Below are 287,449 nucleotides of genomic sequence, written 5' to 3'. Positions count from 1 at the left end.
AAAGTTTACAAAACGTGTTTTTACTCTTCTTTTATTGATAAATTAGGCTATTCTTCTTAAACAAGCATTGTGGGTAGCTAAAATTGCAATAGAATGATATGTTAAACAGCGTCACAACATTAATCACTTGTAGGCTGTGGCAGCAAAGAGCTGGAAAGCTTTCCCTCCGAGAATTTCCTACAAGTAAGATTTCTGTGCAATTTTGTTCTGCACATTTTGTTCAATTCGTAGGCTATCTAAATTTACACCTTAAAACACAGATTCTCGAACATTTCGGATAAAAAAAGCTGTCGGGTAATATGCAGAGTAAAATTTTGAATAGGCCTACGAGTAAAAAGTAATTACATGGTTATATTTACTAATAACATACTCGCAGTTTCCTGAGCAATTTTCATATAAATATCCCATTAAGTAATTTTACAAAGCGACATTGGCCTGAAGTCCGTTGCAGTAACCGCATTCTGCTAAAATAGGTCTATAAATGCGAAAATGGCACATGAAGTTTGACGTTAGACAAGAATAGTTTTTTTTACGCTGTACATATTTTTATTATTATATAAAACTCAATATTGAGTTATTTTTTGGAGTCAGAGAATCAGTGCGTTTATTGGAGCGCTCATTTCATTCTAAATAAAAATGCAATCTTAAGACCTTTCTAATCATGGAGAATCTGTAGATAGCCGAAAAAATGTAAGCCCATAAAATGTGTTGAATTTGATTTTTCCCCCCAAAACTAAAGAGTGTTATTAAAAACAAGTTTCAGCCGTGACTTGTAAAGAGTGAAGGTTCACAAATAAAAAAAAAATAGGCTACGGACAAATATTTCACGATGTTAAATTATAAAGTTTTAGTTTTCTGTATGAATGTTTACAAAATGCACAATAGGCTATTTTAAAATTGTTTAATTGTATGAAGCTAATTATTTATTTTTAAAATGCTTGCAAATGTTAGAATAGCCTTCTATATGACGAGAACGATGATTATCATTATTATGCTTATTATTAACAATCATGTCAGACACATTCTTACATATTATCATTATCTTCTGCAGTTTTTCTTCTTTCAAGTAATGGAGCATATGACTTAAAACAAAGTTGGCCAGGTGAGCAGTTTCGGTAACGCGGACTAAGCAAAGGCAGTGCTGGGGTGGAGGGAGGGGGGAGTGACTGAGTGATGTGGAGAGGAGAGATATCCCCAAATGCCATTTAATGTCGGAAATATTTCCTACAAATATTGACAGAGAGATAGACGCAGGAGTGAGACGCAGAGGAACGGCTCAGGCGGGCAAGTGATTGAATTAATGGATGTTCTGGATATTGTCCAAATTCGTGGACTGACATCCTGCGGTTAATTACTTTGATTGAAATCAAATAATGTGAAAACACGTAAAGAATGCATTGAACTCGGAAGATGCAATAGGGCCCTACATGTTCAAGGACTAAGGCAAGGGTACAGCCTCAAAATGACAATTAGGGATATTTACATCAATGACAAACAAAATCACTCCTGTGGAAAATCCCCGTGATTCTCAATCAAGTCTTTAAATAGTCTTCACTTTCTTTTTTCCCCTCCAATTATTTTTTCGGACTAATAATAATAACAACAGTAATAATAATAATAATTATTATTATAAATATATTAGGCTATCTATTACGTGTATAGTTCACTAAACATTGCACACAAAAATTACTTATCAAAATTTAAATATTACTCTGCCACAAGATGCATAGCCTACTTTCAAAGTAAATATTTTAATCAAACTTTAAATTTAACAAATTAAACAAATTTCCAAAATAATCTACGAACCATTTCTAAATAAAAAGTATGTAGCCTATTATTATTACCAACGAAAGCTTATTTTAATAAATTGTAGCTTATTTAATAAATGATTATATATATAAAAACGATGTTTACAATCACTAACAAAAACTTACATTTTTGTTTTCGTTTCTATTTAAACCCAAAGTTGTTGTTTTTTTTAAATTCCAATTCTTTGAACCATATTTTTACAGTGCATCTTGCATACAAGTCATTTTCAAAGCATTTCTATGATTTTCTTCAACACTTTCAAGATTTAGTACAGTGCTGGAACTCTTGGTCACAAACGAACTTACGAGATGAGCCGAGTCAGGGCTGTAAAGTAAACGAAAAAGAGCAAAAACAAAACCCGAGCACCCGAGTTTTCAAAACTCGCAAGGTTTTCGGCAGATTTAAAAAAAAAATGGATAGATCAGTAGGAGGTGCATCTGAAATGGTTAAAGCTAAATATCTGTTTATTGATTTATAAACACTTATCAAAAAAATAGTGTAAGTAATAATTGATGAGATATACTGTGCTAACATATGCATCAAAGTATCGGCCGTGGTAGACACTTTTTTTCTTTCTTTTTTTTCTTTTAACGAACTAACCGAATTAGGTAGCAATACAGGCTCGGCCTATTCGAACTCTTAAAGATGTTAACGGGTACACATTGAACAGAATGTTTTAAAGTTTTCCTGTATGCAAAAGCTGTTTTATTATGACATGACCTGAATTTGTGCGCAGGTGCACAAAAAAAAAGTTTTCAAGTCCCAAATTTCTGACAACGTTTGGCCTAAACCTAAATTCTCCACACAAATTACGAGGATATTCAACATTAAACGTAACATGCCTAATAGGCCTATTATAAATACAATTTAAGCATAGCCAACTCATTCTGTCTCACTCCTCAATTAATATTTCAATAATTAATATTCTAGTAGGATTCCATTTCCCAAACTCCAAAATGTCCCAGACCATAAGAAATCAAAACCGGCAACTAAACGGAAAATGTATCGAAATAAATATGAGTAGAAAGTGAATTTTGTCCTCCTCTCGCTCGCATTTGACCAGTGGCCAACATGACAAGAATGAATGAATGGAGCAGCACACTTTATGCACTTGTGAGAGTAAATTGAGCTTGGTCATTTGGCAGATCGAAGGGATACACACACACCCGGCGCTTAGTCCACATTAAACGTCTCTAGTTGCCGTGAGAGTGACTGTTTAATTGACTGATTGATAGTGTGGCGTGTAGGTGAGGGCTCAACGAACAGCGTTAACAAATAGAGACACTTAACAGCTAATCCGACGTGGCAAGAACAGCACGAGCGAGACTGTTTGCGAGTGTGCACGCGGATGTCAGCGCTTTTCAAAATTACACAAAACTCAAAGGGTTTGTCATACTTTCCTTATAATATAGCCTATAGGCCTATTGTATTTCCTTATAATGTAATTTAATATGATTGTACGAAAACACATCTTTGGGCTAATAAATGAACAAGAAACGTACTTTGAAATATTTACAATAGGCTATAATAATACAAATAATTAAACAAAACTTTAAAAAAGCATCCATAAAATATGTGTAGCCTATTTTTTTAAAACGGCAAAAAAGTTCAAAAATAAATTCCACTTTGTGAAATCATCTTGTCATCATAAATGTTTTTATAAAACAGTGCACATGACATACCTCAGCCTTTCCTGACCGTGTTCTCCAACCGTCTAAAGTAGAAAATATCTAACCCGTGTGCGTTTTCACTCTCCTGGTGTGTGATCCGGGGGCGCGCGGAGCCGAGATCCGTGGAAGCACCTCTACACTAATAACCACGACCGAGGGAACTGAATGAGAGGGAGGGAGGGCGCTGAGGAGGTGTGCATCTCTCGGTAAGTAGTTAATTAGTAAATCCCCATTCGCTGTGCCTCGGGTCGGTTTGTTTTCCCCGGTCGACAAGCCGAGAGGAAAGAGAATTTGAAGTAGGATTCGACCCGTTTCCGCTCCTCTGTCTTGTATATGAAGTGCGTGTGTATGTGTGTGTGTGTGTGTGTGTGTGTGTGTGTGTTGTCCTCCCTCCCCACCCTCCCTTCTTCTCCTCTCTCTCTCTTTCTCTCTCTCTCTATCTCTGTCTCTCTCGCTCTCTCATTCTTTTCGTCAGAAAATCCACTTTACTCTCGTCCTAACATTCTCGCATACACAATTGCCCCCCTTTCGCGATTCTCCAGATAGTCCATTTTTATTCTGGACTTAATGTCCAATGTCCAGGCTACAACTTTCATCTCAACATTCAGCCGCATGCACTAAAATACTTAATCACACTCCCATCACCACCATTAAAAGAGAGTGATTTACTTTTAGTTCGTAAAATGTAGCCTATTAAATACAACAACAACAAAAATGATTATTTCATCAACTCCTCAAGTCAAGCTCAGGCGCTATGAGCCTATACTTCTATTCTTAACACCTTTGCCTGGTGGTGCATGAAATGAAAGAGCGTGCTAAAAATTTTGAAGCCATTTCAGGACTTGATCTTAATCTAGGATTATTTATTTAACTGTCAAAGGGATAAAAACCTCAACACTGGAAACCTTAAGTGCAAACTAACGTTGATCTCACTGGCATGCATCCCGATTCTGGATCTCGAACAGAAGTAAACATCACTTTAAGTCTTCACGGTCTTTTCCAAGCCATTGACTGCATCTAACAAACTTAAATGACTTAATTGATCGACTACGTAATAATCCATTAGGTAAACCTATGGAACCCACTGGGGTGTGGAAGGAGGCACATGATGAGACTAGGAGCGGATGCATACAGAGAATGAAATGAAAGAGATGGATTGAGTAGCGAAAGTAGGCCTATACAAAGGTACTGCCAATTATGAAGTCTCAAACAATATTAAACTGACTTGTATGTCCACAATACCATCATGCACCTCTATATCGCCCCCTAGTGAACACAATGACTACAGAGGGTTTCAAGTCCATTCGAATCAGAGTTACAGAAATAAAATAAAAACATTAATAAATAAAATAATGTGTGTGTGTGTGTGTGTGTGTGTGTGTGTGTGTGTGTGTGTGTGTGTGTGTGTGTGTGTGTGTTTATATGCTTTATGAGGACACAAATTTGTATAATGACATGGGTATTACACTGGCATTACAACATAAACAGTTTTCTATGATGGGTAGGTTTAGGGGATAGAATATAGGCCTACATTTTGTACAGTATCAAAATAATTATGTCTATGGAAAGTCCCCATAAAACATGGAAACCCAACACGACCTGCTCACAAACACACACACACACACACACACACACACACACACACACACACACACACACACACACACATACTAGCATGTCAAGATCGGGTTTGATTTACTAACACACAAACTGGTTACTTGGACTGAACTGTAAGTTGCATCTGCCAAATGTCATTGACAGGATGCACATACGACCCCAGACACATGTAATAGACCTTAATGTTGGGTGTATTACAGGCCTCTCTATGGCATTATGAATGCAAGGTGCGTAGTTTGCTCTAATGTCAGTGACTGTGGTGACAACTGATGGTGCATCTATTAGGTGGGAGGGGGAAGACTGACCTATCCCATTATCAGTGATTGAGGATATTCGTATAGGTAGAGCAGAGATTTTTAAAGCTCACTTTGCACTGTATGGATTTACTGTCCACTTCCTTACTGTATAGTTTATTACTTTACAATGTGGATCCGATTCACACCCACGTTATGTTGGCAAAGGACGAATTGTGCTGCTGTTGTACAATCAAGCTTAACTTTTGCTGTTGTATAATCATGCACAATCCCCCATCCCCCCCATCCAAAAAAAAAATACTGTTATAGATACTAATAGATACTGTTTATTTGCAATGGGCAGAGGAACAGAGAGGCCTCTGTACTTAGACACAAATGGATAGAACAAGGAACAACAAATAGAAAGAGAGGCAGAAATAAAAGGAAAGAAAAGAAGAAGAACAGACAGGCTGTAAGAGAACTGAAGAGAGGGATGGGAAAACGAAGAGAAAAGGAGAGGGAAAGAGAGCAAGAAAGAGCTCCAGTCCCCAGTCTTAATCTGAGCAGGTCTGATCAATAGCCCATTTCCCATTGTTGCCAGAGCTCTTCGATCGCTACACCACCGAATTAACACACCCACTTTAATCTGAGGGGGAGACGGGCCCCATGGGTTGGGGGTGGGGTTGTTGTTAGGTGCTGAGGTTCAGACTGGTCTGTTCGAGGGGTTGGAGGGCTATGGGGGGCAGGGGTAGCAGCTGTGGAGGCATCCTCAAATGAAATCAAATCTAATTGTTATCACTGTTGGGCCTGGTGTTATTACTACTACTGTTTGCAATTATCTTAACTGCATCGCCTTTTCTTGGCCGCCTCTCTCTCCAGCAACAGAGCATGAGGTAAACTGGACATTTATAAGCGCTATGAAAATATTAGGCTGGAGGTGATTATAATAATTGTTACCAATGGATGCTCTATTGCTGGTAAAATAGCAATAGCCTAAACAGCTTAAAGTAAGATTAGTGCAACCAGATTGCGTGTATAAAGCGTCAGAAGTCAATACATCACATTTGCTTGCATCACTGGCCCAGTCTAACAAGGAATTTTAGACCGTACAATGTCATCGACTTGTACAGTAAAAGTTGTTTTGTTGATCAGGCCTCATTTCCCTAGGGAGTAGCTGAGTAAAGTGCATACAAAAGTTCATGTCTATTGCAAACACATTTACAGGTGAGCACAAAGTGCAAAAAACAACATCTCTCACTTTCTCAATCATATGATTTTTTTCATGTGATTGAGAAAAGATAGCCTACTATAGTTTAATGTGTACTGACGTCCTATTAAACACTTTATGGGCAGACACAGACAGAATAAAGTTTTATTTATTTAATTTAATTTACATATTGTTTTATATTTAGAAAATGTGGCCCCTAAACTCTACATTTTAAGTATAAAATAATTAAAAATGAATAACTTAGGTGAGAGTCATTCACCTTCTTGAGAACAGAGAGGCCTTTATTATCTCATTCAAAACACTTTCCTTTCCTTCACAGCTTTAACACTTTGTACTGGTATAAAAATCTGCACCAGAATCATGCTAGGAATAAAATCAATCTTGTATTATGTCAAAACAACACTCTTTCAAGCATTACATTATTTGAAATTTGTTTGTATTTATGGTCCCGGGGCATGGCAACTACATCCCCTATAAACTTACTTAAAATTCTTTCTTTGAGGCCGCATAACTCAACACAGCTTATTTGTCCGGTCCAGCAGCCCACCAGAGCCTGTTCTCGTCACGCTTCCATGTGCACTATTTCATATCAAAGTAATTTTCTCGTTTGCTAAGTGATTTAATTGAGGGTAATTAGGCATGCTTCTCGAGTGGATAGGGCTGTGTGTGGCTAACTTGGGTTAAATTAGCTTCAGTTCAGCTGTGAAATATGGGGTTAAGTGGGAGTAAAAAAAAAGTGAGGTATGGTGGACTGCAGTGAAAGTGTTGTGCTATTCCTTTCAACTTTAACATTGAAAATAAAGTTTCGTTATGTAGCTGTTTTGCTTCACTCCTACACCTTGGTGTAATATTTTAATAAATATTTGTAAACTGAAAACGTAGGTCTTAAACCTAACAACTGTATGGTAAGAGTCAGTCACTATTAGCAAAATATGTAATCTGTCATCAGATCAATTAAAGTGTCAAATCAGACTCACAGATTTAAGCACCGCACACAGATATCACTTACAGCCCCCAGCTAAATAAAACCAGTATCCTGATTTTCGTTAACTCTTACTTAAACCTCTGGAAGCCTATAAATGTCTCAGAGCTATAAAGGGAATGAGGAATGATGTGGCCATTGACTGTAGAGCAGTGTGCTGTCATCACTGCAATGAATGGGGTAGAAGGGCATATTCAAGTAAAGCGTTATGAGTGTTTTATCCTCACTGGAGCAGTAATGAGTCTGTTATACCCCCCATAAATTTTGGCTTATAAGCTTAGCAGGCATGCTTGTGTGCCTGAGCTGAACTCAGAGAGAACTTACATTCCCCATCATGTCTAACCAGAAAAACACAACATAGTAAGCTCATACATTACGAAAAGACTTAATGACATCCTCACTTAATATTAATATTCTGCTTCTGAAGATATGCCTATCTTCAGCCGTATTACCATTCAGAAAGAAGAAACACATAGTCCCATATACTTTGTTGACTTTTCACTTTGTTGAAGGCCTGACTACCAGACCTAGTAATAAGTGAGTGAGAACAAGTGTTTAAAAACAGCATTCTGGCTGCTATAAAAGTACATGGTTCAAGTGTATTGTTTAGCTAAAGCTGATTTACAATATCTACTTAAAACACAAAATATACACAAGATAGGCCTATACATGATAAATAAAAGAAATAGAACATCAAATGAAGCCACATACTAAATGTCTTCACCACTTCTTGTTTGTAGATTAGAATAATGCAAAGCAACGGTGTTTTGATACGTCTAGGATGTAGTTATATACTGTTAAACCTTAAGACGAATCCAACACAAACTTAAAACTTCAAAACAAAGCATGCCACCAACCAATAAGCGCAAGGAATCGTCACCATTAAAGCAATCGCTTGGCTTGTGCAGGTGTACCGCGCATCACCTTTCAATTCCCCTTCCTTTCTCGCCCTTTCCCATAGCGCCGTTACGCACCCCGCAGCTATAAAACACCACACGGGGTAATGTGACACGTTTTTCTAATCATCGTCATGAAAAGTAAAATGCTGTCTGTCTGCAACAGTGGCAAATTCACAGACACCCAAGGTGGCAGCATCATTTCATGCTCTCTGTCACTCACCACGGACAAGCTATTTTCCCTGTAAATGTTTTGAAACAGGATCTGCACTCAGACAGTCTACAGTCAAAAAGTAGAGAGCTTTACTCACCTGCCGCTGCGCATTCACATCGACTTAACACTTGGTTTTCCGGGACCCCGTGGATAGCATTAAGTTGGTTTTAGCTCTCCGAATTATTGTTCAATTGAGGCAAAATGTTGTGATAATGCGGATCAAGCAATAGCACGACGAGTGAGCAGCACGAGACAAAACACAAATGTAAACAAAACTGAGAAGGAAAAGAAAGAAAAGTGCTTCCTTTAGGATCACGAATTTGGTAATAAAATGACGCCCACCCCATAGGTTTCTGTAGTCCCTCGTAAACCCGCCTGCAAAGTGTGCAGGAGGTGTTGAAAAGAGTGAGCTCAATCTGAACTGCACATGACGAGTCGCGCGCTAGTGTACGAGTCGCAAGTGGAGCGCGCCGGTGAACAGAGGAGGAGAGAGGGGAACATGTCAGAGGACCAAGAAGATAGGTCAAGGGGGGATGGAGGAGGTAAAGTAAAGAGTATGGTGTATGTCCCCTAAAGCTAAGCTAATCACGGTTTGGGAGCGTTCGTTAGTCTGCACCTGGTCTCGCGCTAAAGGGTCAGAAAATTGACTGGCGACTGAGAGCAAAAACGAAGACCGCCGCAGAAAATAGCCTATATGTAGACAGTGGGCAGATAGGAAATCGATCGGGTTATAATTTTGTCCAAAGTCGGGGAAAATAAAGTTCATCGAGGAATGAAATTTGAAAACATACGGCGAATCCCGTACGTCGCCCTAAATAAGTTTCGATCTCTCGGAATAGAGTGTAGATAATATTTGGTTGGACGTTTGATGGAAAATGACGTTTTTTTCATTTTGGACAGGTGGGGGTGAAGGGGAACTGGGCTGAGGGGTGAGCTCAAGTCAAAGAACGTGTTGCTTACGTAGAATAGGCTGCTGCAGTACGCTATAAGGAAGAAAACTAAACTTGCTAGGCGAAAGAGGTCTTTTTTCCGCTTTTACCCCCTGTGCCCATTCTTTTGTACCACAAATGTCTAACCACCTACATCTCCAACTCTCTACAAGGGGGCGAGGGAGAGAGAGTGAAAAAGAGAAAACAAGAATACCAAATAAATGAGAAATTTTCGTACAGGCACCGCTTCCGTACGTTCCATGCTAGCAATAACAATTAAATATCGACCGCTTTCCTCGGCCGGAGAGAACCTGAGATACTCAGAGACTGCCAAGTACCAAGACCCCGCTCACCCCCTCCCTCTATTTCTCCATCTACCGCACACATCTACACTCTCTTCTTTCTCCATCTCTTTCTTGAAATCCATCCTTTCTATTTGCCTTAACTCATTCACTCATTAATTTTGCTTAATATTTATAGTTTAAGTTGAACAAATGTTTGAAGACAATGTCATCTATTATAATGTCACCCCCAAAATCTCTAACAGTGTTAATGACACAAAATCTAAACGTTTAGTGGGCCTGCTTTTGATAAAGGAGTTCATTCCACATTTAACATCTGCTCCAGTCCAGAGTTTGGCCACAGATCACAAGCTTAATTGAATAATGGAGGACTGTAATAGGATAGAGTGGACATACATGATCAATTGAAAGGTTTCCCCTCTCTGTCTGGTGGTATAAGCATAGAAACCTATGACCTAAGATCCGTGACAAAATTAGAGTGATGAGAGGTGCAAGCCAACATTAAATAACTGTTTAATATGAATCAAACATAGGCCTATCTTAAAGAGGCACTCATAATCTTTTGCACCTGCCAATATACGACAGGTAACTTAAGTTAGGCTACTGATACATAGCAGCGTAAATGTAGCATCATGAAATACAAAAACTTTTTATGTTTTAAGATGTCGGCCCCCATGAGGTGACCCGCTTTTTATATGAAAATACAGTAAATCTCTTTAATTTGAGAATATAGGCTACATAATTTGTTTAGCCAATTTTATAAATGTTGTTAAAACTTTTTTAAGATATAGAAAATGACTGAGTGCACCTTTAAACTCGTTTTCAATGTGATGAAGTGATGTTTTAGTTAGGAAAACTTAAAAAAATACAATATAAAGTAGCCTACTTTATAGGCTAACTGGAAAAAAAAACTTAAAGGCAAATGCATTGCAGTGATTGGATCTGAAATGGCCCATCTGTGGTAATCTGAGTGAGCAAACACATAAGAGTGACTGGTGCCCTTAAAACAACTTTTCAGGCTGAACAACTATCAAAAGTTTCTCAATCAACGTCATTGCCTTTCACTCTCTCCCTATATATTTTTTTCCGCTTCAGAACTTCTTCCCCGAACTCAAACCATTCGATTTCTATTTATTTCCCCCCACCGTTTGCTCAGCCTTCTCATCCGATCTTACCATTTTCACACCTCCGAACCTCAACTCCAGCTATTAAACCCATTCTTCGCGATCGGTGCCCGAGTGGCCGGCACTCTCTTTCCTGTCGTTTTCTCAGTTTTGTATTTAATTAGGTAATGCATTAATTATTTACGCCCCAATACCTGCACTATTAACATAGCTACCCTTTCCCCCTAAACACCCCCCAGATCACCCTGTCAGCTGTGGGGCTGTTTCCGTAAACGCTGAAGAAAAAAACCCCGTTACGCGGCTGTAGTTTTTTTCTCCCTTTTACCCCATACCTCTTTTTCACTCTATTTCTCGTTCTTCCCCTCTTTGCCCCCTACCTATTTCCCCACAGCCATCTCTTCTCCGTCTATCTTTCTTTTTGCCCCCCTTCGCCCCATACTCTCTTCTTTTCTCAGTGCCTTGCAGTCGCCTCCGTCGGCTAGTCTCTCTCCCCGGCGTTGGAATTATGAAAAATGCGCCCATCGACAGAGCGCCTCAGCTTCGATTAGCCGAGATGGGACATGACAGGCCGCGATCAATACTTATACCGTCCTATAACGTGTCAACTAATGAATCAATCTCGGCTAAATTTTCCATTTTTCAAAAGCCGACGCGAGAGACTGGAATATCCTCTTTTGTAAAGATATTATTATCGATTTCGTCGGCAATTTGACATCGGGGGTAGTTAATTCCACTCTAGAATAAAATTGAAAACACTTGAGATTGAAGTGAGAGAGGTAGAGAGAGGGAGGGAGGCAAGGGCAGAACAGAGCGGGAGGGGGAGAGACGGTTGTTGACTTGATAAAAGAGGATGGGAAGGGATGGAAGAAGGGAAAAGGGGAAGAAGAGAAACCAGGGGTGGCAAAGGAGAGAAAACAATATCTATCTATCTGTCTGTCTATCTATCTATCTATCTATCTATCTATCTATCTATCTATCTATCTATCTATCTATCTATCTATCTATCTATCCTATAGCTATCTAGTCATAGCTATCTGTTTGTCCATTGACCCATCTATCTATCTTCTCTATCTATCTTCTCTATCTATCTATCTATCTATCTATCTATCTATCTATCTATCTATCTATCTATCTATCTATCTATCTATCTATCTATTGAATAGAATTACACCTGTAGAAACGTAACAGGAAGTTACCTGAGTATTGCAGAATTTGATTGTTTCATAAAGCTTTGGTTAGTCTTACATTAGATGTTTTCATGAGATGGTATGTATACAAATTCTAGATCTAAAGCCTATAATAAAATAGATATTTTGCACTTTACGTGACGGTGTGCAAGTGAATTGGTTTGGTGAGTCAGTTCCAAATGTAAGGTGAGAGCATTCGTGTACTGTATGCTGGGGTTTGTGTATAAAGAAACATACAAAAAAGACAAGAAAAGGAAGAACTAGAAAGAGGATTGAGGGATTAAAAAACATAAAGGAATAGAGGAGGACAGAGAGAAGGAGAAAGAGAGAGGGGCAGTCAGCACGCGTGTCAGAGTGAAATATAGATGGAGGAGGCCAGTGTGTGTGGGGGTCAGAAAGGTGCAGTGTAACTGTCGACAATCACAGCCTTATTTACCTGTCAAAAACACTATCATCCCACACGGCCCCAGCCAAGCAATTTCTGCTGTCGTTCCCTCCCTCTTCTTTCTCTCTTTCTCTGCCTCCAATTACAAGCTAGAGGGCTATTTCTCTTCAGGACAAAAACACTGCCCGCCAGCCCTCCCTCTCTCTTCCGATCACCCTCTTTTTCTCTCCCTCTCTTGCCCCTACTCCCTTAGCCAACAGTTGCAGAGTGGAAATGAACAAGCTGTAAACACACACCACTTAGCACCGTGTGTGCGAGTGTGTATCTGCCAGTGTGTTTGTGTGTGTGCAAAGAGTTTTGTGTAGACAAGTACTGACTAAAATGACAAACCTGACTGCTGAGTGATTGACAGCTGTGATGACCCGAACATCTGATCAGTGACTGTTTCCTTGTTGTTTAAGCAGAACATAAAAGCTTATTTTTAAGCATTGTACCACAGTATATTGGCATGATAAACACACTGGTGAGGTAATGTAGAGTCATATCTGCTGTACATTATTTAAATTCAATGAAACATTATGTGATTCAGACAGCATCCCCTCAAATATGTACAGTCACTGACAGCAACGAGAAGCAAAAAAAAAAACCTAGACTAAAAGTTAAACCACTTAAATTGAGCTGTTGCTTAAGGCTAAAGCTGCTATTGTGCCATCTGAGGGGAAACTGAATGTTGTAACAGCATTAAAAACGACTGAGAGCTTTTCATGTCATCACTGACAGAAAGAAAATGGCACACAGTGATTGTGTAGTGATTGTATAAGGCATGTGCTCTTTTCCTTAAAACCATAACAGATAGACTAATGCTGAAGAACGGATTCACACCTATTTAATTAATCTATCTATTAGAGTCAGAATTAAACAGAAGTTGTACCTTATTAAAAAGATTTTCACAATACATAAATTATGTAAACTTGATCATGAGCTTTGATATTTAGGCCTATTGACTGAAGAGTATAAAGTCAAAAAAATGGATGAATCGTTCAGAATGAAACCAGCAATTGTGCATTAAGTGCAGGAATGAATGAATTAAATGCCAACTTTAAGACACCAGCAGTAAGATAAAAGTTTCCCAGGCCTTCTAAATTAGCATCCCACATCAAGAGTCTATAGAGTTTTTGTTGTAAAGTGTCATTCAGTCACAATGACACACACATAGTCTACATACACAACCACTAGCACACATAATGTCAATCTCATAGCAACAGACAGATAAACAGATCACAGATTCACATCCAAAAGATGACTGTCATTTCAGGTTGCTGTATCCAACAACTAGATTCTTAAACAACACAGTGCATGTATCTCCATCTTTACTCATTTAGTCCAACAGTTAAATCTCTTACTCAATAAACCAGAACCACTGCCACAATTACTGGAGTACAATATAAACATTTCACTTCTAACGAGATTCGTTAGAATGAATACATGACTTAACACAATGATTACTTCAACATGTTTAATCAGATGCATGTGTAAACCGTTTTACATTTTCTTCTCCACTACACTCCTCTGTACTATAATTAGCATTGGCACTCTACAGTATCATGTTTTGTGTGTAATGTATTTGCAAGTTTTTTTTTTTTTTTTTTTTGCAGTTTGCATTTGACTTGCTTCCCCCTCATTGTATTGAATTTATATTACTAAATTATCTGCTCTTTACCTCTTAGCAGTCCACTATTGTAAATAAAAATCTCTTCTTAATTGCTTCTTTAATTGATTTTTTGCTTAAAGAGGAAAACTATCAAGCTGATAAATGTTGTAAATTCAATACACAATCAAATAAGCTTTAAATGTAGTGTAAAAGAACGGACAAATAATGTATTTTGATAGATGACAAATAAGCACTGAATGTTACAGTCAAACCGACAAGGGGCATAATGTGCTTTAAAAGCTTTCTCTGATTATTCATGCGTTAAAGTAAATAAATTAGCTGATTTTCAACTGAGGGGATTTTTAAGGGTTGAAAACAGTTTGAAAGGTCAAATATGTGCCCTGTTATCAACAAGTGACAACTGGTGAAAGATAGTGTCAAAAATAAAGAACTGATACAAATGGAAAGGCTGGATAAAAGCAAAAACTCATCGCAAAAGCTGGAGAATCAAAATTTACTGACCAGTGAAGTGGCAAAACTAAGACACCTCTGGAGAGGGAAGCACCAGGGAGATTGCTTTGACAAATTTTGCGAGTCACTGTGATGTGGAAAGCATATCACGGCTACCAATCCCCAAGATCTGCCACCAGATTCTGTAACTGGGCTGTCACTTTCTTTAACAGTGTGAATCCACTATGAGATTTATGAGAACAGATGTGTACCTGACAAAAAGCATTATGTGTAATAACAAATTATGATATCAACAGTGAGGGGGAATATAACTTCCCATAAATAAACAGTATCGGACAAATAAGATATACAAGCTGTGCTTGAACGTTTATATAGCCTTTGCAGATTATGTAAAATATTTAGCATTTTTAAAAATAAAAATTAATTTAAAAAAATCTTAAAAATAAGTTCAGGAAAAAAAATGATCACGGTTTCCACAAAAATATTAAGCAGTATGGAACATACAAGAATATGGGATGGTCAGAGCAACTACTAATTTAGTAAAATACATATATATTATATATACACATGTATACATATAGACCATATATACTTTAATTTTTTCTACGGCAGTGATAAAACTGGATACTTATCATACAGAGCTTTACATAATTTCATTTTACATTTATTTATTCGTCAAAAGTACAATTAATTTTTTTAGGCGTAGAACTGAAAAAAACTGAAAAATTAGCTTTAAGTTAAAAATGTATAGAGAGAGAGAGACTGAAAAGACAGAGAGAAAAGAATTTAAGAAGGGAAGATGGGGAGGGGGCAGAAGAGTGATGGTGGATTGAGTGTGTGTTAATGCGCTGTGCTGTGGATTAGTACGGGCCGCCCGGGCAGCTGAGCAGAACCAGCCAGCCCTCACAAACCAATCACGCCTTCATTAGGCCAGGCGGGGGGGATCGATGCTCAGCCCACATCAATTAAACAGGCCCCAAACCATGCACACTCTTTAACACACACACTCACAACTAACCTGCACCTGTACATTCTATTCTGTTCTACTTTAGATGTGCACAAACTTTATCACATATTTCATGACACTTTACTTTTGAAATCACACTGGAAAGCCCTTAATAATTAATAATTTTATATTTATTTTGATGTTCTCTTTCTCTTTATGCTTTCTCTTTTTGGCACAATACCATATACTCTTGAAACATAAATGCCACACATTTAAATACCTCTGATTGACACAAACACCCCACAATACAAAGTACACAGTTATTTTTTAGTCTCTCTCACAGACTCTGTAACATACTAGTTTGCACATGCACACACAGAACTCTGAACACCCATCGTTCATTGTGTTCTATTTCCAGGCACTTGTTTGTTTATTACATATTTTGGCTAATTGTATAATGCTTTCCGCTACAGATAAGAATGTATAGTAGTACCTTCCGCTCTTTTTAACATGTTTTATGTTTAAATCCACACTGCTGACTTCAGAAAATGCAATAATTTAATCTGGGACTAAATATGATTTTGTTTGAACATTCGTTTGAACATATTTTACAAGTATATGTGTGTGACATGAGGGTGCATGACATTTCTACTTTAAACTATCCATTTAACAGTTCTGCAGTAGTGATGGACACATCCTTCTGGACCCTCACAAATGTGTTCCTGTATGTTAGATCCAGGAGTCCAGGAGTCCAGGAGTTTAATTCGCACCAACAGCTTTAACAAGTCTGCTTTTATGACACCAAATCAAACCAAGAGGATTAATATTTTTAGGTGAAAAAACAGTCACTTAGAATCACTTATTGTGATAAGCATACCAAGAAGATACTGCAAAAACAACTTTTTGATTAGTGAGCTAATACTATACTGAATTTAAATACTATACTGTAATACTATAATAACTTCAAATTGTACTTTTTTTAAAAGATATTTTTAATAAATATTTTTTAATAAACAAGTTAATTCCGGTCTTTTAATTTGATTGGTAAAGTTCATGAACAGAGTATGCAAGGGGTGTTTGTCCAGGATCACTCAAGAGTTTTCTCTCAAGTGAGGAAGTGGAAAACCCGGAGTGGAACTAGAGAACACTGATTACTAAAGAAGCGGGTGAGTGGAAATCTTTGGGACTTCGCTCCACTCATACATGCAGTTACAGGTTACACTTTGGCTTCATTTGGAACTATTTTTTTGTTTGGAAAGAAATGCACAAACTAACTGACCATTTCAAAAAAAATGCAGATATTAAAAGTTACTAAATGTAACTTATTTTATATATCTGTTGTACAAAAACAATATCACACTCACAATAATGCTGCAGTTGAGGCCTGTTGAATATTAGCACAGCTGTGGCCTCATGCCTACATCCAAATAACAGCAGTGCTGATGTTCAGTCTTGAAAATAAAATAAAAATTGTAATAATCCTGTAAGTGTTCAGGACTAAATGAGTTGGCCCAAGTTAGCAAAGAGACTTGGACTGAGGCATACACATGATCCTACGTATAGAATGCCCTCTAGTGTACGCCGCCCACGGTCTGTTAAAGGGCGCCGTAAGATATGGAACATGAGCACGAGACAAGAACTAACCTGCTGAAAATGTAGCCTATACGCTCGTGTCCAGCCTGGACTCTTACCCACACAAACGCGCGCGCAACATCGATAACACCCAATTACATCCACGCTCGCACACAGAAAGTCTTGAACACACAATTACACGCGCTACGGACAACCTTTTATTAACACTCAATTACACACACGCATAAATCACCAACGAAGCGCGCACCGCAACGTGACCGCAGGAGCGCGCACGGGTCGTTAGCCTTCATGCGCTCAAAACCTAGAGAAAGACAGTGTGTGAGAGAGAAAGAGGAAGAGAGAGAGATAGACTCAAAATAAACGTGTCTGTGTTAGACGATTACCGGGCCGCGCTTCCTGCCCCGCCATATCACCTGCGTTCAGCTGCATTGACACGTCAGTCTACGACGACTAACGCTTTGTGACAGCGCTTAGATTATAATATCTGGCCCGTATTACTGGGCATTAGCGCTATTACGGCACCCCGCCCTCGCTTAGCCCGCTCAGGTGGACCATTTTGGAAATGGAGAAAAAGAAATGAGGAAACCGATAAAAATGCATGGCGAAGAGCGAGACAGGGGGAAAACAAGGGGTACTCGTTAAGTTATCCCACAACTGAGAAGTATACTAAAATATCTGAAACATGCCAACAGTTTGGACCTAAATTAAACCATTTCTGCTCTCGGGACCAGTGATTGGCAAACTGTTTGTTTCAGAGAGGCCTGCAAAGCAGTAACGCATCCTGATCCTATTAGATAGATGATTAAGCTTTAGTGGAAAGAGATCAGCAAGTTCTATTAGGAGTAAAACCGTTTATCTAAATGAATTCATGTATTTTTTTTTTTTAAAGGATGTGCATAATTACACAGACTTGGGTGCAATCTTCTTAATATGTTCGTTTGGCTCAGAAATGATGAAGAGTATGAATCAACCCCAGAGAAGATGATTTACGGTTTGTACAGCAACACGCTTGACTTGGTATTGCTTTTCAAACCCCCTAATTTATTACACAAAGAAATACACTTATATCTAGGTCTTGTTGTTTTAATTATGGAAATTAATAAGTATGAATAAATTAATATTGCCTTGTCTAGGCCCAGCAACTTCAATACTGGGGCATTTCTGGACGAGGATACATTTGCGCAGTGCAATTAATGCTTAATAAGTAAGTGATTAATTATGATTAGCACGCAGATTTGTGGTAATGGTCTCTCTGCAAGCTCACAATAAGGCTCGACATGTTTATTCACTCATGAGCCCATATATTCATCTCAGTCTGTGGGTGTGATCATCTGAACCCCAATCAACATATCCAAACGTGAGTGAGTGGGTTCACTTACATCTCCATTTGTGCTGGAGGCCTATTTGTTCTGCTCACTGTGGATGGTTGTTCTCTTTGTCTATTCATCAGCAGTCCATTAGTGGGGCAACGTTTGAACGGCTTGGTGCACACAGACGTCATATGATTAAAGAAGCATTCATTTTTCCCCCTAGATGTCTTTATTTGCACTGTGGGAAGGGGTGTGAGTGTTAGACTACGGTCTCCAGCTCTTTTTCACCCCAGCAGGGTAATATAGTGTATATCGGAGGCGTCCATCAATCGAGGAACTGTGATATCCACAATCGAAAGCTTGTGCCATGGGGCACTAGGGTTCCACGGGTGCCAGTTGTCTCCAAGGCAACCTTGACAGACTCTTGACTGGTGAAATGATGACATCATGACCATCTCCTTTGGCGAAACGTAAAGGCTACGTTTGAGGCCAAACTTCAGATGAGGTAGATGTACCGAAACTCAAAGCTGCTCTTTTTGGTCTGATCTAGAGTGGCCATTTGACCAGAACACTGGCAACACTTGAAGATGACTATAGTTACTTTTGAGACAATTCATACAAAGAGGCTAGGCATTTTTTTCCCCTTTCTCTCCCTCTCTCTTACTCACTCACAATGTTCATTGCCCAGAAAAATAATTTCTTGGTCATTTCAACCCTTTTGTGAGCGGCAATCAATTTCTCTTCTTTTCATGATGGTTTGAGAGTGTGCGCACAGAAGTTTGACCTTCTCTAAAAGATCTATCAATTCATCCATCCTGCAATCTGTCTATTTATGTTGTGATCGCTCTGCTTTTTCGTGTTCGTTGATGTGAGAGCATCCATAGGCTCATCTGGTCGTCAATCCGTCATCTTGTGTGGCATTCTGCAATTATCCAGCAACAATATAAGAAAAAAAAAAGATCAGTGATGGCGGAAAAGGAAAAAAGAGGCCGTTGTTTGGCCAAATGCATTGCCTACAGAAGAATGGATTAATACACTGTGTATAAAAGTCACATATAGACTCCTTACAAGGATTAAGTCAAAACATATCCTACCTGAATTCCAGATTCTCTTGTACTTGAGTTTATCAGTCCAACCTGAAAAACATTAAAACAGTTTTTACACACAGACACACACAAAATAGTTTTAAAACATTTATATATATTATATATATAGTCATTTATTCATTTGATTTGTTCAGACAGCTGATTCATACAGGAATGAAGTAAATGGCTCTCTTTATGGGCCATTGAATCACCAGTTCACTTAAAATGCTGATGTCTTGGATAAATCTACCTGCAAAGGATGGTCATACCAAACATTTTGTGTAGGATTTAGTCAAAATTTCGGTGTAGTCTAATCCACAATCCAAAATGCTTGACACAGAATTAAATATACTGAGACTTTATTGAACACAGAGTATACACAGGAGAAAACTCTAAACACACACTACGCCTTCACATTGATGACACCTAACAAGGGACAGAAAAAATTTAGTATTGGTGTACACAGGGATATTTAACAGAACAAGAACCAGGTGCACAACTCAATCACAAACCATGAAAACAAACTAGAAATGAGAACTCAGGCAATATGAACAGGGAACACGGGAAAACCAAACTAAATAGAACATGACTGTGACAGTAGGCCCCCTCTTGTCCAACAGAGGAGGGAGGGAGGGAGAGGGTTCCCGAGGTGGGTGAAGAGTGGGTAATACACAGGAAACTCAAGGGGCCAGCAGAGGGGATCAACATTGAAGAGAGTATGAAGAGAGAAGCCAGGGAGGAGACGAAGAGGAAGGAGCCAGAGCAGTGCCAAGACAAAACCGATGGAGGAAGAACCCAGGGTGGAGCCAGGAACCCGACCGACTGAAATGGAGGCAGGAAAGCTGGAGACCCAGGCGAAGTCAAGGAGACGAAGACCCAGGGTGACACCAATGGATTGGAGGGACAAGGCAGAACTACAGGCTTGTGAGACCAAGGTGGAGACGAGGGCTCAGCAGACCAGAGCGGAGCCGGTGGGATTGAGGACAAAGGTGGATCTGGAGGGAAGGAGGAGTCCAGCAGAGTCGAAGGGGTGGGGAGACAAGGTGTAGCCGGAGGCCCGGAAGTCTGTAGAACAACCAGGGTGATGACTGGCCAAGGTGGAGCCAGAGGGACAGGGGAGTCCGGAGGAGCCTGAGGGATGATGGAGCACAGTGGAGTGAAAGGAGCATGGAGACAATGGGTCGACAGGCCGAGGTGGAGGCCAGGGCTTGGAGGCCTGAGGTAAAGCTAGAGGATTCTCACACCAAGGCAGAGCTGGAGACCAAAAAGTCCGAGGCGAATCAGAGTAATTGGGTGAGGGGCTTAACTGGATGAAGTCAACAGAGGAGGAGGGAGTGGGAGGCTGGGCGGGACCAGCAGCTCAGCGATGAAGGAGACTTGGGGCTGGAAGGAACCAATAGCCCACGAAGAAGACAGGAGCCTGGTAGACATCAAACTCTACTAAAATACCCTCAGGCATGGACGTTGGTGCCGGCTCACGCATCTGGTCAGACTCCATGATTGGTTCGGGTTCCCGGACGGAAATGGATTCCGGTTTTAGCTCGGGCTCTGGCTTTGTGATGGGTGCGGGCTCTGAGTCTGCAGTGGGATCTGGTTCATAATCCATGATGGACATGATAGTAGGCTGGCTAGGCTATAGGTCTGAGGTGGGCTCGGGGCTAGTCTTGTCCTTCTCCACTGAGGAAATGATGAGGGGGATCCACACTGCTCAAGCACCCACTCAACAAATTCAGCACAACTCCCTCAAGGGCCATTCACGGGCCGGTGAGCCTTGGACTGCTCGTTGAGGCTGGTGTGGTAAAAAACGCAGAGCGAGCATATAATATGCATAGAATTGATTTAGAAATTGGGGTGAAAAGAAAGAGAATGAGTAGCAACAAACATGGAACAATAATGTGGCAATAATGCAACTCCTCCTCTTAAGTTTGTTTAAATGAGTCTTGACATCTGAAGAGGTCCATCAGAAAGTAATCATCTAATTTCACAGATTTAAATGTTATGACAAAACTAGGAAAGGGAGACTTCCAGGTTACAGGAACAACAAAGTTATAAAGGTCAGATCTATTAATTTTTTTTCTCTGTCTCACTTTCATCTTCTTTCTTTCTTCAACAACACACTACACCAACAACAACACCACACTCTTCCTATCAATCCCTCCCTTTCCACTTTTCCTTCATCTTCACTACCAACCTTCTCATCTTTCACCATCCCTTCATTCTCATTGCTTGTTTCTGTCCAGCCACTTTCCCCTTCACTTATTCCCTGTCCCTCCCTGCAACACACACACACACACACACACACTGTCCCTTCCAATCTCCCTCTTCCTCTTGCTCTCCCTCTCCCTCACTCACAGGACGATATTATATATTCCAGTCTGTTCTTTGCATGATTTGGGGAGTAGATGAAGCCATATCCCGCTCTCCTCCTTGGTCTCTCCCTCCCTCCCGCTTCTCGCCTTGTTGTTTAATGTTTCAATTTGGAGGAAGCAAACATTCAATCAGACAGATTAACTGTTTAATGCATGTCATCAGTCAAACTGTCTACAAGAGGGGGACCCTTTGCCTCTCCCCCCATCCAAACGCACATACACACACACACACATATACACCCCAACACCCGCAGACTGATGCTCTGACCTTCTCACTCCCAGGATTTCTGTGGCCCATGCAGACACTGTCTACTCTAATATAAATACACACACTCAGCAAGACATGCACGGCTCTTCCTCAGTTATTCTTGCATATATAAATTCAGATTAATATAGAAGAGAACTAGAGAGAAAAAAGCATGACTGAGAAGGGGGAGTCTGGTTTATGAAGGTGACATTATGTGGTAGCAAATAATTAGAAATTCATCAAATCAGTCACATTCAGGTTTACTGAGATGCAGTCTGCAATTTATGCATATCAATTGCGCATAATTTTTTATGTCATATGTATAGACCACAACAACAACAACAGCTGTTTGTGAATACAAACATATTTTAACAGTCTGTCTCTCCTGCTCTCACTTACAGACTCGCACAGACACACACACAGAGAGCACAGGCCAGTGGATAGGGAAATCAAAGTGACAGGGTGGGCGAAAGAGGAGGGAGTGAGAGATTAAAGGAAATGAAAAGAGTAAAAAGGAAAGAGGGAGAGAAGGAATGAGAGGTAGAGCGTGGAGAAGGTGGAGTGGACTGTAAAACAGCCGCAGATAGAGCTGTGCGCCGTAGAAGTGACGTATATAGGCACACATTGCAAAGGTCACTGCAAATATGTCTGTGAAATCACATATTACTATAAAACCTTGATGGGTTATCACCACCTTTTTGTATAACTCACATTTAATATCCATTGATTAAAAAAATGTCTAATAATATAATAAAATAATCACATAAATCCCTCTCTCATTCTTCATTCTCATCCAGCATGTCTTTTCCCCCCACTCTCATGTGTCTGCTTGATGACCGCAGCTCTCAGGGTGTCTAAACCAGGTAAGTATTGACAGCTAGCTCAAGTGACTCGCAGTCCAACAGTCAATATGCACAGAGACGGGGTCCAAAGGTCAATGACAAAAGGAGAACGAGAAGAGGCAGAGAGACAGAGAGAAAAGACAGCATTTTGTGTGATTACTGTTATTTCATACTAAACAGTTGAAAATGAATGAATTGCCTAAAATGCGAATGCTAGATTGAGGTGAGACTACGATACTGAAGAGGAAAATGGCTGTCGAGGGTCAGAGGCCAGTGGTCTTTCCTGAGTTTCTCATCACATGTTTTTACAACATGGTTTGGGGGATTCTAAAACATAGTGTTATTTAGAAATATGCACCAAATTAGATTTAAATTAGATATAAGATATAAATGCACAGAATTCGTTTTTACTGGGCAAATTATATATGTATATATGAAGTTTCAAGTGTATTCAAACATACAGTACAACAATTTTTAGAGACAAGTTACCTAGATAGTGTGCTTAGAGGAGACACACACACTTTGTATTGACACTGAGGGAGTGTCAGTGTGTATTGAATGAAAGGAGTAAATGAACACCCACCCCACCTTCTTTCTCACTCTGTCCATCTCTCCCACTCCCTCTCTATCGGCTATCAGTCTCTTTTCCTCTAATCATTTCCTTCCTTCTGGCCTTCTTTTCTTTCTAATGCAATTACCTTTCATTCATCTCTTCCTTCTCCCTCTCTCTCTCTCATTCTTAGTCACTTCATCCCCCTCCTTATAATCTGGCTCTCTGTTTGTATTACTTCACCCTATGGGGTATTGGTTTCCTTTACTTACTCTGAAGTGATTCTCTCTGATTCACTTCTTGTTTTGTGACAGGCACCGCTGAATTTCCGCTGTGTGTGAACGTCTTTGTCTCCCTCCAGATCCCTCTTCACACTTTACTCAACTTTTTCTCCACCTGCACCACAAGGCCCTGAAAACACAAATAAGTGAGATGCTCATTAATCTAGATAGATAGATAGATAGATAGATAGATAGATAGATAGATAGATAGATAGATAGATAGATAGATAGATAGATAGATAGATAGATAGATAGATAGATAGATAGATAGATAGATAGATAGATAGATAGATAGATAGATAGAACTGGTTTAGTTGCTCATAAAAGTTAAAGGAGAACTCCGGCGCAAAATGAACCTTTGGTCTAATTACACATTGTTACCTAGTCAACCGTTATCTGAGATTTGTTTTCATGATTATCGAATGTAAATAGTTTTATCTCTACAAACAGTTTAGCCTATAAAGCTAGTATAACGCTAGTATATTGGGCATAGTGTAATGACAAATAAAAATCGCTTGTTAATACCATTAACAAGGCTCAAAATAGCCCCACACTAACACGGTAGCATAATGAGGGTCCCTACCTTCAAACCGAAGCATTGAGAACTTTGTCAGTGTCCAGACAGTTTAATAAGAAGATATTTTAAACATACAGTCAACTTCGCATATACAGGCAGAAGCCATCTTTGAAATACAGTCTTTACCAGTCGATCTACGAACGCCGATCCAAGTGCGCTGGTGAGATGTGAACGAGCTATAAGTTGTGATAAGGTGAGCGCGAACAGCAGGCTTGGATCGGCGTTCGTAGATCGACTGGTAAAGACTGTATTTCAAAGATGGCTCCTGCCTGTATATGCGAAGTTGACTGTATGTTTAAAATATCTTCTTATTAAACTGTCTGGACACTGACAAAGTTCTCAATGCTTCGGTTTGAAGGTAGGGACCCTCATTATGCTACCGTGTTAGTGTGGGGCTATTTTGAGCCTTGTTAGTGGTATTAACAAGCGATTTTTATTTGTCATTACACTATGCCCAATATACTAGCGTTATACTAGCTTTATAGGCTAAACTGTTTGTAGAGATAAAACTATTTACATTCGATAATCATGAAAACAAATCTCAGATAACGGTTGACTAGGTAACAATGTGTAATTAGACCAAAGGTTCATTTTGCGCCGGAGTTCTCCTTTAAGAGACATCTTGAGGTGGTGTGTCTACATGTGTCTACATATCTATCTATCTAAATTATTTCTTTGTGTCAAACTTACACTGAATGATTAAAATGCATTCACTTTTCTTTAGACAAATACATAAAATCTTGTTTGATTTTGTCATGTAGTCATTTAGCATTAATGCATGGAAAGATTTAGCATAAATGATTTTCACTAGCTATCAGGAAAGGTGTGTCAAATGTCCAGTCCAGATAATTACGGAGTAAATAGTGCAAAGGCCTGTTAGGTGAATAAGGTGGATTTTGTTTCAAAGAGTGATAAAAAAAGAAAAAGTGTTGTGTTAAGACTCGGAATTGCAAAAGGAAGAATCACGGCAGTTTGCCAGGAAAGAAAAAAAGGAACAGGAAAATAACATGTCTTTCCTTACCTTCTGTTCCCTCTCAAGAAAAGTGGGAGCGAGAATGAAAATAAATAAAGTGGTTCACATCCACGGTAACGACCTTACTGGCTGACAAACACCTTTCCCTCTAAAAATTTGTGAATTCAGCTTCCTGCCCCGTGCGCATAGCTCTGCCAGAAACAGATGGCTGCCGGAATTGTCCTCAAGCAAGTTTCTAAAAGTGTTTGCCAAGAACGTCGCTGATGAGCAGCGAGGGCATTTAGTAGCACGCTATGCATTTTCTGTTGGAAACAAAACGCAAAAAAACAAAGTTGCATGCGTATCATTTGATAAATATTTAAAAATTTGCAAATGCGAGTGAATGTAAGCTCATGCTCTGCAAAGAGCATACAGGCTGTTCTGGTGACTACGTAAAAATGAGCATATTCAACTAAAAGCCAGACTAACTAAACCAACAAAAAATAAAAATAAATATGAGATGTTTTAGTTTAGGCGAAATGGGTGCGCTGTCCATGGTGCTTAAATGTCTGGGTTAAGCCAGGGCCACTGAAAACCATTTGCAGTCTCTGAAGTTCTTTGATCTGATTTACGTATAAATACTCAAATAACTGACCAATTTAATTTGACACATTTTTAAATAAATGTCTAATGTTAAAGGTCAATATTTTATGTGGGAGATGATGCACGGGGCAGTGTATGGCCCGGACACATCTCTCGAGTGAACAACAGAAGTATTTGAGGCCTCATTTAGCACTCAGCTTTAGGAGCATCCATTTCAATTAGACTGTTGTAATCTCCAGCACTTCGCGGTTCTGTGCTCTCTGCTTGTTCTACCATGATGCCAACACTCAATACTTTGATCTGGACTCGGCAACCCTGACGATCCGGCCCTTTGGTAAAAAGCTCATCTGAGTGACCCTGCATGACCTTGACCACCTACACTGCGGCCTTGGGTTTGGATGGCCATGCCCCGGACACAGAGCTTTCCCGCGAGAGATCTCTTGATCTTTTCATCAAACGCTGTCCAACAGCACGCGCTAACTAACGGACCTCCCACTCCTAACAGCAAGCGCGAGAACATCAATAGGATACAAAGATCATTTACTAACAATGCCAATCAGCATTCATTGAACAAGAACTTCATATTCAACATAGATATTAGGGAAGCATTCACATGAAATGGAGATGAAGGAAGACCCATGTCGATGTGTGGACGGACAGATAAATGGATGAGTGGATTTGTCTGCATGGGTGAATAGATAATTGGATAATATAAAGTTTGCATTCTAAAAGAAAGGGAGTGCTGAGAACCGGCTACGCTTGCTGTCACTCAGTCATTAATAACTGCAGGCAAATTAAGCTGCTCTTAATTGAGATACTGGGCTTGCATAATTATTTTTGCATACATTGAATAAAATGATGGTATATGAGTAACGATGATGTATAGTTAGCACAAGGGAACTGAAACGCTCCTGATTTAGTGAGTACAGGTAGCCTATAGGGTGCGAATAGTTAAAAGTGGCTTAGTGTAGGCCTACTCTTTTATGTGTAGCTAGACGCTTCAGCTGGGGTTTCAAATAGGCCTACTTCAAAGTTAGATTAAAAGTTACCCCAAAGCGCCTCTTTTCACCTGGCGGTAAAAAGACCCAAGAGAAGTCGCTTTTGTCTGAAGAGGTAAACATTGCAACCGTAGGCCTGCGGAACCTAAGCACTTTTTGGATCATCGCATTATTTTTCTTGCATCATATAATTTTAAACTGTCATTATTTATCAACTGATTGCTTGGCTACATACCACAAAACATTTGATAAAAACTGTTGGTAGATCCGATTGTAGTCTAGGCCTACTCCTCATTTTTGATCCCCCTGAAATCATTGTATAATTCTCACAATGGCGATACACAAAAACAAGAACGAAACAACACAGAGAGACTTACCCCCTCCTCCCGTACACCTCCACCGCTACCTCTCTTCACTCTCTCCACTGGAGAAACGGCAAGGAACCGCGACGCGAAGGGCCGCACATAGCTGATCAATATTCGATTTAGTTGCTAATTTAGGGCCTTTCTATAGCTGTCATCCCGTGATGTATGAGTCCTAACCCGAGGTCGCCGTGGAAAAGAAGAAGGAGGAAAAAAGAAAAAAAATATCAAACACCAGTCAACTTTTCACTTAACAATAGACCGACTTGAATATTATTTATGGCCGAAAGCGCCACTTTATGGGTGAATTGCTCCTATCGCTGGGTGAATGATGAAGCGGGCCTGTAAGTACAGAACATACAAGCACACACACACACACACACACACAGGGGTGAAAACGTATAAGCACAACTACCGCACGCAGGATTGAATGAGAGCATTTACAGGGGTCGAGGAAATATTAATTTCCAAAGACTTAACCGAGTGGCCTTTGCATAGCTGTTAGTGCGTGTGATTTTTCTATTGCAGTCAGCAGCTTCCATCTCGAGAGAGAGAGAGAGTCATGTTCACTTTTAGTCGGCGCAGGTCAGGGACAAAATATGTAAGTGATTTCAAGCACTCAATGAGAAACTTTCCGTTAATAGGTTACAAAAATGGATGGCAGAGTAAGAAAATTAGATCTGACAAAAACACACAAGGCATAAAATACAGCGACATTCACACAAACTCTCTCCCCCCTCCTCTCTCTCTCTCTCTCTCTCTCTCTCTCTCTCTCTCTCTCTCTCTCTCTCTCTCACAAATATCTGCTTTATTTCGCCTCTTAATGTCTTCCCGATCGATCACGGTTCTCAGGATGTTATCAATAATTTGAAAGCTTGATTAACTTCAACGTTTCCATAACAATTCTTCGCGTTCATACTCTCCAGCATTTTTAATTAACACTTGCTTAATTAGCTCGAGATGGTATTGGACTATGATGGGTATTTGTATGGGGGAGGGCGGAAATTAACATAAAACCTCTCCTGATAAATTGATATATTATCAGGAAAGCAATGTTGTAGGAATTTCTAAGCGGAACGAATCATAAACAGACATCAATCAAAAGCAAGTAGCTCAAGACAACGTATAATTCTTAAAGAAAATTATTTAATTATTTCTGCACAAGGCTTTAATTTCACATGGAGAAATAGAACTAAGGCAGAAAAGAGTTTGTTGACTTACCAGTGTGGAGGAATAAACTCTCAGCAAATAAAACACACATAAAACATTATTGTATGAAGAAACTAATGTATTACCATAGTATTTGATGTATGTTTTTGCAAGTTTTTTTTTTTCTGATACAATGTGGCCTACAGTACACCCATGCAGCCAATGTGTGGGGAAACTCTATGACTACATGGCCACACTGTCATTGAACCTGAATTGTGATTAAGGTGATCGTCTCATGCTTCTTAATTACAATGTACATCACATTTACAAATCTCCACAAGTGCTCTAATGACTATAGAAGTCCATTCTGAGTGATTAGGATGCCTAGGCAAATCAATGCCAGCTCTGAGTTTTGAAGTTCTGTGCCTGGGTGGAATTTGTGGCTTGTTTTATCAATTAACTCTTATGTAAAGACTGGCAAAGGCTAATCCTTATGGGGTTAAGGGGCTTTATATGACCAATCCCATAGGTTATACTGGAAAATAATGAACTGCATATTAAATGAAGCATCAAGATCTTAATCTCAATCACTACAACTGTTTGTTTTTTGTTTTTGTTTTGTTTTTGGGGGGGGGGGGGGGTTGCATTGTCATATATGAACATTTTCAAACATGAATGTAATTTAAAAATCAGCTTCAGAATCCATCATTTAAAGTTAAATTATGTATGCAAACACAGTTGGATGATTAGAAGCACTTACTCTGTGTGTATTAATGTGATATCATGTCTCAATATGACAAACAGAACCGATCTCCTGCTTTGCATATGACAGGCCTATAGGGGCCCAGCTGAGGCCTCCTGCATGGCTCATTTGTATAATGGCTTGAATGGAGTTAATCTTTCAGTTATTTTAAGCAGTACAAAAATATTCTTTCCCACTGGTCATATAATGGAATCAAAGCAGCATGTCCAACATTAGTAACATAATTTTATGCAAACATATGCAAAAGTTGCAACATTGTAACATTTTTAACAGTAAAAGATTTTAAATGCTTTGGAAAAAACTGTTAATTGGTTAATGGTATAGGCCTAGAACTTCTCTTACAGTGAAAAACGAATAGATCTATCAGGACATTGCATGTCATTTTACAGTAAACTGTTGTTAAATACAGTTTTTGGAAGTAAAATGAACACGTCATCTTATCCATCTTATTTTACAACGCGGAAGTAAGCAATTTTCTGTATGGCAAGCCGTTTTAACATTTAATCCTTAAAACCTAGTATCTATTTTCATGCTACTAGTACTTATTTTTTAGATACTAGTATCTATTCCATTAATTATTAGTACTTATTCTTTAGGTACTAGTGCCTATTCTTTAGATACTAGTACCTTTTTAAAAGATACTAGTAGTTATTCATTAGATACTAGTTCTTTCTTTTTTTTAGACTGGTACTCATTCATTATACTAGTACCTATTAAATAGACACTAGTACTTATTAGTTAGTTTCTAGACGAGGCTATTAAATTGGTACTAGTACTTATTCATTAGATACCTATTAAAGGTGCAATGTGTAAAAATGTTGAGTATCTAATAACAGAAATGCAATATGACATCCATAACTATGTTTTCAGTGGTGTATAAAGAACTTACTTAATAAACCGTAATGTTTTTATTACCTTAGAATGAGACATTTATATCTACATAACCGCGGGCACCCCCTTCTATGAAGGTCGACATATTGTGACGTCATGTTTCTACTGTAGCCGAACGCGAACAAACAGCGCTACAGAGCGCGTTTCGTCACTACATTGAAAGAGAAGCCGCAGAAACCTAGAAGCTAACCATAAACACAGTGAGTAGTGACTTTTCCCTTGTCAGTGGTGTAAAATATGTAATTGGATTGTTTCATGTAACTTAGTTATTCTCCCTCGCTGTGTTATGGCTTTGTTATGTGGGGATAAATGTGCTGGTTCCGTTCGTGAGACAGCTGATTAGTACTCTTGTCATTGACCGTAAAACAGTAACGTTACAGGAATCACAAACCCGTCGATCGCGGTCGACAAGTCGATCTTGGAAGCATTTTAAGTCGATTGCGAAGAGTTTTCAAAATCAGAGAAAAAAAGCCTATTGTGTGTAGTAAATGGTGTCTAGGGGATGCGGAGGCGCGCGCGCTGTTACAATCATGTCACCTTTGCGCTCATGCGGATGCGTCTTTGGAAACTTTATCCATGATGTGGTTTATAATGGACTGTGGTACAGAAACAGTGACAATGTTACACACTCTACTCTGGCTATTCTCTGCTGTCTCAGACGACGATATGTTTGTCCCGTTTTAGCCACCGTAGCTTCTTCGAAAGGGAGGGGTGAGCAGTGGGCTGAGCCCTTAGTGCAAACTCGCAACCAAACCGCTAGATGTCGCTAAAATCACACACTGCACCTTTAAATGGATACTAGTTCTTATTCATTAGATACTAGTACTTATTTCGATAGTGTCTATTAACTTCTTTTGTTACTAGTAACACATTTAATTTTTTTGCCATTGACTTCTATGGGGATCTGTCATTTAGATATCAACTATTCAGTTCTGACTAGTATATATTACAATTGTGACTAGTACGTATTTATTAGATACTAGTAGTTATTCATTAGGTACTACTTATTTTTTAGATACTAGTACCTACTAGATACTAGTACTTGTTCAATAGATACTAGAACTTATTCATTAGCTACTTGTACTTATTAATTAGCTACTAGTACTTATTCAATAGATACTAGTACATATTTATTAGATACTAGTATTTATTCCAAATGTTACTAGTAAGAGTTTTTATTTTTCTAGTAAGATTTTCAATTGAACTCTACAGTGGTCGTAAGATTACTGGTAAGATAAGAAATGTTACTAGTTACAATTAAAAAAGATACTAGTGTCTAATAAATAAGTACTAGTAGGCCTATAACGAATAACTACTAGTATTTGTCGCGAACTGCTCCGAGACACGAAGGTTGAGGATCCAAATGCAGTATTTATTGAACAGGGTAATCCAAAATCGTATTAAAACACAGGCAAAGGGTCAAGCACAGGCAGACAGTCCGTACAAACAAACACAGCAAAGCAGGGAACACGGGCAAAAGTGTAATCCACAGAACAGGCAAGAAATCCAAAAATCAAGAGTCATGAAACCAGGGAAAATGCTTGGAATTGCAGTGTAACAGTAAACAAGACTTTGCAGATAATGAATGAGAAAACCAGGCTTATATGGGGTGAGATAAACAAGATAATGAGACACAGGTGAATGTGATAATGGATGAAGAGTCCGGGCAGTGAGTTATGGGAGATGTAGTTTGTGAGGGAATGACAATAGTCTGATGTGGAGTGCCCTCTGGTGGTTATAAAGGGTACTAGTATCGAATGAAAAGTAATTTTATACAATAAATAAGTACTAGCATCTAATGAATACTTATTAGTAATATTTAAAAATATACTAGTCAATATTGGAATAATTACTAGTCATAAATTATTATGTAAATTATTACTACTAGTATCTATTAATTTGCATATATCTTTAACCTCATAAGGGACTAGTAAGAAAATATTAAGAGATATCTTCTTTTAACAGATCATTACATAAACATGAGTATACTCTCAACCATCCAATCAGAGTTCATATAGAAGATGGATTTTTCATAAGTAACTGGCTTTGTTGGTTTATCTAGCTAATTGTTTACCATGAACACAAGGAAAGATATATGTTTAATATGACATATATTGTTTTGAATGTACAGTAAGCTATAATAAAGACTTAACTGCCAATGATAAAATTCAAACAACAGTTAAGTATGTCCATACCCACCAGCCAAACAACCACAATACCCAGAGATTGGGATTTTTGGTGAGCATTCATAATTCCTTACAATCAAAAATTTGGAATATTATTCTGCCTCTGAGAATGAGAGTCATGTCAAAATAAGAGTATATGTGCACTATATTACATATCATTCATTATATATTTAATATACATTCATTATATATTTTATTTACTCTAATACCATTTAAAAGGTAGGCTATTATTATATATTGTTATTATAAAAACGGCCTTCTGCAATTCTGTCTGTTTCCTGTGTCATCTCTCTTTGATATGTTGTTGGTTCACTAATATTCAACATATTATTTGCATACTGATTATTTAAATAGTACTAGTATCTATTAAAGGTGCTCTAAGCGATGTTCGGTGACGTCACTTCTTGTTGACGTTCGAAGTACTGTCAAACAAAACGGAGGCTAGCTAGACCCTCCCTCCTCCTCATCCCGTCCCGTCCCCCTGTAGTTTTACTGATACTTCATTCATGGTGTAATGTCACCAAGTTAGATAAATGCTTTCATATAATGCAGAAAAAGAGAAACATTACCAGCAAAACACGATAAAACGTTTCGCCACGACGCCACCTGAGGTTATAACTTTAGCTTCCATACAAGGACGCAATAATAGCAAGATAATGTTAGCTTCGCGTTTCCCAGTGAGCATAAACAACGGCTCCATCGTAAACAAATTTAGTCAAAGTTGTCAATAGGCTATGAATGAACATTCAAATTCATAACAAACAGTTGGTGAAAACAATCATTCACACAAACTGTCGCCCTACTGTGGGTTTGCTTGATTATTTACAATAGAGATCGATAGCTAGCTGCTAGAAACCTAAATATGTTGTATTCACCAAAGTTAGCGCTGACTGCATTGTTCTAGCTAATTATATCCTTGTGTATGTTAGGCGAACATGAAAGTCCATTTAGAGCTACCTGAATGACGGATTGGAAGCCCTTCTGCCGGCGGAGTTCTCGCCACCTTTCAAAGGCTTTTCCAATGTAAATTCGGGACTTCGCCTGTTCCTTCTCCTTTTCCCTCTTCTTTGCATTTTTGCAATCTGTTCATCGGAACGTCGTCTCTTTGGTCGTGTCGGCCATATCAAACTTAAAGAGTTATAATTCTAACTTCCCTCTTCATGCTTCTCTCTCCTCCACACCCCCCTTCATGTGTACGCGTACTAACCCCACCCCCAAATCCTTCCAGTCGGTTATTGTCTGGAACACTGTTTGTTATGTTTCGTGGAGTGGGTTGCTCCAGTTTGTTTTTGTTGCCGTTTGTGGAGCCTGGGCTGTCTACAGAGACCGCGTTTTTTACAGTGTGTTCAGGGGACAGGCAGCTACCGGATAGTGAGGAGATGTTTGCTGTATGTGACAAAAAATGTTTTGGCCTAAAAAACGCGTGACATCGCTTAGAGCACCTTTAAGGTAAGGATATCTTTGATCTAAAATGTTAATAGTAACTAAAAAATAAGCACTAGTTCTATCTAAGTTAGGTATAATTAAATACTAGACACTATTGGAATAAGTACTGGTATCTAATGAATAAGAACTAGTATCTAATGAATAAGTATCTTTAAAGGGGTCATATAATGGCACATGCACTTTTACAAGTTGATTGTACTGAAATGTGTGTTGGCAGTGCCTGTACACAACCATCATATAATGATAAAAATCCATCCAGTGTTTTTGTTTTAATCTCCTTATATGTTTTCCCCTGCCTCAAATCAAGCCGTTCGACCGTGTGACGTCACACGGTCGGACGCCCCCCCCCCACGATTGTTGATTGACAGCATCGTTTCAACACAGACCCGCCCTCGCTCGTGAGCGAGCTGTCAATCATAGTCTGCGCGGACCGGCGCGGTCATTGTTGATATGCTGGAGCACTGTCTATGAGCAGAATGGCGTCTAAGCGATTGTGGTGTTCTGTTCTTGGGTGTAATAACGAACACGGCAGTCATTTTAATGTTCCTAAATCCGAACCGCTGAAGACGCAGTGGCTGAGTTTGTTTTCGAAGGAAATATTTCCCACGGGCAACGTCAATGCTTTCATGTTTGCGCGAATCATTTCTCAGTGGACTGCTTTATAAAGGAGGGTCAGTATAAAGCTGGTTTTGCTAAGAAGCTGCACCTGAATAAAGGATCGGTACCAGCTATTCGTGTTCCTGCTGAACCTCCAGAAGAACTGAAGTGAGTGTAACGTTTTATTAATCTTTATATTAATCTTTATATTAATCTTTGCAAATCGCTTGCACGCTTCACGATGAATGCGGCTAAGGTTTACACTCAGGGTAAGTTACATTACGGCATGTTTTCTATGTACGACGTTCTCAATATAATTCATAATCCCACGTTTATAATGAACAACGCGTTATGGTTATTGTGTTACAAACGGTGTACGCACAGAACAGAGAGGCGGGGTGAGCAAAGCTCATTATCATTTAAAGTCATATGCACTGAAACGGCGTGCTGAAAACAGAGCTGTTTTTGACCAGGTAAAATAAGTGTTTTCTTACAATACTAATGAGAATTTTTAATTAAAGTATATTACAAACTTTTAATTTAGACCCTAAAGAATCATATTAGCTTGTACAAAAATGGCATTATATGACCCCTTTAAAAAGGTACTAGTACCTAAAGAATAAGCACTAGTATCGAACGAATAGTCACTAGTAAATAAGCACTAGTAGCTAATGTATAAGTACTACTTAATGGAATAGATACTAGTATCTAAAAAAAAAAAGTACTATAGGTTTTAAGGATTCAATGTTAATACGGCTTGCCATATTTTCTGTGAATTTGCAAGACTTCCGATTCATTAGCCGTTATGTTAAGATAACAAGAATAACAAAATTCAGGAAACACTAAACTATTTGTGCTACAATCCAGTGTGTTTATAGTTTATAATTATGACAGTACATCAATAAGTTTATATATATATATATATATATAATACCAGTTTGCAATATTAAGCAGTACAAGAAGTTATTTTCTATACAGCTAAAAATAACTGAAAGCGGATGACACCAGAAGACACAATTTACAGTGACAAAATGTAAATCGACATTCCCAGAATTCCATGGGTGACATTTATTTGATGGTATTTAATTTAAATAATTGTGTTTCTTATTCATTTTTGTTATAAGTTACATTAGGTTTTCATGTTACATCTTATGTTGTTTACCTCAATGTTGTTTGTGGAAAAGTTACTAATGATGAACCTTGTTTCATCATTTGGCTTTCTCTTTATCGACTGTGTTATTATGGTGGTTGTCAGTTTATGTTAAAGGATCAAAACAGATTTTAGTTGCAGCCTGGTTATGCTACTTCAACAGAAAAAGGCTGTTGGATTAATCATATTTTACTATTTCCAAACATGTATGACGTTCTTTCTTCAGTGGAACACTTTTACAGTGATGAACGCTTAGTGTTCCTTTAAAAACACTAAAAAGTTTTAAGTTTTAAAAGTGGTCCCTCAATATGACCCCAGACCACTGAAACATTTATATACTCATAAAAAGAGAAATATGGAGGATGAAAAGAGCGAAGAGAAGAAAACCAATTGGGATATAGAGACAAAAGGTTTGTAACAATTTACAGTGATGATTATCAGGGTTGACTGACCTCTGAGTCCCGTCTTCTTGACTGACAGCCAGTCAAAGAGCAACAACAAAAAGAGCATAAAGATGGATACAACAGCGAGAGATATGGGAAAAAGAAGCAAGACAATGGAAAGCACAGAAAACTAAACTTAAAAACTGCACAAGTTGACAAAATCAGACAAAAGGGGATATATGCTGAAGGGAAATATTTAAACACTCATAACAGCTTCTAAATCAGTGGCAAACATGAGAGAGACAAGAAACCAAAGGGCTAACAGGTCCCACCAGACAAATCTGAACGCCCTCCGTGCTGCTCCCTCCCTGATTTCCTCCTAACCTCTCCTTCCCCTCATCTCCCAGTTCTCCACAAACATCGTCCCCCTAAACTAGCTGGGCTCTGGGGACTTCTGAGGGATGACGGGAGCCACGGAAAGCAGGTGAGAGAGTGAGTGCTTGCATGAGAGAGAGAAGAGGGGATAAGGAGATTGAAGCGTTTCTAATTTGAATAAACCCTTCGGCAGACTAAAACTGGCAGCCGGCTTCCCCTCTGTGCACAGGAAAAGAAGGCAAAGCAAAGAAATGGAAAAGGAGGTAGGGCAGGAGGAAAGGAGAGATAGATGGGGGATATAGAGATGTCTCCACATGCATTTGGCTCTGGAGAATGAGAGTTTGGGCTGGAAGGGGGTGGAATGAGAAAGAGATGTTGGAGAACAACAGAACTATATAAGGGAAAGAGATTGGACCACAACGAAGGAAATAAAACATTGAGATCCAAGCCTTTACCTGTTGGTCAAAAGTCTGTGTGCTACTTCACCTCTCCTCTTTCTACCTCTCTCTTTCTCTCTCACACAAGTGCTCTCTTGAAAATAAAGGTTCCAGTTAGATACAAAAAGTGTTTTATACAGTCCAAATGCCTGAAAAAAAAAACGTTTCTCTCCAGTTCTTTATGTGCCAGTAGCCTACTTTAAATAACCCCAAAACCAACAGGCGGATTTGTAACCTATAAATGTATAAGAACAGAACCAACTCAACCCAATAGCCTACAGAAAGGTTCTTTGATGAACCCAACTTCAGAGAACTATTGAAGAACATTTTATGATATAGCCGGCCTACTCCATTGAAAGCATAGGCCTTGTTCATAAATTTTAATTACATTTTAGGAGACTTGTGTCTGTATTTTTTATGATATTCTGCCTAATTGAAGAGATCGTCGCAAAAAGGACAAAAATATAAGTCGCGCAAAATGTTGCAGAAACGTAGGATTTTGAGCCACGTCAATGTAAAAGGATGAGGAATAGCCTACACCGCGCATACTCGCGCAGATGATGACACGATACGTTTACCGAGGCGAGAAACGCATTTTTGTTTAACTACACTAGTAGGTCTAACAAAAAAGGAGGAGATAAGGAGGGAGAATGTCTCTCTAACACCTACACACAGCGTAAAACAGAGCGACAGGAGAGAGAGAGAGAGAGAGAGAGAGAGAGAGAGAGAGAGAGAGAGAGAGAGAGAGAGAGAGAGAGAGAGAGAGAGAGAGAGAGAGAGAGAGGGAGCGAGGGAGAGAGAAACACACAAGAACTGGCTACGGCTTCAGCGGCGCTGAAGTGAAGCGGCGACGCTGGGAGAACCATAAATCTTCATATAGAGGCTGTTTTGATTAATGCAGCCGAGTCGAGCTAGGGGGCTGGACCTATCCCATTACGCCCTAATGGAAGATGGAGCGCCGCTGTCTCCACCACTAGGCCCCTGTCATTTGTTCCACTTTGCAGTCCATTTGGCCGAGAGACTACAAGCCACTCCATCAAAAATATTTTCAGAGTTAATTTCCGCCCGCTTAATTCGCCTTGATTCGGATTGCGTATCGAATGGCAGGATCGATTTTCGCCTGGCGTCTAAATTAAATAAAAGAGGGGGGTATACTTTAAGACCGCGTTTTCTTTCTTTTCTCTTTTCCATTCTTTCTCTCCCCCTTTTCCAGCAATCCTTCACTTTAGTCCATCTCATTCTTTTTCCCTTGTTGCATCTCATTTCCCTCTCTCCTTTGGCTGTTATAGATATTATAGGGGGTGGGGCATGACGGTGTATTACACATAATCCGAGATCGAGGGAAAGACAATTGGAATGGGGTGATAGATATAGGCTATGGATCTTTCCAGAAACTGTAAACTGGTATATCAAGCAGGACAAAATGAATGACAGCGCGACTCGCGATGTCAAAATTAAAGTTACCTATTAGTAATTTCATTGAACAATAATTATTCATTAGTGGATAACAGATCAAAGAGAGAGAGAAACGCGTATTGTAGGCTACGTGTTTTGAAGACATGGGAAAAATAATAAAGAAAAAAGTCGCCAAAAGAAATGGAGAGAAGGGAAAAAAGCGCAGTGACAAATTGGTCGAGTGTGTCGCGAATTCCCTTTTAGATTTAAAGCCGCATGTAGCCCATCGTCATATCTTTCCAGAGTAATTTATTTTCCCATTTCTCTCTCTTCCTCAGCCCCTCTCTGTGAATTTATCTGTTGGCCCCCGCGCGTGCTCCAGTCACGTGCGAGTGAAGAGGGGGGGAAAGTCAATAAAAGTCTCCAGCGACAACTGTTTCCCCCCTTGGGCTCTTGCACTTCTGTACTCTTTCTTTTCCTTATTTGTTTCTATTTGTTTATCGTCAGAAAACCTCTCTACAATTTCTTTAGACTCTTACAGACCAATTGGTAAAAAATTACATTGAATAAAAAATATATAGGATTAATAATATTAGCCTACAAATGTCAGACACACTATTTTCATTCAAATAAAAATGTATGGGGCATTTGGGCAAGTTTTTGTCAAAAGCCAAAGTACATTCAACATAATTATGCTGAAACAATTGATCAGTTGATCCTATAACTAGAAACACCAAATCCTTTCACAGCTGGATCGTTTAAACACACAAAGTAGCCAAAATGTTGAATTATCTGGTACATCTTCCCTGACAAACGTTGACCGTATCTAAGGGCTTGTCAGTGAAACATGAGGTGTTTCAAACCCCATGAAACTACAACAAGGTTTGACTTTGCAGCCACCCCATGGAGACAAAGACGATGGTTAAGACAAACCCAGATGTGACCATATCGACTCGTTTCAGGCCACCAATATACTCTCTCTATCTAAGTCCACACATCAGTTATTGTCTGATTCTTGAGAAAAATGCCCCAACCCAGAATAATGAATAAATACACAACGTACACAGTCAACAGGCCTCTGGTAAGATACACACTGTGTCAATATTAATCTCACTGACAGAAGATCGAAATATAGCAACTGTCACACATCATCTTTCCTCTCTCCTGTCTCTCCATGGAGTGGGGGTTCAGACAGAGAAAGTGTGTGAGAGAAATAGTGAGAAAGAGACAAATCATGAAAAAGAGAGAAAAGCCAAAATGTGGTCAACACAGAAAGTAGGAGACGGAAAGAGATGTAGGTATTTAAACGGGAGGGAAATTAAAACAGCGAAAAGAACAGCACTAGGAAATTTAACATGCTAGAGAGTATAAGAGCTGAGTGAGGTGTTGGAGGGGAAAAAAAGGGGGGAAAGAAGGAATGACAAGAGGAAAAGTGGAGAACACGCAGCGAGGAAAGAGATATAGAGGGCCCACCAGGGATCGTTTTACGAGCATCCAATTGCTTTCATTGGGGCACTACTCTCTCTGTCAATTTCCTTATCGTGGCCTTGATTTAATTTATAGACCTGCTTGAAGCCTTTCAGCTCATAACAATGTGTAGCAAGCAGTGGCATAAGTCAACAGAAACTCTGCAGTCGAACTACGAACAGCCTACAGTCCTATCATTCCTATTTCTTATCTCATCTAAGTCAAGAGTCTTCAACCTTTTTCAGCCTATTGTACTCCTTGGTGGATAGAGATAGAGCAGAGACCCCCGTTGCATATTGCATAAACTACTGGCCTATAACAACATGAATATAGTACCATAATAATGTATTTGAAATAATTGTATGATGTTTATTTTGTGAAGCCATTAGAATCATTCAAATTGATGGACAGACTCCAACATTTATTTTCCACATTTTCTACCAAATTGTAGTTTCTTAACTTTCTTGATCTAAATTATTAGCAGTCTGTTAGTAAAAAAACTATCATTTCTGTATTTGTTGCAGAATTGCATACACGCTCAGTGTTTTCAATAAGCCTTGAGTGTGAAGGGGGGAAAGCTAAACACAAATATGAATACAATCTGTCCTTTAGTCTTTGGAAACGCAGAGGTCAGATACTGACCATAACGAAGACTAGAGGGCAATGTACATGGTTCTTATTGGCAGACAATTGGCTTTGAGTTAGCAGCTATTAGTGCTAATTATGTGATATTAGTCTACTCAGGCCTAATTCATTACAGGAACCTTTAATTACAAGTATTCCAACCCTTTTAAAAGGTGCTATTGAAAAGGATATTATAACTACATGATATAGGCTGTGATTACTATGTGATATGCACAGAAATTAGTTTAGAAGATTGCAGAATAATCTCAAATATTGTTAAGGCTCTGATCCAATAATACATTAAATTTAAATACGGAAGTTTATTTACAATTTAATTACATACAATTTAATTAAATTTAAATACAAAAATGGATGGATGGATGGACCGTTACATACATATCTTTTTGTGAAAACGTCAGTACCCAGTTCATACAGCCACACGCGCAGGAATGATCATAAACTAACTGTGTACTTTTATCTTTAGTGGTTTAATTAAGATAGCGAGTGGTAGTGTCTGACTGAACACAGGCGATAATGACTCTGAAGTCAGCACCTTAAGCTCAGTCACCTTTGGTCTCTGTGGTCAGTACCTGTGTTCAGCACTGAGGATTAAAGCCTTATCAACTGGAGCAGAGTTGTCAAGATCCACGCTCACAGCCAGATTACAGGTTGTGATCCGTTAATAAGTTCATTCACTGCAGATCAAAATGAGATTTATTCATTACACCGACCCCAAGCACACCTTTCTGTCCCACTTACATTTACTTTGCCCTATTCTCTTATGATCTGCTCAGACCTATACAGAATTATCGCAAACACTTTTTGATTTTAAGCACTTCATCTGGTCACACTGTCAGGTCTCTGCTCTCTCTTCTTCACTCACAGTATTTCAAAAGGCCTGCATCTTTTCATTCTTTTGATCCCACCATTTGACTCCTCTAAACATCACGTCTGCTTGTCTTCTTTCTCCTCCCGCACTCGCTCGAGTTGTTGTGTTATTCTTGTCTTCCCCTCCTTACTCTCATGTCTCTCATCCCGCACTCTCTTCCTGCTCGTTCAGGCCATGTTGTCCCAGCCGGTTATCCCTTTTCCCGCTCTCTCTCTTTTCCTCCCGCGCTCTTTCCCTTGTGATAAATGAGGCTGTCTGTTGGGTGCAGTTCATATTTACTGAGTAGGGGAGCGCACACTGTCAGTCTCCCTCACCCTCCACATCTCTATCCCTGTGCTAAACAGACACCCAGAGCCAAAGGTTAAGATAAGAGGGTGGACTGGGGAGAAGAAGTAAGGAGGAGAAGAAAGGAGCAGTTGTGGATTGTAGATTTGGGGATATAAGGAGAGCTAGTGCTAGAAGCCACACAGCAGATTAAAAGATGTGCGCAGTGACTCTAATCGAAAATGAGATGCTCCTCATTCTGAGTTTGACAGCACTGACCTAACTCGTTTTCTGTGCTAACCAGCCTCCCCTAAGCAAAACTCACAGCATCATTTCTCCGTCTTTTGTGCGCCTGAGTTTTCAGGCACATTTTGTGCACTTAATACGTGCCAAGAAAGTACCATGACCAAAAGAAGAAGAAAAAAACCCTAAAATACACAGTTTCATCTACGCCTACATAAACCATCCCTCACGCACGGCTTGTGTTGTTCGCAGGGAGTGGAAAGTGGTGATTTGACCTCTGTTGTAACCCTTTCATGAATGAGAGAAGTGGATTTGGGCTTGGCTGAGCCCAATGGGACACAGACGCAGCCGCCCTAAAGCCCCCTGAAGACCCCGAAAGCCGGCGGCTCTTCCCACACACTGACCTCTGAGGCCAACAAGCACCAAAACCACTGCAGCGAGACGACACTGTGACACCGGCTCACCAAAGCCAACAATGTGTTCCTTCAGCAAATTGACAAGAGTATTGAGAGAAAATATGGAGAAAATTGGATTGTTGGAATTACATATAAAAAAATTGGTGATAGGAAAAAAATGTGCAAGAGGGCTCTTATTTAATTCAACATTGAAGTAATTCAATTTCAGAGTATTCTAGAGATGGTCAGTCAGAAAAAAGCCTGTAAATAAGGGTATTAGAGTTTCAGCACTGACCGTTGATGGAGCATTTTACAAAAGAACATAGGTCATACATAAAAGAGGTTAAAGATCAAACTATGATCTCAGGAAATAAGTCAACACATTTGTTAGCATAGAATGTAGCGAACTAAAGGCTGGACTATACTAAATGACTTTTGCACAGATTTTCACCCTGATTTGTCTAGTTGCCGAAAGTCTGCAGATTTTGGGCAGTCGGAAAATCGCTTAGTGTATAATGGGCACAGACCTTATAGCTTCGGACTATGATTCCATCCATTCAGAGGGTCTCAAGCATGTTTGATACTGTATATTGAGCTGAGTATATATTGAGTATATTTAGAACACACTTTTTCATCAGGAGCATGTTTCTGCGTGAGTTGTTTTGCATTTGGAACTACTCGAAAGTCTGGTAGTGTGTAACCTCAGTCGTTTAGTGTATGATGTTCAGTTTTTACGTAACTATATACAATATTGGCAAGTGTATGATGCCTATGTTTTAAAATCTCTTCAGATTTAGATTCAAGTCGTGTAGTTTTCATTTCCAACCTTAAAGTTGGCATGAAACGGAAGTTTGAAATAGTATTTTCTTTCATATTGTGATATATATCTGGAAAATGTAGGGTGGGACATGATTTCGTCTATCAGGAATTAACTGGATCATTGTGGTTTGCTATTGCTGTGATCTCACTTGAGTGACAGGTTGCCCCGCCCTTGCGCCAGTAAACAAGTCATCAGAGAAGAGATGTCTTTGCAAGAGAGAGGGGGGAAGAGTTATTTTGATTAAAGATTACGAGATTATACATTTTTATAAAATAAGGATGTGCACGGATAAATCATTTATACAAAAAATATGGCAATATTCTATAAAAAAACAAGAATTGTCTATTTTGATTTCATGGTGACTTTAAGAGCCCGGTCACGTAAACAGCGGTTTTGCGTTTAAAAACACGAGACGCAGCGCAAAAAAAAAAGAAAAAGAAAAGTCGGCTCCTTTAAACCATAGCCCTCGTTTGGGAGATCTCGAAATGTGGGTATCTGCAGGTTGGAGTAATGGGCGTGACAAAAGTTAAGGGGCGTGCCGAAATCCGAACGCCCCTACCTTTTGGCACACCCATTACTCCAACCTGAAGCTACCACTGTCTCGAAAAATTCACGAGTCGGGACAGCCAAAGAGGTCCGTCTAGAGCATGTTTACATGCAAAAAAAATATGTAAAAGCAGCACAGCGGAACACAAATTCTGTGTAGAAAAAGTTTGATTTTATAATCACAATTTGACACGAAGACAAGGGAGTAGCGCAAACAGAATGACATGTTACGCATTAGAAGCCGTTGTGCTTTTTCACTTGTTTGTGTGAAATAACCCAGGAGGCTGTCTCACTGTGTGATGAGTGAGAAACACAGGAGACAGATGGCACCAAAGCACATCCTAATTCCCAAAAGCACACATTGACAGATATCTGTTTCCCCCTGGTGCTCCAAAGGAGGAACTGCTACCAAATTGAAATGTGTGTTGCAATTTATAAAAATTTAGTTTCTATAGAGGGACTTACATAGCCAGTACCATTCAAAAGCAGTATTTGCAGAGTGTATTCAAAAACTCAAAAATGTTACCCATGTTACAGTCTCCAATGGTCATTACTCTCCGTACCCTGTAAGACAAGAAAATCATGTGAGGGGGAAAAAACCTGTCACATAATCTGTCTCAATTTTCCAAATCTATTCATTTTGTGCGTGGCTCACCTCCCTATCACCCAATCTTTAGAAGCCGCGCTTGTTCTGACAATTATTATTATACTACAGCAACAGAGAGAATTAAAACACGCTCCCTTCCATACATCTCCCTGACCCTCCTCTCAGACAAGAGGCTTGCTAAATGAAAAATGGACATGCTTTAAGAAGTATTGATTCCAGCTTTAAACAAAGGTAGACTCAATATTATTTAGCCCTAAATACATCTTTGTTATCTGTGTTGGTGCACCAGTCACGCTGCTGTCCTCGTAATCGCAGACATAAAAATAATAGGGCTATTCCCCCAACATTGACTGAAGCAGACCTGTTCGGGCCCTTTGACCAAGTGATCCATCTATTGGCTTTAAGCGTTTGCACAGACTGCGACAATGCTTTGGTAGTCTCTGCACAAGCTGAGAAGGAAAGGCAAAAAGACAATGTTTTAGACAAAATGGCCATGATTAGTATATTGTATTTTACTCTTTATTTAAGATAAGACAAATACAGTTTCAGATGCACAGTTCAAGCCAATACAATGATGAAACCACTGAGTACATTTTAGTGAGCACAAGTCATATATTTCTAAATTAACAGAAAAATTATGAACTTATATCATAGAGCTTCATACTGATTTTTATATTACCGTACATCAGTATGACCAAGTTATCAGTGCTTCAAGCCATAAACTTATCTTAACTAGCCACGATAATAATTATTAAATTATCTTACATTTGAAATACTTTGGCATTGAACAGTAACAATAAAATTGAAGGATTTTAGGATCAACTACAACAATAAACTGTAAAATAACCAACCCATTACAGTATTTACTTGATGAAAATTCAACACACAAAGGTAGATATACAGTGCCCTCCATAAAGCATTAGGATAGTAAAGACAAAATTGCTTTTTTGCTTTACAAAAGGCATCTGAACATATTAAAAGATGAATACGAGGCAAAAGTGCATGTCACTTTTTTACTAACACAACTGCTTTTACACTTAGTTGGCAACATGTTAAAACAGAAATAAAACATTCTGTACCTTTGCCTTGTTCATCTTTTAATCATATTTTCAGATGACTCGAGTGCTGAGCAAAAAGAGAAATTTTGACCTCAATTTATAGATGATGCAGCCTTTAAATACTTCCATCATAAAGCTCATAGATTATTATTATTATTATGCCACAGCATTTTTTTAATATATATTCTTGTTCATTGTTATGAACCAACAGTGTCTTCAAATGGTTAAATATGAACTTTAAATAATTTTACAATTTAATCTACAGTGCTGCCAACACCTTTAAATAGATACATTGAAGCCAAAGCACTGTTTTTCTGGTTCTTTTTTTTTTTCCAGATTTAATATCCAAACTAACAAAAAATAAATGTAAGGCATTCATTCTATTCATTTAATGTCTCCAATGGAGTTGAGCATGCAAAATAACTATATGCTAAACCTTTAAAGGGATAGTTCACCCAAAAATGAAAATTCTGTCATCATTTACTCGCCCTCAAGTTGTTCCAAACCTGTATGAATTTCTTTCTTCAGCTGAACACAAAAGTAGATATTTTCTAGATTATATGTAACCAAACAGTTGGTGGACCCCACTGATGGAGCCCATGAACTGTTTGGTTACATATAATCTTCAAAATATCTACTTTTGTGTTCAGCAGAAGAAAGAAATTCATATCATACAGGTTTGGAACAACTTGAGGGCGAGTAAATGATGACAGAATTTTCATTTTTGGGTGAACTATCCCTTTAAGGGCAGTCCAGAAAGGAAGACTATGCACCTGGATTCAGCTACTTTCAAGAAGTAAACTCATTTCCAATTCATCAATAAACACCCAATCCATTTCCCCAAATGAAACAGAAGTGATGCAGACTCCTTATCCTCATATATGCTTTTCCATGTGTTGAGAAAGATGGTGTGAGCGAGTGAAAGTGCGGAGACACCGCGGGCAGCTGTAAGGCCTCTCGCCCGTGTGCGTTTGCTTGTGTAACTTCAGGTGCTGGGGCAGAAGAAAACTTTTCCCGCACTCCGTACACTTGTAGGGTCTGTGGCCCGTGTGACTGCGCCTGTGCTTGCCGAGGTCGCCTGAGTTGTTGAAGCGACGGTCGCAGTCAGTACAGGCGTAGGGTTTTTCCCCCGTGTGTCGCCTCATGTGTTTGGTCAAATCGCCGGACTGGGCGTAGCTGGAGCCGCACTGCTCGCAGCGGTATGGTTTCTCGCCAGTGTGCGTGCGCATGTGGTTCTTCAGGTGTTGGATACGGACGAACCGCTTGCTGCAGACGTTACAGTAGTACGGCCGCTCGCCCGTGTGAATGCGCAGGTGTTTCTTGAGCACGTCCTCCCGTGTAAATGTCTTTGTGCACTCTCTGCACTGCAGCATTCGCTCGGAGTTGTGCGCTCTTTGGTGGACCTTCACGTACCTTAGAGCAGAGAATGTTTTGCCGCAGTCGGGGCACGGAAATGCTTTATCTTTGGAGTGAACGTCTTGATGGATACGAAGCGTCGATCGGTGGCTGAAACTCATTCCGCATTGGGGGCACTGGTATGGCCTTTCCCCCGTGTGGGTTCGCAGATGGCATCTAAGGTGGCCCATCCTGGCGAACTCTTTATCGCATTCGGGGCACTTGAACGGCCGGATCCCTGTATGGATGACTTTGTGCTTCCGCAGACTCCCCATATCAATGAACCTACGGCCGCAGTCTTCGCAGACGCACGGCTTCTCGCCCGTGTGAGTACGTTTGTGTATCGTCAGACATTGAAGCGTAGAGCAGTTCTTTCCACAATCTCGGCACAAGAAGCCACGGTCCGTGCAAACAGGTTCGTCGACACCCACTGTGGGTTTCTTCTCATCCTCTTCGTGGCAGTGATGTGGTCCGAGACCCCAGACTCCGGCAAAGCTTTTACCGCATGCGGCACAGCTAATATGTCCATCTTTACACACCGTGGCTAAGCCATGGCATCTGCGGCAGTGGTTTTGCAGGTTACCGATGTAATCGAAGCTGCGATCACACTGCGGGCAGGTGTAACGTTTTCGGGTGGGTTTGGGCGTGGGTAGGTGGACCTTGCGCATGTGGGTCTCCAGCTGCCTCTGAGAGAAGAACCGATAGTGACATGACGAGCAGCTGAGCATCCCAGAGGATATTTTAGAGCAGTTGTAGACTTTGTGTTTTTTTACCCAAGCCAGATATTCACCTTGATGGCACCATTTGAGGTGTTTGTCCAGGTATGTAAACTCAGTGAAAGTCACAGTGCAATGGGGGCAAGGAAAAACCACAGAGGAAGAAGCTGTAAAGGGAAAAAGAGACAGAAAAAATAACTCGAATGTCAAATGTCAAGTCTTCTTAGGTTTAGGTTTAGGTTATGATCTCAAATCAATTAACAGGCAGTGTTATTAATGTTAATGAAAACAACAACAAAAACATAGACTGAAATCAACGCATATATAACTGGAAGACCTGTGTGGCGAGCAGGACGAGGTCGAGGGCCGTGGGAGAACGGCGCGAGGCCGGTGGCGTGATTGTTAATGAGCAACAACATTTTATGTTGTGTTTTGTTTGGCCAGCAGTCGTCCGCGAGGGGCTGCTGGCTTATACTTTCATTTTGTATTTGTTTTATTTTATGTTATTAAAAATTGTTGAACGTTCGCCGGTTCCCACCTCCTTCTTCCCACCTCCTTCTTCCCATAACATCTGAACCTCGTTACACTGGTGCCGAAACCCGGGAAGAAGGAGGAACACGCTGTCGGAGAGCCCTCGCTGCTGAGGGGGATCGCGGTGCTGAGGAGGTCGGGCAGCACGAGGGAGCCATGGCCGCCGATTGTTGCCCGAGGCGATGGTGCTGGAGCGATTTAACAGCAGGTGGGACGGAGACCTCGCTGCCATGCTCCTGGGTCGAGGAGGGGCGCCTGCCGTCGGAGAGGGAGCGGAGGAGTTGCTCCCGTTCACCGTGGGCTGGAGCCTGTTGCCGTCGGCCATGATGGGGGTGGAGCAGGGAACGGAGGACTCGCTGCCGACTGCCCTCGCCTGGAGGAGCCATCGCCCTCCGCCAGGAGGCGGAGGAGTGTCGAGCCATCCCCCAACGGATGTCTAGTACCATCGCATGGCACCGCGAGTGAGGACCAAGCGGCAGTGTGTCCGGGAACCGGACCAAGATTTTTTTTTTCTCTCTCCCCTCTCTCGTATCTGTCGCTCCTCATGCTTCCGTCTCCTTTTCTCTCGGCTCGTCTATCCATACCCCCAGGTGCCATGGCCACCGTGACCGGTCCCCCCCGCCTGCGAGGGCCGATGGGGGTATGTGGCGAGCAGGACGAGGTCGAGGGCCGCGGGACAATGGCGCGAGGCCGGTGGCGTGATTGTTAATGAGCCACACCTGCGCAACGCAACGGTCTCGTATCTCTCACGGAGGAGCGGAGGCATAAAGGAGGAGCGACGACAGTGAAGATCGAGAGAGGAACAGGCCTGATTTTATGTTATGTTTTGTTTCTGTTTTGTGTAGCCAGCAGTCGTCCGCGAGGGGCTGCTGGCTTATACTTTCATTTTGTATTTGTTTTATTTATTATTAAAATCTTGAAATCTTCGCCGGTTCCCGCCTCCTTCTTCCCATAACATCTGAACCTCGTTACAACCTGAAACTAAATCCAATACTTTTTCTTAACTCAAAAACTATCTAAAATAGCACTACATTTTTTGTCTATATTTTTTAAATAAATGTCACATTTATTTATTTGTATTCATCATTATCCAATTATTGTGTAACTTCATTATAAAAAGTTTTTACAGTCGGTATCCATTTTTGATACAGGACAAATTGTATTACCCACCTTCATTAAACCATATGCCACTAACAGGAAGTGTTCACAGTCAGAAACTAAATGAAAATGTAGATTGAAATAAAAACTTGCATAATTGAAGGAACCGAAAATAAATGAATATACATCCATTAACTTTTATTTAAAAAAAAAAAAATCTAAATAAAATGTACATTACAGTAATAATCGATTTTTATTTAATTTCATTATATCAAATTAAATATTTACATTATAGGTATCCGGTTTTTTTTAGCTCTAAAAAAACACTGAAGAACATTAAACTATACTATCACCCAAACTAAACTAAAATGAAAGGACAAAAAAAACCAACCAGAAATTAAAACAAAACTAACAAAAAAAAACAGTATTTCTTTAGAATTTTCACATTTTGCTTTTATGTAAACTGTGCAAATTATAAGACCAAGGCTTATTAAATAAATCAATTACCTGTGTTTTTCTCCAGGCCAGAAGCACCCACAGAGATTTCATCTGGTGTCTCAAGCTTCACTTCCTTCCAACTCTCATTTTCCTCCTTCACAATCAAGGCAGACTCTCTCTGCAGCACTTCATAAATGCCAGGCTCAGTTTTGACCTGAAAACTGGGTGGGTTTAAGGGGACATAGTCTGGTTCTGTCTTTGGAACGACTGCTCTGAAAGCAGGAGGATGAGGCTGTTGCTTCTGTTGTTCAGATGACACTGTTAGGACTCCCAAAGCCTCCAGCTCTTCCTGTTCTGGTCTCATCTGTGTGACCTCAGGACAGGCGTCCATAACACAGTCCTGAGTGTCATTAGATGTTTTGGTTTTATCCGTGTCGATACTGATGCCATCACTATTTGATGGCAATGGCTCTTTATCAACATTTTGCAGCTGTTTGGCTATTTTCTTTTGTCTGGATAACTTTCTTTTCTTTAACATGTTAGCTTTCATCTTCTTGTGCACAACCTAAAGAAATATTTGGGAAGGACAATAATATAGTCTATAGTTTTAGTTACAAGAAATACCTGGAATAGCATAAATACTACGATATTATTACTATTATATGTACAATTTCTTCTTTTTAATTATCACCCAATCTATTAGGTTGATGTTTCTGTTCTCTAATCTCAAATTCCAGTAGGAAGTAACACATATGGATTTGAACAAAATTTAGCTGGAAAATCTATGTTTTGGAACACGGTAGCTGGTTAAAGGTGGTCAAACAGTCTATACAAACTGGTCTGTCTGGTTTCCCATTATGGCCAAGCAGGTGTTTAACTGGTCTCTCAGTCAGACCAGCTGAAAGGTGTGCATGACTCCTCTAAAACCAGCCAAGAAGACTGCCTGACCAGGCTGGGACACCTACTAAAACCAGGAAACCACCTCAAGCTAGTTTATGTTTTCTAAGCAGGCATATTTAATCATGGAGGTTCATATAGCTAATGTGACAGTAACAGTATTAGCTGGTTGCAGACATGCAGATGTTAACATGAGGGTCGTATTGACTTAAGTAAAGCACAAAATCATCTTACCGCAAATACTAAACCTTTAGTTAATCGGTTGCAATTAGTCGGCAATGAAAATCCGATTGTGTTGGTTGTCTAAAGGATTTTTGACACTGACAGTCTTTAGTGTACAGCATCCTACACCTTAAACAGGCGTCTTGTACATCCATCCACCCCTAAAATGACACTAACAACACGTCTAATTATACTAGGAGATTGGGAGTTTAGCTCTCGAGGACATAACGCAGTTTGCGATTGCGTCCAGGTCTGAAATACGTTAACACGATACTGGTTTAGTTATAGATAATATCAATGTAAAGCCAGCAACGATGATGCATTTCAAAATAAGGTAAACGCGATGGCGGTTTTCAAAATAAAAGTTCGTGAACGCTTGTTTTGTATTTATTCTCTCTTTAAATAAAAAAAGACATTTAAAAGACTTGTTCCCAAATAAAATAAATTTTAAACTTAATAAAATAAAAAATGATAATAAAAAAATGCTTTCAGGTCAATTTCACACCGTTTTCTATGCATCTAATCATAATAGAACCTAATCAATATATTACAGGAAAGATCACTTGTGTAAGAGACCCAATTTTAATCATACCTAAAATTTTATCAAATGTGCAGTTACTGTTTTTTCTTCCACACAGCAGTGTGTCATTTTTTTTTTAGAGCACATCTCATTTTTATAAGAAGAAAGTTTTAAATCAGGAACAAAACCAACACAACAAACCCTGTTAACCATTAATGGATTATATTTTATTATGGACAAACTGCTGTTAAGCATCAAAGGCATGTGCATCAACCACAGTAAAAACTGTAAAAGCATTTGGAAATGACTGAACAGAACACAAAACTTTCTTTACCATATTCAAACCTGGTTTAATGACCAAATAACAAAATAAACAACTGTCAGCTGAAGATTGCTTTATCCCTTGTGCTGCAGCATCTGATATAAACATATGGCTTCTCCTGTTATGTTTCTATTATTTACATTAAATAACCATTATGTCAAATGAACACTTTTCATAGTATCTTATAATTCACCAGGACGCTTCAATTCTCAAAAAAAAAAAAAGACAAAAAAAAAGACAAGGGAAAAAAAAAAGAGAAAATGTAACTTTCTACATCAACCTACATAAATACCAGTCAGAACACAGTGGAAAGTAACAGTCCATCCTCAAAACAAAAAACAACAAATAAGCAAAACAATGGTGACTCCATATATAATAAATGGCAATACAAACGCCAATAACCATCATACATGTAAAGAGCTAACTGTAGTGTTTTCTTCTCTTTATTTTATTTCCTTGTAGTGTCTCACCAGGAGCATACTATATTTTAGGTTTAAAATTTCCATTGCACTTTTTGTTCAACAGATCTCATACATCGGGCTAAACATGACCCATCAGAATGCTGCAGCAACCCATATTGGGCAATAAATTGAATTGATTATCCCATTGTCCTACAAAGATTAAAGTAATATGAAATATTCAACAGTTGTTGAAACCGAAGTAGTGTAAGGAGGGAACAGAAAAAAAATAGAAAATAGTATCCTTCATTTCCTACACAATGTGATTTTTTTTGTACTTTTCTGCATGGGCCCTTGGTTAATCAGCTATGAATGAACTCACAATTGCAGCACTACAGATTAATGGCCTAAACTCAAATAGAAATTCCGTTCAAAATTTAATACAAAACGTCTTGTCAAGGCAAAGTGAGTAAAGGCATTTCATCAATGCAAACAAAAAGGACATGTAAGCTGTTGATTGACAGTATGAAATGCATCTTCAGTCTGAATGAATATGTATAAAAAAGCCAATGGCTCACCATGAAACTATTGACCTATTGACTAGATTCAAATCTGCTATATTACAGGAAGCATCAATTACAGCCATGACAAAATACCAGTAACAAAAGCATTACAACTAAATTTTTTTACAACATCTGTCCACGTTTTTTGCAGACAATCAGTTTTGCACATTCAAGCGGACATGTTGCACCGTCTCTTGGTTTGGATGGCAGTTCAGATTGTCACACGAAAATATAAAGCACATTGGTTCAGCTGCAAAGACAACTTTTTCACCGGTTGATATGTCATGCCGTTGTCATCGTCTTGTAGAGCTAATTTCAGTAGTGTATATATAGGACGCAGTAAAGCATGGAGATAAAAGTAGGGCATTGCATAAAGGTTGCTGCCTTAAGTCAATATAGGAGCTTGTTAGGAGTGATAAACAAGTAAACAACACTTAATTAATTACAGTATATGTACAAATCACATTTCCTATGATTTAGCTTTTTTCTCTCCTGTAATAAATACATCCCTTTTGTAGCCCCAACAAAGCAAACCAAAACGAAAGGGATAGTTTACCTTGAAAATGAAAATGGTAATTTACTCACCTTCATGTTATTCAAAACTTGTATGTTTTCTTCAGTGGAACACAACAGAAGATATTTTGGAATGTCTTAGTGTTCTTTGTCCATACAATGAAAGTCAATGGGAACCAATTTAATTTTCTTTTGCTGTCTTTCTGTTTTTTGACTTTCATTGCATGGACAAAAAAAGTCATTCCTGTAACAACATAAGGGTGAGCAAATGCTGACAGAATTTTCATTTTTGGGGTGAACGGTCCCTTTGAAATCTCTGCAACTTCCTTTGTCCTTCCTTGCTTATGAAAACTCCCTCGATTTTTTTTTTTTTTCCTTTTCAATATCTTTCTCCCACTCGTTTCCAATCTCATTACGTTCTCCTCACATGGCCATGGTGGTTAGATGCTGGTGGCCCAGCAAGCCTTTTCGGCCGCCCCCAGCACCAGGGTGCGTTCCTGCTCCACCATGTCCACAGTACTCCTGCAAATTCTGTCGCAAAGTGACGAGCGCCGAACCCAAGCAGGCCCGGTTGGGTGCAAGGATGCCTCCTGGCAGCTGTATGAGCACAGTGGCCACCCCTGCCATCCCGTCGTCTGTGGGCTCCAGAGTGATTGGTCCGACTTTGAAGGACGAGTACGAAAAACCCATGAGTTGAGAAAGGAAGGGGTCGGAACGGCAGAAATGCTGGTAGCTGCCATGCGTGGACGGATGATGGTGGTGGTGATGCGAGGTCGGGTTGGCCGTAGAGCTGGGCGCATAGTGGTGAGCATTCAGGTAGTGCAGGGGAAGGTGCTGTCCGTTGGTGCCTCCACTCAAAGCGAGATGGTGGTGGTGGTGGAGGTGAATGGTAGTGCCTGTGTTGGGGTCGTGTTTGTAGGACAAAGCCCCAGGTCGCCCCCTCTGGCCCATCACCATGCCACCAAGCTTGCCTGTCCGGACCTGGGCCAGGGATAGGGCGCTGCCCCCTCCGGCAGAGGGCAAGTAAACCAGCTGCGGCTCCTCGGGCTCCAGAAAGACGGTGAGTTTGGCGAACGGGCGAGAGGCCATCTTGGTCATCTCTTGAATGTGGCGTCGCTGCTCTCGGCGGAAGTCTAAGAACTGCTTGACTTTCCAGAGTAGCACGCAGACGGACAGGAAGAGGAAGAAGCAGGAGAAGAAGACAGAGAAAAAGACGAAGAGGTCAATGTGGGCCTGGTCCTGTCGTAGAAAGAGGAGGCCTTGAGACTCTCCGTTATGGGTCTCCGTGCCCACGCCACGTAGGGCGATATAGAAACGGCTGGACTTGAGCGAGTGCACTTCGTGTGGGAAGGTGATGACCACGCGGTCCCGTACACTGCGTACAATTAATACCGTCTGTGGCTTCCACACGGTGATGTAGGTTATGAGACCTTCGGTTCGTTCTTCCCGCACCTCACGATCTGTACCTTGAGACTTTGTAGACTGCAGAGTGCCGAGCAATGGCGACGAGGAGTTCGCAAACACCTTCATGGGCGACGGTGGGGCGAGAGGAACCTCCTTTTCTCCCCGTGAAGCGGTCGCAGAGGTGGCCTCGTCCTCAATCTTGATGGTATGCACGCCGGTCTGGCGGTCTACCTCCACAATGAAGGTGTCATGCGAGTTGGATACGTAGACCTCGACCTCTCCAAATGTAACGTCAATGGTGACACGGATATCCACGTTTGTGAACTTGGGCTGGGCAGAAAAGAACACTGTGCGGCCCATGAGCAGATTGCGGATGTTGGGCTCATGGAAGCAGTTGACCTGTGATGTGGGATCGAAGCAGCACTCACTGTCCACGTTGAACTGCCGGTAGCACTGCCGCCCATTTACTGGATTGCCATTGAATGAATCTTTGCACTTGGCGCACTATAAGCACAAATAGGATTAATGCATGCAAGGTCTTATTTGTGAAATACAGAATAAAATGTCATTGGTTGTAATGAATTGACCACTACCTGTTGTCTGTAACACTCTTTGCGGTCATTCTGTGGGCTGCTCAGACAGGATGAAGTTTCTGTGTTGTTCTGGCAAGGACAGCCAGTACCATCATGCTCATTACAGGTGTCTGCATGGGCGTTACACTGACATCTACAAACAAGCAATAGAAAAGAATGGAAGTCTAACTGGATCAGAAACTTTCTATTTTTTACAAAGTGACTTTTAAAAACCTTAAGATTGAGTCATTCTCTTATCTCTAACATGGTAGACAACTGGCAATTTTTTTTTTTAATTATCTGTAAACATGCGCTAACTTTTGGCAGTCAAATTAAATAATAGCACCTTTCACACAGGGTTTTTACTGGTAAATTGTTCTGATAATTTACTGGAATTGCTGTGTGAAAGGGGCTAATGAGTCAAGGGATATGCTTATGTAAGGCTGGAAAAACTGGAAGAGAGGGCTATTCTCATAGAAAACAAAGGAAATTAACATTTGAACTCTCTCTTGTGAAGTTCTCACCACCATTCGAGACGCAAGTCTCACCTAAGCAATCCTAATCTACATCTTTTCCCCTTGACCCCCCATTCCCCCGTTCCCTCTAGTTTCTATCATGCTGAGATCACCTGAAATTCACCCAAAAATCTATATAGTTTAATGTGAATAACTATCATACAGTATTACACGTGTTTGGTATCATTTGAAATGTATCAGTGCGACTGGTACAAATGTCTCATTCCCAAAGAGGTAAACCAAAAGGTAATAAGTTATTACGAGTTTTAGGGATAACCTGTACACAAAGGAGGGTGTGTCTTAGAGGCAAATGGCACACTGCCCCCAAGAGGTGTAATCTCTGAATGCAAATTGCTATTGTTAGCAAATGTTTCTGTTTATATAATGAAATGCAGCAAGAGGCTCGGGGCGATTTGTAACTCAGATTAGCCCATAATGTTGAAGGACCTCAGGGCTTCAGCATTACGTATTTTTTTAAATGTCGGGTTTAACCTACATCTTTTACTCATTTGATGTTATTGTATTGATTATCTTTGAACTGATTATGAAATTGGCATGATACATTGTAAACATTTGTTTTTATTCTAACGGACTCTGACATTATTTTCAGTAAAGAGTTAAAAAGAATAGTCAAACATTCGCTTACATTTAATGATGCACAGATATCATTAAAACCTTTTCATTTATGGAGTCAGATTAAATAACGAGTAAGTACATGAAAACTTTCTCACAAGAATACAAGCATGACAAATATCTAATGAAATATTAGAGAACAATTACAGACAATGCTAATTTTCTGATCCACTCACTTCTCACACTTCCCTTGCAGCAGGAAGTAGCCACTGAGGCAGCTCTCACACTTATCCCCGACACTGTTGTTCTGACAGCTCACACACACAGCATTGTCCTCAGTAGGGCCCTCTGTTGCCCATTGTTCAATCTAAGAAGCAAAAGTATACAAAGAAGGACTCAGGCCCTGCAACAAAACTTCATCAACTGAATACAGAGAGAACAGATCTCCTAAACACTGCTTACGCTGTCACGGTCCAGTGGATAGTCTTTTGGATTTTCCACTGCCCTCCGATGCTCGTCTTTGGACAGACATACATCACTGTTCCCTTTGCAGAACTCACGACAGGGGCGACACATCCCACCTCCCACTGCTGAGCCCACAAACAAGGACTTACACTTTTCACAGTGATGACCCTAATAAGAAAAAAAATAATTGTATTCAGCAATGGCAAATTAAATTGATAAAAAGTAACAGTAACGACATTTAAATTGTTACAGATAATTTCTATTAATCAAAGAACCCTTAAAAAAATGTATCACGGTTTCCGCAAAAATATTAAGCAGCACAACTACTTTTAACTGTAAATCAGCATATTAGAATGATTTCTGAAGGATCATGTGACACTGGAGTAATGACTGCTAAAAACTTAGTTTTGCCATCACAGGAATAAATTATGCATTTTAAAATATATTCAAATAGAAAATATTTTAAATTGTAATAATATTTCATAATATTACTGCTTTACTGTATTTTTGATCAAATAAATGCAGCATTGATGACTATAAGCATTCTTTCAACATAAAAAAAAAAAAAAAAACTTACCAACCCGAAACTTTTGTATGATTATGTAAAACGAAAGGCAATAATTCTTATAAGGATCTATTCATGGCAAAAAAAACAACAACAACAACAAAAACCCACTTGAACCTTCTTATTACCTTTGTGTTATTCTTGCACTCTAGACAGGTGTCCAGCTGAGAGATACTTTTACAGTTACTGTGTTTGTTACAGCGGCACTGAGAGGAGCAGTTCTCCCCGACAAACCCAAAGTGACACTGACAGACTCCTGGAGACACACAGGTCCCATTAACACAGCCTTGAGCGCACACTGGCTCACACTGACCCGACACACTGAGAAAAAGAGAGAGAGGAAAACATACATTAACTACTCAACTGCTGGAAGGTCAATGATACTGTTTGAGAATGAAAGCTGTTAAATATACCTGCTTAGTACATAGCCCTGTCTGCATGTGCAGTGGTAGCCTTCAGGCTGATCATGGCAGTCTTGAGTGATATTACAGTGGTGATGTCCATTGGCACACTCGTCCTCCTCTGGGCAGTGCAGGAAGGACCAGCTACTGTTCCACTGTGGGCACAGAGGCTCACTCACACCTGCAGAGTAGGAAGACAATTAAGTTTTAATCCCATAGAAAAATAGATAAACGAGTGAAATAGGTGGGGTGTAACAGTTCAGAAGTTGTCTAGAGAGGTATGTTGGGTCTAAATATAGTGCGTTTCTGGAAGTAAAAGTCACAGCTTCAAAGACAAAGACATGTACCATTCAGCCCTCCCTGAAGACAGCGTCCTGCCCCGTTACCACCACGGGCAGCACACCAGCCACACTGTGGCCTGGAAATGCATTGGGAGCACTGAGTAAGCTGGAAGCACTGGGGAGAGCAGGAATCTTCATCCGTGAGCAAACGGCCACACTGACCCGCCTCACAGCGCAATGGAACAAAGGAGGGACTCATGCACTGGAGAAAAAAGATGACAGGTGACGGGTCGAAGTCCTTGTAGAAAATCATCAAGTTAGAAATAACTTCGCGAGAACATTACCTGCTGCAGTGCCATGCTCCATACACAGCGCTGCCAGCCTCCATCAGAGCCACGGGAGCTTAAACAATGGTTGCAGGTTTTGATTTCATGGCAGGGTTCAGGACAAGGCATTGGTGGAGAGGACTCCACTTGCATGGGAGACACATTAAGCAAGGCGTAGCTGAAACACGTCCAGTCGTACGTTGGATTTACGCTCAGGATACGTCTGGTCTCACCTGGACAGTTAAACCAAAAGTAAAAAATATTAAAGGGTTAGTTCACCCAAAAATGAAAATTCTGTCAGTAATGACTCACCCTCATGTTGTTCCAACCCCGTAAGACTTTGTCATCTGCGGAACACAAATTAAGATGTAGCCCAGGAATGAGCCAGCTCTCAGATTTCATCAAAAATATCTATCCGAAGATGAACGAAAATCTTACGGGGTTGGAACAACATGAGGGGCTGGAACAACATTAACTACAAGCGGTTTTGCTGATATTTGTATAAAGAGACGTTTAAATCTGGAGTTGCCAAGAGAAACTTTGCATTGGCTCGTTTGTTGGGGGAATGCAAAACTTTTATTTTAGTAATATATATTGGGTTATATAACATTATAATAAAGTTATATAATAATTGTTCCTTCCATCTCATATTTTTTCCATCAGCATGTCCCCTTAGGGGCTCCGTAGAATCACTGTTGCTCATTGTGTGGTCACTCTCACCTGTGCGTTTGAACTGGCGTGTCCACATGCATTTCCCAGAAGCTGTGCATTTGGGGCAGTCAGACGCCTCACAGCTGGTCTCAGTGCAGTTACTGGACAGGAAGATCTCTCTCTGGTTTATCCTGCAGTCGTGCTCTGATGTGCAACTTACTAAGCTGCTTATACATGCTCCCTCTGGACAGTTTGTGCACCACTTACACTGCAGAGCAGGCTAAAAGATGGAGAGAATTTCATGCCATTTTTCCAATTCGAAGATTGGCTTTAATGTTTTGAACTTTTCTTCTTGGTCTTTGAAATGGTGACCATATGTACACTACAATTCAAAAGTGTTAGGTCAGTAAGTAATATATGTTTCTTTAGGCTTTATAAACAAACATCCTATTATGCACAAATACAGTGCCTTGCAAAAGACAGGAATAAATGAGATGGTGAGCATAAAAGACAAAAATCCCAAACTTTTGTATGGCAGTGTACACTATATGATTTGTTTTTACTGAAATGAAAAGGCCTTGCCAAACCTGTTAATAAGGTACTATTTGACTATGTAGTGCATTTACTAAATAGCTCAGTCTTGAAACACTTTGGCTTGTGATGTGCTGATCTTACCTGCATCGGGCTGGAAAATGTTTTAGGGTGGCGGGCCAGACACTCACTGCAAGTCTTAAGTCTGCGACACTGATCAGGAGAACGAGGAGTAGGAAAACAGGTAGACTGACCAATGGTACAACCCAATCTGTTAAAAAGAGAAAGAGAGACATCGTCATTTAGAAAAAAGTTCTGGTGCCCATAGTGGCCTACTGTAAATTAAGATACTACTAGTTCCTTTAATACCTTTCTGCAGTGTCCGATGAAGCACAGGTGCCTCGGCACCACACACAGCTGCCAGTACTGCTGTTACAGGCCTCAGGAGTAGGCAAAAGGATGCAAGGGTCAGTGGGCAGGGAAAGAGTCAAAAGCCGCCCCAGAGTCACTCCGTTAAAACCTCCAGACAGGAACAGGCGACCACCCCACCCAGTCATCGCCAAGGAAACTGAACGGTTTACAGGTTCTCCCACCGAGGACACTAGAGAAATGGGACAAGAAAAGGCCTTAAAAAACTAAGTGAAACCTTCCCACACCATTTGAACAAGTGCTAACGAGTGTATAATTAATATACTGGATCCAGATACTTGTAACTGTTACCTGGCTGTATCCATGTGTTACAGTTGATCTGATAGAGAGAAACTGTGTTACTGTAATCCTCTTCCCCTGTCCTGCCTCCTACAATTACCATGGTGTCCTTTACTAAGGCCGCAGCATGGAAGAAACGAGAGAGAGGCTGGAGAGAAAAAAAAAAAAAGATTAGTGACATCTAACATTTCTAATTGTAATCTACCACCTGCTAATCAAAGGGTAATCTACCAACTGCTTTTACATACATCATTCTGACCTCAATTTGGCTTTATTTTACAGTTACCTTGTTTCCCTGAGAGGGGACCAGTAAGGACCAAGTAAGATTGGGGTAATAAAGACTGTAGAGTTCTCCAGAAGGTTCTACAGCTTCAACGTGAAAACGGTAACCACCAAACACGTACACAGCATCAGTCTGTTCATGATACACAGCTGAGTGGCCATAAAGACCTGAAAAGTTGAAGGACGGGAAAATAATTGAATCAGGAGTATAAAGCGGTTTCACTTCATTTTAATATTGGTGTAATAATGGCAAATACTTTTTGCCCACTATGGGCGAATAAACTTAAGCTTTTAGGATATAAATATGATACCATTTAATAGTATTCTAATATTCATAACAACAATTATTAATATTACTATTATTATTATTATATTCAGGTGAAAGGAAATCTCTTAAGTGAACCCATTCGAGACATTTGTAAAGATTATAAAATCTTACTAGTTACGCCTATATTCAACAGTTTGGTGTCGGTAAGTTTTTTTTATTGTGTCTCACAAAAGGCTGCATTTATTTGATCAAAAATACAGCAAAAACAGTAATATAGTGAAAAATTACTACAATTCAAAATAACTTTTATTTTTAGATATTTTAAAATGTCATTTATTCCTGTAATGGCAAAGCTGAATTTTCAGCATCATTACTCCAGTGTTACAGTGTTACATGATCCAATCAGTATAATATGCTGATCTGGTGCTTAAGAAAACATTTCTCATTATTATTAATGTTGAAAACAATCATGCTGCTTAATATTTTGTAGACATCGTGGTACATTTTTTTTCAGGATTATTTGATAAAAAGAAATCTGGAAAAAAGCCCTTATTTAAGATAGAAATCCTGACACATTATAAATGTCTTTACTGTTACTTTTGATCAATTAAATGTCTTAATATCTTTCAAATAAAATCTCACTGACCCCAAATTGTTGAACATAGTTGTTTATAAGCCTAATGTATATGCATATTGCTTCATGCAGTGCTTCATGGGATTGTATTCCCTCAAAGCCGTTAAGTACAGTCTTGTTCCTTTGATTTTTTTCTGTCAGATTTCAGATTTTTGTTTTTGCTTCAAATCAAAGTGTGTTATGTTGTGGTTCAGCTCTTAGCTGGTTGGTTTGGTTTGTAATGCAGCTTCTAACTCTTTAAAAAAAACTTTGTTAAAAATCCCAATGGGGAAAATACCAAGGCTGCTGAAAAAGTGGGCAACTATTGAACTCTACAGATTTCTAAAATGTGTCTCTAAATGTGTATCGGTATTAAGCTTACACTCTCAGTGAACTAAACAGGCAATTAAATTGTAAAGTGTATTATTATTTATGACAGTCAAAATTTCTCAATTATGCCAGTCCTAGGTACAGAAAAAGTATAGTGCTCTATCTCTACCTGTAGGGGGTGTGCCAGTGTGTGGAGCTATAGTCCAGTTCCCAGACTGAGGACTGAACTCCAGCAAATGATGGTTAAAGCCATTCTCTGGCGAGTAACCACCAATCAGCAGCACAGATGAGCCTCTTCGCACGGTTAGAGTGTGTCCAGCCACAGGGGGCAGCACTGAGCTCTAAACACAGAAGTCAGTTAGTTTGCACTTTTAACACAACTGAAGAGAAGCCTAGGAGCACTGTAAGCATATTCAATATGCAATACCTTAAACTGCTTCCACACCAGACTGCTGAGGTTCAGACACCATGTGTCATTGGCAACACCCTTCTTTGTGACCCCACCAACCACCAACATCAAACTGTGAGTGACTGTCTGGGAGCCAGAAAATGGGTCATGATTATACACCAGGGCAGAGGCGTGATGGTAGCGGGGCAGCGGCTCTGAACTTTCCTCCACTGAACTGGTCAACATCTGAGTCCAGCGACGATCAGCCACAGAGTACCTGGACCAATATATAGAAAAATGTATTATCACATAAATATCAATTATAAAAATTATCATCAATTATTAAGTAAAATGCACAATATTATACCTGTAAACATTTCCTAGAACACCCTCGGAGAGTGAGAGGCCTCCATACATCCAAAGAGTGCCCTGTGACCCAGACACCAAGGAGTGGCCCATCCTCTGGAGGAACCTGTGTGCCTTATTCTGTGGGAGGAAAACAAACCGACCAACATTCAGAGAGATTGTAAGAACAGAATCTCTTTTCTATAGTCTTGAAGGAATCTAACCGCAGAGAGCTGAGTATCAAGCAACGTTTCCCAAACCAGACTGTCTGGGTCTGAGATAGAAGAACAGTCTGATCCAGTCCAGCCTTCTGTACACACACACAGGCCAAGGGTCTGTAAAAGTATATGCAAACATGTAAGTTGAGAACTGTGGGACATGTCTTAAATCCACTTTAGTACACATGTTCTTGAGCAACACAATTGGCCACAGTAGGAGTGTTACACACCATGTTGCAGGTGCCTCGGCTTTCCTCTGCCCCACAATTCCCTGGGCAGACAGGACGGTCACATTGTGGACCCCCGAAACCATGGGGACATTCACAGAGGCCGTTTACGCACTGAGCTCCTGCCTGGCACTCAGGCGAGACAGCTGTACCCTCTCCAGAACTTCCATTTCCACATCGCTTCACCCAGAACGAGGCATTAAAACCCTGAGCACGTCCTGAGGTAACATTTGCCTCAAAATACACAGATACCACCCCTAGATGAGAAGAAATTAAGTTAGTTATCATGACAATATATAAAACTACATGACTGTTCAAAAGTTTGGGGTCAGTAAGATTTTTTTATTTTTTTTTAAGAAATTGATAATTTTATTCAGCAAGGATGCAACAGTAAAAACATTTATAAATGTTAAAAAAAAATTGGCTTAAAAAAAGCTGTTCTTTTGAACTTTCTATCCATCAAATATTCCTAAAAATAATGTATCACAAATGTACACAAAAATAAAAAGCACAACTGTTTTCAACATTGATAATAATAAGAATTGTTTCTTGAGCACCACATTAGCATTAGAATGATTTCTGAAGCATAATGTGACTGAAGACATGAGTAATGGCTGCTAAAAAATTCAGCTTTGCCACCACAGGAAAAAAAAAAAGTAACACCCCCAAACTTTCATTAGTGTATTTCACTATGACATAATTTCTACACAATTCTAACACAATTATTCGGTCCTTATTTTTGTCATTCACCTGATGTAGCCTCAACAGTAATTGGCTCCATTCTTGTTGTGCCGCAGAATGCTCCAATTAGGTTGCGGTCGGAGTGCACAACACCGTTGCTGAGGAATCGTGGCAACCCATCAAATACATAAACATAGGAGTTCTGTCGGATAAATAAATGCAAACATTTCCGGCCACAGTATTTACTGGTAACTATATTTGACAGTAATGAATGCAGACTATTGATGTGGAATAATCTACTCACTGTGCACTGGGTGTGTGAATCTGGGTGCCAGGTCAGGGCCACAGGTGGGCATGATTGCCCTGGCATGCATGGAGCCAAATCCTGGGACACAGAGAGGACCCACAGGCAATGAGAGAGCCCACCATGGCCACCGACTGCTCCATGCCACCCCAGAGAGGAGGAGAGGGACAGGGGTACAGAAGAGGAGGAGGAAAGCAGAACAGAGCGACCCTGACACTGCCTGAAACAGGTACCGTTGTTTCTGTGAGGAAAATGTGAATTTCAATGTTACATATTGTAGAAAACGGCACAGCTGCGGCCCATATTCACCAACATATTCACCCACCAACATATTCATCCAAAACATAGACTTCTAAATAAACAGAATCAATAAATTGTAAATGTGTTCAGAATTCTGAAACAAATATTTTTGCTGTTAGAAAATTATACAACTGTAAAATGAGCAGGATATATTAAAATGTAATGTATGGCTTCGGCAGGCGTCTATTATGATACTAAAGCGTTGCAGGGGTCTCCTGAGTCCTTCCCAGCTCTTCAGCGCCCCACAATTTTCCAATGTAAATTAGAGGTCTGCTACCCGACCTGAGCCCAACGGGTCCCGAAAAACTCAAGGGTTTAGGATCGGGTCCGGGTTAATGTTTAATTAATAGCCTCGGATTAGGGATGGGTTCGGGTTTGTAACTAAGAAATACTATATAGGCTATAGCCTACATATATATAGTTTGCGTGCTGTGTGCTTGCTGTGTTGTGATCGTAAATATGAGCACGCGAGAGAGAAAATATGTGCGCAGTTTCAGCGCCACTGTCCTCCTCTGATTGCTGTGTTGTGACCGAAATATTGCGCGCGGATCATTTTTATTTTATCATATATCATTTTACAAAACTGTTTTGCACATTTCAGTCACAACACCGCAATCAGAGGATGACGGCGGTGAAACCATCAACTGCCGAGGCTGTTCTCTTCCTTCATAACTCGTACTGAGAAGGATATATTTATGTAAATAGTTGTGCAACTGCGCGAACTGTTTTGAAGTTTAATGTTTGAGTTTCAGAGGAGTTTGTGACTGTTACACCTGTTCAACCACATCAAAGTTTCGTAATTATTAAGTCCATGCTTTTTCTCTTTTTTTTTTCTTGTGTGCTGACTGCTGAGTCAGACTGCTGGGCCGTTGGTGAAACGGTGTTTGTACATGTAGTTGTTTAATTATCGTTGCAAGCAATCATAAAATACAGCATATAAAAAAAAAAAAAAAAAAAAAGGCATTTACTGTGAGAAACGGACCTCGGGTTCGGGCTTATAATTTAACCGTAATGGTTGGGTCGGGTTAAATGATTTCGGGTACGGGCCGTGTTTGGGCTTCAGTTTAAAGCCCGTCCAGACCTCTAATGTAAATCTGTGGTGAAAAATGGAACTGCAGCACGCTCTAACTGATAGCCATTAGGGTACATTTGAGACTGACCCACTTATTTTTACTTTACCTTAAATCAGACCAAGACGATATCAATCCGCTTTAGCTATGTGTATATTAATCTGCATCAGGTCAGTATCTAGTTGTCATGTTTGTTCTTCTTAGAGCATCAAATTAATAAAAGTATAAGCTAAATTCTTTAGTTTGAGAGTAGACATAGCTTTATTTTCCTCACTGGAATTTCTCCACAACTTGTAATATTTTAAAACAGCATTTGGAGTGAATAAATACTCCATTAAAGCCATTCTAAGACAGCATTCTATGCGTGTACACTTGAAGCCTGTCAATCAACATTAGAGCACCACCCTCAGGCTGAATAACGCAACCTCTGCCCAAAGTGTTCAGCGTGTGTTCTGCGATTACAATATAATTTGACGATTACAATGTTTACATTGCAAATACTTCATACATACCTGAATATTAGCTTCTTAACTTAACGCACATACATAGAGCACATTAAATATGGCTCAACCGTACTTGTTTAGTGTGCGAGAACAAACCTTACTGGTTCTCCCATGTTCTCAAGGAAGCACATTTGAGCTTCCGTTTGTATATATATATAATCCTAAATTAAATCTGTTCATCGTAGAAAGTTATTGTTTCTTAAGGAGACTTGGATTAAACTTCTTGATTCATATGCATTACTTTTACACTCGTTTTAGGTACTTTTTAAAGTGTCAAAGTTTTGGTGGAAAATACTTTCAATGAAGGGAACTGAGAAATCTCACAAGTTTCATTAAAACTTGTGCCTTTGGTAGGACATAAAGGCGAGTAATTGATGACAAGATTTTCATTTTTGGTTGGACTATGACATTTACTTTGAGGTCAAACAAAAATCTGCAGACCCCCTTGCTGAAAACCCATGGTTTACGTCACATTTTCATCTACCCTCACATTTTTCACTTAATCAGAGCTCGTCCTAAGTATGATACTCACCTGGGGTCTCCATAATATCCAGGCAGGCAAGACTCACAGTGTGGGCCTTGGGTGTGGTGTGTACAGTAGCACTGGCCAGTCTGGTTATGGCAGAACCCTTGTAGAGCGTCACCGTGGCCGTTACACTGACAGGCAATGCAGCCTTCACCCCCTGCCAAAGCAGAACCAAAACTACCAGGCTTGCAGTGCTCGCAGTGTGGCCCTGTTGTCCAATCTGAGGAGGAAAAGAAAAATATAGCAGGTAAGGGCTTAGAACTTGCTAAAAGATGGAGAAATGGATGTTTTAAACTCAGAAGGGTTCTTTACCTTGGCATTGGTCACAGATCCCTGGAGCCGTAATACACGTGCTGTGGAAGTTACATCCACAATCCACATCACACTCCACTCCACTCAGCACCAGAGTGGCCGGGTCCGAGGTCCAACCCAAAGAGCACTCGCACTCAAACCGTGGACTCCCACTGCACCGGCCCTGACGGCACTCGTTATAACATCTGAGAGAGAGTATGAACATTATTACAAATTACAAGGCAGAACTATGAGCTGTAATAATTAATGGCTCCAAAAAAAACAACAGTGTAACACCCCTGCAAACAGTGTAACAAAGTCTCACGTCTGGTTGCAGTGGTGCACTCCATCTCCTGTGAAGCCCCTCTCACAGTGACACTCATAGGAGGTTGGGGTGTTGACGCAGGTAGCGGAGGGATGGCAGGTATGCAAGCCCAAGCGACACTCCTCCACATCTGGACAGGATGGATAGGACCAAACAGCATCTCCATCTCCTTCCATACCTTCTAGCAGCTCTAGCTCCAATTCCATCTCCATCTCAAGCTCCATCAGCCGAGGGGGCGATAAAGTTTGAGGCTCAGGGCTGATGGAAGAGGGAAGGGGGGAAAAATCAAAATATTATCATAAGACATTTGCTCATCCACTAAGGTATAAAGTGTTTTAATCTCACCTGCTGGCTTTCACCTCAGCTACAGCCATACTGCAGTTAACAGCAGAGGGATCATCCATCCCACCCCAGTCACCTCTCAAACACCTGAGGAAAAACCAGAAGGGCAGGAAGTAATGTAAAAAGGATAACAGAGAGATGAAGAGAAGTTTTCTATGAAGTTAATTCACTGATATATGCTTCTATCCTACCTGCCGATGGTGGGGTTGTTGTAGTCTCCACACCAGCCGCACTGAAAGGTCTGCAAACACTCTGAACAGGTGGCGAGAGCAGAGCACTGCTTACACTGAGGGACAGAGTGAACACTGGAGAGAGAAGATCAGAGAGGAAGATTTTCAGCAAAAGCAACGACACACTGTGTAGTTCAGTACAGCAAGCACAAGTGAAGAGGGAGAAATTAGGAGAGAACTATAACTACTACTGTACTGTAATTTATATTATTTTTCTCATTATTATTATTATCATCATTAATATTAACAACAAAAATATATTTATTATTGAATATATTTTATTTTACAGTATAATGATAATAAATCATATTCAATCATAATTCAAATTAATGAATAATAATATTTTAAGAGATTTTTATATTTCAAAATTTGATATTAAATATTATCATTATTACATTAATAGTTATTGATATAAATCATATTGTTTATATGTATTACTATTATTATTATTATTATATTCACATTGACTGGGTTCCATAAAAACAACATTGTGAATATAATACAGTGACACTAAAAGTTCATAAATTTTTTTTTTGATTTTGCAAATCCGACTTTATTGTGATTGATGATTTAAAGTCCCAGCAGAATCTGCAAAATCCTACCTGTCATACCAGTCCCTGCACTCTCCATAGGGGAACTTTGTGAGGTACGCAGCAAAGTAGAAACAGGTCTGAGCAGATTCACACCATGCACACTGACTGGAGTTAGACAAACATTCTCCACACGTCAACCTCCTGTAAAAGAGAGAGAGAGAGAGAGAGAGAGAGAGAGAGAGAGAGAGAGAGAGAGAGAGAGAGAGAGAGAGAGAGAGAGAGAGAGAGAGAGAGAGAGAGAGAGAGGATGGCATATGAAAAGAGAACCTAGGTCGATATCTTTTTGAGGTCCTTCAGTCTCATCAGATATTAAATACACCAAAGAAATAATTCATAGACAAGTTTATCACTTCAAACTCACTGGTTGCAAACTTTAGGACACCCTCCTGGTTCCCGGATAGACCCCTCTAATCTCCCACGGCGACTGCACAGATAATCTCCCTTCTTGCTGGAGTTGATCTGCCACTCACAGTAGGGGTCCTACAAACATTCAGACATGAGAGAGACTCTGCTGCAGTCTTACAGAAAACTAAAGTTGGTAAACAGACTGCATGCTGCTCTGGATCAAAACACTCGTGGCAGTCTCACAGATACAGTACCTGAGTGCAGGAGGCACAGTCTCTATACTCCTCACACAGTGTGCAATGCTGAGGGTTGAGCAGTAGGTGGCGCTCCTCTCCCTGGGGGTCAATGCAAGGCTGCTGATTGATGTCAGAGCGCAGAAAACACCGGTTCATGGTGGGACACCAGCCACAAGACTGATCAGACAGGCAGGCCGAGCATGAGCGGTACTCTGAACACGAATTGGAACGGAAGGGTTCGAGGAACAGGAAAGAGATCTCCTGGAAAATGTTGGAAATTAAGGAAAGGATGTAAAAGAGCAATGAACCGCATTATATGATAATACCTAAATATTAAAGCGTATTTTAAAAGTTTACTAATATATATATATATAAAATACAAATAATTAAGACATGTCATAATCATTTTGATCAAAAACAACATTCATTATATAATTTTCAATAATATTTATCAAATTAAAGGGTTATAAACTTATTGGGATTGAAATCCTATATGCAACATGTATAAGAAACAATATTTTTATATAAACACAATTATATATAAATATAAAAATTTTTAATAAACATGAATAAGACATTAAATTAAAGATTACTAAGAAAGATTACTACAGTTCTGCGGTTTTCAAACTGTGAAAAGTGTTTCTGAAAACACTTCATTAATCAAGAATAATGAAATGTAACTGGTATTGCAATAGTTGCAGCGCTAAAAATTTAAATGTTAAAAAGTTAAATCTAGCATATTTTACGAGTCTGATATAATATGAGACTTATTTTAAGCTGCTCTGTTAGGTAATATACACTTACACTGCCACCAGGTAAAGCTGTGCGGTTCCAGGTAAGAGCCATCTCACTAGTCTGTCCCGACGCAGAGTTATTTAGGTAGCCCTCCGCCTGGATCAGGTACCAGTTTCCTCGTGAAAGATTCTGGAACAGACGGGAACCATCCGGCCGGGATAGCATACGGATCTCCTTCTCCTCCTGAGCGGACCACCGTCCCAGCACATCCGTCTGCACGAAAGAGAGGTTTAATAGCCTTAAGAGACTGTAACCCATGACACGACTTTGTCTAAAAGAGGAAACCTGATTTTGTGATATTCCATACCAGTTGAAGAGAGTTGGGTCCGGCAGCCATTTGAGCAGTGAAGTGGAGCTTTTGAATTCGAGCCCACATGGCAACAGTTTCCTGAGGTGGTGCTGCAGGAGGAGGGGCGCCCCATAAAGGATGAATAAATCCCCGAAACTGCAGAGTTACATCCATCTCTGTAGAGGGGTTGAGGATGATGGAGGTACTGCGCAGGATAGATACCTACAAAGAAGCACACATGACATGAGTGTGAGAGAGAAGAGCAGAGGTGGAGGGTGCTCAGAGGAAGAGTAACATCAATTTAAGAAAAAAACTTGGAAGTAGAAAATAGAGATCAAATAATAAAAGTGATAGCACAAGAAGAGTGCATAAACAGAAAAAACAGAGGTGAGAACCATTTATGGGTGGACTGAAAAGAGAAAGTGTCTAGAGCTAGGGTCATGAGAGCTCAGGATTGAACCTGTCATACCTTGTCAGGCTGTGATTGATTGCGTGGATGCTGGAAGGTAAGCAGGTGCAGTCCCGGGACATAGTTCTCGGTGCGACAGAAGGGGAGGGAGGTGAGGAAACGCGTGCGCTCCCCCCACCAGCCGTACGCCCCAGAGATCTGGTCCACGCGGCATGCACTGCGCTCTGCCAGGGGTCAAAGTGTACAAAATATACACATGATATGCCAAAGGATTACATACACACACAGGTCACTTGACATTAATGTATATTGTGTAAATGAGCTTAAAAACCAGTGAAAGGCACAGTATGTTAACACAGCACGACTAAAACTGATCTACAAACACATGGCACTCAATAACACATTATTTCACAGACTGTAAAAAGTGTCCAGAAATAAAGATTTACTGAGCAGTGTGTGGTCGCATATCTAAAATGTTTTAAGTCATGTTATGGTCTGCTCTCTCCTCTCTCTTTACCTGAAACAGGCAAGCAGGACTCATTTTGCACACACCAGCCAAATTCCCCTGAGACTTGTGGCAGAGAGTTTGGCACCCCACTGAACACCAGACATGACTGGCAGTCCGACAAGAAACGAGCCAGGCCCAGACATCCGGTGCTGCCACACTGTGTAAAACGCACACATAAATCAGATGAAGCAGTGAGACACACAACTGAAAATGATTGTTGGCATTAGAAAGGCATAAGTGATCAAAAGCTCATGAGATGAGCTGAATGCAAATGAAAAAAAATAGAGAAGTATTACCGGGTTGGTGGGCTGGTATTCCCGACAACGACCCTCACACCAACTGCACTCTGGATTCTTTAGGCACAAGCTTTCATCTGGAGCTTCGGCACATACCGTGTCCTGTTATACAAAAATACAAACACACAAGTACTCAAATTCACACCTTTATTCAAAAAGGACACATTAAATTGATCAAAAGTGACAGTCAAGACATTTATAATGTTACAAAAGATTTTAGCTACAAATAAATGTAATCCTATTCTTTTGAACTTTCTATTGACAGTTTCCACAAAAATATTAAAGCAGCACAAATGTTTTCAACATTGAGTAATAGTAATAAATGTTACTTGAGTACCAAATCAGCATATTCAAAAAAAAATCTGAAGGATCATGTGACACTGAAGATTGGAGTAATGGCTGTTGAAAATTCAGCTTTGCCATCACAGGAATAAATTACATTTTAAAATAACAAAACATTTCAATTGTCACTTTTCAATTGTAATAATAGTTCAAAATATTACTGTTTTACTGTATTTTTTATCCAAATAAATAAATCTAAGAGATTCTTTTAAAAACATTTTAAAAATCTTACCGACCTCAAACTTTTGAATGGTAATGTGTGTACACAAACACTTACAGAAAACCAAACCTTAGAAAAAGTGTAATCTAAAGTCTTTACCCTGTCTCCTGGGTCACTGCTTACAAACAGTGGTACTTTATATGCCAAGAGGTCACCACGAGCAACCCCACTGTAACCGCCAGCAACTAGCAGCACGCGTCCCTCCATGACAGCAGCAATATGGGAATATCGGCCTCTCACTGACGCACCTCCTATAGGAGCAAAGAGGAAACAGTGTTAGCATGTCACAGAAAAAATAATATGCACAAATCATTTAAAGTTCTCAAAAAAACTTTTTTTTAAAGAAGAGCATTTCGACAAAGTTGTTTTTTGTGACAATCAACTGCTAATTGAGCTTAAATAGTTCACCCAAAAATGAAAATTCTGTTATCATTTCTCACCCTCAAGTTGTTCCAAACCTGTACGATTTTCTTTCTTCTGCTGAACACAGAAGAAGAAATTTGAAGAATGTGGGTAACCAAACAGTTAACAGCAGCCATTGACTTCCCTAGTATACCACATTCTTAAAAATATCTTCTTTTGTGTTCAGCAGAAGAAGAAAAAACCAATAAAACAACTGGAATAACTTGAGGGTGAGTAAATGATCACAGAATTTTCATTTTTGGGTGAACTATCCCTTTAACTTGGAACATTCCTTTTAATAGATGTACATTCTTTTATAAATGCTTATTGAAAATAACTAAAGTAAGGAAATAATAAAATACTGTAGTACAATCACATAGTTACAAGCATCCCAATATCCTAGAGGGCTGAACTGAAGCATCATTATGGAATAATACCACCTTTCAGAAAAATGTCTCGTAAACAAAACATAACAATTGCCAAAATCATGACAGGCACTAGGAAGGGTACCAAACCCATGTGAGCTTTCTCTGGTTAAGTTACAATAAAAAAATAAAATAAACAGAAAACACTGTTTTATCTGAAGGCGGTTTTATTTCTTATGAATCCATTTGTTTAAAAGCTGAAGGCCAGTAAATCTGCATCAGACACAAGGGCATTTACACAACAAATGACCTCTCAAGAGTAGGTCATAACAAGCCCCCAGTCAGACTGAAGCATCTTGCACACGAGTCCTTACAGGCTCTCCTGTTATTTTTTGCAAAGAGTCCTCAGGGAGGCATGGATCATCAATCACATGCATCATCATACTTTATCTCCTCTCTAAACAACATATCAAACAGACTCTCTCCCTGACCATTAAAAATACACTTACGCTGACTGAGGCTTTCGCCAACAGACACCCACTGATGGCAACCAAGATGATAAAAAAAGATCTCCTCATCGTAGCACTTCTCTTCCATGTAGTGAATATGCACATTCCCTCCTGAGATAAAAACAGAAACAGATCTCCCTTAATTAATTTGATTCCCACTCATTGAAACCACAGAAACAATAAGGGTGGGTGTAGCTCTACTACTCATCTCTACTTACCGTACACTACCATGTAGTTGCCGATGACGGTGGCGGTGTGGAATGCTCTCTCCCTCGGGCCACTGGCAGGAAAACGTGAGCGGAAGGAAGTCCAAAATCGTTTCTCAACATGGAAAGCATCAGTTGAGTTCACACGCACACTGAACCTAGTTGAGACAGGAGTAGACTGTAACTAAGTATTTGTAAACAAAAACAACGAAACAATGCACATTGTCAGATTCCATGTACTAGTTTACAATTTGTCATTTCCTCATGCAATATTCCCCCATTTTGTTTTCTGAACAGCGATATATAAAATAAAATTTAATAGAGAGCTCCTGTTTTTACAGACTTTTATGAGCTACACACATTTTCAGCCAAACTTTTGTGTATGCTTTAGGGCCTTTCAATGTGATTTGAACAGCATTGTCAGTCAAGTCAAATTTAAGCGCTTCCAGCGCTTTTCACAATACACATTGCTTTAAAGCAGTTTACAGAAAATCGTGATATTAATGTTTATGATGCCTTAATATCTTCATACCTAATAGTCGCATTTAGCAGAGTTGGGAGAAAATATTTACAATGTGATGATATAAGCAATCAAGCAGTTGAGATTTTCTATATAGTATATATCACCCCACGTGAGATAAATTAAATTTGTATATATTATATGTGCAACTTTATATATAGATCAGTGAGATAACAGCTTACGATATAAACAATCACACAGCCAAGATCTGATATAATTATATTTTTTTATAAATATTATATACACACACATATATACATCTCAGTGGCGTAGGTTTGATTTTGAAATTGGTGGGGACGGGGACATCAATATATAGATATATTTTAAGTTTTGATCGAAATTATTGCTAGGGATATATCGGTGTCACTGGATATTGGTAGGGACACGTCCCTAATAAATTCTACGCCCCTGTGTGTATATATATATATATATATATATATATATATACACATATATATATACAAAAACATATACATATACATATACATATACATATACATATACATATACAGTAGTCAACATTTGAAGTGGATCGAAACCTTTCATCAAAGTTATACATGAATTTTGAACAATACCCGTTCTTGTCTTAGGACAACTTTGATTTACTTTTTTGATCCACTTCAAATGTTGACTACTGTATATATATATATATATATATATATATATATATATATATCTGTGTGTGTGTGTGTGTGTGTGTGTGTGTGCTATATAATCAGCTTATACTACAAACACAAAAGTGTGCGATACAGTGCTAAGCTGGTGTTATTATACCTAGCAGTGGTAGGTCTGTGCCCCCCGTACACCAGCAGAGTTTTGGAATGGGCATGATAAACCATGCTGTGTCCTGCGGTAGCAGGTGGTTTTCCGCCCGTAGGCTGAACTGCCTCCCACACTCCATCCCACAACCGGAACCGGTACAGTGATGAGGAGAACATGTCCTCCTCTGTCCTCCCTGAAAACACAGGTCGATCAATTATTCTTAAGGATAGGTACAATTAACAAAAAATATAAATTGATATATAAAAAAGAAGAAGCGAGGAAAAACAGACAGACATTTGTGGGGACAAATGGCAGGAAAGGAAAAAAGAGATGAAGCATGTATGTTTTGCATGTGTTTACAACAAAATCACATTAATGCTCATGTTGGTCTTTTTTAGAATCCTCCATTTAAGAATAGGAATATGGTTTACTCACCCCCAAAAATATAGAGATAGTTGTCTACTATAGCTGCAGCGTGATTCGCCAGCCTGGGTGCCCCTGAAGAGTTTGATTGGCCTAGCTGCTGCCATTCATCTTGCTGTGCACGGTACACCCATACATCACTAGCCAATGAGTGGTTGGAAAGCTCACCACCATAGATGACCATGTTGCCTTGCCATTCTACTGCTATGTGGGAATGTCGAGGAGCCTGATACAGAGATGATATTTATGGGATCATTAAAATGAAAATATATTATTAGAAATACATAAGATAAGAAAATTCTTAAGAGAAGAAGTTTCTTACTGGACTATATGAATGTGACATCTGTTCCCAATTATTGGTCAAAAAGTTGTAAACAAGAAGGTCCCCCAGTGCTCTATTCAGATCAAACCCTGAAATAAAGAATGAATTGAAATAAATCACAACTGTACTTTAAAGCAAGGGTTTTCAAATTGAGAGTAAAATAAAATTTACTTAAACAAATTTTTAAATAAAAAAAGTTCATGTTTAAGTTAATGTCCACAAATAAGATATTAAATAAATAATGATTTTTTTCACATTCACCGAATTTTATAATAATTTATAAAATTGCTGTTCCATTTTGCTTTTCTACAATTGTGATCAATTTATTCTACTGGAAGATAGTCTGTATCAGTGATGCCGGTAACGTGTTACTCTAATCTGAACACTTTTTTCAGTAACGAGTAATCTAACGCGTTACTATTTCCAAACCAGAAATCTGATTAAAGTTACTTATCCAAGTTACTGTGCGTTACTATTTTTGTCATTTTCTTTAGTAGAAATGATGGCTGATAGGCGATATGAAACTGAAATGTGTGTGAGAAGGCAGAATCAAGACACACCCCTTCCAACTCCCAGAGTTAGCTATCCTTCCCGTCCAGATCCAATGCTACCACATCTTTAAATTACTATTCGTATTATTTGAAGTTAACATTATATAATACGTAGACCTACACCACAAAACTAGTTGAGGATAAATTCTTTAAAATTGGCCAATTCCATCGTTATGGACGTGACATTTGAGATAAAAAACTTGAAATGTAAATTCTCAGAAAATGCATTTAATACTAATATATTGAAGCGTCTGTTTATCCATACTCCCTTAATAAAGGAGTCCAGACATTAGAAAAATATCAGTCTACACATGCGTTTTATATTTAATATGAGGGAAATACACATCTGTAACCGACGTGACACAAAAAACTTTAACTTTTAGTTGGCAAAAGTACAAAAAGTAATACTACCGACCGGATGAAGAAGGGTTGGCTCTCCACAGAACATAAAATATTCATTTTTGTCTAATTTTTCGTGTACGCATTTATGAGGGAAAAACAATGTTACGTGACAGTTCCCCGTTACGGACGTGACCGCTCTGAAAGCGGCAGTGAAAGACTGCTTTAACCTGTTAAGCTTCAAGCCCACTTTTGAAAAATCCCCAGAAATGACATACACAAACTGAAACAGATACAGTTCATGAATCCTTTGCACTAAAAGCACAAGTATGATCTCATTTGAAAGCTGACACCTGGTTGTTTATTGTAAATGTAGAATTAATTATTGTCATAATGAAAAAAAACAATTTTAAATAGCTTCAAAGTTTTGTAAAGTTATTAGAAATTTATTTTTATGAAACATCTTCATGAAAATAAAATTGAAGTTGGCCCTGGAGCAATCTAGAAATGCACTGCAGCTAAAGCCACATGTCTGACCATTTTATATTTAAAATCTGAAAATGATAAGTATAAAGCTCTGTATTTAGTTAAATGTTTTTCAAGATCATGTCAAATTACTTTATTTTGATTAGACTCTATTAGCAAACTGATGTTTAGTCATCTTCTGAGTCATCTATTCAGTCTATTGTCTCTATTGTTTTGTGGTGCCCCATTCAGTCTCAGTCTCCCCTGCACACATTTACACCTCTCCAGACTGGTTATTATGGCTCTAAATATGCATTTCTTTTGTCTGCATTATAGCTACTAACGACTGGCTATTCACAAGCTATTCATAGGGTTTCAAACCCTAATTTCTTTTATCAAAGTTCTCACTAAATATTTGAAACTGGTATCAAATGCACTGAAACATTTCAGTAAGCATTCCTATTTAGAAAAAAATCATAAAACAATAACTGCTCGTGGCAGGTGCGCCTGGGCTCGCTAGCATGTTAGCTTAGCACACCATCAATACACGACCATTTATGAGATTAAAACTATGTTTGCGCTCCAAACTCACTATATAACGCAAGTCTAGTGTTTTAAATAATCTTCTGTGATCTAACTTGGCTTCAGATAAAAAAAAATCAGACAGAAAATGTATTATTTAGTGTTCTGAACGATGATGAAATCTATATCGATTAGCATTACATTATAAATATAATCTATTATTATGAAATACCTGGCATGGCTTGAAGAACACAGGTAACTCAAATATCATTGCAATCATGTCTATTGTCTTCAAAACATCTTTATCTGCATGTTACAGCGATCTCTGTACTTTCTGTATCACTCAGTGACGTCCTGGAATGTCACATGACTATGGGTCTTCTTCATGATCCATATATGGACTTTTATTGGACATAATAGCGCCCCCATGCTATTGGTATGAATGGAAAACACAGCACATCTCAGTAAGAAGCGATCATTATGATTACATCGACGCATTTGGGTATAAATTCAATAAATATTATTCCTGTCTATAGAAATATGATGTGAATCTATGAGAATATATCAATATTTCTCCACATCTGCACATTGTTGAGCTAAAAGCCCTCAGGGACGTTGTTTTGTGAATCGCTGTCATGACGACAGCACGGAGTGTTTTTTATGAATGGACCGGCTGACGCTCATAATTCATATTAAAGGTATCGACTCATTTTTTTCATTTCATAACTCCTGACACAAATTAAGACATAACTGTCACTATAAGTTTCTCAGAATACAATAGTGGTCAAATACTGAATCTTGAGTCTTATATCTTTTTAATGATGTATAGTTTGTCAAGGTATAACATTAAATCTGATAGTATATTTGAACTAAATAAAAAAAAAAACGCTTCAGTGCGCCGACGCTCTGGAGAAGGTTAAGAGGTTAAAACTTTCACAGAGACATCAAACAGAAAGCACAAAGCCTTTCATTAAGGTGAATTTCGTTTTGTATAAATTGTATCTTAATTTTAATAAATGTTTCATCAACCAATTGCCTGGATTTAATAAATAAAAAGTAAATATAGCAGACAATAAATCACGACACGGAGGCACCGGCACGTGAACAACAGAAACACAGCGTATAAGGTAGGCCTATACTTGCCTCACACACCTGATAAATATATCTATAGAAAGCTCGAAATGTGTACTTTTAAACAGAACAATTCAAAAAGAAAGAAAACAGACTGTTCTCTGCTTATGTAATCCGTATGAAATGTGCATTTCTCTCTGGCGCGTTCACTAGTGATCGCGAGTCAGGTCAAGAAAGACTGTCTTTTGTTTTATGTTTTAGAAAAACAAGTATTTATGTTAAGTTAATTCAAGAAAGACTGTCTTTATTTAAATTTTTATAAAAACATGTATTTTTTCGGGAAATAGTTTTTAAGTTCAACTTAAAATGTCAGGAGATACATTGTTGACGTTACTGTTAAAAAGGGATGTTTTCGGCAGCTGCTGAATGTAACTAATAAAAGTAACTTGTAAAGTAACTAAGTTACTTTTAAAATCAAGTAATCTGTAAAGTAACTAAGCTACTTTTTAAATCAAGTAATATGTAAAGTAACTAAGTTACTTTTTCAAAGTAACTGTGGCAACACTGGTCTATATATAGTTTGTATATAACATTTTAATGTCTGTAGAAAAAAATTAACAAAGTAAATATTGCTTTAGTAGACTGATAATATAAAATACAGTTAAATAATAATTTAATATATCAAGCTTAATATGTTTCTCATACGTATAAAGTTGTTATACTTGAAGATACATGGTTGCCTTTATTTTGTAGGAGGAGGGTCCTTTGCAAGAAACCTTGGCAAAAGTTTGAAAAACCCCAGAACCAAATGATTCAAAAAAATTTTTTTAATGTGTGAAACCCACATCCCAGATGAGAAGTGAATAATGATCAGTTAGCGATGGGAAAGGCTGAATAACTTTCTCCATCAGTCTTACCTCCGAAGATGTACATGGCTCCAGCAGAAGCCAGGTAAACTCCAGCAGAGGCGGTGCGAGGGGCTGCTTGAATGTCACCTGAGCTCACCTCCCACCACTGTCCTGCCCCACTGTTGTCACGGAGACCCAGCTGACAGTTCTGTCCCACAAAGCCAGGGTTGCAGATACAATGCTCACCCCTCTGTGATCAAGAGAGGGATTCAATAACTCTTTAGTCAAATAATTCAGTTGATATTTCAGTGTTTGATGCTTTAATAACATGAGACCTGAAGGATATCTTCTGCAGACTCATGTTATTAAGGATGAGTTACCTGGAGAACAATACTTAAAATACTTTTCAACTTAATTTATGTATGATTAAGAGGTTAATCTTTTGCTTACCTTATCACAGCGACCATGGTCATGTTGTGTGCAGACCTGGGAGCAGAGAGGGGAACTGCAGTCCACTCCTCCCCACCCCTGGTGGCACTGACAGCGGGCAGTAGCTACGTCACAGCGCCCATGACCACCGCAGTCCCCAGGGCAAACCGAAAACGTGTAGGTGGCATTGAAGCCCAGCAGGTTGTAGTTGGCATCACTGAAGAGGTGGAGCAGCATCTTGTAAAGAACACAACAAAAAGATGAACAAATTATAATGACTATACACAAAGAGAGGCAGAAAGTGAACAAGAAACCAGTCTAGCAGTCAAGCACTGGCATAGTTTCTTATGACTCATGGTCTTATAAAACGGACACACGCTGACATAAACAGAAATACCTAAGATGGCACTTCTCAAAGCAGAATAAAAAGCATTAAGCAAAAAAAAAAAAGGGAGTGCATTTTGATTCCTTGAAAAGGAAAGCACACACTCAGACTAGAGTTGAACAGAGGATGTAAACTGATACTTTTGGGCTTACCTTACCAGACTTGGCTTCAATTGGTTGTGGTAGGGTGGTGCCACTTAAACTTGCCAGTAGGGGGCTCTGGTAGGAATCTCCATCGTAGACAAACAGATAGTCATAGGTGCACTCCGTCTCCATAAACGTGAAGTTAAGCACAATGCGATGGTTTCTGCTGGGAGCTGAAGAAGTAGTTCAAGAAGAGTTCCAATTACAAACAGAACAAACATACAACTATAACAATTGAGAGAGTGAAGGGTCACGGTCACTTAGCTACTGATATAGGTAGTTATACCAATGTAATAATTATTAGGTAAGCCAGCCTTAGTAACATGATGAGACTCCAGAAGATTTCCTTCAGCTCTCATTAAACCAGCAAATACTGAAATACCAACTTAATCATGTGACGAAATAATTCAAGTTGCAATAAAACATAAGTAGTGACAGATCTTTTCTTCCATTATTGTGACATACATCCAAGTGAAACAGATAATCAAAAAAGAAAAACAATGTAGAAAACTTGGTTTTATCTATCGGTTGCTGATTGGATGGAGGCAGATCTGAATGTAAGCTTGCAGAAAGGCACAGACTTTAGACTTTAGACTGACTAATTATTTGAAGAAGTCTGTCATACGTCACCACAGAGAGGTCTGTAGTTTGAAGAGAACAGAATATCAGGATTGACCAAATTATGAAAAATAACAAAAGAAACATAGATGCATGGACAAATCGTTCACAATAAGATGTATTTAGAAAAAATATTGAATGAATTCTCATTTCATTCAAGTTGCAAAAAATAAGCTGAAAACGATCATCCCTTTCATTTCTACTATATGCTAATAAAGTTTCTTTCATTCATCAGCCCTTTGTTTTTGTAGTTTTTGACACCAACCCTTAATGAGCCACTCGCAGTTCCCATTCACAGAGTAGTTTCCCGGCCCATCTGTGACATATCCTGGGACACCCCGGAGAACCTGTCTTTGGCCCTTACAGTCTCCTGCCCAGATAACAGGGATCAGAACCATCAAGACAGGCAGCAGGAGAGTCTGGGTGTGGGAAGTCATCCTCTCCTCCAGCCACAAAGGGCAAAGTGAGAAAAAGATGGAGAAACTGCTGGAGGGTGGGAAGTTGGACTTGCTCACAGTATGGAGACCTATAGAGAAAAAACATCAAATTAAATTATATACATGAATTATACACAAATAACACTAGAGTCAAATTAACTCTATAATATGGCATCCCCAAATAGCCTACTGTATATTAGACCTCTACATTTTCAACTCAATCAACACTTTGCAGAAAAACCTCAGCTGAAAATCTTCTACATGCCTTCTGCCCTCTGACTGATATTTCATACTTTTTTAGCAAGTAAAAGGCATTTTATTGAAATTCTAGAAATGTCCACCTTCAAGTTCTAGTACATGTCAATGCCAACTTTATTTATATAGCACCATTAAAAACAACAATTGTTGACCAAGGTGCTGTACACTATATCAAATACCATCGACATTTAACACCATATACAACATAAATTACTACACAGAACAGACCAGACACTGCACAAATCAAGTAAAACAGCTACGTGTACACTTTTTTCTGTGAAATCTTTTGATTTTTTTTAAGTAAACATAAGAATATGTTTGTTTATATGTAGCTACATCTCTCAATAATTTTATTGCTTTGCATTAACCATGTTGTGGCCCTACAATTAATTAATTGATTGATTGATTGATTGAAATATTCTAACAATAGCATATTAGCCAAAAAAAGCCTGATGTATCAAACATAATACAAAACATAAAAGTAAACTTGTTTTTAAAGATTTTGTCAAAAGTTTCCATTAAAAAAATATTAGGGCTTTACAGGGTTAATCTTATATTAGATACAATCCTTAATCCTTATTTGGATTATATATTATTAAATATTGTTGTTTTATGTTTTTGTCTTGTCACAGTAGAAACTGTAAATTCGTTGTCCTGGATAATCAAAGCATTCTTATCTAATCTTATCTTGTCAAAAAGACAACATCTGATGCAAAAGGGATGCTTGCAAAATCCCTAAGCTGTCTTGGAAAAACTATGCAATAGACCAGAATCACCTATATTTGCTGCAAAGTAGCACAAACCTGATGAGGGAAAAAAGCACTTTCAACAGGAAACTATGTGCCATACACACTGAGAATTACCCAACATAAAATATAAGATGGAGTGCATTTGGAATTTGAATAATTTTCCAATTTGTGCTTTTTAACTAGTATGTCTGGTCTAGTGGTTTAGCTGACACAGGCATCATTGTAACAGCTATGCTGAGCTAACGGTTTACTTAGCTGTTCTGTCATCACATTTAACTGACCCTGTGAAACAAACATGTATATAGCAATGTACATCTGTCCATTGTCAGTTAGCAGTAAGCATTTACTGACTCGTATCAATCAAAGAGACTGTTAAAACCGACAATTGAGCCAGCGCTTTAGCTGAACAAGCTAACCGACTAACGTTAGCCATGCCCACGTCTATCCCGCTAGCTCTCGGGAAAAAGCAAACCGTCCTCCGCTCATTTACTCACCAATTCCCGAATCTTGGTCTCCATGTTTCTAAAGCATTGAGGTATTCGTAACTTACATCCTGTGTCAGGTAGATAAATAAATAGACGCGCTGAGCGACGCGACGCCCCAGCAATTTCGCTGCGGCTATTGTTATTATTGGTGGTGGTGTTGCTGCTGAGCCCAGCGGCGGTTTAAAGCGCGAGACCACCGCGGATGATGATGTGTGAGAGCTGCTAGAATCAAAGGCGTTGAGCTCTGCTCACAGGATGGCTTTATTTACCAAACATCTCCAGATGTTATTAAGAAGAATGTGCGCTTCCTATTTGGTTTAACTTCTGGCTAAATCCAAGAAATAACTGTTCCAACATCAACCGTGTGCCTAAGTTTTTCCTGATGTCCAGGACGCGTCTTGAATCGTGCAGCTGTGTGCTTAGTGTTTGTTAACTGGGGATGTGTGTGTGTGTGTGTGTGCGCGCTTCCAGATGGTTGTCAACAACACAAAGCCTAATAACCGTGAGCATGCTGAACGGGCTCTCTGCTGGTCTTTTGATACTATTGCAATCAGATTGCAATGCAATCTTACATATCAGGTTTTTTTTAACTTTTAATGCTTAGGACAAATATGATGATCCCCTGGCGAGACATTGATGTGTCAAAACAATATTAAGCTTGATATAGACAACGTATGGAGTTTTTTAACAGACTAAAATAAACAAATTAATGTATAGTGAATTGTTTTTTCACGCCGTAGGCTGTCAGTTTCATGTTACATAAATAAATACATTTCAATTTATGTATTTGTACTCACCTTTTATTATGTTTAATATATTTACTGACTGCAACATTTCATTATGTAAAAATTAAAATAAACGAAAAAATCAATGAATTAATTTTTTTATTCATGCTTTAGGCCTATATTTAATTATATATTTGTATTAATATGTATTTATGTTTTGTTCATCAGTATGTTGTTCAAGTACTTTTCGTCATAATCAATTATGTATATTGACAAAACATTACACCATTTGTATCACTATTATATTAATTAATTAATATAACAAACGACAAAAAAAATGTAAGATAACTGGGCTAGAAACATTTTTAATTTAATTGTGGAGAGATGGCAAGCCAAATCTGTATGAAAATGTAGACAAACTTGTTTGACTGTTTGCACTTTTATTATATGTTCCTGCTTTTCTCTCCCCGCACCCACTCGCTCTCTCACGAACGCGGAAGTTGCAGTGACAGAAATAAGACGAAAACAGGTAGAACGTCTCGTCCTTCAAAAAATGGCTTTCTTCTTTTCTTTTTAAACAACACATTTTAAGCACTACAGGTTTGCCGTTTTAAACAGCTCCGCGATTTTTAAGCATCTTTTAGACTCATATAAGAAAATATTGCCGTTTAGCGAAAGTGAAAGTACAGCTCGAGTCTAACATGGCAGACTGCAGTGACGAGGACATCACAGACAGACCATCTCTTCTCGAATCAGACTTAACGTGTCCTGTGTGTAAAGACATTTTTAGGGAACCCGTGTTGCTCTCGTGTAGCCACAGTTTCTGTCGGCAATGTCTGGAGAGCAGTTGGAAGAACCAGACGAAAAAGCAATGCCCGTTGTGCCGAAAATGCTGCGACGGAGAGACACCGATCCCCAACCGCGCACTGGACAACACTTGCGTATCCTATAAAAAGGAGAGGAACTGGAGAACAGGAGGTCCTATCGATGAGATCATCTGTGGTTTGCACCAGCGCCCCTTCCAGCTCTTCTGCATTAAAGACGAGGAACCTGTGTGCGTGGACTGCGTGACGCTTCACCCAGGACACGAGCTGGTGCCGATAGAACAGGGAGTGCCTTTCTGCAAGGTGAGCTCGTTACATTTTCCCTCACCATGATAAGTAGTGAACCAAAAGCAACTCACTTCATGTTACAGCTAAAATTAATACTGACTTTTTTTTGTGGAAATGCATAAATGCACATTTCTAACGTGCATTTTTTTTATAGGATGAGCTTAACATGAAAATAAAAATACTGGAAAGTAAGCAGGACTCCTTCAAAAGAATGAAAAAAAGATATAGAGACACAATCTCCTTTATTGAGGTAAGCAGTTTCTGAAAACGTATTAAAGGCCAAAAACTTCAACAAAGTCTTGATCATTTAAACCATGTGCTCATTTCACTTCTCTGTTTTGTTACAGGGCCAGACTAAAGAGGCAGAAACGCAAATCAAGCAGGAGTTTGAGAGACTCCGTCAGGTCTTAACTGATGAGGAGACATCTAGAATTAATGCTTTGTATAGAGAAGAAAATGAGAAGAGGCTGATGATGAATGAAAGTATTGAAAGCATCACTCGTGATATTTCAGCTCTTGCAGAATTGATTCAATCAGTAAAGAGGGAAATGGGAGCCGAGGAATTGACTTTCCTTCAGGTAATAACTTTTTGTGTACCAAATAATAATTCAAACTTAAGCCCAATTTATACTTCTGCGTCGAACTCATGCCGTAGCTACGTCGTAGGCTGTGTGTAGCGCGCGTACCCTTCGGCGTACCCTGACGTGCACCTCTCCAAAAATGTAACAGCGCGTCAAATCTACGCGGACGCAAGCGCTGTGATTGGTCCGCTAGAACCTCTCCCTCGGGTTTCACATGTTCCCTCTGCATGTGTAATTGCGCGTCAACCCGTACAATCACGCAGAAGTATAAATGAAAACCAACGCGTAGTCTATAGCGTAGAGTCTGTGGCGTAGGTCCGACACAGAAGTATACATCAGCCTTTACTCTCAGTTTACCAATTGTAAACAGGACACACATATTCATCCATACATTTTGATTAGACTTACTTAAACATGCTTAGCAGATGTACATTCCAGTTATTGTATGAATTGCACTTTTCAATAAATTAATAGATTCAAGTTCAAGTTTATTTATAAAGCAACAAATGTTGTACCTAAGGGTGCTGTACATCAAGAAAAGAAAAATACAATAAATACAAAATGTGATCATAAAAAAATAACAGATTAATAAAACTGGGATATCCAAACCTGCCCCATACTGTCCGGCAGAGTTTAGATCCAACTTGCCTCAACACATCTGCCTGGAAGTAAGACCTTGATTAGCTGGATCAGGCCTGTTTAATTGGGGTTGAAGCGAAACTCTGCAGGACAATGGCCTCAATCTCGAAAAAAAAAATCAGTCAATGGGGAAAAATGAACTTCAACCTGTAAATGTTGTGGAAGCGGAAGGAGGAGGAGGAGATCACCAATGTACTGTAGGGCTAAGCCATGCAAGGCCTTAAAACATATAGCAAAATCTTTCATTAAACCCTGTAACTAACAAGATATGGAAATTGAGCATTAGTTCATTGACCCCTTACATTTATACAGGGTTTTCTCACACTGTGTAACATAACTAATAACTACATGAATCCTTCATTCAGCTCTTTTAAGTGAACTTTTCGCATTTTCTTTCTCAGAACTTCCAGAAGCTAAAAAGACGGTATGTGCCTCTCGATTTTTTTTCATATATTTCTTAGTTCTGTTATGCTATGAATTACAAGTGATATGTCATATTTGCTCACACTGATGCCTTTTGCCCTTTTTTCCATCTAATATGCTTTAAAGTTGACATGAAATGAAACTTCCCCCTATCTAGTTTCTAAATGCATGTTATAGATCTTAACCCTTTAAGTGTCACCCCCCTTTTTTTGAATATACATGAAAATGCACATTTCGAACTTAAATGGTTGTAATTCAAGAATGCTTTGGAATATAGACGTAAGATTGGTCTTGTTTTAAAGAAGACATTTGGCAGATTCTTGTAGAAGTGAAATAAATTAAGAAAGTGAAATAGAAAAAAAGTTATAGAAGTTTGAGTTTATGAAAATGTACAATGTAAAAAATTTAATTATTCATATTTTATATAAAATATATATTTTCAAAACCTGGGCGACTCTAAAACTGCAAAAAAAATCAAAGCCAAAAATCTGAACAAGTTGTGTTTCAAATTTTAGGTTGATATCTCAAAAAATGAGCTTTCAGTAAGATTTTGTTTGGGCGCAGTACCAAACTTTTTCACTAGATGACAACCAGACTCCATTACTGCCCATATAAGGGCGCCTCCATTTCCATATGTGTTTTGAATGATATGAACCATTATTTCCACAATTTTCATACAATTTATGAAGTAGACATCCTATTCAGAAGTAATATGAGAAGTTTGGCAGATTTTGATATGATTTCAACCTCTAAGAAACATAAAAAGAACACGCATGTGCGTTTTAGCTTCCTGCCACATCATATAATTTTTTTCTTTATATAAAAAAAAAAAATTCAGACCTTTTTTTTTAAATAATTGAATGGATGCTATCTTTTGAACTCTTGGAATGAAAACAAACTGAGGTTTCTACCCTTCTTTCATGATTTTTCATGTTCATCACTATTTCAAAATAAAGGTCTAAGAGTATGAAAATATTATTGTTGCAAATTGATAAATTACGGCTCCTCTGTAATTTATTTTGAAAATCAATCACCAAATATGGAAACTAGAGATTGTAAGCTTTCAAATGATATATAGTTTGTCAAGATTAGTTTAGGTTTAGTATAGGATATTACTGTTTTAAAAATGTAAAGGATTTGGGCCCACCGGTGGGCCCGTGACACTTAAGGGGTTAAAGGGTTAGTTCACCCAAAAATGAAAATCAAGTCATTATTTACTTCGGCATTAGTGTTCTAATGCCATATGTCCTTCTTTGCTTTTCGGATCACAAAATGTCCTGCTCATGCTCATCCATATAATGGCAGTGAATAGTGATTAGCTTCAAACCTGGTCACAGAACGATCCCTGGTGACTCGTGCCATATATTCTAAGTATTCTGACTGAGGGCATTCAAAGATTTGGTGAAAAGCAAACAAAAATTATATTTATTATTTAATTAAATCCTTACCTTGTCTATTGGTTTGCTGTGTATGACTGCATGTTCATGAGACTGTGTAGCACACAAGCGCAACACTTTGAGAAATCAATATTAATAAAAATACAACAACAAAAACACTAGTAAATAATGACTTAAATTTCATTTTGGGTGTACTGTACCTTTAAGGTGTGGTCACATTAGCAAAATTCCTACTGTCTTTGAGTGTTGTGATGTATAAGCACAGCTCACAAAGAAGTCATTTTAAAGCCAAGCAGCCTCCTGATGGTTAATTCGCATGACCAGCTGAACCTGTAGCGAAATTTTCGTGGGGAATTATTTCACCCTCACTAAATTCACTCGTATTTCTATTAAAATGACTGGATTTTGACAAACAATTGTGAACAATTCATCCGTGCATGTGTTTCTTTCTTCAAAATGTAATAAAAATGTCGTAACTGGATCTTCCAGTGAAAACGACAGACGTATGACGTATGCAGAAGTGCAATGCACATCTCAAAATCCAATCAACAAATCATATAACCAAGTCTCTGCCCAAAATTTTTTTATTTTTCAACAATCTGTTTCAGTCCATTTCATTGTGACTTTAATTCTGCTGTGTGTAAGAGGGTTAACGTCACTTGATGTCTGTCACAGAACCCAGTGGACTGGTGATGAACCAAAGAAGGTTGAAGGAGCTCTCATTAACATGGCCAAGCATGTAGGTGCTTTGGGTTACAAAATCTGGGAAAATATGCAATCTCATATCACATGTTGTGAGTGCACATTTCATCTTCTATACAATATGTGTAATACTAACTCAGAGAACTTTGTGGGTCACCTTAACATGTTTGTGTCTGCAGTGCCTGTAATCCTGGATCCCAACACAGTCTCGCCTTGGCTCTCTATATCTCCTGATTTTTCCAGTGTGCAAGAGAGTCAGGAGAGGCAGTCTTTCCCAGACAACCCTGAGAGGTTCGATCCCTGTGTTTTTGTTCTTGGTTCGGAAGGTTTCTCCTCAGGGCGCCACCGTTGGGAGGTCCGAGTGGCTGACCACCCCAAATGGATCTTGGGAGTATGCAAGGAGTCAGTAGTTCGGAAGAGGAAGTTCACAGTGACTACAAAAGCAGGAGTGTGGACCATCGGCCTGAGTAAAGGGGTCTACAATGCTCTGACCACTCCACGCACTGTGCTGAATCTAGAGAGAAGGCCCGAAACCATCAGAGTAAAGGTCAATATGGAGAAGGGAGAAGTGTCATTCTGGGATACAGGCAACAACAAGCACCTGTGCACGTATAATGATAAGTTCACTGAAAAGCTGTTTCCCATCTTTGGCCCAGGGCTCCAGAGCACACCCATCTCTATCTTGCCTGCTAAAGTGAGCATAAACAAACAATAAGTAAACATGCTAACATCTAAGCCTGGTAAGGCTGAAGAGTCTAAAACCTCATCTAAAGTTGATATACAGTTTACCAAATTAAACAGAATTAGTTTAATATTTTGTATCCAGTACAAGTTAAGCCAAGCAACAGCATTGTGGCATTATGGTTTAATGATTATCACAGAAATGCATTGCACCATGATTCTCCATTTTTCTTTCAAATCTGAATTGCAGTAAGAATCTTACAACAAATGTATAAACTTTAAAATACTGTTTCAATAGTATAGCCACAAGACATAAACAATATGTGCTAACATGATTTCAGTGTGGGAAAAATTACTAACATTTTCTGTTATATCCAATTTACAACTCAAATAATACACACATTTTAAAAGTATAATTAATGTAAGCACATTTATAAAATTGTAAGTTTCACATTTCTGCTTTTAAATCCTCCAAAAACTGGACCCGGTCCCTTCCATTTTAAGTGCAGCACCATAACCTTGATCCTTGATTATTGCTTCTTTTTTTTTCCCCAAAACTTTTTTTTGTGGTAATCAACATTATGCCACAAATGCTGTTGAGCGTAACTTTTACTAATCTTGGAAAACTCCTTTAAATGGAAATTTAATAGAGAATATGCTGTTATATTATGCAAACATTAAGCTTGCATCATAATTTTTCATGTAATATTTGTGGGATTTACCATATGTCACCAAAAATATGAATGGCATCTTTATTGCTGCAGAAATACTATTGATCATTAAGTAGAGAACGTGTTTTTAATCAACTTTAAATCTTACAATTAACCCTTCTACTGTTGAATGACAATAGTCAACATTTAATCAGTTACATTGTTATTTGAACTTATAAGAAATGGTGTTGCATTGATGGTCATGTGACTCAAGTTTTTTAAAAAAATGTATTACTCTTTCCGTTTTTATTTGCCACTCAATTGTGTCAGGTATGTTTATTTACAGATATGCATAACGTTTGATACCAGAAAGTTAAAGAAAATGGATTAAACAACAATAAATGATCTCACTTATCAGACTGAATGTGTTTTTTATGTCTCAAACGTTATTTCAATTTTGCATCCTCCCGTCAAGAAAAAGGAACACCCACATTGGTTAATAATAGAAAAATCTCAGATTACACTAGACTCGCTTAGATTAGTTAAAACTGATGTCCAAATTATTGTGACATTAGGAACTAATTAAGAACTAGCTTGACCATAATCAGTTTAGCTTTTCAGCTTCAAATTAGTCCAATCTACATTTTATGGAAGTGGCTTTAAAAGACAAGTCTTAAAGGAAAAAAAATGTATTAACTTGTAAGACTAGCAGTTTATGCAACTGTCCACTGCTCTTAAATGTCTAGACTGTACATGAGTAGAAGTTTGACAGTTACAGTGTTATCTAAGTCTCATGCTTTCCTCTGCACTGAGACAGATAACAGACAGAGGACTGCTCTAGGATTCAATTGCCCAAGACACACACATGTATATAATAATATCACACTGCGATTCCGCTTAAACGGAAATATAGTGTTAAATAGAAAGGCTTGCTTAGAAAGGCTCCACCATTTCCTTGACCCTACACTGGATGGGAGAATGAAAGGATGGATGGAAAGGCTTGCTAGTTTATTATTTAGCCTACACCCAAGTGTCCATCAGATCAGTAAATGTAGTTGGAATAGTATGTAGCTCTTCACTTTGGAGTTTGCAACTATAAAAATAAAGCAGTTGTCGGCTATGTTATGGGGGGATACTCATTATTTAAAAAATAGTGTTTGAAATGTTTTCAGTTTTGTTTAAGATATGCTAGGTCTGGTTTCATGTGCACGGTTGATTATCTCAGTACTAACGTCATGGAAATAGTGTTGATCCTCCACCCTCATCATAGACTGCTGGGAGCTGCTACATGAGAAGACCAATGAAGAGCTCACATGCACAGGTAGGCTGATCATTCATGTTATTTTCCTACAGACTCATTTAATTTATATAGGCAATAAGACATTTTAGGACTTAATGTAAGTTAGTTAAAAGAAAAATCGGCTATAGCTAAAAAAAAAAATGCTATTGTTGTTAATAGTGGATATTTTCACTCTCACAAGACGTTCATATAAAATATTGATGTAATATGCCTGCAGATACTTTTTTCATGACCCACAACGTTATATTTAAACCATGTGGTTGAAAAGTTTAAACCCTGTATACCATTTTACATATAAACAGTATGGACAGCTTAGTATCTCTCTTTTTTTAAGTCATTTTTGTGCATATTTTGTAATATGAATATGTTACATGAGGGAAGAGTTGCATGAAGATCTTTGGCTACCCCACCCATTCTTATCAGCTTATCTTAGTCAGAAAAGACCGCGTAACATCATATTAAATAAATAATCCATTTATACTTTAGTAATTCCTTCTTGTCTCCTCTTTCTCCAGTCATGATGAACAAATAAATATATGTTTATGACTGACCCCCTCACTTATCACAGGCATGTTGATGTATTTATGTGTTTCTGTGTGAGTGGGTGGGGGGTGGGCATATCTTTCTAAAACACTCATATCAATATCACACAACAGGACAGTGCAGGAGGGCAGGGCCTCTTATGATGCCTCATACAGACGTGTGCTGCTTTAGAACCACGGGAACATGAATGTGAACTGAGGTCCAGTTCGAAAGAAAATTGTAAAGCCTTGCTACTTTTGCAGCTCATTGCCTGACGAGACTGCCTGAACTCCACCACCAGAGGAATAAACAGAAGAGAAGAGAGTACTTTGAGAGACATGTTGCAGTGTCGAGTGAATTTCCTGGATGACACCCACTTTGTGTGGGAACTGGAGGTATCTGAACAAAGACTCTCTGTCCTTCCTTTCACATTGCAAAAAATCACATTCTTAATCAGGATCTTTCAAACAAGAAGTTTTTTCTTGAGAATATATTGAATTATAGTAATATTTAATTAAGTTTATATTTTTTTTACTGTAATTTTTTTAAAGACATTAAAAAGATATACAGGTAGATGTTATGATTAAAACTCAATTTCTTCTTGCACAGAGAAATGCAGTGGGACAAGATCTCTTCAGTAAAGTTTGTGAACACCTTGACCTGCTGGAGAGGGATTATTATGGTCTGGTTATGTGGGATTCTCCTAGTACCAGGGTATTTATTTCATTTTATATCACACTGGCATATAGAGATTCTGTTATATTCAATCATTTGACAAATAAAAACTCATTTGTTTTAAGCATTATTCTGTGTTTATTGATTCAGGTATGGCTGGACTGTGCTAAAGAGATCCGAAAACAGATAAAAAGTATGAGATTTTCACATATACATTATTAGTGGATGGTGCAGATTCACACATGCTTGTGTTTTCAGCTCTACATTTGTTCCCTGTTTGTTTGGTTTCAGGTCCAGTAACTGAATTCTTTTTCAGCATCAAGTTTTACCCACCCGATCCCTCAATTCTGTCTGAGGACATCACTAGGTACAACAAGAGACAAATGCACACATATAAAACATACACATTGAACTGCTTATAGTTGTGTTGATACATATGTGCATGTTTTTCTTTCGTTGACTGAACACTTACTACTCCATGTAATTCTTTCAGATATCTCTTGTGTCTTCAGCTGAAGAAAGATATTCTGATTGGCCGACTGCCCTGTCCATCAGACATCTTGTCTCTGTTGGGTTCATACACAGTTCAGTCAACACTAGGAGATTACGACCCAAATCTCCACAAGAACAACTATGTCAGTGAAATCGTTCTTGCACCCAATCAGAGTGAAGAGCTGGAGGAGAGAGTGATGGAGCTGCATTCCACATACAGGTATCCTGTACCAACAATCATACACACATATATGTACACTAACTCATACACAAAAACACATTTGTATAATTTCTTTGTGTACTACACAGATTCATGAGTCCTGCCCAGGCAGATATGCTTTTCCTTGAGAACGCCATGGGGCTTCCCATGTATGGAGTTGACCTGCATCCTGCCAAAGTAATTTTAATTTGTCAACTCAACTCAGTTTGAAAGTATTTGGAATGTATTAAAATCAGCAAACATGTACAATTTTCTGTCTTCTGCAGAACACAAAATAAGATATTTTGAAGAATGTCCATAAAATGAAACTCAATGGGGTCAAGTGTTGTTTTGGACCCTATTGACTTTCATTGTATGAACAAAAACATTCTTCAAAGTCTTCTTTTGTGTTCCACAGAAGACAGAAAGTCAAACGGCTTGAAACAACATTGAGTGATATAGCAGAATTTTCATTTTTGGATGAACTAGCCCTTAACAGGGCATGAACGGTGCACATCTTTAGTATAATGTTTGATTTGTTGATAGGATGTCAGCGGTGCAGATGTGATGCTCGGCGTGTGCTCTGAGGGACTGATGGTTTATGAGGATGGGATAAAAACAAATGTTTTCTTTTGGCCCAGAGTTCTTAAAATCTCCCACAAACGCAGCACCTTCCTTCTCAAGATGCGTCCTTCTGAGGTATTCATGCACACTAGCTTTATTCTTTGCTTATGGATTGCTCTTGGTCTTTTGGAGTAGTGACACACGCTAATGTGGTTAACTTTTCCATTTGACCTGATTTAGCCAGATGAGTCTGAGGGTGACGTCAGCTTTAGATTGGCCACCTACCGAGCCTGCAAACAACTATGGAAATGCTCTGTAGAACATCATAGCTTCTTCAGGTAAGCCAGCCCATGTATGTATGTTTATTACCTAACCAAGGCTTACAGTCAGTATGTATATAACAAGGTTCAGCCATTTTTTTGTGTCCATGTGAGCACAAGAAACACAAGGGGGCGCTCCAGTCAAATGTATACATTATTTGAAAAGATTATTATTCGAAGTAAAACTTTTTCGAACCTCTTTGGGATATTTCAAGAAAAACGTCCATACCTCTGAATGTGTTTTTCAGAAACAGACTTCAAGACACAAAAGCAAAACGGCTCTTGACCTTGGGTTCCAGGTTCCGCCACCATGGACTCACTCAGTCTGAGTGTCTGGAGGCCAGTGGCAACATCACGCGAGCTCCTCCACGATTCACACGTTATATCAACAAGAGAAAAGGCAACCATTTATTTATTTATTTTGTTAGTTTTAGTTTGTTTGATTTGATATGTAGTTAATTTAGTAGATTTGTTTCCTTTTCTTTTGTTTTTTTTAGGCTAATTTAGTTTTTTTATTTATGGATACAAATTATTCACTTTAAATGTTTGTTTGTTTTCAGCAAATGAAGAAATTCTTGATATTCTAACGCAACCAGTTCGAGCAGAGTTTGACGATTGGTTCCTGGTCTACGGTCCAGACAAATGGCACATTTCTACATCAGGTAAAGTCCTATGGCAAATTGAAATAATGTAATCTGACTGAAATAACTGCATTGTATCTGCATTTATGATCAAAGAATAGTAAATAAATAGGCAGTCTTGCTTTTGCCATTTGACCACAAAATATATATATAGTTGTGTGTGTCAAACACATATTACTTAGTCTATTTTAATTAATAATTCTTGTTTAAACAAATACATTTCACTATATGATTTTTGGTTCCTTTTTTAATCTTTGTTCGTTATACAATTACAAATATTTTCTGATGAACTGTAAACATCCTGTACAGATGATGGGATGCTGGAAAGCCAAAAGCTGCAGGAGTGGAAGCATCATGCAGATGATTGGTGTGTCCTCCTTGACAGCAGCCCATGTAAGTCTTTTCTAGTGCTCTCAAATACACCACTCTGTACATCTTCTATAGAAAAGCCTGCAATGCCTAACTGAGCATTAACCCATGCCTAACTAAGCATGCACAGACTCTAGAATATATAGTGATATAATTTGGGGGAAATAAATATATAATATAAATGTATAAAATAAATAATTATTAAATGATGAATTATTATAACTCCTAAAACATTAAAGGGTTAATTCACCCAAAGATACTCACCCTCATGTTGTTCCAAACCTATAAGACATTTGTTTATCTTTGGAACACAAATGAAGATCATAAAGTGAAGATCTTTACCATAAAGTGGTAAATTATGTTTGTTTTTTGTTTTTTTGGTGCAAACAAAGCACTCACTTCCTAAAATTGAGGTTAAACCACTGGAGTCACACAAATTATTTTAATGATCTCTTTACAACCTTTCTGGGGCTTGAAAGTGGTAGTTGCGTTGATGTCAATGGAGGGACAGAAACCCCTAAGATTTCATTAAAAAGATCTTAATTTGTGTTCCAAAGATGAACGAATGTCTTACAGGTTTGGAACGACATGAGGGTGTGTAATTAATGACTGAAATTTAATTTGAGTGAATTAACCCTTTAACAATAAAAAAATATTTTAAAATATTGTTAATTGTGATTTTGGTCTAGGCCTAACTATTTTTTTAAGCTCCTATTTTTGGAGCTTGCACCTAACTTATGCTTTCTCACTTCCATCCACATGCCAAAAAGTCAAGCTCTGGTAATCAACCAAATTTGTTGACATAAGGATAAAAGGGCAGCCTGTGCTGACATTTTCCATAACATTCAAGAAGAAACGCACAAGTCCCTCTGGACTGCTCTGCGTAAATACATATTATAGTTTGCATTAAATCTTGACATTCCCTGAAGGAAAGAGCTGTGATTGATTGTAATTTTGGTTAATTTTGTTCCAGTTTCACTATCAGGCGTCCAGCAGCCTCTTCAGACGGAAGAACTGAGAGAGGACGTGGAAGTTGTGGAGGGGTCAGACGAGAGGCTCACAAATGAGCTTGTGATAAAACAATCATATAAAGTTCAGGTGGTCCAGGAGGGGTCTGATGTTATCGAGAAAGAACACCAGGAAGTAATGAAACCTCTAAAGGAGACACTAAGAGAGGAAGTACTAGAAGTCAATGGAGAAAGAATACAGAGGGTAGTAATCACTAAACAATGGACACAGGAGGTCAACTCTTTGGTGGAATCACAAATAGATGTAGAGAAAAAGATAGAGAGGATGGAGCTGGTAGAAAGACATGTTATGGTCACTGAAGAGAGGAAATTTGGTTCTGGGGACATTTTTGAGAGACTGGAAATCATGGAGCAGAGACTGGAGGAGGTGGAGGCTATCAAACGAAAGCTAGTTGAGGTGGAAGAACTGAGGGTTGGATTACAGGAAGTGGAAAGTTTGGAACAAAGGTTGCAGCAAGTTGAAAAGGAGGAGCTTCAACGCGTGGAGACAGATGATTGGTACATTTTACTAGATTGCAGGCCATTGATGCTTACGCCTACTCCCATAGGTATGTCATGTGATTTTGTCATGTCTCATGTCATATGTTATGAAATTTTGTTCATTGCTTTTTCATTAAATATATTTCTAAGTTAAATTGAAAAGCTAATTGAAGTACCTAAGGTGTAAACATCATATTTTTTTAGGAAGAGTTCAGGAGGAGTTGCAACAGATAGTATATATCCCCAAACTAATGAAGAAAGATGATGATTGGTACATTCTATTGGATGTGCTCCCACAAACCATGGAGATATCGCATCTTTCAGGTATCTATAAAATACTTTTCTGTTTTAATTACACGGCTCTCTGAAATACTCTATTCTGATTGGTCCTTTGCACCATCTAGCAGTCATATGTCATATTTACCATCGTCCAACTAAAACAACTATTTTTATGTTTCTCGTATCACACTGCAGACTTGTGCATAAAAACAAATCTGGTGGCATCTTGCACATTTATCCGCATACTCGCATACTACTCTTAAAGTCAGCATGACATGGAAGTTGCAAGTTGAACGGCTTCTCAAACAAGAAAAAATGTAAGGCGGGACTTGATTTTGTTCATCGGGAATTGATTGGATCGTTGTGGATTGCTATTTGTCGATCTCATGTGAGTGACAGGTTGTACCGCCCTTGTGCCAGTAAACACATCATAAGAGAAAAGATGTCGCTGCAAGTGGGAGAGGAAGGTATTTGATTAAAAATTAAATGGGCACATGAATAAATAAAAAAAGGGTACACAAATTGTCACAGCGTGGTGCAGGCAGAAGAAGACGAAAAGGCAAGAGCTCCAATGCAATTACTTTTACTTACAAAGAAACTTCAGGCAGGTACAGACAGGCAAAATAACACACGCTAAACACAACTAACTACAGACAAAGGACTGACTGAACTGAAGGAACTAAATACAAACACGGATGAACTAAAACAGGTGACACAGATGATGATAAACAAGACACAGGTGACAACGATGATGACAGGCAGGTGCGAAAACATGAGGGATGCTGGGAAGTGTAGTGAAGAGGCGGAGACAAGACAGACTGTGACACAAATACTGTAAATAATGTATAATAAATACTGCAATATTCCCTAAAAAACAAGAATTGTCCATTATGATTTCATGCTGACTTTAAGGCCCGTTCACACCAAGAACAATAACTATAGCAATAAAGTTTTAATAATCGTTCTAATTATATGAGAATAGTGAAGTCCACACCACAGCACTAACAATAATGACACAGAGGAACAATATCATTGGAATCTTTTTCAGAACAACTTTTTACAGCTGATGAACGATAAAATATTTGACAACCAATCAGAATTAAAGACAGAGCTCGTAGTGGAAGAAAATAATGGATTTTTTAATAATAAAAAACAAAACAAAAAATTCTTTATTAAAAATAAACAAGTAATTATAAAATAAATAATTTAAGTTGAAATGAATATTTCATGTTGACATATTTATTTGGTAAGTGACTGTCTACATTATCCCTTACATATATTATATATAAGTTGTACCTGTTTACCTGTGAGTAGCAGCAGCTAAATGTTCATCCTGAACTCCTTTTATTATAACACTGGAAACATGCATAAATAGGATTTGAAATGCTTCTCAACAAATGTCAACAAAACACTCAAATGGATTTCCGCTACCAGATGTGAGCAGCTCCGTTCCTGAAGAATATCAGGCTGAAGAAGAGAAGAGAGAGGTAGAAAGGAAAATACAGCAAGAGCTGGTGCCATCGGAGAAGCCACAAACACTGACTACAGAGGAGGCGATTCCGAGCAGAGTGGAAACAGAGGAGGTACAGAAAGAACAAAAGGAGCCGGTGACAGTGGATTATGGGAGACCACAGCCAGTTGTTCTTGAACAGAGAGCAGCAGAGCCTCAAACAGATGAAGACGACGACTGGTTTGTCGTTTTGGATGGTTCTCCTAAAAGATCAGGTACATGCTCTCACACAATCACTATCATGCACTCATATAAAACAAACAAGAAATCAATATGTGTGATGGATTGTGTTTGTTTCAGTGGCCTCTGTTGAGCTGTATGAAGAGACCAGAGAGGACGTGATCCGGAGCGGAGTGAAAACAGAGCAGGTAAAACAACAGGAGCAGGTGGCAGAGGATTATGGGAGACCACAGACACTTATTCTGGAGCAGAGAGCAGCACAACCTCAAAGAGACGTGGAGGACGACTGGTTCATCATTTTTGATGTTTCTCCTAAAGAATCAGGTACACACTACCATGTTGCTTAGTGTGAATTTCCTCAGTGTCATCATCCTAGAACATCATATAACAATATTCCTATCAACAATGACAAGTGTAGTTTATGGTTAGGATAGGTGTTGATTCAGGAGCACATCTATACCACATCAGGTTTGGGCCAAATTCATTATTTTTGATTTGACACATTTCATTAGTTGAAACTTGAATTCAACTGGCCATACATCACAGGAAGTTGATTTTAATTGATAGAAAGAGGGCTCTTACTGAACTGAAAGAAATTCATAACATTCTTTTTAAAACAAATTATTAATAATTGCTCAATTAATACTTTCTAATTACATCTCATTATTCCCTGATTTGAATACTTATTTCTCAATAAGTTAAATATATGTTATTTAAAACAATTAACAGATTGTATTTTTGATACAGCATTACTACAGTAAATGTCCACCATATTGTTTCAGACAACCATATATACACACACATGAGCACACATATCTAAACATACATCATGGGTTGTGTTTGTTTCAGTGCCGTCGTCTCCACAGCTGCGAGGCACATCTGTTGAGCTTTATGAGGAGACCAGAGAGGAGGAGATTCAGAGCAGAGTGAGGACTGAGGAGAAAGTGATTGAGGTGATGACCGTGAGCACTAAAGAACAAATAACAGTACCAGAGAAGAAGAGGACGAGCATCGTACAAACCCCACAGTTTCCAGTGGTGCCCAGGGAAGTTGATGACGACTGGTTTCAGCTTTTTGACAAAGTGCCTTATGAGCAGAAGAGTTTTCCATCAGGTGAAGTACTTCTTTCTGCAAGCATAATCACAATCAAATTCACATTTCACAATTCTGATATTTGTGTGATAAAGATTCAGTTGTAAGACAGTTCAGCCAAAAATTCTGTCATCAGTTATTCACCCTCCTGTCACTGTGATTTTTTTTCTTCCATGTAACAAATAAGAATATCCAAGCTGCACATTTCTGTAAAACAAACATGAAAAGTAACTGTGGCATTTATTATTCCAATTTTTTTGGATAATGTTAACTAAAACTAAGATTATTAAAAATCATTAGAAATGTATTAGAAATGTTGCACTGGCAACTAAATGAAATTGGTTCAATTTGAAGTATTAAAATGAAAAATAAAACCGAAATAAAAATAAATTAAAGCTATATAGAAATATATTCAAAATTTTTTTTACAAAAGCACATAACAAAATGACTATAACTTTAAAATTAAAACTGAAAATCTAAAAACACAAGCTAATTCAAACTATTATTAAATATATTGTAACCTTTTACAGTCTATGATTGTAACACTGTAGGTTGAATCAAAGGACGAAGCAGGATCCACATGCAGCAGCTTTAATTAAACAGACATAGACTATGGAACAGGACTCAGGAACAGCACAAACAACATTACAAAGTCAAGAACCCACAAACACTGATACAAGACACAGGGTTTAAATACAGAGATTAACAAGCTAAACAAGATAACACACCTGGGGAGCCTAATAAACAAGAACAACTACAAGGGACTACAAAACATGGTACAGGACAGGAAATGACAAAAGTCCACACAAGACAAGGGGAACATAAGACAGGAATCATAACAGATACAATAATACTTAAATAACACTGATCCAAAAATAAAAGGTACAATTAAATTATACTAGAAAATACTAAATAAAAAATATTATTTAAATTATTAATCAGTATTTTTAATGACATTCATTTTTCTCAAACCAATTTTTGGTCATTGTAAGCATAAATCTAACAACCTTTCGTGATATTTGGGCTTCAAACAAGAAAAGAAAAACATTTTGCCAGTAGGTTAAGAAAAATAATCTTATACCATGATGGGGGTGAGTAGATAATGATAGAATTTGCATTTTAAGTGTTTTATATTGTGAGAAAGCGAATGGATTTTTGCGATTACTGACACACTTCAATTTCGTTGTTGTGGTAATTTTCATTGATAACAGGTCATTTCTAATTTTTAGTGTCTGTCACTCCAGAAACTCGTGTTGTGTCTGTGGCTCCTTTGGAGGCTGAAGAAAAGATCGCTGTTGGGAGGAGAAAAGAAGAGGTGCAGATAAAACAACAGGAGCAGGTGACAGTGAATTATAGAAGGCCAGAGCCACTTGCAGAGCCTGAAAGAGACATAGAGGACGACTGGTTCATCATTTTTGATGTTTCTCCTATAGAATCAGGTACACACACTCACACACACAACCACAACCACAAATGCACACATGAAAAACACACCGAAACATTCATCATTCATTGTTTGTTCCAGAGCCGTCGTCTCCACAGCTGCGAGGCACAACTGTTGAGCTTTATGAGGAGACCAGAGAGAAGGAGATTCAGAGCAGAGTGAGGACTGAGGAGAAAGTGATTGAGGTGATGACCGTGAGCACTAAAGAACAAATAACAGTACCAGAGAAGAAGAGGACGAGCATCGTACAAACCCCACAGTTTCCAGTGGTGCCCAGGGAAGTTGATGACGACTGGTTTCAGCTTTTTGACAAAGGGCCTTATGAGCAGAAGAGTTTTCCATCAGGTACAGCACCACACATGCCTTTAAACACTATCATAGATGTATAACAATAATAGCAAAAAAATAAATAAAAAGATGATAAACTCAATAATAGGTAATGGAAAACCACATACCAATACATTTTAACATGAAACATTGTTTACAATAACATTTAACAAATATTATTAAATGCTTTTAAAAAACATGATACATACTATATTAATGTTAATATATACAACTTTACTGTAAACTGTATAATTAAAATAATGGGTAACACTTTACAACAAGGTTCCATATGTTAATATTAACTGCATCAGATAACGTGAACTTACAATAAAAAAATGCATCTAAAGCCTTTATTAATCTTAGTTAATGTTCATTTTTAACATAAACTAACAATGGACAGTTGTATTTTTTAATAACTAGCATTAACAAAGATTAATGAAAACTGTAACAAATGTATTGCTCATTGTTATTTAATGTTAGTTAATGCATTAACCAGTGTTAACTTATAGGACCTTATTGTAAAGGGTTACTAAATAAGGTTTTTACCCAAGACTAGTATCAAGTATCTTTATTACATGCTTTTCATAAAGATGAGTTTTATGTGTTTTTTTATGAATCTGTGGTACAAATAATTTAACAAGCTTCTCATGAAGCAAAACAGCTACAAAAGTGCACACAAACCCCATTGTTTACTGTGCTTTTTTTAGATGTCAGAAGCACAGATTTTGAGGTCTGTGAAATCACCAAAGACCAGAGAGTTCAGAGGGTGGTGGAGGAGCAGATGAGAGAGAAAAGACTGATCACTGAAGAAAAGAGAGTGGTCATTGATGAGCCCAGAAAGAGAGCTGACGTTGTTCCGCAGATGATTCCCACCGGGGTTCAAGAAGTTCATGATGATTGGTTTGAACTGCTGGACACAACACCTTCTGAGAAGAGGAGCGTCCCTTCAGGTGGGAACACTAACTGCATGTCTTATTCTCTGTTCTATCCTGGTATTGCTTCAGGTGAGAGGCATATTGTAATCAGAATATGTTTGATCAGTTGTTTCAGTGGCCACTGTAGAGCGTAGGATTAAAGAACAGGAGGACAGAGAGAGACAGCAGGAGATGAGAGTGAGAGAGGAGGAGAAGAGGAGACTAAGAGAACAAGAGAAGCGGAAACAGGAACTGGAAGCCAGAAGAGCTCAACCATCTATTACTCTGGCAACAGAAGTACAGCCTCAGATTGAAGCAGAAGACGACTGGTTCATTCTTTTTGATGTTTCACCAGAAGAAACAGGTACATACACACTTTATATATATATATATATATATATATATATATACACACACACTACTGTTCAAATTTTGGTGTTGGTAAGATTTTTACTGTTTTTGAAAGTCGCAATTATTTGATCAAAGATACAGTAAAACAGTAATATTTTGAAATATTATTATAATGTAAAAATACAGGTTTTATTTAAATATATTTTAAAATGTTATTTATTTCTGTGATGGCAAAGCTGAATTTTCAGCATTATTACTCCAGTCTTCAGTGTCACATGATCCTTCAGAAATCAGTCTAATATACTGATTTGGTTCTGAAGATGCATTATTATTATTCATGTTGAAAACAGTGGTGTTGCGTAATATTTTATAGAAATAGTTATACATTTTTTAGGATTCTTTGATGAATAGAAAGGTCAACAGAACATATTCTATTTCAAATAGAAATCTTTTGCAACAATATAAAAATCACTTTTGACCAATTTAATGTGTCCTCGCTTATGTCCTACTGAATACCACATTTTTGATGTAAAATCTTTTTAAAAAAATATGTCCCATTTACATACAAAATAACAACAAATACTGTATTTGGGACAGATTTCACTATTGCACAGTTGGCAGTCTTGTCAAAAAATTCTTATTCTCTACTTTCTTTAAAGTTGTCGCAGATGACCTTAAAGTGGACAGGAGGGCTGAGGAAGAGAAGAGGAGAAGGGAAGAAGAGAGGAAGAAACAGATAAGAGTTGAGGAAAGACCAAAAAGGCCATCTGTACCAGAGAAAAGACCAGTACAGCTGCAGACAGAATTGGAGGACGATTGGTTTACCCTTATGGGTGCTTTCCCTAAAGATTATGGTATGTATCACAAACAGAATCAAAAACACTTGATTATAAGAAATTAATATTTTCTAATGTCTGTCAAACCTGTTACCATGTATTCCTGAACATCTCTCTTTCTCTAGTTCCCACTCTTCCACACACCCCTGTTATTTCCCCAGTGGCTCCGCCCAAACCCCGCCCACAGATCCCAGCTGACCAACCACTGACTTCCACTCCGACCGCACAACCTGTGTCCATTACAAAAACCCGTCAGGAGAAGACAAAAGACGTCCTGAACATCACACTGGAGTCTGAGGTTACAAACACACTCATACTGTAAACTTCACATACACACAAAAGAACATGTGAAAGTTTCAATCCTCTAAAAATCATTTTTCTCTCTCTTAACACTAACAGGCTGAGACTGAGTCCGTGCTCATGAGGAGGGTGAGACACTCATCTATTTCTATCATCTTTGTCATGTTCCTACTTATCCAGAGCATATTAATCCATAATCGTGTTTTTTTTTTTTTCTTAGTCACAGATATGGAAAAAGAAAATTGAGGGAGAGAGCATTTATGTTCGTCACAGCATTCTGATGCTGGAGGTTTGTGAAGTGTATAAAATTGATATTGGCTTGTCTACTTTAATGCTAATCCTATACTAAATGAATCATAATATATGCTCTCTTTAGGACTTGGATGTGTCCCAGGAGATTATTTTAAAGCACCACGCCAGCATTACTGAACTTAAGCGTGTCTTTATGGAGGTCAAGGAAGATTTCAAACCCACTGAATGGGACAGACGTCTCTCGTCATACTCACCTTCTGGCAAAGCTCAGCTCCCCCATTTCAACGGCGAGATACTCGTCAGAATGGGCTTAGTGAGTTACATACATACATGTATACACACACAACAGCATATAGTTATAATGTGCTCAACAAGGAATTGTTAAAAATAGCTGTGGCTCTCAACCAGAGGACCGGGGCCCACCAGGGGGCCCCAATAAGTATAATTTATTTAAATTTAAGTCTTAATTAAAATTCTAAAAATTCTATACATGTAAAACATTATGTGGTGTTTTTTATTATCATTATTAGTTACAACAGAAGTACCATTGGTACATATCAGCTTAGACAGGAGGGCCTGTATATTGTCTTGAACAAAGGGGGCTTGGAGTCAAAAAGGTTGCAAACCACTGATCTACAGTATCTAGATGTGAGAGAAACACAGGGATTTAGGGACGGATCCAACCTCAAACAGCTTTATTGTTCCACCTTTCATATTAAAACACACTCCTGTCTTTTAAAGACTTTCCAAAAGGAACGTTTTTAAATGCTTTTTAGAAAAGACTGTGAACCAATTGTGACTGTAAAATCTTCTTTTGCAGATTGAAGATGATGAAAAAACAGTCTTGCTTCGCCAACAAGAAACAATATATGTTTGAATTCAAACTGCCTGATCATTTCATTTCTACGCACTTGCATATAATCACGGCTGAAACATTCAAGGATGTGAACATGTGGAAAAAACAAACGCTTTGCATGTTTTATAGAATATAACCCTCTTTTGCAGTTTTCATCAATTTGATCAGTGTAATTTAACATTGTTGAAAGTTGTTTACTTGTACACTGGTAATCCACAATACTATATAATTTGACATAATTTAATTTTTATAGACCTTCAAGCTGAAAATCAATACAAATCTCAAGCTTCAATTTAGTTTATTTTAACTGCTTACACCTATTCAATTATAATCAAAAGGAATAAAAGCTGTCATATGCACTGCCAAATTTGAGATGTGTTTATTCTATGTTCAGTATGTGGCACACTGTCGATTTCTAAACATGTTCATCAATTTTTTATATATTTTTTTATATATGACAAATATGAAAAATAAACATAATTCAAGTCTCTGAAAAGAATTCAACAAAGTTAATTTATCTTGTTTTAAGGATGTTTAGATATTTTACTGTAAAACAAGACTACATTACTAATAAAGAAAAAAAATTCTAGCACATTTTAGTCTACACTGAGCTCTAATGAAATTTGTGATTATTTGGTGGCTAACATGTGAATACCTCTAAAAATATTATTTCTGCTCCCTTTGATGTTTGTGATTTATAAGTTCCTTGCAAAAAATGTATCTAATCAGAATGCACTTTTTTTGCCTCCAAAATACTGCAGTTACATCATCCACAGAGCAGGGGCTCATTAAATCATCATAACCAACCAAATCCCTCATTGTATACTTACTGACTATTGAGATATTGAAAAGACTGTTAATCCATGTTTCTAAGCTCTGATGCTGTACCAGACAGCTGTACTGGTTTTGCAGCAGTCGTACAGTTCGGGATTAACCCACACTAATCAAAACAGAGCATTACTCACTGCTGTATGACTGCATGTGACTGACACCCACTGTGTGCTGTGACTTCTAGAAGCTTGTCTTTCAGGCTGTCTCTTAACAATACAGAACAATTAAAGGTGCAGTAAGCAATTTCTGAGAAACATTGGTGATATTTGAAATCACCAAAACAAACACGGCCCTAACTAAAAGGATAATTTTGATAGCTCCGCCCCCAGATACACGAATATGCTATGCAACACAGGCACCTCCCCCTAATGAGTGTATACAAGAGTGTATTTAAGTATAACAGTAGTATACTTTGAGTACACAACTAGTTTACAACTACGTTTTTCATTTGTACTTCAACTATACAAGTGAACTTATAGGTATACTGAGTTTACTATTTACATACTTGTAGCACATGTTTTAGTTTATGAAAGTACCCTTTGAAGTATACTCTCAGTAAACTACTAATTTAGTAGTTAGTCCTATACTTCTTCCTAGGTCAACATTTCATTCGGTAACGTTTGGCAGTTTGGATTTATATGCTGTTTAATGTCTGATGATCGCGTTGGATTACATGCACATAAGCAATGCATAGTCTGGCTTGATTCTGCTGCTTCTTCGGAATCGGCCGTTTTAAACTTTCTTTACTCTTTCAAACGATGCGTAATAGCTTGCGTAATTGTTTGTGGTGCTCCGTGACCGACGTCTGTCTGTACTCTGCATAGCTTGAAACGCGCTGATGACGTATGATGTCTGCGCGAACAGGGTGCGTAACAGGGTATGTAAAAACAAACGTTGACAGGTATGACATTGTATTGTTTCATTCAGACCGAATATGATGATTGGATTTTCATTTTATGGTCCTACGCCTTCCACAGAAGATATACATTTATGAAAATACATTTAGAACGTTTAACATGATTGCTATCAGGATATGAGGAGAATTTCAACCAGTATAACAAAAAGTGTTTCTGCAGAGAATCACCTATTGCACCTTTAAGTAGATTTGAAGTAAATTCTTATGTACACTACCAGTAGACTACACAAAAATTCATACACTCAGAACTAGGAACACATCCATTTTCTTTATAAATCAATAACTTTTTAATCAAACACACTATAAGCCAAGTATAGGGCTACTAAGAATACTTAATTATACTTTTAAGTATCTCAATCAAAAGATTGAGTACAAGTATATGCCAAATATACTTAGACTTTCCGGCCAGTGTAGGTATACTTAAGTGTAATTTAAAGTATATTTCTGAGTTGTAAATAAAAATTAGTCTGAAAGTATACTTGCTTATTTTTAGTTTAAAAGAAGTATACTAATAGTACACTTGAATAAACTTGTTTTTTTTAAGGGCAGGACTAGGAGAATCTGTCTGTGTGTGCACACATATCTATTTATGTGTCTCGCAGGCCTTTCATATGCTCTGACATTTATGTGAACTATAAAGACCAGAACAACAAACACAATGTCACATAGTGCAGTCTCTATTCTTTTGAGCTTGAGTGGGTGGGACTGGGAACACATAAAAAATAGGATCATATATAATTGATTAGGCCTACTTAAAATTCATGTGAACAAAAATCTACAAACAAATCCTTATGTCACTCTCACAAGTCAGATTACAATCTATCAATCAAATAAAAAAATTAAATAAATGCACATGGTATATAGCAACAGCAATGCATAAGCGTTTTATAAAACAGTTCATTCAAAACTTTAAAAATAAATCTCTATTTGAGATTAGCAATTTAACTGATCCCCAGTACAAGGTAAAACAAGAAGCGTTTTGTGACAAGAAGCCTATGTCTGGGTAAAATAGTTTCTGAATAATTGTGATCTTTTTTAATGATTCTTAAAATCTTGAGTGATCTTTTACTCTTTAGAGCCATAGTAAAAATATATATATATATTTTACCTGAGTTGCGAATGTAAATTCTGTATACTGATGTAATAGAAAGACTGTGTAGGCTACTGCGACATGATGGCATGAAACGACTGCCTCTATAAACAGACAGAGGTGACGATATATGAACAAATGACTCTTGAGAGCCGGTTTTAGTAAATCAAAAACCTGCAGCGTGTTCAAAAAACATTACCAGGTTGAATACGTTTGAAAAACTGCCCAGTAATAATTACAGAATTAGCACAGAAAGAAATGTAAGAAAAATGCATAGGCCTATTACAACAGAAATATACCAAAAAGAATTAGAATTGAATAAAAAATAGAAGAATTTGTGAATCGGAATCAAATTTGGAAATCTATCTATTCTCAGCCCTAACATCTTATTAGTTTGACTTGAATAGATATTTACATGTGGACCTTTAGTGAGGACAACAGATGTAAAAGACTACCGATCCTTTAGCTCTTCTTTGCTCAGTGTAATAAGAGATGAATCTGCAGGATTAACTTGTTTTAGCTCCACATTTGTTATATTTTCCTCTCCTATATTTTTCCGGTATGTCCGTTCAGGGAGAGGTGGAGGCTCTGGGTCTGAGGGGCCAATCAGGCAGTCATTGAGTTTAATGACTGGCAAGGCCAATGTTTCCATGTTTCTGTGATCTCTGAGGGGTGATCCAGTCTCCAAGTTAACCTGACTGGAGCTACATGAGCCAGAGGATGGGGAAGAGCACTTTAGAGTGGGAATTCCCACCCCTTCTTCTAAGCAATGAATGTTGATTTCAGACAAGTCCAATGTACGCATGTTGGTGTTCATTTCTATTTGTGACAATCCTTTTGAATTATTATTCCTATGAGTTTGTACTAGTGGCAGGATCTCCTGGTCGTCTTTATCTCGGTCTTGTTCGTAACGTTTTTCTCGGTCACGATTTTCATAGAGAACTGTATTGGCACAAATAAATATGAAAAGCCCCACCCCCATGATGACAGGACCAATCAGCTTCAGTTTCTCTGAAGAGGTGCGTCCAGTTGAAACATGATGTGGTGTTTGTTGTCGGCGGGGTTGACTGTTCCAATACCCCACCACAGCGACGCCGATTCCTACTATCAGCAAAACACCAGCAAACAACAAACAAGCCCCTGGTGTAGATCGCAGGCGCAGTCCACCAATCGCAGGCCCTGGATCCGTCCTTGGCGGTGGAGTCTTTGACTCTGGGACTGTTACAGCGACTTTTTCTGTGGGATTTACCTCAGACATTCTCCTGGGAATAAAGGCAAAATAGGCTAATGGACTCCAAATACTCAAGCAAACCTCTGCAAATCATATATTAAAAAAATATATCATTTATATGACAACTCAGTCTTTGCATATTGAATGCATGCATTATTATAGTAATCCTAGCAGTTTCTCAGAAGCATTTATTTGTGGGGAAGACAACTAATCCTTGACAATCCTTTTATAATCCTTTTTTAAGTTCTTTGTACATCCAGTTACTCACAGATTTACTGCAAATGCTGTTTGACATTTCATCTCTGCTCAGTAAGGCAATAGTTTCATCTTTACTTGTTTTAGCTCTTTTCTTTTTTATATTTTAACTGTTCTATAGGCGCAACTGAAATCAACGAGTAATAGGCAACAATACCATTTTATAAAATGTTCCCAACTTCCCACCTTGAAAGCTGTCCGCTCAGGAACTACTGATAATCTAGTTTAAGCATTTTCTATGCTGCTGTACCATTCTGTGTATAGCCTATAAATAGACACATGGGTAACACATATTGTCAACAGGCAAAAAAATGTAGATGTACTACTGTAAGTGTATAAGTGTTAAAACCATGGGTAGCACATTTTAGCTATCAGGATGTGGAACCGATGTAAACCATTTCTTAAGAAGAAGGTTGTTTTACCACCAGCGCATCTAGTCATACAAGATATAGGCCTACAACAAATCCAACTTCAGTTTAACAATAGAAATTTTGACAATAGCATTTATAAAAAAAATTAAGATACACTATTTTACACTTTTCTTTTCCACTAAGCTCATTGATATAAGGTTCATTTGTCAACCAGAGGCCTAACGCATCATATAGGTTCCCTCAGACAGTACAATAAGGTCAGTAGTTAACATTACTAAGAGACTTTCACAGTCTGTTTCAAATCATAAATTAAAAACATACTGCAAATGTGAGTGTGTGTGTGTGTGTTTTGTGACAATTCTGTTACCTTGGCAGGTCTTATTATAGAGTGGTGCAGGTATGATCACTTTGTAGGCCAAAACACGCAAGCAGGTTAGCATTTTAGCACTTCCAGTCAATGGGTTTTTTGAATGGGGTTTTGGTTAAATGGCTGAAATAAGGTCTGTGGGGAACAAAAGCTCAAGACACTTTTACGTTTTATTCTACGACATAAAATACATCAATATTACCCCACTCGAGATTTTGTTAAGCTGTTACGTGTCTTGGAAAAGGTGGTTGCTAACAAGTGGCTAAATGGAACTACATAGGCTGTCTGGGACATTAAACGCCATCACGCCGTATACGTATCGTTATGGTCATAATTGTGTTATTGCAAACTATTCTAACTCTAACGTTCTGGGGAAATGTTTTAAGATAAAAACTGAAAGAGTTGTCGGAAGCTTAGTGATGGTGACGTTGAATTCGTGGGACCGTGGAGTAGTTCGTTTATATACCTTTAGCTTTTTACTTCTGGCGACTGCATTTAGGCTTCAAAATGAATAAAAGTTGTGTTAATCTGTGATAATTATCTTGATGGACAAAACATGCAAGTTTCATAAAATTTTGTTGATCGCAGTGCTTGTTTTTAAGCCTATGGGAAAATCCTATTGGGTTTTAAGCAGTTCATTTAGCATAGTGAAGACTCTCCTCAACTGACATCCATTCAAAAAAAGGCCTCTGGTCTCCTTCTCTGCGTACCGCAACATTTGCGATAGTCTTTACTTACCTATGACGAACATGGATCTAAATTAACAAGAAAAAGAATTTAGGGCAGGACTTGATTTTAACCATTTAAATTGGAATAAAGTGCAAAAGACCTGCCCTCACGCGGCGTCACGCCAGTAACTTCATCAGAAAAGAGAAGAGATGTCTTTGCAAGAGGGAGGGAAAGTCATTTTAATTAAAGATTACGAGGGCACGTGAATAAAAAAATATATATGTGCATGGATAAATCATTTACAATAAATAATGAAATTTTGAATAAAAAAAAGAAAAGTCAATTTTGATATCATGGTGACTTTAAAGTGGCCTTAGTTTTGTGAAACAAAATAAAGGTGGAGTTTGTCTTCCATTGGTCAAACATACAGATAGTCCCGCCCTAAACACATGCCATTGGTTGGGCCAATGTTGCTAGAATTGGGCTTTTTAGATTCTCAGACAGAATAATCTTACAATAGTTCCCAACATTTATACTTTTGCAGGGAAATCAACATGAAAATGGCTTATTTATAGTTGTCCTGTAAAACACTTCAGCTTTAAGGTAACAAACTTTATGGGTGTGTCTTCAAAATGATATATCATCCAAGCACATTACGCAACGCAGTACGTGTAGCATGTCTGTTTCAGTACACACTGTTTCATGCTCATCGTGAACGTTCAGCTATATCTCGGGACATCAGCACCTGAAGTTACTTAGTACCACTTAAACTCACCTCAGTTGCTTCTCCACTGGAAACACATGATTGGCTACGGTCCGTTTTAATTGCTTCAATGACGTGAGAGCGCGCACCTTGCAACGAGTCTAATAACCATGTCGAAGAAGACGCGCAAATCCATCAGTCTCTCCAGCCTTTAGCAAACGCGCGTATCATGAGCGTGAGGGGAGGCGCATTTACTTTAAACCGGCCAGTGACGTGGGAGCGAGCGAGCGAGAGAGATACTGTGGTTAGAGGGTCATGGGAACATGTGTGCAAGCCCTTTGGGTCCCACGGTGGGCAGAATAACCTATTCTTAGAGTCTCTAGGGAGTCTTTAGGCCCAATTCAAGGTTTTTTCTCACTAACTCAGACTGTTATTTTGTATTATATTTAGTTATTTAAATATGTATTCAGATAACTGTGGGCCATCATGGAAGTTCAGTATGCGAGATTCTGTAGGTTATGAAGTGGCCAGTTTATGGAGTTGCTTTGGCGTTTTCATTATGCAATCAAACATACTGTCTGAGAGCAAATGTAATAATATTGTAATTGTATATAAAGATATTATATAATTAAAAAAACAACCTTTTTTATTACAAAAATAATTTATGCTATGCTAAATAAGCAAGCAAAAGTTTTAGACCTGCAAACAAAAACAGCAGAACAGAGCAGAAAATATGGGTGCGTAATGAGGTGTGGGGACTGCATAAAGAAAAAGGAAGTTTATTCATAGTGCAGTTTTTTATCAGTTGCTTTCTTTTTGTAATTTAAAACAGTTTTAAGAAGACTTTTTATTTGCAATCTTTTTTTTTTTTTTTATTACAATCTTAAATTATTTTTGCTCTCAAACCCAATATGCATAATTGCATAAAAAAGACACAAAAGTAACTCCATGCCAGTTGAGCCTCTGTTTATAAGCATGAACTTAAATTTCAGTTTTATGCAACCGTTAAGATCGTTATGAATGAAAACAAAAAATAAACAAGAGTTCTGTTTGAAATCCTTATTTATTCTCCTTCGCTCTATTCATGCATCCATTCGGGACTGAAACTCAGAAACACAATCTGTCACACATAAACAGTCTGCTTAGAGAGACATTTAATCTACACACGCACACACACACCAAAGAAAACAATCAAAATCTAATACAAACTCATCCTTGACGCAAACCACTGTGATTAGGATTTCCTTAAATCTTGATTTTCCATCACCATCCAAATGCCTACTTGTAATCAAGTCAATAATCTGCAGACTAATATCTATTTTATTTAGTATTTTAGCTTTTGTACAACCATTTTCCGAGTCTTCAGCTTCTCCAGTTTCGACCCTAACTGGATCTATTATCTTGACCTAATGCTATAAGAAGAACCTGCATATGCATGTGTGTATAATGACAACTTTGAGAAGCACTGCAAAAGCCAAACCAATGCATGAAAGTGGAGTGATTCCAACATGGCTGAGTAAAATCAGTTGCAGCAGAGCTGAGAATTACAGCTGTGTAATACAGCAGGTCACGGGTGTACAAAAAGCTTTTGCTCGGTGAATGACAGAACAAAATGTCTTAGTACTCAGGAATGCTTGTACAAGGCAAAATGTCAGGGTCTCAGAAGATGAAAATACACACTCACCACACACACCCGCTCAATTCTAATTCTATTTTCAGTGTCTAGTGAGTCAATCAAACTGTCCAATTCACTTCAACAAATGTACAATATCTTCAATTTACAAATGCATTTTACAATTTCATCTGAAGTAAATACAAACTTGAGACATTCAATTCCAGATTTGCCCAGAGCAAGAATTCCCTGACATTAGATGCAAGCACACATGTATACATTTCTATACATGTATACATGCACACACACACACACACACACACACACACACACACACACACACACACACACACACACACACACACACACACACACACACACACACACACACACACACACACACACACACACACACACACACACACACACACACACACACACACACACACACACACACACACACACACACACACACAAAGAATCCTGCTGCCCTCTAGTGGTCTCAAACAGGATAATTTGGATTATCTGGGATGTGTTCAATTACAAACAAAGGTCTTTTTGCATTTAAAAAAAAAAACATTTCAAGTAAAAGCTCCAGAATCATGCCTTTCAATCGACGCACCAAACGCAACTAGCCGTCATTTTAGCAACTGTAAAAGCATAAATATCAACAATGAAACAGTCCAGTTTAAGCTTTCAACATTTTAAGGTGCCTCAGTATAGTGTACTCACCCCTCCCAGAGTCTAATATGAATCAAATGATCTATTTCAAAAGAGAATATCAGACCTAATTTAGAGCGAGTGCAGGGTTGGAAGGGGAGACGTGATTTTTCTGATCACATACAGTTCGTTGGATCGGCTGATTTTCAATGTCCGTCAATCATAAATGAGACCAATGATTGAGCATTTGTCAGTCCGCTGGACACATCGGTGGAGACAAGAGCAACTTTCAAACATGTTGTTTGAAGGAGCAGCAGTTGCTATGAGGTGTCTACTCTTCATCTGCGCTCCTCAGCATGAGGATAGAGTTATAAATTTTGAGAGCGGGGCCGAGCTTGATGCTTAGAATCTTTACAATGTCTGACTGAGTAAGGAGCAGGAAGGCCTCACCATCAATTTGCTGTAGGAAAAAGAATGGGAAAAAAAACATATTCACTTAGTCTGAGAACAAAAATACTCAGAGATTACATTAGTCCTAAATGTGATAAATTAGTGCAAATGACTGAATACCCGAATGCGAAGTATTGTAATTTGTTTAACCAACATTATCAATTAAACCAGGCCCTGAATTGCGTTTTGGAAAATAGGGGGGAATTCCCCCTTGGATGACTCTTATGGGGGGGATTTTTTTATTACAATTATCTCAACTACATGTTTGCTCACTTCTGTGTATTTGTGGTTTTACAATGAGGTAATTTTGTTGTGCAATATAGCTTACACACAGCACAAGAATCTTGATTTCAAACTTTGAATTGAATTTACTAACCATCAGTAAAATAAGAACAAATACATTAAAAGCAGTAGCACAAATAAATACAACAGAATAAATATAAAAATGAATGTTTTTTTTCCAGACGCAATGTGTTGCTGTAAAGCCATATATAAGAGCGAAAGCGAGAGAGAGACGACGTAGAACCACTGAATCACTCACGCTGTTTTCAAATTAGTGATTTGATCTGATATTCTGTGTGTATTAATTTACTCCTCTAATCTACATGCTATAGTAAAAACATTTTTGTGGGAATTAATTTCCAGCATAATAAGCGCGAAACCTGTGGGAATTAGTAAAACTACTGTATATGCAATATCTGCAATCCCGCAGCGAAATTCAGGCACTGATTAAGCATATATTCTATTATACAGATATTTGTGGAAAAAAAGTTCCATGACTTTTCCAAAACTTTCTGGGTTTCCAGGCCACGAAATTGCTATTTTAAAATACTTTTCCAGGTTTTTCATGACCATACAAACCCTGCTGGAGTAATGGCTGCAGAAAATTCAGCCTTGCCATCACAGGAATAAATTATATTTGAATATATATTAAAAATACAGTTATTTTAAATTGTAATAATATTTTTACAATATTACTGTATTTTTGAACAAATAAATGCAGCCTTGTTAAGTATAAGAGACTTCTTTTACAAACATTGGAAAAAATCCAACCCCAAACTTTTGAATGGTAGTGTATACTATATAGGGAAGGTACATTACACTAATATTCACAAGTAAAGTTGATGTTTTAGTTATTTACCTCCTTCCTGAAGGTGGCAGCATGCTCTCTGCAGCCAGGCAGGCCTCGTACAAAACTTGAAACCTGAAAGAACAACATCGTCAAATAAGATGCAATAAAAATAAATACGTTTAGAGGACCTCTTTTAAAGCATAAATGAACTTTTCTAGAGTTATCAAATGCCACCTCTTCAGTGTTCCACTTTGCCACTCTCTTGGCGGTGAGGCCCAAAGCTTCAGGCAGCAGTTTGCCATGCTTTTCCCAACACAGCTGAAACCTCGGTGGCTCCCATCCACAAAACACAGACTCATGCAGGAACTGCTGAAGAGAATCTACAACACAAATAGAATTTATTCATGACATGCCTTGCAAACGTTCTCATATGTCAGTCATTGGCAAATAACAGTGTCCAAGATAAAGAAAAGGTTACTAGTTCAAAATACAGGCGCCAAGTTCTTAGAAATGTGCTTTTTGTATTCAGGTAACTTCTTATATGGTTGACATTTTTGGAAAAGTTTAAATGTAGTGTTATTTTATATATAATGAACTAAGCTTGTCTTGTTATAAAAAGGTCAAATTACCTTATTGCCCTTGACAGTCATGACAGCATGCATTTCTGATATCATTTTCTGGTCATGTTAGTTGTCATGGCTTTGATTTGGTGGACAAAAGTGAGTAAAGCAGTTTTGTTAAGATATTTTTTTGTGTTCTCAGAAATAAAAATGATTGACTGTCAAACTACTACTAATTAAATATGTATTGATTTTTAAAAACAATAATAAAGCTTTTTTTCCTTCATTGTGTTTTATGTTTTTACTTTATTTCTCTCAAAAATATCAAACTTATTTTAATTCAAAAAATTAAAAATATGTACTTCATAGATGAAGTGTATTCAAGTCATTATATCTATGAATTTTTTTATTATTATTACACATCCAGGCAAAAAACCAAGCATCGCTTCATTGACCCATGTACAAAATTCTCCAAGGTTATGGATTATCCACAAAAAAAGCAAATTAAGCCAAAATATCTGAAGAATCTATACCTTTCCCATCACCTTCCTGCTTCACTTGGGGTGGCTTGACACATTTAGGAGCACTGCCAGACCTGAAGAATGAGAAATCGATAAAAAGTGAGCGTGTGTGTGTGTGTGAGAAAAAGAAAAGTTAAACTGTACATCACTGCTGACACTCACACAATGTGCTCACGCACTGCCCGAGCTTGTGGACAGGTGTCTGTGGTGGTGTCAGGGGGGTCTGGGGTGCTGGCGCTGGGTGTGGGTGTGGGAGGCTGCGTCTGAGTGAGCGTTTCAGCACGGCGGTGGCGCGGGGGTCCACTGAGCGTGACTGGCCTCTCCCCACTCAGTCTGTCTGGAACCAACCCGTCTTTATTCAAATTCAGATCTGAGTATGGACAACTCACCGCCCTAACAATGGGAGAGAGACTCGTTTGCATTTGAATGCGCATTATGAGTTGTGTTTGTAACAACACATGTATAACTTACGTGTAATGTGTCCCATACCGAGGTCCTCGAATGTGTCCGACTCCGTTGCATCCTTGGGTTGGGCAGCCTTGTCCTGGAGGGACTGGAGAATCTCTGGGACCTGATAATATTACCATTACGAGTTAGATTATGAGTCCGGTGTGGCCATGTGCTGAAATACTTTATATTTGTGTGTAGGTCAGTATGTTACCGTTGGGGTGTTGTAGAGGATGACCTGTTTTCTGACACCAGCCTACTGGGTGCAGTTCTGGGCTATCGGCATCTAGCCAATAATCATACTCGTCACTCCAGCCATCAAAATGGATCTATGTATATATATAAACACAAAGATTTAGTGAAGATATACTATCTGTACAAGCATATTAAATGCTGTATGTCCATGTTGGCTTCTAATTAGAGTAAGCTAATTAGACAAAACAGATATATTTGTGTGTAAACCTTGATTCTGTGGTCTTCTGTATCAGAGATGGTGGAGACACGGATGAGTACGGCATTACGTTTGTCCACTGCCTCTAGCTTCATTCCAACTTGGAAGCCATGTGGTGGTCTCTGGATGGCCAAGGATCAAAGGTCATTCAGAAAACTATTAAAAACATATTATATAAACAAATAATACATACTTAAATCAAACAAATGTATAAAACAGGACATATCCTTTTAGGGAGTGTTTCTCACCACTTTCACCTTTAGCTTGTTTGCTATTTCTCTACATTTATTTGTTCATATTTATTATGAAGAGAGCTATACTAATAACTTTGAATTGTGTAGAAGATTAAATTAAATTGTTAAAACACAAAATATGTATAAAACAGAACATATGTCTTTTATGAATCATATGTTATCATTGAATCTTTTTTTATCAAACTGCCTACTACTTTAAACCAGATCAAACGTGTTTTATTCTTTGTAAATTTTATTTCTATTTTGTTCAGGCTGACTCTGCACTTTAGCACCACACCAACTACTAGGACCTTTCAAATGATATTTGACCAATTATAAAATGTCATTTGAAAGGTCCTAGTTAAAACTTAAATTATTTACCTACACCTCTTATGGTTCATTGCAATGATTTAAACCGTACCTGTTTAAAGGCTCTAGCTGGTGCAGCTTGGGTTCCAGTTTCTTCTAGGTACTTTTCCCAAGAAAAACTCTTTGGGTGCTTATACTCTAAGAAAGACATAAATAGACTTCCAATAACTTTAATACAACTTTTCATGCACATTAGAGCTTGTTAAAAAAGAAAAGAAAACGAAAACTAATTCTGGGGCTTTCAAACTGGGGTCCAGGGGGTGCTATGGGGTCCGTGGTAAATTTGAGAGGGGGAAAAAAATACAAAATGTTTAGCTTGTTCCTGTTTTCTTTGTTTTTTTTTATGAAAAGTGCTATACTAATAAATTTAATTGATTAGAAGATGTTAGATAGATACATCGTAAATTGTAAATATTTTCCAGATCCTTTATATTGACTTTAGTACAACGACACATAAAAGCTACATATAAAAGTTAACAAAGAAAAATATTTAAGGGAGTCTGACCTGCAGGTGTGGTGAGTGTTAACTCCACCTCCTCACAGTACCCGACTGGATGAATGTACGGACTGCTGGCATCACACCTGAGAACAAACAGAATGCACTTACAACCACATGCACATGGGGACACTCATATGGCCAGTATTCTGCTCACGATCTTACCAATAATCATACGTATCGTCCCAGTTGTCAAAGTGAATGAGGAGCCGGTTGTCGACAGCAGCAGCAATGGTTGCTACGCAGATGAGTGACGGGTTCTTCCTGTCCACGGCCTCCAGCTTCATCCCAGCACGGAATCCTGACGGTGTGACTGACTAAATAGGGCAGATAACACATGGTTAAAAAAGAAAGCATGATCTCCTGGAATAAAATATCTCTTATTCTCTTGAAGTGTGTGCATATGAAATGACATACTGTATTAAGACTCTTGAAGAGATGTTTGGGGGCCAGTTGACCCCTACAGTTCTTTACATATGTGTTCCAGTTAAACTCTCCATCTCTGCAACCTGTTAAATCATAGTAAAGAACAGCATACGCAATACATTTTACTAGCAGCATATGCAGCAACTAAGAGTGTCCACAAAAAAAAACTTTTTTAAACAACATGAAAACTATGCTAACGTAACCATGCTTTATTCAATTATATCTTATATTATATTTAATTATATTTATTATTTATAAATAATATTTGTATAAATTACAATACTTGTAATTACAATACTATTACATCTATGTTGAATATCAGAATAACAGCTAGACCAGTTTGTCATCACACAGTTCAGAGAGAATATTGAGTTTAAGTAGTTTTAACACATAAAGAAACATCTATAAAACAGATCTACCATGTTACAGAAAACAAAAGTAGCGTTTTGCATGGTTGATCCTTGCCAACAGTTTTTTTTTTTTTTTTACAGTACATCTTTATTAGTACATTAAGCACCTTTTGGAAGCAATAGCTTGAGGCCGGTTTTCTCACACCAGCCTGGCGGCTTCACATCCCATGAGTCAGCATTTACCCAGAAGTCATAGCACTCAGGGTAACCATCAAAGTGAAGCCGAATCCTGTAACCTTGCACCTGGAAGAGAGAAAATACATCTTACTATAAGCGCAACCTAAAAACTACATTTAGTTTTGTGCTCCTAATAATGACACATCAAGTAACATCACAGAAACATTTGACCCTGGTTACCTCTGCAACAGTCAAAACACAGAAGAGAGCAGGGTGACAGGGGTCCAGTCCCTCTAACTTCATGCCAACTTTAAATCCATTCCTACTCTGCGGAACAGACTGGTGCTGTATGGCAAACACACAAAAACAAAATTATTGAATTTCATAGATGTCATGCTTTAAAAAAATCTCTCTGTTTTCTTTCAAGTAACACTTTTTTCTAATGACAAACCTGAATTGACATCAAACTTACCATCCTAATCAGGATCCCAACCATACCATGTTATTTATATAACCGTGATATATACTGTCTTTCTCACCTCCTTAAAAAGTTTCAAAGGAGCGGCAATGGCTCTCTCCTCCTCCAGATAAGCTGACCAACTCCAGGTTTTCTTCTTAACAGGAGGTGCTGTCACTATGGAAACAGCATCACAAAGAGGCACTTTATATGGCTTAGAAAAGCATGGAAAGGATGACAGTCTGAAACTGACTGAAAATATACATGACACAATCTGTACAACCTGCTAAAAGACTCAATTTGGCATGCACCAATTTAAAAATATTTTGACAACACTGATACAAAATAAATTAAGACTAAAAACTCAAATCTGTCAGTCATATTAAATGTAACCAGTGAATTTAAGCATCACAACATTATAATGTATAGTATGAATACAAATATTAATAAGACTATATTAAATTTGAGATTTGCCTAAGATTACATTTAACAGTGTTATTACATAATTCGTTTTATTTATTTTTTAAATAACTTGAGTTAATTATGTGATTGTAAGACAGCAAAGGTCATTTAAATAACATTTTTTAACCTTAATTAAAAAATTTGGGAAATGACCATGCACAATTAAATATCAGATGATATATATCCAATATCCAAAAATAAAAAATCCCTAACATCAGATGATAACTGATATGGCACCAATATATTGTGAATCCCTAGACATAAGGCATGAGATACTGTCAGGCCAGTTTATATTTCCGTGTGTGTGTGTGTGTGTGTGTGTGTGTGTGTGTGTGTGTGTTAGCTAAATGAAAATTACCAACCTAGTCTAGCAACTTTAGCCGCTCGTCTTCCCTTCGAGGATTTAACCTTCTCCTGAAAAAACAGAAAAAAATAAAAAACTGATCAATGCAGTAGTTCATCCCTGTTGATATTGAATGTGTGCTCTTTTGGTGTGCTCTTTTGGTGTGAGATGTGTGTGTGTGTGTGTGTGTGTGTGTGTGTGTGTGTGTGTGTGTGTGTGTGTGTGTGTGTGTGTGTGTGTGTGTGTGTGTGTGTGTGTGTGTGTGTGTGTGTGTGTGTATTACCTCTTCCTCCTCTATGTTGTCCTCCTCTTCATCTCCAGATTCCATAAACATCTTCTTCTTCTTTCTCACACGTTTACCTAAACGCTCTCCTTCGAATGCCTCAGCTGGGGTTGAACTGCACACATAAAAGCGCTATATAAATAAAGGTGACTTGACTTGACTTGACAAAATAACTTATAAATTCACCATAAACAGTGCAACTGGCAGATCTGTGTAAGTGCCAAAAACATGTACCTGCCACTGGTAGGCTGCACACAAGGAGCACTGCAAAATTTGCCCTGTAGGAAAGACTCCTGTGAACCAGAGTGACCACAGGACCTGCAGTTTGCAGTGGCCTCAGTGATGGGAACAATCACATTGGGCACTGTACTCATGCTGGGGCTTTCCACAGAGCTGGGGCTCCTAGTGTTGATGCCCCCGGCCTGCCTGTGGGGGTCAGTGGAAACTGAAAAAAGAAATCGAGTCCTCAAAAATAAATAAAAGAGCAAATCATTCCTCTATTTGTAGAAATATGTGTTACATGTACTCACCCACAGTATTTGTCTGCTGGTCTGTATTCAACTGGGGCTTTACAGTCTGATTTGAAGTTTTGTTTTGCTCAGGGGAATTACTGTTGTTGGTGCTTGTAGTTTGAGGCTGTAGGCCTGTAAGCTCCGCCTCTTTAACTTTGGGCTCCGCCTCTGTAACAATCTCCAGGGTGCCAAATTCTGTCATCCGAAACTAAAAAATGACCAGATTTTGAGATTTTTTATCAGCACATTCAGAATAGTCCAATATGTCCCTTGCATCACATTTTATGCATCAGATACACTTAATATTTGTACCCGAATGTCACTTCCAGGCAATGTAGCTATGCCGTCCTTCCAGTCAAGAGCGCTCATCATGTCAAAATCGGCTCCAGTGGCAGCAGGACCACCACTCGTAGATGTCTCTGCCATCTTTTCCTACCAAATGGAAGACAAAAGAGAAAAACATATTGTTACAACATGGACAGATGACAGAAGTAAGCATCTTAAAGCACAAAAAGTATTCTCGTCGTATAAGGTTGAGCCACTATAGTCACTTGGACTATTTTAACGATGTCTTTACTAACTTTTCTGGACCGGCAGATGCAATTGAAGGAGTGAGCCAGCTCTCAGATTTCATCAAAAATATCTTAATTTGTATTCTGAAGATTAACGAAAGTCTTACGGGGTTGGAACAACATGAGGGTGAGTAATTACTGACAGAATCTTCATTTTTGGGTGAACTAACTCTTTAAAGTTAAAGGGTTTACCCAAAAATGAACCCCTGGAGCCATATGGATTACTTTTATGATGGATGGATGTGCTTTTTGGGCTTCAAAAAACAAGGTACCATTCACTCCCATTATAAAGTTTGGAAGAACAATGATATTATTTAATATAACTCAGATTGTGTTTGGCTGAAAGAAGAAAGTCATAAACACCTAGGATGGCTTGAGGGTGAGTAAATTATGGGAAAATGTTCATTTTTGGGTGAACTAACTCTTTAACCAAACTGTCCAAAACACCTCTAAAGGGCAAACAATCCTTTAATGTAGTGGTTCTCAACTTTTTTGACTCCAATGCCCCCCATTGTCCTCGACGATATCTGAAGGCCCCCTAGCCCTAGTTTTGTTTTTTAAAACTTATTTTAATCTATCTACACTCTTAGTTTCTTTAAACAAAACAAAAAATAAGTTAATAATTAAAGTTAAAATAATAACATTTCGGGATTCAAGAAGTTTTAAGATCTGAATGTTCTTTAGGGTTTAACCAATTAACTTTTTCAGTCATTCGTGATTTACTGGATATGGATTATAGATATAACTAGACAAAGTTCGTCGAGACAAACTTTAAGTTGGCTTGTGAAAGTTTGGACCGCAAAGTTTGAAGAAGTTTAAAGTAGTTTGAAGTTTAAATTAGTTTAAAGTTTAAATTAGTTTGAAGTAGTTTATAGTTTAACTTAGTTTAAAGTTTAAAGTAGTTTAAAGTAGTTTATAGTTTAAAGTAGTTTAAAGTTTAACTTAGTTTAAAGTTTAAAGTACTTTAAAGTTTAAATTAGTTTAAAGTTTAAATTAGTTTGAATTTTAAAGTAGTTTGAAGTTTAAATTAGTTTGAAAGTTAAAGTAGTTTAAAGTTTAAATAAGTTTGAATTTTAAAGTAGTTTAAAGGTTAAAGTATAGTTTCAAGTAATTAAATGTTGCTAGGGTGTTTCTAGTGGGTTGCTAAGGTGTTGTAGGTGGTTGCTAAGGTATTTTGAGTGGTTGCTAGGGTGTTCTGGGTGGTTGCTAGGTGGTTGCTAAGGTATTTTGGGTGGTTGCTAGGGTGTTAAGGATGGTTGCTAGGGGGTTGCTAAGGTATTTTGGTTGATTGCTAGGGTGTTATGGGTGGTTGCTAAGGGGTTGCTAAGGTATTTTGGGTGGTTGCTAGGGTGTTCTGGGTGGTTGCTAGGGTGTTCTAAGGTATTTTGGGGGATTGCTATGGTGTTGCTAGGGTGTTCTTATGTATTTTGGGTGGTTGCTAGGGTGTTCTGGGTGGTTGCTAGGGTGTTCTAAGGTATTTTGTGTGGTTGCTAGGTGGTTGCTAGGGTGTTCTAAGGTGTTTTGGGTGGTTGCTATGGTGTTCTGGGTGGTTGCTAGGGTGTTTTAAGGTATTTTGGGTGGTTGCTAGGGTGTTAAGGATGGTTGCTAGGGGGTTGCTACGGTATTTTGGTTGGTTGCTAGGGTGTTCTGGGTGGTTGCTAAGGGGTTGCTAAAATATTTTGGGTGGTTGCTAGGGTGTTGCTAGGGTGTTCTAAGGTATTTTGGGTGGTTGCTAGGATGTTCTAGGTGGTTGCTAGGGTGTTCTAGGGTATTTTAGGTGGTTGCTAGGGTGTTCTAAGGTATTTTAGGGAGTTGCTAGGGTGTTCTTTTGTATTTTGGGTGGTTGCTAGGGTGTTCTAAGGTATTTTGTGTGGTTGCTAGGGTGTTCTAAGGTGTTTTGGGTGGTTGCTAGGGTGTTCTGGGTGGTTGCTATGGTGTTGCTAGGGTATTTTAAGGTATTTTGTGTGGTTGCTAGGGTGTTCTAAGGTATTTTGGGTGGTTGCTAGGGTGTTCTGGGTGGTTGCTAGGGTGTTCTACGGTATTTTGGGTGGTTGCTAGGGTGTTGCTAGGGTGTTCTAAGGTATTTTGGGGAGTTGCAAGGGTGTTGCTAGGGTGTTCTAATGTATTTTGGGTGGTTGCTAGGGTGTTCTGGGTGGTTGCTATGGTGTTCTAAGGTATTTTGGGTGGTTGCTAGGGTGTTCTAAGGCATTTTGGGTGGTTGCTAGGGTGTTGCTAGGGTGTTCTAAGGTATTTTGGGTGGTTGCTATGGTGTTCTAAGGTATTTCGGTTGGTTTCTAGGGTGTTCTGGGTGGTTGTTATGCAGTTGCTAGGGTGTTCTGGGTGTTTGCTATGGTGAACTATTTATGAGTTTAAAAGTTCATAAGTGTATGAATTCATGAGAGTTCATAAGTGTATGAATTCTTGAGAGTTCATAAGTGTATGAATTAATGAATTTATAAGTTCATGAGTTTATAAGTGTATGAATTTATGAGTTTAGAGTTTATAAGTTTAAATGAGTAAGAGTTCAGAGTTTATTAATTTATGAGTTCATAAGTGTATGAATTCATGAGTTTATAAGTGTGTGAGGTTATAGTTTATAAGTTTAAATGAGTAAGAGTTCAGAGTTTATTAATTTATGAGTTCATAAGTGTATGAATTCATGAGTTTATAAGTTTATAAGTTTAGAGTTTAAATTAGTTTGAAGTTTAAATTAGTTTGAAGTTTAAAGTGTAATTTAGTTTGAAGTTTCATTTAGTTTAAAGTAGATAGATAGATAGGTGGATAAGTGTCATAGATATATGAGTTTATTAGTTTAATTGAGTCTCATTGGCTCATATAGTGTATAGAATGGCAGTTTGATTCAGTCTAGGGTTTCAAGGGATTTACATTTAAATTTTTGACAGTTGGGGAGTTTGAAAATCTGAAGATTCCGCAATGTTAAGTCAATGGGAGTTTTTTCCGAGTTTGATCGTAGTTTTTAGGAAAACCGTAAGTCCGATCAGTTAGAAAAGATATAGCACACTAAGTCAGAACAGTTTGAGTGTCCGTGCCGAGTTTGGAGTATGTGGAGTTAAAGCTCTAGGAGGAGTTAGAGTCAGAAATTTCAGAGTAAGAAAAAGAAGAATAATAATAACTAGAAAAAGTTCGTCGAGACAAACTTTAAGTTGGCTTGTGAAAGTTTGGACCGCAAAGTTTGAAGAAGTTTAAAGTAGTTTGAAGTTTAAATTAGTTTAAAGTTTAAATTAGTTTGAAGTTTAAATTAGTTTAAAGTAGTTTATAGTTTAACTTAGTTTAAAGTTTAAAGTAGTTTAAATTAATTTAAAGTTTAAATTAGTTTGAATTTTAAAGTAGTTTGAAGTTTAAATTAGTTTGAAAGTTAAAGTAGTTTAAAGTTTAAATAAGTTTGAATTTTAAAGTAGTTTGAAGTTTAAATTAGTTTAAAGTAGTTTAAAGTAGTTTAAAATTTTAAATAGTTTAAAGTTCAAAGTAGTTTAAAGGTTAAAGTATAGTTTCAAGTAATTAAATGTTGCTAGGGTGTTTCTAGTGGGTTGCTAAGGTGTTGTGGGTGGTTGCTAGGTGGTTTCTAAGGTATTTTGAGTGGTTGCTAGGGTGTTCTGGGTGGTTGCTAGGGTGTTCTAGGGTATTTTAGGTGGTTGCTATGGTGTTGCTAGGGTGTTTTAAGGCATTTTGGGTGGTTGCTAGGGTGTTGTTAGGGTGTTCTAAGGTATTTTGGGTGGTTGCTATTGTGTTGCTAGGGTATTCTAAGGTATTTTGGGTGGTTGCTAGGGTGTTGCTAGGGTGTTCTAAGGTATTTTTGGTGGTTGCTTGGGTGTTCTGGGTGGTTGCTAGGGTGTTCTAAGGTATTTTGGGTGGTTGCTAGGGTGTTCTGGGTGGTTGCTATGGTGTTGCTATGGTGTTCTAAGGTATTTTTGGTGGTTGCTAGGGTGTTGCTAGGATGTTCTGAGGTATTTTGGGTGGTTGCTAGGGTGTTGCTAGGGTGTTCTAAGGTATTTTTGGTGGTTGCTAGGGTGTTGCTAGGGTGTTCTAAGGTATTTTGGGTGGTTGCTATGGTGTTGCTAGGGTGTTCTAAGTTATTTTGGGTGGTTGCTAGGGTGTTCTAAGGTATTTTGGGTGGTTGCTAGGGTGTTGCTAGGGTGTTATAAGGCATTTTGGGTGGTTGCTAGGGTGTTCTAAGGTATTTTGGGTGGTTGCTAGGGTGTTGCTAGGGTGTTCTAAGGTATTTTTGGTGGTTGCTAGGGTGTTGCTAGGGTGTTCTAAGGTATTTTGGGTGGTTGCTATGGTGTTGCTAGGGTGTTTTAAGGTATTTTGGGTGGTTGCTAGGGTGTTCTAAGTTATTTTGGGTGGTTGCTAGGGTGTTCTAAGGTATTTTGGGTGGTTGCTAGGGTGTTGCTAGGGTGTTATAAGGCATTTTGGGTGGTTGCTAGGGTGTTCTAAGGTATTTTGGGTGGTTGCTAGGGTGTTCTGTATGGTTGCTAGGGTGTTCTAAGGTATATTATGTGGTTGCTAGGGTGTTCTAAGGTATTGTGGGTGGTTGCTATGGTGTTGCTAGGGTGTTCTAAGGTATTTCAGTTGGTTTCTAGGGTGTTCTGGGGGGTTGCTATGCAGTTGCTAGAGTGTTCTGGGTGTTTGCTATGGTGAACTATTTATGAGTTTAAAAGTTCATAAGTGTATGAATTCATGAGAGTTCATACGTGTATGAATTAATGCATTTATAAGTTCATGAGTTTATAAGTGTATGAATTTATGAGTTTAGAGTTTATAAGTTTAAATGAGTAAGAGTTCAGAGTTTATTAATTTATGAGTTTGAGTTCATAAGTGTATGAATTCATGAGTTTATAAGTGTATGAGTTTATAAGTGTACGAGTTTATGAGTTTAAAGTTTAAATTAGTTTGAAGTTTAAATTAGTTTGAAGTTTAAAGTGTAATTTAGTTTGAAGTTTCATTTAGTTTCAAGTAGATAGATATATAGATGAGTGTCATAGATATATGAGTTTATTAGTTTGAATGAGTCTCATTGGCTCATATAGTGTATAGAATGGCAGTTTGATTCAGTCTAGGGTTTCAAGGGATTTACATTTGAATTTTTGACAGTTGGGGAGTTTGAAAATCTGAAGATTCCGCAATGTAAAGTCAATGGGAGTTTTTTCCGACTTTGATCGTCATTTTTAGGAAAACCGTAAGTCCGATCAGTTAGAAAAGATATAGCATACCGAGTCAGAACAGTTTGAGTGTCCGTGCCGAGTTTGGAGTATGTGGAGTTAAAGCTCTAGGAGGAGTAGCAGTTGTAAATTTTGAGTAAGAAGAATAATAATAATAACTAGAATGTACATTTCCAGAAGAAAATGTGAAGTGGTGCTTGCAGTGGCAAAACTCGCCGCTCGGTTGCTAGGGTGTTCTTGGAGTTTGCTATGATGATGCAAGGCAGTTGCTAGGGTGTTCTGGGTGGTTGCTATGGTGTTGCTATGCGGTTGCTAGGGTATTCTGGGTGGTTGCTAAGGTGTTTTGGGTGGTTGCTAGGCGGTTTCTAGGGTGTTCTGGGTGGTTGCTAGGGTGTTGCTAGTTTGTTGCTAGGTGGTTGCTAGGGTGTTTTGGGTGGTTGCTAGGGTGTTGCTAGGCGGTTGCTAGGGTGTTCTGGGTGGTTGCTAGGGTGTTGCTAGGCGGTTGCTAGGGTGTTCTGGGTGGTTGCTAGGGTGTTGCTAGGTGGTTGCTAGGGTGTTCTGAGTGGTTGCTAGGGTGTTGCTAGGTGGTTGCTAGGGTGTTCTGGGTGGTTGCTAGGGTGTTGCTAGGTGGTTGCTAGGGTATTCTGGGTGGTTGCTAGGGTGTTGCTAGGTGGTTGCTAGGGTGTTCTGAGTGGTTGCTAGGGTGTTGCTAGGTGGTTGCTAGGGTGTTCTGAGTGGTTGCTAGGGTGTTGCTAGGCCGTTGCTATGGTGTTCGAGGGTGGTTGCTAGGGCGTTGCTAGGCAGTTGCTAGGGTATCCTGGGTGGTTGCTAGGCGGTTGCTAGGGTGTTCTGGGTGGTTGCTAGGCAGTTGCTAGGGTGTTTTGGGTGGTTGCTAGGCGGTTGCTAGGGCGTTGCTAGGCGGTTGCTAGGGTAATCTGGGTTGTTGCTAGGGCGTTGCTAGGCGGTTGCTAGGGTATCCTGGGTGGTTGCTAGGCGGTTGCTAGGGTGTTCTGGGTGGTTGCTAGGGCGTTGCTAGGCAGTTGCTAGGGTGTTCTGGGTGGTTGCTAGGGTGTTGCTAGAGTAATTTGGGTGGTTGCTATGGTGTTACTAGGTGGTTGGTAGTTGTCAAAGATGGTTACTGTTGAGTTTGTAGCATTTTATTGGCATGATTTAGCACTTAGCTAATCAATATTAGCATGTAGCTATTCACTGCTAGCATGTGTAGCATGTAGCAAGTCCTGTTTGCTAGCATGAGTCAAAAGACCCAACCCCCATCTCTATACGATGTTCTGATGCAGAGATGTAGGTCTTGCAAAATGGTTGCTAGGGTACTCTGTTTGGTTGCTAGGGAGTGGCTTGGCAGCTGCCAATCATGAAGCTCCAAAGTCAATGTGAATGTATAAACCAACCCCCATCTCTATACGATGTTCTGATGCAGAGATATTGGTTTTGCAAAATGGTTGCTAGGGTACTCTGTTTGGTTGCTAGGGAGTGGCTTGGCAGCTGCCAATCATGAAACTCCAAAGGCTGCTTGTCACTATGAAAGATATAAACCAACTCCCATGCCTCTGTGACATTCAGAATGGACGATATTCCTCTTTGGATTTTGGTTGCTAAGGTGCTCGACAATGGTTGCTAGGGCGTGGCTAGCAAGTGTTGAGGTGATTCATGATTGGCTGTTTGCTGGCCCGAGTCAAACGAGACCACCCTCATGTTTCTATGACAATTCAGTCCAGAGATATCCCTTCGATCTCTTTCAATGGAAGTCTATGGGAGTTGTTGCTAAGGTGCTCTAAATGGTTGCTAGGGCGTGGCTTGATAGCTTCACAATGATCCTGAGAGACTGATTGGTTGTCTGAGTAAAATGAGCCCGCCCCCTTGTCTCTATGACACTGTGATCCAGAGTTATGTTCAATATAAAAGCGGTTTCTATGGTGTAGGACGGCCCATTTCATGGGCCGTCCTACACCATAGTAAGTCAATGGGGAAACTTTGGGCAGCTCCTGCACCCCAGGGGTGCAACTTTTACCCCATTGTGTGGTTTGTTCTTACAGAGTCTGTCAGCCTCTTCAAATGTGGCAAATTTCACGTTTCTGCGACATCCTCGTTCCGAGCTACGACTCGTCAAAGTTTTTCGCAATGTTAAGTCTATGGGATTTTTTTGGGCCGTTTTTCGCCCCTGGGGCGACCATCGTACCCCCGATCTCTTAGAAAAGTCATAGCACACCATTCCCAAACAGGCCGCACGTTTTGACACCTCATTCATGGGTCTGTGACAAAAACTGCGGGAGGAGTAGCGCGTCAAAAAGTGGCCGGAAGAATAATAAGAAGAAGAATAATAAGTATGTGAGATAACAATAGTGTTGCTTCGCCATAGGCAAGCACCACTAACTAGAATGTACATTTCCAGAAGAAAATGTGAAGTGGTGCTTGCAGTGGCAAAACTCGCCGCTCGGTTGCTAGGTTGTTGGACATGATTGCATACGAGCAAAGAACCATGTCTGTACGATATTCTGGTGCTGAGATATGGCTTATTCATGTGTTTGTATGGTTACTAGGGTACTCTATATGGTTGCTATGGTGTGCTTATACAGTTTATGAGATGATATTTAAAGACTAGTTGACAGTCTGAGTCAAAAAAGGCAAACTCCATGTTTCTACTATATTCTGGAGCTAAAATATGGCTTGTAAATGTAGTTTTATGGTTGCTAGGGTGCCCTAAGTGGTTGCTAGGGCGTGGCCATGAAGTTGTTATGTCACTACTTATAGGCTTCTGGATAGGCCGAGTCAAAAGAGCCCAATCCCAAGTCTCTATGACCTCCTGGTCAAAAGATATGATCTCACAAATTTTTTGCCAATGTTAAGTCTATGGGACTTTTTTCGGCAAATTTTTCGCCCGCCGGACGAACATCGTACAACCGATCGCTTAGAAAAGACATAGCACACCTCTCCTCAATGAACCGGTTGATTTGACACCTCATTCATGGGTCTACGACAAAAGGTGCGGGAGGAGTAGCGTGCCGAAGTTTTGTCTAGGTGAATAGTAATCACAACACTAGAATGTACATTTCCAGAAGAAAATGTGAAGTGGTGCTTGCAGTGGCAAAATTCGCAGCTCGGTTGCTAGAGTGTGGCACACGATTGCATACGAGACAAAAAACACGTCTGTACGATGTTCTGGTGCTGAGAAATGTCATATTCATGTGTTCAGGTGGTTACTAGGGTACTCTATATGGTTGCTATGGTGTGCTTATACAGTTTATGAGATGATATTTAAAGAGTAGTTGACAGTCTAAGTCAAAAAAGCCAAACTCCATGTTTCTACTTTTTTCTGGAGCTGAAATATGGCTTGGAAATGTAGTTTTATGGTTGCTAGGGTGCCCTAAGTGGTTGCTAGGGCGTGACCATGAAGTTATTATGTCACTACTTATTGGCTTCTTGATAGGCCGAGTCAAAAGAGCCCAACCCCAAGTCTCTATGACCTTCTGTTCAAAAGATATGATCTCACAAATTTTGTGACAATGTTAAGTCTATGGGACTTTTTTACCCAATGATTTGCCCCTGGGGCGAACACCGTACCCCTGATCGCTAAGAAAAATCATACCACACCTCTCCTCAATAATCCGCACAATTTGACGCCTCAATCAGGGGTGTGTGATGTCGGCGTGTATTTTTTAACAGATAATTACTGTGGAGTTTTTATTTGGAGTTTTTATAGAGTTTTATAGAGTTTTTATAGAGTTATTTAGTATGGCACGAGGCCTGCGGCCTCGTGCCTATCACCCACGGTTGCTAGGGTGCTGTAACTGGTTGCTATGGTGTGGCTTTGAAGATTTTAGGCCATTACTTATTGGCTGCTTGATAAAATAAATCCTCTGAGGGAGAGAGAGAGGGCCTGACAGCAGGGCTGTCAGGCCCTTTTCTGTGGATGTGTGTGAAAGTGGCAGTTTGGATTTGAATTTTTGAAAATTCCGCAATGTTAAGTCAATGGGACTTTTTTGGCCGCTTTTTCGTTCGCTGTGCGAACATCGTACACCCGATCTCTTAGAAAAGTCATAGCACACCTCTCCTCAATGAGCCGGTCGATTTGACGCCTCACTCAGGTGTGTGTGACAAAAGCTGCGGGAGGAGTAGCGCGCCAAACTTTGTGTGGAATAATAAGAATAATAAGTATGCACAATAACACTAGTGTTGCTTTGCCTTTGGCAAGCACCACTAACTAGAAAAAGTTCGTCGAGACAAACTTTAAGTTGGCTTGTGAAAGTTTGGACCGCAAAGTTTGAAGAAGTTTAAATTAGTTTGAAGTTTAAATTAGTTCAAAGTAGTTTATAGTTTAACTTAGTTTAAAGTTTAAAGTAGTTTAAATTAATTTAAAGTTTAAATTAGTTTGAATTTTAAAGTAGTTTGAAGTTTAAATTAGTTTGAAAGTTAAAGTAGTTTAAAGTTTAAATAAGTTTGAATTTTAAAGTAGTTTGAAGTTTAAATTAGTTTAAAGTAGTTTAAAGTTTTAAATAGTTTAAAGTTCAAAGTAGTTTAAAGGTTAAAGTATAGTTTCAAGTAATTAAATGTTGCTAGGGTGTTTCTAGTGGGTTGCTAAGGTGTTGTGGGTGGTTGCTAGGTGGTTTCTAAGGTATTTTGAGTGGTTGCTAGGGTGTTCTGGGTGGTTGCTAGGGTGTTCTAGGGTATTTTAGGTGGTTGCTATGGTGTTGCTAGGGTGTTTTAAGGTATTTTGGGTGGTTGCTAGGGTGTTGTTAGGGTGTTCTAAGGTATTTTGGGTGGTTGCTATGGTGTTGCTAGGGTGTTCTGAGGTATTTCGGGTGGTTGCTAGGGTGTTGCTAGGGTGTTCTAAGGTATTTTTGGTGGTTGCTAGGGTGTTGCTAGGGTGTTCTAAGGTATTTTGGGTGGTTGCTATGGTGTTGCTAGGGTGTTCTAAGTTATTTTGGGTGGTTGCTAGGGTGTTCTAAGGTATTTTGGGTGGTTGCTAGGGTGTTGCTAGGGTGTTATAAGGCATTTTGGGTGGTTGCTAGGGTGTTCTAAGGCATTTTGGGTGGTTGCTAGGGTGTTGCTAGGGTGTTCTAAGGTATTTTTGGTGGTTGCTAGGGTGTTGCTAGGGTGTTCTAAGGTATTTTGGGTGGTTGCTATGGTGTTGCTAGGGTGTTCTAAGTTATTTTGGGTGGTTGCTAGGGTGTTCTAAGGCATTTTGGGTGGTTGCTAGGGTGTTGCTAGGGTGTTCTAAGGTATTTTGGGTGGTTGCTAGGGTGTTGCTAGGGTGTTCTAAGGTATTTTTGGTGGTTGCTAGGGTGTTCTGGGTGGTTGCTAGGGTGTTCTAAGGTATTTTGGGTGGTTGCTAGGGTGTTCTGGGTGGTTGCTATGGTGTTGCTATGGTGTTCTAAGGTATTTTGGGTGGTTGCTAGGGTGTTGCTAGGATGTTCTGATGTATTTCGGGTGGTTGCTAGGGTGTTGCTAGGGTGTTCTAAGGTATTTTGGGTGGTTGCTATGGTGTTGCTAGGGTGTTCTAAGGTATTTTGGGTGGTTGCTAGGGTGTTGCTAGGGTGTCATAAGGCATTTTGGGTGGTTGCTAGGGTGTTCTAAGGTATTTTGGGTGGTTGCTAGGGTGTTCTGGGTGGTTGCTAGGGTGTTTCTAAGTTATATTATGTGGTTGCTAGGGTGTTTTAAGGTATTGTGGGTGGTTGCTATGGTGTTGCTAGGGTGTTCTAAGGTATTTCAGTTGGTTTCTAGGGTGTTCTGGGTGGTTGCTATGCAGTTGCTAGAGTGTTCTGGGTGTTTGCTATGGTGAACTATTTATGAGTTTAAAAGTTCATAAGTGTATGAATTCATGAGAGTTCATACGTGTATGAATTAATGCATTTATAAGTTCATGAGTTTATAAGTGTATGAATTTATGAGTTTAGAGTTTATAAGTTTAAATGAGTAAGAGTTCAGAGTTTATTAATTTATGAGTTTGAGTTCATAAGTGTATGAATTCATGAGTTTATAAGTGTATGAGTTTATAAGTGTACGAGTTTATGAGTTTAAAGTTTAAATTAGTTTGAAGTTTAAAGTTTAAATAAGTTTGAAGTTTAAAGTTTAAATAAGTTTGAAGTTTAAATTAGTTTGAAGTTTAAAGTTTAATTTAGTTTGAAGTTTAATTTAGTTTAAAGTAGATAGATAGATGGATAAGTGTCATAGATAGATGAGTTTATGAGTTTGAATGAGTCTCATTGGCTCATATAGTGTATAGAATGGCAGTTTGATTCAGTCTAGGGTTTCAAGGGATTTACATTTGAATTTTTGACAGTTGGGGAGTTTGAAAATCTGAAGATTCCGCAATGTAAAGTCAATGGGAGTTTTTTCCGACTTTGATCGTCATTTTTAGGAAAACCGTAAGTCCGATCAGTTAGAAAAGATATAGCATACCGAGTCAGAACAGTTTGAGTGTCCGTGCCGAGTTTGGAGTATGTGGAGTTAAAGCTCTAGGAGGAGTAGCAGTTGTAAATTTTGAGTAAGAAGAATAATAATAATAATAATAATAATAAGTTTAAATACAACATCAGTAAGTTGGCTCTCACAAGCCAACTTAATAATAATAATAAGTTTAAATACAACATCAGTAAGTTGGCTCTCACAAGCCAACTTAATAAGTTTAAGTACAATATCAGTAAGTTGGCTCTCACAAGCCAACTTAATAATATGTTCTACTTTTTTTCTTGAATTTTTTCCTGATGATATATTTGCAAAATACCCATAGCATTATAATATTTTATTAATTTACATGACTTTTCCAGGTCTATAAATCACACTTTTACATGGCTTCCCCATCCAGGATTTCCAGGACTGTGTTTCAGAGGGGTGAATTAAAGTAAGTCATATCTTGATTTTAGCTGTTTCGGCTTATTTTAATGCTCGTTATTTTCTGCTTTAAATTATTTTAAGTCTTGAGGCCTTTTAATTGTTGAGGAAGTCTGCTGAGCCCCCCTGGTTGAGAACCACTGTTTTAATGCATTCACATGCACAACCAAGCATCTGCTGCGAGTGTCATATAAATATCAGCGCACATTGTTTTAGTAAATAAAACAAAACTGTCGTTTTCAATATTCAAATACGACGTTCTCGTTTCGAAAACCGTGTTTTGACTGCGGCTGATGAAACGACCGCAACTCGAGATTACGAAATAGCCGCGCGTCGCTTGTAGTTCCAACCAATTCCGCTAGAGGGCGACTGCTGCTCGCAGTACGGATTGCACCAAGCACTTAAACGAGGACAAAAATATGTATTTCTACATTGTTATGATGTTCATTTTTATGGACTAGCTATGTATACCAACTCTCATTGACACACTTAAACTACTTTGGTGGTTATTAATGGAGGAAAGCGATTAAAAGTAAAGTTAGACGAACAAGTTCAGCTTTTCCTTGTTTTAAAAGAATCTCGCTAAATCTGTGCTTTTAAAGAGGGCGGATAATCGCGATGACAAGTTAAAACGTACATACTCACAAATGATTAGTTTTCGAAGAAGAAAGTCTCTATTCAAGCACGTTATCGTTCGTATACAGTAGGCAATAGTGTTTTAACGTTCTTGACCTGTCGTGTGTCTTAAATCAAAATATTGTCAAAATATCAGACTGTACAGTAACGGTGCCCCGCAAAGATCACCCAAAAGCTCGTCTGGTTTAATACAAAACGTTTGTTTTGATATTTCAAGTGATGTCTGAATTTATTCTGGCCATAAATAAAGTGCAATGCGCGAGCGCCCATTATTAGCATTCGACTGACACACAAAATGGCGGAGGATAGCAAAGGGCCGCCGACACGTCTAAAGTATGTAAATTATAACAGTTTTCTGGTCTGATTCACATCGCTCGGACCTTCAAATAACACGGGAAGGCCAAGTGTACAACTTGTTTTATTAAAACGCAATGTTTTCCCCTCCGTCAACAAACTCCTTACTTTCCCCTTGTCACGGAATGTCGTTAGCCCGACTGATAGCCCGGCTAGCTGTAACATTAGCAGGGCAGCCTACAATAAACCAAATCAACAGTTTCACGTTCATATCCAAAAGAAAAACATTTCACGAGGTACTTTGAATGAGTTGTCATTTATCAGTATATAACCATAATAACTCGGGTGCATGCAGACCCGGGGAAATAACAAATTGCATGCTTTTAGTTTCTTCTGCACAAACTTGACTTCTAATTATCTTTACGGTTTTTGAACCTCGTTGAAAATAGTCGCAATGGTTGAAAATTGTTAAACAAAAAACGCACTCTATATTCGTATCGTTGTTCACTGCGTGGGTGACGACATTAACGTCATATTTATTGATAAACGTGCAACTCACCTCGTTTCTCTCTTAACTCTTATTTAGACCTGGATGGTGGCGTTATTGCGCATGCGCCGGTTAATATGTGTCTGTCCAACTTCTACAGCCCCGATAAACTTTACCACAGCATATATTTGTGAGTGATTATCTTAATGTAACGGAGAATCAGAGGAACTGAGCCTTATAGCGTCCTTACATGACCCCAGCACTGACTTGTTTCATACCCGTTTCAATCGGTGCTTGTTGCGCTAAAACAATCGAAGGCCTTATTATTACAGATATAGAAAATGGTTTTGATCCCCCTTACGTTTTTACGCTCTTTAAACAAAAAGAGAGCGCTTTGTAGTGTTCAAACGGGGTCACAAATTATTCCATTTTAATGGAGTCTTAGTGCGTGCTCACTGAAACGAGCTGTTTTCAGAGTGTGATTTTTGTATCTGTTCAGTTTACAGTCATTGTAGCGGTGATCCTCTGATTTGATTTCCTGTAACCATCACGTGTTCAGGTTTTACTCCGCAAATCTCTTTTGAAGGGCATACTTCGCCATATGCAATAAATAAAGAAACGCAGCGCTTATTCATAAAACAACACTGCGTCGAGCTTCAAACTGAAGTTCGTAATATTTAAATACAATGTTTTGACAGCCGCATTGTTGCAAAAGTGGCGAAAAGGAAGACGGCGAATTTAGTGAAGACGCCACAAGATGGCGCTGTGAGCTTAAAAGTGGAGGTTTCTTCCTAGACTCGAGGTTGGCACGTTGTTTGCAAGTAGGTCTGAGGCAGATACAGGAAGCAGAAATTTGGCATTTATACAAGTAAAGTAGTGGGAAATTATACATGTAAATGATCTGTGGATGACAACTGTGTTTTTCTTTGTGACCCATGTCTCGATTACAGTATAGCTATTAGCGCGAGTGCCCAACTGTGATTGTTTGTGATACCTTATTTTTTAAAGCACGTTAATAAGCTACATAGACTTTCATAATAAAACATATTCAATAACCGCGCATTAGCTTATAATAATTTAATTGTTTCCATTCCAAAAATTAGACATTCTTTACCGATCAGACAATTTCATTACAAACACTTACCAATCCCATCTTAATACTGTACACAATTACATACATTCAGATTTAATATTCTTTCAGTCTCACAACTTAATATCTCTTTTATAATCAAGCATCTGATGCAACCTGTAGTCTCACTTCATCTCATTACAATATAGTAGTCAGAACACCATTAAACATTGTACTTCTTTACAAATAGTTTTTATCAAATAGGGCTAAAAAATAATTAAATAAGATGAATGTTAGGAAAACACAGTCACTTTTGATAGAAACTCTGTAGTCATGTTGCAAAAGCATTGGTCCAGCTAACATAAAAAATGAACTTAAGTTAAAAATCATTAGAAACATGTTCCGACAAAATTTATTGGTCTGACAAAAAATTTGTCTTAATGTCCATGAGTCAGTGAGAAAATGTTTTCATTGGTGTAGGTGAAGCCAGGAAAGGTTGCTCCAGACTCCTCACATGCTCCTAGCGAGTGTGGAACAGGAAGTTCTGTAAACCGAGGGTCAATGTTCGTGAGGTCACCAGGGCCAGACTGAAATGTAAACAAATACAAATTAATATCTATGAAATAAGCTCATACCTGTAAGCACATCATTTACTCACACTCACATTTTTTTTCTTCTGTGGAACACTAACAAAATATATTTAGAAAGTACTTTTTTTCTGTATAATGAAAATTTGGATGCCATTGACTTTCATTGTGTGGACAAAAAAAAAAAACTTCAAAATATCATCTTTTGTGTTCCACAGAAGAAAAAAGTTATACTGGTTTAAAAAGTAATTTTTTTTAGGTGAACAATCCCATTAAAGACAAATGTGTCAATAAAAAAACTCACCAGTAAGGGAACAAAAGGTGGAGAAATTTTCATTGTAACAAGGTCATCCCAATGAATAGATGAGAAGAATGGATGAGACTGCAGCTCGGTCTAAAAGCCAAAAAAAGGGGCAAAATGACATTTAGCCACTCTTTCTTTTAGCAAGATAAACCAATTTCAGATTGTGTGATTGTTCGTGAATGTGTCTGTGTGCTTGTTGGATTACCAGGTCACGTTTGGCTCCTAGTCTCTTCGCCCTCTCCCTGTTTAGCAGTCTCTTCAGCAGATCTCGGCCTGCACTAGACACTCCCGGTTTTAGAACCAGAGGCTGATAAATAATATTCCTGAGCATATCAAGACGATCTGCACTGTAGAAAGGTGGCTGGAATGAGAAAGAGTTTGTGTAAAACACACCTGTCTACCTGTATTATTTATCTATCTGAGCATTCATTGGTGGGTTTGTTTACCAGGCCGTAGAGCATTTCATGGAGAACAGCGCCCAGACCCCACCAGTCCACAGTCCTGTCATACTCCTTCTGCAGGAGGACCTCAGGTGCTAGGTACTCCGGGGTTCCACAGAAGGTTCTGGTGGTGCCATGTCCACTCACGCCCTCCTTGCACAGGCCAAAGTCGGTCAGAACCACATGACCCACAGAATCCAGCAGAATGTTTTCTGGTTTCAGGTCCCTGTGAGCATGTGAGAAAGATGGTTTACTGTAAATCTGGTGAAAGTTGGTGATCATTTTGTTCTTACTAAGCACAAACGAATGAGCTTATCAGCATTATACAGGCACAGATATTTCAGAAGAGTGTTGTTACCTATAGACAATCTTCAGGGAGTGTAAGTATCCTAAAGCACAGGCAATCTCAGCAGCATAAAATCTGGCTCTGGGTTCTCCAAACACCCCCTCTCTCTGCAAATGGTAAAAGAGCTGCAAAAATGAAAAATAGACATTCATTAACACAATAATACATACAACATAGTATTATTTGGACTTTTGTATCATATAATTTATATGAATATTTGATAAATTGTTCTGTCACTCAGAACAGTGATTCTCAACCTTTTTGACTTCTCAACCCCACGCTGTCCAACACAATATTCAAAGTATGAACAGAACTATAAAATAATAATTTTAACTAAAATGTATTATTTACACTGGGATACTGGGAGTGCCAATATAGGTCAAATTAATTAACCTCAATTAATTTAGTTCTTTAATAAAAAACAATAAATAGGAAAGAAAAAAAATTCAGATCTTTTTAATTAAGTTTGATGTTTAAATATATGAATAATATGAATATTAATTATATTTATAATAATATATTAATTATATTGGAATAATATATTAATTATCCCTTGGAAGTTTGCTGAGACGCCTATTGGGCTCCGACCCCCTGGTTAAGAACCACTACTTTGGCTTTTGGCTTGCTTAGTTGGGGACATTTAATATTCAACAATATTACTGATCTGCCTTACTTCAGGTGGACGATGACGCAATTTTCTTCTAGAAACAAACTTCTTGTATTATTTTCATGTTATCACTGTGAAGCTGCTTTGATACAATCTGTATTGTAAAAAGCTCTATATAAATAAAGGTGACTTGACTTGACTTGACTCAAAAAAGTTCAATTTCAGTCAGACTAAAACAATAATTCATCTTTTTTAAATGTCCTGTAAATGCAGTTTTTCCTGAAATTGCTACAGTCTGGTTTTGCGAAGACGGACTAACAGATCTAAATAACGTGACTGTAGGCTTCGTCCACTACAATTGGCCTCAGAGTTGTGTTTTTTCTTAGTAACTTTTCGATTTGATATTCAATTACACATTGTATATTCAGACAGAGAGATAAGAACTATGCGAAAACCAGCCTTAGCTCAATTATAACTTTATTATTAGTATATTATAAACTACTATAACTATATTATAAAAATATCTGATAATTTGACAATAATCCTGTTATTGGCCTCTGACTTAAACCTTTGATCTGGATTCATCTCTATAAACAAGTCCAGATTCAAAGCTGTGTACTTGATTGTGTTTATATACCTACTTAACTATATTTCAGGGCCGAATATGTACTTAGAACGAAGTGAGCTAAATCTGACAAAAAAATACGTTTGGAGTCCTCATTTAAATGGTATAGAAATATAGTACATAAAGTTTTGTTAATTGTATAAAAGCCAACGTTTTCTGTTAGGGTTAGGGTGTGATTTAGGTTTAGATAGCTAAGTAAACATACCTCTCCTCCACATGCATAGTCCAGCACTAGATAGAGTCTGTCCTTGGTCTGAAAGCTGAAGTGGAGCTTCACCAGGAATGGATGATTAAGAGTCTTTAACAACACCCTGTGCTCACACATGACATTTCTTTCCTGTAAAAAAACAACACAATTAATACATACAGACACGTTATGAACCAAAAAATTATAGTAATATACTCATAGTCATACTCGCCTCTTTCCTTGTTAAAATAATGTGTTTCTGTAGGACTTTGACTGCGTAGAATCTGCCATTTTCCCTGAGTGTGGCCAAGAACACCTGAATAGACATTCAGGAAGACATTCAAACCAGGTTTAAACAATATTTATACATTATAGAAAATACAATGCAGAGTGGGCCTTGCCAAACATTATACCTTGCCAAAGCTTCCCGTCCCGATAACCTTCAAGTAGTCAAAATCAGCAGCAGATACCCTAAAATCATATAGAAATAAATATTTATTATGTGTAATTGTATGTGTTTGTGTCCATAGACTGATAGTTGAGCACCCCACTTACCGAGATTGTGGCTCTTCTGTTAATGGATTACTGTAACAAACCTAGGAAATAGATTGGGGAGAGAGTCAGCAGCTTACTCCAGTGACATATGAAACCATACCACAGATCACTTCACTTCCTGTTACATCTATAGATTACTCAGGTCAACCAGTACAGCAACTCAAATCAGTGCAGCTGGCTTGACGTTATGTTTCTGAAAGGACTGGAGACCTTTATTAATACTTTAAGTAAGATATTGCTAATCTGTAGTAAGAAACCCCAGGACATACACGTGGACATGAGCTTGTTAAAGTTCACTTACAGCTGCTGCTCCGTCATCCTCAGAAAGACTACCCTCAGGTCGCAAGAAATCCATCCTGGAATGAGAGAAACCATGTCAGAGAAATGCAGCTGATTTTAACAAATGAAAATCTTCAGTTCTAGCTATTTTCTTATAAAATTGCCCGAAAGTCAGCCAACACCTATGCAACAGTACTTGGCTACTGGTTTCACGTTGGAATGTTGCTATAAGTAGGTCATGGTCTTAAAGTTGCACTGGTGGTCAGTCTGAAACATGCAGTGCAACTTCAGTCATTCCTGATTTTTCAGCTGATCTTTGAAGAAATAATGAAATAATAAGTCAATCTTCTGAACTCTGCACTGGAATGCCCTCAGAGCCATGTTCTGCTTCACTTTTAGCTCACGCAATGGAAAATGATGACTAGACTCACTGTCGATAGATTGGGTGGCTGGATCCAAGCTTCTTGTCCTTGATCAAAGCTGAAAATAAAATATTATAAGATTATTTTTATTTAGTGAAATATATGCTGCATATAGTGGACATAGAACAACCTTTGTAAGACTAAGCAAAAATGTATTTAAACATATTTAGCATTACCTTTAAACTGGTTTACATTTTAAAACAAGCTCATTTCCAAATATTGAATTTATATTTAGATAGATAGATAGATAGATAGATAGATAGATAGATAGATAGATAGATAGATAGATAGATAGATAGATAGATAGATAGATAGATAGATAGATAGTAGGAAATCTTGTAAAATATTTAATTTACTGCGTTATATCTTACGTATCTAATCCCAAAGATGTCTCTTTTTATTAAAGTATGAGGGGAAATTATTTGAGCTCACCTGTAAAATATGAAACTATTCCCTTCATTTTTGCATAAGTGACGGGACTTTTATCCTTTTTCACCATGTTTTCGACGAGAAAGAAAGTCCTGGCTTGCAGCTGTGAGTTGTGAGTCCGTAGGTAGTCTGCTGTCTTACCGGTCAGTTCTGGTTGGGCGCTGCTTCATGTCATAAGGGGAACAGTCCGTAACCGGCTATTTTTGCAGGGCACGTGGTTCCTTCCAAAAGCTGTGACGCCACTGCTCCCGTTTTTGTCAGATAAGACACGCTTGCTTGGATAGTATAGCGCCCAGTTGAGCTCTCGGTTTCCCTTTTCAACGGCGTCTGATGATGATCCCCTTAATTCAATTGAACTCAAAAGAAATATAAAATTGCCACAAAAGTTACAAGGTTGTTAGAGGGCGCTAAATAAACGCGAACGAAACGTTAGACTGAGGAGGTAAAATAAATTCACAAAAGCTTTGAGAAGAGAAGAACCGATTTGCACTGAAATTGCAAAAGGCCTACTAACAGGACAGAATATTTTTTTAAAGTCTTCCAAATTCCTCTTTCACATTCTACTAACATAGGATACTTTGATTTAGGCTATGTATTTAAATGTGTATGGCTTGTGGTTGGAGAGGGTTTCAACTCTTCTTGGATATAGCTCTGACTATTACCTTCCAATAAGGGGGATCCCTCATCAACCTGTCTGGCTCTTAATAATTTAAGAGTTCTCTTATTGCCATGTTGGCATCTTAACACTCTCAATCAGCCAACTTTACAGGTTACATAACAGAGATGCCTGCTTGCCACCACAGCCAAATACACATACGCAAACACACATGAGAGACATAAAAGCACATTCATTAGACATTGATGCTGGACAAATTAGTCTAGGCAACATTCTGAACAGGTAAAGTGTCTCTTAATATAAGTGCAGATCAACAACTGATGAAGAAAAACGTGTGTTTGTACTTGCAGAGGTACTACGTTAAGAGCGGTTTATATACGACATGAAATACTAGATTAAGTGATAGATTCCCATAGATTAATGCTAGACAAAGAAAGGGTGGGAGTGAAAATCAGAGAAAAGATGAGAGACAAGACTGTTATGTATGTCATACAATACCCATTTATTTATTAAGGCTATACCTTCCAATAAATCCACTGATCTCTCTGATGTCATAGAGGGGTGGGGGTGTGATATAGAGGAACCTATATTTGGCAAGCAGGAGGTTAAGGGACAGTCAGCCCTGATTAATTTCTGAATCAGAGAGATGACACCAGGACACACATATACTCTCCACCCATGCACAAATCCACGTATCTTTGTCAAATTACCTCATGGATTATCATTGGGAGAAACAATTAACAATCTATTGTAGAAACAAAGTGTGAGTGATCTGGTGGCCATGCACCCACATTTCTCAGAACAATAAGATCACATTGTAGCTGTTGTGCATTCCAATTGAACTAAATGCTGCATGATCGCAACAAGACAAATCACATGAGGTGCCTCATTTAAGTGGTTTTTAACATGTAAAGCCATTAAAACAGATCTTGTCAAATGTCAAAAACTTGTGCTAGTCTAATACATTTGCACAAGACCCTCAATTGCATCATAGATTTTTTATTTATTTATCTAAGCTGCTTGTGTTGTTGCAAGACCAGAAACATATTGTGGCAAATGTTAATCTTTAATTACTTAAAATCTCCTGGGGACAAGAGAAACAAAAAAAAAAAAACAAAAAAAAAAACATGACTTTATAGTGCAAACAAGATGGTTCAACTTCCTTAAAATTTTGTTTCCATATGGTTTATCTCACATAACTCACTCATCATGAGTAAAAGCTCCATTAATTCCCATAAGTCATTTGGCTATACCACCATTATAACCCTGAGGTTTGACCTTAAACTGGTCTACCTGGTCTCCCCGCATAACCAAGCTGGGGTCGGATTCACCAAATTCTTCTTCTGAAAGAAGGTAGGGCATTTTTAAAAATGAATTTCCAAGAATTTCATAAGACTTGTTGGGAGTTTAGCGCTTTATCACTCTTTTTTAACACATTGTTTATTTTAGATATTTGTAAAAAGTCCGTCTCAAAACAGAGTGGTCTGTTGCATGTATTTGTACTCATTTCTTTATCTGTTTTTGTACAGTTGAATATCAAATGAGCAAAAAGTCATGCCTTGCATACTTCAGAGTACTCAATCACATCCCTGATGCTATATAGTCTATATCATGGATCCTCAAATCTGGCCCTGGAGGGGCCCTGCCCTGCAGTGTTTAGCTCGCCTCAAACCCTAATGAAAATCACATAGGCCTACTTGTAACTCTGAAGACATTGATTAGCTGGTTCAGGTGATTTGGGTTGGAGCTAAACAGGACAGTGGCCCTCTAGGGCCAGATTTTAGGAACCCTGCTAATAGGTTGTAGTGCTTAATGTTTGAAATAAACCAATACTTTCATTTAACTTATCTTTGGGGATTTACAACAAGCTGGAGATTATCCTAACTTTAATAAGTTATTTACCATGATTTTAAGAAGAATCAGAATTTGATTTCTTCTTAAGTATATCTTAAGTAAACAAAAGTAATAAGAAAAGAGCAATTAATAATGTGTTTGAGAATGTTTAGTTGGGCAGTCGACTTGTCTCCCACCATGACCTAGCTTGAAAAGCACCTAAAACCCATTTAAAACCCAGCCTGACTAGAATGAGAGACCAGTTAAGACCAGCAGCATGGTTACATTTTTTTTTTAATCAGAAAGCATGAGCAGTTTTTTTTGTGGGGGGCGAGGGGGCTCAGGTGTGCTTTATTGAGCCAGGGGAAGCAGGCAGCGCCCTAACGTCGTGCACACGCACCTGAGATTGCGCGCACCCGTAACATTCCTGAGAGTTCACGCACAACACGAATCACGCCTAGAGAGCAAGACTCGTGTAAACTCGGAAGTCTCCATGTGTGGGTTGACAATCACATGTACATTAGGAAATTTGTGAAAGGTGTGTTGTAATCACACTATCAGTGAGAAGGGAAACATAATAACAATACATTTGCTGCAAGATAGATCTTGCGCTCGTGGTCAGCACAGTGACGACGTGATTGCCCTCCCGAAGGAACCCGGAGAAAAAATAACATATTCCGGAAGTTTACCGACACCTGCAACTATGACCGCCTTAACATGGAAACTTTTCTCTCTTCACGGGGACTAAGCACCACTAGCATCGCAGAGACATTGGGAACACCTCAAACAGGTAACTTTCTGACGCTTTTCTCTGCTCTGCTCTATTTGGACTCTTGTGGGCTGAAGTAGGAAAATGCCAAATGGCGTTTAATTGGCTTAAAAAACAACAACAAATCTGTTCACTCTTGGATGGGTTTTTAAAAACATCGCGATAAAGCCCCCATAATTGTTGTTTCGTTTAATCTGATATATTTATTCGAGCCAAAATGTTGGTGCAGGACTGTCTGTTATCTCGTTCGGTTTCGTGACAGTTCGGTTCAGATATGCCCGAGCCCATAGCAGATCAGCGTGAACTTGAGTCAGAAATGCGAGACGTCACACCCAGAAAAGCCCGTGTCTCATATAGAAACTTTGAGTTGTTTTCTCGTGTTGAAATGTCCAGTCTTACTTTCGTGTTTCAAATACATAACATAACGGGATTTATGGTCGGAAAGGCCTTTGTTTTATGAAGTATTGTCTTAAGTAAATACACTTCGTTCCTCGTAAATATCGTCTATCAAATGAGCTCGAGCGTGTAACGTTAGCGCTTTGCAACTGAGCTACTGCTAAACATTAACCTTTAATGATCGCCAGCCCAGACCGTTTCCAAACGTGTGAGTGAAAGTAAAATGCATATTAGCCCATTATTTAGCCCTCTGAAGTGTGTTTTATACGTTAGAAAGGTTGGCAAAACCAAGTGAACGTCTCTCTAAACCTGTTTAGTGTTAGGTCACTGTAATTTCCCTAGTCTCAGAGATATTTTGCAATTGCAGAAGAGACCTGTAGAGAATACAGGATCAGAATTTGTAAAGTCTGAATATAAAAGAGTGATTTTATGTTCATTAATCTGAAGTAACTTCAGGCTGTTAACATGAATTGTCATAATAGTATCAAATAACAGTATTTCCATAGGACATATGTTTGTATCAAATTCTCTAGCTTCTCTCTCACCCACCATTTCCCTCTCTCAAATTACAAAGTACTTTATTAATGTGAATGTTTTGCGTGTATTGCCAAAGCATCAACACACACTCATGTTAAAGGTGGCAAAGAAGCGCTTCTGAAGTGGCTTATAATTGTCTTTATACAGACTGTTTCAACTTTCATTGATGCTCAGAGGTAGCATAAACACATTTACAAGGTACACACTGATACTAGGGCTGAGGTGGGTCAGAGCATAGTCTGGGTTTAATGCAGCATTATGTCTGTACACTTAAATTTGTCCAGGCACAGAGCAGCCTGAACTTGGCTATGTAAATATGCCTTAAATGGGGACAGACTGTATTGTGTTTACATGCAGCTAATTATAAATACTATGGAAGTTTGTTTCCACCACAGAATTAAAAAAAATGTCAAAGGTAATTGCGACTTTCTATCTCAATTTTCTGACTTTTTCTCACGATTGCGAGATTACACTTTATAACTTGCAATTGCAAGATTATATCTTGCAATTCTGATTTTATAACTCGCAATTGTGAGTTTATATCACACAATTCTGAGAAAAAAGTCAGAATTTATGAGTTGAAAAAAATCGCAATTACCTTTTTGATTTTTTATTCAGTGGCGGAAACAAGCTTCCAAAACTGAGTTAACCCAAAACTTTATGTACTTTATGTATTGTTTTTACAAATGAGGACACTGATTTATCACCAAAGTGTTGCAAAGTATGTACACGCATACAAAACAATAACATAAAAAATAATTGCAATATATACCCAATAAAATACACATTTAGCAAGACATTAATGAATGTCAAGTCAGTTCTACTAACAATGAATCAACTGGTGTGTTTGAAGATCAAAGCTGCTTTCAATATAAATTTGGCCTTGACAGATGCATGACTGTCCTCCCTGTAACATCTGCATTTTATCACTTTCTTACAGTGTAGGACAATAGGGAATGAGATTTTCAATGTAATTCACTCTTTTACCTTTGTATTTGTGGGCAGAGAAATTATTCCTCTGTCTCACTCTCAACCTCAGCAGTGAGAAACTTTCTTCTTCTTTCTCACCTCTTCAGGCAGTAAAATAGTCCACATTCCTGGACATTGCTGAGAGAAAAGAAGAGTGCGAAAAACAATGCAAGAACACTATTAGACCTAGAGAGTGTGTGTGTGTGTGTGTGAGAGGAAGAGAAAAGGATGATTAAAGGGTTAGTTCACCCAAAAATCTAAATTCTGTCATTAATTACTCACCCTCATGTCGTTCCAAACCCGTAAGACTTTTGTTCATCTTCGGAACACAAATGAAGATCTTTATGATGAAATCTGAGATATTTCTGTCCCTTCATTGAACAGATTGAATTTAGGATTTTATTCACATATAGACATAAGCTCAACCGAACCTGCTTGAACAAACCTCTTGTGGAAGCTCAAACGTGCTGCGTAACACTCGATAATGAACCTCATTGTTTCTACCACAACTGATGTGTGATTTGAGGAATGTTTATATGTGAATAAAAGCCTAAATTCAATCTGCTCATCATATAAAGCGATCATGTCTCTTCAGAAAATTTGGACTAAACCACTCAATTCATATGGGTTAGTTTTACCATCTCTTTATGAACTTGTTGAAGCATCAAAGTGGTAGTTGCTTAGCTGTCAACGGAAGGACCGAAAGCTCTCAGATTTCATCAAAAAGATCTTCATTTGTGTTCCAAAGATGAACGAAAGTCTGTTTTGAACAACATGAGGGTAAGTAATTATTGACAGAATTTTCATTTTTGGTTGAACTATCCCTTTAAGAGGGAGTTAATGAAACCCAAATCTTTAAAAAGGGTCCGTTTTAATTCTGAAAGTTGATGACATCAAATCATGCAGTTCCTTATCAATGCCTAAGGTGCCTCTCACATTTTAGCACATGACAGACCGACTGTTTCTAAAATCACTAAATCTGTGATATATTTCTTTTCCTAAAGTGTGTGTTTTTTGTTGTTGTTTTTTTACGTCTTATTTCGGGATGTGTGTCATAGGCACTGTGCTGACAGGATGTATAATTACAGTTATAAGGGATTTGCTGAGGTCTCGTCATCGGACCAACATGTTTTTAAAATGTCCGTGGCACACGGTATGATAATATGCGCTGTATACATTTGTTTCATAACATTGGAACGGTATGTACAGAAGTTCTATCATGCGTCACATTATTTTATTACAGGGAGTCATCATCACCTTCACATTTGGAATAAGTTATTGCATTTAACCTGTCTTGACTCCTTGTTTTGGCAGGTGTGTGTGTGAGTGTTAGAAGATGACATCCCCATGGTGCGTGCTTGGAAACAAGATCACTGCTCTTGGACGTGCTGATCTGTCCAAACATACACACATGCCACGCTCTAGCCTACTGTGTGTAGTGCTCTTCCCTGATGGCACAACCCAAAATTTTACTGTCAGTGTGAGTATAAGAGTGTATACAGATGTGTTGGGATGGTTGGATGAGCGAATATGTCTGTCAAAGCCCTAGAGAGAGAGGGGTAATGTGCATGTGTGTATGAGCTTGCCTTTATTGGCAGTTAGAGGGTGGAGATGGATATTACACTGGTGCTTCTCTTCTCATGTTCCATATTGCACTGCTGCAACCTTGGCTTCATATTCTGAAGGACACCCACCCACCCTTACGTGCACACATGCACGTTTTTCAGACAGAAACATATAGGTCAGTCATATAGAAGTCAACAGAATATAGGGTGTTAGACTGGATGTTAGAAATAAGGGCAGAGGGACTGTGAATACTCTGCTTGACAACTGTGGAGTAATGTCAGTATTAATATCAGCATTAGGTATTAAAAAACATATTGGTTGACCACTACACATACAGTAATTTGATATGTCATTGTAGTCTATGTTAAACCATGTAGAATATGATCACTTTATAAATATTGGTTTGGTAAACTGGTACAATTCCTAATGGGACAGCATGTGTTATTGTTTCACAGAAACACGATGCTGGTCATCTGCTGTTCAACTTGGTTTGTGAACACCTAAACATAGTGGAGAAACAGTACTTTAGCCTGCAGATCAGTGAGGACACATCCAACTCTCCGGTAATTGAATGTGTGATTGTTTGCAAGTGACCCAGAAATAGAGAAATGTAATGCCCTGTCTTAAGAAACATGATGGTTTCAGTGACATCTGATTATATGTCATTTCAGAGGTGGCTGGACCCCAACAAACCCTTTAAGAAACAGCTGAAGGGTGAGAGAAACTAGACACAGATACAGTTGGCAACCTGGAGTCAATGGATTTTTTTAAGTGACAATTGTGTTGGACAATCAGAATATTGGCTATTTCACTTTGCATCCACATTTTCATTCCTCTTTGCCATTATTTAATGTTGTTTAAAAGTTAATTTAAAAAAAAAAAAATCATTTAAATAACACTGTTAAATGTAATATTTAGCCATTCTTAAAATTACTGTGTTTTTCGTATTGTACAATATAATGCTGGGACGCCTAAATTCACTTGTTGCATTTAAGGTGATTTAGCTTCCTTTTTCACTTATTTTGACCAAATAGTATAGTATGTAATATTGGTAAGATATCAGCCATAATATAAAAGTTTTTATCAGCTTATCACTCTCGGCCATATTTTTATATATTGTGGATTTTACCATTTCATCAACATTATTTAAAACTCTTGCAAAGAAATGCAGTTATGATACAGACAAAGGGTTGGTGGATATGTAGAATTCTGTGGAAATCTGCAGGGCTTTTCTGCAGAAGTTCTGAGGGAGCAGATTTCTTGCAGGGTTAGACATCAGTCACAGACATAACCATAATAAGAGTGCACAGGTTTGATAAGTGTGTAACATGAGTTATATCATATGAGCACAAAGAATTTTGTTTCCCGTAAAAGAGCATCGGGAGACACCTGTTTGTTTTCCTCATGAGAATTGGAGGTGGCTGATTAAATTAATAAACTTGCTTGAGTCATCAGATGTGACTGACGTGCATGCATTAAGACAGAGACGGTGATTGCTGCTCACGCTTCAGTGCCTACCTGCTTTTTAAACTCCAAATTATGATTTAATGGATTTGCTTAGATTTCTGGGGGATTGCCTAAACTTTTTTAGAAGTAGAATGACACTGAGCTTACATTGAACTTTGATCAGTGTATATCTGTTGTCTGCACTATTTTTGTTTTGGGTCTTTTTCCTCTTACTGTGTCCTCTGCTTTTTCTCTCCCACTGTTATTCCCTCAGGTTCTGCTCCATTCTTTTTAATATTTAGAGTGAGGTTCTTCATCTCTGATCCAAACTCCCTCCAGCATGAGCAGACCAGGTACATCTCCCTGCTTATGTGCAAATGAGACAGAAATGTATATAGGCTTTTTATATGTGTTTAGAATGAGAGGTTTTCTGACCCTTATTTTGTTTTGCAGGCATTTTTATTTCTTGCAAATTAAGAAGGACATTTGTGAGGGGAGGTAAATGTTGATTTGCTTTTGCATCTATACTGCATCTACTGTACAATTTTAAATTTAAAGTCTCTAATGCTTACCAAAGCTTAATTTATTGGATCAAAAATACAGTAAGAACATTAATGTTGAGAAATATGATTACAACTTAAAATAACTGCTTTCTATTTTAGTACATTTAATATGTATTCTATTTCTGCGATGCAAAGCTGAATTTTCACATCATTACTCCAGTCTTCAGTGTCACATGATTCTTTAGAAATCATTATAATATGCTGATGTGGTGCTCAAGAAAAATTATTCTTGATTAGCAACGTTAAAAACACCTTAATTTTTTTCAGGATTTTTTGATGAATAGAAAACATACCGTAATTTATTTGAAATGGAAATCTTTTGTAATATTAATGGCTTAATGTTATTTGCTAAAAAAGTACTAATTTCTGTATAAAACTTTGAACAGTAGTGTATTGTAGTTCTTGTACTCTCATACTACTGTAAATTACTCACTTTGTGCCATTATTTTGTGAGTTACTGAATGAGTGATGGAAATGAGAAAGTAATATCAAATTCTAACTGCAGATGAGTTTATAAATGTTTTCATGTTATGGCTGATAACCGGCATAGATGGCAGGTGTTATAAATGTGTATTATATGCTACAACTGATATAGGTATCATAACATAATTTACATGATAAAAGATGGATAACTATTAATTTATTTTGAAATCTGCTTTGGAAAAAGTATTTTGTTTAAATTATAAGAATACCAAATATTTTTCAGAGGAATTATATATGTAATATTTCTTTCTTTATTTTTATTTTTTATGAATTGAATGATCAAAAATACCAGCAACCCACATCATTATAATAGATGCGGGATGCTGGTTGCATCATCCTTGAAAAACAGGTGATTCTGGTTACAGAGTAAAGCTCACACAGTATTGTGTATAAATAAGAATTCTGTGTGTAAGAATACATAGCTATGGGCATTTAAATACCAAATATTGACTGACAATATAAATATATAATGTTGACAAATACTAATAAAAAATCACTGATGTCACAACAATAGATTTTGTATCCCAATATTATGTGTTTTTATTGCAGATTAAAGTGTCCTTTAAGCTCAGCTGTGGTACTGGCTTCTTACTCTGTTCAGTGTAAGTTGAGAAAATGACACCACCTCACTTTGTGATTGGCAGCTCTGCCATAGAAACATCATTGATATTGCAGAGAATGTGTCTTTGCTTGGAAGAGGGATGTGTCTTCAACAGGAAAAAGCTGGGGTTAATGGCACTGTCAAAAATGAAGATTACTGAGCAAAGCACATACAATAACGGTTTCTCAAACATAGCATTTTAATACTCCTGTCTGATTGACAGCTGAGCTTGGAGACTATGTTTATGAAACTCCTGCCGGATACCTCAGTCAGACCCATTTTCTCCCTGACCAAGACCAGGAGTTCCTTCTGAAAGTGGAGTCGCTGCATCCACAGCACAAGTATGTCAGCACACACACACACACACACGCACACACACACACACACACACACACACACACACACACACACACACACACACACACACACACAGTTAATAAATGTGTCTAAATGTGTTTCAGAGGTCTGTCTCGGAGTGAAGCTGAGCTGTGCTATTTGAATACAGCGAGAACATTAGACCTGTATGGAGTGGAGCTACATCACACTCAGGTACCATTTGGGCTAAAAATCCTGCGTTTTTCATAATTCTAAAATGGCAAGAAATAATGGGTAATGTTGATAAGCTATTGAATAAAATTTCTTAAATCCCTGTCTATAGGATGTTAGCAACCCTGCCCTCTGGGTGGGGATTACATCAGGGGGTGTGGCCTTGTTTTGCCACTTAATTTGCTCCAGTTTTTTCCCATGGTGAGTTTTGACCAATCAGATCCTTTCTCGAATGTTTTAATTACGTAAATGCTTGATTTATGTTCTTTACAGAATGGTCTTTTTAAGCATCTCAAAGCTATTATAGATTGTTTGACAGCTACAGCTCTGGTTGAATCTGTACTGTGATTATCATTACAGTGGGTGAGGTACAAACACTGCAGAAAAAGTATAATTACTGTTAGTCCTGGAAACCGTAACCCATATTTTTATTCTGGTGTACTTTGTTTTTGATGAGGAGCATGCTTTTTAAATGACTGCCTTTTTTCAGGATTAACATCATCAAAATTTCATTCAAAAGAAAAAGGTTCTTTGTCCACCTACGCCGGAAACATGTAAGATATCCATGCTTAATCATTCTCATCCTTTGAAAAAGCAAAGTACAGGAATTACCATATTAGAGCCAGATACCTAATGCCTCAAAGATGTTTAATCCTGCAAAAAGCAACATCTATCTTGTGCTTTTCCTCATTTTATATGTTTATATTTTATACAGGGTGAGCTTGGCAACCACGTGGTCTCCCTCTTAATGCCAAGTTCACGCGCCTGTAAGAACGTGTGGAAATCTTGTGTGGACCACCATACGTTCTACAATAGGAAACCCTCTCACTCAACTTCAAAACTTAGGTACACAGGCAGAGTCACGATGGAGCCATTCTAAAAAATGACAGTGTTCTTTATTGCTGGAGTTAATTAGATTTCATTGCTGCCTCCACCAAATGAGAGTGTGAGTTTAATTGCATTTATTTTTGTTCAAGGTCTATCCCACTGTACCGAAAACTGATTGGTGAGAAAATGTTGAACCCTGCAGTGAGGTCCAACTCAATGGAACACCTAGAGACCAAGAGTCTACCCTCACGGTCACCACCCAACACACCCAACTGGTAATAATGCTCAGATGCACTCAAATGTATTTAATTTTTATGGCAATGAATGAAAGTTATTTAATGTATTTTTACATTCTTTTTTTTTTATTAATGCTTTTTTTTTAAATAACATTATTAATCAAGATGCATTACATAAAACAAAAGTGACAGTAGAGACATTTATAACATTACAAAATATTTCTATTTCAAATAGATACTATATATATATATATATATATATATATACACACACACACACTATATAAAATGTAATATACATTTTAATATATATGAGACTTTGTGCATATGTTGTAGTATGCAATATTAAGGTCTAGGTCTCATAAGGTTAATATAAGTTTTAGTGTCTTTATTGAATATATTTTTTATTTTAGGCGGAGTCCTCGTTTGCGCCATGACTTCCGTAAGCCACGTCCATCATCTGTGGACAACCTGACCAATGAAATGACCTATGTGACTGAGAGTGAAGACGTGTTCTATACTTACAGGCAAATTTACTCTACATATGCAAATGCACACACTCTTGCAAAAAATACTTATGTACTCACTGTATGCTCATAGTAAACTTTTAAAACAACTTACACTGAAGGAAAAGTCAGGAGGAGGGGAGGACGAGTGGTAGTTGGTCTCATAGTGATGACGTCATCACCGAAGAGGATGAGTTGCACGTCTGGGATAAGGTGAGTGTTATTGTACATGATAACCAATGATGCAAGATCAAGGCAAATGTGGTTCACAACAGGGTTTAACTTCAAAGCTTCTCCGCATATCTTTCCAAAGGATCATTACATTAAAATGAGTGGTTGAAATGAAGAAGGTCCCTGTGGCACATTTCACTGTGGAGTGTGGATTGTTGTGATTGATGGATGGGGCAGTTAAAAACTATTTTAGATCTGCAGATTATATGGAAATACAGAAAAGGGCTGTTATTTATTCCAGTAGACATTTCTTCAGGACAAGGCAGCAACATTTGACCATTTTAAGTCATATTGAGGATGGAAAAGGGACGGGCCATAAAAAAATAAATGATTTTGCATGTGTATATAAAAAATAAAAAAGAAGAAGAAATTTTGGTCCTACAAATTGGCTTCATTTTTTATATGCAAACTGAATAATATCAGACATGTTCTTGACAGGAGTCATAAGATTCACCCTGGAACAGATTTAAATCTATAATAATCTGTGATGTGGTCAGGAGCACCCATTGATTGGATTTCAGACAAGCAATCAAAACGTTGCTGAATGCAACAAAAGACTTGGGACCTAAACCACAGCACCAAGACAGCCAGCTGTCATAACTAATGTTCCGTGTTTGTCATTCTCTCAAATCCAAACACTACACTGATACTACAGTCATGTTGATGAGTCACTGAAAATCTCTCTCACAATTTACAAGACTAGGACATGATTTTTTTTTTTTAAGTCTGAGACACAATGAAAATCTGGATTTTTTTTCCCCCGACTAGAAACAAGTTGTAGGATTTCAGAAACTTAAAAGATCAGTTATGACGTCAAATGAAATTTTAGTTTTTTTTGTAATTTATGTTCTTCTATGGAAGCACAAAATGCTCTTTGGATCATTCTCAAACCATGCTGGAGAATATGATCATCAACTTGTAAGATCATGCTGCTCAACTGCTGCTGTCATTAAAGAAAAATGAGGACAGTCAAAATACTAAGACATTCTGTTAATTTCTTTTCACTCAAAATGACATGCCGATAGTATAATTTTGGTGGTCTACCAACAAAAGAACAATATTCTGAGGACACGTTTGAAGCTCTCGATTGTTGTTTGTATTATTTGCTGTTAGAATGTTGCGAAAATGTCTGAATATATGCTAGTATTTCATTATTTTGTAGCTAGCATTTTCTGAACCTATTCCTGTCCTATGTGTGCAGAGTGTGACCGCTGATGGAGATCTGCTGCTTATGAGGATCGGCCCAGACCAAGATGGGAAGTTTGGTTTCAATGTCAAAGTGAGTTGGTGGTGGTACATGATACAGTTTGCGTATTTATCATCATTGCTTTACGATAGAGTTTTGTCTGGGAAATCATGTGTCAGAATATTGTTGGCTAATATTTAGGGAGGCGTGGATCAGAAGATGCCGCTGGCCATCTCTCATGTTAACCCCGCGTCTCCGGTAAGCCATAAAAATCCCGGCTTCTTGTGAATATGAATGGGTTATTGGTTTTTACATTTGTTCAAATATTGGCTGTTGCAGGCTGGTCGCTGTGTGCCTCCACTGATGGAGGGAGATCAGGTGTTGTTGATAAATGGGCGGGACATTTCAGAACACACACATCAGCAGGTGGTCATGTTCATCAAAGCCAGCCGAGAGTCGCACAGCAAGGAACTTGCATTGCTGGTGCGCCGCAAAGGTGCGCACTTGTCTTTATATCTGGGCAAAACAAATACGTTTTGAGGGGGATTCTTTGTTTTTAACTTTTATCTTTGACGTCCAATCAGAAACCGCAAACAGCGTTTGTTTACAGGTGTCTCTTTGCGAGCCGAACCCACCCTACAGTTAGGTGAGGGTCTCACTCTTCCGGGTGAAATATCCCCACTGTCCACCCAGCCGTCTGGAGAGACACTAGAGGAGTCCATGACTCGTTTGGAGAGGGGGTTGGTCACTGGCACGCTGCTTCTGCACTTTGAGGTTGGGGCATGGTAACATTTTACAGCATGACTCAGGTTGGCGTGTGTGTGCATTGCTGATAATTGTCATCCGTGCATGTATGTGTGTTTTGCTACTCTCAGAAGTTGTACAGGAAGAAAGAGGGAATGTTAATGTCTTGTGCAAAGCAGTCTGAGAATATGGACAAGAATCGGTACAAAGATGTATTACCATGTAAGTTGTATTGCTTTTTCTGCCAAACAAGAACATTTACCACATGCTAAAATTTATAATTGTGGCCTTTAACTCCTACTATGTTCACAATATAGCTAAGTAATGAGTGTTATTTCTTCTACAAAATAAGTACTTTATGGCTGAATGGACAATTTTGATTTCTAGATTATAATCGATCTTCATTTTGATGAACTAATATCGATTCTAAAATCACAAGATCGATCTTGTGCTGAAAATGAAATGTCATTTTGACGCTTTTTAATGTGACATAGCAGATCTCTGTAGCTGCCATAATTTTAGCCATTGTTTATATTTCAACAACAAATTGAAGTAGAAACATAATTATATATTTAAAAAGTTTATATAAAAACTGTGTGCAATTTAAATGTTTATATACAACTACATTTTTTTGTTGTTGATTATTTCATCTAAAAATAAATAGTGAATTAATTTAAGTTTATGTAAACCTGTATGGTTTACAGCATTGGTTGAGTTTTTCCTATATCCAATATATCCAAATGTATCTATACTGAAACTAAAATCGATTTGTGAAATCTGTTTCAATACCCAACCCTAGTTATTTTAAATACATTAAAATGTAAGTCTATGTAAGTCACGCAACCTGACTTACAAACGCAATGTAAGTCACTTTAGATAAAAGCAAGAGCATAAATGTAATGTAAGCTAGGTGAGCATATGCTTTGCGCCATAGCTGTTAGTACACTAGCTTGTATTTTAGCATGGCTTGAACACGGTATTGAACAGCATCCAGGACTGTAAATTTCCATTTATAATTGATAATTAACATGTTTTTTGGGGGGGTTGAAAACGTTCAAAAGAACAATCTGAAGGTCAAAGAAACATTTAAAAAGTTCAAAGAGCATTCAAAAGAACATTTGAAAATTCAAAGAATTTTCAGCAAAGTTGTATTTTACAACAAGAGAGTGGCTACTGGATGACCATGATGAGATTGAACAAAGCTACCACACTGGATTAGATTAGGGGCTAAGGTCAAACGTATCATTTTATTCATTTGTGTATAAGCTTTCGGTTTTCGAATGAGGCATAATGCTCTTTAAAACTAGTCGGAGGAGTTGTTTTCACATAATCCGCAAAGCCCTCTTCCTCATTCTCTGCTCCTTCATTCATTTCATTCAGATGACATCACCAGGGTGGTGCTGCTGGAGGAGGGGGATGATTACATCAATGCCAGTCATGTGAAGGTATGGATCACTATCGGTCTACCTCATTTTATTTCTATTTAAAGTGCCCCTATTGTCCTATTTTAAAGTTTCCTAATGTTGTTGATGTTTAAATGCATCAAAGGTCAAAAAACCGTTTCATTTTCTCATAATATACATTATTTTGCACATCACCACATTTTCAATGATTCTCAAACGACTCGTCAGATGAATCAAACTGCTCTGCTCTGCTCTGATTGGCCAGACAGCTCAGTCTGTTGTGATTGGTCTACCGTGTACAGAAAACAAAAACGCCCATTGCCATAACAACGTCAGCTGTCCTGAGGCTTTCTACGCCGTAAACTAAAGACAGTAACGAACAATGATGATTTTACCATATAAATCCGAGCGCGAGTCTGATGATGAAACACTGGAAGAACTATTCATTCAACCCGAACCTCCATCACAAGGACGACTCGAGCAGGACGTTTCTCAGTGATACGCTACTCGGTTTGAGGCACATTATGAGATGTTGCAACTGTAATTCCTCACCATCAGCATTACAAGTGCATGTCCATCAACAAACCGATTATTTTACTTATTTATTTACCGAGTATTTTTCTCATTTATTGTGGTTAAAGTGGAAACTGTATCAATAACAGTGCATACATTAGCTGAGCTCTAGCGCGAATGACTGATGTAACATAAACGTTGGTAAAACAAATCTTGCTCCATGCTTAATCTTTCCTCAAAGTAGTGAGAACGACAGACAATCTGCATTAATAGACATAGTTTTAGGTAATAGTGGCCCATAACTGATTTGCAGAACCATTTCAGTTAAGACAGTAATAATGCGAGTTAACCAGTTAGCAGCAGGAGACCAACACAATGTAAAACTCAAAACGAAGTATTTTGTTTTTGTTTTGTTGGTAACATCATCTTTCAAGGGCAAGCGGTTTGCGAATCCTACATTGAACTCCGAGATTTGAGAAGCAGTCGTCAGTAAAATAAAGGGAACATAGCAAAAGTTTAGGATTATACTGCTGTGGTATTGTGGTAAAGATGAATTTTAACCACTGATTCTTCACATGCTCGTCCTTTAACTGTTTTTACCTTCACATTCTAGAGCACAGCTTCTTCTCGACATGATGCTATCCAGCATCCACATGAATCAGCTGTAGTGTTTGAGGGGGTTCAAGTTTTCACTGGTCTCTGCATGCGCAATAAGGGGGGGAGGGGAGGGAGGGAGGGAGGGAGGGAGGGGGGGGGGCAATATGCTAATGTTTTGTCTTGACGTCACAAAACGGCTTATGACTCGTTTGAAAAACAATTAATTTTATTGACTCAGTCGACTCTTACTTTTGAAAGACAATAACTTTATATATGGTGCACTTTCAGATTTAAAACTTTGCAGGATGTTTTCATTCACTTAGAGCTATGTTACACACTACATGAAAGGGCATTTTCAAAAATCCATAATAGGGGCACTTTAATATTTAATTTTTCATTGTTTTTTTTATTTAGTTGTGAATAGAAAAGTTATGGTTCTGGATGACATAATGAAGACTTGGTTGTGTGTGTGTGTGTGTGTGTGTGTGTGTGTGTGTGTGTGTGTGTGTGTGTGTGTGTCAGACTGAGCCAGCAGGTTGTATTTTGAGGTACATAGCAGCTCAGGGTCCACTGCCGCACACCTGTACACACTTCTGGAGGAGTGTGTGGGAGCAGGACGTCAGTGTCATCATCATGCTAACCACACTGACTGAGAGAGGACGGGTACATCAACGCATTTGCACACACGTGTTCTCCACACACATGACACGAAAATGGTTAAATACTACACACAATGTGAGTTACAATGTACTGCAATATTAATAAACATTAACATTTCACACACACACACACACACACACACACTCACTTTTACGACAAAAAGACACTTACAAACAGGCACACACACAACACCTAATCAGACGATACCCATCACACACCTCCAGTCCCCCAAGGACAGCTTATTGTGAGTTCCGTATTCTTCGGCTCAGCTTGACTGTTGCTTGGTAACCAAGCACTCTGCATTCTTTTCCAAAGGGATGATTTAATAAACTCTCTGTGTGAGGGAGGGGAAAGAGGGAGCACAATTGTGTTTTTTTTATTTTTTTTATGCTGTGCTGTGCTCAATAATCTCTCTTCCATTTCCACAGACCAAGTGCCACCAATACTGGCCGCATCCCCCTGAAGCGAGGGATTATGGGTATCTTCAGGTGTGCTGTCACTCAGAGGAGTGTAACCTGGCATACGTTACTCGAGAACTAACACTCACAAATACTCAGGTAACAATAACAGCGTACATAGTTTTAAATGGACACCACCCCTGTGAGGAGCAGTAAGAAAAATCATATAGCATACAATGCTCACTGAATATACACTGTTAAAGACCACTTGCATTCAAAATGAGTTTGTTGCTTATTTTAGGCCATCTATATGCTAGTGTCCTTTTAAAAGTTGAGAAAAAACACTTTTAGCATATGTACGCTTTTAAACTTAAAGGGTAACTAAACCCCTGGTCAGAGCCTGACTCCACCCACTGGCAATATTTGAAAAATGCTGGAAAAGTGGGCAGAGCCCAGCTGAGGGGGGGCGTGCACCTGAGAAGTGTCTCTCTGTAGGCAAGGGCGTGGTTAGCTGGTACCCTCTTATGTCACGGGGCACCACTACTTCCAATAGGAAAATTCAACTGCAGTAGCCACTGTTCAACCTGAAGAGGGCAGCACTCAGACGTTTTTATGTCAAATGTCAAAAAAATTACTTGAATCAATGAACAGCATTAATAAGGGTTTAGTTACCCTTTAACCATCTTTATCCTTCAGGAAACTAATTATACTTATATTTACTTATATTTATCCAATCAAATGCTCTGTAAATTGAGAATGTCCCTCCCCCTAATACCACCTGCCACAACTAGCAGGTAGTAAATCATAGACTGAATTCAAAGTAGCACACTTCTACAACTACTTCTACTCGCATACTATTATTCTTATACTATATCTTCAAAAGGGAAACATTGTATGAGCTAGCCACAAACCATGGCAAAATTCTGAATATTACTAGCTTGCTGTTTTTAATATTCTTATAGAATTTATGGCAGAAATAGTAAGAGTAGCATGCTTGAAAAATAGATGACAACCATGACAATATTCAGAATAACACACTAGCATGCTCTTTTTCTTATACTATATCTTTATAAGAGAAAAATAATAGTGTTCTAGTATGTTAGTCACAAAACATGTATGAGTTCAGAATAACATTAGCATACCAATACTATTATTATAGTATACTATATATGACAGAAGTAGTAGGAGTATATGAGTAAGAGTATATACTTTAATACATGTATTATGAGTAAATAGTTAAATAGTTAGAGTATATACCATTCTATCCTGTATATGTCAGAAATAGCAGACTGATCTCATGAAATGGCGTATGTATGACACGCCAATTCGTATTTCCATTTTTGGCGTGCTATCAACACGCATAATCGCTTTTCAGCGTGTTTATCAACGCCTTTGACTTAACGTTATATTACTGTATTATGCATATATAAATATATGACCTACCCCAACCCCGTCCCTAAACCTACCCGTCACTGGGGTTAATACCATTTATGAGTCTTCTCCTACCATCCTAGGAAAAGAAATATCGCTCCACAGATGTAGATATAGATTTTGCTTCGTTTCGCTCGGACATTTAACGGCGTAGACATACACGCGGAATCACTCGGACATTTAATGGCGTAGACATACACGCAAAAGATTTCGGCGTGGACATACACGCGGATATTTCAAAATGCGTATAGATAACACGCCACTTGAATTGAAAGTGGCGTGTATGTTTACGCAAAGTCATGATGTCATGTTGGAAATAGTAAGGATAGAATGTTTAGGATGTTTGAATTTGGAATAGTATACTATAGTACTATTCTTACTGTTTCTGCCATATCTTTATCTTTATAGAAAGAAATAGCAAAAGTAGTATGACATTCAGTCACAGTTCAAAGTGATGATATGCCCCTTCTAAACTTCCTGCTTCAATAGGAAATACATCACAAGAGAGAAAACCTCACTTATCAAGCAATTTCATGGTATTACACAGTTATTACACATTAAACAGTTGTTTTGTGTAATAGGCGCAGTCATGGCCTAATGGTTAGAGAGTCAGACTTCTAACCTGAATGTTGTGGGTTTGATTCCCCCCCCCCCCGCCCCCCAATTCCCCCCCCCTATTGCTCCCTGGGCGCCACAGCAAAAAAAAAAAAGGCTGCCCACTTCTCCAGGTGTGTGTGTCCACGGTTTGCTGTGTATGTGTGTTTTCACTACTCACTGCTCCTAATGCGTGTACACTAACTTGTATGTATTAAATGCAGAGGACAAAATCCTCTGTTTTTAATCCTAGTCTTATTTTTGGCAAAATTCTGTCAGTCCTATCATGCTAAAGTTTGTTTGATGTTTCATTTAAAACAGAAATTTGGCTTTAAGCTTCTTTATGTGAAAGCTTGATGTGTGAGTGTGTGTCAACATGTGGGTGCGTTTATTTGCGATGGTAAACATGGCAAGCAGGTCGCGTACCGCTCTGTTCCAGAGCATGGGACCGTGCGCGTACATGTACATTCACATACATGCTCACACTTTCACAAACAATCTATCATTGCTGGAGAACGGAGACCCATCTGTTGTCTCTGTTGGTGGGAGTTAATCTCAGCACGGACAGCAGACGGAGGTTACATCACACATTTTTCGTCCATATAGGGTATGTGTGTGTGTCTGAGATGAAAAAAATAAAGAAAAGGAGAGAGGAAAGAGATGATTGGGGGGTACAGGAAAAATGCCAGTGAGTGAGTGTTCGTACCACACAGATTGCGAACCAATTATTCCTTTCTGCCCGATTTGTCACCACAACTGAATTATTTTTTCCACTTTGGCCTTCAGACTGTGACTCATATTCAATAACTTAAAGATCACTTCTTCTCTTTCACCCACTTGTAAGATCATGATAGAGCTGAAGGGGAAATTAAAATGTCAGTGTATTTAGGTAGGTAATTCTGAGTAGAAATGGCGTTTTAAAGAATGACAGGATACTGGGGCCTCATTTATAAAATGTATCATCAATCTGATTTGACCCTAAATTCAATGGATTTCATCCTACGTCAAAAGTGAGGAACAAAATGGGATTTATAAAGGCAGAAACTGATGTGAAAATGATCTTATACTGTATGCTATATGCCAACAGAAAAGCATGTGTATGAAGTTTTTGCACTCATATCACAGTATTTAATATATTAATCGATTATGAAAATGTAAAGTAAATAGGCAATCACCATATGCATTAATATTACTTTATGGTAATTACGTCACTAAAATGTCTTAATTAGATTGATTTATATAGCCTTAATGCTCTCATTCTAGGAATATTTCATATAAATATCCTTCTGCAAAAGGCAAAACACAGGCATGTTTAGACTTGTTTGCTTTATGGCAAACTCATTCAAGCATTCTGTTGCACTCAGCTCTCTCTCTCTCTCTCTCTCTCTCTCTCTCTCTCTCTCTCTCTCTCTCTCTTTTTTTTTTTAACAGTCGGGACAGCAGCGCTCGATCACTCATTTGCAGTATGTTGCCTGGCCAGATCATGGGGTACCAGAAGATTCCTCAGACTTCCTGGATTTTGTCCAGTCAATGAGAAGTATGAGAAGGGAGTCGGTGCCTCTTATGGTCCACTGCAGGTGAGGGGACTTCCAGCACACAGACACACAGATGTTATCAGGTGCTCATCTTACTGAGAGAATGTTTTTCTGCAGTGCTGGAATCGGGCGGACGGGTGTTTTGATCACCATGGAGACCGCCATGACACTGATGGAGAAGGAAAAGCCAGTGTATCCCCTAGAGATCATTACATTCATGAGAGAACAGAGGGCCATGCTGGTTCAGACATCGGTACAAACGCACACGCAGACATTCCAAAAAGTTAAAGTTGAAATGTCATTTCGCACCAACAAACAGTTTCTCAAGTTTCAAATGTTCTCTCTGTTAACAAACTGATAGTTTCACCTCAGATCACAATTCCTTTTCATGCCATGCAGGAATTCTTAATTCTCAAAGAATTATATATTGTCATATATATTATAAATGAATTTATATTGTCAATAATTAAGAAATGCAATGGCTGTATCTGAATATCCACACTTCCCCTACCATATGATAGGTGAATTTATTTTTTAAAATTTATACAGGTGAAACTCGAAAAATTAGAATATCGTGCAAAAGTTCATTTATTTCAGTAATTCAACTTAAAAGGTGAAACTAATATATTATATAGACTCATTACATGCAAAGTGAGATATTTCAAGCCTTTATTTGTTATAATTTTGATGATTATTTATGGCTTACAGCTTATGCAAACCCCAAATTCAAAATTAGAATATTGTGAAAAGGTTTTCATAGCTGTAAGCCATATATTAGTTTCACCCTTTAAGTTGAATTAAATAAATTAACTTTTGCACGATATTCTAATTTTTCGAGTTTCACCTGTATGTATGTAAAGCCTGGAACACACCAAGCTGAAGCCGACGCCGACGAACTAGCGCCGATGAAAGCCGACTGTGTTGTCGCCTCTCGTCGGGGTAAAAAGCTGCACTTGAACACACCGACAGAACTACTGCCGACTGTCAGCTAGAACGCGCGTTCTGCGCCTGCGTGTAAATGAGACAACTGTCTATTTCTGCAGATATATTCGTCTATATTCGTCATTCAAAAAGGGGAAACCGACGCTGCCGGCTGCAGATACACAAACCATAAACAAAGCAGTGCGTGCTTACCGTTTTAAATATCAATCCTGCTAAACACTTCTTTATTCCACTCCGCTCGTGTTAATATTGAAATATTCGCCAAGGAACACTCAAGTAAGATGATGTAACATAAGAACAGCCTTCTATCTGTAGAGTTTTGACTTCTTTGCTCGCTGTTTTGCTATTATTCTCGTGCATTGACTCTTTCACTAAGCTGAACAGCCAATCAGAGTTCCCTCTTTCACCGACGGCCCGACGCCGATTCAACATGTCGAATCGGCCGAAACAAAGCCGACGAGGACCAATTTCAGCCGACGGCACGGAACCGTGCGGAACACACCGAGGAAACTCAGTCGGCCGACGCACAAAAACTGCCCGACGGCCGACCGTCGGCTTGGTGTGTTCCAGGCTTAAAAGGTATAGCATGTCCAAATTCATAGTATATAAAACAGTAGGCAAAAAGTACCTACTACTTCTGCATCAAATGGACTCATTTACTATCCCATGAGGCCATGGGAGATGAGTTGTGCATGCCAGTGAAGCGACACTATTGACACTCTAGGTCACATGACAATGACAAGATGACAGATGCAGTACTTTCGGATTACTTTTACTCAACATACATTCATACTATATACAACATACTTTAACAGTTGGAAAGTAAGTAGTTATTCTTATACTAAGAAGTACCTACTTAGATACTAATGATATTTGGATGCAGCCAATGATATATAAAGAGAAAGGTCATTTAGAACTATGGGAAAGGGTCCAATGTGATCACTCATGGTGGTTTAGATGTAACATCATACCCTGAATGGCTAAAAGGACTTTTGGATCTGTCTACTGGATCAGAAGTTTGAATATCTTAAACTGATTTTATTGGATGTGCTGTCATTACTTATGCTCTGTGTGCATGTTTGTTTTCCAGTGCCAGTTCACCTTTGTGTGTGAGGCCATTCTGAGGGTCTACAGAGAGAGATTCAAACGGAGCTCAACACCTAATAGTTGATGAGAAGAGAGGGACAGTAGAGGAGTTTTTAAAAACAGAAGTGAAGGAAGAAGCTCCGCTGCTGTGATCCGACTGTCAATAAAGACGGATGAAAACAGGGCAGGGAGTAGAGGGTGTGTCTGGATAAAGATGGATGGACAATCTCTTCTCTTGCTGTGGCTCTCCTGACAGCTGTGCGGATCAAGGAAGAACATAAAGCACTTTTACATGTATAAGCTTATAGGACCCCACAGTACACATGCTTTCTCTTTCTCTGTCCCACATACACATCAATTGCTCTATTTGAGTGAATCTCACGAAATCTGTCAAGAAATGTTCAGGTCACATTTGACCCCAAACCAGAGGAATTTTTTTTTTGCAGAGATTGCGTAAAATAGAAACATCTACTTTAAGAACTCTTTGTTTTCTCTCTTTTGTAGAGCAATTAAGCAATGTCCCCACCACCCCATTCTAATTTCTACATGAATTTATCTGATATTGTATTTTTTCTAACTGTAGTACAGTAATGTTTTTTGCAAGTATTTAATTGAAATCAATCCATTTTATTTAGAGGTTGTACAAAAAATGCTACCATGATGAATGAATACTTAAAAATGTATACACAATTTTGTTTTTCATGTTACAGTAATACGAATGAGACTTTGTATTTTATGAGAAATGGGGAGCTTAATTGCCCTGAAAATAATTAAAGCTGCAAGGGCCTTTACACACTCAATTTTTTGTTTTTCTTTTGATTTTGGTGGTAAAATGTAACCTGGACACTACTTTGTGAGATCGACTAGTAGCCTACATCAACAAATCCACTACTAGAATGATTAAATTCGCCTCTGTTAATAAATAAATAAAATGTCTCATTCTTATCACGTTGTGCCTCTTCTCTTATTCATGATGGCTTGTGGGGAGCTCGAATGAGCGTGCGTGAAATGCTGACGATTGGCGCATAATGTTTCATGATAGCAGAAGGCTGTTTGATTTGTAGTTGCTGGGGAACTCAGTGACGGTAGCTCGCGGGAAGGTAACCTCACCCTGATCACTGGGTTGGCTTTTACCAGCAGGTAGCGCTGCCTCGCGCACACCGACCCGAAGAGGAAAAAAAGTTTGAGTGTTGCTCTGAGATTTAACGCTTGCGCAGAACAGGTTGCCTGGCCAGTTCCTCTGGTTGACTTACCTGAGAGGTACATCAGTTTCGGTCAATAACAGAAAGGAACTAACGCGCCATCGTTCAGCAGAACCTGGACTCCGGTGAGGATAAGTTTAATATAAGCGCAATTACTTTTTATTGAAACAAAGATCAAACGAACGAAAGGACAGGAGTATCTTCCCTTGGCTTTTGGCAGGTGCGCTCGTGTTTTCTCGCCCGTACGCCACGAGGAACGGAGCTCGTGACAGGTCGCCGTATCCCGACTTGTCCCCTCTGCATTGCACGCCTCAGTCCGGTAGACGCCGCCTTTTTTCGTCGCGGAAAGCCTGTGAAACAGCTGGATGCCTTCCTCTTGAGAAGTCCGGTATCGGTGCCGTTTTCCCTGGTTGATTAAAGCGCTGTATCGCGGGGGTAAGATGATGGGCTTTCTGCGCAGGACGTTTAGCCGTCGGTCAAAGCGACGCTTTCGGACATCAGACGACCTGGACGGGACCGGGAGAGGCGGAAACGCAGTGCTGCAGGCTCACCAGCAGCAGGTGATTCACGCGCCGACCGTTGTGACCGGGGGAGCCGTAGTCCACATCCCCGCTGCAGGCAACAGCAAAGACGCCATCACATGCAGAGTCCTGCTGCTGGACGGATCGGATGTCAATGTGGAGTTACCGGTGAGTGAGTGAGTGGAGGACTTCGTTAGCTTTTCTTGAGAGAAAAGTCACCTTAATTGTTTTGAATGTAGTATTTAATGGCAAAGTTATGTTGTGTGTGTGTGGCCGGACGGGTTTCCCCGGAGTTGGGTCCTGTCCCGGTAGTTGAAAGGCAAACAGATGGTGCTCGTGATCCCGTCCTCCTGTTTACTTCCCACCTATAGCGACCGCTCAACCTGTCACACACAAACCTGCAGATTCCCTCGAGCACTGGGAGCTTTCACTGAAAATGAAACGACAAGAGAGAAAAAACCACACACGGAATTCCCCAGCTGATTTTCTTTCTCTCCTCCTCTGTCAGTGTTTTCCAGAAAGTATTTCCCCATTTGTTCACTGAGGTCGACGAACACCAGTTAGGCGCTTAACCTTTGGTCCCTCTTTTGCAAGTCGCGCCGTGAAATAGGTCGATTACTGACTGACTTAGTTTATCTGTTTGTAACAGTGTCTTGTCAATTCACTATTGAATATCTATTTTTTAACACTGTAAGTTACCTCCTACTTTGAGTGTAATTTTGTTGTGAATTTGAGTTTGTACTGTAGTTTTTTTAACGATCGTTATCAGCACGGTTTAGAACTAACGTTACAGTACAGTAAGTAATATACCGGTAAACATCATCTCACTGGTACCAGAACTAGTTTGTTTTATCTCTGAGAAAGTGTCAGTTTGTTTGTATATTTCTTCTCAGCCAGTGAAAATACTCCAAAAAGAAACCAAAACATTAGGCTTTACCTACCACCAAGCAAGACATAAAGCGGTGTCGTGAGGATCTCCATCAAGTAGTTATACTAAGTACATAAAAACGACATTGATTTGTAATATACTTGTTTTCTATATAGTGCATAATAAAACAATGTGTGTATAATGGAAATTTTCACTAATTAACTGTTTATAAACAATAATAAAAGTATTTATAGAATAATTGAACATTATTAAATCATTCTTTTAAAACTGAAATATTTGGACTTGTAACACTTATGGAACTACATTTAAAGATTGTTATGTAGGGTATCTGTATGCTATGCCATTATGTAAGCTAACTAAGCCGGTCATTAATGGTAAATGTGTGTTAAATTAATGTAATCAGAACCTACTACATACATCATGTTGTCATTGTCATGTGACCATAACACATCTGGTTTAAAGAGAAATATTCCCCTTAGTCCCCTTGAGATTTATTACCACCTGACTAACACAATAGAGCATGTTACCAGTGCGTTGCAAGCGTACGCCTACTGTCAAAAAGACGTTCTTCAGGCAAAATCTGCTTCCACACCACTTAAATGCTCTAGTCTAGAACACGTGAACATAGACAAATTAAAATGATACAAAAGTGTGTCATAAAGAATAACAGCACTCTTGGAACATCACTGGGTCAATCAAATTAGAGGACTAGAACTATTATATTTAATTGAAAATATTTCCTTCTCAATACTGAATTATTCTCAATACTGAAGTTCACATCATATTATCGTTTTATATTTCAATGACAGTGTTGCTGATTGCTGGTTTATAAACATGTCATAGTCAGGCAATGTTATGCCATACAAGTCTGAACATGTCAAAGAATTTATAAAATACCTTTTGTGTGTCAGTTAGCTTTAACAAATCATAAATTCCTTTTGATTTGACCGCTCTCAGTGTCATCTGAAACCCGAACATCAAACCTGATAATAAGTTTAGTTTCAAAAGTGAATCATTTTTATTTGATGCAGTTTGTACTACTTTGTGTGTATTGAGAACAGAGAACAGCTCTAAAATGCATGTCGATTTATGTATGTTAAGGGTTGTAGGTCAACCTGAACAGCAGCAAGTATCAAAGAGAATAATAGCCACCCCTGCCCCCCTCAGGGTGTGTCCCAAATCCAGCCACTCTCCTCTGACACTTCAAGCTATTTTTGCTCCGGCCTTGGTTTGTGTGCACCTTACATACAGTATGTGTGTGTATTTTCCTCTGTCTTAAGATTTTGTCTGTGTGCCTTGTGGAGCTTGTCTAAATATCAAGGTTTCGAGCCTTTATCAAGACTAAATGTTATCACAATAGACCAGCACTTTCAATTGAAAAACAATAATGTCAATGTCTCTAATCCTTCAGGTCATTGTATTATATTATTCAGTGAGCTTTAGAAGTTTTACAGCATATCAAGCTTATACAGTGGCTCCAAAAACTATTTGGACACTCAATTCACACTTTTAGCAATGTCACTGCATTACATACGAAAATATCAAACTAACAGAAGTGGCAATGCCACACAGTCCAGTTTTCAGTGTCAGATGATCCTTCAAAAATAGTTCTAATATGCTGATTTGGTGCTCCAGAAATATTTTTTATGAGTGAAAAGAGTTGTGCTGTTGCTCAGTATTTTTGTGAAAACCATGATACTTTTTTCAGGATTGTTTGCTAAATATAAAGTTCAGAAGAACAGCATTTATTATTGAAAATATAAATCTTTTGTTATATTATAAATGTTTTTACTATCACTTTTGATCAATTTAGTGCATCTTTGCAGAATAAGTATTAATTTCTTTAAATAAAAAAATCTGACCCCAAACATTTAAATGGTAGAGTAATTGCAAAAATGGCTTAGAAAATTGAGGGCCACGTCTTATATTAGCTTCTCTAAAATTTGTCTTTGGCAAACCCCAAAAGAATGTTCCATTTCCAAGTAATGTCGTTATTGACTAATTTCTTATACCCTGTAGAGATGCTGATTGAGGATTCCAAGATGAGTTCCACTCAGGGAATACTTCTCATTCTCATGATAACCGGAAGCTCCTGCCATTTCCATGACCTATTCTGATCATGTGCTCAATCCTTCGCCTCACAACATCCCCGAACCAACAAAAGAAATCAATCATGCTCCGTTAAATGGAACAAATCAATAGCTAAATTCCAAATTATCTGCATTAGTTTGAAAGTTTTTAATCTCAGTGGATGCTGGCCTTGAAAATAAACTGACCATCATGAACTATTCTTGAGATAATCTCTTCTTTCTGGCGTTTTGCTTTTCCATTTTTTGATCTCTCTGTAGCTTTTCAAAGTGTTTGTTATCATCTGTCAAATGACTTTGTAATAAGACTAGGTTTGGAAGAAAGGTTTGGATTTGAAATTCACAGTATATTTGCCATGATTTTGCTGGCGATTTAAAATTAAAGTCGGCATGAAATCAAAATTTACCTTATTTACTTATTTACACATTACTAGTCTTGTGGTGAACAATTAATCTGTGCAAGTTAATACACAAAAAAAATGTGTCTGTCTTGGTAATCTTTTATCAAAATCTGAACATTTTCTTCCGCTCTGGAATGGCGTTATTTCTCCGATGATGTCAGTTTGATGGCTTTGGTAGAATATCCTTAACCACTCCCCTCCAACCGTCAGTCTGCTATGAGCGAGGGATGGAGAGGAGGCGAGCTAAAGTAAAACCCCGGCCTCTATTCTATATTCCATTTCACTTGGAAATATGTCACAACACTGAGGTAAAGTCGGTTGCAACTTCAAGTTCACTGCGACTTTAAATATGAATATTGCGACAATTCTGATGCACTTTTATTTGGCTAAAAATATATATTTTCTTGTCTTGTGAGTATAAGAGCATTAAGACAGATCTTTTAATAGCATTTTAATTTAAATGTAAGATTTTTAATGTTTTTTTTTTTTAAATAAGTCTTATGCTCGCCAATGGTGCATTTATTTGATAAAAAATACAGTAAAAACAGTATTATTCTGAAACAACATTTCTTACCATCACCAATGTAAAAAAACTGCTGCTTAATATTTAAAAAATCTTCAGGATTCTTTAATAAAAAGAAATAGACATTGATGGTAATAGTAGAAATGTCTTTATGGTCACTTGATTAATTTAATGCATCCTTGCTGAATAAAAATTAATTTATTGAAAAAAAAAAAATCTTACTGACCCCAAGATTTTGAACAGTTGTGTAGATTTCTGTTTTTGTTATGGAAAATTAAATTGAAATTTACTATATATTCGTCTTTGTGTTCATTTAAAATGAAAAATTGAAAATTGAATTTTTTTTATCTATTTATTCTTAACTAGATTGTTATTGTATGTAACTTGTTTAATTAAAAAAAATTGTGGTTCTTCTGACTAAAAACAAAACAAAAATCAAGACTAAAATTGAGATGAATGCTAAGATATTTTAAGCTATATCACTCAGCCGTGATGAGTGCATATGAAAATCAATGCAGCATGTACGTCGCTGTGCCTAATTCAGGGCCATCGAGCCCTGCAGGCGCACTGGAGCAACTTCCTGCCGACGACATGCTCCACAGGTGTCCCCTTAAACTGTCACAAGATCAGTGTGAAGCCCCAAGCTTTCCGCACTTAGTGATTTATCTGTGTGTTAAATGTGTGTGTTTCAGAAACATTCCAAGGGACAGGATCTGTTTGATCAGATTATGTATCATTTGGATCTGGTGGAGGCTGATTACTTTGGTCTGCAGTTCATGGACCCAGAGCAGGTTGCGGTGAGTGGCACTCAATAAGCGTTCGCATGCGTGTGTGCGTGCATGTGGCAGTGACCTGTTTTTCTATAAGCTGCAGCTCTTAGACCAGAAATGAGAAATGGAGTGTGTCAGTGTGAAACAGCTACTCAACATCAATCAGAACAACAGGATTTTCTTTTCCTCAGCACTCAGACTAATAACAAACTCTTTGTCTTGTTCCCTCTCCCTCCCTCCCACTGTCACCCCCAATCCTCCCATGCTGTTTTTCACATTTCCTTATGTTTTCAGCACTGGCTGGATGCAGCCAAACCCATAAAGAAGCAGATTAGATGTGAGTAGTCATAAGACATCACGCACACACACACACACACACACACACACAATTAGTTATTGTGGAGTTGTTAAGTTGGCTGGTCACAGATGGCTGATGACCTTAGGCTCATAATCTACAGTTGCCGTAGTGACTAGTAGTGACAAATGTCTATGAGTGTATACAATGGGCGTGACTAGAGCCAATTCCAGTGAATGTTGTGCAAGACACACCTCACGCAGATCACCAAAGAGAAAGTTGTTGGATGGAGAAAGTGGGAGATGAAATCAAATTACTGTGTACTGATACCGTTTCCAACGCAGATTTAAAATCTTTCAGGCCATGCAACCTGTGTGCAATTCAAAAAAGACTATGTTGTCAGTGAAAAGAGGCCATTGATTGAGTCCCTGTAGTGTCTGTCTTCTCTATATTATAGCATAACCGCAGCAGTACTACCCTTCAGAATGGTATATGCTTTACAACACTTTTAAAAGCCGTTGAGTCACACTGAATCAACATTAGCTGACTTGTGCCTGTCTCTATGACAACAATCTTTCATAACCTTCAGGGAGAGCATCTTGTCTTTTTTGTTCCCTTTAAAGTTTATGTACAGATTTTATTGTAATTGACATTGTGTCCGTTTCATTCCAGCATACACATACTCTTACTCATAAAATCTCTCTGTCGTAGATGGACCTCCATACAGATTGTTTTTCAGGGTTAAATTCTATTCGTCGGAGCCCAATAACCTTCACGAAGAGTTCACCAGGTAAACAACAGCAGTCATATATGTATTTACCTTATGTCTAACTGTCTTCTAAGGCACTATAAAAATATCATAAAAAGGTCATATAGGGTTAGTGCGCCAGTCTTCTGAAGTGACTTAAAGTTACACAAATGTATCATATAGCTTCAGAAGACTTGAAACACTCTTAAGAGGGAGTACATAACATTTTTGAATTTGGGTGAATTATTTATATTTATTTTATTTATATTGTTATGTATTAGTGATGAATACTAAATCAGTTATCAGCTGATATTAGAGATTTTTTAAATATATCTGTATCTGTCAATATTAAATTGTGCATGGTAATTTCCTTTATTTGTACATTTAATTACCTTTGCTGAAAGTTAATTTAATAACATGATAAATGTAATCTTTATCAAATCTCAAAATAAATATGAATTTTTCATACTGTGCATTTATAATTTTATGCTGCATAAATTTACTTGTAACATTTTAAATGATTTGGGTATATTGTTTATTTATTTTTTGGTTGGTTTTATTTTGAAACAGTAGCGTAGAATTTTTCTATCACTTATTTATTGGATATCGATCATAACATGAAAATAATTGGTAACACTTGACAATAAGGTTTCTTTGTTAACGTGAACTAACAATGAAAAATACTTCTACAGCATTTATTAATCTTTGTTAATGTCAATCTCAACATTTGCGAATACATTATAAAAAAAGTTGTATTTGTTAACATTAGTTAATGCACTGTGAACTAACATGAACATGATATATTAATAATAAATGTTAATACATGCTGTAAGAATTTATTGCTCATTATTAGTTCATTTTAGTTAATGCATCAAAGTTAGGATAGGCAATTGCGGAGAGGCTAGCAATTGAAAGTTAGCTTTGAAAGCATGAGATCCCACCTTTCCTTCAGTGTCTCTAAAGCCAATCCTTCAAAACACATGAACGCACACAGCAGATTCTGCAAAGGTGTTAAATAAATAACCTAAAAAAAAATAACCTCATGTCTCAAAGCACATAACATCACAATAATAATGAACGTAAACAACTTGCAGAACTCTGACTTGTACCACCTGACTGCTGCAGAGGGAAATAAATATGTTGACAGGCAGGTAGGACATTGCGTGATTGGACGAACATTTTTTGGTCCTGAAACTTCCACAGAAGATAAATGCTCATGCTTTAATATTTGTACCACTTCTATTATTGATTGCCATCAGAATGTGAAGAGAGTTTCAACCAGTATAACAAATTGCCTACCCTACCTTTGACTAATGTTAACAAATGAGACCTTATTATAAAGTGTTACCAAATAATTAACTGCTTATAATGTTAGCCAGTATTTTAATGTCAGTTCATCCCTAATATGTATACTTAACCTATCTGAACTGTAATATTTGACAACTATTTAAAAAATATTTGACTTTTACAGATTAATGACTGTGTAATCACTTCTTTTGCAGGTATCTCTTCGTACTGCAGCTTAGACAAGACATACTGTCCGGCAAGTAAGAAATTACGCTTACCTCACAGTGAGATACACACAAACATGCACACGCAGTGGAAAAAGAGAGGGCCTTTCATATTCTCCTTTTTGCCCGCTGTCACGCCTCTGACCCTCCCTCTGTCACACGCGCACATACAGTGAGGCAGGGTTTCTACCGGGGTCCAATAAAAGCTCTGTTTCAGTGTGTATAATCTGGGTCTGGTCTCCTGGGTGCTGCTCTGCTCCTTTTTAATAAAAGAAACTCCAATGAGAACCAACACACGGCTTCTAATTTAAGAGCACAGATACGATCCGACACACTTTCCCACACAGGGTGCACATACTTTCTTACATAAATACAGGGTCTCGTCATCTCACATTTTACGGAAGTGGATTTTGATCATTGTTTGAAAACTGTCAGTTGCATGTTTTGAAAGCCACTTTTTATATGCTGCAAACACATTTACAGGCTGTTTTAAGGGTCATTAAGTCTCTCCTTCTTCTCTGAGCAGGTTAAAATGTCCGTATGATGTATACGTGGAGCTCGGGGCTTATTGCTTACAGAGTGAGTTCTGTGTGTTTAATGGCCAGCTTGGACTTTTTTTCATGTATTTGCATATTTACAGCAGATTTTTGCCTTTTCATTTCCATTTCTTTATGTTTTGTGTGTTAATAGGTGAACTTGGGGATTGTGATCCATTAGAACACTCTATTGTGTTGGTATCAGAGTTTCGCTTTTCACCCAAACAGTCGGAGATTATGGAGGCAGACATCTACCGCAAATGGGCTGAATGCAGGTAATGAGTATGAATGAGTATTCCGTATCCCCACCATACTACAGCTAACACTATGTCCTAACATACAGGTTAAAAGACTGAAAGTGAAAGTACTATGTAAGTTGACTAAGCCAATAGTCAATCAGAACACATTTGATGTTTAGCAAACAACAAACAAAGCAAAAAGCGATAAATCTGTAAACCAGACTGCTAACCTCTGTCACGCCACACCTGGTTAGAACAGTGTAAGATTGTGTGTGTTTTGAATTAAGTCCTTAAAACAGATTGAAGTGTCAGTTATATAATCACACTTGAAATGTTTACATGCATTTCACACAGACTCCAAACAATCTCCCTGTGGTTTTAATTAAATCCTCAGCTCTGCATTTGACCCCATTTTAAGATCAATCATCAGTCAGCGTTTGCGACTGTACAAGTATGTGCTCAACTGCTGATCAGTCCCTAAGGATGAGTTGTTGCATTTGTTTAAATGTGTCTGGATTGTTTGTTGTTCTTGGAAATAGGATATTTCTTGACTATACAGACTTGGGGATTGAAAATAGCTTGAAAGATAGATAGATTGAAATAGATTGAAAAGAGCGTAAATGTAAGACCGAAACAATGACTTGAATTGAATTCTTACAGATAATGTCAGCCAGTGTAGAGATTTGAGCTGAGCAGAAGTTTAATGTGAGACGATTTCCGCAGGTTAAAAACAAGTCCAACATAACGTTTGGATGTGCTCGATGGGACATATGGTAGATGCTGTCAGGCTGTGCAAGAGGGAGTTGCTGTAGTCTAGCCATAAATTGATGGGGTATTGGACAATGATGAGTTATGGTGTTCATTATGGCTCATGAGTTTGAATGTTACATCTCTCTACAGGGGAACAAGTCCTTCTCAAGCTGAGCTAAATTTCCTGAATAAGTGCAAGTGGCTGGAGATGTATGGAGTGGACATGCACTTTGTGAAGGTGAGATCACTTAAGCCCTATTCGGACAGGATTAGTTTTACATGGAGAGGTGGGGTAAAGTAATTATTACCAGAGTTTCTCAGTGATTTTTGCTGATGTTGTATTATTCGAACGCTTTTTCTTGTGCGTTTTTTGACCTACCTGAGCTACCGTTTGCACATCAATCTTCAGCATGCTTTCATTTAATTTCAACATGGATAGTATCCGACGAAAAAATTGAATTATACAATTAATAAATAGAGCCAAATCGCAAAAAAAAAAAAAAAACCTGCCAAGAATACCCATTTTAATACCAGTTAAGAGGTAGATGCTGCTCACTTATGTGGGTTTATTATAAAAAGTCACTTCTATAAACTCGTGAAGTTTACTTAAATAGGCTTTTTATAGTAAATTAAAATTATATTAACAAATACTAAATTAAAAGACTAAATTAAAAAAATATACGTGATGCATCAGCACGCAAGCACAGCACATGACCTTAACCTCTAACACCCACGTCTAGAAAACACACACTCCCACCTCATTAATAAACACGGAGATGTCAGTCTCGTCCGAATCGGTACATGAAATCACACACGTCGAGTGATTTAAAAAACTAGTCCTGTCCGAATAGGGCTTCACTTTAGTTAATTTACATCCTTTCAGTCCTCGGATTTCAAGGATTACAGTTCTAAGAGCATATTCAAATTCTTGGCTTCATATTTTGTTATCTTCACCCTCTTATACTTTCACAACAGCAGAGTTATCTGTAATAGCTCTGTAATAATTATGTATTTTACAAAAACAATCATCTAACTGAATAATAACTCCATTGCATCTTTCTATATCAGTATTAAAAACATATTAAAAGCTGCTTTATTCCTTCACAACAGCAATAATATGCCACTACAGTAGAGGAATTAATCTTTATAACAGCAGTTCTAGAAGTAGGCCTACTACCATGCTCCCATTCATCCACCCATCTGCTCTTAAAATTAACTGATATCAGGATGAAAACTGCAGTTCAAAAGCTTAAAAAAACACTTCTATCCAACAAGGATGCATTAAATTAATTTAAAAAAAAAGTGTTTATAATGTTACAAAAGATTTCTATTACAAATAAATGCTGTTCTTTTTTACTCTTTTCATCAAATAGAAATTCATCAGCATATAAGAATGATTTCTGAAGGATCATGGGACATTGAAAACTGGAGTAATGATGCTGAAAACTTAGCTTTGCCATCACAAGAATAAATTACATTTTTAAATATATTTAAATAGAAAAGTTATTTTAAATTGTAATAATATATCACAAATATTACTGTCTTCACTGTATTTTAAGCAAAAGAGGCTTGTTTCAAAAACAATTAAAAAAATCTTACTGACCCCAAACTTTTGATCAGTGGTTTGTATAACATACTTTTGAAATAAACGCAGAGTAAAAGTGCTGTATACTGACTTTGTGCAGGGACGGGATGGAGGAGAATATGCTCTGGGACTCACCCCGACCGGAATCCTTGTTTTCGAGGGATCCAGCAAAATTGGCCTCTTTTTTTGGTGAGATTCACAGATACACACTTCTGTTGTTCTGACCAGTGGCTGGATCATTACTTTCCATCTCAACATGCTGGTCATAAACATAAATGTTTCCAATTAGGCCTAAAATAACCCGTCTTGACTTCAAGAAGAACAGATTGACATTAGTAGTGGTGGAGGATGATGAACAGGTGAGTTTTACAAAACTTGCACTAACTTATCTGTGCTCACACTGTAGGATACCAAAATTATACATGTAAAAATTCCTCTATACCTTGGGGGATATGAGGTTTATATTTGCCATTAAAATAATCAACTTTGCTGTGGAATCATATGCTTCTAAACTACATTTTTAATTTTGCTTAATATTTTGAATGTCAGAGGACCAATGAAGTATTTAGCAGAATTTCAACTTTATTCATCCTAACTTCGTAGTTTACTTTTCTTTTCACACATTAAAAAAAAATTTGTATTATGATATAATAATAAATTAAAATTAAATAAAAAAATATAATCTTAAAATATTAAATTATTATAATAATTAAAAAACCCTGTTCTATAATGTAAAGTGCTTTTGTGTGTGTCTGTGTATTTGTGTGCAGGGCCGAGAGCAGGAGCACACGTTTGTGTTTCAGCTGTCGAGTTCTCACGAGTGTAAGCACTTATGGAAGTGTGCAGTCGAGAGCCACGCCTTCTTCCGGCTCAGACAGCCAACCCACAACACAAGCGACCGCAGTGACTTCACACGCCTCGGCTCACGGTTCAGATTCAGGTACATGTACACACATGTAGGGATGTCTCGAGCCGATCCCTAAGATCTGTATCGGGGCTGATTAAGCATTTTTTGTAACTGATCGGTATTGGCTATCCTAAGCATGATCCTTTATTTTGCATCAGCCATCTAATCCAACTATTTTCCTAAAAGGAAAAGAAGCTCAAATGTGCGTGAGCGCGGAGTCGCGGACACACATGCTTTCTAACCTTTTTGCAATTATTCTGCTTATTGTGCATATAAAATACAAAAAGTATTCATAATTGTGACCACACAGTCTAGTTTATAATGTCTAACATTGTAACAGATTTTTACATCTACCAATATAATTACAATAGTAATTGCTATATTGAAATTACTCCATGGTGATGGATGCAAATTTTTTTTTTACATTTGAGCCCCTTCCCGAGAGGAAACTCTCTTCACGGCCCTGTATAGATTGGATTGATTTTAATAACTTTAACGTACTTGAAGTGTGCACCGAGCACTCGGAAAATACAAGACTAAGTATTGGAAGATACTCAATATTAAATGACTCTGATCGCATCGGGGGCACAAAAAAAACTTGATCGAGACATCCCTACACACATCCACACCTAATTCTGCCAATATATTTATCCTTTTGTCTTTAAGTATCAGGTTGTTTGTGCTTACAGTGGAAGGACCGAATATCAGGCCACACATAGTGGTAAAGTCAGGAGAGCAAGCACTTTTGAGAGAAGACCAAGTAAAAGATACCCATCACGAGCCCAGTCTATGGTCAAAGCCAAGGGTAGGTCTGTGTGCAGTTTCGCCCGTCAATAATCAACCTAATGCATTTCTGACATGCTTAATCTCTGTGTCTGCCCTGCATCTGCCCTAAAGCATGTCAATGGTGCTTTAATGCAAATACCACAGCACACGTCATGTATACTTGACTGCTTTTGTCTTCCACAGCCATGACTCCAGCAAAACATCCCAATCTAAGGTAAAGCCACACAAACACAATCATGAGCGCTCAGATATAAAAATGTATGCTTTTTTTAAATATATATATATATTTTGCTGTTGTGTAATAAAAGGTTTTTCTTTTTCTACTGGTTGTAATTATGTAATGAAAGATTCTCTCTCTGTTCTGTAGTGCACAGACCAGCCCTGAGCCAAGCTTAAAACCGGTATTTTTTCAATATCCTTCTTACTTTATATGATTATTTTAGGAAGAAATACAAATGGGCATTTATTAGCTACATCAGGTGCTTTTAGACTGATATCCTAAGGTATTTATTTATTATGTGAATTATATTATAAAATTAAATTATATATTTACGGTTTCATTCTGTTTTTAAAAGAGGCTGGAAATCATGATTGTTTTACTTTATTGACAGTCCTAGTTTTTGTAACCGTAAAAAAAGTGGGTTGAAAAGTTCTATTCTTTGTATTTGTGAAGGTTCAATACTATTATATTTTATGGAAGTTTTTAGGGTCCTTTGCAAAGTGAACATCATATTTGGAGGCCCTTTGCAAAAAAATTGAAAGCTACAGAGCCCCTACGGGGACACGGTGATGGAGAAAAAATATGAGATGGGACGAAAATTATATTTCAGCGCTTCAGTATTTCCTTCCCCCTAGAAACTTTGTGTTTGCTTACAAAAGCAGTATAGTTTTTCCTCCCACCTCATATTATTTTCATGACACAAATGTAGCAAGCAAATGCAGTTTCTCAGGGGAGTGCAATACTTTAGTAAAAGAACGCAAAAGCATTAAAGTATAAAAAAATGGGGGGGGGGGGGGGGGGGGGGGATTCATGTACCTTTAGAGATTCTGTAGAAAACCCCTGAGCTTTGTGACTAATTTTAATCTTGAGTATCTAACATATTCAAATAAATAATTATGAGCAAATAATTCAGCATGATGATATTGGTTTTTACATTGACTGAGATTTAGCAGACTGAGTTCTTAATGCTTAAGTAATTGGCAAGAGACTTCACTCCTGTGAATCAGTTTTTCTGTTTCCCTCCAGTATAAGCACAACATTCCAATTGCACAGGAACCCTGGCAAAGATCACATCCACCTAGTCTGACCTCTCCACTATACATACAGCCCATGGAACTGGGATATGCTCCGCCACCACACAGGTATACATTTGATCTACCAAGATAAAAACCTCTGCCAGTATTTCAGTTTCTGTCACAAAATGTAGGCTGATATCATCTGTGTTTCACCTGCATGTGCATATGTGTCTGATTTAGACCCTCCTATGTGGACAGACCCCCTGCGAGCAGTGGTGGGTTTGGTGAGAGCGGTTTGATTGAGTGCAGTGGCAGGAGTGTGTCTATCGTGCACAGAGACAAAGTTATGACTGCGCTCTGAGCATGTGAAAGGGTGTTTGGATGAGCCGCTCACCTTAGTAAAAGAGACTGTTGAACGCTCGCATCCAATCACAGTCAGCCTGTCATACTTCTTCATCATCTCACCTGCAGGAGTCTCATTCATTGCTTGTGATCATCCATCAGGTCTCATCCGATCAAATGCATCCTGAGATGGCAAAAACATATTAGCATATGTGGACCTTGACGTCTGACAATCTGCATGTTAATAGCTTTTAGAGTTTTACATGATTTCGATAAAATCTAGAACTAGCAAATTACCTGAAAGACAATGCCGGGATATGAAACTGCTGCTGTTGTGCCTTAATATTATATAGCAGGGTTGCTCAAAACATCTTTAAAATTACAGAGAGGTATGCAAGAACATCCAGAAGCCAGACTGATCACCCTTGTTCTAGATTATAGCATATTTTATCATTTTAACTCATAGATGTGTGCATATTATGTCTGAAAGTTTACTATTAAGTGCAGATCCCTTATATATCATTCCAAGACGAGCACCTACCTGTTTACAAACCCTGATTTACTTAATTTAAAATCACCTTGAAAATACTTGTGACATCTGTTCTAAATGTGCTAATGATCATTATTTGCTGAAGTGTTAAGTTAGAAATCTTCGTGTTTGGCCATCGAAATCCGTTCAATCAGCTAGGGATGGGGGGCTTTTAATGATTACAGACTGCTGCAATGAGACCTGCCTTAATAAACGTGTTGTTTACGCTAATCGACTCAATTTTATTGATTATGTAAACCCTTGACATTTGCTTCTCATTTTTGTATTAACATTTGCACTGTTCCATTTTCTGTTTAATAACACCATTTGCATAAACACGTTGTTGTTGTGTGTCCATCAATTGAAATTACTTTAATAAGCACTCCGTTACATTAGAAAGCTGCGTTTGCATGTTTCTGCATGTCATTTTACTGTGGTTCTTCATAACATGTTACTTGAAAATAAATCAATAAGTACCATCTCAGGTTTGCATTGGTTATAATAAGCTGGTTGGTTAATTGTGTTGTGAATGTATAGATCAATAAAGATGACGTATGCCATTCTGCTGCATGTGTGGGTGGATGTATAGATATATATGAATGAACTTGAAGGCCCCTATTGTTCTGAATCTCTCCGTCATACGACCAAAAATAATGTGGAGCTGTCATATACCATTGTACTCTGCGTCATTGTTGTGCGTTGTTTTATAGTTTCCCTTTGAGCACTGCAGACACCCGGAGGTTTAGTGTGGAAGAGAACGAAGCTCCTCATTCTGGAAAGATCCATCGCTGCAACCATCGCCATGGATATGAAAAACAGGAAGCGCTGTGCCTCACGACAGCTAAACCAAGTGAGTCCAAATCTACTTGAACTTTATAAGAGTTCTGTTGTTCACAACAGTCCAATCAACAATAAGCTATATTGAGTAACTTACATTATAGACATTTCGTTAGATTTTTTTCTCCCTCAACGCAGAATGGTTGCGCGTGGTCACAACTGATTCGAACTGTGATTCGTTCTTAAATAAATCAGTGTTTGAACGAGTCTGTTAAGTAAATGATTCAGTGACTAATGCCACCTGGTGGCTTATCGATTAAACCTGCAGACGAGGTCAATGAAAAATTCCACTATTGCACAGATTGACACTGACAACAATAACCATACATTTTTAATAGGCCTAATTGTCCCAATTTTATACGAATAGCCAGGTATGTCCACTCCACACTACAGCTATGATGACACTGAAGAAGACAGTTCAATTGACAGCCAATCAGAATCCACCCGACTTTAACAGCGGCAGATTACGTTACGCGTTTAACAGAATCTTTTCGTCCGTTGGTGTGGATGATATAATATAGTAATTAATTGTTGTCATAGTTGATAATTGATCTTTATAGTTGACTATTGAATTTTAAGTGGCTGTGCGAGACAGACTGTGATAGTTCACCCAAAAATGAAAATCCTGTCATCATTTAACTTGTATGAATTTATTTTTTTCTGCTAAACATAAAAAATATATATTTTGAAGAACTGTAACTGTAACCAAACAGTGTGAGTAAATAATGACAGAATTGTCTTTTTTGGGTGAACTATCCCTTTAAGACCCGTAAAAAAATATTGAAAAAAAAGACATAAAAAATAAATAAATAAAAAAATCAGAACATGTAGCCTATGCTGATGTGATTGTTTACATCAGAAGCTTGGGTTATGTCTCCTGGGCTCTCTGATGAGTTGGATCGAGCTCTGCAGAACCAGCTAGAAGCAGAACCTGCAGCATGGCCAGCCCTTCACATCAACATAGACATGGTAAGTTAAGAAGATTTCTGCCTCTTGGAAAACAGAACATTTTTTAATGCTGTCTTATGTCATATGAATAAGTATTTCATTCTCTCTGTAACTACAGGCAGAGGAAAAACCACTTTCAGAGAAAAGTCTTCCTTCCTCCCCTGCGGTTTTACAGGAACAGCTAAAGAGCAACATCTCTAAAGTAACTGCTCGTACTGAGAGACAATTGATTTATCTATATCTTTATGCAAGGTACCTGTAAAAACAGGTAATCGAAGCTAAATGTGGTCAGGTTTAAAGTTGCGATGAAACGGAACTTGCAATTATCTTTTCTTCTGTATTGTGACGTATCAGAGCGTAACTGATAATACAACCCCTATTTCCAGAAAATAATTTTACTTTGTAAAACACACGAGAACGAACCTCATTGGTTCTCACACATCAAGCAAACATGCATGAGCTTCCATATATCATAACTGATTTGTGCGAATAAAAGCCTAAATCTGTTCAGCGTATAAAGCGATCGTGTCTCTTCAGAAAATTTGGACTAAACCACTCCATTCATATGGATTAGTTTTACGATCTCTTTATGAACTTTTTGAAGCGTCAAATTGGTAGTTGCGTAGCTGTCAATGAAGGGACTGAAATCGCTCAGATTTTATTAAAAATAATGTCATTTTTGTTTCGAAGATAATTAAAAGTCTTAGGGGTTTGGAACGACATGAGGGTGAGTAAATGATGACAGAATTTCCATTTCTGGGTGAACTAACCCTTTAACACAGTCTGACCCTTCAGCACATTTCAGTGTATGTTTGGGGGAAAATGGTCATTGAGTTCTCAGTCCCAAAGACGAAAGGGACTTTCATCTGCGACAAGTGCAAAAGCAAACATCTGTCATGGTATGGGGGTGCATCAGTAAGCTTGACTTGCATATGTGTGAAAGTACCATTGACGTGGAGGCATATATTGGGATTGTACAGAGACATCTTTCTTGGAAATCAAGACAATGCAAGGCCTCTTTCTGCATGTGCCACAACAAAGTGGTTTCATAGACACTGCACCATAGAGAGGATGTGCTTGACTGGCCTGCCTGCAGTCCAGATATGTCTCCTATTGAAAATGCATGGCCCTTCATGAAAAGGAGAATCGAACAAAGACAACCTTGCACTGTTGAGTAGCTATCTTATATCAGGCAAAATTAGGCCAAAATTCCACTTGCAAAACTGCAACAATTAGTACCGGTATTCTCAATTCCCAAATTATTAAAAAGTGTAATTAAAATGAAAGGTGTTGTGACGCAGTGGTAAAATATGCCTCTGTCCCAACTTTTTTGGAATGTGGCATCAAACTAAAACAAAATTTATATTATAAAATACAGTCAGTCAGTGAAAACACTGGAAATCTTTTGTCAGTAAAATAAAGGTGCAAGAGAATTAACAAATCACAGATTCTTAAATTGACTGCATTTTACAAAATGTCCCAAATTTTCTGGAAATGAGGTTGTAAAAAAAAAGAAGAAAAATGTAGGGTGGGAACTTGGTTCTATCCATCATTTGTTGATTGGATGGAGGCAGATCAGAATGCGAGCTTGTGGACGATTGTAAGAAAGGGGCAGAGTTTAAGCGAACTAAACTATTAGTCCGTCATACGTCACTAAAGTTGTTTCCACATGAAGATCGAGTTATGACATTTTAATGAAACATTATGAGTTTATAAAGCACAAATACTATGGTTACACAATGAGGGCATGTGATAGCAGTGAGATTATGCATAGTCTCTGCTCTACTCTCTCTACTGTAGCGAGCCACCCAAAGTGATAGTGGAACCTCAAAAGGGAACTCCTCAAGTGGAGACCAAACTGACAGGTGAGGTACTAACTCTGGAAGCTGGTAAATGTCTCACATGATTTTCAAGCACCAGAAACCATCAAGCGTCTTTGTCTCAATGTGTTATATTCACTGACTTCGGCTTCTGATCTCAGGTATCCCAGCTCCTCACAGGATTCAGGATCAAGCAGTCTGAACATAGAGAAGCCAAGAGTGGACAGGCGCAAACGCCTCGTCAGACAGTTCAGCTTGTGAGTCACTAGGCATTAGAGGCATTTTAGATTTAACAATGAGGACTCTTTTGAAATATTTTATTTGTCCTATAGTAACCATAGTGATGAAGATGACCTCCCTGAGGCACTTGCAGCCATCTCCTCCCAGTGCAGTATGGTAAAATCCTCATCAAACAGCTCCTTGGACAAACAGGTCCAGCCACCCATATACCCACCGGTAAGACTTTTTCTTTTCTCCTGATCAGATTAAACAGTTAAACAGTTTTTCACCATTGCTGTGTTCAGGATTTTTTGGGCGGGGCTAAAACTGTGGCTCTGATGCACTGGAGCCACTGAGGCTGGCCCCTCCCCTAACAATATAACTAGAGCACATTCGCATCATCGCGTTGACTAGGAACATGAAATTGTCTAGCTATGACTACTTGTTTCACAGGAGTTTAAATATGAGGAAACACGAAGGCCAAATTCCCTTAATCATCCATTACAATGAGTAAAACCAAAGAATATAGTTCTGATGTGCATCAAAAGATTGTTGAGCATCACAAAATAGAAAGTGGCTGTAAGAAATTAGCTAAAGAATTGAAAATCCACATTTTGACCATCAGGGCAATAATTAAGTTCCAATCAACTAAAGATGTTACGAATCTGCCAGGAAGAGGATGTGTGTCTATATTGTCTTAATGCACGGTGAGGAGGAAAGTTTGTGTGGCCAAAGACTCTCCGAGGATCCCAGATGGAGAATTGCAGAGATTACTTGAGTCTTGGGGGTCAGAAAGCCTAAAAAATATATCAAACAACCCCTACATCACCACATGTTGTTTGGGAGGGTTTCAAGAAAAGTCCTCCTCACTCCTCCAAAAATAAACTCCAGCATATTCAGTTGTCAGACATGACTGGAACTTCAAAAGGGACTGGATTCTATGGTCAGATGAAACAAAAAAAGGGCTTTTTGGCAGCAAACCCACCAGATGTGTTTGGTGCAAAAGGGATAAGTACCCCATCCCTACGGTTAAATATACTGCTGGATCGTACACTCACCTAAAGGATTATTAGGAACACCATACTAATACTGTGTTTGACCCCCTTTCGCCTTCAGAACTGCCTTAATTCTACGTGGCATTGATTCAACAAGGTGCTGAAAGCATTCTTTAGAAATGGTAGCCCATATTGATAGGATAGCATCTTGCAGTTGATGGAGATTTGTGGGATGCACATCCAGGGCACGAAGCTCCCGTTCCACCACATCCCAAAGATGCTCTATTGGGTTGAGATATAGTGACTGTGGGGGCCATTTTAGTACAGTGAACTCATTGTCATGTTCAAGAAACCAATTTGAAATGATTCGAGCTTTGTGACATGGTGCATTATCCTGCTGGAAGTAGCCATCAGAGGATGGGTACATGGTGGCCATAAAGGGATGGACATGGTCAGAAACAATGCTCAAGTAGGCCGTGGCATTTAAACGATGCCCAATTGGCACTAAGGGTTCTAAAGTGTGCCAAGAAAACATCCCCCACACCATTACACCACCACCACCAGCCTGCACAGTGGTAACAAGGAATGATGGATCCATGTTCTCATTCTGTTTACGCCAAATTTGGACTCAACCATCTAAATGTCTCAACAGAAATCGAGACTCATCAGACCAGGCAACATTTCTCCAGTCTTCAACTGGCCAATTTTCGTGAGCTCTTGCAAATTGTAGCCTCTTTTTCCTATTTGTAGTGGAGATGAGTGGTACCCGGTGGGGTCTTCTGCTGTTGTAGCCCATCCGCCTCAAGGTTGTGCGTGTTGTGGCTTCACAAATGCTTTGCTGCATACCTCGGTTGTAACGAGTGGTTATTTCAGTCGAAGTTGCTCTTCTATCAGCTTGAATCAGTCGGCCCATTCTCCTCTGACCTCTAGCATCAACAAGGCATTTTCGCCCACAGGACTGCCGCATACTGGATGTTTTTCCCTTTTCATACCATTCTTTGTAAACCCTAGAAATGGTTGTGCGTGAAAATCCCAGTAACTGAGCAGATTGTGAAATACTCAGACCGGCCCGTCTGGCACCAAAAACCATGCCACGCTCAAAATTGCTTAAATCACCTTTCTTTCCCATTCTGACATTCAGTTTGGAGTTCAGGAGATTGTCTTGACCAGGACCACACCCCTAAATGCATTGAAGCAACTGCCATGTGATTGGTTGATTAGATAATTGCATTAATGAGAAATTGAACAGGTGTTCCTAATAATCCTTTAGGTGAGTGTATATGTTGTGGGCATATTTTTTTGCTTGTTCTTGTTCAGATACATGGTATTATGGATTCTAGCAAATACCAACAGATAAACAATCAAAACCTGACTGCCTCTGCTAGAAATCTTATAATGGGCCGTGGTTGCATCTTCCATCGGGACAACGGTCCAAAACATATCAAAATCAACACAAAAATGGGTAACTGAGCACAAAATGAAGATTCTGCCATGATCGTCCCAGTCCCCTAAACTGAACCCTATAGAAAATGACTGGGGTGAACTGAAAAGAAGCAGCATCAACATGGATCTGGGAATTGCAGGATATGGAGAGATTCTGTATGGAGGAATGGTCTCTGATCTATTGTCAGTTGTTCTCCAAACTCATCAGGCATAGGAGAAAACTCAGAGCTGGTCTCTTGGCAAAATGAGGTTGCAAAAAGTATTTAATAACAGGGAGCCAATAATTATGGCTAGTGTGTTTTGGAGAGAGGCATTTATTTCATTATGTGATTTACCCCCCACTTTCAATTCTTTTACTTCAAGGTTAGATTTTTGCTAATTTTTTGAATGAAAGATCAAAAGGATAAACAATGCAGGTTTGTTTTTACATTTTTGATTATACTTACCAGGGGTGCCATTAATTCTGACCACAACTGTATAAGCAGTATGCTTCAATCTTTAGTCAGATGTACCCTGGTTACGATGACGCATATTCGCCCCGAGCCCCAGCACTGTTCAAATGGTTGCACGCTCCTACTCCTTAGCTACCCAATATCCACCAAAATGTTTAGCGTAAGAGCAGGCACGGCCATTTTCAACTAAAAGTCACCATGAAATCAAATTGGACTATTCTTATTATAAGAATTTTAAGTCGTTTTTTGCTGTGCTTTATTATAAATGATTTATCTGTGAACATCAATATTTTTTTTTTATTTAATTAAAATGTCACATAGCTTCAAAATAGCTTCCAGTTATTTTAGCTGTACAAAAACAGTCCGTAATGCTGCATGATATTTGATCATATTATCTTATTATCGTAATCATAAACGCACTGGTCATAGCACAAATAATTTTACTGCTTTGATAACTTGTTTGCTCGTCTAATTACTCATATAGCGGTTAATGAATTGGAAGTCTCGCACATTCACAGGAAATAGCTTACTTTGCATTGAAAAAAAAGATGGATACTGTATATTTTAGTCACAACATGAGATTTTTTTAGTCACAAAATAAAATGCACCCACTGTTTCTGATATACATCCACTGATATGCAGTAAAAGTTTTGTTTGATTTCTTAAACGTTTGTGCAAACGAGTTCTATCACGATCTAAATCCCAATTTAACCCCTGGAGATACTGTATTTGACAATACAAAGACATTCTTTTTTTCCTTCTCCATAGCAGAAGGAGACTCCACATTTGGAGCGTGACTCCCCGCTGTTCTTTCCAAGTCCAGTACCTCACCTGCTACCATATGCGACACATACAGAAAGGTAACATAAACACACAACAGTTAGGCTCTTTCCAAAATCTTGAATAATTCCACTAAGATGTATATTTTCCTACTATATATCTGCTGTCTCTCAGTGATTATTCATATCTTTCTTTTGTTATGCATGTTTCTCCATTTTTCTTTCCATCTCTTAATGTTTTTTTTTTTTCACTGATTGTTCCCATCTTTCTTTCTGTTTATCCGTCTGTCTTTGTATGCGTGAAGCTCTGAAGATCTGCGGATGGAGAGAGAGAAACTGCTGAGGGCTCTGTTAATGACAGAACTCTGAGACAACACACACAACACTTCTGCTTACAGACAACAAATACTACACAGAAAAAGGAGCCCTTAACCCAATGCACTAATTTATTTCACTGTTACACATTTTACACATAATACATTTTAGCATTTTGCTAATACCACACAGCAGTTTTTAAAACGGTTACAGAAACATTTGTTTGCTTGTTCTGTTCATAGCATGGCATTGGCGCTGTATAAACTGACGACAATGACTGGTTAACTTTTTATAATTCGTATCACTTGTTTTTCTCAATGTTTTATAATCTGTCGATGGTTTTCTGAAGGGCAGAGTTTATTTAAATGCTGCAGGCTTCGCTTAAAGCTGTGAGTGTGTAGGCCCACTGTATTTGGCTATGTTCTGAATAGCATACTATACTAAATATACTATTTCTATAGTATGCATACTGTGTACAGTATGCAAAATACCTGGATGACCTTCCACGTGTACAGCAGAGCACAGTGCCTGGGTCACTATATCTGACAATGCAATGCATTTAAATGTGACTTGTGAACTTGAATATCAGCTGTAATTTTTACAAATTTTTAAATCATTATTTAATTAACCAGCCCAAAAGATATTTTTACTTATAATTTTGAATACATTTTTACATAAAAAAAAAAAAAAAAAAAAAAGATATTACAATTGGATTAAAATAACTTTTTATTTCCGATATAATTAGCGACACTTAACCTGAAAGCATAATGAGGTCATGTAACTATACTACGGTTTAAAACGTGCCCTTATATATTGTACTGCATCAGATACTATTTTTAGACAGTGTATATAGTGAGTAGCCTACTGCGTAACTATGCTAGTTAGTATTCTATTCTGAACATGTGCTTTAATGTCATGCAAAGTCAAAGGTTTCTAATTTATATTTTGTGGAAAATTGTACTGCTATCCCTAATATACGTTTCATATGAAACTGAAGTTTTTATACAATAAACCTCCTTTCTCTCTTGTAATATAAAAACAAGGAAGATATTTCCGGAAGTACATTGACGAGAGATCAAGCTTTTATGATCACATTGCCCACTAGAGGGCATTAAATACACATTTCAGGTTTCCCTTTGAGAAGTAGTTTAGGAGCAACAAAATGAAATGTAAACTTTTTATTTTCTTGTATACAACTTGATTCTCATAAAGGAGTTGCAGCTCCAGTGTTAATATTTTGATATGACCACACTGTAAAAAAAAAAAAAAAAAAAAAATCTATTTCATGTAGCTCAATCACTTTTTTAGGTGTGGATATGTAAATACAAACATAAGTCAGTCACTCAATTTAAATTTACTTTATTTTAAGTTATTATAAAATATCAAAATAAAATAATACTTTCTCCAAACAGCCAAATTCTTGATTTCTCATTTCCACCTATGTTAGGAATTAAAAATATGATGGTAACAGATCGGTAACATGAGTGAGGTGTGCTTCTGCTTAACTACTGCTTGTTGGCATGTGTGGGTACTAGTACAAATAAATCACACTGACTATTTCACTGTCATACGCTTTACTCCTACTGCTCATAAAAGCCTAAACATGCAAATTACTCTTAGTATTTAAAAAAAGCACAGACTAATAAATGAGGCACATTGGCATAAACAAACAGGAGGGTACAGATGGGATACAGCTGCAGGTCAAAAATAAACCTGTTCACATTCCAGCAGATGCACACAAACACTATCCTTAATACACAGACAATGGGTGAAAATACACCTGTGTGCATTACAGCAGGCCCAAAAACACTCTCTGAGTGCAGTAAATAAACACGCATGCATTGACTTTTGGTTATGGTGCACACACCCACACACACACACACACACACACACAACAATTGGGTAACATGTACTACACATACACACATCAACAAGCACATTTATCTATATTTTGTACATTGATTGGTACGGACAATACATTTTTCTGATGCATGACACGGGTATAAAGCACAAAAGTAAGTTGTTCCTGATTCTGAGCTATTTTGGCGAAATGACTTGCAGAACTACATGTTTCAGACATCCACGAACTGCGTTGTGCGTGGTGTAAGGATTTGGCGAATCTTGTAAACATGTTATAACAGCTAGCTCTATTAACTTCATGCAAATTAAAACCTTCAAAGGAAGAAAAAAAAAAGAGTCTTGAGAAGGTCTCTACGCATTCACACATACTCACGGTAGAGTCACATCAACAGGGAGGCACTAACACACTTTTTTATGGTCCTTTGGCTTAAATTTATGGTTTCAGTGAAAGTCTGCCTTTGATTCGGCAGCTATGTTTAGACCCTGGTTTGAGAAGCTATTTCCTGAGTGAACATCACTGCATGTGCATGTACACAAACATACAAACTCACACTCACACACAGACACACATCTTCAGCAAAAACCTTATGAGCAGAATATTAGCTCTAATGCATAAAAAACAATGTACAATATACATTAATGTCAAAATACATATAACTATTTTAAAAATTCTCATATAAATAGTATAAATGGCATAAACTGCTTTGTTTTAAGGGGTTTGTTGAATCCACCAAAGGGGCATGGCCTCATCAATAGATTGGCTTAAAGCAACTGCAAGTCAAGATAGGCTCCGCCTCCTACAGACTGGTCCCCAATAGGATGCTTTGCTGACAGCACAGAAGGGAGAGTTACCAAAGCGTCGGTGTTGCCGTGCTGAAGGAGACAGAAAGAAATTACATTTACTCAAGAGACACATGCTTATGCCTCATTATTTGTAATAAGCCCCACCTCAAATAAGTGACAGCCCTCCTACTGACTAACTAGCAAACCGCCTGAGGTGAATGAACAGCCTGCATGGGAAAGACGCACATTGTGGGTGTGCATGGCAGGAGTCACAGCTGTTTTTAGAATTGGTTCATTATCCCATTAGGCAAACTAACAGAAGGATTCACTCTTGTGGTGTCAAATATATGGTGTCCGCTTCCAGATAAATATTCTGTTTAATTCACAGTACTACTCGGTATATATTTTTGCTGTATTAAAATAATAATTGCTAAAGATGTCATGTGTGTGTGTAATGTGTGTGTGTGTATATATATATACACACACACACACACACACACACACACACACACGACATCTTTATCAATTATTATTTTAATACAGCAATAATATATATATATATATATTTGTTGCATATGTATTAATTTTATGCATTGTTTATATATGAAGTTTTCGTTTACCTGATCTCGAATGGCAGAATAATAACACTGGCATCCCAAAGCAATAGAACAGAGAGACAGCAGTCAAGTTGAAGTCAAGATTGAGCAGGCCAATGCACCGCACCTTAACTTGGTGTGCGTGCGTGTGTGTGTGTGTGTGTGTGTGTGTGTGTTTGTGTCAGGGAATTTAGACCAGAGGAACCTGTTTAGCTCATCGAGGGGGTGTGACAATGCAACTATGCGATCCGGTTACTCAAACCCACTAAAGCATCTAAATCTTCAATGCTGAGCACTGCAGGGCAAAGGACACACCTTAATGTTCCCTACAATCCAGCCCTGCCCTTCTTATAAACACACACACACAAGTTTCTGATGTGGAACAAACTAGGACTTGTATTTGGATCAGTGGCGCTCATTAACATTATGAAAGCCCATTTGAAGCTTCTTTAGACGTCATCAGTGAACTGTAAATAATTTAGATTCTTGCTTTTTTGGCAGGAATTTAATTAAAATAATCAGAGAAATGGCATGAAAGAAATTCCTGTCTCTTCCTGAACTCACATTGGTATTATAGTAGAGTTGTGGGAATATTTTAAACTCACCTGATACCCATGTACCATGCTGAGGATCTCTTTAACCCCCGGATTATAAACATGGGAAGGGGCGTGGCCTTGCATTCGTATCAGTGCTGTGTGCGGGGCCGAGATGAGGGAGCCTGCTGAAGGGTTGTGGCCAGCAGGGAAGTAGCTGATGTTAGGGGGGGAGCCAGGTGGGCTGTTGAAAACAGATAAAGATAGCCAAATAAGCATAACATTTAAAAAATATATATTTAATTATATATAATATTAAAATATGATTCAACTTTCATATAAATTAAATATATATATATATAAAAATCATATATTTTTTTTGGTCGATCAAATAGTCCCGCCCCAATCACACGTCATTGGTCGAGGCAATGCTGCTGTGTTAGATTGATAGTTAACTCTGTGGATCTCCACTTTACTTTTTTGTAGCCTTCCTCAAGCTAGATAATCATTTTTCTTTCCTTAAATCTCACACACACAAACAGTTCCTGAACCAGTTCTTCCACTATAGTATGGAGTGAACTAAAATGCACATTATAGCTATGTTAATGGACCTGGGCGTGACACACTCACTTTGTAGCATGTTAGCCTTGTAAACACACCCAGTCCTGGTTGTGCACTTCTTAAAGACAAAGTCATCATTATGTAGCTGTTAGAGATTCTTTTGAGCAGCTCATCAAAAAAAGCCTGAGGTACATGCCCAAAAAAACACATTACTTTACCCTCAAACACAAACATACACAATTACACAATGGTTGTATGTAAATATTCACACTTTGTGAAACCACTCAGTAAACATGAGACAGCTACTGGTGAGTATTTTGACATATGTTGACTGTGTCTAAAAGGTAAGGATGTCCCGTTTCTGTATGAAGATTCCTCCTAAAAAAACTGGTTCAGACAGGTTTGCAAGGCAATCCAAGTGAATTCTAGATATATCTAAGCAAATATTTAAACCTTGGATATATCTATGCATCTATGATGCCTTTATTCCTCAGTAAAGTACCTAAGTTTTGGATTAATAGGTACACTTTGACTAGAGTATTAGACACATCATTAACTTAAGGATAACTGGTATTCAATCCCCCATTAATCATATTATGTGAATGAAACTGCAGTGAACTAATTGCTCGTACACTGCATATTTATATGTGCATGGCTTATCTTGTAATGAAAAACAACATTAACAGATATAACTCTTACCTGGGATAATAGGTGGTGTAGTTCATATACAGCTGGTTACTGGCAGGGTAGAAGGCCGTTGTTGGTGCCAGTGGCCGGGGACTCAGCAGGAACTGGGACGGGTAGATCGCAGCTGGCTCCACAGGTAGCACTGCTCCAGCAGGGAGGACAGCCGTCCCGTGAGGAAACGTGTACGATGGAGGAGACAAGCCTGAAATGGGGGAGGGTGGGATATTGAGGAATTATTGAGAGAAAAAAACAACCTTGAAGCTTCCAGTTATGGCCATCAGACGCACGGGATTGTAGTGTGTAAATCTGGTCAACGAAATTGAAGACAAAAACGTTTTTTGATTGCACCACAGTGATAATTAAATGGTTTTAATAAGATATATGCTTGATGACAATATGACTAGAAAAGGTAACACTGCAAGATATAGAGTGGTGCAGGGATGACGTCAAAACCCGGAAGACTAATCTGCCACTGGTTCCCTTGAGATTTTCCTATGGGGATTTATAATGATGCCTTTTGTTCTACGGCGTAAATAACACACACTCATAATCGAAAATGTACATTTTGTAGCAATTATTTTCATTTTAAAAACATATGTTTCTAATAAGTAACTAGATAAGAACGTTTAGGTTGTGAGTGTGTGCAGTTTATGCTGTAGAACAAAACATTCAAGTGTCGTCATGTTATGTTTACCAGACCTTATTTTACTCTTAAATGTAAAAAACCCATTATAAAAGCCCATAGGAAAATCTCGAGGGCACCAGTGGCAAATTAGTCTTCTGGGTTTTGACGTCATCCCTGCATCACTCTGTTAACAATGCGCTAGCAATGATTTTAGAAATAATTGAAATTGAAAATAGCTGAAATAACCCAGCAAGAATTGACCTGTTGGAGCTGAAAAAGCTGAACACAGATAACGGAACTAATTTGCTTTTGCTCACTCAAACGCAACCTTTATGTCAGTGGTTCTCAACCGGCAGGGGGCCTCAGCAAACCTCCAAGGGGCCCACAGGATGACTTAAAATTAGGTTAATTAATAAATTATTATTAATATATTGAAAATAATCTAACTCTAAACTAAATTTAAAATGCAAAAAAACACACAAAAATCAAGGTGTAAACTGAAATCATATTTCTTTTTTTTTCTCTAATAACTATTGTTTTTTTACTGAAGAACATACAGATCTTGAAACTTCAGGGATCACAAAATAAATCATGGTTATTTAATTTAATATATCAATACTAACAGTTTTTGAATAAAAAAGCTAGAAAAATACCGGAAATATTGTAACCTTTATTTTTATTTGAGTCAAAAAGTTTGAAAACCACAGCTTTATGCTATATTAGTGAGAATCAAATGAACTTAAATAATATTTAAGTAATATTTAAGTTATTTTGTTTGGCACTAAAATGCCAAACAAAATGTGATTTTGTATATTTTGTCATTGTTATAACAAAATGTTATTAAAATGTTACATAATTAATATTATGTTATGTTTATTTTGTTTTATGTATGCCACTTTAGTGAGAATAAAGAGGACTAAAATGAATTAATTTAAATAATTACTAAATAATACTAATAATAAAATATAATATAAAATTAAATAAAAAAGTAAAGAATTAAAAGACAATGACTAAAAAAGCAAACTGCCTAGTGATTATTTAAGGTATTTTTGCCAACCAATTAAAGGGTGTGGTCCTGACTGAACCTAAGCCAGTTACAATGAGGGCTTTACGCCTTTAAACTGCTTTCCAGTCTTGTTCATTGTTTGTCATCAGACGTTCATGTAGTCATTTCATCATACAAACAATGCAGTGCAAATCAACGGTGTAGCCACCAGCAGTAGCCACCTCAAAAGCCCACCCTAAATTCAACCTGTTACACTGTGAACCAGCCTCTAATTCCAATCCAATTTAAGCATGTCTCTTAGTTACTGCGGCAGGTATTTTTTAAGGTTTTTTGTAATATTAAATGTGCCAAAATATTTTGCTCACCGAATCTGAAAAATACCAGTTTAGTGCAAGAAAAGTATTTCTATTAATTTAAATATATCACACAAAGCATGCAGCAAACCTTAACCCAAAACTGTCAACATCTGCCATTATTATTCAGCTACAAGTCAGGTATGTTCCCTCCACCCTTCAACACACAGCAGCACACAGCCACAGGCGTTCAGGCACCTTTAACCAGACTCAACCTGTGGCATGCAGAGGATTTTACGTGCCGCTGTTGGTTGTTAGGGTAGGAAAGTTACCGAGCTGACAATCTATCCAGAACAAGAACCGAAGAAAGAAAGAAATCTAAACTAAATCAAACAGAAAGTGCCTTTCCATGACACACCATGCGTTTGAAAGTGCAATTGGTGACATTATGATGTGTATTGAAATTTTGTGCACATTTAGATTTAGAAAGATTGCACTTAATCACCCCAAAATCAAAGCCCTCCATTCCCACGCTGTGGAAAAGCATCTGACAAACTCATCAGATTTAAATTGAATAAAAAAAAAACATTCACCCAACCAGATTCCAACTGCTCCTGATGCCCATTCCTGCCTGGACAGGAAATATGGACAGGACACCCACCAAATGAATAAGTGAATAAGTGAATGAATGAGAGAAAGGGGAAAAAACAGGAAGGCGTGAAGCGCCACCTACCCGCACACACAGCTGAGAGAAGCAGACCCAGAGCCCAGCGGCACTTACGTCGTAACTTACATGGTGGCGGCGAGAGGCCGCTCCTGTTGAGCGTCCCCCCCATCAGCACGATGTTCATCTCCTGAGCGGAGCACGCAAACACCTCCACGTAACGCTCCTTCATGCTGCGCTTGTGGCAGCACTGGGCTGCCAGGAACGCCCGGTCAGCTGAACGCATCTGGATAAAAGCATCACCCGAAGGACGACCCTGACCAAACACACAAACAAATGCATAAACTCGATTTTAAAAAGAATGAAACAAGTGCACAGAACGTGTTTCTGTTTTTAATTGTTGGTCAATGTGCTATATGTCTAACTGGTGTTGTTTTCAGCATCTTCTGTCAGGAGTGGCAGTTTTTTAAGATGGCGTGTCAAGTTAAAAGTTGGGAACAGAAAACCATACAGCTATAAAAATACAGTTAGTGCTGACTGGTGGTTCATATGACAATGTGTAGTTAAACATGTAGTTTTCAGTATTCAAATAATTAAATATATTACCACATTTCCATTTGTTTATTATTGTTGTTTATTTTAAAGTTAATCCAATATAATTGGATTGGATTAAAAAAAACTGTAAAAAAAACAATTGTTTTCAATCTTATCATGTGGCAATGAAATATTCCATTCAAATATATATATATATTTTTAAATTAATACCTTTATTAATACAAGGATGCATTAAATTGATCAAAAGTGAAGTTAAACATTGTTACATTTTTATAAAAATTATCAATTAAATGCTGTTCTTTTGAAGAACCCTGAAAAATGTAATCATGGTTTCCACAAAAATATTAAGCAGCTCAACTGTTTTCACCATTAATAATAATAATTAATGTTTCTTGAGCAGCAAATCAGCATATCTGAATGATTTCAAGGATCATGTGACACTAAAGACTGGATTAATGACTGCTGAAAATTCAGCTTTGCCATCACAGGAATAAATTATATTTTAAAATCTATTAAAATATTAAATAGATATTTTCAAATTGTAACAATATTTCACACGATTGCTGTTTTTACTGTATGTACTGTATTTATAATAGAGGAATCAGAATCATTCTAATCTTTGTGTCTAGCTGAAAATATGCAAGCCAGCTTTTTATGTTTCCATCTTTGAAACCTGGTTTGCGTGGAAATATTGAATCTTAAATCCTGTGCTCAGGTTTAGTTCTCCTCAGCGTGCTTTAAAATATTGTGTGAACCAAGGCATGACAGCAACACATTACAAAGGAATGAAGAAACACAAGTCCTGACAGAAGCTGCTGCACTGATTGATTAACCACCCATTTTTATGGATTGGTTGAGCCAAAGGGAGGAACCTCTGTGACAGAACACATTCTGAACTACATAGGTGTGTTTATTATATTGGATTATTTCCATATGAATTCAAAGTAGGTAACAACGGTTAGTAGTATAGTTCATAAGGACATAAATGGGCCTGAGCGCCTTACCTGCTGGTTAAGCACCATATGCACTCCATGTGGTTTGATATCACCAGTGTATTCCCCCAGGAAAACCAAAATGTCCTGGATGCTGGCATCGTACGGCAGACCCCTCAATCTCACGCAGTCCCGAACACCTGTCACTGCTGCCGTTTGGGGCACGAATGTGGGCTGTGGCAACACAGACAGGATGGGGGATGGGGCTACCGGAATCAACGGCGCTGATGAGTATCTGTTCAGTACCTGACACACAAATGCTGGAGTTACAGTATATGACTGGTAATCAATGTTCCCTCTAATTTTTTTTCTTGCTGAGCAAAACTTTTTTCTATTGGGCGGACATTTTTCGCCACCTGAGCAAAAATATTCTTTATACCTGACCTGTACAGCATACGTAGAAACACAATGGTTTCAACATTCAGTTGTAACTTTTAACTTGAATGTGCCATTTCTATGTTATTTGACCCTTGATGTAACTTATTGGTATTAAATCATATTTTCGTAAAACAAGCTTCTTAACAAATTAAGAAGTCACTAAATGAAGCACATTTTAGGTTACCTGATTTTTTTTTGTTTTTTTACAGTGCTGTTAACTGTACAGTCTTTAGCAAGAAATCCTATGAAAAATAATTTACAAAATCTTCTGCAGGACAGTTCAATTCTTTACAATAATAGAATATAGTATGGAAGAAAATTTAGCTGTTACACTGAGATGGTTTGGGAAAACCATAAAGTGTTTTTGTACAGTGAATTAATTGTGTACAGGAAGCATTAAATCATCAAAGTTAAATTATTGTTTATTGCTTATGAATTTCCAATATTTTCTTTAGCAGGGGGTTTCAAACCGTTTAATGGCAAGGAGCCCTAAACAATACCCTTGTGAGATTCTTTATTTAGGCTTATAATATAATAAAATATAGGCCTAATATAATATAATATAAAAAAAACGAATTGAAGCAGGGCTCCAGACTAACTTTTTTTACTAGGAGCGCTGTTGCCCCTGACTGAAAATTTTAGGAGCACAAGCAGAAAATTTAGGGGCACACCTTAAATCAGCTTGCAATGCAATTATTCAAATTTCCCCCAAAATAACTGTAATACTGACAAATTATTTCATAATAAAGAGACTTAACGTACAGATATTACGATATGCAGTTTTATTTTAAGTTCACAGGGCTCCAGACTCAAATTTGAGGGCAGCATCACCTCAAATGAGAACTCACACTGAGTTCTACAAAAAGAAGAAGAAAAAATTCTGGTAGCACTGGGGCTGACAATAAATCAGTAAGCTTAATATAGGGTGTAGATGAAATTAACTTTTGTTATTATTATCATTCATAATGTCTTAATATTAATTAAAAAACAAAAGGAGTGAAAAAGTGTATATTAAGGAGTGAACATAGCCAATAAACATCCTACTGTTTACAATGTTTTTTTTTTTTTAAATAAGTGTTTAATTAAGAGTTATCTAACATCTTAATTTTTTTAGTTTTAGGATAATCTTTGAAGGATGAACAAAAAATGTGTTGGGTCATCTCATATTTTTTTTTTTTTTTTAAAGCATTTATATATGATATTATAGTTTTGAAGTGCTAGAAAAGATGTGTAGGCTGCGTTTGACTATTTGTGTCACATTATCATATTTATGGTTAGAGTTACTTACTCCATTAGCCTAAATCCATGGTGAATGTTGCTGATTTGTGGACTGAAAGCCTTCTATAAGTTTCCACGTCAGCACTGTTTGGTCTGATATCTATGGTTTATAACAGAACTCTGCGCCGAATCGGAATGTTTCTCACTGGATCTCGTAGCGATGTTATTAATTCTGAGGGGAATTCAATGGATTTCTTCACTGGATCTCCTAGTAACAGTGTCGTGTGAGCGAGATCGGCCCGACTGGATCGGGTCTTTATTTTACTGTCAATGGTTCGGGGCGCTGCTCCATTGATATACATAAGAAAGGCTATGCGCTGCTCTGTCTATTATTGGTCCAGAATAATTAACGGTCCGTGAAGCATAAATGAGTAGCCTAGCGTATTTTCGTTCCACTTTCATTTTGTTTGCATTCGCTGCTTGGTAACGAGTCGATAGATCGCTCATTGCTCAGACGCACATAGCAGCTTGTGATATTTGTCTCCGTCTCCTTCCCACAGACACGCGCGCTCTCTATTCTGGTCACACTCACTCATTCCGGATTCATCGACGCGCCCCTTCCACGCTTCACCATGCGTTTAACGTGAGGCAAATTTACTGGTCGCACATGTGCGACTGGATGTAAAATTCAGTCGCACACTCTCAAATTTTAGTCGCAAAATGCGACCATTTGGTCGCAGTCTGGAGCCCTGTGAAGTATTTGAAGTGATATAATATATCAGTTTAAATGCTTCAATTTGTTTACATATTATATTATTATAATATGAAAACAAACTGAAGCATTTAAATAGATCTAATAGCTAAATATTTTCAAGAAAAGTGAATGTGAACTCTTTATAATCTAACCATCCCTGAAACTCCCCCACACACAAAAACATCTATTTAAACTAATGTATTTTGAGTTTGCACGCGGGTGGGTGTGTTACCGTTCTGTGTTCATCAACCGTTATTTCCACCACTTTAATCAAACCACTCTTCTTTAAAACATCATGATGTGATTTTATTGCACGTCTATGAGTTTCTCGTTGCCTCTCGTACTGAGCTATTTGGTCCGCACACACGACTCACTGCCAATCACACGCGCTCACATCATCTTTCTATGAAACCTGTAAACTGCATTCACCAGTTTTCACTCTATAGCGGTTGACCAGAGCACTGCAATTATTTCTCACTTAAACTACAATCAAATGGATTTCCCCACACATTTCGCGTCAGTCATCTGCGTGGCATTTTATTCTTTTCTGCGCGCCGCCGCTTCAGAAGTGCGCGGCCGAGGCATCAGAAGTGCGCGGCCGCGCACGCGCGCAGCTTAGAGGGAACATTGCTGGTAATGCATATTATCAAGAAGACTTTGCCTGTTTATAGCTCCAGGTGTGGAGATGATGAGTTTTAACTGGAGGTACTGATACTGTTTGCCATTATCCTTATATTGTAATAGTATCTTTATTTTGCAATAATAGCATGCACGAGTTGTGATTGTTGCCCAACACATTTGTTGTATCTGCTTAACTGAATACATGACGTTAACTAACCACATAACATGCATTACATTACAGCTGTATATGACTGCCATATGGACATACATATACACTAATCTCTGGCTGATTATAGAACTCTTCTTAAATTGTAACGCTGAAACAATTATTTTCTGTAAAGCTGTTCTGTGAATAATGCACACACAAGATTGGTGCGTCTATATCCTCAAATGTCATAATATATGAAGACAACTTGACCACCGTATGTTTGGTCAGTTTTACATTTGTAGGAACTGATCAAGCCTGCAAAACCATGGACTTTACATTTATCTGACGCTTTTATCCAAAGCGACTTACAATTGCTATATGTCAGAGGTCGCACACCTCAACTAGGAGCAACTAGGGGTTAAGTGTCTTGCTCAGGGACACATTGGTGTCTCACAGTGGATTCGAACCCGGGTCTCTCACACCAAAGGCATGTGTCTTATCCACTGCGCCATCACCACCCCAAACTTTACATTTAAACGTTTAATGTTTTACCTGTTCTGATTTTAATTCAATCCTCTGACCAGTCGAAACCATCTGTACTTTGGTAGAGATAAACTTATAATCAGTTTAAACCCATATATTTGATCAATATTCAATACTTTTCCAATTTCCATAAATTCATTCTTAGGTGAAAATCACATGGTACCATGGATAGCCAAAACCAAAGTAGAAAATAAATCTGCAACCATTTTGATAGAAAAACAACTTTAAAAAAGGCATAAAAAAATCATCTTTATAAAACAAAATATATTTATTATGCATGTTATGTTCATTGCTGTAGTCTAATGATTATGTACTTACTATGTCAAAAAGTAGCTATTAAAATATTGGTTTTAGACAAAAACAAACAAAAGTATTGGTTGTAAAAAATTTTTTTTTACAGTTGTAGCAGGTACATGGGGAGGACCAGTTTGCGTTGTTGTGTAACGGATTAAGCACATGTTCTTTTTTTCTTTTTAAATTTGAATAAGTTTATCAGTCTTTTGGTATCATTTGGTGATTCAATTGTGAATATTCTGCTTATTAAATAACCTAACAACAGCCAACTACTAATATAAGTCATGATGGGATTCTCTTTTCCTGTGTTCAACCACATGCTATTGGTTGAGTCTTGGTTTGATGATGACAGCTAAAAATTAACAAGAAGGAATTCCAAGTAATTCTACAAAATTAGTAACAATGAAATTTTTACATTGAAGAACGGGAGGGCTAAGAGAGAGTTTTTATGACAGCTTTGAAAAGCTAATCTTTTACAGATTACTGAGCTGAGTGTTTGTTCAGCGACCAGGGCCGTTCAGATATAGTACAAACTTGCACACACACTCACACACCCAAAGACCTCACGTTTTACTTACCCCCCTGAGTCTGTCCAACAATCCAAACCAACTAAAAAAATACTCCACACAACTGATGACTTTAAAATAAACAGGAAGTGCCGTCCTCACCTGTTGCACCTCAGCCGCAGTGCTCTTGAACAGCTCTATGTATCTCTTGCCCAGGATGTCCTTGTGTTTTTTCAGCGCGTTCTGAGCGTGCTCCTCGCAGGAGAACAGGACGAACGCATCCCCAGTGGGCCTGCCATCGGGAAAACGTACAAACAGAATGCCTTCGGTGCCGTCGGTCACGGGACACACCGGGGAGAAGAACTGCAGCACCTGCTCTGCGGTGGCAGTGAACGGAAGTCCACGCATGCGTATGATAACCTGATTCTCCCTCGACAGAAAATTGGCCACTTCATTAGAGGTACCTGTCAATCACACATTCACACATATTCATCAGCCTCTCAACGTGAAGCTGAAATTACACAAAACAAACTGAAACCAATGCAAATAACGCTGAGAGCTCTCAAACTCAGATTAAATCAGGTGATATTTTATGTTACAACTGTCTGCACTCATACACTAACTAGTAGAACTAGAATGTCCAAGATTTTCCACATAAAGGGATGGGAAAGGAAAGCCAGTTCCAGTTCCAGTTCCAGTTCCTGCTCCAATTCCTGTCAAGTTCCTTAACTTTTTAAAGGGGTCATATAATGGTACATGCACTTTTTCAAGTTGATTGTACTGAAATGTGTGTTGGCAGTGCCTGTACACAACCATCATTTAATGATAAAAATCTATCCAGTGTTTTTGTTTTAATCTCCTTATATGTTTTCCCCTGGCTCAAATTGAGCCGTTCGATTTTGTGACGTCACTAAATCGGACGCCCCTCCCACGATCGCCCTGAGCGAGCTGTCTAGTCCGTCATTGTTGATACGCTGGAGCAGAATGGCGTCTAAGCGATTGTGGTGTTCTGTTCTTGGGTGTAATAACGAACACAGCAGTCATTTTGATGTTCCTAAATCCGAACCGCTGAAGACGCAATGGCTGAGTTTTGTTTTCGAAGGGAATATTCCCCACGAGCAACGTCAATGCTTTCATGCTTGCGCGGTTCGCGAATCATTTCTCACCAGACTGCTTTATAAATGAGGGTCAGGCTCAGTATAAAGCTGGTTTTGCTAAGAAGCTGCTCCTGAAAAAAGAATCGGTACCAATTAATCGTGTTCCTGCTGCACTTCCAGAAGAATTGAGTGTAAAATTGTATTAACCTTTATATTAATCTTTGCAAATCGCTTGCACGCTTCACGATGAATGCGGCTAAGGTTTACACTCAGGGTAAGTTACATTACGGCATGTTTTCTATGTACAGTACAACGTTCTCAATATAATACATAATCCCACGTTTATAATGAACAACGCGTTATGGTTATTGTGTTATTACAAACTGAGTAGTATACATCAGTAAACACAGTGTTCGTACATCTCACTAAGTCACTCTACCCTGCCTGTAACGTTACACAAAAGATAGATCAAAGTGACATTATGTTAACCAACCATTCAGAAACGTCCTGTTCGAGCCTTAATTGTCGAACTTCTTAGCGGCCGTCATCTTGTTCCCGGTGCGACTCCGGTTCAAACTGATACGGTTGCACAGATGTGTCCTCAGAGACTCCCGCTGCCATTCTTTCTCCAAAATATACCCTCAACTGTTGTCAAGGCAACACTCCACGTGCGTTGTGTCAAAACGCCCGCAGAACAGAGAGGCGGAGTGAACGAAGCTCATTATCATTTAAAGGCATATGCACTGAAACGGCGTGCTGAAAACAGAGCTGTTTTTGACCAGGTAAAATTAGTGTTTTCTTACAATACTAACGAGAATTTTTAATTAAAGTATATTACAAACTTTTCATTTAGACCCTAAAGAATCAAATTAACTTGTATGAAAATGGCATTATATGACCCCTTTTAAGGAATAAATATTTGGAAAAAGAAATGCAATTTCACTGACAATTGATGAGAAAATAAATCAATAATAAAACATGTAAATCAGCTCTCACCAAAGTTGTGTTTACACAGACTTTTAATGAGCACTGTATGTTTATGATTCACCTAATTTGTCATTTATCTTGCTGTCACACTGTTTCCACTGTATGTTTTTGATTCACTAAAAAGAACCAACTCATAGAAGTCATTCGTTTGGGAATCAGACTACACTGGTCACACTGCTCTGTTTTTTCTTTTTTTAATGGAACCGGTTCTGAATAAGAATAGATTACTCATGAAATTGAATCAATTATGGAACCAGTTCTGAATAAGAATAAGAACTGGTTCTTAGTTCCCAACCCTATCCACAGACAAGCCCAAAAAAAAGAAAGAAAGTCTTTTTACCTCCTGCTATCTTTAGAAAGTCTTCACCTGTTGCCTTGTAAACCTGCAATGCAAAATAATGTGATTAGAATTGACAAACTACTACAATTAAAAAAAGGTGGATGTAACAGGAATTTTGTTCATCATTGCACTTAATGTAACTTCATTTACAGAAACAGATTTAAAATATATTTCAGTGTTAATAGCTTTATGAATGTGTGTGTACCTCAATGTATCTGGTGCCCATGTGATGCTTATGTCTCTGCAGGGCCAAATCCCTGTGCTCCTCACTCTCAAACCGCACTAGGGCTTCTCCATTCCTCCTGCCCTGAGCATTCAGACACAATGCAGCACCTCCTCTACACACACACACAGTCAATCATCAGACAGATTGGTATTGTGCACACACTGAATAATGATAATTGATTAAACCAGAGTAGCCTGTGGGTTGTTTGCATACTTGGCGATGTTGAGACCCCTGAAGAACCGGGCGATATCCTGGTCTGAGGACTGCCATGGAAGACCCCGAGCTCTGATCACTGTGTTATCATCCACCCTCTCCATCTTACTGCTATACACAAACATAAATACAGTTTAAACAGAAACATTATATACATAATAATAACATATTTTATAATACTAATGTCCTCTATGAACTATATCCATCACTATTATAAATGCCGCAGCAGCAAATTTGCATTAAAATTCCATGTAAACTTTTTATCCAAACACACAACATGAATTTCCGATCTCCATTCTATAGTCATTTAATTAATTTGATAGAAATTGCAATTCACAAAGAGTAATCTTAATATTTTAGAGTTCTAACAAGAAACATTTATATTCATTATAGAAAATTCCAATATTTAAAAAAAATATTAAATATATATTTTATTTTAAATATGAAACTGTGGTAACACTTTAGTTTAGGGTCCAATTCTTACTAACTAGTTGCTTATTTGCATGCAAATTACTAGGATATTAGCTGTTTATCTGTACATATAAAGCACATTTTAATGTCTTATTCTGCATGAATAAATTTTACATCCCTTAATCCTACCCAATACCTAAACTTAACAACTACCCTACTAATAAGCAGTAATTAAGAGTTTATTGAGGCAAAAGTCATAGTTAATAGTTATTAGTGAGAACTGGACCCTAATCTAAAGTGTAAATGAAACGGATCTTACCAGGTGCCTGTCTCAAACTTGTCATTCACTTTTTCAGGTAAGGAGAATTTGTGGCCTATGAAGAAGAATAAAGCAGGTTCATAACAGAAACACTTATGAATATTAACTCTATGTGTGCAGACAATAATATGTAAGTTGTAAGGACTTACAGAAAGAATCCGAGATTAGTGCTAAAACAATATCTGACATCTGTTGAACTTTGTAAGCAGTGAAAGCATGAAGAGAAGAATCTACAACCACATTCAAGTCTGATCGCAACCGCAGTCAAGGAATACAGGTCTGTGTTTAGTGTTACACCTTAATTACCAGTTAATGACACACTAAAAATGCAATGAACAACAAGAGCAGGGGTTATAATTGCAAAAGGACCGTTGAAACACTGCAGTCTTCAATAAAGAAACATAGAGGGAGAGAATGACTCTCGATTAACCTTTCTTAGGGCAGAAGACTGTGCTATTGCATTGTGTGTTTGAGACTGTGTGTGTATGTGTGTGTGTGTGTGTGTGTGTAGGCATTAAGACATTACAGCGTAGGTGTGGCAGGTTAAGCTTGTTGGCTAAACACTCTTGGCTTTCTCTTGCTGGCTCAATTGAACCCACACTATTGTGAGTCTATTTGCATTTCAAAACCTTGGGATCCTGCAGCCAACACCCTGTTGCCTACCTTTCTCTCACATAAACATTCAAATGCAACTTCCTCAACCTAGCTGTCAGAGAATTATGAACTATTGCGTGTATTAATCTACTCTCATCCCTTGAAGACTTACAAAATACACAAAAAGATAGAATTTGACATGTTTTTAAGGATACAGTCAGCCATGACCTGAAGATCCAAGTCTTTCAGTTCCCCTTCTGATGGGAATTTTTTCTTGAACTCTTTCCGCAGGTCAAAGAACGAGAAGAAACACTCAGGCAACAAAATATTCTGAAAAGCACAAAAGAAAGCAGTCAAGAAAACACATTTGCCCTCATAAATTATTGGCTAAACTTTTTACAAATATCACCCACACACTTGCCGTATTTAGAGATTGATACCTTGCTGGAAGCCTCAGGATGCAGGACTTGACGCACATGCAGCTGTCCATCCGTACAGAGGCAGAAGGAATTCCCTGCACCTGCGTCCACTTCTGCACATAACTTCTGATTTAACTGCACACACAGACACCTTTTGAGTAAACGGCACTTTTGTGTGCGATTCAATACATATCCACGAGACTGCTTGAGCCAATATCAATCCACAAGCTGTTAAAAATATGTTTAATAGTGTGTATAGATATGTAACCATTCATTGGAGTTTAAATGGTCTACAAGCAGACCCTCCTTTAAGGGGAGTTCGAATAGAAAGTTCAACTGTCCTTTGAAATAATCCACTCTCAGATGTAAACATCCTTATGTATTTGAACAGACCATTTTAAAGATAAATGCCAACCTGTCAGGACAGATTATATGAGAATGTGTGAATGATCACCTGTTCGATGGCCTCCTCAAGCGGATCAGCAGTTGTCAAGGCATCCTCGGTGAGTCCACTCACCTCCTGACACTCCTCAGAAAGCTCAATGTGATCTGGTTTGACTAGCAGTTCATTTACCTGACCAGCCTAAAAGCAGAAAGGAGAGAAATGCTCACTTCCACCATATACATTTCCATAAGCAAATAAATAGATGGATGTAAAAAGTAGATAGATAGATAGATAGATAGATAGATAGATAGATAGATAGATAGATAGATAGATAGATAGATAGATAGATAGATTTATTTACATTTATTTAGATAGATATAGATAGATAGAATATTTTGTCTCCGTAATTTAAATAAATCTGCCATATATCAAATAAAATATTTTTTTAACTCTGACCTCTCTCACTTTTCATCTTTCACCGCCACCACAATTATTAGGCTACTATAAAGGCACATGCGCATAGACAGATAGTGTGTATGGGAAGGGGGGCAATAAGTAAATAAATACATTTATCTGGCCTCAGATTTCATAATTTATAAAATATGACATATAGGCTAAATGTAAAATATTTCTATTCTCTCTCTCACTATACACGCAGGCGCGCGCGCACACACACACACACACACACACCATCACGGGAAATATGAAATTAGCCTACCTTTTTAGTCGCCAAATCCACAACTTGCCAAACCACCTGTACAATTTCCTTCTCATCTGTTCCCAATTGGCCCCCACTTGCGCCAGATGTGGTGGCGAATAAAAGCACCAGATAATCGGGATTAACCGTCATTTTAAAAAAGAAGAAAAAACTATTGTCACCACCACGATAGCAAAAGCAAAACCCTAGAGATCAACTCCAGGTGACACAGAAACGAAGAGCCCAGTGACCCCACACCTACGGACAGATCAGTGCCGGGTTCGGACTCGCCTTGGTGTATACCTCGGCCTTTTAATTAGGCTACGTGAGAATTGATGCAAACCAGTCCGAAACCCCTGGCTCTGCTCCGCAATGGCTGCTTAGATCGCGCTGGTTTTGTGTGCGCCCTACCTGGCCACCGCCCACGTGACACAGGTAATAGATACCTGCCCAAGAGAAAGCCCTCCTACTGCTGCTGAGAAACAAGGACGTGGCAGGGCACGCAGAAAAAGCGATCTTGCTACATGATGTGAGGGAATTCAGGATCTGTTTATTACACGTTGACTAATAAAATAACCCAGCATTAACACCTGCTCACCTGCCATCAAACGCGAACAGGATCGTATGTGTAAAAATGCAGCAAGGCACAATACATTTTACAATTGTTCTACTAACTAAATATTTGCCTGACAAAACACATCCATATGCTTAAAATATGTCTGAAAAGGAACACCTCTATATGTAATTCTGTGTATTCGGCAGATATAGGCTAAAAGCACAGTCTGAGGCATCCTTTATTATGTACATCCTATATAATTTATTATGACCATATGCATTGCACTCCTTGTGAATGAAAGAATGAAAGATGGAAACAAAGCATACACAACCCCCTCCATGCAACAAAACTTTACCAACACATGGTTTTGCCCTCACTTTATTAAGTGGCCACATTTGTTCAACAGTGAAAGTCATATTTGTTGTAGTCATTAAATGCAACAGAAGCAAAACTCTAGGCCTTTTGGTGAAATGTCACTTCCTTCTTTTGCGATAATTATATATTTGCTCACTTCAGTTGGTAGTTTAACAAACCAGTGCTTTAATGTCATAAACAGAGAGTATGTGCACAACTCTTGCCCAACCTCTTGCGCCTCCAGCAGTACTGTGTGTGACTGAAGTGTTAGGTGTGAAAATCACTGAAGGATTTCAAAATTTTTCTTAATTCAAAGTTTGAGTGCTTTTATTAGCTTTTAACAATGTTTTCTTTGTTAGCACCTTTTATTAGACTTTTTCAGGTTCGTAGGAGAATGAAGATGCATAATTTGTAAAGAAGTTTCCTTATGTTATTATGAGAAGTAAAAATTGTAAAGCAAAAAGATTAGTTAAAGTCTTTGACATAAATTTGTGTGTATGGAAACCCATAATTATGTTTTTTCTTCTTCTAATCTTTCCCGTTATAATCTTCTGTAAATGCTATATTGGCTATAACTCTCTTGTTTAAACTTTTTTAAAATGATTATTATTTATTGAACAATATCAATTTACAAACTCAATTAGGGAACAACAATAATATGCATAAGAAAATATACACAAATAACATGTAGCCTGTCATGTAGGCCTATCTAAATTTTGTGTCTGCTTAAACAGGTTTGCTTATAAAATAAACAATTCAAAATTCAAGCATATTCAGTACAATAAACAAAAGCATAATCTTAAGACATTTAAGAGGGGTTGCAAAGGGAAAAAAATGAAGCATGTACAAAATCTTAGATGGAAAGTGTCTCATATGACTTTATATAATTCACCAAAGGATTATCTTCTTGTTTAACTTGCCTGATGCTTCCATAAAAAAAGTCCCCAATTTATTATCTGCCTATTTCCAACAGCACTGGACTTCTTTCATTTATTTGCGAGAATCACTCAATTATTCCACTAATTCCTTTTTAATAGGCCTAATGTTCAGTAGAAAAGCGTGAAATATCTGAATTTAATTAAGAAAAGATTCATTTAAGGATGATTTAATTGTAGCCAATACAAGTGTTGTTGATTTTTGAAACTTATTATTAAACTTTTAGGCTATAATCTATTACCCTATACCATTGGGCCACTTTCAGAGTAGGCTATATGTGCACAATTAGATGATTTATATACAGAGCAATTACTAAAATATTGTTGTTCATATATATGACTTTACTGAAATGTTTTAGCGCATTCACTAAAATCTATTTTTTTTTTTCCTATTGTCTTCCAGTTCTGTTGTCTTTTTTTTTTATTAACAACAAGTAATACAAAAATTAGAACAAACACCAGAGGAGACACGAAAAGAAAGAAAGAAAAAAAACACAGAATTAGCAATAATAATAATACTAGAGAGGATAATCAAATACATAAAGGAGATACAAACAGTTAGAGCATGTTAGGACAATAAAATTCACTAGTGATAGCAACAACACAACCGACAGTGATGTATGCCTTCAACTCCGGAAGTATTTTCTTTACCGGAAGTCCTAATGTGATCCAGAAAGATGGCGGGGGATTCTGCAATGGAGCTGCTCTTTCTAGACACGTTTAAGCATCAAAGTGCAGAGGTAAACTTGCGGAGTTTTCCATCTTTACCCGTGTCTTTTAACAGCATGTTGCAGAGACTGTAAAGTCTAACAGACATGAATTTATTTTGCGCGTTCTTAAAGTTTCCATTGTAATAACGCGTTGTGTTGTGCGCTGTAAACAGTTAGCTTGCTAATTAGCACAGTATTTCAAACATATTAAATTCATTCAAAATAGAACTCACATTTTCATAGTAACACATGTTATTCTTAATTTAAAACAATTACGTTATCAGACTATAGATGTTGTATGGCAGAGCAAATCTGACGTTGTTGAATTAGGTGTAAGTTGTTCCACGCAGCAAACAAACTCGTGGCTATATTGTTGTTGTTGGCAGCATATGTGTAGTTTCTATTAACAAGTAACGTTAGCATATACTGTGATAAATCAATTATTAGATTTATTTGACAATAACATGCTCATATATTGTCTTAAATGTAGAAGCCGTTGTTTGTGCAGTAACGCCTCTGGTGCTCACGGGCATGTTTATGTGACAGCACCGCATGTGCATGTAAACAATGAGATTGTCTGTAATGTGTAGAACTTTACTGAGGTAGCCGGTGGTGAAAATGTGTGAGGAATTTGGACTTAAAATAAACCCTCTGTATTTAATGTATCATTTAGCTGGAGATGAATATTTCAGGTTTGATTTATTTAGTCCCCACCTTTTTGTAAAATCAAGTCACCATGTAATCAAAATGGGTAATTCTTGTTTTTTTTTATGTAATATTGCAGTATTTATAATCAATGATTTATCTTTGCACATCATTCTTTTTTTAATGCATGTGCCCTCATAATCTTTAATCAAAATAACGTCCCCTCCCACTTGCAATGACATCTCTTCTCTGATGACGTGTTTACTGGCATGAGGGCGGGACAACCTGTCCCTCACATGAGATTAGAGCAATAGGCTTTAGCGAACCACAACCATCCAATCAATTCCAGATGGTCAAAATCAAGTCCTGCCCTAAATTTTTCTTGTTCGAGAATAGTGCTGCCTCTAACGACTAATCTTTTGACTAATTTTTCGATTAGTAGACTAATCTAAACAACTAATTAAAAAAAAAACATTGTACAAGCAAAGATTAAAAAAAAAATCAATCTCTGAGAGTCCATATAATGCAAGTTTACGTTGAATTAAACATCAACACATTGGGAAGTGCAATGTAAGCGCAAAAAAGTGATGCGGAAGCACAGAGTATTTCACGTCTCACGCATCATAACATGCTGATGTTTATGTCAAGCGTAAGCTCATATGACAGTTGTCAAAAAGCAATGGTTTATAGTTAAAGTTTTCAATATTAGTATTTATCCTAGACACACCTATCGTTTTGCTTCAGAATACATTGTTTCATTTACTGAGGTCCTATGGATTACCATTGGGCTCATTTCGCATGGTTTTCAGTGTCAACTTTGGAGGTCCCGTACAGTTCCGTTATTTTGACCCACAGAGATGGATTATTTTATATGAAGAAAATAAGACATAGGCCTACACAACTGGCATGGCATGAGGAGGAGTTTTGAGGTGCAGTAGGCCTATCCCTTTAAGGACTCTCATTCAATGTAGAGTCTTTTCTTAGTCAGCCTGGTTATTTCTGTTGTGTTTTTCATGATCTGGCGCTTCTGTTTTTTCGATCATCATATCCAGAAATTTACCCCAAGAGTGAAACCGTGACTTATTGTTGACAAAACATGCATTCGTTACATTCACCTCTCTAAAATAATGTCCTCACCTAATGAGAACAGACCTCAAATGCTTTCAGCATAATATAATTGGGTAACTATATAAAGATCAATTATAGTCCTTCTTAACTGATTACATGGCTTGGATGGATTTTAATCCTGAATCTAAAGTTTCTTTACATGCTTCTTACATTTCTCCTCACTCCAGTGTTTTATCCTGTTAGTAAAGGCTGGAAACAGGTCTCTTGTCCTGGAATTTGGTCTTGTTTGGGTGTGTATATGTATGCTTGTGGTTAGTAAGTGCTTTTGTATTGTTGCAGTGATCTGCCACCCCACCGGTGTATTCCAACAGCTCTTTAGAAACCGGTTGGACAGGCCTGTTGCCCTATGACAGTTTGTTGAGGAAAGGGACTGTATGTGCCGTTCTGCCATTTTCAAAAAGAACTTGATTTCGGAGAATGCTTTTGTATTTCTCAATACCTTTACCCCTAGGAATCTTAATCCCAAGACTTTAACAGTTGAATAAGCCTGATTGTTTTTCTGCTTGGCTGCTCTGTCTGGGTGTGTTTATGAGAGAGATCTAGCCTTTGCATCAGTCTATCTGTGATAACATTTATCCTTGTCTTGATAAGCTTCTTAACATTTTTCTGTGTCTGTTCTCTTACAAGTTGACAAATGTGGATGTTGTGCGGTTTCCTTACGGTGTCCTGATCACAGAAGTGAGAGTCATTCCCCCTGGCATCAAAGCACATAGCAACCTGCCTGACAGCAGAGCATTTGGGTGAGAAAACAAACTTGCACACACTCAAAGAGTGTCTTATCTAAAATGACAGCAAACAATCATGTCTATAAAGAATCAAGCTGCCTACTACTATTGAATCTCTCTACATATTCACTACTTATTTTTACCGTATGTGCCATCCACACTGGATGGAAATGTTCTTACGTTAAGGAAGGTTTAGGATGGTTGACTGGTCGTCCAACTAGTTGGTTAATAAGGGCAACTTTTTATTTCTAGCTATTCATAATATCTAACACAATATGATGAATTTCAAGAGATAGCATTTTTTTTCATGCTGACATTCTAACAACTATAATTCTCAGAAGTTATGTGATGTCTTATTCCCTTTAAAGAACCAATGAATGACATCAATAAAATGTAAATATAATTACTAACTTTAAAGCTGCAGTCCGTATTTTTTCCTCTTTGTCGCCATCTCTCTGTTCGAAATCTGTAACTGCAGTGATTCGCTGAATTATTATCTTTACGTGGGTTGTAAATCGGCATGAAACAGCGCGGATGAACACAGTGTTTTGAGGCGAGTGCTGCTGTCAGTCACCGCGCTGTGTGGATACTGTAATACAGAATCAGAGATTCACTTTTTGAAAGTTTGACCAACATAAGAATTTTCATAAGGAGTTCACGCACTTTTCAAAAGCCCCGCCGATGTTTAAATCCTTGTGTTCGCATGAGACGGTTTCTTTCTCTTTCTCTAGCCACCTTAAATCCGAAGTACGAAGTCTTTTGGGTTTTATAACTGCTGAATCTCCAGTTGACACTGATGATTGTTGTTTGGATCTTTCTGGATGCCATAAGTTTAATCATGTAAAGTGCTGCGAGAAAAGCCTGACGAGATGTTTAGATGTATAGGGCCTATACATCTAAACATCTCGTCACGCGCAGTATAGCCGGCTAGCCGAAACTCCTTCTTTATGTGTACGGGTGTGACGTCATGACGCAAAGACATGCTCGAATTTCCCGCGGAAACCCACCAGTACCACTGGAATTAAAATCATTATTACAAGCTAACCGTTTTGAATCTAGCTATGGCAAGCAGATAGTTTTGACCACTGGCAGAATAAGTTTTTTTTAATATAATTATTTTGAATTATTTTTAACTTAAAAAAGTTACGGACTGGAGCTTTAAGTCATCTTTTGTATTTTAAATCTTTTGCAACATTATAAATGTTTTTAATGTCAGTTTAATGCATCCTTGCTGAGAAAAAAAATCAGATTCAGACAATCCCCCGATTAGACAATATTGTAAATATGCTATATTTAACATTTAACATGACAGTTAACAGCGCTTCTGCCATGTTTACAGTGTGTACAAACTGTCCCAGTGCTTCTGTAGTGCACAATAGGACATGAGTAATACTGTGGTATCCTCAGAAGTGAAATGGCTGGAGGACAGTTGAGGAAATTGGAAAAGGTTTCTGTGGTCGCTATTGTTCTTTCTTCAAAAACAAATCCACCACACCCCCTATTCTCCGACCACTCTCAGCTTTTCCCATGATCTCAACCTGTTAAGAGAACAATGAGAGAAAAGAAAAGTTTGTTTTGATAGGACAAACAATAAATTATTTCTTATTCTGTTCCTTTTAAATGATCATGTTAAATATGTAACAATAAATCTGTACTGAAAAAGAGGGATTTCTAAAATGCTTCCTGCAGGCTAACTGATTTACAGGAAGTTTGATTAGACAGAAGGTGGCTGCTGATGGCAAATAGGGGTTTCAGGTTTGTTTTTTGACGGTTACAATGCCCCCTTCCTGTGTATCTTCAGGGAAACAGCCCCTCACGCATTCCAGTTGGACCTGTTCTTCAACAATGTGTCCAAACCCAACGCTCCAGTGTTTGACAGGCTGGGCAGGTACTAAATAAACTCTCACATACACACCAGTGTAGGACAAGCTCAGCGAGAAATACAGTATTCCGTCTCACAAATCTATAGCTGAATAGATGCATGTACTCTTTGATTGTTCAAATCATTGATGTCGGTGTTTGTTTCACACTAGCCTCGAGTATGATGAGAACAAATCAATCATCTTCAGGCCTAATGGAAAGGTAAGAGACCCCCTCATTACAGCCCAGCATCGTATTTCCATGTAAAAACATGCATGGACCAATATGTTTGTGGTTTCTCCAAAACTGCTGACAGCAGCTTTCCTCTGCTCAATAAATACTTCAAAAGCATTTTCCCCAATCCACAATATATTTGCACATGCCTCTGTAATGACTAAAGCTCTCAGCTCCTGCTCTCTCATAGCTTGTATGCAAATCAGCCTTCATTTGTGTTTTGGGATGAGCGAGTCTTTTTGCTCCACCCCTCTAGATTCTCACACCGTGCCCAAATTTAAATTTTGTCTTTGTGTTATTAAAGATAAACACAGATGGGTTGGTCCTGCGTGGATGGTACACATGCCTGACGGTGGCAGTGTATGGTACGGCAGAGCGTCCTCACAGCCACGAGCGGGACTCTCCACCCCCTCCTCCACCCCCTCCGCCTCAGCAGCAGCTGGGATCCAAGAGGAACATTAAGCTTGGTCAGCACAAACATTTTATACACAAATATGTAATCTCATTTGCTTCATGTGAAAAATTAAACTTGAGTGTTTGTGAATTTCTAGCAGAGTGGGAGAATGAAGAGCAGTTTAACGGCAGCCCACCCAGACCACAACCCAGAGGGCCACGGACCCCCCCGGGACCACCACCTCCAGACGACGATGATGAGGAGGCGATACCTGCACCTGGTCAATGTATGTCCAATACAGTGGTAGTCAGAGTGCTTCTGTTTTGAGTTTTCGTAATTTCATACATTTTTATTACGCATGTCAAATAATATGTTATAGCCATAACAATTTGAGTGAAAACTGGAATTAAAACTTTTTATTTTTCAGATAATCTTATTATTTCTTCATTTTGTGTCAATATTTCTTTGCTCAATATTTAAACCTGGTTTAAATGGGGTGGTGATGGCGCAGTGGATAAGACACATGCCTTTGGTGTGAGAGACCCGGGTTCGAATCCACTTCGAGACACCAATGTGTCCCTGAGCAAGACACTTAACCCCTAGTTGCTCCAGAGGCGTGCGACCTCTGACATATATAGCAATTGTCAGTCGCTTTGGATAAAAGCGTCAGCTAAATGAATAAATGTAAAATGTAAATGTAAATGGGGGGGAAAAATTCAATATGAACTTAACTATATTATTTAGCATTTGTTTTATTATTGCATTTTTGTTATATTCTGACCCTTAAACTGAAAATAAGTAGTGCTGAGCTCTGAACTTCGCTGTGCCGTCTGTGCTTTAGGTCCAGTGAAGGTGGAGAACACAGAACAGGGTGATGATTACCTGGAGCCTGTCTCACCTGAGCGAGGGTCTCTTCCTGCTGAGGAGACCTACTCGGACGCAGAGCAGGAGGACGAAGAGGGACCGGCTGATGATGAGGTGGATGAAGATGTGCCGTCTGAGGGAAGCGAGGGGGATGAAGATGAGGAAGATGAAGTGGGTGATGAGGTGACAGATGAAGATGCAGAAGGTGAGTAGTTGCACTGCAGTGGGAGTGAATAAACCAGATGTTCAGGGGAAAAATGACCCAGATATTTTACGTGTGGACAAAAAATGCTCTCTAAATGAAATTGTTATTTGCTAGATTTGCTCAGCCAGTGACAGTGTAACAGGTTTTCCGTTTGTTCTTTGGAAAGGCAACTGGTGTGTGACGTGTTTTGTTTTTTTGTCTACAGGTGATGATGGATATGAGCAGATATCCAGTGATGAGGAGGATTTGGAGAGTGGGGCTTTCAAGCTGCCTGCCTTTGACCTAGACTACACACCTGAGGACCTCGCCTCACTACCGACTGTTCAGTACGATCCGTACGAGCGTGACCTCCGACCCCTCCAGCACTTCAACCCTCCGCATATCACGCGATATGAGGCGGAGCTAAAACGCCTCAAAACGGTTGATGTCCAGGACTCAAGCTCCTCGTGGGCGGAGTCTGCAGCTAAACTCTCGGAGCTGTTAGAGGCCTGGGGGGAGGGGGAGGGGGCAGAGCGAGGGGCAGGCTGGGTAACTGCATTAGAGGAAATCCCTGCCTTTCTAGTAAAAGGATTGAGCTTCCTCTCTCTAAAGGACCCTAATGTGCTGAGCGAAAAGTTGAAGCGGTTGGTCGACTGGAGCTGTGAAGCTCTTAATTTGGACACTGCCCTGGCACAGCCCATAGCTCTGAACCTGCGCCAGCTCAAAGCAGGAACCAAACTGGCCTCTGCCCTGGCCGACTGTGGTGCCCTGGTTGTGCAGATTCTGCTGGAGAAAGGGATTGTTGGCAGCCTCCTGGGGTTGCTTTTTGCAGAGCACGTTTCATCCACTCTGAAACTCTACGTGCTGCGCTCTCTCGACAGTATCATCAGTGAGCCAAAGGCCATTGAGGCCCTGCTTAGAGACCATCACCATGACAATGATGGAACAAGTGGGTACCAGCGTCTGCTGGATCTTTTTTTGTTGGACCAGACCGTACGTGTCGCAACGGCAGGTGCAGCTATTTTACATAAGGGACATTTTTATGAGGTTTTGAATGACCTGCAGAGGACAGCCAGCATTTGGGCTGAACGGCATGCCACGGGGGAGGTGGGTGAGCGAGAGGAGAGCGAGAGAGAAGCAGGAGAGAGAGACCCAGCAATCACTGAGAGGGAAGGAGAGGAGAGAGAGGGGGAAACTCAAGAGGTAGAGCGGGAAAGCCCAATGGACATCGATACCTTGCTGGAATCTGCCTCTTTGTCAGAAGGTGACCTGGAGAGGCTGCAAGGTCTCCTGGAGGAACTGCTCCACCTGCTGGAGACAGCACCGCACTGTATGGTACAGCCTCCTGGGAAAGCTTTTCCCACCAATGCCCGGATTACTGGGCCACCAGAGCGGGATGATCCCTATCCAACACTGTATAGGTCAGTATCATGTGGCTACAAAACTGATACATCCTGTTTTTTGGTGATAATTAATATTAAAGCTATGTAACTATAATGTTCAAAATGTTTATAATGAATGAGTACATCATGAATCCATCTTCCAAACCGTGTTTTTGTCTTATACTGAATCACTACGGTATGCCTATAAGTGTTTATATTATGACTATTTTAGATCAGGGGGGACGACAACCGCTGTGGAGTAGCCCAGTACCTAGGGCTGTCGCAATAATTGCAATATTGTAATACCGAGATACTGACAAGCCAACCGCAGAGAAACGCAAGCAACAGTGATGTTCACGTTGTTTTTTTTGTTTTCCATAAGGCTTTGCCCATGTTTTACACTTCATTCATGTATAATGAATGTTAAATAAGTTAAAGGGATAGTTCACCCAAAAATTAAAATTTAACTTGAGGGTGAGTGAATGATGACAGAATTTTAATTTTTGGGTGAACTATCCCTTTAATGATAAGAGTGAATAATGTAATTTGGTCCCACTTTATTTTAAGTGGCTTTAAGTACTATGTACTTACATCGAAAAGTAAGTACAAGCCAAGGTACTTATTTTTATTTATTTATTTTTATTTATTATTTTTTTGAACATACGGAAAAAATATATATATATATATATATATATATATACAGACATGCATACATATATAAAATTAAAATAACGGCTATATAAAATCATGTACATCTCAGCAAAATCTTCCAAAAAATATTGTAAGTAAATCAAATATCAAATTAGATTTTCCCATGTTCATAAAGGAGGAAGAAGTTCATAACAAACTTTTCAGGTCCTACCCCCTATCTCTATCTTTATCTTTTAATTAAATACAAAACAAATTGATGCATCTCATTCATTTCCATCCATCTATAGCAAATCAAATAGTAACACCTCCATACTAAACTAAATATGTAGACCAAGGAACCTGATACTATCACCTCAAGTCCATTTCGTATCCATTTAATATCTTCAGTTTAAATAGTCTTTTAAATTTACTCATTGTTGAACATGATTTCATCTCTTCACTGCAGCCGTTCCATACATTTACTCCTTTGGTTGTGATGCAGTGATATTTACAATTGGTTCTTATAAATTTCTTTTTAAAAACAAATGTTCCTCTTAAGTGATGTTTGCTCTCTCTAATTTGGAACAGCCCTTGAATACTGTTCGATAGCTGTTGATTATTTATTTTATACATAATTTGTGCAGTTTTGAAGTCAACAATATCTCTGAATTTTAGTGCTTTTAATTTAATAAACAGTGGAGTAGTTGGTGCTCTGTAAGTGGTTTTATTTATAATTCTTAAGGCTCTCTTTTGAAGGATAAATATAGATTCAGTATTGGTTTTGTAAGTGTTTCTCCATACTTCCAGACAGTAAGTAATGTATGGAAGTATGAAGGAACAAAACAACTTGTACAATGTTTGTTGATTTAATTAGGTAGTTGATTTTATACAATATAGCAATTGATTTTGATATTTTGGCCTTGATATAGTGTATATGTGGCTTCCAACATAATTTTTCATCAATTATTACTCCCAGAAATTTTAGTTCATTTACCCTTTCTATTTCAATATCATTTATCATAAGTTTTTTGTTTAAAGTTGTGTCACGATTACCAAAAATGATAAATTTAGTTTTACTTTAGTTCAGTGTTAATTTATTTGCATCAAACCAGCTCTTCATCTTTTTTAATTCATTTTCCACTGTATCCAAGAGTTGTTCCAGATTATCCCCAGAACAGATTAAATTAGTGTCATCAGCAAATAAAATGGTTTTCAGTGTTTTTGACACCTCCCATACATTATTTATATACAAATTAAACAACAATGGACCCAACACTGACCCCTGGGGGACCCCACAGGTAATTTTCTTTAACTCTGAATTATGGCTTTGCAATTCAACATATTGTTGATGATTATGTAAGTAGCTATTTAACCAAGAAAGTGCAGTCCCCCTAATTCCATATTTGTGTAATTTCATAATCAAGAAATTGTGGTCAACTGTATCAAATGCCTTCTTAAGATCCAAAAATATCCCCACTGCATATTTTCTTTGTTCTATTGCTGTGTTGCTGTATTGTTTTCATGTTGTATTGTAAAACACTTTTGCTGCTATTGAGGTGTGATACGGGTAAGGTTAGGGACAGGTGTGGTGGTATGGGTAGGTTAAAGGGTAGGTTAAAGGGTGGGTTAAGGTGTAAGGTAAGGGTCAACAGTGTAATTACAAATGTAATTACATAAATTACTTGCAGCTATTTTTAAAATATAAGTACAATGTTTTAAAATGTTAGTACATAGTAGTTAAAGCCACTTAATATAAAGTGGGACCTGTCATTTTTTTCACCAACTGGCTCTTTTTTACTTAAGACTCAGTGTACCATTGTGTTTTGTAAAGAGGCTCCGTAGATTAGCACTAAACAAGCCTAAACTGACAGTGAGAGAGAGATATCGACTGAGCATGTTACCTGCGTCTGTCCTTCTTCAGGTCAAGTCAAGTTTGCCATGTTCGAAGAGGAATGCAATATCTTTGTCGTAGCATTATTTCAAAAGGCGTCAGCACTGGTCAATGCATTGAATAAATGCCATTGGTCTTTATGAAGTGAAGCATTAGCTTCAGTGTTACCCTGGCGATGCATTGCTGGTCGGTTGAGCCTTGTAAAGTAGCGCTCAAAGTTGAAATAATTTTAAAACTTTGTTCCATTAATGAATAAATCAACATTTTTGAAAGTATTTGTTGAATGAACTGTTTAATAACTCACTCAAAGACAGTCCCTTGGCGCCACGTAGTGCCGTAACAACGCAAATGCACTGACTAACAGCCTCTCTAGAACGCGCAGAGACAAGTGCTGCTGATATTGGTGAAATATCAGTAGTTTTGGAAAGCCTCTTGTCCAGTCAGATTCGAGAATCAGAACTAACTGTTATATATATGTATATATAACAATAGCCTAACAAGCTTATTGTCAGGTTTATGTTCTGACCCCTTATTTTGACATTCTGTTCTGCTTCCTTTAGTTCCTATTTCCCTTCTCTGTTTAGTGTCGGTTTCATTGGTTTGTTTGTCCTCGTTTGTTTTTATAGTTGCGTATTAGTTTCACATATGTCTAGTTTACTTTCCTTTGTTCTACCCCTGTTTATAAAGCCGTGTATGTTGTTCTTGGTCAGTTGTCTGTTATACATGTGTGGTTTGCGTTATTCTCCTGCGTGTTCATTCAGAGCATTTGGATTATTAATAAAGCCTGTTTTATTTTTAAATTTCTCCTTCGTCTTTGTGCCTGCTGATCGCAAAAAAAATGAAATAAAAAAATGATTTTATTAAATCGTGATATTGAGCCGCTCAGAATCACAGCAAAGGAAATTCCTTCACCACGACAGCCCTACCAGTACAAGCGTAACTCGTCATATACATAAACAGAGAGTAACTAAAAGTGGTGTTCCGCTAAAGTGGTGTTCCGCAAGATGTTGCAGTTTTGTTTATTTACCGCTAGAGTGCCAAAAGTTACATGGTGTTCATTTAAGTTCAAATATATAGCATCTCTTTAATTATGTTTTTTTTGTTTTTTTTTTTTTGCAGATATATGCATGCATGTCACCTTCTGGAATCCCTGGCAGTTGTTCTGTCGTATTCGGCTACATGTGCCCACATCGGAGTCCTGCAGGCTGTCAGAGAGCTGATGCGTTTCCTGTCCCAGTCCCAGCAGGGTCTCCTGTTCCTCCTTAGCCAGCACGAAACCACCAATTTGCTGCTTCGTCTCCTCACACCCCTTACTCACCTGACCCCACCCTCTCACTTGGCTTCGCTAACGCCCCTTTCAGAGGTTGAGGGTGAAGATGCTCCTGCAGTTGGAGAGGGGTCGATTGATGATGGTTTTTGGGTCTGGCTTATGCAAACTCTACATGCACTACAGGGTGTTGCTGAGCTAAACGGGGCAGAGCTTGAAGATGGCGATAATCCAGATGTTTTGGCAACACTTCACAGCCTGTATCTCATTGGCTTTAGCAGCACAGGGCGAAACGCTGTTGCGCACGCTTTTAGCTTGGATAATAACATCAGCTGTCTGGTCAACCTGGTAGAGTTCCATGCAAAAGAGGGCCAAGGGTGAGAATATATGACATTGGTTGAAATAATGTCTGATTTATGAGAGCATATATTTTGGCAATCTTATTGACAAATAAGAATGTGATAAATGTTTTTTGACACCATATACAGAGGTTGTTAACACTCAAATGGGCCATATACAGAGCCCTGAGGCACTCCATAGTCATTTTTGTTTAAAATTAATATTTAAATATACTTCTTGTTCTCTCTAACTTGCTGGCTGTCTCTCACTCTCTCAGGGAAGGTAAAGCAAGGAAGTCTGTAACATATAACTATGCCTGTATGCTTGTACTGCTGGTGATTCAGACGTCAAGTGATCTCCGTATGATGGAACAGTATGGCACTCCACTTCTTAATGTCTGCAAAGCTGATGAAAACAATGCCAAGCTTCAAGGTTAGCCTGTTTTTCTTTTGCAGCCTACCAAACACTTGTCAGCCAAACCACCAGTTCCATGCTTTAAGAAGAAGAATGTTTTTTTTCCCAAGGCCTTAAAAGCCATTTTATAAATTTAGCAAATGTAAGTGCTTTCACATTTGATCTCTATGATTAAATATGTTTTTCAGAGCTGTCTAAGTGGTTGGAGCCACTTGAAAAATTACATTTTGATATCAGTGGCATCCCTACACTTATTGAGTACATAAAGCAGGTGAGCTGATCAACCACATAAAAACCTTTATGGCATTTTAGGGTGTTTAAGATGATAGAGCATGACGTAGAATATGTATACCCATCTTATGTTAGGCATTGATCAAGGCATTAGAAAACACTGTAACTCCTTTACTCATACACACAAATGCTATTTTTATATGATTGGGTCTTACCATAATAAAGATATCATGTATTATTAAATATGGTGTAGTAACTAAGTTTTGCTGTTTCCATTGCCAGAATCTGGAGAACTTGATGACAACAGATGGGGTGGGTCTTGTAAGTGCTCTCAGAGTGTTGTGCCACATTGCTTGCCCTCCAGCTACTGTGCCAGGTACTGTATGCCTTAATCTTAACTTTGTTTGTCTTAGCTAGATACTAAACAGAGGAAACATCACATAAACAAATTAAATGTGTAAAAAACATCAGATTTGTGTGTTAGGCTTTGCAGTATAAATGCACATAACATTGCTTACAAGTGCACTATAAAAGCACTGAACAGACCTTCCACTTTAAATTTTAAGGGATGTAATTTTGTTTTGCTGCATTATCTAAATTGTTATAGAGAATTGTTTAGATGGTACTGGTATTGACTACTGAAATAATATTGTGACAACACTAGTAAATACCAATACAAATATTAACTTATGTGTCCTGACATGACTCATTGTGTGTGTGCAGGTCAGCAAAAAGACTTGAAGTGGAACCAGGCAATCATAGCCCTCTTCAGTGCAGAGGGCATGGACACTTTTATTAAAGTCCTCCAGAAGCTTACATCACTGCTGCTGCTGCCATGGCGACTACATGGGCCAATGGGTCCAATGGCACAGCGTCTCATGATGCTGTCAGTGGCCTCCTGCTCGCTGAGACTCATCCGAGCCATGCTGACAGAGCTGCTCTGCGGGGGAACCTGTGAGTTCCGTGACGTGCGTGTGCCCTCCGTCTGTGTCGCCCTTCACAAGATCCTCTGCTCCACCCCGACAACAGGTCGCCTTGATGCGGAGGAGCTGCGTATCCAGGGAGACGTGACAGAGATAATGTTAACTTTCACACATGCGGTTAGTCAACAGGAGACGGGTTCAGAGGAAACCGTGGCTGGAAACAGCTGGTCTCTGATGCTGAAGGAAGTGTTGAACTCTATACTGGCTGCTCCAGAGAACATCTACAGCAGCCTCAGTCTGCTGTCAGAACTGCTTCCTCTGCCTCTGCCCATGCAGACCACACAGGTACTGAACACACATATACGGCTACAAACACCTGTCACGGCTTGCTGCTGATTGTCCCACTTACAGGAGCTCTGTTCCAAACCCTAGTTAGCTGCCTAGTGTCTTAAAAAAGAAAAAGAAAAAAAAGCAGGAAATATATGCTTCTGTAACCATTTTGTTTATTTATTAAAAGTGTCTATAGAAAATAGTTTCATTAATTTCATCTCTTGCCATCTCCCTCTTCCTCTTTTAGGCACTATCAGTGCAAGATATTGGGGTGGCAATGAACACCCGAAAGTTGTGGAGTGTGCATTTACACGCCCAGGCTCGAGTATTACAGGAAGTTCTGAGGTGCGTTTGTGTCAGCAGCTGTCCGCCTCTCCTCTCCTTGCTCCGCCGTGTATGTGTACAACTCTGCGATCTTGCTGCACCCACTGCAACTTTGGTGATGAGGACATTGCTGGAGCAGCTCCAGGAGGAAATGCAGCAGTAAGACCACATTTATCACATCAAGGAGTTTGTTCATAGTTTGAGGATTTGTTTTAAAAAGATTGGTTGTGGATGGATTAGTGTGTATTAGTATTTACTCAAATGGATCGTGTGTTGTGTGTTTAGGGAGGCAGCTGGCTCACGCTTGTTAAGGTTACTAGCCCTCCTCGACTCGCTGGCATCTCAACGGGCTTGCAAGACGGCCATGTTGGCTCTCCTGAGTGGGTCTGCACGCATTGAGGTGCGGAGTGATGGGAAAGTGGAGGACAAACTATCAGAGCTTCTTCCCTCCCTTCTGGCCATGCTTGTCCTACCTGCAGATGCCGGCCTGCCAGCACAGCAGAACGCTGAATTGACAGCTTCCATTTTTCAGTCACTCTGTGACCAGGACGTGTCACTGGTTGTGAGTGGCTCGGGTGAAGCGTCAGTGTCTGAGGCTGAGCAGCTGGCCAACTCGCTGCCGACCAGAGACATGATGACATGCATATGTGATGGGATGTTGGAAGTGTTGGGAAATTCACACAGCAGCTACGCGCTTCAGCTCACATGTCTGCGAACCATGATGTTTCTCACAGAGCACGACTACGGTCTCTATCACCTCAAAAGGTGTCACAGTGCATTTGATGTCTATTTATTTTTTATATATCACTGAATATTGTAGGTTTTTTTTTCAATGGTAAATATTGGATATTTAATTATGCATGGTAATTTTCCTCTACTTTTACTTTTAAAATTAAATTTTTAAACAGTTAGATGTAATCTTTAGTAAATCTCATAATGAATATCCATTTTTCATTGTACAGTAGTACATTATAATGTCGGGATGCCTACATTTTTTAATTAATTTTATATTAGAATTTCAGTTTAAGTGATTTTTTTTTTTGTAATATAGGATGGGATATAGGATTTTATAGGAATATAGGATTTTAATACAGGATTTTAATATTGTCTATTTATCGGTTATCAGCCATAACATGAAAGCAATTATCATAGTATCCCTAGACTTCTTTGCAGAAATATAAAAAAAATTTTTTTGTGTGTGTGATATTTGTGGTTTAATTATTTTGTGTTTGTGTTGCAGCTCTCTGAAGAAACACAGCTTGGCCGTTTCCTCTCTGATTCGCAGGGAAACCACGTCCTTTAATAAAGAGTTAGCTGAGCTTCTTTCAGCCCTGTTTGACTTTTTGAGACAGATTCTGAACAGTGAAGCTATGGTAGGTGACAACAGCTGGTTTAGCTGATTAGTTCACATTTATTTGAGCGTGTATGCATCACATTTATTTGATATGTATATGCTAATACATATTATTTTTGCTCTATAGGATGAAGACATAGATAGTCGATCTTTGGCGCTTAGTGTGAGCGACATGAAGCTGCTGCTGCAGTGGAAGGAGGACTCAGGGGAGCATCCGTTATCAGAACTGGAGAAACATATCATGGTACACATGGCAGCTTAGGTTGTACATAATTAAGCTGTGCCCTATTGCCTGCATTAAAGGAGACGCTCATATTAATCTTCTCCTACTCTGTATCATTCACCCATGTATGCAGAAGCTCTGTAAGGATGATGAGTCTTTGGAAACTCTGCTGGAGAATGTGGCCGGACTGCGACAGATTATAGAAAGTTCTGGAGATGCCTCAGCTAATGTAGAACCTGAAACTGAGCCCACTTTACCTGCACCCGAGCCGCTTCAGACACAGTTCAATCACAGGTAATATGGACAGAGAGAGTAATTATGTGTGTGTCGGTTATTATGGTTATCTAGAAATAAATCCATTAAGAAAATTACATTAAATAAAATAAAATATTAAAAATTATTATTTTATTACAGCTAGTTTCCAAGACAGAATTTTTCATTTTAATTTAGTTTAACTTGATGTACTAAAATAACTAAAACTTAAATAAGAATTAATAAAAAAAAGTATATAGACATAAAAAAAACAGCAACACACTGATTAGTTGATTTTGTATATTTGTAGATTTACACATTAGATAAAATTCTGTTTCATTGCATCCTGAAAATGTGTCTCCAATGTTATATTCTCTTTTTTTTTCCCTTACTCACTTGTTCTCTACCTTCAGGACAGTTTATGTTCTCTCAGATGTCCTGGACGAGCAGTTAAAGGCCCTGTGGTTCTCCCCGTTCCAGTCAGATGAGATGGAGACAGAAGTAGACATGGTGAGGAACATGTTTGATGGAACAATAAATATATTTGTGTTCTTAAAATATGTATTGGACAATTGAACAAAATATATACAATTGGAGAGCTACATAAACAGATGCTAGCAGGTTTCTAAAGTAAAACAAGAGGAAGTTTTAGAATCAAGTTTAATTTTAGTCATCTTTTGTGAATGTGAATCTTGAATTACTCTTCATTTTTATTGGTTCTTGTGATCATTGTAAATGTATGTGCCGCAGGTGAAAGTAGACCTAGTTGCTCTGGCCCAGCAGTGTTGTCCAGACTTAGACCTGAAGGCAGAGTTAGAACGATCGTTCCTCAGTGAACCCACTTCCCCAGGACACAGCAAAACAACCAAAGGCTTCAGACTGGGCAAGCACAAACATGAGACCTTCATCACATCCAGGTACACACCATTCTAGTCTGAGATTACTCTTTTACAGGGTTCCTACGCAGTTTGGAAAAGTATGGAATTTGATATGAGTAATTTCCAGGTCTGGAAAAGTATGGAAAAAAGAAAGCAAAGTATGGAAAACTATTTGCTTTTCCAGACCATTGGCCCTATTTAGTTTTCTATAAAAATCTAATGAATTTAAAATAATTTAATGAAAATAAATGTATCATACAAGAAGTGTGTTTTCATGGCAGCTGTTTAGCAATTCTTTAGTGATTGTCAAACACAAATGAATGATTGTGGCAGGTTATAAGCGTTTTGGGTTTCCTCTCATGATATTCTTAGCACCGTATTACAGAGCCTCTAAAAGGACCTTTGCAAAAATAAAAAAATATTCAGACCTTCGTGTGCGCACGAGAAACTTAGCATTGACAATATTGTGCCATCAGCCCATTTCGTGTCATTCTACATCGCCACAGAGGATGCATTAAATTGGACATTAGGCCTTAATATTAGAGGTACTACCCTAAGGAAAGCCAAATCTTGAGCAAATAGGCCTAGATTTCTATTAATTCATCTGTGTCAATGCTCTCTTTTTCTTCATAGTAAGACAGGGACACACAAAGGACATAGGTTATAGTATTTATAAAACTAGAAATTGTAATGCGTAAGCATGTAAAAAATTCCTGTTCACACGTACAAGAAATCAGATACAGTCATTTATGCGATATATCGTAATTTATCCCCCCTTTGACTGGGATAGAAAACCAGCCAAGAGTGAGGTGATGGTGTGGTGGAGGGATGCTGTGAAACTGTCACAGGACAGAGGTGATACCGGCTTCCTCTTGTGCTGATTGGTTGAGTACCTGAACATGCTCGTCCCGAAACTTTGTTACATAAAACTTCATGATGTAAAAAGTTTCTTGTGTGCATGCAAATGTCTGTATACACTACTGTATATGTCACTCCTCGTGCATATAAAAATCTTTACAATTAATGGCAAAATCAATGTTAGGAAATGTAAGCTGATATTTCCTACTGACACACTACAGCAAAATATATAAATAACTGGCTTAAAACCACTTTTTGGGGGGAAAATACTAACGTGCCTAAGACAGTCCACAGTAGTGTATACAGACTTTTGCATTGCATGCACACAATAAATTTTTTTGAGAATTTTTTTGCGTGCTTAACGCATTACAATTTCTAGTTTTATATACTATAACCTATGTCTACTGACACTACAGCAAAATATATAAATAACTGGCTTAAAACCATTTTTTGGAGGGCTGAAAATACTACTTTTGCTTTGGAGGTCTCTAAAAACGCTTTCATTTTCTCGTAATGTACATCACCATATTTTTCAATGATTCTCAAACGCAGGTCCGATGATTCAGTCTCTTTAAATCCCTCCTCGCGAACCTACTCTGCTCTGATTGGCCAGACAGACTAGTCTGCTGTAATTGGTCTACCACTTACAGTGCTTGTCGGAAGCTAAATGCCCATATTACGCCTTATAGCGATTGTACACACTGTAAAGACAGTAACAATGTTGTCGACTCGATCCGAGCTCGAGTCCGATAAAGAAACATTGGAAGAACTAGTTATTCAACCCGAACCTCCATCGCAAGCACGACTTTTGCAGGACGTTTCTCAGTGATACGCTAGAACACCCAGTAGAAAATATATACATCAATAAATAATCATACTTACTGATAAAGTGGGTACTGTCCCATCTTTAAATGGACATGGAGCGTTTTGTAAACCTCATTTAGACTTCATGGAGATTTGAGAAGCATTCGTCAAAAGGTTGTACTGCTGTTGTATTGCTGTGGTAATTTTAACCAGACTCTTCACATCCTTATCCTTTGGAAGTGTTTACAAAGAGAATTTGCTTTTGCAGAGTAGAAAACAGTGTCTTCTCGACATACACAACAAGAACCAGCTACAGTGTTTGAGGGCGGGTCAAGTTGTTCACTGGTGGACAACGTAGAACATAGGTGGGCATTAGGCAAATGTTTAGCCGTCACAGAAGTGGGATTCAAATTCCTGATGACTTGTTTAGGTTGCTCAGTGTCGATTCTTTCTTTTGAGAAACAATAACTTTATTTATCGCATGCTCTTTCGTCTTCAGAACTTTGTAGATAGCTGCAATTACACATTGCATGAAAGGGAATATTCGAAAAAGCATAATAGGGGCACTTTGAATATGGTCTGAAAATCTACAGAGAGGTTTGGAAATTTGAGTCTGGAAAAGTATGGAATTTTGAAATGGAAAATGTGTAGGAACCCTGATTTACCTTGAATGTATGAACTCAATAAAGCTACAAATCATTTTCTTTGTTTGCAGTGGGAAGTCAGATTATGTGGAGCCTGCAAAACGAGCTCATATCATGGCAGCCCCTCGGGGTCGGGGTCGTGGTGCATTTGGGCAGCTCTGTCGACCACATGACATTTTCCGCCAGCGCAAGCAGAACACCAGTCGGCCTCCTTCCATGCATGTAGATGATTTCCTTGCCGCAGAGTTCAAGGATGTTGGTCCGCCCACTGGCCTGTCCCTGCCCAAACGGCCACCAAAGGGAGGAGGAGCCAAGCCACCGACTAGAGGCTTGTTCACTGGAGGAACCAGAGGGAGAGGCTTCCAGAGTCACACCCGCTTCTTCACTCCACCAGCCCCAAAGAGTGTTCTGCTCGCTGGTACACGCATATGTTTAATTCGGCACATATATACTCGGTACTCTTTTATATGTGGCTGATTAAAACTGAAACATCATTTAAAATAATTTGTTTGTGTTTTAGGAAACTATCAACGCCGCGAAGGTGGTCGCGGCTCCACTTGGAACACTCCGGTGACAGCTGTCACTCACAGAGGGACTTACAGTGAACCACGTGGAGGACAAAGCAACTTCACCCGACCGTTGCCCTCCAGACAGCCACCTACAGGTAGGCCTTCATCCTTTTTAAAAAATAATATAGAAACAATATAAAATAGCCATTTAATAACCATCAAACATGACTCTGACAGCTTATATGGGTTTTAAATGAACAAGACCAATATATTGACCAGGAAGATTGGCTAGTATTTGATTATTTGGGGATTTTCAGCATCTGCTGATGACCATGCCTGCTTGACCAATTGACAGATACAATAAATTCACTAGTTTCTCTGTCACTTCTAAAATCTATCGATATATAATATAATATAATATATGTATATTAATAATTCTATATATATTTTAAGCCACTCGTTATTAAAAAAACATTGGTCAAACCCTATTTTAAACTTAAGTGATACATTATACAAATTGATATAATATAAAAATGTAAGTTTAAGTTTTTGAAACTTTAGAAAACACATTTGGATGTACAATGATAATTTTTAAAAATTGAATTTGTTTTTCCCTAGTCTAAAATGAACTCACAATGGAGCCTTGACAGCATGTGACCTAACATGCTTATTAGTGATGCTCCGATTGATCAGCCGATATTGGCAAAAATAGCTTGATTGGAGAACCCCAAAAGAAAAAAACGCCAATCAAAAAAGCCGATCCCCGCGACTTTTTTCCACCTGCATTCCACCACTGTGTACTATACACATATTAGATGGGCACACAACAGCAGAGCAGAGCTTGCCAGTGGCAACAAGAGTTTATTTTAATGGTCTTGTGGCAGAACCTTTGCCTAGCGTGTCAGAGGTCCTGGGTTCTAATCCGCACTCGTATAGGATTTTTTTCTTCTCATCAAAACCAATTATGTTTATCAGTTGTTGTATATCAGGCAGGGACACGTTTGTGTATGTTTTGTTTTGTAATTTCACCGGAACGAATAGAGAGACTCCACAACGGATTGAAGCGCACGTCCAAGTAAAGACTGTGCGCAAGCTACAAGAGAACACAGTATCCGTGCCACTGATCGCAGCGGCAACAAGCACTTTGATGTCTTGATACATAAAAAATAAAAAAATAAAACGCTAGATCACCTCTTATTTAAAGGTGCAGTGTGTAGATTTTAGTGGCATCTAGCAGTTCGGTTGCACTAATGGCTCAGCCCACTGCTCACCCCTCCCTGTCGAAGAAGCTACGATCTGGAACGCTTTGTAGGCTATGCAAACGAGGGTCTGCTGTGCTGTGTATGTCGGGATGTGTTAGAAGATCCTCTGCAGGCTCCGTGTGAACATTTGTATTGGTACATTCGTACCGCGAGATGTTTCAAAAGTGGAGGGGACAATATCGACCTTAGCAAAAATTGGTGGGGACATGTCCCACCCGCAAATTACGCCTATGCTATCACTTATCATTAGTGTTCCCTTGTCTTTCAGTCTTAGGCCAACTACCTCTTTGTTTTAAATGGGTCATTATGCTTTTCTTATGCCTTATTTGAAGGACGGCTTATAGTAATCTAAAATATTTTATATTTTTTGTCATAGTTGGAAAAAACTCTGGGAGTATTTCATTTTTTTAGACTATGTAACCTGACACACAAATGGATGTGTGTGGCCTGCATTGCATGTCACTATAATTGATTTCACATAGTTTTTCATTTTTACATCTGTTTCAGATACAAAGACAGATACTTTCCTTAATTTATCTCATTTTCTAAATACAATTAAATAAACACTTGGTGGTTCTTCAAGATCTTGACTGTAGCCTATTTCTACTGGGTTTTTTCCCCCCAATACAGTTAATTCATAGTTAGTTTCATTTCTACAAATGGTGCAAACTCTGCTAGATTATAGATAAAAGATTCCCATTCCCCTGGCATTTTGTGATTGGTACTCGACAGATCATGATTTTGGTGATCGGTGATCGGCCCCAAAAATGCTGATCGGAGGAGCATCTCTAGTGCTAATGTCTCCATTTCCCTGTTGTCAAAAAGTTCAAGCATGTTGCACATTTATTGGCTGAAGGGGATGTCATGATAATACTAAAATATAATTTTTTCTGCTTGAATGTTATTGTATTTTAAATGCAATTTTCTCGGTCTCATTTTGACGATACACCATAGAGGGTTAAACTTAGGTGATAGTTAAGTGGCACCTTCTGGATGTTTCCCTCAGCGGTGACTTCTTTCTAATCATTAAAGTTACAAAAAAATACCTCAATAATGAATTAAATGTTTTAAATGGCTCTTTAGTTCACCCTACTGCTATATCAAACAGTTACTGACCCCTCTCTACTAACACTTCAGGTGCATACAGATTGGCTCCTCGGGACAGAGCCAACAGAGGGAGAGGAGCAGGCCTGTCCTGGTTGAGTGGTGGTGGAGTTGGTGTGGGAGGAGGTGGAGTAAGTGGCGGTGGACGTGGTCAAGGGAAGTTCAGCAGTGGAGGGAGCGGAGGCGGACGGGGCCGACATGTCCGATCATTCACTCGCTAAACTCTGCCTTGAGCAAAGCAGACTCAGCCGTCAGGCTCTAAAGGACCAATCAGGATGTGGATCTGCTGTACCTGTTGCAACCACCGACTGATATTGTGTATATCATTGTCATGTTTTGTGTTTCTCTCATTTTTAAAACTGTTAAATATGATTAAATTCTTGTGAGGATATGTTTGAGTGTATTTTTATATAAAAATCCACAGTGTAATTTGTTAAAACTGTTTTAATATCAACAAATGTAGCAGAATTTGTTGCATCTCTGTTGTTCTTGTAAATAGGAAAACAAACCTCAAATTCTAAAAACATACAAAATTGTGTAAAAAATCAATAAAAAAAATTCACTACACAATTTGGTTTAATCTTAGCACCTGGGCCATCTCATAGCACTCATTCAGTTTACACAGAGGAGATCCAATAATGGGGCTTTATTCAGAAGATGAGTTCCAGGTAGTGGTTTTCTATTAGCATCATAATGTTCCCTCTTCTTTAGTGTTCTATTGTGAAAATGAGCCTCTTCAGATAACTGTAACCTCTCTATTCTTCCTTTTGATGCAGTCCAAAGCTAGGCTTCGTGGGCTTGGCTTTCTCGGCACCTCAGCAGGGGGCGGAGCTACAACTTCAGAGGGTGTGGCTGGTCTGAGCCCCTCCCTTTTTAAAAGTTCAAGAAGCTCCGCCTTCTCAAGCTCTGCCCTCTCTAGCTCTTGTCTGCGAGCTCTCTCTGCACCCAGTAAAATGCGGACATCTGACATGACGCGGGACAGCTGGCCCTTTGCACAAACACACACCTGTCAGTGACTTACTGCACACAAAAAGTCTGTTGATGTGAAAAGTATCGTACCTTAAGTTCGTCCACTTCATTTCTCAGCAAATTCTCCTTCTGCACCATGTGTCGTCTTTGGGAATCCAAGCGAGATTCCATTTCATGCCTCACCTCTTCGACTTTGCAGTCTAATTCTGCCCTATAATAAAAACACACGCACACACACATTTTTCTAACCTTACAGCATTTACATGGTCACAATTTTTATGATTTCAGCAGAATGTTTCTACCTGAGCATGTCCAGCTCAGCTCGTAGCTCTGATACACAGTTGTGTTGGGCCTCCTCATTGTTTAGGATTGTGTATCCACAGCCGCTTGCGCAAACTCTACTGCTGTATTCACACACACACAGATGAGCTTCCAGAGAGCGCCGCGACACCTGGACTGGGCAGCCTGAACGATTGCAGAGAAACATTAAACAACAAAGAAAGAAGAAAACCTGGCCCAAGGCAAATGTTCATGCACAGAGAAAAATTGTTGAAAAACCATCAAACCAGCAGGGCTGATCAATAAGGATGGCTAGCTGGATGACAAATGAGGATTTGTCAAAATTGCAAAAATGACTTGATAGTATTGCTAGCATCAGTAAGAATGATGTTTTCATTCTGTTTACAATAATGTTTTCCCATGCATGCCAGCATTTTCCAGCAAAAGTGTTTATGAATTTATGACTGCCTTTGTGTGTTTTAGTTTCTACTGTATGTCCAGCTGTTATTGCCAATTGTCTTTGTGAAGGAAACGTAACATTTGATAAAAATGAAATGTATAGGAATATTTTTTTAAATATTAAATCAATTTAAAAACTACATTTAAAATGATGAATTAAATATTATTTTATCTAAATGATAAATTCATAACAATTTTAAATATACACTACTGTTCAAAAGTTGGGGGTCTGTAAGATTTTTTGAATGTTTTTGAAAGAAGTCTCTTACGATCACCAAAGCTGCATTTATTTAATCAAAAATACAGCACAAACAGTAATATTGTGAAACTTTATATAATGGTTTCCTTTTTAATATATTTAAAAATGTATTCCTGTTATGACACCAATGTGATCATACTAATATGCTGATTTGGTGCCCAAGAAACATTTTATATTATTATCAATGTTGAAAACAGCTATGCTGCTTAATATTAATGTAGAAACAATTTTTTTTCCAGAATTCTTTGATGAATAGACAGTTCAAAAGAACAGCATTTCTCTGAAACTGAAATCTTTTGTTACATTATACATGCTTTTACTTTTGGTCAATTTGATGCATCTTTGATGAATAAAAAATCCAACCTGAAATCACAGGTTTTTTTTGTTTGTTTGTTTGTTTAATTTTACTATCCTCAAACTTTTGAATGGTAGTGCTCGAAGTGTGCAGCAAGTGTTTATGAATTTATGTCTGTCTTTGAGTTTGCTGTATAAAATATGAAATAATACAATTATTTGTTTCAAATTATAAATTTGAATACAAAATTATAAATTGATACAATTTTGAAATGTATAAAGTGGAAACAATCTTGTTAAAGAAAAAGACACACAGAGTTTGCAAAACACACATAAAACACAGAACACCTACCACAACGGTAACACAAGTACTCGTCACCTGCATATTTAAATACATACATACATACATACACACAAACAAATATTTCCAAGATTAGAGAATGCTGCACTAGGTTTACTGAAACTAATATATATTTATTATGTGCAAGAATCTGCCATTGTTAGCTCATTAACTGAACAGCTCAATTGTATTAACCCTGAGATAAACGTTTCGCCTCACTGGCTGCCTGAGGGGGTCCCTCATTAATTATTAAAAACGTGATTACTCAGCAGTAGGCGCTCTATCTTGAGGGTACAACACTCATTCATCTGCTGTTACAACTGCGCTTTGTATTGTACTGTATGTATGAATGAGGCAGTAGTCACCTGTCCCCTGCCAAAAAAGTGTGGGTACGGGTACTAAGATATAGTTATTATATATATACAGTATATATGCTTGTTTATGTGTACCTGCATTACTGCAGTTCAGCAAAGCGTAATCACACTGTTGCTCATGCCGATGAATAGACTCCAGAGCACATATGACCTCACAACCTTGTGGCCGGAACACACACCTCAACTGCAGCCTTGCTAAATCATTCCTCATGTATCTGTAACACACAATACACATGTATGTCATTTGAATAGGTAAGAGACATGATTAAATAAAATGAATGCCATTTACATTAGTTATCTGAAGTGATTCTGTGCAAATACAGGTGCTTAATACATCTGTGGTACCTGAATAGTGGGCGTAGATGTGTAATGTCTAAAGGCAAGCGGTCCTCAGGACAGCTGTTATGGTGGATGAGCCATCCATGAATGCAGGAGCTGCAGAAGGCATGTTCACACGGAGCCTGCAGAGGATCTTCTAACACATCCCGACATACACAGCACAGCAGACCCTCGTTTACATAGCCTACAAAGCGTTCCAGATCGTAGCCCATCCTAGAGGACACACACACACACAGTAAAATACTTATAATAACTAAAAAGATACCTGATGGTTAAGACGTTACATTGATGTAATGGGAAAAATATCCCTGCAACCAAAATCATCCCCTGACTGACGTTACTACTTTCTACTCAAGGACCTTGACCGAAATGTAGTGGAGTAAAAAGTACGATATTTGTCTTTCAAATGTAGTGAAATTAAAGTAAAAAGTTTCCAGAAAAAAAATAATACTAAAAAAGTAAAGTACAGATACTCAAAAAGTGTACTTAAGTACAGTACTCAAGTAAATGTACTGTCCACCTCAGCAAAAATGTAAGAAAACGTTTTATTGTACTTTAAAATAAATAGATATTTGCTAAATGTGGTAAATCTTTGAACACTGAAAGTTAACAATATTTATTAAAATTTAAATTTAAATAAAAAAATTATGTAGATGACGTTTACATTTTTTAAGGCAAAACATACAGGCTATTAATGCAAGCTTAACAGCATAACAAATGAAAATCTTGAAATATATATATAAATAACATTACCTGACAGAGTGTGTGGTATCTTCTGTCCCCCTCTCTCCTTCTCTCAGGTGTGGTTGTTGAAGGTGGTCTGGTCAGTTGTCGTAGAAACAGCCAGGTGGCAGCTGTTGGACTGAAACATGAGTGGGTGGGGTTACGACTGTAGAAATTCACTAGGGATCTGAGGTCAGTGTGACATCTTCATTTGTGCTAAATACTAGGAAATAGACCCTTTAATATGCATAAAATTGTGTGGAATGCAATTTTGAGGCACCTTTGCTAAGCAACTCTCACCTGTACCACAGACCATCTAATGTGCAAGAACACAACAACACACCTGTCAGATCCCTTAGGGAAACCCTCTGGGAAACTCTTGTTCATGCTGTGATCAAATGAGACTGAAGCACCTGGCAACCTCACACACAAATACACAGAGAGAGGCACACCGGGACCACATAAAAAAAACAAAAAACATATTTGATTACACAAATATCCTACACATCCAATGGAAGATTTCTGGAATTACGGTCATCCTGTACACTTTCCTCAAAAACAACAGCTTAAAACTAAAAGGTGACATGTGCAAGTGTTCCTGCACCTGTCTGGCCACGTGAGGGGAAACACAACTGATCACATCCAGGGTGTCAGCTTGTGGCTCGAGCATTTAACGCTAAATGATTGCTTTTTTAAAATGTGGAGCTCCATTTAAATTCATAATCCATTACAGATTCACAGTTGAGGTAATACTGTATAATCATAAATTATTTTATGAAGAAGAGGATGTTTGTCTGTGCTGGTGTGTTTTTGTTCTGGGCACTCTCACTCTGTTCTTCATGGCTGTGCTGGGATTACACCGGATTACGCTTTCCCACACTCTGATTGGATTATTTTCTACATGGCTACATTGTAGCCTCACTTTCAGACATGCAGCGGTATATAAAACATTGGCACAACACAAGCAGATGTGCATCTGTGCACATGCATCAGTTAAAAGAGTTGAAATAAAAAATGAAATAAAATCAGTCAAGCACCATATATAAAAAATTACTAAAGTCAATGTTCCTTCACATTTTGACCAATGAATTGGCATAACTTTTCCATGATTTCTCCATGACTTTTCCAGTCATTCATAACTTCAAATGTTTTTATTTTAATACTTTATATCAATTGCACTCGCAAAGAACAACTAAATATTCTAAAACTGAGCATAACAACAACAACAACAACAACAATATATATATATATATATATATATATATATATATATATATATATTGTGAAGTACTGCTTGCAAGTAGAATATGTTCGTCAACAACCCATCTCTACAGTTATGAATCTAAAGCATGAATGATAACAAATTAATGTAAGACAGTAAGGATCTGATTTTCGAAATTTGGACTGAATAAAAGACAAAACAGTAAATAAATGTCGGAGATATAACTGTGTACAAAAGCTGCATGGTCAAGCTAGTATAATGTAAAGGAATTCTAATAAAACAAGTAAGAGTTAATATAGGGTAGGTTGCACTTAGTACTTGCCTGGTTGGTAAGTGATGCTTGACAGGGATCAAATTTTTCAGACGTCTCCTTTATTTGCTTAATTTACCTTTGCTGGATTGGATCAAATTTTTGCAGGCAATATTTACTGTCAGGTTTCTTTGACACTCTTCTCTATACTGTTGATTTTTGCTCCTCATAAGCTTCTGCACTCCACCCTCTTTATGTGACGTTACGTTTCGACCAATCACGGTAAAGATACGTCACTTCCGCGGAAGACTCGTTTCGAGCTTGATGGTTTTCGAGGGAATTTTTGAAAATAAGAAAAGTTGTTGACAGTTGACAGACGAGGAAGAAACACGATAGGTAAGCGTTGACTGTACTATCTGTCTACTATTAGTATACTAAATCGAAGTACATATGACAAGTTATTGGAGGTTTGAGGCACACGACGCTGTTTACTTGGTTTCGCTAACGACAGCAACAGATACTCCTCGCTAACCTTATATCCTGAGGGGTAGTTCACCAAATTATGTCATTCATTCAATTTTGTCATTGTTTATTACATTTATGTCATCCCAAACCTCTATGATGACCTTCTTTCCCTTCTAAAACGGTTCATTTTAGATTATAATACAGCCCGACCAGCGTAGCCTGATTCTTGAACGAATGACTCTTGTGACCAGGTGTTGTGCATAAAACTGTGTCCAGGGGTCGCTGTTCAGCAAATGTTCGCGAAAATTGTATTTTGTCTTTCTTCTTCATTTATGTATTTCTTTCACCAGATTTTTTTTTAAATCTAAATTTGTAGCTGGGGACCTCTGGTTGAGTTTATATGGAATTACCTCACTAAGAATTTTAAAGTTAAAAGGTTAAATGCATGCTTGGTAAAGGAACTCCTTCTCAATCCCAACACAGTTCTGTGTTAAAATATGTCAGTTCCATTGTTTTGTCTCAAGATGCACACTAGGAATGTTTTTTTCTAGGGCATGTTTATTAAAGATACTTAAATGCCCTAATTGAACTAAGGCCTAATCTTGTTTTAATCTAATTCCTGTCTGTGAAACCGGCCCGTATGTTTTCATTTCAGTTCTGCTTTTTCTTTTGATGCCACAAAGCACCTTCACTGATTACCTAGTATCCCTAATTTTATATTTTTTATGAAGTGCAGATTCTGATATGAATAACAAAAGCTTATATAAAAATAAGCTTAATTTTTAGTTCTTATAGCTTTTTGAAAAGGAATTAATGGTAGGTACATGTCAGACAACTTTTGTCTAAATGATAAAAATAGAAAGAAGAGGAGCTGACACATCACATGAGTCACTTTAAACATTATAGTCAGTTGTTATGAATTAAAGAGGGGTAACATATTTCCATAGCTATGAATTTTGATTTGTCAGATTCAGTGACCCTATAGCCTACTGTATCATATATCTCAGAGTAAAATACATTTGTAAGGAACAAACTATAAGAACTGCAACATTATTGGGTAATTACAGTAAATAGAAATAAGAATAAAGATAAGCCTATGTATCAGACAATCAGAATAGGTTATACAAAACAACAAGCGCTACTGTAAAACATCTACTCATAACGAAACCCCGCATAGTAGTAACATATTAGCAGACAAGTGTCATGACAATATCTAGCTTGTCTAATGTACGTGTTTCTCTAAGACATGAAACATTTTTTACAGCACTGCTTGCTTGGCTCTGACGTTGATCATCCCGCTTTAACTCTCTGCACTAATGTAATGTCTGCTTGTAATATCTAATGTAATGTCTGTAATTGCTGAACAGCGCCCCCTGGACACAGTTTTCGCTAGTTCACCGATTTCAGCACAACACCTGTTATTTTTAGTGAATCAAAAACGCTGAACTGCGATTTATTTACTTTCCTCACGTCGGACTGTATGAATGAATTATGAACCGTTACTGTATGTTATATTTAAGGTACACAAGACTTAAATAGTGTAGACTGACTGGTTGTTTATGACAACAAAGATAAAGATACACATTATGAGATTAGCTGCAGTGGTGTTTTATAAAAAAGAAAGGATGAAATGTTAACACTTTTTTTGTTTTTGTTTTATTTCATCTATAGTTATTGGATTGCATTTATGCCACCCTGAAAATGTCTGTGTAAACGCACAATGAATCAATTAACCCTCTGGGGTCCTTCATTTCAGGGTCACACTCAGGGTCTTCGGGACCAAATGGTCCGGAAGGGTTTGATTCATATTTATTAAAAGAAAATCATATATATTTTTTTTTACTTGTTTTTTATAAAAAAAATTCTTTTATTTTTTGGTGTTTTGAGAAAATGTTATGATTTATAATTAATATTTATGCAATAATTATGACCCATTTTTTTCCATTGAATATAATATAATTTTTTTATAAATATGTATTTTTTTATATATTTTTTTTAAAGCTGTATTTCATTTTAGAGTCAAGCCTAGGCCTCATGTAAACAATTTTTGAAATGAGATGGATGCCATCTGCTGGACACACTGAGCATTTTTATCACGCAATAGCACATTTTTACCACTAGTGGATTTACAGCTCTCTGTAGAAAGGGTTCAGAATTCTTGTGAGTTTTGCACATCTTTGACAATTTTTTTCAGGTTGTTGATTTTAAAATATAATAACAGATTCTCAAAGACTATTTTTGTCTTGTTTTTTGTTTGTTTGTTTGGTTTAAATGGTAATTTGAAGTGCCAGTTTTACTTTATAATACAGATTATTATAAATATATAATACAGTGTGTGTGTGTGTGTGTGTATGTGTGTGTGTCTGTTTTGCACTCTTGATGTTTTAGAGATTCACCCCTTCACTGTTGAGTCCTTTTTTCTGCATCCTGGCTGATTTGTAGATTGTATGCAAAAAAAAAAAACTCTGACAATTTCCCATTCATTTCCTATGGGGGTCATTTTTGACCAAAGAGCAGAAGTGTGACGACCACTTAGCATGCTTGGATCATGACATCAATATTTATAAAAGTCACCTAGTTTCGTAACATTCCGATGAAGCTGTGATTTTTAAAAATTCAAAACATATTTATGTAATCTGAATTTATTAGTGTGTTTGTGTATAAAAGTGTGTGTGTGTGTGTGTGTGTCTGTTTTGCACTCTTGATGTTTTATAGATTCACCCCTTCACTGTTGTGTGCTTTTTTTCTGGATCGTGGCTGATTTGTTGATTGTACGCACAAAACAACTCTGTATTTTCACATTTTTGTCAATTTCCCATTCATTTCCTATGGCGGGTCCATTTGGACCCGAAGACCCTGAGTGTGACCATTTTTTTTACAACCACTTAGACTATTCAAATCCTGTCCCCAATTTTTTTGGGTGTTCATATACCAAGTACCAACAAAGTCACCAAATTTCGGACCATTCCGATGAAGCTATGATTTTACACATTTTTTAATTTAAATTCTTCGGGTCCATTTGGTCCGAAGAACCCCAGAGGGTTTTTTAATTTAAATAATTTTTGGTGTTATCTCTGCTAAAACAGTTAAAATCTGAAATGATCTAATAATCATTGAGAACAAACTTCTGGGGTAGTGAATGCAGTATAAACTGCATTTCTTTTTCTTTTTTTCCAAAATATTTCTTCCTCAAAAGTACTTAAAGAATTATGATTAAATTACTGAAGAAAGTAAACCATCCCTTTAATCTGACCTTTGAGGTTTCATGGTTTTATTACTGTGTGGTGCTTTAGCTAAAGTGGTATGCATGTCTTCATTGATAGAATGCGTAGATCTGGAGCTCCGAGTCAGATCTGTGGCAATGCTACTAAGAAACCCAGGTTTATGGCACCGGGGCCAGCGAGGAATGATGGACCACCTTTATCGGGTCCCCAACCAGAACCATCACTACCGTCACCACCACCCACACCTGCTTTGGGAAATGTGCTGCTAAATAAGGTTGAATGAATAAGTCAAAACAAGAGAATGATTAAAAAATGGTCATGATGACTATTTTTATGCAATGTTTCTGATTATGTACAGAATTTATATGTGACTGATAATAATATCTTAATGTGCTGCTATTCATACAGTCAATTCAGGTTAATTGTGTAGTGCAATTGTGCAGTTATGTATAACATTGTGATTGAAAAGGTGCATTTTGGTTTATCATTGTTAGGGTTTGTTTTCCTTTGCCGTTTGTTTTAAAAGTTATTTCTCCCTGCAGGTCCAGAGGTGTTTGAGTAGTAAAGATTCTCCAGCTGTGTCTAATGCTCCATTGGGCAGTAAGGCTTTGGCCAGGGTCCTGAGTGCTGTTCCTCAGGGGGAATGTAAGGAAAACAGCCTCGGGTCTTCACCTGAGTGTCTTGAACCTGAACAATCAGCAGATAAAGACAGCTCCTCAATACAGCCAAACAATCTTGCAAACTACACAACTGCTGGTAAGATACAGCACTGTCACATTCATATATTGTGTGTGAGAGAGAGAGATAGAGAAAGAGATTGAAAGGATTAAATATCTATTATGAATAAATATCTATTGTTCAATAAATGTCAAACAGATTTTTCAGTCTAGTTAGGGTTTAATAAAAGGCTTTTTCGTTTGGTAATATAACTAACAACGTGTAATGCATTACTTAAACTTTAAACTTGGACTCCAAGAACAAAACTCTTTTTAAAAATAGATTAAATAGACAAAAAATATTTTGATGAGCGTTCTTAAGCGTTGCATGGGTGATCGTAATGATAGCAAATGCTTTATATGCGTCTGTTTCGTATGTTCTTGCGAACCTTATCACGTTGATATTTTAGAATGTCCCACAAGTTGCTAGAATCATAGTAGTCGAAAACTATAAAACTCCGATTCAGAAAGAGGAAATGCACTTGGTCACTTTTTAAAGCTTAAACCAAAACTAGTACAGCACGGCTTCTCTATTCCCCTCCTTTAACTTAGGCTTTGAGTGAAACTAACCAATCCGTGCACACGATCCGCTTGATTGACAGTCGCAGTGTGCGTGTGATAGTAATCGTGCCGCGCACAGATTAAGGCAGAGCTTTCCTGCATACTGTATAAGCTGTAGTACATTTGTGTGTCAGCTTGGGAAATATAGCAACTGGTGTCTTAAAAGCAGTTCTATCTCACACAAACAGTCTGCACATAATGCGCGAGCTCATTAGGCGGCAGTTTAGTGTTTCTCTTTGCCGTTTCTGCAGTCGCGCGGACTGGCTCTATGCTGTCAAAACACGGACTTGACGCGGTTAAAGTATACACGCTCTAAAACCCGCCTTCAGTCGTTTCCCTCTAATAATGAAACGCATGTCGCTGTTTTCAGCGGCATAAGAGAGCCCCGCTGTGTTTCTAGTCTAATGTAGTCGGGTGTGTTATGTAGGTCAGGCCAGGCTTAAGCAGCTTTACTGAACCTGCGTCAGCTTAAGCTAAAAGGAATTCCAGCAAAGCCCTCCCCGGGTAGGCGTGGGCCTAATCGAGGCTGGCCTAGTTAAGCCTGATTCTTTTTCTTACCAGCCAGTTTGTGCATGTGTGTGTTGTTTAACTGAGACGAGCAGTACAGCAGTCTGCTCACACAAGTGAGTAGAGAAAGACAGACACACACAGCACAGGAAAAAGAGGAGAAGGAGATCAAACCTAGAGCATTGAGACCAGCCTAAAAGCAGGATGTCTACCTTATTCATGACAAACAGCATGGTCGGCAAAGCCCGCTCCTCCAACTTCACCCTATCTGAGAAACTGGATCTTCTGCGGCTGGTTCAGCCTCACATACGCATTCTGGAGGAGCACACCAACAAACATGCCGTGATTGTGGATAAAAACCGGTGCTGGGACAGCATAGCAGAACGCTATAATAGTTTAGGAGGCGAGAGACCCCCCAGAACGGCACAGGGTCTTCGGACCCTCTATAAGCGCCTTAAAGAAAGTGCCAAGCAGGAAGTTCTGCATCGAAGCCACGCCCAGCCCGAGTACCGGGGCCGCATCTCGGAGCCCACCAAGCGCATCATGGAAATGATACCACAGCTGTTTCACGTAGGGGACAAAGAGCCGAGCGCACTCCACAGGTAAGATTGAGCATACAGATACACACATGCACACACAAAAATGAAACTCGCACATTATCAGGTGCATCTACATTTCAAAAACATTATCATCACCCAATAGAAAATTTAAACCAATAACAAGTTTGTGCAAGTAAATGCATAAAAGCATACTCTCAAGATAGCCTACCTATAGGATTCTAATTGGCTTCTCTGAGAAGATGAATTTGGCTATTAAATGTTGATTACAGCTTCTTTGGATATCTTCACATACATTTTCCCCAGGTTTTTACTTTGGCTGCTGTTAATTGTCACTCTCAGCCAATTAGAGTTTAGCAATATTGTTAGACTCATTTTGAGACATGTAAACAGCTTCTTTGCTAGTTTTATTTTGTCTTAACGGATCAAAGCACACACTGCAGTCACACACTCGTTGTCTTTTCACTCTGTCCTGTGCCAGAGGTAAGCTGCAGTACTGAGGGGATTTGGATGTCATTAACCGTATTTCCGATGCTGCTTTAATGCCAGGTTTGCCACAGTGTGCAGAGGAGTTACTTTGCAATGGCATCTCCACGTCTCCTCTATATCTTAGGCTTTACAAAACAACAGGTCTTTCTTTCTTTTGAGACCACAGGTCCAATCCAGCTGAGAGCTGTGGATGAACATGATCTGATTCTTTTGAATCCGCTAGCTGAATCAGATGATTGATATGTTATTGGTTTAAAACTGAGAATTTTTCCCGAAATCCGTCAAAGCTCTTGTCAGCACATTTTTATAAATCATGTTCAAAATTAAATTTTAGGATTTTTTTTATGAATCATGTGTATGTGTCTGTGCTAGGCTTCAGTTCAAGAGGAATTCTCCAGTAGAGCAGCCGGGCAGCAGCCTGTCCCTCCCAGCGTTGTCGGACTATCCGCATGTTTCAGTTGTGAGGGTGGAGACGGAGGATGTGAAACCGCCTGCTGATATCCACTTGATTACATCCCACGGTTCACCTGTCACCATCGCCACCCCGAGCAGTCAGGCCCACCACGGACAGGACGAGAGGGACAGTGAAGTAGTGGAAGAGGAGGAAGACGAGGAGGATTTAGCCTCCCACGTGTACGCGGCCTCTCTCTCTCCGTGCCCCTCCTCCGTACACCTGCCGCCCTCACCGTCGGCCCTCGGCATCAGGAGGAGCGCGTATCTTAGGGGGAGGGCGGCGTTCAAAAATCCAATTTTTGAGGCAGAAGCTTTGCAAATGATGAGAGAGGAGCATGAGCTTCTACTGGCTAATCACAGAAAGCTTGGACTATATCTAGAGGAGAAGAGGGAGGGTCTTAAGAGAAAGCAACAGTTGGAGGAGGACCTTCTCCGGTCAAGGGTCAAAGTGGAGAAATTGAGGGCGGCCAGACTACGCCAAGGATTGCCATTGGTGTGACACGTACGGTGTCGGATCGGAAAGTGTATCACAAAGGGAACTTCGTCGAAATGAGCAGACTTGATTTGTGTAGTTATTTCTTGTTTGTACAGTTTTTATATTCAATCGACATTTGTACAGGGATTGTTTCTGATATTTGTTGTAATGTGTGAATGCCCAGATTGAAGAAGAAAATACATATTTATTTTGTATGTATTCGCTAATAAATTCATAATTGCTTTAATCTCTGTTTAAGCCTGTCCTTTTATCTTTCCTTTGGGCATAGCAATAGCTATGAATGAGAATCTTCTCAGTCGAGGTGTTTGTGTGGACTTCATTTGGGTGTTTATTTACAGTATAATGCAATTATTTAAAATGGAAAGATGCGCACATCATCAGAGAAGAGATGTTATTGTGAGGGGTAGAGAAAGTTAATGTTTTTGTAGATAACGAGGGCACATGAATTTTAAGAAAAAGATGTGCGACAGAGATATGTATAATAAACCTGTAATATTACATTAAAAAAATAAGAATTGTCAATTTTGATTTCATGCTGATGTGAAATTCTTGCAAATGAACATGTAAATTATTTTTATGGCACTGTTTCTCACCTGACCTGTAATTATGTAGTCTGACAAGACAAAAGCACAATATCAGCAGTTCTGTATATGCCTGGCTGCCTGTATAAAAGCACATTTCTTATTTATTGAGTCTTTATAATCAATAGAACATTGTCTATGATATAGGCTATTTCTATGTTGTGGTTTTATTGCTGATCCTTTATTTGTTTATTTTAAAGCACGCTACTATAGTGTAATGTGGTGTAAGGCGTCATCAAGGAAGCATAAGCGCTGGGAAGGCGATGCTGTGCTAGTTGCCCGTGGGCGGACTGTTATCCTCAAAGACATGGAGGGGCGGGACATTGGACGAGGTTAGCCTATCACAGCACATTCTAGCAGTACTTTTGGATTTGATTTTTTACATAAACGCATATTTTAATTTAGGGATGCACAAAATATTGTTAATTGGTCAATATTGGAGGTTTTTTTCCCTGTATCTGTTGATATTGTATATTTGTGCATGTTATGCTCATTTCCACTCTTTTTTTGTCATCTAATGCTTTAAAGTTTTTTTTAAAATACTAATTTAACAACACTTAAATGTAATTTTTTTTAGGAAATCTCTTAATATCCATTTGTCTCATTGTGCATTATAATTTTGTGATACCTAAATTCACATTTAAAGCATTAAAACGATTGATTTAAGTGTTTTATTTATTTTTTATTTAAACAAAATTGTAAAAAAAAAAAAAAAAAAATACTATTGGCCATTTATTGGATATTGGTCATATCATGATAATAATTATTTAGCCTGTATAGATGTGTGTTTTGAATCAGTGTTTTTCTGTTAGGTTCAGGCTACAAGGCATCAGAGCTGGAGAGCTTGTGTGAGGGTCAGACTCTTATGGTGGGAGGGAAACAAATCGAGGTCATGGGGATCATATCCAATGAGGACTACGCCAAAGGCCGTTGTTTCCAAGATGCTGTTGTTGAGACTTCTGCAGAAACGGTCTTGAAGGCTCCTGTATATCACCCAGTGTCCAAATCCTTTACCAAACCAGCACTCAAGGGAGGTGCACTTACAGATTCTGAACCTGACAAGCCGATCTGTAAACCCAGACATAACCCTAACACACCAGGTACAGCAAATGCTCAACTAAAACAGCATTTATCTGTTTTACAATTATTCATGTCAATTATTCTTTTATGCCCTTATTGATGAATTGAATATTAATATTTTAAAAAAACTATTGTCACTCTGCAAGTCCATTTAAAAAAAAAAATTAACGAAGACAAAAATGTGATTAAAAATGTTTAAAACTTCCAGTTACATTACTTAGCATATATATTTGCCCTTGAAGATTATGGCCTGGTTTCATAGACAGGGCTTAGATTAAGCCAGGATTAGGCCTTAGTTCAATTAGGACATTTAAGTAGCTTTTATAAACATGCCTTAGAAAAAAACATTACTGATGTGCATCTTGAGACAAAACAATGGCACTGACATATTTTAAGATAAGTCAGTGCAAGTTGCTTTCAGTTAAAATAGCTAGGCTTAAGCCTTTTATTCAATTTTTACTATTACGTTTTAATCTAAAGTCTTGGTGGTCTTTTAAAAAATATCCATATTTGTCCTGCTTTGTCCCTATAGGCGCCCTGGTAATGCCACGACCGACAACTGATCACCAGTGGCTGTATAATAAATCTGGTTCTCCACTGGTGGATGTGGTCATCGACCCCCACTTGACCAACCATCTTCGGCCACATCAGAGAGAGGGCGTGGTCTTCCTTTATGAATGCTTAATGGGAATGAGGTAAATAAGAGTTTATCTGTTGTTGCAGTGTTCTTACATATGCACTTTTTTGCACATGTATGTTTGTGTGTTGCAGACTTGCTGGCCGCTGTGGGGCTATTCTGGCAGATGAGATGGGACTGGGGAAGACACTGCAGTGTGTTTGTGTTCTGTGGACACTACTGAGACAAGGCCCCTACGGTGGGCGGCCTGTACTGAAGAGGGCACTTGTGGTTTGTCCAGGAAGTTTGGTCAAGAACTGGGCTGCTGAGTTCAATAAGTGGCTGGGCAGGGAGAGGATTAGTGTTTACACTGTGGACCAGGTGTGTATGTGTGGCTGTTTGTGTCATTTAGACGGATGACTATAAGAGGATTAACAGTGTATGTTGTCTCTGTAGGATCACCGCGTGGAGGACTTTACCTCTTCTCCTCTTTGCTCCGTCATGGTGATCAGTTATGAGATGTTGCTGCGCTCTGTGGACCGATTGAAAGAGCTGGATTTTGGAGTGCTCATCTGTGACGAGGGTCATCGCCTTAAAAACAGCAACATCAAAACGGCCAGCGCACTCACAGCGCTCTCATGTGACCGCCGTCTTATATTAACAGGTTTTCTATTTAAAACAAACACACTTTTATTAGTGTAGTAGTATAACATTTGTAATTGTTCAAAACAACTATAATTATTCATTTAACAGGAACTCCAGTGCAGAATGACCTGCAGGAGTTTTATTCCATCGTAGAGTTTGTAAATCCAGGAATTCTGGGAACATCTGCGGCCTACAGGAAGATTTATGAAGAGCCCATTCTCAGATCTCGCCAGCCCACCTGCACCGAGGTTAAAAGATATTTTTTTCATGTTATGTATGATATATATATATATAGTAACTTCAGTGCATTTGTGGTAAATGCTGTTCATTGAACTTCTTCATCAAAGAATCCTGAAAAAAGTATCACCATTTCCACATAAATATAAGGCAGCACAACTGTTTTCAACATTGATAATAAGAATTAGAAAAAGAAATATTACCTGAGCTCCAAATCATTAGAATTAGATCCTTTTAGAAATTATATTAGAATTACTTCTTAAGGATCATGTGACACTGAAGACTAGAGTAATGATGCTGGAAAATTCATGTTTTCATCACAGGAATACATTTATTAAAACAGAAAATAATTATTTTAAATTGTAATAATATTTCACAATACTACTGTATTTTTTGCCTTGAGATGAGCATATGAGACTTCTTCCCAAAACATAAAAATGTTTTAATTTTTGCAAACTTTTGACAGGTACTATTAGGGATGCAAATCGAAAATTCTGGATGCACTTGCCCGCAAACCGAAACCGAAAATGACTTTTTTAAATAATTACTAATTTCTTATTTTACATTATTTGTTAAAGTATGATTGTATTAATATTAGACTTTTTAATTAAATTCAGTAATTGAATTGAATCTGAATTTAGAAAATACAAGCCAATAAAATGAAATAACCACACTTTTATTTTAAGTAACACCAAAATAGGACAAAAAATAAATTAAAATATTAAATATAAATATACTATTCTTCATTCATTTTATGCAGCAGAATCAGATTCATTTAACTATTTTATTTTTTGAACAATTATCCAAATAATGCATAGGCCTACCAAACTATTATCATCAGAGCATGTGCAGGATGTTCGCTTGGGCCGTGAGCGACTGAGCAGAGAGCGTACTCACGGAGTGGAACATTTCTGACTGACAGATAAAATAAATACATGATTGTGATAATCGTGCCTATATGAATTGTCTGATTTCTTCAAGCTGTCGTATTTACCATGTTTACTATAGTAATGTAGTTTGCATAATCTTTTGCATCGCATATAAATATTTCTGCCTTATATGGTGATCAGAATCCACATTGGATCACAAACAGAAGTTATTGCAAACACTCATTGCTGTCTGAAAGTGAGTTTTGAGCTAAAATGATTTTAAAAGTCTTTAATGCTGATGTTATCATCTGCAATCATCCGCCTTTGTTCGTAACCTCTCCTCAAGCCCGAGCTGGCCCGCTTTGGACCAAGGTATTGTGGAAACAGTGGAAACGCAGCTATTGAGCAGAGCACACTGAGGGCCGGTGTTGTGCCGAATTCTTACCCCTGCCAAATTATTACCCCCCTAGGATTAGTTGTGGGGGAGGGGTTAGGATTAGAGGTGGGTTTAGTATTAGACAATCAGTTAGCAACTTCAACAAGGGGGGAAATAATTTAGCAGGCAGGCAAAATTCGGCACAACACCTGTTCAGACTAACCTGAGCACTGAATTTGAAGGGGCGGGGCAGCATATATTTTCAGCCTTTTTTCTCTTTCGGCCCAAAACTGAAAATGCTGTTTTCGGCCAATAACTTTCGGCTGACGAAATTTCAGTAAAAAAAAAAAAAAAAAAGATTTGGAATTTAGGCATCACAACAATACAGTATGAAAATTGATATTTGTTTGGAATATTTGCTAAATATTACATTTAACAGTGTTGGTTAAATGGTTAGTATTTTTAAAGATTTACTTTAACGTGTTACAAGGTGATAATGTAAATGTAAAAATAAAGAAAATGAGCATTTACAATTAAATATCCAATACTGACTGTCTGATACTAATAGATAAAAAAGTCTCTTCAACATTCTTGAGCAAATCTCCTTGTACCCACAACTGTGTGTCTGTATTCATCAGCTGGTGTGGTATGTTGTGCATTGAACTGTGTTTTAGGAAGAGCGATGTATTGGAGAGGAACGTGCCGCTGAGCTCTTTCGTCTAACAGGTGTGTTTACGTTACGGCGCACTCAGGAGATCATTAATCAGTATTTATCCGAACGGATTGAGTGGACCGTATTCTGCAAACCCACTGAGCTCCAGCTGCGTCTGTATGGAGTCCTTCTGGCCACACGGCCCATTAGAGCCTGCCTCTCTGGTGCCAGCAAACACACTTACACACACAGCCCACACCTCGCATGCATCAACGCCCTCAAGAAACTCTGCAACCACCCCGGGCTGCTCTACAACACTCTACAGGTACAATAGGTGCTGGTATTTTTCTCTGTCATGTTCTTTATCTAAATATTGCTGCTTTTTAATGATGTTTTGTGGTATTTGCTTCAGGCAAAATCAGATGATATGAAGGAGGATGGAATTATGGAACTCTTTCCTGAGGGATATTCCACTGGTGCCTTCAGCACTGCAGACTCAGGGAAACTTCTAGTGTTAACAGACCTGCTGTCGGCGATACAGCATGTCAATCGAACAGACAGGTACCACATAGAGTTCATTAGACATAATTTGTTTTTAAAGATTTACTCCTAGGTTTTCATATCAAGAAATGACTAAAACAACAAATCTGATGTTTATGTTTACACTCAACATGAACACTTCATATCAGTCATATCAGTGGCTTTGTAAAAAATATATTTTGGCACCAACAATTTAAGGTTACATTAACAAAAGTGACTTGCAATTCAATCAGGTTACTAAGTTTACTTTATTTAACAGTTTTGAAGATAAGAAAATACTTTTTAATCTCCATAGGGAAATTTCCATGTCACAGTAGCAATATACACTCAAGAACATACAATATAGTCAGAAAAAAATGTGTGGAAAAGATGGAATTGAATACGATAACCATGAAATGTATAATGTATTTTGAGTGCTCAAGCACTTTACAAATTAAAAAACATGAAAGTAGATCTAAACAAATATATTATATTATAGTTTTGAGTGCTTAAGCACTTTATAAAAAACATAAAAGGAAATCAAAACAATGATTATTTACAAATATTATAATTTGTTCTTTTATAATATATTATGTAAGAAAACCCAGTTTGACCACCAAAACGTGCGGTCTTTGTTGTGACTGAGTCCAAAAAAAGTGCCCATTATATTGACGTGTGTCGTGTGAGACTCATGTGCATTTTTGTCTCGCTGTCTTTCTCTACTCAGGGCTGTTTTGGTGTCCAACTACACACAGACTCTTGACTTGCTGCAGGATGTCTGTGATCAAATAGGCTATAAATGGTGTCGGCTCGATGGCCAGACACCTGTTGCCCAGAGACAACGAATTGTTGATTCCTTCAACAGCCCGCACTCACCCAACTTCCTGATGCTACTCAGCTCCAAGGCTGGAGGAGTGGGGCTAAACCTCATAGGTGCCTCTCATCTTGTTTTATATGATATGGACTGGAACCCTGCCAATGATATACAGGTCAGTGGACTTCCACATTACACTTAGCCATGCAACAATAAATCACTATATATAATACAGTATTGCACAAAATCAGATATAATGCAATTCATTGTTTTGAGAGCAGTTAGAAACTTTTGTTGTACATCCACATGCTTGTCTTAGTTGCACCTTTAATAAAGACCACAAGGTGGCAGTGAATACAAAAAAAATCCTTTCAGCCTATTTTGTAAATCATTACATTGTCTCTCAAGTATTTATGTGTGAATGCGTGTCACAATTATTTTGTTTTACTGCCATGACAAATGCTTTCTGTGAGCTTTGAGTGATAACTCTCATTTTGTAAGACTCAATCATCTAATTATTATATTCAACTGTCAGGCCATGGCACGTGTGTGGCGTGATGGACAGAAGAAAACGGTTCACATCTACAGATTTCTAACAACAGGTAACCAAAACATTTGTACATTTCCCAGAAAATTTTAGTATCATCTCAGTATCGAGTCTGTTGATTGATAAATTAAGCTGTTTGTTATGACTGTGCAATATCAAGAAGTATTTCACCTGAAACATCTCACAGGCTTTCATCAATCATAACACACACAAAAAAATGATTGTATTTGATTATGGGTACTTTGCACATGATTTTGGCCTGCAGTAAATCAGGACCTTAAAGCACAAGCACGTGTCTCTTGTAGGTTCCATAGAAGAGAAGATCTATCAGAGGCAGGTGAGTAAACAGGGGCTTTCTGGGACAGTGGTGGACCTGACCAAAAAAGCGGATCATATTAGCTTTTCTTCTGAGGAGCTACGAGACCTTTTCAGTTTTGACCCTAATACAACCTGCCTCACACATGACCTACTGGACTGCCAGTGCACTGGAGATGGAAAAACAGCAGGTAAATAAATGCAAACAAATCAAGTAAATTAAATTAGACATAATTAAATAAAGTAGGAACTAGATGATTCCCCATTAGGGCTCTCAATCAATTAAATTTTTTTATAATTAATTCTGATATACTAATTAATGCGCGATCAGTCACATATATCAATATTTTCTGAAAAAGCCCCAAAAATAGATAGTTCAAAGCCTTTACATATACATACACAATACCATTCAAAGGTTTGGGGTCATTTTGTTGAGCATTTTGCTCAAAAGTGACAGTAAAGACATTTTTCAAATAACTTTCTATTTATCAAAGTATCCTGAAAAAAAGGTATAACAGTTACCACAAAAAATTTGTATTGCTGCTGAAATTCAGTTTTGAATCTATCTATATACATTATGCCATTAATTTACACTCACAGGCCACTTTATTGGGTACACCTTGCTAGTACCAGTTTGGACCCCCTTTTGCCCTCAGAACTGCCTTAATTATTCGTGGCAGAGATTGAACAATGTGCTGGAAACATTCATCAGAGATTTTGGCCCTTATTGACATGATAGCATCACGCAGTTGCTGCATATTTTCGGCTGCACATCCATGATCCAAAATCTTCTGTTCTACCACATCCCAAAGGTGCTCTATAGATTGGTGCAGGTATGACATCAGAGCCCGGAAGAATTAGGTGCTGCTGGTTCCTTCAAGATTTTCCAATGGGGTTTCATAATGGTAATTTTTTAATTTATGTGTAAAATAAAGCCTGTGGTTCATTTTTGAAAACGTACGTTTTTAATAAGTTACTAGATAAGACAGCTTGGGGTGTGAGTGTGTGCAGTGTACGTTGTAGAACAAAATAACAAAGTTGCATCAAGTTATGTTTACCACAGGCTTTATTTTGCTCATAAATGGAAAAACCCCTGGAAAATCTCGAAGGAACCAGCGATGAATTAGACTTCCGGGTTCTGACGTCATACCTGCACCGCTATTGGATTGATGTCTGGAGGCCATTCGAGTATGGTGAATTCATTGTCATGTTCAAGAAACCAGTTTAAGATGATTTGAGCTTTGTGACAGGGCACGTTATCCTGCTGGAAGTAGCCATCAGAAGATAGGTATACTGTCCAATTTTCCAACCTTCCAATCTTCTTTTGTCCAATTTTGGTGAGCCTGTGTGAATAGCCTCAGTTATCTGTTCTTAGCTGACAGGAGTGGCACTGGTGTGTCTTCTGCTGCTGTAGCCCACATGCTTCAAGGCTAGATGTGTTGTGCGTTCACAGATGCTCTTCTGCAGACCTCGGTTGTAATGCGTGGTTATTTGAGTTTATGTTGCCTTTCTATCAGCTCGAACCAGCCTGGCCATTCTCCTCTGACCTCTGGCATCAACAAAGCATTTTTGCCCACAGAACTGCCGCTCACTGGATATTTTCACTCCCTCTTTTTCAGACCATTCTCGGTAAACCCTAGAGATGGTTGTGCGTGAAAATCCTAGTAGATCAGCAGTTTCTGAAATACTCAGGCAGCCCCTCTGGCACCAACAACCATGCCATGTTCAAAGTCACTTAAATCACTTTTCTTCCCCATTCTGATGCTCAGTTTGAACTTCAGCAGATTGTCTTGACATTCTGTGTGTGTGTGTGTGTATTTATATATAATATATATGTATATATATTTAATTAATTTGCATATATTTGTGCCAGGTTTTGTGAAGGAGATAAACGAGGAGACCGGAAGGGCATGTCAGCTGGGTCGCCATGCCGACAGCACAGTGTCATTACCGCAACGAGTTAGCATGTCTGAGCTCATGCAATGGAGGCATTTTTCTGGAGCTGTTCAATCATATAATGATATTTACCTAAATCATGCCCGTAACCACATCACATATGCCTTTCAAAGCACCACTTCTAAATCCCAAACAGTCTAAACTCTTCCTCTTCCCAAAGACAAAGACAATTTAATACAAACCCACTGCCCTCACGCTGTGTAAATACTCCTGTATGTTTGAACAATAAATTTTTTCCTTTTTAATAAATCTTTTAACATTGTTCTTATTTTTCGGTTGTCTGCACAAGCAAGTGTGTTTGTGCCCATTTAGGAAACCTGCTGATAGATTAATATCAATCAGAAATGGCACCAGGGCATCTGTCAGACAAATATATTGTCACATTAGGTTCTGGTTTCACAGACAGGGCTTAGATTAAGACAGGATTAGGCCTTAGTTTAATAATAAGGACATTTAAGTAGCTTTTATAAACATGCCTTAGAAAAAAAACATTACTGGTGTGCATCTTGAGACAAAACAATGGCACTGACATATTTTAAGATATGTCAGTGCCTGCTTTTCAGTTAAAACAGCTTAAGCATGCTTTTTTTTTCACAAGTTTTTTTTTGAAAGTTTAGGATTATACTGGACACAAGTCCTGTGTCCAGTATAATCCTGACAGAACATTCCAGTTTCCACCTATATCCTCTAGTTTATTACATTATTTTCCCCTTTATCACCATAGTTTTTACAATGTGGATGGTTTATACTAAATGTTTCCAAAACAAGGCTTGTTCCTTCTCAATAGGAGAACCTTTGAACATGATGCTGTGCTGGATTACATTGGTTGCACAGATGGTTCATTTAATGCAGCTTCTAGCTAAATCCGTCCATTGTCACCATTAGTAACAGAAACAATGACTACAGAAATCAGAAATGACAGAGCAATCACGAAAGCAGTGAGGCACAACAGTCACCAGCAGGAGATGAGCTAGTCTCCGTGACTCATTAACCAAACTAACCTGGGTGCACGTTTGCTTGTGTTGTTTATTGACAATGTTTCAGGGTTTAAATGGGGCTGTGATAAATCATTCTGCTGTGATATAACGCGTGAGTCAGATGTAGTCTTTCTGTGTGCGTGCGTCTATATCTTTGTTGGAGAGTATGACTGTTGAAGATGGCGTGTTAGTCAGACACTTGTGTATAAGCAGCCTCTTGAGATCCTGACACTGTCCAGGCTGTGATGATGAGATCCCAGCAACTGTTACCAGAGTAACAATACAATGTTAATTGGGTCTGTAGGGACGTGTGTACAGTGTATGTTCCTCAGCCAAGCCTTTACTGTAAGTACTGTCAGTTGTGCAGATCGTTCCTGCACTATCGTCCCACAGGGAAGGACTCAACCGTCACCGGACAAAGTAAAGACGTGTGCTCAGATCAGTTAGGTTGATGAGGATGTAATGGTGCATTTCCGGTGCATACTGTACGTAACAAAGCTTTTTACTTATGCTAGGGAAAAGGCTTCTGCAATTCATATTAATGCAAGAGCGTACATGTAATTATGAATAACAAAAAACTACAAACCGACCTTAAAAGGTATGGTAGGCAATTTTTGGAGAGGCTAGCAATAGCAAAAGCTAGCTTTGAAAGCATGAGATCCCACCTTCCCTTCAGAGCGTCTTCAAAGCCACGCCTCCTTCCAAACACGTAAACGCACACAGCAGAGTTTGCAAAGCGTCACAAGACGAGAGACGGCGTTAAACTACCTCAGGTCTCAAAGCACATAACATGAATGAATATAGAGCGCACTGACCTGTATCACCTGACTGTTGCAGATTCATTTAGGTGTTGATAGTGTTGCCATTGAAACGCATAAATTCGTCACGGCGTGAGCTATTGGTTGAATTAATAGAACAATATTTTTGCATTAAAGTCGAGTAGATTCTATATTTTTAACATTTTGAATGGATTTGTTATATGTTGAATTCATGTTTATAAAAAGATGCTGCAGAGCGTGATGTCATAGTACGACCGTTGCTGTGTCCGAAGAAATTTTGCATGCTTGAATGAATCTATTGTGACCACGGCTTAACTGCATCGCATGAAGCGCTCTGATGACGTGTGATGTCTGCGTGAGCAGGGTGCGCAGAGGTATGAAAATACATAGGTTGGCAGGCAGGTAGGACCTAGGGGCTAATCCATCAGCCGGAAGTTAAAGCCTCGCGGGAGCCGCCATTGTAGCAGACCATCACCTGCTGTTAGCATCCCATTGACTCCCATTCATTTTGGCGTCACTTTGACAGCGAATAACTTTACATCTGAGGCGTCCAAAGACTTCATTTGTCCATTATTAATTTCTAAAGAAACACGACAATGTATAAAATGTTCCATTACTTTGTATCTTACGTTATAGCCCCGTAGAAGCCGTTTTTTTAAAAATAGGCTAAAGATTGGGTCATAACCACGGGACTTTCTGTCGCACAATAGAGACATTACCGTATAGACAGGAGGAGAAGCTCGCAGGCAATCTTTAACTGTCTATGAGGCAATCGGGGGGACATGGAGGCACAAAGTCAAGGTAGAAGCCCATAAATAGAGAGTCTATAAAAGCAATGGGACAAAATATTTCAACAACGTTTTTGAGGAATTAGGTGATTCAGATTTATCTTGGCACAGCTACTAGAAGATTTTCAACTGCCAGACTGTCGTCACGCTCAGTTTGAGCCTGCGCAGTCGCTCAGACATCAGACAGGAAGTGCAATAATCGGGCTTCAAGTCTTCTCCGTTGAAATCAATGGGGTCGCTCTGTCCATTTCTTTTACTGTCTATGGGTAGGACATTGTACCGGACCGAATGCAATGATAGGACGAACATTTTATGGTCCTACGACTTCCACAGATGATATACATTTAGACCGCTTAACTTAGTGATTGCTATCAGGATGTAAAGAGACTTTCAACCAGCATAATAAAAATGTTTCTGGAACAAATCGCCTAGCTTGCCTTCAAAACAAGAAACATTAAAATTAGAGTCCCTTCCTTTGTTTGTCCTGAGTTATTAGGTGAAGCTGAAAATATTCACTTGATGCTCAAGATGCAAATTTAAAGTTGTAAATTTTCTTTTTTCGTTTAAAGATGCCCTTTAGAAGCTGAGATATTTACGTTTCCCCGAAGACAAAATAAGTGCAATTTACCCCGATCATCCAATTCAAAAAGTCTACACCCCTCGATTTTTACATATTTAGAATATTATTACAAACCATTTTCTATTTTGTAAAAAATTGTAGATATTTTAAATTTTCAGCTGCCATTCCTCCAGTCTTCAGTGCAACATGATCCTTCGAAAATCTTGGTAAACTTAAAAAATGTTTTATATAGAATTATGCAAAAAGGTCGAAGTTGATCATCCAGGTGAACATCTCAACTTGGATGCTTTAAGGTACTTGACATTTGACACCCTGTCTAATCTGTTTCTTTGTGGTGTTTGCTCTCCAAGCCTAAATTAACTCATCCCTTTCCATCCCTTCTTTCATGACGCGTGGCCCAGTTACTGCAATTATTGCACTGGAATCAACGTTCAGCTCAGGTCTCAGTCTTCATTGACATGACCATAGCAGCCCTTAACACACACAAGTTGCACTAACCCATGCTTGCGTTGTTCCAGACTGATAAGCTTTCACAGTTATCACACCAGAAAGCACCATTATGCTTTTAGTTTGATGTTTGTGGTGCATCAGTCATACATATTATCTGTAAAGCACCATTTTTACATCTCTGGCCATCTCTGATCTCTAATGACCTATTTCTGATCTACTCTTTGAGAAGTGAATGAATGAAGGAAATAATCCAGCACTCTACTGCGATTTCTCTTATCCATCCAATCCCTTTTGTCTATATAAATCCTGAATATAGAAACTCCTCATAATCCAGCAATTACATTAATAACTCATTATAATCTGTCATGTGTGGCCCTTTGAGCAGCAGAGTGAATGTAATCTGCATCTCAGTATGTGCACGTTTGTGCATACGTAATAGTAATAGAAATAGAGAGCAAGAGCATCTGGTGATGTACACTGTCTGACCCCTTGTTTTGTTTGCATGCCGAATAGTATTGAAAATAATGATGGAACCTGTCGGTCTTGGTTTGGTTCAGTAATGGTCTCTTGTTGATTGGTGTTTGTATGGAAGTCAGGACAGAAATAAAATGACCACGAGATATGATTTGTTACAGAGTTCAGATTGTGATTTGCATTCTGCAATTCAGTACAAGTCTATCAGATCTTTATATAAAATATGTAGTATATTAAGAATATGCTGTACCATAGATTTAACAACTATACTGACTGAGAATGTCTTTTATTTTGTTTGTCTGTGTCTGTACTTAATACGATTAATTGCCCGTAGGATATACTGCTCTGATAGGTGTGTCCTGCTTTAACCTGGCCTTAACTGGTTTACTGTGCTAACCAACATACTAATCAAGGTTGCATAATGTCTCTGACTTTGGCAATGCCACCCGCAGTCAGTTTTGTTTAGTTGCTTTTTGTATGCAGCACTTCAGACATGCAAGTTCATAATCTATTATAGATCTACTGCATGTGCATGAGCTGTAAATTACACCCTTCCCAGAAAGAATTATTACTTTTAAAAAATATAGATGATAACGGTTTTCAAACTTTTGATGTCAACCATGATCATCCTCTTTCATGCCTTCCTGAAATATAAAGGCATGTATTTTCATAGCCTAAAGACTGTGTGAGAATGTATTAAGGGTAATGTTATAATAATGGAAAGTGGAAATTAATAATGTATTAAAGATGAGACATAAAACACTTAAAATCTGTTTTTATTTATTTTAAAACCATGGCTGTTAATAGAATAGAATGATTGTGATTAATCTCAGAATATCGCTAAAAACTTAATCGGTAAATCAGTTGCCAATATTATCAAATTATGTAAATAGTTAATATCTTAAGTTTACACTTTGGACAAAACATACATTTTCCTAAATTCCCACGTTTCGAAGCGAGACATGATTCTAGAGATGAAACTGCATTTTACACCCATCAGGCGGTATAAGGAAAGACCCGCTGAAGCTCACTGGGAGGGAGAAGTGACGTCACGGAAATCCTCACAGAGACCTTAATATAACCATGAACTGCACTGAGAGCTCAAAGCACATTACTGCGCAAAATATAGCTAGACGGACAGGATTACCAGGGCAAAAAAAACCACCAATCCTCATTCAGGTGCGCTTAATTGAAGACAACGAAGCCAAGAGCAATTAGATCATCTTGCTGAGCAGGTTTCTGCTGGATGGGACTGAATCTATTATTGGAGCACAATTTTGCATCTCCGATTTAGTCCGTTAATTCTTTGCTTCAGTCACACTCAAAGAGACAACCGTCGTTTAACCAACCGAGTGTTTGTCGCCGAATTGCACACATGACCCTGCTGGCGAACATGCGGCGCCACAGCATTCGCGTTCAGCATCACCTGCACCGGTGGAGCATCTGCGGGACGGACGGTGAGCAGCTGCTGAGTGATGCTTTCGCGCGCCCCGACATCGGTATGTCCCGGTCCAGTTCCTGCTCGTCCGCCTCTTCAGACTCCGCTCTCTCGAACGAGTCTGCGACTCCACCTTCGGTTGCACCCTTCACTGTTGTCCTGCTTGGAGACAGCGGTGTCGGGAAGTCCGCGCTCGCCAGTATATTCGCTGGGGCGTCTGACAGCATGGGCAGCGAATGCGAGTTGTATGGAGGTATGTTGGCAATTAACTTGACTTTTCTTTTATACTCCAACTGTTCACAGCGATATTCTAGTCAATCGCAAAAAAATAAAAAATCACAATGTGGCACTGCAATAGCTACAATGTTTATTTATAAAGCACAATTTCACCGAAGTTGACCAAAGTGCCGTAGAAGTAGGCTAGCCTACAAAAGAAATAGTAAAAAAAAAAAAACAACAGAAAACAGATTTACAAATAATAAAAGACAAGATGTGAAATAGCCTAGGTATAATGCATGAAAGTAATCATAAAACAACAAGTCAAGATATTAAACGCCAAAGAAAATAAATGAGTCTTAAGAGTAGCCTAGACTTAAAAATGGATAAAGTTGGGAAAGTTCTGATATGAGACTATTCCATAGTTTATACCTTTCCACTTACTTTCTTAAAGGGACAGTTCAAACAAAAATGAAAAGTCTGTCATCATTTACTCACCCTCAAGTTGTTCCAAAGCTGTATGACTGTCTTTCTTCTGCTGAACACAAAAGATATTTTGATGAATGTCAGTAACCAAACAGTTGATGGGCCACATTGACTTCCATATTATGGAGAAAAAAGTGGAAGTTAATGGGGCCCTTAAACTCTCTTCAAAATATCTTCATTTGTGTTCAGCAGAACAAAGAAATTCATACAGGTTTTGGAACGTTATGATGAGTAAATGATGACAGAGTTTTCATTTTTGGGTGAACTATCTTTTTAAGCCTATAGCGGTTATTTATAAAGTTCATAAATTAAAATTTTTACTTCATAATTGTACAATTAAACATTTAAGAAACATTAAAGGGTCATATTTTCAGATGCAAGTGTCTGAGGAATTAGTAATTACAAAGTCGCAAGACAAAACTTCAAATAAAGATATGTTTATTCTCAATATAAGATATAATTCATATACTTTCTTAAAGTAGGTCAGATTATAATTTTCTACATTTTTGCCATGGTCAGTATTCACAACCTTAGCTTGTTTCAACTCGTTGTCCTTTTTAATGTTGTTAGGTGAAGTATTCGAGCAGACAATTCCAGTAGACGGTGAGAGGGCCACCGTTACCCTACTCGACATGTGGGATTCACAGGTAACACTTTTAGTTTGTCAGCAATTTATATTAATATAGCCTACTTATAAGTGATGAGAGGTTCTGAGACATTCTACTTTTTGTGTCCGTCAGGATGAGGGCAGCTGGACGCAGGAGCGATGTTTGCAGACAGGAGATGCTTTCATTATCGTTTATGCCATAACAGATCGTTCAAGCTTCCTTCACGCATCAGAACTTCGTATTCAGCTCCGGCGGGAACGTGAGGCTGACCGCACTCCAATCATCCTGGTCGGAAATAAATGTGACCTGGTCCGCTGCCGAGAAGTGTCCATTAGTGGTAAATAATATATAGTAAAACTCTTAAATGTGGCTCTACTCCTTATCTTAAATAAAGTTACTTCAGTAGCATTAAAACCAGCCTATTTAATCTTCTTAATCTGAATCCTCTCATGGGATTGTTAAAGCTACTATTTGTTTTAGCTTACATCACTGAGAATTTTTATTTTATACTTGATTTCCACTCTTATTTTTCAGAGGGTCGTGCGTCTGCTGCTGTCTTTGACTGTAAGTTCATTGAGACGTCAGCAGCAATGCAACACAACGTCTGGCCGCTGTTTGAGGGCATCATCCGCCAGCTCCGTCTACGACGAGACAGCTTGGAGACCCTCACCAGGCGCTGTTCTCTTCAAAAGCGTCGGGAGAGTCTCCCAGAGAAAGCAAAGCGTTTCATTAACAGATTGGTTGCTAAGAAGAACAAGCAAGCAGCCTTCAAACTCAAGTCTAAATCATGTCATGACCTGATGAGTCTGTAGTGTGTGACTTCGAATAGCTCTGAATGTTTTAATTGTATTGTATGAAGTTTGGGTGCAAAGTATCTGATCAAGTGCTCGTTTTACTGTAAGTTGTTTTAAGAAAGCCATGTATGTCTATATTAGACTGTTCTAGAATAGCAATGATTACAGGCTTCTCGCTCCCTCTGTGAAGGACAGAATGCTCTGTGTGTGTGTGTAAAAACAAGTATTTTCCAACTTTTGCTCAGTTTGAGCGTTAGCTTCCAAAAGAAATAAAATATTTAGGTTTTTTTATGATAAATCGGAAATACTTTAGTCCTTTTGAAAGTGCACACATCCAGAAAAGCTGAAAATACACTAACCTTGATGAAAACATAAACCAGCTGTTACTGTGGTGTGGTATTATGATACAGATTCTGTATTTGTCTAAAATACATTGCCAATTTGGCTAAGGGACCATTTACACAACACGTTTTTTAACTAAAAACTGAAAAAAAAGTATGTGTTTTGGACGTTCATTTACACGACACTGGCTTTTTGGGGGCCTGAAAATGCAAACTTTTGAAAACGGCTTTAAAAGTTTTTAAAAACTATACTGTTTTCATGTAAACTTAGAAAAAACCCCCGCAAATTTGTGAAAAGGATGACGTCATGTGTTCAGTCCATGCAGGCGCGTAGTGACATCAAAGTGACATCACTGACTACTGGCCTGACATGCATAATACAGCGTTTTTAGACATTTTCGTGGATCCTTGTGAATGGGGAGCGTTTTGACAACATCGCCGTCTGTTTGTGAAAAATGCACAAAAAAACATTTACGTTTTTAGGTCATCATTGTCAAGTAAATGTACCCTAATCGATCATTTTAAAGTGTATTTTCAACCAACATACAATTAAAAATACAGTGGGGTCCAAAGTTTGAATATACATTGAAAATCTGGGATTTAATATCTAATTTAATGCTGGAAATATATATTTAAAAAAAATTGACAAATTTAACACAAAGATACTATTACTAGGTCACCAATCAAGTAAGAACATTTGTGATAATAGGTATTGTTAACATTTGATAACTACATGATCTAACAATGAAAAATACTTCTAAAGCATTTATTAATCTTAGTTAATGCAAGTGACTTGTAAAGTGAGATATAAAGTTAGTTCTCTCTATATAACGATAATTCACAGATTATGTGTACAGCACAGTCTTTTTATTACAGTTTCAGCCCTACTGAAAATATGTGTGTATTACAGGAACACATTTGTTCAGAAATACTCCTCCTACTTCCCTTTCAAAGGTGAAAAGGGCAAATCAATGACACATTCAATGTGTGATCACTGCTGTGTGAACAATAGTGAATAATTATGAATGCAGTGTATGTCTCAAAACTGTGTAGGACTGAAGCTTAGGCAGCTGTGTTGCCTGTTTATTTTTGTGTACTTGCGGTACACACATCGAGTGAGGCAGGCTAGCAGATTGTCAGGTATTGCTCATTTTGAGGCCATTTCCTGTCAGATCTGCTATGCATGAGGCAGCAGGTGGACTGTTACAGCTAACTTTAAAAACACCAACAGTGTTGCAATTTTATTGACAAATGTGGTCAACCAATTGTAATAGTTCACATCATCAGCAACAGGTTTCTCTGTTTTAGTACCGATGCCTGCAGTAAATATCTTCATCCCTATTCCCTAACCTTAATCTTTGCCCTCTCCTTCTCTCCATTTTGCTGATACGGCTGCATAATAATTAGTCAATGGAAAAGCATGGGAACTTCTTGAGTAACTGCCACTCAAGGTGCCTTTAGCCATAGACATTTACATGTAAAGAATCACTTTTACAGGAAGTCATTACAATAGATTTCTCAGAAGTTAATGTCTTACAGTATTTTTATATTATATAAGTGTTGCTGAGAAAAAGTGAGCTGTCACTCTTACCATAATTAATCATATTGTTTCAAATCATTCTATAAATCATCAAATGATTTTTTTTATTTATTTCAGTGGAACACAAAATATATTTTATAGAACGTTTAAACTGTTTTTGTCAATACAATGAAAATTAATGGGGTACAAAAAAACAACAAAGGACTTTCATGGTAATACAAAAAAAAAACCCAAAAAACACTGAGACTTTTTAAAAAGATCTACTTTTGTGTTCCACAGAAGAAAGCAAGCCATATGTTTGGAACGACATCGGGGTGAGTAAATGAAGTTTTATTTTTAGGTGAACTATTCCTTTAAGTGTCATTGATGAATACTAATAGAAGTTCTTGCAAATGTTTTCATTTTAAGTATCAGAAGAACTGAGACTCAAACATGGGAAACAACCAAGCCAGAGTCCGTCAAAAGATCAAGGACCAAAGATTGCAGCCCTGTATTACTCAAGATTGTGAACATACAGCTGTGAAGAAGGTGACCTTTACGCTGTCTGTACATGTACAGTGATTTTCATCTGTCACAGCTTATTTCTCAGAGATGTTTGCTTTTTTTGTTCAAGATTGATCTCAGAATTTAGCTTTGTCCCCTGCGTTCTAATCATCTTGCACAGAAAATATTAAAGTAAAGAGGAAGTCACATGGACGAGATTGTGGATGAGTGTTTGTTGTGTGTCCTTTTAAGTCGGCATGAAGTTGGATAGTCTCTTCTTCTCTATTGTGACGTATATCCAAGTGAAACGGCTTCTTGAAAAAGAAAGAATGTTGGACGGGACTTGATTTTGTCCATCTGGATTTGATTGGGTGCTATTGCTGTGATCTCATATGAGTGACAGGATGTCCCGCCCTCACCAGTAAACACATCATCAGAGATGAGAAGATGTCACTGCAAGTGGGAGGGGACGTCATTTGAAGGCACATGGGTTAAAATAAAAGGGAATGGATAAATTATTTATAATAAATACTGCAATATTCCATAAAAATATGGTGACTTTAATTAAATGCTTGATGTTTACACATTAACATATCCACCGAGCCAGTATACTATACCCTAAATGGTGCCATAAATTACATTACATTTAAAGTCCACTCCCCTTCATGGTGAATCAGTAGATAATGATTAGCCTCAATAAAGTAGAGTTAAACTTTGACTTGAGCAGGAAACTCTGCAAGACTGAAACCTCAGTCTTTTGAGAAGAGAGGAGCTCTGCTGACAGGTCTGTGTGTCTTATCCTTTCTTTTATTTCTTCTGAGTTGTTGTCTTTTTAGTTTAGGCTGATTATAAAAGTATACATTTTTAGTTACCAATACGTCATTTGCCTTGTGACGATGCTTCCGCTGCCTACGACCGGCTGTGATCTTGTTTGACTTTGCTCAGTGCTTTCAGAAGGCTGTAGACCAGCTTATGTGGAAGGGCATTTAAAGATTATCGCAACTTGCTGTAGCATTGTAGAATTGCATTCTGGGTGCGAACGTATTTATGAGCATATTTTCGAGGAGCAAGTGGGGCCTTTGATATTTTTTTATCTCATATACTGTTAAAATGTCATCAGAGGTCACAAGCTTTGGCTGGAAGGCAAGGCCTCTTGTTCTCATACCTCGATACTAAAAACTTTACTGTTGTTTATATCCATCTAACCTCACGGTAATGGATAAATACATTTTGCTATGTTGTTAGAATTGCCTGGTTTCGGTTTAGAACACTTTCAGTTTGAAAATGTTTCCATTTGCTTTACTCTCATTCTTACAGCTGCTACTTTGAGCTGGTATTTATAACATCGAGCATGAGTATTGATTTCAGCTTGTGCATCAGAATGTCCTGATTCCTTATGTAGACATAAGATATAAGGAAACAATAATTTATCTGTATGGTTTTCATTGAGGTTTAAGCAAAAGTAGCTTATCAGAGGTCACATTAACTTCAATGTCACCTTGTGTCACATCTGTCTCAAGGCGTGTCTGTCTTTCACAATAGATCCGACAGATACAAGTGAAATAAAAATCCAGTATCAGTAAAGCACTAAACCTTACAGCTTATTTAAACACAATATTTCAGTACAGAACAGCCGACACAGCTTAATCTACTCTTGGATGGACTCAAACTGCAACTAAAACAATCAGATTTATCTAGAGATGTTTATCTGCTCACACACATTGTGTTTGATCAGATAAACATTTCTAGACAATTCTGTTTACCTAGATAAACACGCCTGTTCACAACTTCCTGTATTAATTTGTGGTCCGCAACTTACTTTCATTTACCAAGCGTCTAATGATCGTTAATATTGTTCTCTCTCTTTCATTCTATGTCATTCTATTAACTAAACATTTTCAAAGTTTCAGTGAACTCAACATTTTAAGGCAACCAGGTTACTTTCAACAAAAAATTTTTTCACTGATATGTTAAATTGAGAAAAACCAATCATTTTTGTGCAGCATCTTCATAAAGTTATCATGTCATTTGAGAATCAACTGACAATCTATTGTTTCTTTGAAACTGAGATATTAACCTGAAAATGCACTGTTGTTTCATCATGTATTGCAATTGGAAATCAGACAAAGAAAGAAACAGAGAACAAACAAACATTGAAACACTGTATAATATAGTTCGGCCCGTTCCTATTCTCAGATGTGTGGATGCACATGTACATAATTATTTAATGGTTAATTTGTTTAAAAGGCTTTGTAATATGACTGTCAGCACAGACATTGTTAGATGTAATAAACTGTGATGCAGCAGTGACACACACACTTAGTCAGTGCTGTCTGGCACAGGACGCCACCCACACTAGAATGCCAAGTGCCCTTTAAATAACCTTTTTATGGGCTGCGATTCATGAAAACACACACACACACACACACTGCACTACAGGCCAACAGCCATGATGTCACCATCAAATCCACTATTTGTATGTATTTGAGACCCACTGACAAAATTAGTTTCATAATAAAGGAAATAAATATAAAACAGGAAATTCCAGTATAAAAGCCATATTTTAATACGCTAAAATAATCGTGATGTTTTAAAATATTACTCAGGACTTCTGGTTGAATAGTACTTTTTTCGCTGATAATCATTGACTGAAGTTTAACATTAAAGAAGGAGATGGTTCTATTTCCTGATTGGGCAAATGGTGATTACCATTTTTGACGCCTTGTGTCTCCAAAGTGTTCTTTAATATTGCTCAGTTTGCACGGCATGAGCCATCATGTCAGGGAATGGCCATCTGATAAAGTTATTTGACAAACAAATGTCACTGCTATAAATTATAATTACTTTTGTAGTAAAGGTGTTTTTAATTAAAGGCAATGTTTTCATATCTTTTCCATCAGGTTTTGTTGCTCGGGACGATGAGAGGTGCACGTTTGCTACACTTGACCCTTCTCGTCAGCATTGTAAGTGTGTGTGCGAGTAGGATTTTAACTTGGTGACCTTGTAGTCTCCTTACAATCTTTTATTCTGTCCATAAATGAGTAACTGTGCTGAAGTCCATTTTTCCCGTGCACACTCCATTAATCAAATACTTAACACACAGACATAATCTGGATTCATTCAGCAAGTGGAAAATGATTTGTTCTACATCAATAATAATCAACAAAAATGGGCAAATATTCAACGACCTTCACATCACAGATAAATTTAATGGACTATTTATTGCATAGGTTGCAGTAAGACAATATAGTAATTAAACAGCTTTATTCAGTTATTTATTAAGAAGTGTGGTTAGATAGGGTGTTTGCAAGGAAATCCAATGCTCAGAAACAATACTGGCCACTAATGTTGTTCATGACTGTCTAGATTGATAACTGATAACATATGGTGTGGTTGAGTATATTGGTGATTTTGCAAAAAGTCAAATAATTCTCACATAATTCTTCAGACCTTTTTTCCTCTCTCAGGCTCATGGGATAGGTCTGGAGGACAAAACGGGGCTATTAGATCATAAAGTTTTAGATGTGCCAGAGCGTACACCTGTGCCTTATCCCATTTACCAGGTACTGTTGGCTCAGTTCTTGTGTTTGAATGGTTAGTTGTCTCTACAAGACATTTTTATTAGAACCTGAATGGTTTCTATCGTCAGTAATATTTTTTGAATGTTTTCATTGAAAATATTCTAGAAATCTGTTCTTTGTTCAGTTTACATCTGCATCGGAAGGTGTCTCTTCATATCACGTAAGTGGAGAGACTGAAGGAAAGATCGGTATCTCTTCAGACGGCTGGCTATACCTGGAGCATCCTCTGGAATGGAGCCCTGAGAAAAACCACCATCTAGATGTAATATATTATTGTAGTGTGATGTACTACACATAACATTCAAGCACCTGGATCTGTAAAAAGACACAAAATGCCTACGTTGTTTGTTTCTAATATGCACATAACACATTGTTGACACATCCATGGATTATTTTTAGCAACAGGGTTTTGGGTTCAAATATATGTACAAGGAAATTCTATACTTTAGGTCCTTAAACTGGTCACCATTTATTTTTCACAACTTTTAATACATGCATTACCTTGAGAAGTTTATTTTAAATGGTTTTGTGAAGTGAACATTTATTTTTAAAAGTACAGTATATTCCTTTGTAGTCATTCAGTTAATATGGGGTCATAAAACCACATAATAATTATATTAAATTATTTTATCATATAAATAAATAAGTAATAATAATACAAAACAATATATATATAATGTACGTATATATAAATTTTTTTATATATATATATACAATTTTACAGGTTTTAAATTGTGTAGCACGTCACTAAATATGTGTGTTTCTCTTCAGATTGAAGCACGTTCAGCAGATGGCGAAACTGTTGATGGGCCTTACTCTGTTGTTTTGCAAGTTGTGGATGTCAACAACAATAACCCTGTCTTTAGTGAGAGTCAGTTCAGTGGCAGGGTTAGAGAGCATTCACCTGCAGGTGAGAAACATACATTATCATCAGATGCTGAAACTTGCTGATTCTCTAAACCGTTACAATTTAAACGCTTTCTATGAACCTACTTTTCATTGTACTTTTAATCTTGTGTGCGTGCAGGATTTGCGTTCATGCAGGTGTTTGCATCAGATGCAGATGATCCCAACACAGTAAACGCTCAACTGAAATTCAGCATTGTGAACCAAATCCCCAATCCCGAAAACATGTTTTACTTTGGCATAAACCCAGACAATGGAGAGATATTTATAACAGACCAAGGTACATCAACACATCTGGAACAAAAATGCATGAAAAACTCAAATGTCATGCCAAACTTATTTCGTTATATTGCTGTTGTATTGCAGGAGCAGCGTCTCTGAAGGCCAGGCCTGCCGTAACATACAGCCGCGGGGAGGTCCATGGCAGTCCTGATGTCCTGAGGAAGAAGTTTGAGGACTACTGTATTCCAAAGAACAACATACCACTAGAGAACAACCCCTTTTACACATGCGTCGAGCGTGTTGGTGAGAACACACAGAAACACACACGATGATCATGCTATTTGACAGATTTGGGCTCACAGCATTATTTGAAAAAGCAGTTGTGCATATAATCATGCCAGACTCAGAGTTACTAGCATTTGAATGAGACATAGCTTTCAGTAAGAAATGTATAAATGGACCAAATGAAACCAGTATTTGAGTCTCTTTCCTCTGTTTGGAGAGAACCCCTGATAGCACACGTACATCACGGAGACGTCTATTTGATGTCTGCATTTACATCTGCGAGATGTATTTACTCATCTGCAATACGTCTCTAATACGTTACCTATCAGATGTTAAATTCTTTCTGTTAATGTTTATTATTTAGAATGTATGTAAAACTGCTTTTTCTAAGATGCTTATCAGATGTTTGTACACAACAGATGTTTTCCAGATGAAGCGCTCTTTAGCAGACATCTTAGAGTCGTACCTACTATCTGGGACACGTCATTCAGAATGAGGTTGAAATGAAAGGAGCTGATTATAGTGCTCTCACATACACACTCAGATTAAACTGGAGTGTTAATGTCAGTGGATGACCACTTCGCTCTGGTGTGTGGAACGTGCCACGTGCTGTAAAGAAGAGCGCAGTCATTAATTGAGCTCAAGCAGTGCAGTTCAGCAGTGCAGATTACATCAGTCTCAGAAATGAGGCAGGATTTGACCCAGATTACTTCACCATTCAAGATACACATTACTTACTCAAACCAATCAACATCATGCTACTAACATAACTTAAAGTCCTTTGTAGCTACTCTGGGAACGTTTATCTTTCTATATTATTTGATCATCCTCCATGGTGCGCTGACGCTCGCTCTAATGTTTACCTACAATATCATGCTGTTGCAAACTCTTGTGTCTCCAAGATAACATACATTCTAATCTTAATTTAGTCACACCACAGTGTAAAAAGAACGGCATTGTTTTTGCAAAATGGTTGAAAAGAGGCTTAAACAGTTGCTGCTGCACTAAATACCCCCCCCCCCCCCCCCTTTAGAATACCCCTCAGCCAATCAAATTCAGTGTAAGTTGAATAATCAATAATAGTTAATGAGTGTTTATTTTGTATGAGCAGAAAGAAGACAAGTGAATCTTCTGATGGATCCAGACTATGTACTGATTGTTCGTGCAGAAGATTTGGGGGATCCAAACGCTTTGAGCAGCACGACACGAGTCAACATAGCTATCATTCAAAACCTCTGGGTCAGCCCTGTACCAATTGCCATTAGAGAAAATTTAGACGGGGAATACCCTATGTATCTTACTACAGTAAGTCTGGATCTAAATAAAAACAATGTTATGTTATGGTAGCCAGTGCCTATACTTTACATTTTTATTAATATAATAAAAAAATAAATAATTTTATTCTATTAAAGTGAATACAAATCTTACATTGAAATGAGTAAGCATGTGTGTGTGTGTGTGTGTGTGTGTGTTTTATAGGTGCGCAGCAATGATCCCACTGCACTCTACAGGCTGGTACAGAAAGAAAGACTTCCCTTCCCATTCACCATCAATCAAGATGGAGAGATCTATGCTACAGGTCCTCTGGACAGAGAAGAGAAAAATATGGTAAATAGAAATGCAAGAGAAATTTTAACGATTTTTTAATAGGTCTACAACCTAGGTCACTCTGTTAATTATTGTATAAAACTGTGTGTTGCATTTGAAGCCTGACCTTTAATAACAATTATGTGTGTGTGTGTGTGTTTAGTACATATTGGTGGCCATGGCAGAAGATGAACATGGCGTTGAGCTGGAAAAGCCCTTGGAGATTGTTGTGCGGGTGGAGGATGTGAATGATAACCCTCCTGTGTGTGATGAAGGTGCAGTGTTTGAAGTGCAGGAGAATGAGCCCATAGGTAATAAAGTGAGAGTGTTTATACACACATTACAACACTTCAAACCAGGCGCATGTGACATCAGAAACTGACCAAATGCATTCAGAGGTGTCCAAAAGCCAAAAATGATCATTTATATAATCAAAATAAAACATTTTGGGGGAAAATTCTAAATTCTTAACTTAGTATTTGTTTTGTCCTCATTTTCAAAATTCAAATGTCTAGAAAGAGTACAGAATCTCAACCATTTATTCATTTTACATCATAATGTTTGTTTAAAATGTTTTAAAACTATTTACAGGTTTTAATTAGGTTTTGAATCCCAGATTTTCAATGTGGTCTCAGACTGGATGGTAATTCTTTAATGATTAACTTTGCCTTTTTTTTTTTCAATGACATTTTTAATGATATGCATGTCTTTAGGTAATACGATTGGTGTTCTGCCTGCTCATGATAGTGATGAAGAGAACACACTGAACTCATTACTAAACTACACACTCCTGAGCCAGACACCTACCTACCCATCTGACAAAATGTTCACCATCGACCAAGTAAATGGTGAAATCAAAGTAGCCAATCAAAACTTTCAAAGGAAAAAGGTGCCTCAGTATGAGCTCACCTTTAGAGTGGCTGATCAAGGTAAGTGCAAACTGAACTCAAATGAACTGAAAATGAACATTTATGAAGATGAATGTGCATCCTAACTTTTGCACTTATTTGTAGTTTACATTGCGGAATGTAAAGTGATCATCAAGGTCATCGACATCAATAATGAAATCCCTGTCTTCGAGAAAAAAGATGTATATATACATTTTGTTTCACTACTAAAATACTTCAATTATATTCTTTCTTTCTGTGGATTATTGAGTAATAAATCTCTGCTGTAATTTACTCTTCCCCTGTTGATTCGTTTCCCCTGTTGCAGTATGGGACCTACAGAGTTCCTGAACTGGCTGAAGTGGGCACCACTTTGCTCATTATCAAAGCCACAGATGCAGATGACCCAGGAACAGGAAGCTCTAGGGTGGAGTATCATATCTCCGCTGGAGACCCACATAACCTCTTAGCCATTGAGGTTGATGAAGCCACAGGAGCGGGCAGAGTCTACATCGCTCGGGTAACAAGATGACTCATATTGCAAAAACTTTGTACATTTCTGCTTTTTGTCCCCTCTATATTTCTTCGTTTTCATATTCTCGGTTTTCAGCCACTGGATTACGAGCTCCAGAGCGTCTACAACCTTCAGATTGATGCCCGTAATCCCGAGCCCCTGATCGAAGGATTGAAATATGATGAAAATGCCACAGCAGTTGTTGTCATTCAGCTAGTGGACGTGGACGAGCCTCCAGAATTTGAAGTGGACACTCTTGATGTCAATGTCCCAGAAAACATCACGATTGGAACCGTAATAATGAAAGCTGAAGCCAAGGATCCAGAGGGAAAGACTATCAAGTAATGCTTTGTATTGTGTCTGCTACGTAATCAGATCATATATAAGATGAGATTGTTTGTTCGCAGTGCTTCTCAACATTATCGAAGAGAGAGTTATGTTCCAGCAGTTATGTGTTATTTATAACTTATTATAAACTATTAAAATATTTACAAACTTATAAAAGCAAGAGATCTGAACAATTCCAAGCCTAGTGGTGGACCAATAATATCTGAAAAGAAAAAAAGATGATGAATTCTGTCTATGCAAACTTACCTTGGTTACTTAGAACTGGATATAAACATTACTTTTGAATTTAAAGGATTTTCCTTAAGGAATACGCTGGTCTTTTGCTCTAGATAAAAAAATCACATCAGCTGAACCAAAATTTAAAGCTAGATTTGTTTGTGCTTAAGAAGGGAATTTTATGATATATTGTCAGGTTTATTGGTAGTTTGACATACAATGGAGATACAAATGTCAGAGAGCACAAGTGAGAATTATATTTAGCATTTTTATCATTTCATAAAAAAAATTAATTCCAAATTATTAGCATGAATTGTACAAGTTTGTGTAGAACTTGGTGATCATGTTCTCCAGCATGATTTGAGATCATCCTAAAAAGCATCTTGTGCTTTAATGGAAGATCATCTGACATTTTGTTCACATGATCAATGTCACAACTTTGCATATTTAATTAGTGGCCTAGAAATAGTGCATAATCTTAAATGTTTCTTCTTCTTTTTGCATCGATATAAAAAAATAAAAAGTTTTAGTTTGTTTATTTAGTGGTCTGAGACTTTTCACCTCCACTCTATGTTATTTAAAATAGCTCTCTGGGAGCTGTAACACTTGTATGATTCCTCTTGTTAGTAATAACTAGCATTTTTTAAATGCTTTTATGTAATTCCTGCTTTTGAATGTTCTGTTTGTCAGGTTAAAGATGGAAGGAGATGAACATAATTGGTTTGAGCTGGACGCTGACTCCGGTGAACTGAAGACTAAAGCTGCTCTGGACAGAGAGACGGTGGAGCAGATCTCTCTCACAGTCATCGCTTATGAGACAGGTGAGAACACACCAGAGAGAGCACAGATGCATCATCTCTCTCCAGGCCAGTGACATTTGGTCAATATTACAATCTATTTCGGTTCCTTTCAGAGGGAGACAAGCAGGAGGGTGAGATGAAGGTGAATATTCATCTGCTGGATGTGAACGACAACTACCCCAAACTTCAGTGGAAACAGAACTTCATCTGCATGCAGGACATGACCCCCTTGACACTCACTGCTATAGATAAGGATAGCGACCCCTATGGAGAGCCGTTTACCTTCTCAATTAACCGCAAGTCACCAAACTTTGAGATCAAACCTGTGGATGGTGAGCAGACTTTTAGTTTAACCTTAACCCTAAAAACAACAGGCTAATGCACTTTTCACACTGTGGTTATCATCGTTCTAAACCCTGCTTTTAACACTGGGTTAAGGGACGTTTCACAATTTTAAATTAGAAGCAGGGTTAGCATCGCTTTTTACCCAGGGTTTTTACCTTATTTGAAACCCTGGTCCTGGTCCTTTTTGGCGTGCTGTCCGGGGGGAGGGAAATACGCATTCAACTTTACTCCCTCTAATAGTATGTAAGTGTGAACTCGTGAAATAATATGAGGATGCGCAATGCAAGAGCCTTTATGTAAACTGGTCGCGTACTGCGTTCATCCAATCAATAAAACTGACACTGCAAATATGTGAACGAGGATGTCAACCCAAGATTTAGGAATGTACAGTGTGAAACATTAGCTTATGAATTCCCAGGATTAATTGTTAACCCCCATTTCACGGGTTCACACTTACATACAATTAGAGGGGGTGAAGTTTAATGCGTATTTGGCGTGCTGTCCCGGGGGGAGGTCGGCCCGAACCCAGAGTACTCCCCCTCTGTAAGTAGTTAGGACTAGAAGTGTGGAGAAGGGGTGATGGAGGGGTACTGCTAAACTCAATGGATTGAGGTGAGACTGCTGAGTCTATATATACACACCTCTTATCATTGATTGTTGAGTGCGCTCCACCCGTGTTAATTATCTGAACGTGCTCCTTCCGAACTTTGTTAATAAAACATCATTAATTGTTAAATTAGTTGCAATGTGAAACGTGAAGCAAGATAACCCAGGATTCGGTTTACCCAGGGATTAGAATGACCCAGCGTTCACTATTTTAAGTGTGAAAAGCCCTTCTGTATGACTCCTGCATTTAATTTATTTACTGCTGTAACTGTGTAAACGTGTTCGGGTGCCTGCAGGAACCTCAGCGAAGCTGATTCTGAAGAAGAAGCCCTCAAGTGATCAGAACGTCAGTGTTCCCATCAACATCAAAGACAATGCTGGGATGGGTATCACTCAAAAGTTTGATGGTAAACTTATTTTTTCTCTCTGTATTTCATATATAACATTCAACTCACTCATAGGCTCGCACTTTAGCATGGTATGACATCTGAGCTGAGATTTCTTTCTCTTAGTGCGTATATGTAACTGCACTAAATTGGGCTACTGTTACATGGAGCCAGAAGCTCACAGCTGGAAGCTGAGCATGGGCAGCACCATCGGCATACTGGCAGGAATATTCGGCTTTATCAGTAAGACTGATATGTTGGAACTAATTTTGCTCTGTTAATATTTAAACATAAAAAGAAGCAAATTGAGTTTGATTTTCTTTTCCAGTTCTGTCCATGGTCATTGTTATGTACCGAATCAAGAAGAAGGATCAGACGAGAGCAGCAGATGGTGGAGAGACTAAAGCAATGCTCTAGAGTTGAGACGACATGCCAACTACAAACATCATTCAGTACAACCCAGGCAAACTGACATCCATGACCCTCAACACACACACACACCTTTATTTTGAATGATAAGTGGTTTATTATCATTAAATATGCATGTTTTTTTGATTTGCATCATCTGACAGTTTTAACAGTAACTTATTTGCCATGTGGCCTGGCAGTTGTATTAATTATTTTATATTTAAAAGCTATAAATATTTGACCTAAATTTAGATATTTTATTTTTCCCCGTTTATATAGTAGATATATATTTTCACCTAGTGTTTAAAGGGAACACAAAACCAGGTGTATTCTGGGAATTTGTGGTATATTTTTTGGTACTGTAGAGTACTTTGAGACACGAGTATATGTTGTCATATTTCATATGGATTAAACCTATAAAAACCTAATTCTTATATTTATTCCCCGTTATCCAAGAATCAGCTAAAATATGTTAAAATCTTTCCATGTCATAGATATTTTTGTTTTTGACTTTTCTTCTAAAGCATGTTTTTGTGCAGGTCAAAGGTCAGGTTCTGCAGTGTAATTCCATTATTGAAGAAGGTATAGAAATCACAGAATGGCAACATTTTTGCTTGTTTGCATATTTGACTGAAAAAACGATATTGTTCATTCTGTAAATAAAGTAATACTTTGATCTTATAGAAAAATGTTTTTTTTATTATAAATCCACAATTGTCCCACATTTAAACGTTAATATGTACTGTAGATTATATTAAAGCAATAGTAATATAAAACCAAAAATTGACAAGATAATGCAAGATATAGCTTTTAAGCATAAAGGATATTTTTATTCTTCAAGAGTAAATAATTGTAATGAGTAAAGTCTTAGCGTCTAAGATAAAAATCTTATGTAGTTGTATGTCCTGTGTTTCTATAAGGTTTTATCATACATCGCAGGTCTTGAAAGAGACAGATGTTACTGTCAAAAAGATATTGTAACATATCAGAGACAAATCAAACAAACCAGAGATGCCTAAAACTCACTCTCGTAAATTCTCGGTCTGTATTACTAGTCTGTATCTCTTCATGCTGATCTATAACTTTCATATGTGTCCATCTCTTAGCAATTTTCCATAACAAACACAAAAACAAAAGAAAATGAACTCACTGAGATAGTTAGAGTGAGGGGTCGGACTCGGAGGAGTGTGTCACGCAGTAGCCTAATAGTAAAAAACATGGTTATACCTTATGTTTGATATTAGCCAGAGCTCATCCGGTGGGGGTTCTGTGTCCATTTTTGGACTCAGACACACGCAGAGCTACTTGTCTTCCTGCACTCGGGTGACAACTAGTGAAGAGAGGGGAGAGTTGTGTTTACATTATCAACTTGGGGAATTGGGAAAACACAGTATGATTAAAATATAATTTAAACTATTTTTACCCTGTACTTCAATCACCAACAATCTGAAGTAAAAAAACTGTATTTTTAATCCTCAGCAAGCCAAAATAAGTTTTAATTTTAGAGCTTTATTTATACGTGTCCAGATATATGAAAAACAGACGTTTATGGATTTTGTTGCCTGAATGGACATTTTAAACAGGCTCAGTTTTAAGGGCCTTATGGCTCTTTGCAATACTTGATTTTGATTGGTCACTCGCTGCATTATTCAGCAGTATTCGCCGTCGACCGTGGCGTCCGATCAGGGCAAGGGTCCCATCTCTAAGTGCCTGGCCGAAGGTGGAGTTAGCCAGCACACCGCCATCACTTGTCCTCCCGTAGCTGCCGACATCCACTACTCGGAAGCAGTACTGTGCATCCACCACTGCCAGGAGAACAACCGAGTAAGTCCCATTGTAGTTGAAGTAAAGGGACCCTGAGTTGTCAGGGGCCCTGACAACAACATGTTTTCCATCGATGGAACCTAGGCAGTAAGGAAAGTTCCACCGATGGAAGAAGTCAGTGGCGATGCTTTGCCAGTCCTCAGTGGTGGGGACTGGCATGACCTCCTGTACCAAGGCGTCCCATATTGCCCTGGCGACGTCTCCAACAATTCCTGCCACGGTGCTCACTCCCACACGATAGCTGAAAGCTATGGTGCGGTAGGAGTCTCCAGTGGCCAGGAATCTGCAAAAAAACAAAAACTATAATTACTTAAAAATAATAGCTTGGTTTGAACAAACAACATTTTTTTTTTTTTTTTTTTTTTACCTCAACAAACTTCCTCTAAGGAACTCCAAATTCTGCGTTTACATTAATGCATTAGTAATAATAATCTAATGGTATAATTAGAAGTCACAGTTCACTTTTACTCCTTTAAGTCAATTTTCCCGATTTTACTTAAGTATAATCAGGTATAAACATTACTTAATTTAAGGAACGCAGGGCTTATACTTCACTGTAAACCCTAATGCTCAAAATAATTAATTGGTTTGAGTAGGACAAACTTAAATTAAACAAATTAGTTCAGTCAAATTAACTTTTATGAGTATTTAGCACTTTCTTTTTCTTTCAAGTTCACAGAACTGATATATTTTAAGTAAACTGAAGTGTTTCATTGTTTTGAGTTTTATGAAATTATTTATTTTAATTTAGACGAACTTAAGTTTAACTGAAACAGCTGGGATGTCTATTTCCCAGCATGCTTTGCCGATGGCACTCGAAAGGGAGAGTAAATGCTAAAATTAAGTGTAATATAATGGGTTTTTTTGTGTAAGATTAATGTTATGTGTGAGATTTAGTAGTGATTCATGTTTTGTTATGCTAATTTAGAAGAATTTCTGTTAATGTTGGCTTTAGGATAGTTACCATCATGGTGACAAGTGGTGCATGCAGCTTGATTTGAGACCAAATAATACATTTATATTGCTGTGCTCAAACAGCAAGTGTTTCTGTATAACATACTATTGCTAATATATTAGCATTTACTATGTTAGCATATTAACTTTTTAAAGCTAACTAAGTTTATACTAATAAAAGTATTTTGAGTTCTGCCAACTTATTTGGGTTTACAGTGTACTTCATAGATTTAAGTTATTTTAACTGAATGGAATTAGTACTATTAACTTTATTTGCCCAAGTTATCTTAAAGGAGTCATAATGTAGTATTAACTTTGATACCCACGCTCTATTATAGTCATTTCATGCCCTTCTAAAAAAGAAAAATTGGAAAAAAATAAACACAGAGCTCGTTTGACCCTTATTTCTGAATGCATTATTGTCTTGCGAGATCTGATGCGAGGTTTTGGCTGTCGTGGACGGTCATTTTAATAATGCAAATGAGGGGCGCGTTGATTGGTGGCAGGAAGGAGGGGGCTTGACACCGCAGGTAACTTCAGCATATCATTCCAAAATGACATCATAGCGCAAGTTGTTAATGAACCCGACCTGGCCGCGACCTACGGGATTCAACCGTATATGTTTGAGCCAGACTCTGAACCAGAGCTGGAAACGGAAGAGGAACAACAGTCAATTGAAGGACGTCTACATCAAATTGTCTCTGAATGGTAAAGACAATTTTTTTGACTGAGACATACATTAACATCAGTAACGAGCTAAAACGTTTTATTTTTGCTATTTTCTCCCACATAAGTTTAGCTTTAATTTAATGTAGATTACATTAACGGAGATGTAGTCTACTTTATTTTCAGTTTACAGTGGTTATAGAGATTAACGTTTGCTATAATGTGTTGTTTTTGCCTTTTTTGACGTGGTTTTTTAGATATTTAATAATTTTCATCTGCAGACATGTAACGTTATGTTTTTCTTTATGTTTATTAATTCTTGACTGTTTTTTAAATTTATCTATCCTTATCACATACATTAACCGCATTAGTAGTTAGCTGCTGTTTGTTACACAAAATATAGTAATAAAAACACAGTCTTACCGTTTCAAATTCAGGCAAGTCCCTGATTGTTGGAATGGCACCTTTTTCCAAACGTAGCTTCGATGCCAACTTCGCCTGATATTGCCCCAAATTTGTAAAAGATTCTTTTGTGAAATGTTTAGCGCAGACACCTAACGTTGAGCAAGTTGAGATGGTTGTCAAACACGATGAGATGGTTGAGATGGTTGATGAACAGCGTCATTAAAAATAAATTTCATCCACTTGTCCCTTGTAGTTTGGTCAGTTTTGGGTAAAGAAAAAACATTAGAATGTGGATTATGACAGTCGACCACAGAGCAACTCACGTGTGCACTACGTTTCTGCATCTTTCTTGTCTGAATATGAGGGGGAGAGGGGCAGGGCGGGCCTCATCTGCGGGGTCCATATATGGTATATCCGGCCCCGTCTTGACGTCAAGTCGGGGGAGAAATTGAAATCTCGTATTTGAGTGCGCGTGCACGTTGGCTAGTTTAAGAACCCTGGGGTAAACAAACGCTTCACTTTTGAATATCGGCATCCCGGCCAATGTATAATCGTTAGTCAATCATAACATACATTGATTCTCATGGAAAAGTGAAAATTGCACATTATGACTCCTTTAACAATAAGTTATTGAGTTACTTGAACACAAATCAAATATTTTTTTAAGCTTAAATTGTTTGAGTTAATAAACTTAAATGATTTAAGGCAATCGGTTTCCTCAAACGGTTTGAGTTGAACTAACTCATCAGGTTTTACAGTGTACTTGTATCAGAGTATTTTTACAGTGTGGTATAACTTAACTTTTTACTTTATTAAATAAAGCTTAATACTTTGTCCAAAACTGGTAAATAGCATTTAACAACCAATAAGTATCCAATATCCAACCCATTGAAAATACAAAACGAAATACTTAATACTTTAAAAATTAAAACATAAAGAACAAAAATTACGAACTTACCGGAGACAAATAGCGAGGCGCTCAGCCGCATTAATAGCGCGCCTATAGTTGGTGTCCTGCCTCGCAATTCGTGGCCCTACTTTTGACAGGTTGTCGAACTGGTCCCTGTCCAGCCTGAAGTATCGCTGGAACCTGCTGTCATCCAGCCGCAGCTCCTGCACCAGCCGGTGATATTCTCCAAGCTGCTGACGGGCTTGTAGAATATCATGCACGCACTCACACCGATCTCCGACCTCTTCTCCGCAGGTAGAGCAATGCCACACCAAACGCAACAACTTGCTCATCCATAGTGTTGTCAGTTTGATAAGAAAAAGCCGCGCAACACTATAGGCAACATTTTTGCAACATTTTCGCGCTAGAACACTGGTTTTTCAGCGGGAATGCAATTCATTTGCTTAACACCGATTTGACGAATTGCATTAAGGCTACAACCAGGGTAGTTATTTTAATGTAGACTGCACACAAATCAATGTTAACGTTAATTAAAGACCAAGTCTAGTAAACGTCCTATAAACTGCATGTTGAAATTAGACTCGCAGTTGACAATGAACACAAAAGTCACACCACACAAATGAAATTAGTTTATTTCGTTAGCAAAGTAACTATAATTGTTAAGTTCTTTCCATCAGTCATTTTCTTACTTTCACATTTAAAAGATTTAATTAGGTTAACTTAATACCCTACGTGCTTTTGCGGCCCCTTTAAATAAAGTAAAAAAAAAAAAAAAAACATTCGATCTACGTCAGAGCGTCCACGATTTTTTCCACGGCGTCGTTGGCAGGGCGGCGAGAGCGAATTTTGCCGCTCTCGCCGGCGGCGGTGTGAACGCACAGTAAACCCGTTACTTTCCTCGTGTCTCTCATATCACACCTCAGCTGACTTGCACTTTATCGTTTTCTTCAAACGTAATAACTGGTGCCATTTTGCGTCTTCTTAGTTGTCGACTGTAGTGAAAATCACCCTCAGAAGAAGTGGAAACTTTAAGATAATATACAGGCAAAATAAACTCATATCAATATTTAATGGCCAAGTATTTATTTATTTGTGGAGTAGACCTGTGCGGGATAATGTAGGGGAGAGCGAGGCACAACCACGAGAGTGATGAAAAAATGCTCCAAAATGTAAAAATCTTTGGAAGATATCACTGAACATTTATTTAAAAATAACAAGTAAATATTTGTATTTATTTAAAATGAAACAAATCTGCTATTTTTTCAATCTCCAATCTGTTAATTGGCAATGTGAGTAATTCATTCGTAGTAACTAACTAGCAGAAGACACTAGTCAGGTTTAAATCCCAATGCGTGACATCGTGGGGGGTGGGGGTGGTTGTTGTGTTCAGCTCTGAATGCGTTTCTTCATTTACATGTTGCCCTATGGGGCATGTTGTCACATTTCACTACCGTTCTTTCAGGGTAAATAAAGAGAAAAGTATAAATGAAACAAGACCACATATTTGTACCAGACATGATGTAAAATTAATTTTGAGAGAAAAAAATTCTCTGAACCCCAAGTGGATTTACACAAACACATAGCCTAAAAGTGTTAGGTTGTGCCCTGCACTCCCCTACAGTCAGCCGGTCCTTATCACAAAACATACTTAACTGTTAACGGTTAGTCTACTGACACTAAAATTCAATTCAAATTCAATTTAGGACATAGCAATTTACATTAATCTCTCTCTCATGTGTTTCACAGCACCATTCAGTTTGGTTGTTGTCAATCTAGACTAGACTCAGATCTCCACTCTTCCACTGGCTTTGCCACTAGCTAAGCTAACACAGCCAAGGATGATCAGATGGATTGACAGATGAGCAGCACTTCTCTCTTGACCTTGCCCGCGGCTGAAAAATGGATGGACGGATGGATGAATGATTCAGTGGTAGATAAATGTCTACCTCGTTCCTATGGTCTTTTTTGCCTAGCCATCTGATTATCATCTCAACTTCTGACTCTGTCCCTCCCACATAACACGTGTTGTCATCAGCTAACATCAAAGAAACAATAAGAGCTGATTCCTGTTCACATGCATCTTTTAGGCAGTTTGGATGGTCCTCTGCCAAAGAGTGAACAAAACAACCCTTATGAGAAGCAGAGCCAAATTGAGAATACATTAAAATCATAACAGTGTCAACTGACCCTCCCTTCTGTAGCTCAGCACTAACTCACCAGTAATACAGACCACCCCATCTGCACACATTCATTCACAGGCTTACAGAGCGCTCAATGTGCAGCGAGAGCACATGCACAGGCTTCACACTTCAGCTGCTCAGTGCAAAACAACCATCTATGAGCACTGTGCAATTAAGCAAGGTATAATTCATTATGAATAGAGTATGAAGAATGAATAGACTGATAAGTCCTTTATGACTGAAACTAATAAAAGAATGTGCGCTTTTTTCAATAAGGGAACAAATCTCTATGAATGACAGTAGCCATGTAAAATGGAATTGTTTTCTAACCGTTAGAAAGATAACATTCATAATATAAAAATATTGCAAGTATTTTCACTATTCATTAAATAGATATCAACACGCTAACAGCTCTATCAATTTAACCACACATCTTTAATGTTAAATTAATAAGGCCATAGAGAATTTTGGAAGGTTATGAAGGACAAGCACAGGATTATGACCATCACTTGAAAGTTTAGTCTAAAAATAATGAAATTTCTGTAATGCTGAAGCCTTAGAACTATTAAAATTAAATTATAAAAGACCAGAGTATGTGTTTATAGGCTATTTTACCACCATTAATGAGCTAAACATATATATACATTCAATATATAATTTCTGACTCTACTGTCCTCTACACTTTAATGGATGCATACGCAATTGATGGAGGTTTGGTCTTTTTGTTATCAACTCATAGCCAAGATTTTTTTGTTTATCTTTCAACATTGTCTGGTCCAGCTAACAACAGGAATAACTGTGAGGTAGAAAATAAGAATTTATACCATGTGTAATTACATAAGTAAACTGGGTTAAATCTACATTTATTTCTGAATGTTATGCTTTGTTGTCTGGTGTTTGTTCATACACTTCAAATGTATTAAGCCAAAATGTGAAGTGAAGCTGTGTGTGTATGTGTGTCTGTGTTTTATTACCGTTGGAATGTAGAAATCTCATATTTAAATCTAAGGCCTGGTTTCACAGACAGGGCATATCAGTGCAAGTTGCTTTCAGTTCAAACAGTTCAAACTTGCATTTTAGTCTGGGACTAGGCTTAAAGGAGCATTTCACCCGTGGGAACATTAATCTTTATTGAAAGTGGGTCATATCTAGTTGAAATGTAAAATAAATTTAGAATTTGGTGCCTTCTTGACCAAGGAAAGACAGAAAGTAACTTTAGGGCGCATTTGTCTGAAAGACAACAACTCCCACAATGCACCACATTGCAAAGCTCCGCAAGCCACTCCCACTAATCCAGAACAGCGCTACCACCAGAGCTAGAAATTCATTTCACACAAAATTAATTTCTAGTTAGTTGGCAAACTCATTAGTGAATTACTCCTCGTTTGTATTTCTTTCGAAATGGTGAATTATTGCATGATACTGCGATGTTCAGTCAGAACATATGTGGTGCGAAACTAGGATGGTTCACAACACAAACGTTCGTGTACTCGTCTGATTCAGAGATTTCGTCCAGGAGAAATTGCCTTCTTTACAGCAGACGGACTCTATCTTTGCATCCGTAGGTGCACAGTGAGAGCACAGGCACCACCAGTCCACCCCAGCTCGATCCAGTCCGGGCTCCTTGTCCGTGACTGACAGGCAGCCGCCTCCTGTTCCTCCATCAGCCTCAGCTGCTCTTCGCTATATGCGGCTTGTAAAAGTAGCCACGAACATCTGATTCGAGCATCAGACTTTCAAAATCCTCTTCTTCCATATCATATTGAGTAGCTACATTTCGCCATTGTCGTAACTTCACATCTGTCTCCACAGCGCCTGTTAGCTTAGCTTAAACAAGATGGAGGATATTGTTTTTAGTTTCAAAAAGTGAAGTCCCACCCACTGATCTGTAATAGGTCTGTAGCGTGAGTGGGTCCCACTCCCGGGGAAAACGAGGAACGAGTGTTTGTAGTCTCAACCCCTCTACAAAGATATGGGACTTCCTGCTTAGAATGACGCAAAATTACGATTTTTACATCATTATAAGCAGGAACTGCAACACTGAAATCCTTATTTCTCCCGTCTCAGGGGAAAATGAGGGAATAATGCACGACCATTCAAAAATATGACTGGGTTTCTAACGATACAAAGCTTAATGCAAATGGGTGAAGTGTCCCTTTAAGCATTGTCTGTGAAACAGGGGGTAAGTGCATTTAAATAAATGTCCAATAGTCCAATGTCCTAATGACCAGTTTCTGATTGAGAGAATGAGTCAGTGGAACAGATGAGTTTCTCTGGAATGGATGTTTAGTGAGGATGATATCTGGCGTGAGAATGAATCATCATGCTTACAGTAGCAGCTAGCAGGCCTATCTTACTTCAGACAATCTGGGCTCTCTGTCCTAGAAAAAACATGAATAAATATGAAATAATATTAAACCTGCTTCTACAACACTACTTATCAAAATACAACACACCCATACAAATCTATCTATCCGCTGTTTGAATCTATCTATGTTTTGACCACCAACCTTAACATTTTCCAGACTCGTAGGCCTACCGCCATCAGTAGCACCTCATTGCAGTACACGAGATCCAGGGGGCGGAGTTGGATCCAGATCTAAGGGGTGGAGTGGGGTAGGATTAGGGGTGGGGTTATGGATCAGGGTGTGGAGATGGGTAGGATTAGGGGTGGGGTTAGGGATCAGGGTGTGGAGATGGGTAGGATTAGGGGTGGGGTTAGGGATCAGGGGGCGGAGATGGGTAGGTTTAGGTATTTGTAAGGTGGGAGGAGTTGGATCTGGATCCAATTCCTCCCCCTGGATTTCATGTTCTGCAGTGAGGACCATCTCACCGCCGTCCACACACCGACACACTAGTCAAACTTTCACGAGTCACGACATATTGGAGTTTGCTCAAAGTTATTTATACAGTCTCTGGTTTGCCTTGCTGCATATAAGAAGAACCGTTTTAATCGAGTAAAATAAGCAACACATATCTGCGTCAACGTCATTATTTAACTTCAGTCGGTCAATTGTACGTACACACATGCAGATCAGCCTACTCTATTTGTCAATCATCATTTCAATCTCCACATGATATATAGCCTACAAGTAATGAACGCACACCTTAGATAGTATAAAAACAAAAACCATTCGACACGAGCGTTATATTACAGATATAAACATTTCACGTCGGTTTTGATAGCCGCACGAGGCATTTGCAATTGTTGGCCATTGGCGCCCCCGGGTGGAGAATTTGACAATATGCAAATAGCACGAGTAAAACCTCGTTTCTTTATTTCCATAAATTTTTATACAGAATTAATTTCCTAGATTTCTGCTGCAGGAATCAAGATTGTGTCTGCAAACTTTTTGGATACCTTTGTTGAGTTTTGTAAATGGGTCATTCTACAGAAACGTCCACTTTTGGTATGGCAAGATGTCTTAAAATGTATTTCTTTTTCTAACATTTAAACTTACACCACATTATTAGATTACCCTTTGACTTTATGAATATGCATAAATGACAGCTTAATGATTTTTTAATATTTTTTGTGCATTTATTTAAAGATCGCATGTACCATTTTTTTTGTCACTGGTGTTACCTTACTTCTTTGGCAATATTAAATGTTTTTATGAAATATTATTTCCATTTTTTTCAGCACATGTAGTCAGAGTTACCAAAAAATAATAATAATGCAACAAATAAGGAGATTATGTTTTATTTATTTTAATCAGGTTTGTTAAAAGTGTGCTTGAATGAGGTTAGTTCATTTGCGCAACCTTGTTTTTGCTATAACAATGAAAATATTTGAAAACCAGTTAAAAATCAAGTAATGATGCAATCCTTTAAATCTTAACTTTTGAGTGTAGCAGAATTAAATGGATGTAAAATTATTGTCATGTCACATATGGCATTGTATTTAATGTGACAGAAAAAAAGACGGTAACACCAGTGACACAATGAATCACCAATGACATGCACAAGACCAAATATCATTATTCTTCAACTATAATTAAGTAGATGAGACTAAATTGTTACATTTGGCATATGATCTAAATGAATAGCTTTGAGTAGAGTTTATCTATAAATGGGAGTCACTGGTGTTACCCATAAGAAAGGTGACACCAGTGACAGTAACACCAGTGACAATTTTCATGAAAAATTCATTTTACAAAATGGCTGCTGCAAGGTATCAAACCACATGTTGTAACTAAATTAAGTAGTTTAATCCATTTGTATTCTAATTTTTTTTACAATTATTACCTAACAATAAATTAGGTCATACCAGTTACTTCAACTAAAAGCTTCATATGAAATCATGAGATAAATGAGAATATTTCTGATAACTGAAAAGAGACAGAGGATTTATTATGGGCTTTTCTTCATAGAAATTCAGGAAATTTGAAGAAGGAAGTCAAGTGATGTCATCAGTGTGATTTTTATTTCAAAATAAGAGATTTTTGTTTAACGGTAACACTAGTGACACAACTCCAGGGGACCACTACTTTCATTATAAATTGTATAATATTTATTCTGCATTTCGTTTTTTTTATGTCATTTACACAGTAGCGTAGAACGCGCGGAAAACGCGTGCTTGCTAGAAATAGAACCGAAGCTTATTTTTCACGCGAGACGCAAGCGTGTTTGAAGCGTTTCCAGGCAAAATAGAATAGGAAAAGATGTTTATATGTTATTTATTTTGTACACGAAAACATATTAATAAATTACATTTTGATGGTTGAAAGTCTAGGTTTTGACATAAATTCAGATACAAATATAATTTATAAATAAATAAATAATCATCAATTTTCAAATATTGCACCTGTCAATACAGAAAGAAATATTCCGTAGTCTATTTTGCTGTCAATAGTGCTGACAGTGTCTTTATCAGTAGGCTTTATATTTATGCTTAACATGAAGTAGCCTATTAGTCACATATGAATTAAGTCACCTAGCAGAGCCGCGTCAGACACGTTTCTGGTGTGCACAGAAAACGCGACGCAGCCGCCACGCAGCTGACACGCAACAGAAACGCCACGCTCACGCCACGCAGCCAGTGTGTCACCGGCCTAACATTTATTCATTTAGTTGACGCTTTTTATCCAAAGCGACTTACAATTGCATATGTACACTCACTCATTACTTGTAAATGGGCATTTCTCAGATTAAGGGCCAGATTTTGGGTTGCTGCAATTTTGAAAATTAAAATCCCAAATTTGACTAATTGGTAGGCCTATACATCAAATTATCAGTCCTTAAGTCAGGTACAATGTTATGAGCTTGGTTGAGACCATAAGATAAGGGAATTTATGATTTTTTGCCATTTTTTTATGTCAAGTAAATGTGTCATTACCATCACATCATCGAATAGCCTATGTAAAACAATAAAACTTAAATGATAAATCAGTGCTTTTAAAACATTTTGTGGTTTCACATGGAATCTATTTTATCTTGAACTTAATGGGATTGTTGATTTTTACTTGCAAGATGAATTATAGTCACTTAAGTATACATTTCTGATTCATCAATCTACCCTGGCTTGGAATATAAGCTTATTTTAAGTGAATGCCATATATCAAAACTTTTTTAATACAGTGATAATTTAGACTGTCCAACTTTGTCAGAAATATATAATTCTAGGATGTTTTTTGTAATTTATACATCATTTATTGTCAAAAATATGTATGGTAATGGTGATGGTGATGAGATTGCAGTTCTGGTAATGACAGTTTGTTGCGGTGATGACAAATCCACCAGCTATTAATTGGTTTAAACCTCAAAACATAGTTTAATCTGATTATGGAAGACCAAACAGGAACTGTGTGTATCTGCCGTCATCACCACCACAACCTGTCATTACCAGCACAAGCTGTAATGTGCTGGGAATGAATGACTGTGCTGGGAATGACAATTTAGTAAAAAAAAACTAGCCTTGCTAGCAAAGATGATGACTAAGCAAGTGTAGCTAGCTTTCTACATGTAATGTACACTTTTTTAACTAATAAAGTGATAAAAATAATCCAAAAACGTTTAAAAATACAGAAATACAACACATATGGTAATGACGCATAATAAGTGTACATGCCCAACACAAAGAATAAAGAGTAAATTTATTACTTTTCTGGACATCAAGGCATCAGTCTTGCAGCTTGAAATCCATGCGCTCCACTATGCTATTAGGTTACCATGGCTACCAAATAAACCTTTGATGAAAAAACTGTTAAAAAGTGCCTTTATGCAGAGCGTGTTGGTAATGACAGCTAAACCATGGGACAGGTAGAAATTAAGCAAAATAAAGTACAAAATGCATATATATGCTTAATCTGTGCATGTAGTTTTTTAGTTCAGGTAACATTTAATTCATATGCATTTTTTTAATTAATTTGTGATAAATAATGTTTGAGATTTGTTACGACAAGTGAAAACTCTGGTGGCGGACAACACCAAAACACAGATATTGTACCACAAAACACCAATAAAATGTGTTAAAATCATTAGTAAGAGCCATAAAATAAGTCTAAGCTTGTTTTTGTTTATACTAATTAGTGGTGCTAAAATGTATTAGATTGAATTAGTTTTTAATAGAATTACGCCCTCTGGACAGAAATAGGCCCGAATTCTGGGAAATACCCAAATAAAATAGATCCTCCGATCATTTCTGATGAAACGTTCAATGACCTCCTCGTGCAGTTGTTGTGCGTCCTGCTTAGGATGAATGAGCAGCTCCTTGTCTATGGCAATAGATGCCAGTGCAGAGAGTCGTGTTTGTCCAGTTGTATTCCTTAAATACGTTTTGATGCGCTTGAGAGCGGAGAAAGATCGCTCAACTGATGCGGTGGACACTGGAATGGTCGCGATCAAGCATGTGAGGGCATAAAGCTGACATTTACTGACATTGCTCACAACCCGGCGAATTTTCAAACGGCTGATGACATCAGCGGGGGCTAGCGCCGTTACACATCGCTGCCCCCCTGGGGCGTTCTGTCAATGCGCATCAAATTTTGATTGGCTAATGATACACGTCAGTCAAAGTTAAGATCAAATGGGAAATGGCAGCTAGTGCTGGTCCACGGAGCTGTGATGCGTTTAGATG

General features: G+C 38.2%; 16 protein-coding genes across 28 annotated transcripts; 9 read left to right on the top strand and 7 right to left on the bottom strand.

Moving 5' to 3' along the window:
* Positions 1-45,821: 45,821 nt before the first annotated feature.
* On the bottom strand, positions 45,822-50,720 carry LOC130101910 (zinc finger protein 883). Of its 2 annotated transcripts, XM_056267777.1 has the most exons (3): positions 50,408-50,720; positions 49,346-49,841; positions 45,822-47,376 (listed from the first exon to the last, which is right to left on the bottom strand). In XM_056267777.1, exons 2-3 carry the CDS (start codon positions 49,824-49,826, stop codon positions 45,974-45,976), a joined length of 1,884 nt encoding a protein of 627 aa, XP_056123752.1. In that variant the 5' UTR covers positions 49,827-49,841; positions 50,408-50,720; the 3' UTR covers positions 45,822-45,973. The 2 variants fall into 2 exon arrangements, with proteins under 2 accessions (XP_056123752.1, XP_056123751.1); XM_056267776.1 differs by lacking the exon at positions 50,408-50,720 and having other exon boundaries at positions 49,346-50,229.
* A 1,288-nt stretch (positions 50,721-52,008) lies between these two features.
* Positions 52,009-82,261, bottom strand: megf8 (multiple EGF-like-domains 8). The gene is made up of 44 exons (XM_056267812.1): positions 81,798-82,261; positions 80,125-80,385; positions 79,251-79,414; positions 78,735-78,950; positions 78,354-78,534; positions 74,489-74,577; positions 74,179-74,392; positions 73,756-73,936; positions 72,474-72,619; positions 72,256-72,366; positions 71,079-71,230; positions 70,418-70,519; positions 70,131-70,278; positions 69,674-69,837; positions 69,223-69,426; positions 68,925-69,128; positions 68,139-68,381; positions 67,901-68,019; positions 67,549-67,680; positions 66,908-67,021; positions 66,720-66,803; positions 66,375-66,632; positions 66,071-66,255; positions 65,765-65,978; positions 63,360-63,600; positions 63,125-63,257; positions 62,378-62,631; positions 62,154-62,264; positions 61,952-62,070; positions 61,624-61,861; positions 61,366-61,537; positions 59,990-60,153; positions 59,716-59,851; positions 59,365-59,596; positions 59,140-59,266; positions 58,534-58,744; positions 57,832-58,046; positions 57,554-57,749; positions 57,219-57,387; positions 56,934-57,126; positions 56,238-56,408; positions 56,012-56,142; positions 54,709-54,841; positions 52,009-54,619 (listed from the first exon to the last, which is right to left on the bottom strand). The coding sequence occupies exons 2-44, from the start codon at positions 80,294-80,296 to the stop codon at positions 53,135-53,137; spliced, it is 8,628 nt and encodes a 2,875-aa protein (XP_056123787.1). The 5' UTR covers positions 80,297-80,385; positions 81,798-82,261; the 3' UTR covers positions 52,009-53,134.
* A 797-nt stretch (positions 82,262-83,058) lies between these two features.
* trim35-28 (tripartite motif containing 35-28) lies at positions 83,059-88,148 on the top strand. Of its 2 annotated transcripts, XM_056267746.1 has the most exons (6): positions 83,060-83,640; positions 83,780-83,875; positions 83,973-84,203; positions 85,247-85,269; positions 87,341-87,459; positions 87,547-88,148. In XM_056267746.1, exons 1-6 carry the CDS (start codon positions 83,215-83,217, stop codon positions 88,080-88,082), a joined length of 1,431 nt encoding a protein of 476 aa, XP_056123721.1. In that variant the 5' UTR covers positions 83,060-83,214; the 3' UTR covers positions 88,083-88,148. The 2 variants fall into 2 exon arrangements, with proteins under 2 accessions (XP_056123722.1, XP_056123721.1); XM_056267747.1 differs by lacking the exon at positions 83,780-83,875 and having other exon boundaries at positions 83,059-83,640.
* A 1,668-nt stretch (positions 88,149-89,816) lies between these two features.
* On the top strand, positions 89,817-103,996 carry epb41b (erythrocyte membrane protein band 4.1b). The gene is made up of 27 exons (XM_056267662.1): positions 89,817-90,019; positions 90,784-90,915; positions 91,130-91,234; positions 91,346-91,388; positions 91,487-91,562; positions 91,689-91,907; positions 91,997-92,084; positions 92,433-92,585; positions 92,691-92,788; positions 93,019-93,170; positions 93,331-93,432; positions 93,721-93,804; positions 94,754-95,356; positions 95,493-95,612; positions 97,002-97,292; positions 97,378-97,581; positions 98,107-98,370; positions 99,579-99,788; positions 99,875-100,138; positions 100,828-101,070; positions 101,162-101,398; positions 102,045-102,239; positions 102,347-102,519; positions 102,621-102,650; positions 102,742-102,810; positions 102,898-103,086; positions 103,594-103,996. Exons 2-27 carry the CDS (start codon positions 90,859-90,861, stop codon positions 103,648-103,650), a joined length of 4,326 nt encoding a protein of 1,441 aa, XP_056123637.1. The 5' UTR covers positions 89,817-90,019; positions 90,784-90,858; the 3' UTR covers positions 103,651-103,996.
* A 2,470-nt stretch (positions 103,997-106,466) lies between these two features.
* Positions 106,467-110,257, bottom strand: LOC130101862 (uncharacterized). Its single transcript, XM_056267716.1, has 2 exons — positions 110,135-110,257; positions 106,467-107,725 (listed from the first exon to the last, which is right to left on the bottom strand). Exon 2 carries the CDS (start codon positions 107,722-107,724, stop codon positions 106,918-106,920), a length of 807 nt encoding a protein of 268 aa, XP_056123691.1. The 5' UTR covers position 107,725; positions 110,135-110,257; the 3' UTR covers positions 106,467-106,917.
* Positions 110,258-112,498: 2,241 nt separating this feature from the next.
* l3mbtl1b (L3MBTL histone methyl-lysine binding protein 1b) lies at positions 112,499-134,153 on the bottom strand. 3 transcript variants are annotated; one of them, XM_056267702.1, is made up of 21 exons: positions 134,034-134,153; positions 120,256-120,375; positions 119,962-120,151; positions 119,666-119,876; positions 119,432-119,546; positions 119,168-119,219; positions 118,426-118,520; positions 118,127-118,231; positions 117,877-118,012; positions 117,351-117,442; positions 117,099-117,250; positions 116,943-117,019; positions 116,490-116,575; positions 115,847-115,957; positions 115,599-115,713; positions 115,409-115,508; positions 115,100-115,330; positions 114,950-115,011; positions 114,091-114,236; positions 113,926-113,988; positions 112,499-112,794 (listed from the first exon to the last, which is right to left on the bottom strand). In XM_056267702.1, exons 2-21 carry the CDS (start codon positions 120,367-120,369, stop codon positions 112,666-112,668), a joined length of 2,382 nt encoding a protein of 793 aa, XP_056123677.1. In that variant the 5' UTR covers positions 120,370-120,375; positions 134,034-134,153; the 3' UTR covers positions 112,499-112,665. The 3 variants fall into 3 exon arrangements, with proteins under 3 accessions (XP_056123677.1, XP_056123678.1, XP_056123679.1); XM_056267703.1 differs by having other exon boundaries at positions 115,427-115,508; XM_056267704.1 differs by lacking the exons at positions 119,962-120,151; positions 120,256-120,375; positions 134,034-134,153 and having other exon boundaries at positions 119,588-119,727.
* Positions 134,154-135,023: 870 nt separating this feature from the next.
* On the bottom strand, positions 135,024-140,006 carry sgk2b (serum/glucocorticoid regulated kinase 2b). The gene is made up of 12 exons (XM_056267791.1): positions 139,815-140,006; positions 139,392-139,440; positions 138,983-139,037; positions 138,682-138,722; positions 138,540-138,597; positions 138,359-138,442; positions 138,145-138,276; positions 136,720-136,832; positions 136,368-136,587; positions 136,127-136,282; positions 135,922-136,011; positions 135,024-135,617 (listed from the first exon to the last, which is right to left on the bottom strand). Exons 1-12 carry the CDS (start codon positions 139,879-139,881, stop codon positions 135,468-135,470), a joined length of 1,215 nt encoding a protein of 404 aa, XP_056123766.1. The 5' UTR covers positions 139,882-140,006; the 3' UTR covers positions 135,024-135,467.
* A 6,223-nt stretch (positions 140,007-146,229) lies between these two features.
* On the top strand, positions 146,230-163,709 carry ptpn3 (protein tyrosine phosphatase non-receptor type 3). Its single transcript, XM_056267661.1, has 25 exons — positions 146,230-146,411; positions 146,953-147,060; positions 147,169-147,211; positions 148,218-148,296; positions 148,397-148,441; positions 149,539-149,591; positions 149,814-149,931; positions 150,052-150,139; positions 150,249-150,337; positions 150,627-150,690; positions 150,852-150,982; positions 151,114-151,239; positions 151,614-151,727; positions 151,829-151,919; positions 153,139-153,216; positions 153,325-153,381; positions 153,463-153,619; positions 153,734-153,897; positions 153,999-154,089; positions 155,248-155,312; positions 156,903-157,043; positions 157,469-157,597; positions 160,895-161,040; positions 161,116-161,251; positions 163,031-163,709. Exons 1-25 carry the CDS (start codon positions 146,268-146,270, stop codon positions 163,109-163,111), a joined length of 2,538 nt encoding a protein of 845 aa, XP_056123636.1. The 5' UTR covers positions 146,230-146,267; the 3' UTR covers positions 163,112-163,709.
* Positions 163,710-164,017: 308 nt separating this feature from the next.
* On the top strand, positions 164,018-187,931 carry epb41l4b (erythrocyte membrane protein band 4.1 like 4B). Of its 3 annotated transcripts, none has more exons than XM_056267817.1 (23): positions 164,018-164,917; positions 169,342-169,446; positions 169,714-169,756; positions 170,426-170,504; positions 171,965-172,009; positions 172,500-172,552; positions 172,664-172,784; positions 173,649-173,736; positions 175,184-175,272; positions 175,373-175,442; positions 175,854-176,023; positions 176,680-176,795; positions 176,960-176,990; positions 177,144-177,177; positions 178,023-178,138; positions 179,594-179,733; positions 180,580-180,689; positions 180,787-180,870; positions 182,469-182,533; positions 182,650-182,745; positions 182,821-182,944; positions 186,372-186,457; positions 186,682-187,931. In XM_056267817.1, the coding sequence occupies exons 1-23, from the start codon at positions 164,669-164,671 to the stop codon at positions 186,743-186,745; spliced, it is 2,178 nt and encodes a 725-aa protein (XP_056123792.1). In that variant the 5' UTR covers positions 164,018-164,668; the 3' UTR covers positions 186,746-187,931. The 3 variants fall into 3 exon arrangements, with proteins under 3 accessions (XP_056123792.1, XP_056123790.1, XP_056123791.1); XM_056267815.1 differs by having other exon boundaries at positions 186,366-186,457; XM_056267816.1 differs by having other exon boundaries at positions 164,019-164,917; positions 186,369-186,457.
* Positions 187,932-188,039: 108 nt separating this feature from the next.
* On the bottom strand, positions 188,040-206,363 carry esrp1 (epithelial splicing regulatory protein 1). 2 transcript variants are annotated; one of them, XM_056267813.1, is made up of 15 exons: positions 206,018-206,363; positions 205,369-205,497; positions 204,936-205,049; positions 204,711-204,825; positions 204,051-204,149; positions 203,902-203,956; positions 203,172-203,282; positions 202,938-203,070; positions 202,733-202,775; positions 200,471-200,772; positions 195,859-196,092; positions 194,417-194,615; positions 191,724-191,913; positions 190,536-190,707; positions 188,040-189,424 (listed from the first exon to the last, which is right to left on the bottom strand). In XM_056267813.1, exons 1-15 carry the CDS (start codon positions 206,147-206,149, stop codon positions 189,314-189,316), a joined length of 2,139 nt encoding a protein of 712 aa, XP_056123788.1. In that variant the 5' UTR covers positions 206,150-206,363; the 3' UTR covers positions 188,040-189,313. The 2 variants fall into 2 exon arrangements, with proteins under 2 accessions (XP_056123788.1, XP_056123789.1); XM_056267814.1 differs by having other exon boundaries at positions 194,429-194,615.
* Positions 206,364-208,471: 2,108 nt separating this feature from the next.
* virma (vir like m6A methyltransferase associated) lies at positions 208,472-230,564 on the top strand. 3 transcript variants are annotated; one of them, XM_056267804.1, is made up of 23 exons: positions 208,472-208,581; positions 210,952-211,064; positions 212,851-212,937; positions 213,083-213,131; positions 213,448-213,610; positions 213,698-213,823; positions 214,379-214,606; positions 214,812-216,006; positions 219,608-220,132; positions 220,372-220,526; positions 220,697-220,779; positions 221,022-221,115; positions 221,463-222,007; positions 222,240-222,475; positions 222,602-223,081; positions 223,557-223,689; positions 223,798-223,914; positions 224,027-224,187; positions 224,559-224,655; positions 224,896-225,062; positions 227,401-227,747; positions 227,850-227,993; positions 230,238-230,564. In XM_056267804.1, exons 1-23 carry the CDS (start codon positions 208,519-208,521, stop codon positions 230,423-230,425), a joined length of 5,496 nt encoding a protein of 1,831 aa, XP_056123779.1. In that variant the 5' UTR covers positions 208,472-208,518; the 3' UTR covers positions 230,426-230,564. The 3 variants fall into 3 exon arrangements, with proteins under 3 accessions (XP_056123779.1, XP_056123780.1, XP_056123778.1); XM_056267805.1 differs by having other exon boundaries at positions 213,695-213,823; positions 224,030-224,187; XM_056267803.1 differs by having other exon boundaries at positions 213,695-213,823.
* Positions 230,565-230,720: 156 nt separating this feature from the next.
* Positions 230,721-235,952, bottom strand: rnf41l (ring finger protein 41, like). Of its 4 annotated transcripts, XM_056267808.1 has the most exons (9): positions 235,781-235,952; positions 234,541-234,661; positions 234,271-234,379; positions 233,524-233,730; positions 233,254-233,393; positions 232,817-232,843; positions 231,476-231,638; positions 231,264-231,384; positions 230,721-231,192 (listed from the first exon to the last, which is right to left on the bottom strand). In XM_056267808.1, exons 4-9 carry the CDS (start codon positions 233,727-233,729, stop codon positions 230,941-230,943), a joined length of 909 nt encoding a protein of 302 aa, XP_056123783.1. In that variant the 5' UTR covers position 233,730; positions 234,271-234,379; positions 234,541-234,661; positions 235,781-235,952; the 3' UTR covers positions 230,721-230,940. The 4 variants fall into 4 exon arrangements, with proteins under 4 accessions (XP_056123783.1, XP_056123786.1, XP_056123785.1 ...); XM_056267811.1 differs by lacking the exon at positions 232,817-232,843; XM_056267810.1 differs by lacking the exon at positions 234,541-234,661.
* Positions 235,953-235,997: 45 nt separating this feature from the next.
* On the top strand, positions 235,998-252,651 carry rad54b (RAD54 homolog B). Its single transcript, XM_056267806.1, has 15 exons — positions 235,998-236,108; positions 239,501-239,675; positions 239,944-240,157; positions 243,962-244,093; positions 244,574-244,861; positions 245,374-245,536; positions 245,613-245,838; positions 245,914-246,121; positions 246,211-246,350; positions 248,259-248,561; positions 248,649-248,797; positions 249,483-249,744; positions 250,105-250,171; positions 250,422-250,622; positions 252,305-252,651. The coding sequence occupies exons 2-15, from the start codon at positions 239,502-239,504 to the stop codon at positions 252,526-252,528; spliced, it is 2,751 nt and encodes a 916-aa protein (XP_056123781.1). The 5' UTR covers positions 235,998-236,108; position 239,501; the 3' UTR covers positions 252,529-252,651.
* Positions 240,594-243,220, top strand: LOC130101937 (fibrinogen silencer-binding protein). The gene is made up of 2 exons (XM_056267807.1): positions 240,594-241,787; positions 242,604-243,220. Exons 1-2 carry the CDS (start codon positions 241,390-241,392, stop codon positions 243,181-243,183), a joined length of 978 nt encoding a protein of 325 aa, XP_056123782.1. The 5' UTR covers positions 240,594-241,389; the 3' UTR covers positions 243,184-243,220.
* A 4,727-nt stretch (positions 252,652-257,378) lies between the features above and the next one.
* Positions 257,379-260,282, top strand: gem (GTP binding protein overexpressed in skeletal muscle). Its single transcript, XM_056267794.1, has 4 exons — positions 257,379-258,126; positions 259,146-259,222; positions 259,316-259,520; positions 259,718-260,282. Exons 1-4 carry the CDS (start codon positions 257,811-257,813, stop codon positions 259,993-259,995), a joined length of 876 nt encoding a protein of 291 aa, XP_056123769.1. The 5' UTR covers positions 257,379-257,810; the 3' UTR covers positions 259,996-260,282.
* Positions 260,283-263,078: 2,796 nt separating this feature from the next.
* On the top strand, positions 263,079-274,108 carry cdh17 (cadherin 17, LI cadherin (liver-intestine)). Its single transcript, XM_056267700.1, has 19 exons — positions 263,079-263,125; positions 265,242-265,304; positions 265,809-265,904; positions 266,047-266,184; positions 266,694-266,832; positions 266,950-267,108; positions 267,195-267,353; positions 268,447-268,640; positions 268,815-268,943; positions 269,086-269,233; positions 269,636-269,851; positions 269,936-270,012; positions 270,138-270,329; positions 270,420-270,664; positions 271,578-271,708; positions 271,801-272,019; positions 272,935-273,045; positions 273,151-273,267; positions 273,353-274,108. The coding sequence occupies exons 2-19, from the start codon at positions 265,260-265,262 to the stop codon at positions 273,439-273,441; spliced, it is 2,604 nt and encodes an 867-aa protein (XP_056123675.1). The 5' UTR covers positions 263,079-263,125; positions 265,242-265,259; the 3' UTR covers positions 273,442-274,108.
* The last annotated feature ends 13,341 nt before the right edge of the window (positions 274,109-287,449 follow it).

Source organism: Rhinichthys klamathensis, unplaced genomic scaffold (assembly GCF_029890125.1).
Source record: "Rhinichthys klamathensis goyatoka isolate OS25496 unplaced genomic scaffold, OSU_Roscu_1.1 h1tg000262l_1, whole genome shotgun sequence".
Classification (NCBI taxonomy): Eukaryota; Metazoa; Chordata; class Actinopteri; order Cypriniformes; family Leuciscidae; genus Rhinichthys; species Rhinichthys klamathensis.
The sequence above is the reverse complement of the archived record's forward strand: the minus strand, read 5'-3'. Positions and strand labels throughout refer to the sequence as shown.

Bases quoted from the DNA above. Each gene is read 5' to 3' on its own strand.
- LOC130101910 (XM_056267777.1), bottom strand. From the start codon at position 49,826: ATGAAAGCTAACATGTTAAAGAAAAGAAAGTTATCCAGACAAAAGAAA. The intron at 47,377-49,345 runs GTAATTGATTTA...TTCCCTTTACAG, and splicing joins TGGCCTGGAGAAAAACACAG to CTTCTTCCTCTGTGGTTTTT.
- megf8 (XM_056267812.1), bottom strand. From the start codon at position 80,296: ATGACTTCCCACACCCAGACTCTCCTGCTGCCTGTCTTGATGGTTCTG. The intron at 68,382-68,924 runs GTAAGTGTATAT...AACATTTTCCAG, and splicing joins CAGCTTTACCTGGTGGCAGT to GAGATCTCTTTCCTGTTCCT. The intron at 61,538-61,623 runs GTATTGCATATT...TTCTGTGTTTAG, and splicing joins TGGTGTGGAAGCAGTTTAAG to AGCTCAGTGCTGCCCCCTGT.
- trim35-28 (XM_056267746.1), top strand. From the start codon at position 83,215: ATGGCAGACTGCAGTGACGAGGACATCACAGACAGACCATCTCTTCTC. The intron at 83,876-83,972 runs GTAAGCAGTTTC...GTTTTGTTACAG, and splicing joins ACACAATCTCCTTTATTGAG to GGCCAGACTAAAGAGGCAGA. The intron at 85,270-87,340 runs GTATGTGCCTCT...TGTCTGTCACAG, and splicing joins TTCCAGAAGCTAAAAAGACG to AACCCAGTGGACTGGTGATG.
- epb41b (XM_056267662.1), top strand. From the start codon at position 90,859: ATGTTGCAGTGTCGAGTGAATTTCCTGGATGACACCCACTTTGTGTGG. The intron at 93,171-93,330 runs GCAACCATTTAT...GTTTGTTTTCAG, and splicing joins TTATATCAACAAGAGAAAAG to CAAATGAAGAAATTCTTGAT. The intron at 103,087-103,593 runs GTGAGTTACATA...CTTCTTTTGCAG, and splicing joins TACTCGTCAGAATGGGCTTA to ATTGAAGATGATGAAAAAAC.
- LOC130101862 (XM_056267716.1), bottom strand. From the start codon at position 107,724: ATGTCTGAGGTAAATCCCACAGAAAAAGTCGCTGTAACAGTCCCAGAG.
- l3mbtl1b (XM_056267702.1), bottom strand. From the start codon at position 120,369: ATGGCAGAGACATCTACGAGTGGTGGTCCTGCTGCCACTGGAGCCGAT. The intron at 120,152-120,255 runs GTACAAATATTA...GTCATTTTTTAG, and splicing joins TGCCTGGAAGTGACATTCGG to TTTCGGATGACAGAATTTGG. The intron at 115,714-115,846 runs GTTTACACACAA...ATATATACATAG, and splicing joins CAGAAGACCACAGAATCAAG to ATCCATTTTGATGGCTGGAG.
- sgk2b (XM_056267791.1), bottom strand. From the start codon at position 139,881: ATGGTGAAAAAGGATAAAAGTCCCGTCACTTATGCAAAAATGAAGGGA. The intron at 138,723-138,982 runs GTAAGTGAACTT...TCTATTTCCTAG, and splicing joins AGGATGACGGAGCAGCAGCT to GTTTGTTACAGTAATCCATT. The intron at 135,618-135,921 runs GTGAGTTTTTTT...TTTACATTTCAG, and splicing joins CACCTTTTGTTCCCTTACTG to TCTGGCCCTGGTGACCTCAC.
- ptpn3 (XM_056267661.1), top strand. From the start codon at position 146,268: ATGACATCCCCATGGTGCGTGCTTGGAAACAAGATCACTGCTCTTGGA. The intron at 147,061-147,168 runs GTAATTGAATGT...ATGTCATTTCAG, and splicing joins AGGACACATCCAACTCTCCG to AGGTGGCTGGACCCCAACAA. The intron at 151,240-151,613 runs GTAATAATGCTC...TTTTTATTTTAG, and splicing joins CCACCCAACACACCCAACTG to GCGGAGTCCTCGTTTGCGCC.
- epb41l4b (XM_056267815.1), top strand. From the start codon at position 164,669: ATGATGGGCTTTCTGCGCAGGACGTTTAGCCGTCGGTCAAAGCGACGC. The intron at 170,505-171,964 runs GTAAACAACAGC...CTTCTTTTGCAG, and splicing joins CTTCACGAAGAGTTCACCAG to GTATCTCTTCGTACTGCAGC. The intron at 178,139-179,593 runs GTATACATTTGA...GTTGTTTTATAG, and splicing joins TATGCTCCGCCACCACACAG to TTTCCCTTTGAGCACTGCAG.
- esrp1 (XM_056267813.1), bottom strand. From the start codon at position 206,149: ATGACGGTTAATCCCGATTATCTGGTGCTTTTATTCGCCACCACATCT. The intron at 205,050-205,368 runs GTGATCATTCAC...CTGTGTGTGCAG, and splicing joins TTGAGGAGGCCATCGAACAG to TTAAATCAGAAGTTATGTGC. The intron at 203,071-203,171 runs GTATGCAAACAA...GTGTGTGTGTAG, and splicing joins AGGGGTCTCAACATCGCCAA to AGGAGGTGCTGCATTGTGTC.
- virma (XM_056267803.1), top strand. From the start codon at position 208,519: ATGGCGGGGGATTCTGCAATGGAGCTGCTCTTTCTAGACACGTTTAAG. The intron at 213,611-213,694 runs GTCAGCACAAAC...GTGAATTTCTAG, and splicing joins CAAGAGGAACATTAAGCTTG to CAGAGTGGGAGAATGAAGAG. The intron at 220,527-220,696 runs GTTAGCCTGTTT...TATGTTTTTCAG, and splicing joins AAACAATGCCAAGCTTCAAG to AGCTGTCTAAGTGGTTGGAG.
- rnf41l (XM_056267808.1), bottom strand. From the start codon at position 233,729: ATGGGCTACGATCTGGAACGCTTTGTAGGCTATGTAAACGAGGGTCTG. The intron at 233,394-233,523 runs GTACCACAGATG...TGTGTGTTACAG, and splicing joins CATCTACGCCCACTATTCAG to ATACATGAGGAATGATTTAG. The intron at 232,844-233,253 runs GTACACATAAAC...TTAAATATGCAG, and splicing joins GCTGAACTGCAGTAATGCAG to GTGACGAGTACTTGTGTTAC.
- rad54b (XM_056267806.1), top strand. From the start codon at position 239,502: ATGCGTAGATCTGGAGCTCCGAGTCAGATCTGTGGCAATGCTACTAAG. The intron at 246,351-248,258 runs GTTAAAAGATAT...ACTGTGTTTTAG, and splicing joins GCCAGCCCACCTGCACCGAG to GAAGAGCGATGTATTGGAGA. The intron at 248,798-249,482 runs GTACCACATAGA...TTCTCTACTCAG, and splicing joins CATGTCAATCGAACAGACAG to GGCTGTTTTGGTGTCCAACT.
- LOC130101937 (XM_056267807.1), top strand. From the start codon at position 241,390: ATGTCTACCTTATTCATGACAAACAGCATGGTCGGCAAAGCCCGCTCC. The intron at 241,788-242,603 runs GTAAGATTGAGC...TGTCTGTGCTAG, and splicing joins GAGCCGAGCGCACTCCACAG to GCTTCAGTTCAAGAGGAATT.
- gem (XM_056267794.1), top strand. From the start codon at position 257,811: ATGACCCTGCTGGCGAACATGCGGCGCCACAGCATTCGCGTTCAGCAT. The intron at 259,223-259,315 runs GTAACACTTTTA...TGTGTCCGTCAG, and splicing joins TCGACATGTGGGATTCACAG to GATGAGGGCAGCTGGACGCA. The intron at 259,521-259,717 runs GTAAATAATATA...CTTATTTTTCAG, and splicing joins CCGAGAAGTGTCCATTAGTG to AGGGTCGTGCGTCTGCTGCT.
- cdh17 (XM_056267700.1), top strand. From the start codon at position 265,260: ATGAGAGGTGCACGTTTGCTACACTTGACCCTTCTCGTCAGCATT. The intron at 265,905-266,046 runs GTACTGTTGGCT...TTCTTTGTTCAG, and splicing joins TGCCTTATCCCATTTACCAG to TTTACATCTGCATCGGAAGG. The intron at 273,046-273,150 runs GTAAACTTATTT...TCTTTCTCTTAG, and splicing joins TATCACTCAAAAGTTTGATG to TGCGTATATGTAACTGCACT.